General features: G+C 40.8%; 7 protein-coding genes, 1 long non-coding RNA gene and 2 pseudogenes across 15 annotated transcripts; 6 read left to right on the forward strand and 4 right to left on the reverse strand.

Annotated features, from left to right (window-relative positions):
* Nucleotides 1-13,941: 13,941 nt before the first annotated feature.
* On the reverse strand, nt 13,942-35,773 carry LOC311613276. Its single transcript, XR_014793425.1, has 3 exons — nt 35,664-35,773; nt 18,975-19,026; nt 13,942-14,424 (listed from the first exon to the last, which is right to left on the reverse strand). It is a non-coding gene; the product is annotated as an uncharacterized lncRNA (long non-coding RNA).
* Nucleotides 35,774-35,884: 111 nt separating this feature from the next.
* SOAT1 (sterol O-acyltransferase 1) lies at nt 35,885-78,643 on the forward strand. 3 transcript variants are annotated; one of them, XR_014793272.1, is made up of 18 exons: nt 35,885-36,114; nt 46,882-47,010; nt 48,421-48,543; nt 56,397-56,455; nt 62,169-62,317; nt 63,663-63,722; nt 65,501-65,608; nt 66,833-67,115; nt 68,084-68,162; nt 68,636-68,717; nt 68,950-68,995; nt 70,140-70,269; nt 71,916-72,013; nt 73,244-73,342; nt 74,702-74,837; nt 75,404-75,549; nt 76,608-76,988; nt 77,174-78,643. XR_014793272.1 is itself a non-coding variant. In XM_084865160.1 (16 exons), exons 2-16 carry the CDS (start codon nt 48,429-48,431, stop codon nt 76,662-76,664), a joined length of 1,647 nt encoding a protein of 548 aa, XP_084721286.1. In that variant the 5' UTR covers nt 35,897-36,114; nt 48,421-48,428; the 3' UTR covers nt 76,665-78,643. The 3 variants fall into 3 exon arrangements, 1 of the variants encoding a protein (XP_084721286.1); XR_014793273.1 differs by lacking the exon at nt 46,882-47,010 and having other exon boundaries at nt 35,897-36,114; XM_084865160.1 differs by lacking the exon at nt 46,882-47,010 and having other exon boundaries at nt 35,897-36,114; nt 76,608-78,643.
* A 5,277-nt stretch (nt 78,644-83,920) lies between these two features.
* Nucleotides 83,921-133,748, forward strand: AXDND1 (axonemal dynein light chain domain containing 1). Its single transcript, XM_084865263.1, has 26 exons — nt 83,921-84,009; nt 84,302-84,473; nt 87,338-87,519; nt 87,959-88,062; nt 91,350-91,470; nt 92,359-92,444; nt 94,020-94,076; nt 95,837-95,939; nt 98,296-98,417; nt 101,591-101,731; nt 102,446-102,550; nt 104,611-104,731; nt 106,610-106,711; nt 107,904-108,067; nt 110,486-110,561; nt 112,992-113,226; nt 116,200-116,401; nt 117,443-117,536; nt 119,571-119,770; nt 120,559-120,655; nt 122,298-122,408; nt 125,226-125,324; nt 127,227-127,331; nt 128,435-128,517; nt 129,918-130,144; nt 133,346-133,748. Exons 2-26 carry the CDS (start codon nt 84,407-84,409, stop codon nt 133,429-133,431), a joined length of 3,090 nt encoding a protein of 1,029 aa, XP_084721389.1. The 5' UTR covers nt 83,921-84,009; nt 84,302-84,406; the 3' UTR covers nt 133,432-133,748.
* On the reverse strand, nt 85,693-86,888 carry LOC311612320 (large ribosomal subunit protein uL18-like). The gene is given in 2 exon segments (XM_084865175.1): nt 85,693-86,361; nt 86,364-86,888. Coding segments are annotated over 2 exon segments (744 nt in total). The 5' UTR covers nt 86,685-86,888; the 3' UTR covers nt 85,693-85,938.
* LOC311613009 (mitochondrial import receptor subunit TOM40 homolog) lies at nt 123,236-124,590 on the reverse strand (annotated as a pseudogene). The gene is made up of 2 exons: nt 124,441-124,590; nt 123,236-124,332 (listed from the first exon to the last, which is right to left on the reverse strand). The product of its transcript is annotated as a mitochondrial import receptor subunit TOM40 homolog (transcript).
* Nucleotides 133,749-134,701: 953 nt separating the features above from the next.
* On the reverse strand, nt 134,702-150,336 carry NPHS2 (NPHS2 stomatin family member, podocin). 3 transcript variants are annotated; one of them, XM_084865264.1, is made up of 8 exons: nt 150,031-150,336; nt 148,236-148,339; nt 146,577-146,649; nt 145,435-145,517; nt 142,296-142,499; nt 140,159-140,214; nt 138,727-138,805; nt 134,702-137,588 (listed from the first exon to the last, which is right to left on the reverse strand). In XM_084865264.1, exons 1-8 carry the CDS (start codon nt 150,314-150,316, stop codon nt 137,310-137,312), a joined length of 1,164 nt encoding a protein of 387 aa, XP_084721390.1. In that variant the 5' UTR covers nt 150,317-150,336; the 3' UTR covers nt 134,702-137,309. The 3 variants fall into 3 exon arrangements, with proteins under 3 accessions (XP_084721390.1, XP_084721392.1, XP_084721391.1); XM_084865266.1 differs by having other exon boundaries at nt 134,702-137,730; XM_084865265.1 differs by lacking the exons at nt 138,727-138,805; nt 140,159-140,214.
* Nucleotides 150,337-156,614: 6,278 nt separating this feature from the next.
* On the forward strand, nt 156,615-203,175 carry TDRD5 (tudor domain containing 5). Its single transcript, XM_084865155.1, has 18 exons — nt 156,615-156,701; nt 157,421-157,696; nt 158,539-158,946; nt 161,935-162,128; nt 167,101-167,184; nt 169,577-169,633; nt 172,606-172,759; nt 177,486-177,694; nt 178,745-178,965; nt 182,748-182,960; nt 183,491-183,557; nt 185,704-185,904; nt 186,373-186,528; nt 188,639-188,800; nt 190,501-190,680; nt 192,737-192,877; nt 194,724-194,934; nt 202,273-203,175. Exons 2-18 carry the CDS (start codon nt 157,465-157,467, stop codon nt 202,518-202,520), a joined length of 3,138 nt encoding a protein of 1,045 aa, XP_084721281.1. The 5' UTR covers nt 156,615-156,701; nt 157,421-157,464; the 3' UTR covers nt 202,521-203,175.
* Nucleotides 203,176-209,060: 5,885 nt separating this feature from the next.
* LOC311613136 (large ribosomal subunit protein uL23-like) lies at nt 209,061-209,575 on the forward strand (annotated as a pseudogene). The gene has a single exon. The product of its transcript is annotated as a large ribosomal subunit protein uL23-like (transcript).
* An 8,110-nt stretch (nt 209,576-217,685) lies between these two features.
* LOC311613294 (large ribosomal subunit protein uL23-like) lies at nt 217,686-218,243 on the forward strand. Its single transcript, XM_084867003.1, has one exon. It carries the CDS (start codon nt 217,704-217,706, stop codon nt 218,172-218,174), a length of 471 nt encoding a protein of 156 aa, XP_084723129.1. The 5' UTR covers nt 217,686-217,703; the 3' UTR covers nt 218,175-218,243.
* Nucleotides 218,244-229,638: 11,395 nt separating this feature from the next.
* Nucleotides 229,639-268,024, forward strand: FAM163A (family with sequence similarity 163 member A). Of its 2 annotated transcripts, none has more exons than XM_084865169.1 (4): nt 229,639-229,808; nt 259,034-259,121; nt 264,188-264,302; nt 264,965-268,024. In XM_084865169.1, exons 3-4 carry the CDS (start codon nt 264,210-264,212, stop codon nt 265,370-265,372), a joined length of 501 nt encoding a protein of 166 aa, XP_084721295.1. In that variant the 5' UTR covers nt 229,639-229,808; nt 259,034-259,121; nt 264,188-264,209; the 3' UTR covers nt 265,373-268,024. The 2 variants fall into 2 exon arrangements, with proteins under 2 accessions (XP_084721295.1, XP_084721294.1); XM_084865168.1 differs by lacking the exon at nt 229,639-229,808 and adding an exon at nt 262,978-262,998 and having other exon boundaries at nt 259,036-259,121.
* Nucleotides 268,025-270,346: the final 2,322 nt, after the last annotated feature.

The raw sequence follows: 270,346 nt of genomic DNA on the forward strand, positions 1-270,346 counted from the left end.
GGCTTAAAACAATAGTGATTTATTATTACTCCTTGCAATTCTAAGGGTTGGCCAGCCAATTCTGCAGATCTCACCTACACTCCCTCATGTTAACAGCGTTCAACTGGAGGGTCAGCTGAGCTGGGTGGAAGGCTCACAATGGCCTCATATCAGGCAGTTAGTGCTGCTGTAAGTTAGCATCTTGGCTCTCCTCTATATGGCCTCTTGTTACGGGCTGGGTTGTGTGCACCCCATCTCTGCCAATTCATATGCCAAAGCTCTAGTCCCTACTATCTCACAACATGACTGTATTTGAAGACGTGATTAAATTACAATTAGGGCGAGTCCTAAACCAATGTGACCAGTGTCCTAATACGAAGAGGAAGTTTGGACACAAACACACACAGAAGGAAGACCATGTGAAGACACAGAAGAAAAACCACCTCCAAACCAAAGAGAGGTCTCAGGAGAAACTAACCCGGCTGACACCTTGATCTCAGAGTTCAACCACAAGAACTTTGAGAAAGTAAATTTCTGTTGTCCAACTTACTCAGTCTGTGGTATTTTGTTATGGCAGCACTAGTAAACCAATATAAACAATATAATCTACTTGCAGAATGAGCAGATATAATCGTTTATTAGTATGTTAAGGTGGCTTAAAACAATAGAAATGTATTTACTCACAGTTCTGGAGGCTAGAACTTCAAGATCATGGTGTCAGCAGGACTGATTCCTTCTGAGGACTGTGAGGAAGAATCTGACCTTTGCCTCTCTTCTAGCTCCTGGTGTTGGCTGATAATGTTTGGTGTTCTTTGATGCGTAGGTGCATCACTCTTATCTCTGCCTTCATCTTTACATGGTGTCCTTCCAGTGTGTGTGTAACTCTGTCTAAATTTCCTCTTTTTTTTGCCCTAGCTGGTTTGGCTCAGTGGATAGAGCCTCGGCCTGTGGACTGAAGAGTCCTGGGTTTGATTCTGGTCACGGGCACATGCCTGGATTGCATACAGGCTCAATCCCCAGTAGGGGGCGTGCAAGAGGCAGCCAATCAATGATTCTCTCTCATCATTGATGTTTCTCTCGCACGTGCTCTCTCTCTCTCCCTGCCTCCCTTTCTGAAATGGATAAAAATATATTTTTTAAAATTTCCTCTTTCTATAAGGATATCAGTCAAATTAGATTAGGGTGTGCCTGGTGACCTGACTTTAACCTAATTATAAAGGCCATGTTGCCAAGTAAGGTCAAATTGTAAAGGCCATGTTGCCAAGTAAGGTCAAATTATGAAGTACTAGGAGTTAAGACTTCAACATACGATTTTGGGGAAACAAATTCAGCCCATAAAACTGAGCTTTCTTATAGCATGGTGATCTCAGGATTCTTTTTTAAATAATAAATTTTTATTGATTTCAGAGAGGAAGGGAGAGAGAGAGAGAGAGAGAGAGAGAGAGAGAGAGAGAGAGAGAAACATCAATGATGAGAGAGAATCATGGACCAGCTGCCTCCTGCACACCAGCTGCCTCCTGTGCACTGGAGGATAGAGCCCGCAACCCAGGCATGTGGCCTGTCCAGGAATCAAACTGTGACAGGTCTCAGTATTCTAAGAGAGCAAGAGCAGAAGCTGCATGATCCCTTGAGGCTTAAGATCCAAGACTCTCACAACATCATTTCTACTACATACTATTAATCAAAGCAAGTCACAGGCCAGCCCAGATTTAAAGGATGGGGAAATAGCCCTACCTGTTTTGGCTCAGTGGCTAGAGCCTCAGCCTGTGGATTGAAAGGTCCCGGGTTAGATTCCTGTAAAGGGCACATGCCTGGGTTGCAGGCTTGACCCCCTTAGGGGGTGTGTAAGAGGCAGCCGATCAATGATTCTCTCTCATCATTGATGTTTCTATCTCTCTCTCCCTTCCTCTCTGAAATCAATAAAAATATCTATTTAAAAAAAAATAAATAAATAAAGAGTGGGGAAATAGACTCCACCTCTTAATAGTAGGCCCAGGAAAACATTATGATCATATGTTTGTTTGTTTTTTAATGTGTTTTTTTATGATTATGTTTTTAATCTTCCACAGGATCTGATCCTGTATTATAAGAATTAACTAGTTTAAGGCCTTTGGCTAATCATGAAAGCATAGATTCTTAGAAGAAGAAGGGATGCATGCAGGAGGCAACCAATGGATGTCTCTCTCACATTGATGTTTCTCTCCCTCTCTGTCTTTCCTTCTCCCTTCCACTCTGTGAAAATCAATGGAAAAATATACTTGGATGAGGATTATAAAACAACAACACTATAATAAATAAATAAATATGAGAAAAGCAAATAGAAGTAGGTTTACAGTGACTGCTTTTTATATGAAACAGCTTATTTTTATGTTATTATTTATTAATTATTGTATTATTTTCCATACAAATAACTGTAAACTTACTTTTACTCACCCCTGTATATTCAAGATGATCCAGGTTTCTGTTACAGATACAGAAAGGGAGAAGATTATCAAATAAAATAGGAAACCGTGAGTCCATACTGATATAAATTAATATGTAAATAATCTGAATGTTTGTTAAGTCAAGAGTTGTATACATATTACAATGTATCCTCCCAAAATACTTATTAATAAGTACTATACAATGGAGAAGACTGATATATACCATTTTAATCAAGTGATCAAAATCTCCATGGGACTAATCAAAATTGAGCTCTAGCTGGTTGGTTGCAATGAAAAAACATGGATTTCTTACCAAAAGTGAGAACTATTTCAGAGTGAAAGGGATTAAACAGTTATGACAACCTAAAGACAACATAGAGTCCTGGATAGATCTGTTTAATCAGATCCTGGACATTTTGTACAACTTGAGCAGAGTCTGAAGTAGACGGTACCAATGCACGAGTGTTGATTCTTATTTCAATGACTGTATTGTGATTATACAGGAGCATATTTATAGAAAACACACATTAACTTGCTAAGGAATAATGGCACATCATATTGGCAATTTATTCTCAAATAGTTCAAATACCTTACCAAAAAAATCAAGTATATAGGTCTATGATATTACCCTCACTGACAAATCTTATAACCCCATCACTTTAGAATCAGTTGTTTTTACTTGTTTTTTTTTTTTTTTAATATATTTTATTGATTTTGTACAGAGAGGAAGGGAGAGAGATAGAGAGTTAGAAACATCAATGAGAGAGAGTCATCAATCAGCTGCCTCTTGCACACCCCCTACTGGGGATATGCCCGCAACCAAGGTACATGCCCTTGACCGGAATCGAACCCGGGACCTTTCAGTCCCCAAGCCGACGCTCTATCCATTGAGCCAAACCGGTTTCGGCTGTTTTTAGTTTATTTTATTTTCTTAAATATGGTTTTATTGATATTTAGAGAGAGGGAGGAAAGGAGAGGGAGAGATAGAAACATTGTTTGTTTGCCTCCCACACACCCCCTACTAAGGATCAAGCTGTAACCCAGGAATCAAACCAGGACCTCTGGGGTACATGGGATGATGCTCACCAACTGAGCCACACTGTCCAGGTTAGAATGATTTGTTTTTAAATTAACACTGGTAATTTGTCTTGAGTGGTGACTGCTTTTTTGGATATATTGTGCTGACAAACAATCTACTAATTAGCTTTAGGTTAGAGATTGATATTGCAGTCTCAAAGGGACATATTTCTTTTTTTTAATAACATGTCAAAATTAATATTTTCAAATAAGTTTTTTTTAATTTAATAAGTCTTTATTGTTCAGATTATTACAATTGTTACTCCTCCCAAAGGGACATATTTCTAAAAATGGATCATTGCTAGTCTCTTTGCTCATGGGTCTCTGTTATTTTAGGGGTTGTCACCAGTGCTGGAGTAACCAACTTTCCTAGTTTGCCAGAGACGGTTCCTGTTTTGGCACTGGGAGACCCCTCACCTGAACGTGAAAGGTCCTGGTTTCTGCACTGTGCCATAGGTTGGGGGGAAAGGTGCAAAAGCCTTGTGGCAGCCCTCAAAAATAGAGGCTGAAAGTGACACAAATTATCCGCCTTTTGGTTACCGTGTCTCCCCCCTGAGGCCGATGTTGACAACCTTGATTATTGGTTCACAGAAAGAAACCATCTATTGCTGCCTTCCTCCAAGTGACACAAGTTAAGCGGGCAATTTAGGTGCCTTGAAACAACCAGTTTTTTGGTTTTGCCTGTGGATTAACTATTGTGCTTTGGTTTTTTTTTGTTTTGTTTTTTGTTTTTTTTAAATATATTTTATTGATTTTATACAGAGAGAAAGAGAGAGATAGAGAGTTAGAAACATCGATGAGAGAGAGTCATCGATCAGCTGCCTCTTGCACACCCCCTACTGGGGATCTGCCCGCAACCAAGGTACATGCCCTTGACCGGAATCGAACCCGGGACCCTTCAGTCCCCAAGCCGACGCTCTATCCATTGAGCCAAACCGGTCCCGGCTCAACTATTGTGCTTTGTATCAAGATAGTGCTAGTTTAATTGTTAGCATTGTGACCATATTTTCTAAGGATGCAGATAATGAAAGAGAACAATTACAATACCTACACCAGCATGACCTACATATCATTGAAAAAGAAAGCTAAACAACTTTTTTTTTGTTATTTTCATGAGAGAGAGATAGAGGGATCCATTTAACAAGATTAAATAGGTAAATAACCAAAGCAAACCATACTGCACAATTTGTAAAAGGGAATTGGGGCCCTAACTTGTTTGGCTCAGTGGATAGAGCGTCGGCCTGCGGACTCAAGGGTCCCAGGTTCGATTCTGGTCAGGGGCATGCACCTTGGTTCTGGGCACATCCCCAGTAGAGTGTGTGCAAGAGGCAGCTGATCCATGTCTCTCTCATTGATGTTTCTAACTCTCTGTCCCTCTCCCTCTCTGTAAAAAAAAAAATAAATAAATAAAATAAAATCAATAAGAAATATATTTTAAAGAACGAATTGGGGAACGAAATCTGAATTATTTTTTGAGAAGCTCAATAAAATTGAAAAACCAGTAGATGAAATAAAAAAAAAAGAAAAAAAAGAATTGGGGATTGAATAGGGCAAAGGGGAAGTGAAAGCACTGATATTGAGAATCTCACAAATCCAGTATGAGAAAAGCAAGCACTTCTAAATCAATCAGCTAATATTTGTGAGTGTTTGCTGTGTTCCCCATGAAAGACACAAAAAGCAGCAGATTACTGTGTGTGATCACAAGAGCTGTCACAACTATTGACACCCAAATTCAGTTAACATTTTAAGTGGCAGCTCAAAGCTTTTGCATTCTAATTTGTTATTTTGAAAAGAATTTGAATGTGCAGAAAAGTTAAAAGAACAGTGTAATGAAGTATTCTTTCCACCTAGATTCCCCAACTGTCAACATCTTGCTACACCTCTCTCTATATGTAAACACACTCTTCCCTTTTGCCAAAACATCGGAAAGTAGGTTTCAGACATCTCCCAACCTTACTCTTAAATGTCAGCCCGAAGCTCCAAAGGAAGGAAAACATGCTCCCACACAAGCATAATGCTCTCACTAGACTTAAGAAAATCAACATTAACTCAATTACATTAACCAGCATTCAGTCCCCATTCAAATTTTCCCAATTGTCCAGCTATCACATTCACAAGTTCTCTACCTTGTAATGTACTTCTACTGGACCTGGGAAATAAATGCAACCTCGTTAGGTCTGTTTCCTCCTCTTAAAGATTAACTGTACATCAATATTTATTTTACTTGGACTTATTGGACCTGTGATTTATGAATGCTAATTGGGTCCGTGAAGAAAACAATCTGGAAAATGTTTCACGATAGGCTACCACATCACAAGTAGCCTCTAGGTGTCCTCCTTGGATAGTGGAAATCTGTGGTTGCTACCCAGGACTTGTCCAGAACAGTCATTCTTTGAAGAGACTCTTTTTTTTCTCTAGTCAACACAGAACAAAAAAAAAAAAAAAAATCTAATGTTTCAAAATTCTAAACAGAACACAAATAAGCTCAATGTATATGATTCTTCAAACACTTGGTACCCATGAACAAGGTTGGGAGCTAGAGAGTTGGAAGACAATAAGCAAAGTGTCAGGGCAAAAATAGACCAGTGGAAGCATTTCACACACTTGTTTCCCCTATTCTGTCCCTTTTTAAAAGAACGTTTTTATGGCTCGATATTTGGTGCCTTTGTTATAGTCCTCAGTGAAATGGGTAGAGAAACAGAATGGAATGAACCTAAAAAAAGAAACTGTATGAGAGATGTCTGACAGGAGTGATTCAGGAAGGCTAAGCTACTGCCTGATCAACTTTAGGGGCTGCCCACTTGATGTTTTATTAGTTAACATCAGCAGGTTTCGGGAGTAGTTTACACTAGCTCAGTGGTCGGCAAACTCATTAGTCAACAGAGCCAAGTATCAACAGTACAACGATTGAAATTTCTTTTGAGAGCCAAATTTTTTAAACTTAAACTTTTTCCAAAGCCACTTCTTCAAAATAGACTCGCCCATGCCATGGTATTTTGTGGAAGAGCCACACTCAAGGGGCCAAAGAGCCGCAGTTTGCCAGCCACGGCACTAGCTGTTATATTAATGGTTCTCAAACTTCAGTGTGCATCAGGATCACCTGGTGGGCTTGCCTAGCCCCCATCCCCAGAGTTCCTGATTTAACAGCTCTGGGAGGGAGACTGCAAATTTAAATTTCTAACAAGTTGCCAGATGACTGATGCTGCTGGTTTGGGGCCACACTGTCTTAGATGAATTTTCAACATCTCAGTGGTTTAACATAACCTTCATTTACCCAACAGTCCAAAGTGTGCATCTGTGTTTAGGTAGTTTTCTAAGGCAGCTTTCTTCTGAGTGGTGATTCAAGTACCCAAGTTCCATCATTGGTTCTGCCATCTTCAGTATGTAGTTCCCATGTTTGTCTTGGGATCATCACCTTCCAGTCAACCAACAGGGGGAACAAGTATGAAGGTACACTCCTTGGAGGTTTTTATGGATCAGGCATAATACAATAGTTATTACATTACTCAGACACATAGCCACACTACATTTCCCAGCCTGACGGCAAAGGGAAGCTGGGAAATGTAGTCTACTTATGTGCCCAGGAAGAGGAGAACACGGGTTTGGTCTCTGTGGTAGTGCACTCTTCTGGTCATCAAATACTCACTTCATGTTTCACCACACATAGAAAACAAGCCTTTCTCCAAAACAACCCGAAGTCTCTAATGGTCACTGAACCAAGCTCAAAATCCAATATCTGTGGGAGACCCACTCTTCTCTATTAGGTTGGATATGGCTCCCCATGGTCTAATGACTTTTGAATTGGAAAAACAAGTTTTCGGTAAAGTATTCTTTCCCCCTCCTCTGCATACAATAGCGGAGCTAGGGCAAACTATCCACAATATAACAAACAAACACACACACACCCATTCAGGGGGTACATATAGTTACTAGCCCTTAGCAGCTGGTGAAAAAGAGCTGGGTGGGCGTCGTGAAGACCTCTATCTTGGGGTGGGAGAAGTTCCTTGGTTAGACTATGGTCCTACCTTTTGGGGAGACTTTTGTTAGCATTTTTCTCTGTATTCCCTGAGAGGCTGTCCTTTTTACATCACACTTCCTAGCCACGTCTGAAGTAGGCATCGGAGAACATGACATCTTTGGGGCTTACATCATGTGCTTTCTGCTCATGCAAATTAGGAGACTTGAGGGTTGTTTTTAAGATCTCTTGATAGGCCACAGTTTTGTTTTGTTTTTTTGTAGACCAGGCTTATCATTTCTTTATCAATACAGTACTCTCTATGACTTAGGTATTTCTGATCTATTGTATTTGCTTTCGGAAAGACTCAGGTGTCTGTAACTACTACTAAAGTTATTTTCTAGACCTAGGGTTGCCAGAAAAAAAAAAAAATTGGATGTCCTTTATTTTTAATTGCTAAATTTGTCAGCCATATCTAGATCCAGTTCTCAAGACTGTCTGACTTCTTTGTTCCTTTCCTCCATGATTTGCTCTTTCACCTAAAAGGTAGTTACCTTTGGGCTCAGCAGATAGGAGAATATCTTAATCCAATTGCCACACACAGGTGTCATTTTGTTTACTTAGAAATCTTACTAAGCCTTTGTCACTCAAGGTTTTTTCTATCTTATCCCTTAATATTTGGAGCCTGGAAGTGGAGGTAGTTTCTATAAATCTCATGATCTCTAGGTTTTCTTCATTAGCTTTGATCTCTGCTTGATTTTACTCCAGCTCTGGTCTAGTCTAGGTTCACCTGCCTCTTAATAACAATAACTTGCTGAGAGCAGCAAGTTCAACCTGAAATACAATTGCATTCAAACTCGTTCCACCACTTCCCCTAGAGCAAGGATCTGTGACCTAGGGCTTCTATAAATTGGATGGTGAGTGTATTAAATCAAGTTATCTGGAAGCAGACCTTGAAATGAGGATTCATGTGCAAGTGATATATTAAAGAGTAACTGGAACTGAGGGAAAAGCAGAATAATAAAATGATGAATTTTTTTTTAGGATATAGAGAATCATCAGACCTCTCTGGTAAAAAATAAAAAAAATAAAAAAATGTTAAGACTAAACTCCAGAGAAATGAGAATCTTCAAATAAAAAAAAAATATTAAGACATCATACACATTTAGAGATTTTGCTCCAAAAACGTATCCTATGGGTGCCATAGAAAACCCAAGTCATCGAAGACCTTCTCTTAATGAGGGGCAGAGATTTAGGCGAAAGCTTGAAAACTGCCTTAAGATTTCTAGATTTAAGGAGACTAATTCTAAAAGAGGAAAGGAAAATCTAATCCTTTTGAAAGAGCCATCAAGACCCACCATGAGTCTTAGCAGCCAATTGGATAGGTTAGCTACAGCTCAGAACTCTGGGAGTAATCATCAAAGACTCTTACGGCCAGAAGGAACTATCCAGCTATGGTCTTTGCTCTGAAGAAGATGGATATTCACAAAGGAGAACCATGGACACGAAGGCACATTTTGGAATTTTCAGAAAACAAGGGTGATCCCAGAGAAAGGAGGATCCCAAGGCTGCTACCAGCTCTCCCTTCATAGGTAGCAAAGGATTAAAGATGGAGCAAAATAACAAAAAACAGACAGGACTGGCCACCTTCAAGCTAGATCCTCTCCTATTTGGTTTCCTAAAAGGTAGTTACTGCCCATTCTTTGAATCCCATGGCAAGAACCAAGGAAAGTATGGCAATGATGGCCCATAAATACAAACAAGGAGCTGTTTCTTCCCTCTGTGGGGCCCAGAGACTTAGGGGATGGTCATAAGTCTGAGGAGAAAGAAGGTTTAGCTGGATTTTCAGAAAATCCGTGTATCTTTCTGTTTGGAGCAACTAGAGTAACCGGTCAGGATCCCAAAGAGGAAAAGGAAAAAATTAGCCAGAGCTTTGGATCTATGAGGTGGCACATACCTGAGCACATCCTGATTCTGAGACCGAGGCCAAAGCATATGGTCCACAAGCCCGCGGCGCATGCGGATGGAGGAGATGGTATGATAGAACATCCTGCCGGTGCCCTGGCAGAAGCTGGGACAGAGCCAGCCCAGCTCTCTGTGCAGGCAAGCTGCCATTTTGCGGTCAGCATTCCATCTCACGATAGCAGCAAGAAATTCTATGCACTGGTTACCCTGGATACTGCAAGAATCTTCGATGACAGGGATCCAGTATCCACATTCAGGAAAACTAGGGCATGAGTAAACCCCAAGCTTGGGGTCCCGGTAAGGAAGGGTCTGATTATACTTTCATAAAACATGTCATTTATAGCTCTGCACCCCTCACAATGCTTTCTTTAATTTCTCATTCAATTGAGTTTTTATTGAGTGCCTATGATGTACCAAGCACTGTTACAAAGGTCAAGCTAATATGTTAATCCCGTTTGCCCTAGTAACTCAAAACACCAATACTTTCAGTAGATACAGGTATGAAGTAGTAATCACAATGATGTGTCCTACAAACCATTCCATGATTTCTTCAAGAATTACAAAATAATTTAACCACGAATCTATTGTATTTACTAAGGCAGAGGTCGGCAAAACTGCAGCTGGCAAGCCACATGTGGCTCTTTGGCCCCTTGAATGTGGCTCTTCCACAAAATATCATGGCCTGGGTGAGTCTATTTTAAAGAAGTGGTGTTAGAAGAAGTTTAAAAATTTGGCTCTCAAAAGAAATTTCAATCGTTGTACTGTTGATATTTGGCTCTGTTGACTAATGAGTTTGCTAACCACTGTACTAAAGCACTGGACAAGGCTCAGAGACTCAGAGGATAGAAAAGTAAATGGGTAGTCTTTCACCTCAAGGAATACGTCTACCGGATATTTATCATCCATCCATTATATTCATTCATACCTATGTGAAATCTAGAGGTTTGATTGTAAACACTAAACACTTCACTGACTTTATAAAAGGGAGGAGGATTTGGTATAGTAAGAATAATAAAGTATGCTCATACACATCTGAAGCCACACAACACAGTATCTGACACCTAGTAAGTGCTCAGTAAATATTCATTCATCTATCTAATGATTATATTTGAAGATATTCTGGCCCAAAATGTATTATAGGGATATTTGCTGGTTATTTTAAAAAAGTAAAGCATAAAAAAATAAAGCATCAATTTCAACACACTAAAGGCATTTATTGTCTGGCTCTCACATTAAAGGCATTTATTTGATACTATTTCATCCTTGATCAGATTAACGATTTTACATATGCTATTAGAAAGGGGAAGTCTCATTTGCCTCAATAATTTTGGGGAGAATTTTTATAGGGACAAGTCTAGTTATGCTTGTGTTGGAGACTGAGCTGCCAGTTCAGTGTCTATGTGGTAAGATTTCTTTAGAAACTGCTCCAAAATATTCTGATCACAGAGCTACCAATGTCCTTGGAATCACTCCCAGTTGAATGCTGCCTTTGGATAAGATGCTATTTCAAAAAGTTTCCAGAGTGCAATTCTCTGAGGGAACTCATTGATAAGTTCAGACCTGTTAAAGCATTAGCAGGGGTTATAAGACAATTTAATATCTCTAAAAGACAGGGCAGGAAAAGGAAGGGCTCTTGGGGAAGCTTTTTTTTATTAGGGGGAAGGCACCGAAACATGAAGGGAGCAATAGTAAAGATAAATTACATCTACTTCACAGTTTGGTTTTGTGCTGCTTTATTACTGAAGGAAGTACAAGGACTCTATATAAAGTGTATTAAGAATTATCATGATTAGCCCTAACCAGTTTGGCACAATGGATAGAGCGCTGACCTGTGGACTGAAGGATCCTAGGTTCGATTCCGGTCAAGGACATGTACCTTGGTTGCTGGCACTTCCCCAGTAGGGTGTGTGTAGGTGGCAGCTAGGGATGTGCAGGAGGCAGCTAATCGATGTTTCTCTCTCATCGATGTTTCTAACTCTTTACCCCTCTCCCCTCCTCTCTGTAAAAAATCAATTATATATATATATATATATATATATATATATATATATATATATATATAAAGAATTACTATGATTAATACTCTTTCTAGGAATGAGCAGCATTTTAAACATGGGTTGATTTTTTTTTCTTTCCTGATCTGTAAGGAATTTGAGTGAATGAGAAATATATCTTTCTCTCTTAATTTATTTTTATTTTTATCAAATAACCATTGCCAAACAGATACTTTAGAATCTGAATATTGTTTTCTTAACAATCTTTCCCCCCATAACCTTAGGGGATAATTACTATCACTGGCCTGCGCTTTCAGGTGAAGAACTTAGGCATGAAGAAGAATTTGCCCAAGATCCAAATCTAGTACGGCAGTAGCTGAGGCTGGATTTGCACCCAGACACTGAAGCTATAGAGATCATCCTCTTTATTTATTTATTTAAATATATTTTATTGATTTTTTACTGAGAGGAAGGGAGAGAGATAGAGAGTTAGAAACATCATGAGAGAGAATCATTGACCAGCTGCCTCTTGCACACCCCCTACTGGGGATGTGCCCGCAACCAAGGTACATGCCCCTGACCGGAATCGAACCCGGGACCTTTCAGTCCGCAGACCGACGCTCTACCACTGAGCCAAACCGGTTTCGGCTAGAGATCCTCTTAACCATTGAAGTGCGGTCCATCTGCTTCCCAGTGTTATTGGGATGCAGTTGTTTTAAAGTGCAAACTGATGCCCTAACTGTGGATAAGGAGGGTCTACTGTATTCTACACTATATTTATTCCACACTAAGCAAGAAATGTAAAGATCTCATAAGAGTTGTCCCTTGACCTGGTGGGGGTAGCTGGAGGCTGGGACCTTCCTCTCCCAGTAGTTTCTCATCATCCGGTAACCAGCGTAAGCTTCTTTACACGGCAGCTATGCTCCAAGAGAGTCAAGGTAGAAGCTTCGAGCATCTTAAGGCACTGGATCCCAAACTCACATTATGTCACTTCCACCACACTCTGTCAGTCAAAGCAAGACATAAGGCCCATCCAGATTCTAGGGAGTAGAATAACAGACCCCACCTTTTAAGAAGAGACAACAGACATCTCACACAGAACCATGAAACCAAGGGACTCATGATATGTTGGCAGCTATTAAAACAATCGACTGCAGTTGGGGAGTGCAAATTAGTTTGCTACATTTGGATTTGATCAACTAAAGAGAAAATAATCTCTAGAGATTAGCATCTCTTTTTTTCCCTCATAAATTATTCCAGAAAAGCTTTATTATATATAACTCTAACTTCTTTAATCCTCATAAGTCCGTGGTTGGCAAACCATGGCTCTTTGGCCCCTTGAGTGTGGCTCTTCCACAAAATACCACTACCTGGGCATGTCTATTTTGAAGAAGTGACGCTAGAAGAAGTTTAAGTTTAAAAAAGTTGGCTCTCAAAAGAAATTTCAATCATTGTACTGTTGATATCTGGCTCTGTTGACTAATGAGTTTGCCGATCACTGGCATAAACTATACCCCTAAGCAATGTACCCGGAAAGCAAAACTGAAAGTTTACCTAGAAACTGGCAAGAACACTGCGTTTTTATTTTTCACTTGAGTTCTGTGTCTGAAGCGTGGGATTCCTGGGGATTGCACCCTCAGAACTATAAGCTTGCTCCAAAAGCTAATTAAAGGGAGGAAGCTAGTCAAAGAGAGAAGTGATAAATCTTTGTAAGAGACATGAAGTGACAAATCTTCCATGAAGTGACAAGTCTTTTTAAGATTTCTATGACACTATAATGGTAATGGCAGAATAATCTGTTCTCTACCCAGTGTGATCTCAGGGGTTCCACAAAGCTTGTCTTCTAAGACAATGCTCTCTTGCTCTCTCCCATTGCCAGCAATGGGGAAGACTAAAGACTTGACCTTTTGGCACGCCTACTTAGTGTTGAGCATTGAGGGAGGCATAAAATAGAAACTGTTTTAGAAAATGCAATGAGTTGAGTGAAAATTTGCCTTGGAGTCTGTTATCATAATGCTTTTTAAAATATATATATAGATTTTTTACAGAGAGGAAGGGATAGGGATAGAGAGTTAGAAACATCGATGAGAGAGAAACATCAATCAGCTGCCCCCTGCACACTCCATACCAGGTATGTGCCCACAACCAAGGTACATGCCCTTGACTGGGATTGAACCTGGGACGCTTGAGCCCGAAGACCGACACTCTATCCACAGAGCCAAACCAGTTAGGGATAGGAGAGTAAGTTGTATTGTTTAATCAAAGGGAGGGCTCTTGGTGATACCTGGAATAAGTTCAGAAAATAAATGGATTTATATCAGATTGGGCCTTATAGATAATAAATTGTGTGGGTGAAAATGGACCCCATTATAGTTGTGAAAATGAAGTGAAAATGGACCCCATTATAAAAATATATATATGGAGCCCTTGACACAAGAAATGAAGGAATAAAAGAAGGGAGAGAAGGAGGGAGGAAGTGAGGGAGGAAGAAAGAAAGAAAATAAAGGACAAATAAAAAGTAAAAACAAACACACGGAAATTAGCCAAAATTAGTTGATCACTTAAGTATAAGATTATTAAGCACACAAATGTTTTTTTAATCTTTTAAAATTAAATTATTATCTGTGTAGATATTTTAACATTGCCCCCCCCTCCATACATACTATCCCTCCCCAGAGTTTTGTGCCCATTGGTTGTACTTATATGCATGTATACAAGTCCTTCGGTTGATCTATTATCTTCCCCAGATCTCCCTACCCTCCCTGCTGTAATTTAACAGTCTGCTTGTTGCTTTACTGTCTCTATATCTATCTTTTAGTTCATCAGTTTACAATATTCTTTATTATCCATAAATGAGTGAGGTCATGTGGTGTTTCTCTTTCATTGACTGGCTTATTTCACTCAGCATGATGTTCTCCAATTCCATCCAGGTTGCTGCAAATGATGAGAATTCCTTCTTTTTTATGGCAGCATAGTATTCCATTGTGTAGATGTACCATAGTTTTTTGATCCAATCATCTGCACAAAAATGCTTTTAAAAAAGAACTTAAAATTAAAACCTGAAGCCTCTCAGAACCTTTTTTTATTATTATTATTTTATTGATTTATTGATTATGGTATCACACAATTGTCCTCATCCCCCCATTCCCATACCAAACCCCTCCCCATGTATGCCCCCACCCCCGTTGTCCATGATTCTCAGAACCTTTTAACCTGGGTTTTTCAAACTAGAATATCTTATTATAGAAAGCACTTGATTAAGAGTCAAAAGTTTTGGTATTCAAGTCCAGGCTATTTCATTGATTACCCAGATGAACTTGAGCAATCCAATTGAACCTACTTGTTTTTAATTTCTTCATCCACAGAATAAAAAGGTTAGGTGATCTCTGACTCATTTAAGTGCTAATCATTCTGTGCTGTCAGTCACCTGTCATACCTTTAGCTCTAAATCCTATCTTGGAGCTTTTAATATTTATTAAAAGTGCTCTCCTACAGCTTCAACTATCAGGTGTATTTAGCAGACCGATATCTTGAATTTCACCATGGCATACGCAAATAAAGAAAACACAGTGAATCTTTATGACCTGTACAGGACTGGTGCCATCTTATCTTTCTGTAAGAAGTAAGGAATAGACATGGATTTTATGAGGATCAGGTTTCCTCAGACTGGCCCAAAGCAAGGCTTTTAAAGGATGAGGTTTGTGATAGGATCCTCTGACTTCTCTTTCTTCATCTCCTCCTACTTCCCAATATTGCCTTTGGCTGACCCCAGGTGCCCTGCTTTCCTAATTCTGTACACCTGCACAACGCCCACTTCTCTTCCTAACCTCCTCATGCTCCACCTTTATACTCACCCTTTAATACAGTGTCCCAATGTGTTAAAATATATATATATATATATATATATATATATATATATATATATATTTGTTTGTTTTTTACAGAGAGGAAGGGAGAGGGATAGAGAGCTAGAAACAAGATGAGAGAGAAACATCGACCAGCTGCCTCTTGCATACCCCCTACTGGGGATGTGCCCACAACCAATGTACATGCCCTTGACCGGAATCGAACCTGGGACCTTTCAGTCCATAGACCGACACTCTATCCACTTATCCAAACCAGTTCGGCCTCACTGTGTGTGTTTTTTTTTTAAAGGACAGTTTTTGCTTTTTTAAAAAATATATATATTTTATTGATTTTTTACAGAGAGGAAGGGAGAAAAATAGAGAGTTAGAAACATCAATGAGAGAGGAACATCAATCAGCCACCTCCTGCACTCCCCTGCCACACCCCACTGGGGATGTGCCCTCAACCAAGGTACATGCCCTTGAATGGAATCAAACCTGGGACCCTTGAGTCTACAGGACGATACTCTATCCACTGAGCCAAACCGGCTTTGGCCTCACTGTTTTAAAAAATATATATATTTTATTTATTTTTTACAGAGAGGAAGAGAGTGGGAGAGTCAGAGACATTGATGAAAGAGAAACATCAATCAGCTGCCTCCTGCACACCTCCCACTGGGGATGTGCCCGCAGCCAAGGTACATGCCCTTGACTGGAATCAAACCTGAGACCTTTCAGTCTGCAGGCTGACACTCTATCCACTGAGCCAAACCGTTCAGGGCCAGTGTCTCACTGTTAAAATCCCTTCTTACCCACAAAAATCTGTGTCCTTTCCTAAAGTTCCTCAATTCAGCAGATATGATGAGGTTAACTTTCTGACTGAAAATTAAGTTGTGACTCAATCTGCAACTTTTCCCAGAAAGAGTATAACGGGTGGAATTTTAGATTCAGCAGCAAAGCCAAAGAATTGTAGGGAGTAGAGGGAAATGTGGGACAGTGCCAGTGGCAGAAAGAAAGCCTTTCTGCTCTACACCCTTCTATCTAAGCTAGGTCCTAGGACCCCCTGCAGGAGAATCATCTGGGAGCTTGTAAGAAACGCAGAATCTCAGGCCCTCCTAGCCCTTCTAGGCAGACTCTGCATTTTCTTTTTCTTTTCTTTTTTTAAATTTTTTTTTTTTTTTTTTTTTTTTTTTTTTTTTTTTTTTACAGAGAGGAAGGGAGAGAGGGATAAAGAGCTAGAAACTTGGATGAGAGAGAAACATCGACCAGCTGCCTCCTGCACACCCCCTACTATACATGCAACCAATCTACATGCCCTTGACAGGAATTGAACCCAGGACCTTTCAGTCCGCAGACCGGCGCTCTGTCCACTGAGCCAAACCGGTTTCGGCAGACTCTGCATTTTCAACAAGACAGGAGAGGCGGTGGTTGCTTGAAGGCACATCCAAGTTTGAGAAGCACTGATTTACCATGTTCTACCATCTCCCCTCTCTGTTCCTTATGGCCATCTATTCCCGATGAGACTGAATTCAAATGAAGACCCATTTTATATTTCTATGCAGACTTCCTTCTAGTAGTTGACCCAAAGACATCATGGTCACAAAGAAAGACTCCGTAACTTAATACATTTAGAGAGAGAGGAGGAGGCTTTGCAAAAGCCTTTAATTTAACACAGCACTGAAGGGAAGTGTCCACACAGGAATGGAGTCACTTAAAAGTTCTAACTTTTCTATCTAACCTTTCTTCCTCCTCTGTTTCTTAAACAATGATTCATGCAACCAAGTCCAAGGGTAAAAGAAGCCACAGAATGAACAGGATACATTTTCCCAGAGACTAGTGTTTACTTAAAGAATTTTTAAAATTTTTATTTCAGAGAGGAAGGGAGAGGGAGAGAAAGATAGAAATATCAATGGTGAGAGAGAACTATTGATTGGCTGCCTCCTGCAACCCGAGCATGTGTATAGACCGGAATCAAACCCCGATTCTTCAATCTGTAGGCTGATGCACTAAGCCAAACCGACATGGGCAAGATTTATTTTTTGAAAGGGATTAGGAAGGTGAATTTCTGCACAAATATGCTTTGTCAGATTTTTCATTTCAGGCATTATGGCAGATTAGATGTTTAGAGAAATCCTCCTGGTAAAGGACACCTAAAAATGCTCTAATACACACACACACACACACACACACACAAACACATGAAAACTTGAAATCAGCAATGCAATTTGATGGGGTTTGTTCCAAGGCTATTGGTCTATGTGGGTGGCCTAACGCTTGAATTTTAATGGGCTCAGTAAGCAGGAGAGAAAACCAAGACTTGCTTTGGAAGATTGAATAGAAACTACTATATGGATCTGGGACTCCCTTCTATCCCTCCCTCCCCCCCAAAAAAGATATTTGACTTCAGCACATAAACTAGGAAAAGAAAAATACCACCAAGAAGTCAGTGACTTTTGTCAGTCTCAACCTAAACTTTATTGGAAGAAAAATAAGACTCTTGAAATTTCTAAACTATGCAAAAAGAAACCCAAAAAACTCTAGCAAAAAAACATAGCTTAAAGTGATCTTGGATTGGTACTGCTCCACCTGGCCGAGCAAATACTCTCTGGAAGAAAGCACTGCCTCTGTCCTCACAGACTTTCAGGAATATGAGCATCTCTATGGTAAGTCTATGTTTAACTTTTTGAGTTTCTGCCAAAGTACATTTTATCTATTTTTTCTCTTGTTGCTCATGTTTTTGGTGTCATATCTAAGAAACCGTTGCTAATATAAGGTCACAGAGATTTAGGCCTTCTGAGTTTTATATAGTTTTGGCTTTACATTTGGTTTTGATTTATTTTGAGTTTTTTTTGTTTTTTTGTTTTTTTTTTGTAATAGTGTAAGGTTCAATTTCATTCTTTTGCATGTGACTGTGTATTTGTATCAGCACCATTTGTTGAAAAAGACTATTCTGTCCCCATTTAAGTGACTTGGCACACTTCTCAAAACCAATTGATCACAATGAAATGTTTATTTCTGGACTCTCAATTCTATTCCATTGATCTATATATCTAAACTTACGTCACAATATCTTTTATGACCTAACAAATGACATGTAATAACTTCTGCCATGTTCTATTGATTGCACAGATCATCTCTGGTATAATGTGGGAGGAACTATATGAGGGTATGAATACCAGGAGATGAGAGTCGTTTGGGGTCATCTGGGATGGTAGGTATCATATAACACTTACCATATAATTACCTAGATATACAGAAAGTAATATGCTCTCAGTGATTTAGTAATGCAAGAGGACTTCTAAATTTGATAAAGACTAATTTCAAAATATTTACTCTAAACATTGTGTTTAGTGGTGAAACATTTAAAGTATTTCCTTTAAAACCAGATACAAGCCCTGGCCAGTACTGATAAGTGGTTAGAGAGTTGGCCCAAGCACTGAAGGTTTGAGGTTCATTCTTGGTCAAAGGCATCTTACCTGGGTTGCTGGTTCGATCCCCGATGGCCCGGGTCAGGGAACAAGCAGGAGGCAACCAGTCAATGTCTCTCTCACATGTATGTTTTTTTCTCTCCCTCCCCCTCTCCTTCACCCTTCCACTCTCTCTAAAAAAAAAAAAAAAAAAAAAAAAAAGGAAAAATATCCTTGGGTGAGGATTAACCACACACACACACACACACACACACACACACACACACACAAATGATACAAGAAATGCCCACTTTCCCCAGTTTACTTACCATTGTGTTAAAGACTTCAGCCAGAGTAGTAAGGCAAGACAAGGAATAAAATCTATAAGAATTTGAAAGAAAAATAAGACTGTAACTCTTTGAAGATAATATGATTTTCTACATTAAAAGTGAAAAGAATCCTTGAGCTATTTAATTAGAGGAATTAGTAAGATTTCTGGATATAAGAGTATACCAGCAACACATAAGAAAAATTTATTTTAAAATAATAGCCTTACCCAGCAGGTATGGCTCAGTGGCTGAACATCAACCCATGAACAAGGAGATTATGATTCCATTCCCAGTAGGGCACATGCCAGGTTGTGGGATTGATCCCCAGTATGGGGTATGCAGGAGGCAGCCGGTGGATGTTTTTCTCTCATCGATGTTTCTATCTATCTCCTTTTTACTCTCTCTAAAATCAATAAAAACATTTTTTAAATAATAATGATAGCCTTATTGTATCAACAAAAAGTATAAGTTATTTGGGATAAATCAAGCAAAAATGCAAGATCTTGGTGGAGAAATTTATAAAACTTTATTGAAGATATTAAAGAAAACAAAATAATAAATAATATATATATATATATACTAAATAAATTGTGAATAAGAAAAACCAGGCAAGAAAGTCATACCCTACTAGATAAAAAATCTTATTTAATTGTAATAATTGAATCAATGTGGTATTGACAAAAAGATTGGCGAGCAAACCAATGCAACTGATAATAAAGCATAGAAACAGACACTGCTGTTGATACTCAATATGTAACAGGGTTTTCAGTTAAGAAAAGATGCTCAGTTGAACTTGGTAAAAACATTTTTTTTATGAAGTAAATTTCAAATGGATGATTAAAGATTTAAATGTGGAAAAACAAAGTTTGTAGAACTTCTCAAATAAATTATAAGAGACCTTCTCTTCTGTGACCTCATGGTGTAAGAATTTAAGATAGAAAAAGCTCAAACCATAAAGGAAAATATGACTAATTTCTATGCATCAAAATAAAGAATTAAATAATGAAAAGGGCAGCAAAATATCAGACATACTTATTTTTTTTAATATATTTTATTGATTTTTCCCAGAGAGGAAGAGAGAGATAGTTAGAAACATCCATGAAAGAGAATCATCAAACAGCTGCCTCTTGCACACCCCCTACTGGGAATGTGCCCACAACCAAGGTACATGCCCTTGCCCGGAATCGAACCCAGGACCTTTCAGTCCGCAGGCCGACGCTCTATCCTTTGAGCCAAACCGGTCCCGGCAGACATACTTATGTTGTAGCAATATCTTTACTGATACAGCTCCTGGAGCAAAGGAGACTAAGGAGAAAATAAACAAATGGGACTACATCAAAATAAAAACCTTTTACACAGGAGAATATAAAATGGGGACAACCAAGAGGGTGGCACAGATAAACACCTGAACTTGCTCCCGCGCAAAACCATATCAAAACTACAACTAAAGCCGAAACCGGTTTGGCTCAGTGGTAGAGCGTCGGCCTGAAGACTGAGGGGTCCCAGGTTTGATTCAGGTCAAGGGCATGTAAGTTGGTTGCGGGCACATCCCCGGTAGGCGGTGTGCAAGAGGCAACTGGTCGATGTTTCTCTCTCATCGATGTTTCAGCTCTCTATCTCTCTTCTTCCTCTCTGTAAAAAAAAAATCAATAAAATATATTAAAAAACAAAAACAAAAACTACATCTAAAAGTCAAAACAAATATCATCCAGAACCACGGGAAGCCTGGCTCAGTGGAAATTCTACAACTAGAAGAAAAGAGAAAAGTGCACTGAACTAGTAGGAGGTATGGAGGTGTGGAAGTGTGGAGGTACAGAGACACTGGCAAAAGGGGCTGGCAACTGGGTACACTGTTGTCTTTTTAAATAGGGAGGGAGATACAAGCTCTCAACTGCTCTGAACTCCAGTTCCGAGCAAGACTCTGGGGACCCAGACTCATAAGGAGAGAAACTGGACTGTCTGGCATAGGGCTGGAATTCGAGGGCAGCTTTCTCTCAGAGGTGCTTGCAGTAATCCTTGTTCCTGAAAGGTGCTTCGGGACACAGAGACCTGGGGGCCTCTTCAGGGCAGGGCTGAAGGTCATTGCTGTTTGCTCCACCGTGGTGATTCCTAGAGACCCTGCCCCACCCAATTTACAACACCACCCAAGCTGTGCACAAAGGCTTTTGCATATGAATGGTCTAGCCTTTTGCAATCTAACAAACTGCAGCTGGGTCAGAGAGCTCCAGAGCTCCCAAAAGAAGAGGCAAGGCTCCACAGCAGATTGCATTGCTTCACAGCTGGGACTCATCTGGGCACCTCCAAACCCCAAACAAAGAGGAGGAATCTGAAGATGTCGCTGTAGCTCCTGCTGGGTGGCCTTAGGCAGTGGGTGACTTTGCACCTCCTTGGAGATCCAAGAGCCAGTGTACCCAGTGATCAGAGTGAGACCATCCACATTACAACTCTTCACATCTATAAGAGACACACTAAAGGGAGCAGACTCAGTGATGCCAAAGCCCCACTGAAGCAAGACCTGTCCCATAAGGGTGTCTCCAGCACAGAAGTTTTCCCATTGTAGACACAACTGATTCTCATAGCCAATTGGCCTAGAGGTCAATTCCTCCCAATGATACCAATAGCAATCAAGGCTTAACTACAAAACTGTGCATACAGCCCACAAAGGGGTGCACCAAGAGTGTCCACCTCAGGTAACTGGGAAGGCTGAGCCACTGGGCCCTAAAGGACAGCTAGCACACGAAGCCACTCTATCAACACAGGGAAACAGCCAAAATGTGGAGACAAAGAAATAGTTCACAAATGAAAGAAATGAAGGAAATCAAACTACTGGATATAGAGTTCAAAACGCGGTTATAAGGTTACTCAAGAATCTTCTAGAAACCTCTGAGTGAGACCCTCAAGGATATGAAAAAGGAACAATTAGAAATTAAGCATACACTGATTGAAATAAAGAGATCCAACAGCAGACTAGAGGATCCCAAGAATCAAGACAAAGATTTGGAATACAAAAAAGCAAAAAACACCCAACTGGAAAAGCAAAAATAATAAAAAAAATATGAAGATAGTGCAAGAAGCCTCTGGGACAACTTCTAGAGTACCAACATCCAAATTATAGGGGTGCCAGAAGAAGAGAGAGTACAAGATTTTGAAAACCTATTTGAAGAAATAACGAAAGAAAACTTCCCCTACCTGATAAAAGAAACATACAAGTCCAGGAAGTGCACAGAACCCCAAACAAAAAGAATCCAAAGAGGACCACACCAAGACACATAATAATTAAAATGCCAAGGGCAAAAGACAAAGAGAGAATCTTACAAGCAGCAAGAGAAAAACAGTTAGTTACCTACAAGAGAGTATCCATATGACTGTAAGCTGATTTCTCAAAAAAAACCTCTTTAGGCCAGAAGGGAGTGGCAAGAAATATTCAAAGTGATGAATAGCAATGACCTACAACCAAGATTACTCTACTCAGCAAAGCTATCATTTAGAATTGAAGGTCAGATAAAGAGCTTCACAGATAAGAAAAAGCTAAAGGAGTTCGTTAAGGCCAAACCAGGATTATATGAAATGCTGAAGGGCATTCCTTAAGAAGAGGAAGAAGCCTAAACGGGTTGGACTCTGTGGATAGAGCGTCAGTCTGTGGACTGAAAGGTCCCTGATTCAATTCCGGTCAAGGGCCTGTACCTTGGTTGCGGATGCATCCCCAGTAGAGGGTATGCAAGGGGCAGCTGATCGATGTTTCTCTCTCTATCTCTCTCCCTTCCTCTCTGTAAAAAATCAATAAAATACATTAAAAAAAATAAAATAAAATACAGATCTGACCATTTCATATTAACATTTTAAAAAAAGAAGAGGAAGAAAAAGAAAAAGGTAAAGATAAAAATTATGAACAACAAAGTGACAACAAATGCATATCTATCAACAAGTGAATCTAAAAGTCAAGTGAATAAAAAATCTAACACAGAATCAACTGGAGAATATAACAGAATCAGGGGCATAGAAAGGGAGTGGACTGACAATTCTCGGGGGTGGGGGGAGAAGAGGGTGTGGGGTTATGGGAAGAGACTGGACAAAAATGGCACATGTATGGATTAGGACAGTGGGAGGGGGTAAGAGTAGAGGGTGGGGTGGGAACCGGGTGGAGAGGAGCTATGTGGGGGGGAAAAAGAGGAACAACTGCAATAATCTGAACAATAAAGATTTACTAAAAAAAAAAAAAGCTTATACACAGCAAAAGAAATCATCAACAAAACAAGAAAACCCACTGCATGGGAGAACATATTTGCCAATGCTATTTCGAATAAGGGTTTAATCTCCAAAATTTACAGAGAACTCATACAACTTAATAAAAGGAAGATAAACAATCCAGTCAAAAAATGGGCAAAGGACCTAAATAGACGCTTTTCAAAAGAGGACATACAGATGGCCTAGAGACATATGAAAATATGCTCAAAGTCACTAATCATCTGAGAGATGCAAATTAAAACGAGATACCATCTCAAAACCTGTCAGAATGGCTATCATCAATAAACCATAAACAACAAGCGCTGGCGAGGATGTGAAGAAAAAGGAACCCTCCTGCACTGTTGGAGGGAATGTAGATTGGTGCAGCCACTGTGAAAGTCAGTATGGAGTTTCCTCAAAAATTAAAAATAGAACTTCCATTAGACTCAGTAATCCCTCTTATAGGACTATATCCCAAGAAACCAGAAACACCAATCAGAAAGGATATATTGTATATACACCCCTATGTTCATAGCAGCACAATTTACAACAGCTAAGATTTGGAAACAGCCCAAGCGCCCATCAGCAGATGAGTGGATTAAAAAACTGTGGTACAAAACAACAATGCGGTACCATCTCACACCTGTCAGAATGGCCAACATCAACAAATCGACAAAAGACAAGTGTTGGCGAGGTTGTGGAGAAAAAGGAACCCTCGTGCACTGCTGGTGGGAATGCAGACTGGTGCAACCACTGTGGAGAACAGTGTGGAGTTTCCTCAAAAGACTGAAAATGGAACTCCCATTCGACCCAGTAATCCCACTCCTAGGAATATATCCCAAGAAACTAGAAACACCAATCAGAAAGGATATATGCACCCCTATGTTCATAGCAGCACAATCTACAATAGCCAGAATTTGGAAACAGCCTAGGTGCCCGTCAGCAGATGATTGGATCCAAAAACTATGGTATATCTATTGGGTCGGCAACTAAGTAATTGCGGATTTTTAAAAGAAAATCAAAGACAATTTTTTTCATGGAACTAAATAACTTTATTCTGTAATGTATTGCCCATTTTGATCAATGACCTTTTGCCATCTTTCAGGCAGCATCATAATCCCACGTTCAAAAAACTTCTGGTTTTTATTAGCAAAAAACTGAATCAGGTACGATTTGACATCATCATCATTATTGAAATTTTTACCATTCAAGGAGTTTTGTAAAGATCGAAACAAAAAGTAATCAGATGGTGCAAGGTCAGGACTATATGGTGGATGTGGCAAAACATCCCAACCAAGTTCCATTAATTTTTGCCGAGTGACCAAAGATGTGTGTGGCCTTGCATTGTCATGATGGAATACAACACCTTTTCGATTTGTCAATTCGGGCCGCTTTTCTTCAACTGCATTGTTTAATTTCATTAGTTGTTCAATGTAGACATCAGAATTGATCGTTCGGTTGGGTGGTAAGAGTTCAAAGTAGACAATTCCTTTGTAATCCCACCAAACTGATAACAAAACCTTCTTTTGATGAATATCAGCTTTTGATGTTGTTTGAGTTGGTTCACCTGGCCTGCTCCACGATCTTTTCCGCTTGATATTGTTGTAAACAACCCATTTTTCATCGTCAGTTATCAGTCATTTTAAAAATGGATCATTTTCATTACGTTTCTTTAGCAAATCGCAGCTGCTAATGCGTTGCGTTAACTGTGATTCTTTCAGTTCGTGAGGAACCCATGTATCGAGGTTTTGAACATAGCCAAGTTGTTTTAAGTGATTTTCAATGCATGTATGTGATACATGAAGCTTCTCTGCAATCTCACGTGTTGTACTGTGACAGTCCGAATTGATTATTGCTTTGATTAGGGCGTCATCAACTTCAACTGGACTACCAGAGCGTTTTTCATCTTTGAGTGAAAAATCACCAGAACGAAATTTGGCAAATCAATTTTGACACTGCCATTCTTTTAAGGCTTCGGCACCATAAACAGCACATAACTTTTTATGAGCTTGCGATGCGTTTTTCCCTTTGAGGAAATAAAAAAGCAAAATATGACGAAAATGTTCCTTTTGATTTTCCATTTTTCAACGAACGCCAAACGAAAACTACAAAACAGATCAAAAAACTTTTTTTACTGATTAACAGCTGAATAGCCAACTATCAAATAACAAAATGTGTTTTACATTTGTACTACGTCTGCAAACCTAAAAATTCAACTGAAGCCATATATGTGTGAAACCCGCAATTACTTAGCTGCCGACCCAATACACAATGGAATACTATGCTGCCATAAAAAAGAAGGAATTCTCATCATTTGCAGCAACCTGGATGGAATTGGAGAACATCATGCTGAGTGAAATAAGCCAATCAATGAAAGAGAAACACCACATGACCCCACTCATTTGTGGATAATAAAGATCATTATAAACTGATGAACCAAAAGATAGATATAGAGACAGTAAAGCAACAAGCAGATTGTCAAATTACAGCGGGGAGGGGAGGAGGATCTGGGGGAGATAATAGATCAACCCGAAGGACTTGTATACATGCATATAAGTACAACCAAAGGACATAAAACTCTGGGGAGGGAGGGGATAAGTGGGAGGGAGGGAGGGGGGCAAAAAAAAAATCAATATGTAAAAAACAAACAAACAAACAAAAAAACTGTGGTACATCTACACAATGGAATACTACGCTGCTAAAAGGAACTTTTAACATTTGATGGAATTGGACAGCATTATGATAAGTGAAATAAGCCAGTTGGAGAAAGATAAATGTCACATGATCTCATCCATAATGTGGGATATAATGATCAATATAAACTAATGAACAAAAATAGATCCAGAGACAAATGGCAGGGGTGGGGGGTGGGAGTGGGTGTTAGAGATCAACCAAAGGACTTGTATGCATATATATTAGGATAACCAAAGGACACAGGCACTGGGACACTGGGGGCTTGCCCTGAGGGGTGGGAATAAGTGGGGATGGGGATGGGGGTGAGTGGAGGGGGTCAATAAGGGAAAAAAAGGGGCATATGTAAAACTTTAAACAATAAAATAATAATAATGATGATGATGATGATGATGATGATGATGATGATAATGATGAAAAGAGCAAGAAAAAACCTAGGAGAGATATTTGTAATGTATATAAGTGACAAAGTATTATAATTTTTTCTTTTGTTAATCCTTACGCGATGGCATTTTTCCATTGATTTTTAGAGAGAGTGGAAGGGAAGGGGAGAGAAAAAGAGAGAGAAACATCCATACAAGAGAGACACATAGATTGGTTGCCTCCTGCATGAGCCCCAACCAGGCCAGGGATCAAACCTGCAACCAAGACACGTGTCCTTGACCGGAATCCAACGAGGGACCCTTCAATTTTCAGGCTGACCTATCCATTGAGCCAAACTGGCTGGGGCTATCTGTAACATTTTTAAATCGTACAAAGAAAGTCTCCTGGAAATACAAGCAAAAATCTTGATGTAATGAAACAAACCAACAAACACGAATGGCCTCTCAATATATGAAAAAGCCCACATGTCACTGGTAATCAGAGAAATTCAAACGAAAACCATAATCACATGTACCAGACAGGCACAGACTAAAGACTGGAGAATAATGGGCACTAGTAGAGTTGATAATAACCACTTTTGAAGACAATTTAGTATGTTTCTGGTGTTCCATTGTTGTGTATAAACCACCCCAAACTTGGTGACTTGATGACCCAGTTTCTATGGGTCAGCAAAGTGGAAAGGGCTTGGCTGGCAGCTCTACAATCATTCCTTCAGACACAGGGGAACATCTGGGGGTTGGGACCAGGGAACTGGCTGGGATCTCTCTTCATATTGCCTCAGGGCTCCTCCATGTCATCTCTCCACATAGGTGATTAGATTGAGCTCACAGCAAAGTAGACTCAGGCGCGGGGGTAGTCAGAGTACTTATATGGAAGCTTAACCATTTTAAGAGCAAGAATTTGAGTTAACAACAGAGTAGATGCATGGCTCTTTATGAGTTATTTTTGAAACTCACATTCTTCTTGCCAAAAACGGTTTGGCTCAGTGGATAGAGTGTCAGCCTGCGGACTGAAAGGTCCCAGTTTCGATTCCGGTCAAGGGCATTTCCCCAGTAGGGGCTGTGCAGGAGGCAGCTGATTGGTGTTTCTCTCTCCTCAATGCTTCTAACTCTCTCTCCCTTCCTCTCTGTAAAAAATCAATAAAAATATATATAAAAAATATTGTAAACATTAAAAAAATTATTTTAAAAAATCAATAATATATATATATATATATATATATATATATTTTAAAAAAGAAACTCACATACTTCTTTATTGGTTAAAAGTTACAGAAAGCCCACCTGCTAACCAAGGATGCAGATACAGAACCCCCCCACCTTCAAAGGGAGGTGTGTCAAAGCCACATTATATAAAAAAAAAAAAGCATGTGGATGGAAGATAATTTTGTCGTCATCCTTAGAAAACTTACTAAAATTGAAGATATATATACCCATGACATGCAATTTCCCTCCCTGATATCCACCCTAGGAAAATTCTTTCCCGTGTGCATCTGGAGATGCAACACTTTGTAATTAAAAAAACTGAAAACCATCAAAATGTCCAGCAACATGGGTGTGAATATAAAAAGACATGCCGTGTAGGCAAAAATGAATGACCTTTAGTCACACACACATGGACATAGATGAATCACAAAAACAATGTGGAACTAAAAAAGCAAAGTGTGCACTATACATATATCAAGGTCACAAATAAACAAAGTTATCTATGCTACTGTACGTTATAGTGTTTAGAAAAGTCTACATTTGTGGTAAATTAGTAAATTATAGAGAAAAACAAAAGAATAATTAACCTAAAGGGCAAGATAGTGGTTTCAGGAAGGGAGAAGAGCAGGAGAAACATCTGGGAGGGGCACACTGGGAGCTTTAAGGTTCTGGGATGTTCTGTTTCTTACGTTGAGTGGTAGTTGCTTACTGTTCAGTTTATAGTTAATCTTTAAAACATATGCATATTTTGAAAATACTTATATTTATGATAATTCTCACAAAATTTGAAAAATGTACGTTTATTTAAAATGTTTTGTCAAATGTTGATAGAGTAAAACCAGTAGGAACCTATTTTTCTAAGAAAGACTATTAGCTAACAATAGTATAGCAAACTTGTTTTCTTCTTTGCCAATAGTTCTTTAAAACATTATTATTATTTTTTTAAAGATTTACTTTAGTGGTTCTCAACCTTTCTAATGCCACAACCCTTTAATACAGTTCCTCATGTTGTGGTGACCCCCAACCATAAAATTATTTTCATTGCTACTTCATACCTGTAATTACTACTGTGATGAATCCTAATGTTAAATATCTGTGTTTTTCGATAGTCTTAGGCCAGTGGTCAGCAAACTCATTAGTCAACAGAGCCAAATATCAACAGTACAACGATTGAAATTTCTTTGGAGAGCCACATTTTTAAAACTCAAACTTCTTCTAATGCCACATCTTCAAAATAGACTCGCCCAGGCCATGGTATTCTGTGGAAGAGCCACACTCAAGGGGCCAAAGTGCCGCATGTGGTTTGCGAGCCACAGTTTGCCGACCATGGGTCTTAGGCGACCCTGCTAGTGGTTCTCACCCACAGGTTGAGAACAGCTGCTGTAGAGCCTAAGACCATCAGAAAACGCAGATATTTACATTACGAACAAAAATAATTTTATGGTTGGGGGTCACCACAACATGAAAAACTGTATTGAAGGGTGGAGGCATTAGAAAGGTTGAGAATCACTGCTTTAGAGAGAAGAAGGAAGAGAGATAGAGATAGAGATAGAGATAGAGATAGAGATAGAGATAGAGATAGAGATAGAGATAGAGAGAAATATCAATGTGAGAGAGAAACATTGATGGGTTGCCTCCCATACAGGCCCCAACAGGGAATTGAACCTGCCACCTTTAGGAGTAAAGGATGACACTCCAACCAACTGAGCCACACTGGCCAGGGATAAAACATTATTTTTACATGATACCCTTCATATGATAGACTGATATGCAACATGTGCATTCATTTTGAAGATAAAACAAGAGGCTTCAAAGACATTGGGAGTGGATAAGGGACAAATGCCTAAATTTCTTAGCAAGTGGGGCATTCAAGTTTATTCTTTTTCTGCGAGGAGATACCTTGGCAAAAAAGTTTGAAAAGCATTAGGTCTCCTGGCCAATTTGATTCCTCATTATTTCCTGAATACAATCTGTGTCTTCTGACTTCTACGTTTTTGCTCCTGCCATTATCTCCAATACTAACTTTTCAAGTCACACAATTCAGTCTGAATATGTAGGAGGTGACAGACTAACTTGTTCTTGCCCAGAGCCACTGTGACAACACAACTTGTTCTTGTCCAGAAGCAGCGCATTTTGACCTACATTCTGTGTTCCCACAGATGGGAGACAATCCTCTAACGTCTAACCTTTGCGCAAGTCTGCCTTCTGACCTGAAATTTGCAGTCCTGGGTCCATTGTTTCATACTGACTCTGCAACAGTGTGGACTTAGCCAGTGAGGGGGATTGCTTCTAGATGATAGCTGTTTGGTAACATTAGCTGTTGCTTTATATTATTTTTGTTACTTAAAATTTATTCAGCGCCAACAACCTATTAGGGAATCTTAGTCAAATTCCTAATGAATCGCTATTTATTATATTGCTAAAACTGCCACAAATTTTACTTGAAGTTTTACTGTTAATTTCTATAAAGTTAGAGTCCAGTTGAAAAAAAATTTTTTTTTTTAAAGTGGACTGTTAGCCCTGATTGTTTTGGCTCAGTGGATAGAGCATCAGCCTGTGAACTGAAGGGTCCCAGGTTTGATTTCAGTCAAGGGCATGTACCTTGGTTGCAGGCACATCCCCAGTAGGAGGTGTGCAGGAGGCAGCTGATTGGATGTTTCTCTCTCATTGATGTTTCTAAGTCTCTATCTCTCTCCCTTCCTCTCTGTAAAAAATCAATTATATATATATATTTAAAATTGGACTGTTAGAATATTGAGTAGAGGATCTTATACAGTTCTAGAGAGTGGCTTTTTATCCCTAAGTATGAACTACAATGTCTTTCTACTTCTTCTAAAACAATATATCAAGAAGAGATGTCTCATGACCATGTGTTGGCCAGCCCAACTCTGAGTCAGTGAACCTCTCACCTACCTAGGTGAATTGTTCATTTTGCCAAAGGATGCACATTAGTGAAGCAAATTGGGTAAGCTTGTTCCCTATTGCTTATGCTTTATATGGCTGCAGGGCAAATGACTTGACTTTTCATACCTATCATTCCTGCCTGTTTTTGGATTTCTTTAATCTACCATATCCAAGAAAAATCTCTTCAAGTATACCTCCAACTTTCTATATATGTAAGTCAGTTAAAGTCAAAACCTATTTATAGGTGCCTACACTCACTGTGATAGGCACTACAGGGGAATCAAGAGTGGGTAAAACTATCTCTTTTCTACTGAAGCAATACAAAAAAAATTTTTTTTTGTGGGTGTGTGTGCGCATGAGGTTGAAATACGTAGTTAAGAAGTATATAGATAACTGCAAACAACACAGCACACACATGCTGTATGTAGGCCCACCAATAATATTTATGTGACTGAGGAGAAAAAACAAATTGAGGTCCACATGCCTTATCTTTAAGTCTTTAAAAGTTATAAATCAAGTTAACAGACTATCAAATATGGTATACCTTCCTAACTCCACAAATGAGTATAAATAAACATTTATAACAACCAAGTGAGAAAATAAATGAAAGCTGTAGTTTTTATATGACTTAAAGAAAAGTGAAATATCTTTTTTTAAAAATCATATTTTATTGATTTTTTTTACAGAGAGGAAGGGAGAGTGATAGAGAGTTAGAAGCATCCATGAGAGAGAAATATCAATCAACTGCCTCCTGCACACCCCCTACTGGGGATGTGCCCGCAACCAAGGTACATACCCTTGACGGGAATCGAACCTGGGACCTTTCAGTCTGCAGGCTGATGCTCTATCCTCTGAGCCAAACTAGTTTCGGCAATCAGAATCTTCTTTAGATTTACGACAACTTAATTCCAGTGAGATTAAAAATAAATTGTGGTGATTCAGGAACTCTTGAAGATATTTCCTCGTGTGTGTGTGTGTGTGTGTGTGTGTGTGTGTGTGTATATATATATATATATATATATATATATATATATATGGACTTATTACATTTACTGCAGTGCCTAAAAGGTACTTTGCTTTAGAACTAGAATCTATGAAGTCAAGTGGGCAGCCTTCTTACCTGGGAGAGATGGCTCTCTGCCTTGTTTGTAAGGAATTCAAAGCTCCACCTACTGGTTCAAAAAGCCTTCCTCCATTTCAACATTTCCTCTCATAGAGTGATAGCCATTCCTTCTGCTTCCATTGTATCCAGAAAATAATAGCTTCAACGATAATGATGAACTTCAATGTATTTGCGCAGCACTTTTATATGCCAGTGCCTGCACTTGGAGCTTTGTAGTCATTTTTTAGAAAAACAAGTGACGACAGAGCATGTGCGATAACTGAATCATTAAGAGAAGGAATGATGCCTGATTTCTATTTTGTTTGGGATCTACCCATGATCTAGGTTACCCTGATGAACACTCTTGCTTCATTGTCCTTGTCTTACTCTCCCAACCTTAACTCCATAGGAGTCTATGTTTTCACTAAGCCTGAGTGCCAATGGGGAAATCACCCACACTGGGGATGAATACTTATTGCTTGTTTGGTATCATTAATGGAGATGTGACCCTTTGAAGAACGGAGATGTTTGTATTTTAAAACCTGGTTTGGTTCCTGTTCTGTTTCCCTTCTTAGCTCCCTGCACCTTCCTGCAAAAAAGCTCAGTCCCCAAGCTCAGGCCATTTTCCTTTTCCTTCCCCACGTCAACATTTTAGCTGCATCTCTGGATCGTAAGACATTAGATAGTGTTTACCTTTGTACTTTTCTGTCTTTGATTTTACTTTCTGCGAGAGATATGCATTATTGACATAATCAGAAAAAAAAGTGCAAGTTTTTTCATTGTAAACCAAAACAAAAATTGATTGCTTCTTCTTCAATTCCTTTATATCTCAGTAGGAAGTGGACCAGTTCAACTTCAATGGTAACCCAAGTAAAGCTTATTCATACCACTTACCTCCTTTTCTTACTTCAAATGCATTCTCTTACCTCAGTTAACGTTAATTCCACCCATCCCGACTGGTAAGCCAGAAATCCAGGGTACATCCTTACCCTCCACATCCAACACTGTCAAATTCTATCAATTGTCTCCAAATCTCTCCCAAATATGCCCTGTTCTTTCCATATCACTTGCTACTGCTCTACGTTAGGCCTTTATCCTTTCTCACCTCTATTCCTGCAAAGGCCTTCTTGATCTCTCCACCTCCAGTCACATCTCCCTCCAGCCTAGTTGCCTAAATCATGACTCTTCCCCAGCTTAACAACCTTCACTGGCTCCCCACTGACTATGGAAATCTGAGTTAGGTTATCTGATCATTGCCAACAAAATTCTTAAGCTTCCATTCCAACTTCTTGTATTTCCACTTCTCAGCAAGTATCTTAGAACAATGGTCTGGCTCCCTCTCTCTAGTCTTGTTGGCTTTTGACCTTGTTCTTCCTCTGCTTAGATTATCTCTCCTTCCTTGCCTGCCCACTAAAGTCCTTCCACCTACTGGTTCAAAAAGCCTTCCTCCATTTCAACATTTCCTCTCATAGAGTGATAGCCATTCCTTCTGCTTCCATTGTATCCAGAAAATAATAGCTTCAACGATAATGATGAACTTCAATGTATTTGCGCAGCACTTTTATATGCCAGTGCCTGCACTTGGAGCTTTGTAGTCATTAACTCATTTAATCCTTACCATGACCCTGTTAGGCAATTTTATCTCCCCTCCCTTTCCCCCACCTTCTCCCCACCTTCCCCTCCCCTCCCTTCCCTTCCCTTTCTAATTGATTTTAGAGATGGAGAGGGAGAGAGACAAAAAACATTGATCAGCTGCCACCTGCACAGCCCCTACTGAGGACCAAGCTACAGTCTGAGTATGTGCCCTTACCAGGAATCAAACCAGGGATCCTTTGGTGCACAAGCTTCCTCTTTTTTATTATAAAACATCTTACTGTCTTGAAATGGTTTAGTTATTACCCATCTCCCCAATAGACAGTTGTTCTTATTCATGTTTTTATCCCTAGCAACTATTACACGTGTCTTCGGTTTTTTTAATATATTTTTTATTGATTTCAGAGAGGAAGGGAGAGGGAGAGATAGAAACATCAATAATGAGAGAGAATCAGCTGTCTCCTGCCCACCCCCTACTGGGGATCAAGCCTGAAGCCTAGGCATATGCCCTCAACCAGAATCGAACCCGGGATCCTTCAGTCCGCAGGCCCATCTATTCACTGGGCCAAACTGGCTAGGGCTACATGTGATTTTTTTTTTTTTTTTTTTTTTTTGGAATATGATGAAGCAACATTCAAATTTAACCAAGCCTTGATCCCAAGGATTTTCAGACAGTGGCAGGAAGAGGCTTAGTAAGGGCAGAGGCTTTCAAGGTCCCTCCAGTCATTAAGTGGTCTTCCTCCTTGAAGTAAATGGCATCGCCATTCTCCCATTCACTTAATACCCTGGGAGTTACCTTGTTTACTACCTTTCTTCACACCTGCACCTCAAGAAATGCCTTGAAATTCTTCTACTTCTATTTCCATAGCAACGACACTAATCCAGGTCACCATCATCTATCTCATAACTTGTCCAATAATTTCCTATCATTCTCTTGCTTCTCCCTGTTCCATTTCTGTTCTCCTCCAAGTCATTCTCTACAAAATAAGTTGATTTAAAAAAAAAAAACAAGTCAAAACCTAACTAAAATTTAAAAAATCCAATACAATTAAGCTCTTGCTTAACTGTCCAACCTAAAACTCCTACCCTCTGCATGGTGCTTCAAGCCTCTTGGCCTTCTGTTCCTCAAGCAAGCCAAACTTGCTTAGCATCAGAACCTTAAATTCACATTCACTGTCCTCTGTCCTGAATGTTCATCTTCCCGTAGTTGGCATTGTTGGCAACTTTCTCATTTGTCTTAGCTCAGATCACCTCCTCAAAAAGTCCTTCCGTGACCATACTGTTTTGCTTTCTTCCCAACACGTATTACCACCTGCAATAATCTCATTTACTTGTTCCATTATTTGTTTTCTGCTCTAGAAACCTAAGCTTCTAAGTGCAGGAGCTTCTGTTTTGTTCACTGCTGTACCCCTAGCACCAATAACAAAACAGTATTTTTTTTTTGAATGAATAAATGAGAGAAACGCACAATCTTCTCGGTGTTTACAGTGGCCAGCATAGTCTCAACGGAAATGAGCTCCTGTGTTCCTACTGCTCCTTAGTCAATGGGAGGGGAGAGGTCAAGTACAAAAGCCACTGGGATCTACCAGATTCTATTGTCATCCAGTTGGCAGAAGCAGCAATCACAGTTGTACGAGATGCAAACTGATGCCCTAACCGGTTTGCTCAGTGGATAGAGCGTTGGCCTTCGGACTGAAGGATCCCAGATTCCGGTGGTCAAGGACAAGTACCTTGGTTGCGGGCACATCCCCAGTGTGTGTGGTGGTGGTGTGTGTGCAGGAGGCAGCTGATTGATGTTTCTCTCTATCCTTTTCCCTTCCTCTGTAAAAAAAAAAAAAAAAAAAAAAAAAAAAAAAAAAAAAAATCAATAAAAATAAATCAATAAAATATATATTTTTAAAAAGAGGCAAACTGGGTAGGCAGTACTGAATTGGACTGGATGCTAATGCAACTTCTGTGTTGGCGTGAAGTGCTGCCTGCTCTGGGTGGACAGGTAGTTGTCCATCCTCTGTTATAAAAGGGACACAGAGGGTAGTCAGTTCAGATAAACCTGATCCATCTGCTCAGGGCAGCCTGACCCTATCTGTTTGGAAAAGGGTCGGAGTGACTTAGGCAGGCGAGGCTAGCTTGTGCTGGTTTGCAGGCTGTGACTGTGACCCTTCAGTCCCTGCTGCTCTCATTCCCTTTTCACCTCCTTTACTTTAAATGCACCTAACACCTTTACCTTCGTAAACCCTAAGCAATTAACTTTCCTAGCGAATCTATAATACATCCTAAACCTCTCTCTGCATCACTTCTTTCCTTTGGTTCTGAAGCCCCCTTTTGATGACATAATTGCCCATCATTTCACTGTCTCTTCACCTAGTTCGCACGTGCCGAGGGTCACCTAGAGTCCCGTGTGGTTGACCAAGAAGCATCCCACGACAAACGCCTCTGACCAGCGCTTCCATTTGGTTCCTGGAGGGTCAGCGCGAACTGCAACCATCCTCAGTTTTTAGAAGCGGCTTCCGCGAGTCCCCAGAAGAGGCACCGGTCGCGCGGGGGGGTGCCTCTTCGGACTCGCAGGAAGTTGTGTCGGTCCCATACCTGCCGCACATCGGGTCGCTAGGGCAGAAACGAAAAGCAAGCTGCCGCCCTGCCGCCGCCGCCGCTGCGACCTGCGGGAGCCCAGCTCCCCGCGCACCGCGACGGGGCCGGCGGGGGGCTCTCGCGCCGCAGACACGCGCGCGGAAGGGGGCGGGGCCGCCGCGGGCGGTGGGCGGGGCCTGCTGGCCGCCGGGCCACCAATGAAATCCCGAGCCGGCGCGGACCGTGCGCGTGACGCTACGTAGCGGGCCCCGAGGCTGGGGGCGGAGGGGCCGGCGGAGGGGCCGGCGGTCCGGGCGCTTTTTCTCCGTCTGCGGCTGGGCTGGCGGCGTCTCCGGCCTCGGACACCCTGAGCCGACCTTCCTGCCAACCTTCCTGCCAGCCGCGCTCCGACGACCTCCCGGGACTGCCTTCCCTGCCGAGGTCCCCCGCTGCCGGGCTCCGGCCCCAGGTAATGAATGCCTTTGCGCCCGATCTGATCCTCACCTCCCGCCCGGGTCCACCCACCCCGGCCGGCCGAGGGGCAGGGGTTTGGAGGCGGCGGCTGCAGCCCCGGCCCCGCGGGCCTGGCCCGGCCCCGGGATGGGGGGCGGAGGAGGAGGAGGCGGCGGCTCCGCGAGTCCCCGGGAGTTGGGGTGATGGAGAGGGCGGGAAAGTTACCCTCGGGGCCCCCAGCTTTGGAGATGGCTTTGGGGTCCCACCCTTGCTGGGGCATCTCTCAAGTCGGTAGTCAAGAAAGTTATCACGTAGAGGACATTTTATTCCTTAAACCAGAAATGCACTCAAGAAGTCAGCTTCTAGTTGATTGAGGGGGAGGGGAGAACCCCAAAACAAAAAACACGTGCGAAGGGATGGATGACATTTCGATACATCTGAATTTGCTTGCTTTGACGCCAAAGCCTTCAATTAAGCTCATGATGTAGTCTTAAATATTATAATGTGAATAAGTTTCTGTGGCTCTTACTACTAACAGCCACGCAACGTAAGTGACATGTCTATTTTGAACTTATTTGTAAGGAAAAAAACAACTAGAAACTCTATAGTCTGTATGTTTATGTAGAGTACATTTATTGGCCACTTCTTAATAATTAAGTGGCTGCCATCTGTTTAAAACTACTTTTTATTTTTTTATTTTTCAGAGTACTTGACTTTCTCTTGACATAGAATTAAACTTGAAACCTTTTTCTCCCCCTTGCTATAATTTAGACGGTTTGGAGGAGTGACTTGTTAGGGAAATGATGTGTTGTTGTCTAGACATGAGAATGGATTTTGGAAGGGGCTTTGAGACATTCAAGAGTAATCACCTAATTAAAAAAAAAAAGTAATCATTTAAAAATACATGTGTCTCAATGCATCACACTCGTAGAACTCTCAAAGATTTCCCACTTGTCTTTAGCATCAAGACCAAATTACTGCCGCCACTCTCCCTATCTCCGGTTGATTTGGGGCCACTTTTCTTTTGGCTCTCTGGGCTCAAGCCCCAGGGGTTTTATTTTTGTGGTAAGAAAGCCTCTTTCTCTTTAAGATCTCCGCCTCTTAGGCACTCTTTTCTCCCTTCCTCCAACTCCTTCTGAATATCCTTCATTATCAGCCCAGATTATCACTTCAGAGAACCGGACCTGTGCTGAAGTTCTCCCAGCACTCTGTTTTCCTCCCTGCAGTTAGTGACCCATGGTAATAAGCTGCACTAGTTAGATGCTTTGTTTCCTCTACTGGCATGTACATTTCATGAACGCTAACTAGTCCATCTTATTTATGTCTTCATTCTCTAGAGTCTGGCCTAGCACCTGGCACAGAGAATGAATGAATGAGTTGGAGGACAGAGGAAGGAACTTTTTTTTTTTATTAAATTATTATCTGTGTACATATAGAGGAAGGAACTTTTAAATAGGAAATAATTAAGTAGGGTAGAGTGCCTGTTTCCTGTGGAAAGGAAGTGGAAAATGCTTTTAATAAACTTACTTTTGGAATTTATCTCATAAGATTAGTAAATATGGTCACCATTCAGATGTCTGAGAACCTGCCTGTGTTCTTTAGTTTTGCTAATTGACTTAGTGACCTAATTCTTTGATATGTAAATATTGTGGAATTGCATTGAGCAAATCTATGTTTTGGATTGTAAATTTATCCCACAATTGTTTCTCCCCTCTGCCCCACACTCCTTCTTCCCCCACTGAAGCGGGGTGTGACATAGCAAAGTTCTTCACTGAGAGTAGGTGCTCAATATTTATTTGTTTTATAGATTTATATAGGTTCTTTTGCAAGCTTTATTTATAGGAACACTATAGGCAAGCTAAAGATGGCACTTCTTTTAACTAGGTTCATTTGTTTCTCAAATCAATTTTTTTTTTTTTTTTGGCTTTTGTTAAACAGAAAACCACCGGTCCAATATGGCAACATTTTTGCTGAAAGCCCATGATCCCAAATCTAGATTTAATACCTGATCTGATTGCAGTTTTGATCTCTCAGAGATATAATAATCTTATTCTACCTGATAAGACCCCCTCCTTCCCCTACGGGAAGGTGTCCTTGCCTGAAATAATCCACTCTTAACTTCTTAGTACAACTTATCAGAGTACCCTTCTAGTTGCTAATGAGATGCTGCCCGATTGAATCGCTCAATAAAAACAATTAGATCTTCAGATTTACTCAGCTGAATTTTAATACTTCTTTAATTTTTAAAAAAAGACAATCAGAAATGTATACAATAACTGAAATGAAAAATACATTAAGTGGAATCAACAGCAGATTGTTAACACTTTATTAAGCCAAATTAGATGTTATTAAACTGAATATTGCAAAACCAAGGCATAGATTAGATTCTTAAGAGATAATGGTTTAATCAGTGTGCTGTATTTTAAAATAGTTATCTGATCAGCTTTATGTCATCTTGTTTCCACTGCTACTTGCTGGCTTTGTGACTTTGAACAAGTTTCATGGCATTTCTAAATCTTTTGTGTCTTTTACAATGGAAATGTTAAATGAGATATGTGTTGTATTGGACCTGGTGTCAAGCTCAATGAGTGTTGTTGACTTAGTGAAAATTGTTGCCTGGTGTCTTCATTGCTGGATCTCTTGCAAGAGTAGTCTTATGATCAGTGTTTTCACTTCCTCAGCTCATTTTGCAACCCAGTCCAATACATTTCTTTGTCCTTCCTGAAACTAGCTGTAGAAGTAAATCACAGCTATTATTGTCCCTAAATTGTGAAATATTACCATCTCTTTTTTCCCCCATTTAAAATATTTATTGATTTTGCTTTTTAATACATTTTATTGAGAGGAAGAAGGATAGAGAGTGAGAAACATCAATCAGCTGCCTCCTGTACACTCCCCACATGTACCACAACTAGGGTACATGCCCATGATGGGAATCGGACCTGGGACCCTTCAGTTCGCAGGCCAACCCTCTATTCACTGAGCCAAACTGGTTAGGGCTAAAATATTTATTGATTTTAGAGAGAGGATAGAAGGGAAGGAGAAAGGAAGAGAGAGAGAGAGAGAGAGAGAGAGAGAGAGAGAGAGAGAGAGAGAGAGAGAAAGAGAGAAAAACTTGGATTTGTTCCATTTATTCATGCATTTATTAGATGCTTCTTGTATGTGCTCTGACCAGAGATTGAACCTGCAACCTTAAGAGTATCGGGACGATGCTATAACCAATGTGAGTTACCTGGTTGGGGCCTCCATTTTTTGGTCCTTCTTAAATTTTTCTTGATAGTGGCCATAGATTACATCTTGAATTGTTATTGGGGGAATTACTTAACCACCTATAAAATGGGGTATTTATTAGTACCTGCCTACCTGCATAGGTGGTTGTGAAAACTAAATGAACCATAGTGTAAAGTTAATATTAGCTTTATTATTTCCTAAGTAACTTTTTTGACTTATGGTCTCCCTGGGGGATCTCCTTTCTGTGCCTTGGCCTCAGCTGCTGCCTGTATATACTGATGAGTCCCAGATTTCCATCTTCATTCTGAACTTGTGTATTCATCTGCCTGTTGGTCATCATCCCTTGGCTGACCCATACCCACATCATATTAAACTTGTCTATTTCTTTCTCTTCCAAAGTTGCTGAGTTAGAAAACTTACTTGGGATCTGTATTTACAACTGCCTTCTGGATATAGCCATCTGAATATCTCATAGATGCTTCAGATTAATGTTTGTAAATTTACCTCCCTTATCTCTTCTTTCTTCATTTGTTCACTTAGTAAACTCATGTCATTTGATCCTTACATCATTTTTTGTGTGAGCTCTGTTCTCCCTGTCCATATCTCCTTTCATAGCACAGCTGTCATATTGTCACCTGAGTTATCTTACTAAATGACAAATGATCAGCTCCTTGTTTGTGTGCTAAGTTCCAGACTGCTTGGAATGGCCTCTTACAGCCCTGTGACTTTTATTGTTGCCCTTCTGCTTTCTCTGTGCTCAGCTTTATTCCTTCTCTTCCTTTAAGATTTAAACTAAATTGCACTTTCTTCAGAAAACCTTTTCTAATCGCCCCTAAGATCAATTGGCCACCAGGCTGAACTGCCTTCATACTATATGATATCTCAACTACAGTTCTGTAACGCCATGAGGTGTTATAATTACATTTTAATGACTTTTGCCCGCTGGATTTTCACTTCTGGAGGGTAACAGACTATTGTGGTAATCTGTGTATCTTAGGGCTTGGCACATACCTCAATAAAATGTTTGAAATAATGTTTTTAGGCAAATTGCCTTGCCTTCTGTATTTAAACTGTCACAGCCTTTTAAAGATTGTCTAGGTCATTAAAAACATGAACACAGTCTGTACTTGTTCATGTTTTTCATAGTGTGCTCTCTTTCCATCCTATTTGATGCCTGGCAAACTTCCATTTTCTTCTTTTGAACTCTGGCTCTAATGCTACTTCCTCCAGACTTCCCTAAGTAGTTATCCCTTCTCTTGACATATATTGTGTGTGTGTGTGTGTGTGTGTGTGTGTGTGTGTGTGTGTGTACACAATGTAATGGGGTAGACCTCTGTTATTACATGTTCATCTAACATCATTGTAGAAAGAGGTGCTTAATATACATGGATTTTAATTGATTGGCACATACCTTTTAAATGTCAGAACTTAAGAAAGATTTTTAGTCTAAATTGCCTTGCCTTCTATTTTTAAACTACCATAGCCTTTTAAAGATGTGCCAGGGTCATAAAGCATGAGCTTCAGCGAAGGTCTGCTTTGATACAATGACGTATGAGGGGATGCTTAGGAAACATAACTCCTTTGATCACACGAAAAACAAAACATAAAACTTCTACTTGTTCTCTCTCTCTCTTTTTTTTAATGTTGAGTCATACTTTTAAAGTTTTCTTTCTTTACTTGCTTCTTGGCAGTCACTACTTTTTTGGTTTTTTTTTTTTTCTGTTTGAAAATGGGGACAGGATTTACCCCAACGTATGGTTATTGTTAGCAGTAAAGGAGATAATGTACACAAAGTTCTTATCAGAGAGAGAAGAAAATAGTAAGTACCCATTAAGAGAACTTACTAACAATTCTGTTCATGTTTATTCTAATTATTTGAATTGTGTCAGGAGAACAGGCGCTCAAGTGTGAGAGATTTCCAATGGAGTAAAGGGTATGGCATTTGCCAGCAAATTGTTTTTCAGAGTCTCTTAGTAACCTAAGGTTAGAATTGGGTCCTGTATGGCAAATGTTGATGAATAGTCTTAAGTTCTAGAACAGATCATTTTTATATATATCCTTACAACTTAAATCCCAAACTAGGTAAATATCCTCATTGACCTACTTATATAACATCCTTATATTTATCATTTAATATTAATGGGTAAAGTTAGAAAGAAAAGGGAACATCAATTCCAGCTGTTATACTAGCCTATTAATGATTGTATCATGAACATGTGAAGCACAATTGTTTTATTTTCTTAATGTATGTGAAAATGCTAGGTACCCATTTATTCATTCAACAAATGAGTAGATGTATTCCAGGTGTAGTTCTAGATACTTAGGTAAAATGGTGAACTAGACAAAATTCTACTTTTCATGGGGATGATAGTCTTGTGGGGTAGATGGATAATAAGTGCTATAATGTATTGGGTAATAAGTGCTTTGAAGAAAAAGCAAGGTAACGAATAAGAGTAACAGGGTGTAAGAGTGTTTATTTTAGTTGATGGGGCATTTGAGCAGAGAACTTGAATGAAGTGAAGGAGAAAGCCTCGAGGATTAGCTGTGGGAATGAGCTTGGCTTGCTCAAGAAATAGCGAAAGGCCAAAGTAACTAGAGTAGAGCAAGTGAGAGAATTGTAGTAGCAGGTTGAGGGTGCTGGAGGGAGAGGGTAAGAGGTAAGTGGCAGATCACGGAGGAGTTACTAGACAATGATGAGGACTTACAACAACATCCAGTGTTTGAAGGATTTGGAGCAGGGAGTGACTTGCTCTGACATCTTTAAAAAGGATTACCCTGGGTGTTAGCGTTAAAAAATAGTACAGAAGGGAGAAATTGGTGAGAGGTTACTATAGTGAGAGATGACAGTGGCTTAGACTGTGGTGAAGGTGGTAGACATGGCGAGTTAGATTAGAATTGGGTTTATATTTTGAAGGCAGAGTAAATTGGACTTGCTGTTGGATTGGATAAGGGAGATGAAAGAATCAAGGATCACTTCCTAGCGTAGTTTGTTTGTTTTTAATCCAGGCAATGATTGACTGTTAGTCCCATTAACTGAGATGGGGAAGGCAGTAAGAAGAATGGAATTGGAGAGAACATTAGTAATTCAGTTTTGATCATGTTGTGCAATGCCTATGAGACATCTACTTAAAGTAGGCCTTTGGTTATGAGCCTAGAGCTCAGAGAAATGTGGGCTGGTTTGAGAAGGGAATTAAAGAATTTATGTGATGGTATCAGAGTAAGTGAACTGGTGGTGTTCAGAGGGTTAGATGCTGGAAATCCAAATAGTTATTGGTGACAGCAAGTTCTAGGAGAAGGTGTAACAGACAAAGGAACAGCTTGTTGGAGACAAGAAGAGGTCGATATTGAAAGACAGGGTATTGGATGACTCTGTGTACATGGTGATGAAGTGTGGAAGAATTAGTGAGGAGATGGGGAGTGAGTGAGGTGTTCATTCCTCAGTGAATGAGAGGACTGATCAGGAAGACAGGGGAGATATCAGTTGTGATAATCCGGCTGACCTGGGGAGGAGAGAGGTGACCTGGAGATAATAGGACACCCGGAGAACTCCCCTCCCAGGTGTTGTGTTAATGGGAGGGCAAGAAAACACTATGGAACACCCCACATAGGATCAGTGTTCCATGTTAGCACTTAGAAACCATGTAGCATTTATTACAGGTTGAATTACTGACTTTGCAACAACGAGGTTGTTTGCCTCGCTACTGTCGAGATTGGTTTGCTCTGTGTGTTACGTTAAAAAATAGTACGGAAGGAAGAAATCACCATTTCATTCAGTTCTATTTTAGATGAGTGGTCAAAAGGTCTCTTTGCCCCCTCACCTGGATGAATGCAGTGTCTGCTCACTGGCCCTTTGCTTGCACTCTTGACCTCATTGTGGTCTGCTCTCCATACAGAGGTCAAAATGATCCATCTGTCTAGAGCAGGAACAATTGAGCTGAGCATTACTATAATTTGCCTCTATTTTTTTTTTTTTGCTGTAACAGCTATATACTGTTAGCTGACATGCATGATAGGAGGAACTCAGTTTAGACATCATCTTATAATTTTACCATCTACATGATGTAAGGATTTGGTCAGAATTGAGGTGAGCCATTTTAAGTAATAGTTATCCTTCCTAAATCTGTATGTATGACAATAATAAAATGTTAATATTACCTTGAAAACCACACGATGTTTGAGCTGCACTTGAGGAAGTATGTAATCCTAGCACTTTATTTGCCCTCATTTAGTACGTCATAAAGCAAACAAGTAGACTTTGAGGAATAACATGGCTTAATGTTTGTGTCATTTAGCAGACAGGAGGTACGTGTGTAAATATCAGATCACCTAATTCTTTACACTTGGTTGTTAATAAAATGTTGGCACTTCAGTGCATATTATCATACTTTTTTTTTATGATGATACACTGCAGCAGCATTTATATTAATTTTCTAGTTGAAGAAACAGATTGAGAGAGTTTGGAAGGTTTACCCAAGAACATAATGATAAGATGGAGCAAAGACGTAAACTACTGTATTCTGATACCAAATCCTGTGCTTTTCCACTTTTACAGTTCTCACTTCCTGCTAATAGAGGGATTTGAGGCCCGCGGCATTGGTATAGGCTCTGATAAAAAGGTTTTGTTATGAAGTTTGGATTTTCTTCTTTGGCTCACTTCTAAAATAAGTAGGTGGAAGTATGGCATTGTGATGGTGCAAACTTAGGACTGCTGTTTTAGCTTTAGGTGAAGCTGATGGTTCCTAATTTCATGACAAAGGTCTTTTTCTACAGGGTATCCAGGCTTAACTTTTTTTTGGTCTATCAGACATCATTTATTGTCAAACTTGGTTTAGTATTTTTTTCACCTCTTAATCAGTGCTTTTAATCAGCATGAGAACTGATTTCTCACTGAATTGATAGACTCAGCCAAAAGCAAAGTGACATTATTTTTGTTAGCCTGTATTGTTGTTTTTAAAAAAATATATTTTATTGATTTTTCACAGAGGAAGAGAGAGGGATAGAGAGTTAGAAACATTGATGAGAGATAATCATCAATCAGCTGCCTCTTACACACCCCCCACTGGGGATGTGCCCGCAACTAAGGTACATGTCCTTGACCGGAATCGAACCCGGGACCTTTCAGTCCGCAGGCCGACACTCTATCCACTGAGCCAAACCGGTCTCGGCTGTATTGTTTTATGTGACAAATGATAATTTTTTTTTTAATTACTGAAATAGTTAAAGTAGTTTTTGCATACCTTTAAGAGTCCCAGGGACCCCTTCTCCCCCAATTAAGAGCAGTTGATGTGTAAAGGTGTTAACAGTAAAGATGATGCTTACTGGCTACCTCCTAGCATATATTTTTCTCTTGATTCTCTCAGAGCATTGTATCCGTTTACTTAGGATAATGGGTTGTGGTATTAACTGATACATCCACTTTCTGTATAATGCATGCCTGCCATGCTGCAGGGACTCCCCACTAGATTTTGGGGATTCAACGAGTAAATACCACGTAGTCCCTGTCTTTGAAGAGCTTATGCTAGTGTAAGAGGGAGACAGCATTGCTCTCTGAGTGTAGTAAGTAGTAAGGTGTTAGTCACAGTGGGAGCGCCAGGAATGTGAGATGACTGGTGATGGTCAGAGGAACCTTAGCAGAGGAACCGGGGTCTGGTGATTACAGGATAGGCTGTGGAATCCGGTAGTTCTGGTTTTGAATCCCAGTTGTGCTGATAGAGAATCATATGATTTAGGGCAAGTTAAATCACTTCCTTAACAATATTTTTCTCATCTGTAAAATGAGGATAATACCTACTTTCTAACTTTGTAAAGACTTGATAGGAAAATGGAAAGGAATCAGCAGCACATGGTAGCTGCTCACTAAGTCAAAGCCGCAGTGGTTACCATTGCTGTTCCTGCTGCTGTGGTTGTGACTCTTACTTTGAAGGGTGAGTAGGGTTAGCTAGATAAAGAAAGGCAGAGGAGAATGGGCTTTCTAGAGACAGGAAAGAGGGTAACAGAAGACATGGTGCCCAAAGACATTTGAGGAATAAGGTAATAATAGTAACTACTTTAAAGATTATATTGAAACTAAAATATGTCATACATGTATAATAAAGCACATAAGCACTCAAAAGTAGAGTTGGTTTTTAATCCACTTTTCTCCCTGTGTAGTTCCTTTTTTAAACATCTGGGTTATTTTTGCATTTCTCAATCTCTATGGTTTCCTTGCCTGGTTTATTTTCTACTTCTTGATGTGTTACCTCAAGATGTGTAGGACATGTTTCAGAGTTTAGTTGTCTGCTCTCACTTCTCTGATCTTTTCTGTTGGAGAGCTAGAAGCTCTTCTGGTTTCCTCTGTCACTGTCACACAAATGCCTTTCAGATGTGTCAGTTGCCCTTACCTCTTTCTTAGATTCCTCTCAATTAGATCTAATTGGTCTCCTAAAATTTCTACTTAACACATTCATCTACCCTTCCAAAATTGTTTCATTTGTTCAATTTCAGAAAATATTGGAAGGGAACTGATCTACATTTGTCAGATTTTTACTTTGTCAAGCAGTAATATTCAAGAAAAAAAAAAATCAAACTCCCATGTACTACATTTCATACAGAAAAGAACAATTTAACCTAAAAGTTTAGAAAGATGTTAATCTTAGAATTAAAAAATATGTAGCTGTAAAACTAATGTGGTGAGTACTTCATTGTTTTTTCTTTTTGCTTCAGATGAATGAAAATGTAACATATAGTAAACATTGCTTTGGAGTAAGCCTTATTCTGTCTTGACATCGATCTGTCCAAAATTTGACTTTGATCATATTTTTTTCAGTGCTTAAAATGGCTCACCACTGCCTAACAGAAAGAAAAAAAAAAAAATTCCTCATTTCTTAGGCCTTTCCACTTTGATTCCAGCCCTCTTTTCTAGTCTTTCCTCTTGTCATATTTCTCTTTTGTCAACTTAAAATTGAAATAGTGTAGTTTGAATTGGACTTGGATTCAAATATGACCCTGTCATTATCTGTGTGGTCTCCACAGGTTACTGTAAAGAGAAGGAGGAAAGCAAACCTTGGCACTTGGGAGCTGCACGGGGGCTTTCAGCTAGGCCTCGGTGATGCTGCGAGACAGCCCGGTGCTTAAAGCTAGTTCTGGGTGCTCCGTTGAAAACAATTTCACTGACCGTCAGCATCAGAAAAGGCATTCTGTGACCACGATGGGTCAAGACAAAAACAAGTCCATGCCATCATCATGTCTGAACACAAGCAAAACATGATCACTGTCCAAGTCACAACATTTCCAGCATTCTCCTCCCAAGAGTAACATCAGTTAGGGCACATGTGTCAAACACAAGGCCCGCGGGCCAAATCCAGCCCGCCAGGCCTTGCAATGTGGCCCGCACCGCGCTGTCATCACTGCACTCCGCTGTCAGTTTATGACATTGTCAGTTTATGACTGTTCAGTAAACCATTCGGCCCGCGATTTAGGCTGGATTTTAGATTTTGGCCCCTTCTCTGATTGAGTTCGACACCCCTAAGTTAGGGTTTCTGCTTTATCAAGTCCAGCTTTATCTTCCTTCTAGGGAGCCTTCCCATGGAGATTTCTTGGGAAACCCAGTCATAGCATTGTCTTGGCTTTCACCCAAGCAACAGTGAACCTCTGCTTATTTGTGTTCTCACCCAAAATCAGCTAGCCAAGTTCCAAATCCTAAGTAAGTCAGCTCTAATGCTCCCGTACTGAGTCACCCCACTGTTTCCCATGGTGTGTGTTCCCAGTAAACCCACGTTGTGCAACTGGTGTGGGGGTGGAAGGCATTGACAGTAACTACTTTGAGCCTTACTTTTAAAAAATTATTTGAAGCAGCATTTTAAAAAATATATTTTATTGTTTTTTTTTTAAGAGAGAGAAAGGGAGAGAGATAGAGAGTTAGAAACATTGATGAGAGAGAAACATCTATCTGATTCTATCAGCTGCCTCCTGCACACTCCCTACTGGTTATGTGCCCACAACCAAGGTACATGCCCTTGACCGGAATCGAACCTGGGACCCTTGAGTCCGCAGGCCCGATGCTCTATCCACTGAGCTAAACCAGTTAGGGTGAGTCTTATTTTTTTTCTCACATGGAAACCAGGAGTAACACCATCTGTTTTGCAGAGTTGTTATGAAGATTAGATGGGAAAACGGAAAGCACATAGCAGAGTCCTTGCACTTTGTAGATACTCAACAAAAGCTTGTTTCTTGTCCTCTTGTAACGTGGTCTGTTGGGATCTCTTGAACAGGGCTCCTTATTTTATTTTATTTTATTTATTTATTTATTTATTTATTTTTTAAATATATTTTATTGATTTTGTACAGAGAGGAAGGGAGAGAGAGAGAGAGAGTCATCGATCAGCTGCCTCTTGCACACCCCCTACTGGGGATATGCCCGCAACCAAGATACATGCCCTTGACCGGAATCGAACCCTGGACCCTTCAGTCCCCAAGCCGACGCTCTATCCATTGAGCCAAACCGGTCCGGCAGGGCTCCTTATTTTAACCCTTTCTTACCCATGAGTGCCCTGTTCTCCTTCAAGATACCTTCTATTCTATGAAAACTTTACATGATTTTTTTACATACTTATGCCTTGTTCAATTAAAATGTTCTTTAAGAATGAGGGCTATGTTTAAATAAGAGCCTTTGAAACCAGTCAGTTACTTTATTTATTTATTTTAAAATATATTTTATTGATTTTTTACAGAGAGGAAGGGAGAGAGATAGAGAGCTAGAAACGTCAATGAGAGAGAAACATCGACCAGTTGCCTCTTGCACACCCCCTACCGGGGATGTGCCCGAAACCAAGGTACATGCCCTTGACTGGAAACAAACCCGGGACCTTTCAGTCCACAGACCAACGCTCTACCACTGAGCCAAACCGGTTTCGGCTGAAACCAGTCAATTACTTTAATGGGGCTAATTTCTTCACACTTGTTATAGTATCTTATACTCAGAAAATGCTTAAACATGATCAAAGTAAAACAGAAGGGAGAGAATATATCATTCTTTTACCACTATATATTGTGATATTGTGAAATTTGCCTAAACCAGATACTTGGTTCAAAACGTTTTGCATCTTTTTTCTAGATAACACCATGGTGGGCGAGGAGATGTCTCTAAGAAAACGGCTGTCAAAGTCCAGTGACGGTCCTGAAGAAAAGGAAGACCAGGGAAACCCTGCAAAGCAGGCCCCAGAGACACCTAGTAATGGTGAGGCTTTTCATTTGTTTTTGAGGTGAATTAGTGAAAGAGAGCAGATTTATGTTCTAGAGCACTGAGCCATCTCTTTAGCTCTCTTTATTATACATGGATTTGCTGGCAGGCACTGCAAAGATGTAGAAGAGAAAACTCTACTGAGAATGTAAAGAAACACCAATTTAATTGTTGGTCACAGCCACCTTAGATACTACCGGTGACATGGCACATCTCATAGAGGTGAGCTTTACTGATGTAAATGGAGTTTGCAATGTATACTCTAATGTAGGATTTATATTACATAGTGTTTTATGTAATGAATACATTAGAAAACAAGCTCTTAATTTATCCAGTGACTATTTTTTGGGTATCTACCATGTTTTAGACACCATTCATCCATTTATTCATTTCTTCAACCACCTAACCTACCAATAATGGTTGGTGCCCTGCTAGGTGCTTGAGGCTTACAGTAGTGATCAGTCCTCATGGAGCTCTAAGTTAAATGAATAAGTAACCCTCCATCTGCAATGAACATCATTGGATTATTATGAATAAGCACTACTGATTACTCTCTGAACAGATGTAATGAGTCTGAAAGTAATAACCGGGATAACTAACCTAGTTCACTACCGGGCTATACATCTTAGGAGAGGTAGAGAGATTAGGAAGTTTTATTCTTATATTCAAGTCTGTTTAGCACATGAATACAAAGATAAGTATGACATAATACTTATTAAGGTCAAGGTTTATACTTAAGATGGATAGCTCCAACTGATGTCATTTATTGCATCAGGATATTTGTTTTTGCAATGACATTTGTATAGGTTTCATTTCAACAAGGATTTGAAAGTCTGAGGCTTGTTTGGTTAACAAATAGAAGTGAAACTATGAGACAAGTTCTCTGGCATCATGAACTTCTTAAATAAAGAAACATTCATTTGCTTTTCCCAGTTAAATTTAATTGTAAGTATGAGCAGCTGGATCCCCAAAATGTTTCAGTTTCCATTTGCATAATGAAGTTTATTGATTGCTGTAATGCTCATCTGAAAATAAGATTGTGACCAAATATTTAAATAACTAGAGAAACACAATCTTATTTTCAGATGAGCATTACTTAACATTAAACCAAGAAGAAGGTCATACTTAATTTACTAGTAAGCTTAAGAATTTAATTTTTAATATCTAAAACCTGGAATAATTAAAACTTAATATTAATAATGGGGAGTACTGAAAATATGTAAAAATCAGAGTAATTTAAACCCAGCCTGCACCCTCTTCAATCTGGGATCCCTCTCAAAATCCAGGACTGCTGGCTCCCAACCGTTCACCTGCCTGCCTGTCTGATTGCCACTAAACACTTCTGCCTGCCAGCCTGATCACCCCCTAACCACTCCTCTGCCAACCTGATCAACACCTAACTGCTCCCCTGCTGGCCTAATTGCCCCTAATTGCCCTCCCCTGCCGGCCTGGTCACCCCTAACTGCTCTTCTCTGCTGGCCTGGTCTCCACCAACTGCCCTCCTCTATAGGTCTAGTCCCCCTCAACTGCCCTCCCCTGTTGGTCTGATTGCCCACAACTGCCCTTCCCTGCCGGCCATCTTTTGGCGGCCATCTTGTGTCCACATGGGGCAGCCATCTTTGGGGGTGGCCATCTTATGTATTGGAGTGATGGTCAATGTGCATATTACTCTTTTATTAGATAGGATTTTTAATGTCTCTCGGCCTTTTGTAATATATTTTGAAAATATATTGGCACAAAAATGAAAAAAAAATCAGTTATTTTTGTAATCTTGCCCCTTCATCCAATATATGCATCTAATCATAAAACTGACCAGTCCACATAGAGCCTTTATCTACTGAATAGGTTGAGGATATATTCCCTCCCACCCCCCTTAGGATAAAGGCAAAAGCATGTTTTGTTTTAGCAAAAGCAGGTATGCTAAAGTCCAAATGATTGTGATTTTTTCCTTGGATACATTCCAAGAAAATTGTTTTTAGGTCAAAGGGAATCCATATTATATGATTATTTTGGTAGAGATTGCCAAATATGTCCTCTGGAAATATTGCACTCCCAGTGGCAATTTGGGAGTACCTGTTACTTCAAACCTTTTTCAGTCATGGATGATGTAACCTTTTGAGTAAATTATGTGGTATTCTGAGAGATGAAAAATTTTACTAACTAGAAAAAATGCTTTGAGCAATGAGAGGTAACATAGTTACCAGCAGAAATAAAGTTACTGAATATTAATTAATACTTTTTATAGCTTTTAAGATCAAAAGAAGGAGATTGAATGTTTTAGCTCATTATAGGAAGATTAGTCAAAAGAAATAGAAGACATTAGCTGGTACTTTCTTTGACAGCTTTTTAAACTTTTTTAAAGAAAAGTTATACTGAAAAAAATCAGCCCATAAAGGTTTCAAATTTTAAGAGGGCCTACAAAATACTATCAGTGATAATTGTTTTCTGAGGTGAAATGTATTTGAGGCAAATTTGTCTTCTAAGAGAATTGCTAAAAAATCATTTGGGTACAATTTTGCCCAGGTATAATGGATACATTCGGTTTTAAATAATGGGGCATGAGGTACAACCTGACTATTTTGAAAGGAAGTCTATGATATGTTTTGCTTCTAAAGAGATATTCTTCCTGATTTTATCTCCATGTGTTGCCAAAACCCGGGGCAGGAATATAATAATAAATTGTAACCATTTTCTAATGGGGAAAATATTAATATGGTTCACTTTCTGACAGTTTTTAAAGGTGTAGTTGCAAGAAATATGTATGGATAAAATGTTTGAGGAAAGAGCTTATATTTTTTAATATTTTCATTGTCCTATCAAGAACATTGTTGGCCCTGGCTGGGTAGGTAACTCAGTTGGTTAGAGTGTTGTCCTGATAATGCCAAGGTTTGATCTCTGGTCAGGACACATAAAAGAAGCAACCATTGAATACACTAATAAGCAGAATAATCAATATTCTCTCTCTTTAAAATCCTATATAATAAAGATGTAATATGCAAATAGTCATTACACTGTGAAGCTTAATGACCAGATCACAGATCAGCAGGAGGATGGGCAGTGAGCTACAAGTGGGCAGCAGAGAGCTACAGGAGGGAGCAGAGCAGCAAGCTATGTGGGAGGTGTGGGGGGGGAAAGGCCAGGAGGAAATGAGAAAGTAGGGCTTGAAGTCTTACTGCTACTGTGTATGTAGTCATGACTGACTGCCTACATAGTGGATGACTTATAGCCTGTCAGTGCTAGGATTTCCTCTTGCAGAACAAAGGAGGGCAAATGTGAAGGCACTGTTTACAATATATAACACTCCATTCATTAAGGTGTTATTTTATCTCCTCATTGATGGTGGTGCTGCAGCTCTCTGTCCCAGATCCTTAGGTAGCTTTACAGTTCTCTGCTATATAAATACTATATAATAAATCAACTAAGAATTAAAATCTACATGAGATATTTTTTTTACATGAAATCTTTTAATATTTCTACCAGACACTCTCTCTTTGGATTTAAAAATGGGATCATATGATGTTATAAAAGTTTAATGATAATAAGGCTAATTCTCTTATTGCATATACAGGGGTGGCAAAAGTAGGTGTACAGCTATTTGTATGGAAAGAGACACACAGGTTATGATTATTGCAATAGTTTTATTAACTCTGTTTTGCATATTCACAACTGTAAACCTAGTTTTGTTCAGCTCTGTGTGGGTAAGCCACACAGTTGATACAGGTGTGTGATAAAAGAAAAATAAAGCAAAGTTAACTCTGATTGAGTAATATAGTTTCTGGATTTATTTTGATTACAGAATAGAAATCTGTTTTTAGTTTTGAAAAAGTTATAAACCAATTGTGATTGGTATTTCCATTTATTGCTTTTGTAGATTATTCATATTACCCATTTAAAATCTCATTCTGTTGTCCTCATGCTAAATACTGGGGCTATTTTCTCTTCATTGTCCTAATTCAAAAAATGCAAGATATTTTGGTTTCATTAAAAATTTGCTGAAATATGCTTATAAATTTTTAAGTTTTAAAGTAATATATACTAACTTAAAAATGCAAGCATCATAGAAAGTCATTAAGTAATAATTCTCCTTAAGTAGTCATGTTTTGTTTCTTTTCCTATACGTGGCATTGTGTTTGGAATATTTTCTGCAATTTGCTTATTCTAAACTTAGTAATTCTTAGACATCTTTTTATTCAGGATGTGTATATTAGTGTAATTCTTTTAAAAGTATCTGTGTAGTATTTCTGTTGCACAAATGCTTGGTAATTTATTTAACTTCTATGGATGGGCATTTAAATTATTTCCAAGGTTTCAGTATTATAATAGTGCTGTATAGAAGATCCTTGAAACAGTATCATTGCTTACTTGTGCTAGTGTACTAGTACTTGTAGGATACATTCTTAAAAGTGAAATTGCTGAGTCAAAGAGTGTTTGCATTTAAAATTAAGATGTTTCTTAATTTACTTTATAAAATGTTATACCAATTTATATTCTCATCTATATTATTGCCCCATATTCTATATCCTGTTTGCAGTCAGATATCCCTCTCACAATCCTGATATGCCAAGGTTTGGTCTTTTTTAAAACTTGCAGTTTGATGGGAACAAAACACATAGCATAAGTTTGTTCTCATAAATTATAAGTGCGGTAGAGAACTTTTAAAATATACTTATTGACTATGTATTTCTTTCTTTAAAAGCTCTTATCATGTCCTTTACCCATTTTTGTACCCTATCTGGTGACTATTATTTTTTCTTTCTTTTTTTTTAAGAGCTTTTTCTCTATTAAGGAAATTAACCCTCTGATTATTATATATTTTGAATATTTTTTAACTTGCTCTATGATTTTTTTACTTTGCTATAGTGTGCCTTGCCACATTTAGTTTTTATGTAATCACGTATTTTATTGCTTTTAGATTTCTTGTCATGTAAGAAAGACAAATTTTTTACTTAGTGCTTTTCGGATTCAAATATTTGATCCATTTGAAATTTATTTTTAATAATAAGTGTTAGAGATCTCTAATATAGTTTTTCAAAATGACTAGCTAAATTGTTTCAATGTTATCTATTAACTCTTCTTTTCTGTATGAATATTTGTATACTGACCCTTGTTTCTAGTTTCGAATCCATTTATTTATGGTCATGCAGACATGTGATTAGTTGAGATTTTGAGGTCAGTGGAGCAATAAAAGGTGATAGACTATAATTATTTTTTCTCCCTTTTTTTTTTTTTAAAGATAGATAATATCTTTCAAGGAATAGTTCTAAATCCAATAGTTCTTTATCTGGACATAAAAGTACTTTCCACATGACTCTTGGATTACTCATATCTCTGGAAGGCTAGGCAAGGCCGGGATGACCTTCTTCTAAGGCAGCAATTTTCAACATTTTTCATAGCACAGCACAAATTAAGTAATTATAAGATTCTGCAGCACACTAAAAATATATTTTTTGCTAATCTGACCAAAAAAATGGATGTACCGTATTTTTCGGACCATAAGACGCACCGGACCATAAGACGCACCAGTTTTTAGAGAAGGGAAATGAAGAAAAAAAGATTCTGAAACAAATAGTGTCCTAAAATATTTTATGTGCATTAAAACCCAACATCACAGTCATAAACACATGTAATCAACCCTGTAAAGTAAACAGCAGCATTTAGAACCATTTTAGAGCCGGGCAAGCACACAGAGACCACACAGAGCCGGGCAAGTAAAAAAACTTTTTTTTTACAGTATATGTGTAGGCTACATTTGGACCATAAGACGCAGGGACTTTTTCCCCTCACTTCTAGGGGAAAAAAAGTGCGTCTTATGGTCCAAAAAATACAGTAATTTTTATTCATTCATACTAGATGATTACTGTTGTGCTGGCTGTTGTCATTTTTTTTTTTTTTAATTTAAAAATTTAAGGGAAAAGAGGTCAGTACCTCTGGTTAAATAGACAGGAATTGAATGTTTTAAAAATTCAATACCTGCAGCACACTGTTTAAAAATCACTGTTCTAAAGCATACTTATTGAGAGTTTTTAAGAAAATGATTAGGATTTTAAAATGAGTTTGAACTTCTAGGCAGTAAAAACCTGTTAGTGCCTATGCACTAGCTAATTCTGTACTTGCTACAAGGAGACAAAAGAATATATTTGCTAAAATAACTGAAACAAAGAAGTGGATATTAGTCACTGCTTAGTACTCTTGAGTCATCTTTCGGAATTTAGTCACTATAGGCCTTGATTGTTTTTATTTTTAACTTTTTTAAGATGCACAATGCGTGACTAGAGCACATAAGACCCCTAGTTTTACTTCTTTGTTCAGTTATTTACTGGCCATGTGACTTATGGTCAAGTCGTTTAATTTCTTTGATTCTTAGTTTCTTCATATTTAAAAATAGATATGAAACCAATTTTTCTTGCTCATCTACTGGGTTGTTACAAAGAATAAATGAGATGGTGCATGATAAATAGTTCATAAATATTGGCATTTGTAACAGGTTTAATGAGGATGAAGATTTAGAAATTCGGGCTCCACAGTAACACCTGAAAGAGAAGAGTTGCAGAAATAGGTTGGGAATGAATAGCTAGTGAGAAAGTGAAGATGGGAAGTGTAAACCACTTTGCTAGTGTTATCAGAGAATTGCACGGTTGGAATTTCTTTGTTCCTAGTGAGAGTAGGGTTCTTGGGATGCTGCTGGAATAAGAATTTCCAGAGGCCCCCTCGGAAGGATGAGATGTGGTAGAAAGCTTTATTTGTGTGGATTTATATTCCTCGGTTTCTAAAGTCCCAGTTTCTTTGAACCAGTCCTGGAAAAGGTGCAAGGCTGCTGGGGATCCAGCAGAGCTGAAAGCAAAGCCATTTTATTATTTCTTCAAGAATTATTCAAAAATGTTTAACGAGAGCTTATTTAATATATGCATATGTATATTATTAATTTCAGAGAGAAAGGGAGAGGGAGAGAGAGAGAAGCATTAATGCTGAGATAGAGAATCATTGATCGGCTGCCTCCTGCATGCTCCACACTTGGGATCGAGCCTGCAACCTCGGCATGTGCCCCGACTGGGAATCAGTCTGTGACGTACTGGTTCATGGGTTGATGCTCAATCACTGAGCCATGCTAACTGGGTAATACTTATGTGTTTTTTATTATGGCCATCCTAGTGCCTAGGAAGTGAAATTTCATTGTGGTTTTGATTTGCATTTCCCTGATGACCAGTGATGTTGAACATTTTTTCAAGTGGTATTGGCCGTTTCTATATCTTTCTTGGAAAAATGTCTGATCAGATCCATTGCCTATGTTTAAATTGGATTATTTGTCTTTATATTTGACTTGTAAGTATTCTTTAATATTGTGGCTGCAAGATCCTGATTATATTTGCAACCCCTTCCCCCACCCACCCATTCTGCGGCTTGTCTTTTTATTTTCTTCATAGTGCCCTGAATTTTGCAGGAAAAAAAAAAAAGTTTTTGCTTTTTTAAATATTAAAGTCCAATTTATCTATTATTTTAAATGTTGTTTGTGTATTTTATTAGTCACAGTTGCAGGATCCACTCAGAGAATCTAATTTCCCATGCTGTCAGAATTGTATATTATTGCATTATATGAATAATATATAGTTGTAATTACTGTGTATACATATAGTTTTGTTTTTTCTACGTAGTATTTTTATGTATAGATTTCCTTCTGTTTTTATTGCTCGTGCTTCATTTTCAAGAGCTGTCATGTTTTGTGGTAGTACTGTAGTTTACATAGTCATCCTTTCTGTTTGTTTGTTTTTCAACCTAATGATTTAAATAGTGCTGGTGGGGGAAAAAATTGTGCTGGTATTCATCAATTTAAAAGTTACTTTTTTTTCCTTTAGGCCGGGTTGACGTAAAAGAGATAATTGCAAAGAAGAAACAGTTGACAGCAGAGGCAGAGGTAAGTAACTTCCTCTTCCAGAAACAAAAATATAGAGTGTGCTCTGGCTGCTTTTGCTCAGTGGATAGAGCGTCAGCCTGTGGGCTGAAGGGTCCTAGGTTCAATTCTCAGCAAGGGCATTTGCCCAGGTTACGGGCTTGATCCCCAGTAGAGGACCTGCAGGAGGCAGCCAATCAATGATTCTCTCTCATCATTGATGTTTCTATCTCACTTTCACTCTTCCTTCCTCTCTGGAAAAAAAAAAAAAAAATGTGGAGTGTCATTTTTAATGATAAAGTCTTTAAAGAATTATTTACCTTCTTATCAGTTGATATTGTCCTGTGGAACAGGAGGTCTGCTGCCTTGTCATCCTACGTAAGAACCAGGTTGCTCTTTTCCCTTCTGTCCCATCCGTCACTGTCATTTTTCGGACTTTGACTGGCAAAACTTCGTTTTAGTGAAGCATATTACAGTTGAATTTCTATATGAATGTCTGTGTAGGTACTTTGTGAAAGTAGCAAGGTTCATAGAAATCATAGGCTTCCAGTAAATGATCAATCTGTGAATCCAGAAGCAGATTCCCTGATAGGGATGTAGGGAAAATATCAACTAAAAAGCAACAACATGGAGCCATTTCACGCTGGGCAAACAGTCTGTGAATCAGAATTGAGCAGTGCCCTCAGGGAATTCTGGAGAACAAAGAACAATTTTAAAAAAATACTGTGTGTGCCTAAATGTAATTTGACTTCAAGGCAGCCTCTCTTCTTTCTGAGATTACTTTAAGAATTTACTGGCCAACATGAATATCTAAATATCCAATGCTATCGATGAAATAGCCCTGTTCTTATCTATTAATTTAGTTACATGTGCATGCATGTGCATATGCACTGATTTAGAATAACAAATTTAGAAATTTTTATTTTTTAGCATCATGTTTATATGGGGTTCTTGGACCCCGTTCTAACATAGGGGTGTAGGTTCCCTCCATACTAACAAGCACTTCTTGAATGCCAGCAAGGGTGTCTCAAGAATTCAACTAAATTCTGATACTGTCTTCCTGGAGATAAATATCAAATTCTGCAGTTAAGGACTCAGGCCCACAAGACTGCCCTCCCTTTCAGGTGCTGGAAGCTTGTGCTTCTGACATCTGGCTGTGGATTGGAAGTTCCAAACCTCTCCTGCAACTCAGAATGCCAGTTGCAAGTCCAGGTTGTCCCCTGTACTTCAGAGGCTATAAATCAGAGGTTCCCTGGGATGATAAATTTGCTAGAATGACATGACGGAGGGAACTCAGGAAAACCAGTTTAATACTAGATTACCAATTCGTTACAAAAGATAAGGATCAACAACCGGATGAAGAGATTCGGGGCGAGGTCCTGAACAAAGGATTATCTGTCCTTAGGGGCCTGGGGCCTGGCCGGTGGAAGCATCCTGGTTCCCTAGCATGTAGGGCTCACAAGCTGGCTTCCTGAGTTTTTATGGAGGTAGTGATGGGACTGAAAGTTCCTAACCTCTCATCACAGGGCTGGTTCTCCTGGCAACCCAGTTGTCACTCATCTTTATTGGACAATTTCCCCTTAATCTCTAAAGTGAGAATATTGGACTAGCTGTCTCTAAGGTCCCCTTTAGCAATAACATTCTGTGTCATAATTGTGTAGCTAACTTCAATTTCAGCTCCTGCTTCACTATTTCCTGTTGTAAAGGGAATGGGTAGTCTGTAGATCTTGTTGGGCAGCTCTTTCAACTCCACAGAACTAGACTTGTTAGATAAAATACGGTCTGCCTAATTAAATTTGAATTTCAGATAGACAACAAATAGTTTTGTAGTCATCATGCAATGTTCGAGACAGACTGGAAAGGTTATTTGCTGTTTATCAAATTGAACTGGGAGTTCCTATATTTGTAGTTGCTAAAACTCACAACCTACAAAGAATCCTAAAAGTTTATATATGGACATAGAGGAGCTCATAGTAAGGAAAGCAGTGAAGAAGGTTGTCAAGTACTGAGCTTTTTAGTCTGAAGCGAAGAGGAATGAAAGAGGTTATGACATCAATGGGTTGAAACTAGTGGATTCAACTGATTGAATCTCTGAAGACCACTTCTAGGTCTAAATACTGTTATAAAAAAGTTTTAAGTACTTATTTAAAAAAAAAAATATGGTGCTATTGAGGTTATGCAACATTGCGTAACCCTGAGCCATGACCTCGTGAAATCCTTAGAATTGTGTTGTAACAAAACTTGAAAGACCTTGGAACAGTTCAAGGAAGTTTAAATGATTAAGTCCCAACCAACTTATGTTAATAGATGAATTAGCTCTGTTTTAACATTGTGTTATTTCACTTTTTCCTTTTGGTTGCAAATAACAGTATATTACTTTGGCTTCAATTTAAGCATATTTGATATTAATGTATCTTGTAGAATCCTGGAAGAAGTTGGACATCCAGGCTTTGGAAAGGGAAATGATTTTAAAAAAATATATATTTTATTGATTTTGTACAGAGAGGAAGAGAGAGGGATAGAGAGTTAGAAACATCGATGAGAGAGAGTCATCGATCAGCTGCCTCTTGCACACCCCCTACAGGGGATATGCCCACAACCAAGGTACATGCCCTTGACCGGAATCGAACCCGGGACCTTTGAGTCCCCAAGCCGACGCTCTATCCATTGAGCCAAACCAGTTTCGGCTGGAAAGGGAAATGGTTTTAAGGATATTAATTGAGGTATTCCTCAATTTCTCAGTTAGTGAGATTTCCAGTCACTCTCTCCAAGCTCAGAGTTTCAGATTTATGAGAGAGAGAATTGGATTTTGGCTAGAAGGGCAGGACCCATATAATATAGTAAGTCCTGGCCTGGATCCTGGGTGACTGTTCTCACCTTGAGCACAGGTTCCAGAGAAAAGCGAATATGTTGAGGAGGGTAAAGGAAGTATCTTTACTCTCAGTATTTGTAGAACTTTTATTAACGTACACAATTTTATAGAGGAAATGTTAGTATAATATGAAAATTGAACAGATGACAAATTACTTCCTCTTTCTACTTAAAAATACATATTTGTTGTAACATATTTCATTTGCTTCTTATAGAGCATTTCAAGTACTATTGTTTTTCACATTGTTACCTCATGCTATTGCCCAAACACTAAAAGAGCAAACTGTAATGAGTAAGACGCAGATGCCCCGTCTGCAGATGAGGCCTTCTCTTTATGGTTTGTCACTTGTTGAGGAACCTCTTCTAAAAATGTTTTTGGGAAGTGCCAGTCTATTTCTTTTATGAAATAATTGATTTTAGAGAGAGTGGGGAGGGGGGAGAAACATCAGTGGGACCGAGAAATATCAATTGGTTGCCTCCTGTACATACTCCAACCAAGGATCAAACCCACAACCTAAGTATGTGCCCTGACCAGGAATTGAACCCACAACCTTTTTTGGTGTACAGGATAATGCTCAAAGGAACTGAGCCACCCACCCAGAGCCAGAGTATACATTTTTACTGTGTGTTTTTTTCTCTCAACTTACTTAGAAAAAATTTTCTTATGCTTCTGTGCCTTTGAAAGGGTTATTTTTTTTATCCATAAATGCCCCTGCTTTTTTCTCTTTTAAAGATTCATTCCAAAATAACCTCTGTTTGGAACAACCCTTTTAGGAGAATTATTTTTCTAAAATGCAAGCTGAACATGACATAACTATATGCTTAAAACATCAGTTTCCAGTTGCTCTTAGGATACATTGAAAATTTTAAAATGGCTTATGTGACGTAGTCTTTAGACCCTGTTTGTCTGTTCATCTCTGGTCACTTGGGGGTGTGTGCCTTCACTGTGTGTTCCAACCAGAAGGCCTTTGCCTCAAAGTGGTGATTCCCCATTCTTAGTATCCTAAGTTGTGCACTTCAGCTATTTATTTTCAAAAATGAGGTTTCTTTGAGCTCTAAAATACAGTGATTCTATTTAATAGATTCCCTATGCACCTGCTTTTCTAGTTTCTAGTTAACTGCCTGTCTTCCATTGTCCTTCTATCCATCTGTCGTCATGATGAGACAGTCCATGGGTTGGGTGAAATTATTATTAATAGAGGTGAGATTGGGGAGATAAGCAAAGTAGAAAGCCTATTACTTCAGCCTCCTTTCCAAGTTCCTGGTATTGGATATTATTAGATTTATTGTGATCACATTCTGAAGTTCTAATCGAAGCCAGTTCCAAGGCTCAGAAGAAGGCAAATGGGAGGGTTTCTTGTGCTGTGTTTTTCTGTATTCCCTCTTTATTTTCACCAGTGCTATATTTGATAGATGAAAGGAGGAGGCTAAAGAAATTTAATGGTGTCACGGAAGCGTTCTTCCTTGTCTCCCTCTAGCAGCAGCTTCTGTCAACTGTATTTCCTCAAAGAAGAAAGTCATTAAAATATGGTGGATTTAAATAGCTACCTTTTAATAGTAATAGCACGAAATGGCAGAATTGGCTTCACTGCAGTTTTTATTGTGCATTGTTTTGCTTCTGTCATCAGAGGCTAGCTCTGACGGAGTGGGAAGGGGTTGGAGCTACACGTACATATAGAGTGATAACTATGTCAAGTACTGCTCTGTGCGCTTCTTCATGTTTGCATCTTGTTCACCACCATAGTTACTAAATAATAGAAGTAGTCCTTGTTATCCAGATCTGTTTGGTCCCTGAGTTCAGATAGTGAGTTGGGATAATCAGGGAAACCCTTATTTAAAGTTTCATGTAGTTTGGAATGTATGGTAAAGGCTCATTTGTGGGCAACTAGTAAATAAGGCACAAGACCTTATGCCATAGGAGTTGACTACTCTATTCATCTTGAGTTGGATGGAATAGGACTTGATTTTAGCAGTTTGTACTGACACTTATATCAATAGAACATTATGCTGTTTTTTTCATCCTGTGGTCTACTTAACCCAATACTTAAGCTGGGGAAAGAGACTAGTTCCAAAGTATGAGGAAGCCTGCTGAAAGAAATAGCTTGCCTTTCTCAAGATTCCAGGCTTCTTTTTTACTGTTGAGTAAAATATCAGAGGGCTGATTGCTATGAATAAAGGATAAAGTTGAGTAAAATATCAATAGACAGATTGATGTGAGTCAGGGGTTAAATGTTAAGATCTTACACAGTTTAGACCCTCCTTTTACCCCCCCCCCCCAATCTTTCCTGATCTCACTTCTTATCATTTCTTTGCTTTAACTATGGAGTCCTGCTTTTTGCTATTTATGCAACATGCCAATGGTGTTCCTGCTTCAGGGCTTTTTACATTAAAAAACAAAATAGCCCTAGCAGGTTTGGCTTAGTGGATAGAGTGTCGGCCTTCCGACTGAAGAGTCCCAGGTTTGATTCCAGTCAAGGGCATGTGTGGGGAGGTAGATGGGCAATGGGGGATAAGGACACATATGTAATACCTTAATCAGTAAAGAAAAAAAAATAGACTGTCATTTTTATCATTTCTGTTATTTTGTTTTTATTATTTATAGTTCATTTAGTAGATTACTTTGATATCTTGATTTAAGCTTAAAATAGTCTAAGTTTTTTTTTAAAGACATAAATAATGTTTTTTTAGTAGCCATTTCTGAAACTACAGGTCAGCTATAGAAATCATTTTCCTGCTTTTATTCCTGTGAAGCCACTTAAAATGGATTTCTTTGATCCAGCTCTGTTTAAGAGAACACTTTAGAAAAATGTTCGTAACCCATAAGCATGTGTTCTAATGTTTTCCTTTATTTGTTTTAAAATTCTAGGAATTGAAGCCATATTTTATGAAGGAAGTTGGCACTCACTTTGATGATTTTGTGACCAATCTCATTGAGAAATCAGTATCATTGGACAGTGGTGGGTGTACTCTCACATCCTTTTCTGTTCTCGGAGGAGTGAACAACCATAGAGCTAAGTAAGTATGAGTATTGGATTCTTCTGATGCAGACATCTGCTCTAGTGTAGCTCAGCGGTAAAAATGCCTGGATGCACAACCTGGCACCACTTTTCCTTAGCTGTGTGCTGCTCTAGACATACTTTTAACCACCGGAAGGGTGTGCTCTTTCATCTTAATAAGTGGCTTATAACAAATGTACATACTACTTCATTTAAGACTATACTGACACTAACCTTGAGTGCTTTTCATTATACCAAACTGTGACCCTGAGGGTAGGTAGTATAATTATCTGCCTAGTACAGATTAGGAAACGGAAGCACAGAGCCAGCAGTTAGTTGTTGTCCAGGATTCTGCAGCGGGGATTTGAACCCAGATTCCATGCTCTTCGCCACATCATTATTCTGCCTCTCTGTTGTATTCTCTGTGATACTTGTTTTAAAGTACAGTGCGTTAGTATCTATTTTTCTAATCGGTCGGTCATCCAGAGCCATGGTCTGTAAACTGCAGCTCGCGAACCACATGCAGCTCTTTGGCCCCTTGAGTGTGGCTCTTCCACAAAATACCACGGCCTGGGCAAGTCTATTTTGAAGGAGTGGTGTTAGAAGTTTAAGTTTTAAAAATTTGGCTCTCAAAAGAAATTTCAGTCGTTGTACTGTTGATATTTGGCTCTGTTGACTAATGTGTTTGCCTACCATTGACCCAGAGAATGGAGGGAAGGTTCTCACAGGCCATTGTGCACTAATTAGCCATTCGGTGCTTTCCTTGGTTTTGTGCGTCTTTGGTCTTTGTCAGTCCCTCCTTTTCTGAAGGACAGGTTGAACCAGGAATAGTCAATGGAAGTGCCGGCAGTATTGCAGAAAGCCCTGAAGAAGATGATCATGCTAGATGTTAGCAGAGTTTAATAACTGGAGGCAGCCTCTAACAGCAAGAGGCTGTTGGGGATTGTCGGAATTTGACATTGCAGAGGACATCACAGATATCAGTGTATCTTGGAGAACAGACCAGTGACAATAGTGGTCTGGAGTAAGGATGGCTGGGGCCTGAATGTGACTTACGGATGTTTAGGAGAAGGAAGATGGTGGTCTGTGTGGCGTCAAGAACTAGAGCTGCCTTAGTGAGGTGCGCCTAACCCCTCTTCCTCCCTGCCCAGATAGGCGTGTGTCTGCCTCATAGCAGGGCTCAGGAGTAACTGAGACAGCACGCATAAAATCCTACTCACTGGACCTGCGTCCTACTGAGAGGCTGTTAGTTAATTATACTTGCCGCAGTTGGTAATATTCTTCCTCTTATTCTTAGGCTTACATTTCTTACAATACTTGAAGTACTAGTACTTACATTCTGTTTTACTTTTTGCTCTTCCCAGAGATCTGAGAGCACCTCCAGAACACGGAAAGATTTTTGTTGTAAGGCGATCTCTCTTAGAGTAAGTATTTTAAGTGCTTTTGTTAACTATAAGTTTAAATTAAAACAAAAAACAAAAACAACTATTCTGATTGTTGGAACCACTGCTTAATCTATGAATGTTTAAAGAGTTTGTTCTATAGTCATATACATCATTTGTTTTGATAATGCTCTTCGTACATTTGCTGTGCCCTGGCTCTGCATCTAGTTTCAAAGGAGGAGTTAGAAATCAGAATGGTTATCTGACTTTGATAAATTCCTTCCATTTGTGCTGCAGATAACTGGTTACTCAAAGAGCTAAGATAGGGTTTTCTATTTAGGTAAACCACTTCAAGAGAGTTTTAGTGTTGCTGCCTTTTTGATATATAATTTTTAATCTCTTCTTTGGCTAGCCAGAGTAAACACATGATAGTTTTCTCAGATTTACTTATTTTAAAACCCTGATTGTGTGGACCTTATGAAAAAGACATCAGGCAAGGTAAATTAATTGTGGTGACATCATTTGTGAACTGAAAAGTAAAGGTGCACTTTGAGTATGTAATTAATATTTCTTTTGTAATGTTCTCTTGAGATCATTCATTCATTCATTAGAATACTCCTGTAATTTAATCTGCATTAGTGTAGGTCACCTGAAATAGTTGGGCTGGTGGATCTTAGTTATAGATGTGCTTTTCTTTTAAAAATGCATCATATTCTTATCAAAATTTATTTTCTATGGGCCAAATTGGTCTGTATTACTTAGTTTTGATTAGAAAGCCGACATTTTCTAAATATCTAATGTAGACTATCACTTCAGTATTATGTTGAAGAGATTTAGCTTTTAACATCTATATCTGGGGGAAATGCCGGCTTTCCATGTAAAAGAGAAATTAAAGCAAATATTTTCAACATTATAATTAAGATTTAAGTGATAGTATTCTATATATGAAAAATAAACAAAATTAAAATATACATTTTTAAATCAAGGAAACAAAACATGTATTTTATGGCTCAGGTGGGTTTTTATTAGAATTGAAGGTCCTTAACCCAGACATTTAATAGTATTTTAGATGTCTCAAAAAGTTAGGAGATTAGCTTACATCTTGCCACAAATAAAGCTAAAGCACTTGTTTTAATCAAATATAAAAAGTCCTTATTTAGAAAAAGTCATCTAGAAAGTAATTGGTGTGTTTTAAAAGTAACCCAGTCTTAGTAAAATAAAAAGATCAAAGAGGCTAGAAAATAAAAGCATTTGTAAATGGTTAAGTTTATAAACTTATAGGGTAGATCAATATTATAGAAATGCTATCTTAATTTGTGTGTGTGTGTATATGTGTGTATATATATATATATATATATATATATATAGAGAGAGAGAGAGAGAGAGAGAGAGAGAGAGAGAGAGAGGGGGGGGGGGGGGAGGAATGTAAGACTTTAAAAAAAGTTTTTAGCCTTTGAAATAGCTCCTGTGTCCCCTGTTTTCAGTGAATGGCCTTTTGCCTACATTAGAAGACAGTCACCTCTGGCAGATTTTCAGGAATGCGCACCATTTTTTTTTTTTAAATGTTTGATATCCATGCTGTTTTCTAGGAAGCACTATTTATCTTATCAGAAAGAGCCTTGTCCTAAGCTCTTCCAATAAGTTTTACTTTGGTCACGTCACTTACGGTCTCTACTTCAGGCTTAATATTCTGTGATTACTGTTTGAGATATTTTGGAGGGTAGATTAAATATTTCTGGACTGCTTTAAAATCTTTAATATATGACATTTAAAAATCAAATATAAGTTATTCATTTTATTTGTTTAAACTACATTTACAGTGAGCTGTTCGAGGTGGACCACATCAGAACAATATATCACATGTTTATTGCCCTCCTCATTCTCTTTATCCTCAGCACACTTGTGGTAGATTACATTGACGAAGGAAGGTAAGACAAGAAAAAGGATGGTTGGTTAGTTGGCTCATAGGATGTTGGGAGTTTTCATTTTATGTAAAATTTGGTAGGGGGTGATTTGGTTAAATTTGCTTCAGAAAATTCCAAAATAGCTGATTTGAGGTTCAGATGTCTGTCTCTCAAAAAGTAAATACAACTAAAAAGAAGATTAGAAATTTCATTACTTTTATTTTATTTTTCTAAACGGTCTATTTGAATAGACCATAATTGGTAGTTTCTATGTAATTTTCTTAAATGGGAGAATTTTGTATATATGATTTATCAAATTTTTTTAATTATGGTATACATTTTAGCTAGGTACTAACAATAAGTAGCTTATTGGAATTTCACATTTGAAAAATGTATTTTTAATATAAAAATCAAATTGTAGCCGAGACCGGTTTGGCTCAATGGATAGAGCGTCGGCTTGGGGACTGGAGGGTCCCGGGTTCGATTCCGGTCAAGGGCATGGCATGTACCTTGGTTGCGGGCATATCCCCAGTAGGGGGTGTGCAAGAGGCAGCTGATTGATGACTCTCTCATCGATGTTTCTAACTCTGTCTCCCTTCCTCTCTGTACAAAATCAATAAAATATATTTTTAAAAAAATCAAATTGTAACTTTAAAAATGACAGTGTAGTAATCATACATTGAATTATATGCTTTATTAGAAATTAAATTTTGAGATGATTTAATATATTAATAGATTTTTTATTTTATTTTTTTAATTCTTTGTTGTTTAAAGTATTAAATATAGTATTATATATATCTCTTTTTCCCCCCATTGACTTCTTTTCCTGCCACTCCCACCCCCCATAGATTGTTTTACTTATACCTATTTTCTTCTGAAAAATCATCTTTTGTACATAACAGTTATTGCTGTTTGTATACTTTAAATATGGACTTTGCCATAGAATATTTTAGAGTTTAAAATGTATTAATGTAAGAATCTAACTTTTGAGAAGTTTAGAGACTTACTATTTTAAGTTATATTAGGCATTTTATGTGCAAAGACTGTATTATCTTAGGACTTTTAGAAACTTTGTTATTGAAACATATTGTGAAGCAGTCTTAGAAGCAGTTCAGTAGCACAACTTAAATGACTTCAGTGTGTTAACATTGCTGTGTTTCCTAAAGCTGAGAGTTTTGAAATCTGTGAATCAATGCATATTTTTAAAAATGTGCTTTTGTGTCTTTGCTCTGTGCTTTTTCTCCCCAGGCTGGTGCTTGAGTTCAGTCTCATATATTATGCTTTTGGCCAGTTTCCTGTTGTTATATGCACATGGTGCGCCATGTTCTTGAGTACACTTTCAGTTCCCTATTTCCTCTTTCAACACTGGGCCAGAGGCTACAGCAAGAGTTCTCATCCAGTGATCCATTCTCTCCTCCATGGCTTTCTTCTCATGGTCTTCCAGATTGGAGTTATAGGTTTTGGACCAACATATATTGTATTAGCATATACACTGCCTCCAGCTTCCCGTTGCATTATTATCTTTGAACAGGTAAGGTTTTGAGTGTTTCTCAAATGCTGTGCTTAGTTAAAATAATGATGGAATAATAGTAATCATCATCATCATCATCATAATATTATCATTATAACAATATAATACTGATATTCTGTTATTTTGGACAAATTTTTATAACTGATTCTTTATGCTGTTGTCTAAAATTAAAGTATTAAACTAGATCATCTCATCTCATAAAACTTGTTCTAACTTCAGTGTTCTCTGATGCTTAATAATTGAAATAAATCATATTGAACTGTTCTTGATGAATTCAGATTTTGTTCTTGAATACTTTTTTTAGTAGTCATTTATACCATAAAATGTTTTTGTAATCAAAACCTCCCACTTTTGAAATGTCAGATTCATTATTTTGTCATATAACTGTTTCCATCTAAAAAATAGATTTAGCCAAAACCGGTTTGGCTCAGTGGATAGAGCGTCAGCCTGTGGACTGAAGGGTCTCGGGTTCGATTCCGGTCAAGGGCATGTACCCTGGTTGCGGGCACATCCCCAGTAGGGGGTGTGCAATAGGCAGCTGATCGATGATTCTCTCTCATCGATGTTTCTAACTCTCTATCCCTCTCTCTTCCTCTCTGTATAAAATCAATAAAATATATTTAAAATAATAATAATAAAAAAAAACCAAAACAGATTTATTTTGTCCATACACCCTTCCGATTTTCTTACATTGGGTGTCCATAATGCTCTGTTTCAGTAATGGAAAGGACCATGTCAGGAGCCTTTCTTTGATAGTTTTGTAATATGGTGCTTTTAGGCACAAAATAATATGTCCTTCTTTAGAGGTTGTTTTTAATTTGCTTTATTCCATAGAAGTGAATTTGAATTGGTATATGCAAAATTAAAACATTCTTCATGTGACTATAATGTAATGTTGTTCTGGGGTTGCTTATATGAGGCAAGACAGTGATAGAAAATACATCTTTTTTTCCCCTCTCCTTTTTTAGATTCGTATGATAATGAAGGTCCATTCGTTTGTCAGAGAGAATGTGCCTCGGGTACTAACTTCAGCTAAGGAGAAATCAAGTATGTAATTTTATTACATCAAAGGACTATTCATAGGGTATTTATAGGGTTTAGGGGGATGGCACATTATATTCTGCAGACATTGTTTGATTTTAATTATGTAGCCGCCACATTGATTTGGAAGACTACCTCACTATTTTCTGATTGTTTCTGTTTTGTCTTGGTACCTGCCATTTAAAACCGTTGATCGTTAGATTCTTATAACTTTATGTAATTTTTATAGACTGTTAAACTCATCACACCCATGTGTGCTTACTACTATTTGAGTTGTTGCTTAAAACTCTAGAGGTTATCTCAGTCACAGGAATAACTCAGTCTAGAGGGATTGGTCTGTTAATATTAGAATAAGAAGTCATCATTTTGGGAGATCAGGAAGAACAACATAAGCTAAGGGGAAGTCATTTTATTCTTCCCTATCCTATGCTTCCTTACTTTCCCTTTGTAGTTTTGCTAGCCAAGTTTTCCTTTTCCAGAAACTGTTCCGGTACCCACAGTCAACCAGTACTTGTATTTCTTGTTTGCTCCAACCCTCATCTACCGGGACAACTACCCCAGGTAATGGCTCTATGAAGTACCAATGGCTAAGCACCTGAAGTGACAGGAGTGAGGTGCAGCAGATGGGCAAGGGCCAGTTCACATAGGGCTACAGAGAATGCAGAATGAGTTTTCATTTTGTTCACTAGCCTGGAGAGCCCCAAATGGTGATTCTAGCAGTCTTATTTGATCACAGTAATTCTTGACAGAATGTACTTTATTTAGAAAATTTATTTTGTTGTTTCTTTTTTAGGACTCCCACTATAAGATGGAGTTATGTGGTTATGCAGTTTGCACAGGTAAGTTTTTTTTCACTGCCTAAGGTTTGGTGATTGGTGGGAGATTGGGGATTTGAATTGATTATAACAACTTAATCTATTTAAAGCAGAGGTCCTCAAACTTTTTATTTATTTATTTATTTTTTTTAAAAAAATATATTTTATTGATTTTTTCAGAAAGGAGGAGAGAGGGATAGAGAGCTAGAAACGTCGATGAGAGAGAAACATCGACCAGCTGCCTCTTGCACACCCCCTATCGGGGATGTGCCCGCAACCAAGGTACATGCCCTTGACCGGAATCGAACCTGGGACCTTTCAGTCCGCAGACCGACGCTCTACCACTGAGCCAAACCGGTTTCGGCTAAAGCAGGGGTCCTCAAACTTTTTTTAAAGTGGGGGCCAGATCACGGTCCCTCAGAGAGCTGGAGGGTCGGACTATATGAACTACTAATTCCTACTGTAACACCTCGGCTGCGCTCACTGCCCAAAAAACCTGGCGGGCAGGATGTGGCCCGCGGGCCGTAGTTTGAAGACCCCTGATTTAAAGTGTTAGTAAATTTATGTTTATTGGGAGCTGTAGAACTCTTTCTGAAGTTTTGAAATTATTCTCAATACAGTGAATGGTGTTTGTTTTGCCAATATCAAAATTAATTTTCTTCAAGAAAAAAATTTGTTTTAATTAAAGTAATTCCATTTGGTTACTTCAGTCTGCACGTACACTAATTTCCCCCTCCCCTCCTGTTTTTATATTTTTGGATATATATGTGGGCCTGACACTCCTCACTACCTCTTCCTCCTAAACCCCTTATCAGAATCAAATCCCAGAAAATCCCATTTTAAATTCTTGTTTCAATCAAATACCCATTTAAGAAACAAATTATTGTTTTTAGGACAAATTATTTTGGTATGGGTTCAAGTAGCAGGAAAATCAGGTCCCAAGAGTCTGATCTTTTACAAATGCCCTTTGGTAAGGGGTTGGGAAAAGATACGCAAGAAACTAGGCGTGAGTAATATCTGGAGGGTACAATTTGCAATCTTACATATAAGTGTTAAGTGGAATATATATGTAAACATTAGAGGTCACATATGTATCTTCTTTTGGAGGAGAATCACCATCTTTCCTTACCGAGCCATCATTCTTATGACTATCTTTGTTGTGTTCCAGGTGTTTGGCTGCTTGTTTTATATGTACTACGTCTTTGAAAGGCTCTGTGCCCCCCTGTTTCGGAATATCAAGCAGGAGCCCTTCAGTGCTCGTGTTCTGATCCTGTGTGTATTTAACTCCATCTTGCCAGGTAACATGGGTATTGGTTAATTTGGCCACTTATAAAGTTGCAAGGAAAATAGAAAGCTAATGCACCTTTGATTTACCTGCTTTTCACTTATAAATTCATCTACATATCTATTCCTATCTTGGCTTCTTTCCATCTGTCTCATTAATATTTCAGTCTCAGACCAATTTTTCCATTGGCCTTCTGGCTTTTACTCAAGTTTTGCTTTTTCTGACTAGATAATGCACATTTATGCTTTATTTCCCTATAGTCTTGTTCCTAATCCAAGCAGAGCACTGAAATAGACTTTATTTTTAAAATCATTTGTTATTTCCTGATTCTAAATCCAGTGGATGCTTTAGCCCTTACTCTGATCTTCGTGAAGCACTGGCTGTTGTTGACCACATTTTGAAATCTCCCTACCACTCTTTCTTATTGTCCTGTCTTTCCAGCCACACTTCAGACTTCTAACTTGCTCATATTTTTTTTCCTGGAAATATATGAGTACCTACTATATTTCAGATGCTGACAATATAGCAGTGAACAGACATACTCTTCACTCTCTGGAAGCTTGCAGTCTAATTAAATATACAGTTTCTTTGCTTCTTTTTTTTCTCTACCCATTAAATGTTGGTAACATTTTCCATGATCACCTTGTCTCTTCCTTCTCTCTCCCCCAGACTTCTAATAACTCTCCCTGATTGCTTTTCACGGGTTACTCCAGTAAACTCTCATCTTTTCCTACAGGATATGTGTACTTGTGTGTCTTCCTCACTAGACTACAAATTCCTTGAGATCAAGGATTGTGTCTTATAGCCACTCAGCCAGTCACAGTCTCTCCCATATTGTCTAATCCGTAGCAGATGCTCTATAAATACTTTTGAATAAATGAGCGAAGGCGGTGAGCATGTATTTTACATTAAAGTAATAATATATACTACATAAGGAGAATAAACAAAGTGCTGATGAACTTTGTATCATGCTGGAGATGACATTTAACGTTGGGTATTGGAAATAGATGGACATTTGCTTGGCAGAGAAGTGGTGGATAGGCGCTTTCAGGTAGTGGGATGGGTGCAAGGGCATAGACCTACTTTAGAATGGTCGAAGTCCAGGTAGGGATGAAGTGTGTGACACTGGGAGTGGAATCGGAGATTAGTTAACCTGATCACTATTGACATTCAGGGCTGGATAATTATTTGATTTGGGGGGCTGTCTTATGTATTATAGGATATTTTGTACCATTCTGGCCTCTAACAAATAGATGCCAATAGCACATTTCCAATCCTTGAGTTGTGACAACCAAAAATGTCTTCAGAATTGTCAAATGTTCCTGGTGGGTGGTGGTTGTGGGGGACTTGTCCCCCAGTTTCAAACAACTGGTTTATGGGAATGCACGAGGGCCAGATTTTAAAGGGCCTTGGGTGTTGAGGCATTTCTATTAAAAACAGGCTCATTTGTCATCTGTAAAACCCATTTGGAAGAAAGTGACTGCTTTATAAAATGGAAATAATTAACTTTAAGAAGAGCACTATCACCTCTGGAATGAGTAAGCTGGAATAATCATTTTTATTTTGCAAAATAATTCTAGCTAAGCAGGTGATGACAAAAATAGCTGCTTGTTATATGAGCTATTTGGAATTACTCAACATTATTAATTTTATTTTCAGGTGTCCTGGGGCTGTTACTTACTTTTTTTGCCTTTTTGCACTGTTGGCTCAATGCCTTTGCCGAGATGTTACGCTTTGGTGACAGAATGTTTTATAAGGTAATGTATACTGGGACTCATTTTTCTTTTCACAATTTATTATGTCCTCATTGCCAGGTATTTGAGCATTGTAGGTATGAAGTCTGAAATTCTGATATCAATGTAATTAGTAAAGCCTTATCTTCTACCTCTGATATCCTCCCCTTCCCATGACATATGTTTTCTGCTGGATCCTGTGTTGGTGATTACAGAAGGAAAGCATGTGGGTGGTATGATACTTTGCTGACTGGTCATTCATGTGAAATTGGCTGCCTGGTGCTGTAGGAGTAATTTCAGTAAATTATTCCATTTAAAGTTGCTGAAGGGAGGAAATAACTTTTTCCTTTTTTTTAATGAAAAGCATTAATTCTGCTTAAAATAGCATTCTATACTTGCAAAGTTAGAATTAAGTTTTAAACCCAGGATCTGAAGTTTAGTTTGTGGTTTTGGTAACATTCCAAGCCTACCACTTCTTTCTCAAATAAATAGTGAATGTAGGCTGTGAATTTTAGATGTCTGATTCCCTTAGTCTGAATTTTTAAAAATATATATATTTTATTGATATTTTACAGAGAGGAAGGGAGAGAGATAGAGAGCTAGTCGATGAGAGAGAAACATCAACCAGCTGCCTCTTGCACACCCCCTACTGGGGATGTGCCCGCAACCAATGTATATGCCCTTGACCGGAATTGAACCTGGGACCCTTCAGTTCGCAGACCGACACTCTACCACTGAGCCAAACCGGTTTTGGCATCCCTTAGTCTGAATTAAAGTAGGAAGCAAGATATATGGAAAGGAGCACCAGGTTTTGGAGGTAGCCACAATCTCACTCCTTATATTCTTCAGCTTTAGCATGCTATGTAACCCTGTGTGACCTTAGAATTCTCTGGTGTTTTAAGCAAGGCAATGGGGATTAACTGATTGCTATTTAGAGGTATAATAGAGTGAATGATCGTTTATGTTCTGTGTCTTCCACCATAACTTGTTTTCTAATGAGACAAAATGAACCTAGGGAATGAATCCTATAGAACTAGAATTAATGTCTTACTAAACATAAGTTCACCAAAATGCCTTTTAAGATTTTTCTGACATCCGTGTATGGACTGACAGTTTATCATAACACACTGGGTATTATGTGTGTATGTTCTTTGGGATTATTCAGGGGTTTTTGCTTTGGCTCTGTGTGTATATACATGTATATGTGTGTGGGTGGCAGGTGTGTAGTTTTATAGCTTTGGTTTTTTTCCTCAGGATTGGTGGAATTCCACATCCTACTCCAACTATTACAGGACCTGGAATGTGGTGGTCCATGACTGGCTATATTACTATGCTTACAAGGACTTTCTCTGGGTAAGCAGCAGCATTTAGTTGATGTTGTTCAAGAAATGGAGATCCTTTTCCAGACAGTACAGGTATTAATATTGTACAGCTGGAGGAAGTTATACTTAGTAGTCTTTAATTCTCTTAGGAGCCATTTATGTCTAAGAAATCTTCTGCCTTGAATAATACTGTGGAGAGACCAGTATGGACAGTTACTGGGTGTAATACCATGTTTTCATTCTGGATTTTATTTTAAACAATTACAAAGTAAGAATGCAGGCAAACATTCAGATAAGTTGAAATGATCCATCATTTATGGGTCATTTCTTATGAATCTCACTGATAACAGATAATCTCCCTCTAACTTTTTCTTCATTTACTTTTTTTTTTTTTTTTTATTTGTTCAAAGTGGAGAACCACTCTATGTTTGGACTTGACATTTCTCCAATTGATCCTATACTAGGTCTTTGAGATATTCTTCAAAGCAGAATGTATCTAGACTGATGAAATGAAATCTTGAATATCAGGGTTGATTAATGCTGGTACCTCCTCCAGATTATTGGCTCAGATAGCATTGTATTCGAGTGTTCTTTCCTTTATGTAAGTAGTTTCACTTATGGACAAGGGAAGTCTCTTCTTTCTAAATCTTAGTTCTGTTACCTGTAAAAATGGAGAGGATGCCTGCCCTGTCTACCATACTGTGCTGCTCTAAAGGTTGAGACCTGTGATGTCTTCATTGATATATAAAAACTATGTTTTGTCCTTCAGAGTGACTTACCACTATAAGTTATTAATGTTTTTAAAAATATGCCTCGATCTTTCTTTCAACATTATTGGTTTTGAAAATGCCTTATTTGAAAATAAGGATTTTTAAAGCATAGGTGTTTTCTCTAATTATAATATATTTGGGTTAATCCAAGGAGTAGATTGGAAAGTCCAATCTGTACTAATAAAAGGGTAATATACTAATTGGACTGCTTCCTTCCGGACAAAGCCACAGTGGCGGGGACAGAGGCAGAGGTGGCTAGGGGCTATCATGCTGGCAGGTAAAGGTGGTTAGGGGGTGATCAGGCCAGCAGGGGAGGGCAGTTAGGGGCGATCAGGCTGGCAGGCAGAGGGGTTAGGGGCAATCAGGCAGGCAGGCAGATGAGGAATTAGGAACCAGCAGTCCTGGATTGCAATAGGGATGTTCTGGATTGGAGAGGGTGCAGGCCAGGCTGAGGGACCCTCCACACCCTCCTGCCCACGTGCACGAATTTCGTGCACCAGGCCTCCAGTATAAACATAACTAAATTTATGCCTTTAACATGTGATAATTATAAGTCTTATGTAGTTTGTGCTTAGTTACCCTTTTAAAAACTGTTTTCTAATATTTTCCTTTTACCCTAGTTTTTCACTAAGAGATTCAAGTCTGCTGCCATGTTAGCCGTCTTTGCTGTGTCTGCTGTCGTCCACGAATATGCCATCGCTGTTTGCTTGAGCTTTTTCTACCCAGTGCTCTTCGTGCTCTTCATGTTCTTTGGAAGTAAGTATCTTGGCATGCCATGCAGACTGAGGGAGATGCCAAAAGAGAAATTTAGAAAATAAAGTATCAAATCAATGTAGAAAGCTAGATAATAAGCTGTAATACTATCTCAAGGCAGTGTTTGCTTATCAGAGGGTAAAGAACATTGTTTTGAGTAATTATACACACTCTGTTTCAAAATGTTTATACTTTGAAGTAGAGAAATGAGCCACGTAACAGTGATTTGGTAGGTCACAAAAACAACTTCCCCATTCTTCAACTCTACCATTGTTCCCGGCTGAAAAAAAACTGACCCTTTTTTTGGGTTGGGAGGAAAGGATAAGTTAGAATATGAATGATTCAATGAAATATATGTTCACCTGTTCTGAATACTATCTGATTTCCAATTCATCACTATTAATAAACCTCAACAGTGAAGCTTCATTTTTATTTATAGGAGCAGCAGCCAGAATAAACCATGTATGCACAGTTGATGCTCATTGTGATACTTAGATGACTATAGTAGCTATTTGAGGCTGTTTATAGATTGTCTGGATATATATCTTTTGTTCTCTTCCTAACTCTAGTGGCTTTCAACTTCATTGTAAATGATAGCCGGAAAAGGCCAATCTGGAACGTCATGATGTGGACTTCCCTTTTTGCAGGCCAGGGAGTCCTCCTATGCTTTTACTCTCAAGAGTGGTATGCACGTCAGCACTGTCCTCTGAAAAATGTGAGTCCGCCGTCAGGCTGCAGTGGAAAAGTGACATGTTTGTACCCGATTGTGAGGATTGGAGAGCAATTTTAAGGGGAAGGAGAGTAGTGGGAGATTATGATGAAGTAATGTTAAGCAGAGAGAAATATTATCTGATCTTCCTGCTACTGTTCTTAAAATTTTTCTTCACTTTGAACTCTCCTACTTGGTGCTCCACCCCACCCTAATCCCCCCCTCTTTTTTTTTTTTTTTTTTTTTTTTTTTTAATTTCCTACTCTTTCACTGCTTTTTCTTTAGCTCCTAATTTTCTTCCTGTGTCCTAAAAATGTAGGACATGTGTATCCTATCCTCCACACACACCTAAATATATATGTATATTTTACCTCTTCCCTTCCAAAGTATCACGTCTTTGTAAAAATATCCAGGTACACTCATATGCCTACGATCCCATTTCCCTTGATTTTCTTTTGTTGCTATTGTTGTTTGGTCTTTCGTGATCATGTAAGAGTCTCATCCTTAGAGCTTTAGCTTTCAGCTGCATGTGGATAACTCCCAAATAATTAAGGGGGGGCGGGACCCTTCTTTATATATCGGGTATTTCTCACAGGCACCCATAACTGAAGATGCCCACGATCAAATTAGTTTCTCTGCCAAAGCTTCTCCTGTCTACAATGTTTTTGTTATGCTGCCCAATGCTCCCTCCTTATTTCCTACTAACCCTCTGTGCGCATTTGAACTAACTGTTCAGGAGTACTAAAAGTAGGGGTGTGCTAAAATAAAATGCAGTACACATAAAGAAGTAGTACCTATTTGACATTTGGTCAGAAGTGCAATTGTGTAGACTTTAAAAGCTTTGTGGAAAGCCTCTAAACCAAGTAAATCTATGCTGTAGATAAAAATAATGAACATCTTTTGAATTATTGAACTCTTTATAGCTTAAAGGTTACTGAAATGCCGAGAGGCATTTTAGAGGTTTTCAAATATGACACTAACATCCCTATCTCTCCCCACACCTCATGCACATAGTGCACACAAATAAGTTACATTTATTTTCCTTTTTTTTTCCCCCCTCAAAGCCCACATTTCTGGATTATATCCGGCCACGTTCCTGGACTTGCCGTTACGTGTTTTAGAAGATTGGACTTAGTTTCCTTCCTTGACAATGAAGATTGGGTATTCTACCTGACTTGGGGCCAGCATCTGTTACCAGCTGTTACTGATGAAGTTATCCGTGTTATTTGGACCACTCCATGCTTGACAGATGACTCACTCCATTCCTAGGTCATCTGGAGCTGAGCTGTTGGAAGTTTACTGGAATCAATGTACACTTAAGCAGTGCTTTTTTTGTTTTATTTTGTTGAGAAGGAAGACTTACAGCTAACGTAATGACAGATGTTTGCTGGGTCATATTGGCTTAAGCCTCAGAAATTACATCTTTTGTTTCTTGACTATCTAGAGCAGGGGTCTTCAAACTACGGCCCGCGGGCCACATGCGGCCCGCAGAGGAGTCTGATCCGGCCCGCCAGGTTTTTTGGGCAGTGAGCGCAGCCGAGGTGTTACAGTAGGAATTAGTAGTTCATATAGTCCGACCCTCCAGCTCTCTGAGGGACCGTGATCTGGCCCCCACTTTAAAAAGTTTGAGGACCCCTGATCATGTTTTCTTGGCCATTGAATTAGCCAAAACACTTATGAAGAAATCATTTAAATACCTCTGGCTTAGAAATTGTTTTCATGCACACTGATGGGATGTATGCTAATTAACCATGCAATTGGGACAGAAAAGAATATGGAACGTTTTGCTATTTCTATTAGAGAGAAAATATCTACTTTCCAAAGATAATCTAATTATAAATCCTAATTTGTGGGTTATTGTTCTTCTCAGCCTATATTTTCTTGAAAAAAGTTTGGTTCTACCCAAGTTTTATCTTGCTTTTACTATACAATGTAAGTCATGGTTTCTATGAAGCAAAATTACATCTTTCACCTTGAATTCTTGAATTTTCATTCATAATATCTATTGAGAAGGACAGAAATAGGATGGGAAAGAGAAAGAAGGCACAGGACAAAGAAAAATATTTCCTCTTGTAACTTTTAAAATAATTTAAAAAAAAAACTTGCGTAGTCAATCATGTGTTTAAATTATTTTATCATGGAACTTGTATGGAAAATAATTTTTAAAAACTTTAAAGTCATAACTTCTTTTAAGTTATTTAGAAAGTATCCTTTGGTACAGTTATTTTGTTGTCTAATAACTACTGACTTGAATTAATTTGCAGACTAGTAAGTCTGTAACTGAAGTATTAATCGCCTCCAATAATATTAAAGTGATTTTTAAAGATCCAGAAGCTGGCTTCTGTATGTTCTCAATTATACTTTTAGTGGTATTATACTTTAGGTGAAACAAATTATTATGTGCTCATTTTCAGGAAAATGTACTCTATTATGTGATGTTCCCATGTTATAAGGTGCCCATTGCTCATATAGTGTGGTGTGAGGACTTATTTTGTTTGTATGTATGAGGTGTGACTATGTTTGTAAAGATTGAGCATTTGGAGGGAGTATCTGAGACCCTGCATGTAGTTCAACTTTCTACCCAAAGAAGTAAGACTTACGAATTATTCAAAAAACTACTGTTATTTAGGGCAGACAACTTGACAGGCCCTCTTGGAATTCTAACAGTCCTACTGTTATCCAAAAGGTTTGGGGAAATCTTTTCCAAAATGTTTTAAAGACAGTTTGAGTCTAATAAGAAGTAGAGGGAGTTTCTTAATAGTCACAACTTAATCTGTAGCACATGTACTCAGTTTAATCACCTATTTTATTCCCCATATCTTTGATTCAGGTAAATTTAGGCGGTTTTTAAACACCACATGCAATTTCAACAGACAGAAGTGCACCTCAAAGTTATCTTCCACATGTTCTTACACAGTAATGGAACCATAACCTCCAAACAGGACTGCTTTAATATACCTTCTAATTACTGGTGTTTTTATTAAAAATTAAAATTAGTCAACCACTTACATTTACAACTGCATTTTAAATATGAGGGAGCTGATAAAAATGAGCTTGATGTAAAATTTGGTTATGAATAAGCCAACCTATTAAAGTGAGAGAATGAAATTCTTAGTTCTGTATTTCTGTTAAGTAATGTAAACATATACTCTCATAGAGAGGACTTTGTTGTTCTGTACTGATTCTAAATACTGTATTTGTTGGACTGATTAAGGCTATTTAAAACACACACACACACACACACACACACACACACACACACACACACCCACACACACACACACACACACCCCTAGCTGGTTTGCCCCAGTGGATAGAAAGAGCGTTGGCCTGTGATTGAAAGGTCCCAGGTTTGATTCTGGTCAAGAGCACTGCTTGGGTTGTGGGCTTGATCCCCAGTAGGGGGCGTGCAGGAGGCAGCTGATCAATGATTCTCATCATTGATGTTTCTATCTTTCCCTTCCTCTCTGCAAACAATAAAAATATATTTTAAAGTTGACTCTATCAGTTAAAAATACAAAAAAACCTACCTTCCCTTTGTTTATTAGTGATTTTTTTTTTCTGTCCTAGATTTTTATGTGACAACAAATAATTTGTGTTTAATTAGAGACACTTTAGAATGATAAGAATTTCCTGAGAAATTTTCAGAAACACTCAAAGGAATAGCAACTTCCTGTGTAAGGAACTAGTTTGGTAGTCCTCGTCTTCTCACTAGTTGCTTTTAGCAAAAGTCTTTAAACAAGTGAAACAAAAACGTCTTAGTAATATGTTTCAGGTAGATTGATTGATTCTTTTTCCCCTCTTGCTAAAATTATTTTCAGATACTGGATACTTTTTTCCTTTGAAAGTAATGAATTTAAAATTTCTTTCCTGCAAGAGATATTGATAGTAACTATTATTTTGAGTTTGTTATCCAAGAGAACAACTAAGAGCTCTAACTTTGTCATAAATTTGTTAGGTGCTTTTATATTCTCAGTCCTGGGTAATGAAGGGAAATGGAGTTACTTTGCTGGGTTAATGTGCTACAGGTGCCTTGCATTAGAATTTAGTTAGAAAATTGAGACTACAACATTTGGAAGCAAGAGGAGTGGGGAAAATGTTTATTTCCCCTTTTTAATCATTGCAAGGTAAAAGTGAATGACATTGACAGGTTAAATGTACAGAGTGTAAGTGTTCTATATTTACAGTTATATAAGTTTACCTTCATTATTTTTTCCCATACAAAACAATGAGCTGTACACAAAATTACTTATGATCCCACAAAACAAAGATTATCTTTTTTTGCATAAAATACTTCAACAATTCATAAATTATCTCTTTTCAGGCTACACAACCCACGTGACCAGCTTTTAAGCATACAATGTTCTGACATGTTTTCTCTAAGACTTCAGGATTCAATTTTCTAGGCAAGTGTAATTCTGATAGATGTACAGAGTGTAAGTGTTCTATATTTACAAACAGATTATGCTGTAGAAGAAATTTATTTAATATGGGCACATTTCATCTATCAGAATTACACTTGCCTAGAAAATTGAATCCTGAAGTCTTAGAGAAAACATGTCAGAACATTGTATGCTTAAAAGCTGGTCACGTGGGTTGTGTAGCCTGAAAAGAGATAATTTATGAATTGTTGAAGTATTTTATGCAAAAAAAGATAATCTTTGTTTTGTGGGATCATAAGTAATTTTGTGTACAGCTCATTGTTTTGTATGGGAAAAAATAATGAAGGTAAACTTATATAACTGTAGGAAATAGGTAGCCTAGACCAGTAAAAAAACAAACTGTTACGCTTTAGCCCAGCATGTAAAACAGATAAAAATATCACTGCTTCTGGTTGAGACATAGATGGGGGTGCTGGAGCCCTTTGTGTTTTAACCCCCTTTTATCTCCTACCCCCAAGTTTGAAAACCAGCAGGGAGAAAAGAGCATTCTGCGGACATCCAAATCTGAGGATGCTCAGGTACCTTATGTGAAATGGCCTGTTTACATATAACCTACATATCCTCCTGTACAATTTAATCTCTAAATTATCTGTAATACATCGTGTAATATAAATGGCTTATGAATGGTTACACTTTATTGTTTAGAATGACAAGGAAGGAAGCCTATACATGTTAAGGAGATGCAAGCATCACAGGCTTAATTAACTACATGATACACATCAGCAACAGTCTAACTTTTTTTCAAGTACTTCCCACCCACGGTTGATTCTGCAGATGCAGGATGTGTGGATATGAAGGGCCCATTGTATGGTATTTACAGCCAGAAAAATATTCTCTAGGTACCTTCCATGGTGTGGCTTCACTCACCTGTCTCTGTAGACAAGTGGGAAGGGGAAATCTCTTCAGAAATTAGACATGCCCCCTCCTTGATGAATTTATTAGTGTTTCGTGTCCTGTCCTAGGCTCAGCTTGCATTTGGACCCAAAATAGCTAGGTTCATGTATCTGACTAATAAATAAGAATACAAATTTGTAAATATACCATGAGAAATCGCACATGGAGTGATATATTTAGGTTGGTATCGCCGCTGAATCTGTTCTCTGTAGAAATCCAATTTACTGTATGATGAGAAAGATGAATGTATTTTAAATTGAATCGCCACCATGTGCCAGGTACTGTACTATGCACCAAAGATACACTTATGAATAAGACAGAAAGCATATTACTGCCCTGGCTGCGTAGCATTGTCCGTTAAGCCAAGGTTTTGGGTTTGACTCCTGATCAGGGCACATAAAAGAATTGACCCATTAGTGCACTAATAAGTGGAACAACAAAATGTCTGTGTCTCTCCCCCTTTCTCTAAGGTCAGTAAATTTTAAAAAGCATTTCACATCATGTAGGCACAATCCTGTGGAATCAGAAGGATGGTACTTAGGTGAATTCTGACTTGAAACTAAGACAATTGGTGACATCAGTTCCATTTTAGTAGTGTACTTGTGTGAAAACAATACTAGAAGCTCTTCTGCCCCAGAGAAGAGTTTGGCTGAGCAGTGCCTAGATTTCTCAGTGTCCCTTCTTTACCATTTCTGGTTAATGCCTTGATTTTTTTTAGTTACATTAAACAATTCTGGCCTACTTCACATTCAGACTCCTTGCATGCTGTGTGCTCACAGATGTGTGTGTAAACCCTGCCCACACTGGGGAAATGAGTTGGTAAAAAGGACATCATTGCAAAAGCACACCTACTGTTCCTGGTGCTTTTCCCAGTTCAGGGCATGTTTGATGATCACACTGACGGGCTCTCTGAGGAAACGGTTGGTTCACCTGAGGCCCCAGATGACTCTGCTGCTGAGTTGATGTTGACTGCCAACAGAAGTCAGCCAACAAGCAATGTTGGCCCCATTTACAACTATGACTGTCACTTCTATGTCTTCATGTTTCTAGTTAGGAAAATTATTACCTGCTCATTCTGCATTTTTATCTCCATTTTAGGGTTCTTGGTATAGTTCAAAATTATGAGAGGATCTTTCACAAAAGTAGCAGTTGTATTCTGAATGGTCTTAGTGTAATGCTCTTATCTTTTCATCTACTGTACTTATTACTTTACATATTTCTGCGACTTTAACCCAGACCTTTGCTCAGGAAACAGCATGTATAATCACACCATTGGCACAGGATAGAAAATGAGAAGTAACCTTTTTTTTTTTTTTAACATTTAAAAAACAATATTCTTTTCCTTTTTAATATATTTTTTTCATTGATTTCAGAGAGGAAGGCAGAGAGAGAGAAACATCAATGATGAAAATCATTGATTGACTGCCTCCTGCATGCCCCCTACTGGGGCTGGGCAATCAAACCCACAACCTGGCTGGAATCAAACCTGGGATGCTTTAGTCCACAGGCCAATGCTCTATCCACTGAGCCAAACAGGTTAAGGTGAGAAGTAAACTCTTATGTCTCCACCACAGTTTCAATCACTTCCCCAATCCTATAGACTATACTGTGTATCTCTTGAATCTGTTCACTTATCTCTTTCATCTATCAATGTCCTACTTAGATTTTTAAAAAAACAAAAAAAAAAACTAGGTTAAGTTTATGCAAGATGGTACTTTGTTCTTCCAGTGCCTAAATGCTTGAAACCATGTTTAAGCTCATTTGGAGTTTTGGGACCTTTGTATGGTTCCTAATTATAATGCAGAGTCACAACAGCAGTGAGGGGCGAGGAAAGCAAATAGGGTACACTATGGGAGAAAATTACCTTCCACCTGCTTGTGCATTGCATCACCGGTTTTGAAGGCTGCCAACTCCTTAATGGAGTTGTGCTTGCTATGTGAATGCTATATGTGTGTTATAATTCTTGGAAAATCTAGAGAAAAATTAGAATGATGGAAGATAGGGCTAAATACTGTAAAGGCTAAACGTGTTTGATTAGGAGAACGAAAAGGGGTCTTTGAGATTGCTTTTATTTTCAACATTTTGCTTATATTTCTCATTACTCTTACCCTGGAAACCAGAAATTTGTCTATCCACACAAAAGCAATATAACTGTCTAGTTGGTTTCCAAGCGTCACGTATTGAAGGGTGCTTGTGCCAGGCGCTGTGCTTAGCACACTAAGGAATATGACAATTGAACAAGGCAAGTTTTCTTTCCTTCTGAAAGTTATTTTCTAGACTAGAGGCATCCAGACGCTGGGATTTCAGCGGCACTGTTTGGCATTACAGGCTCCATCGTGTACAAAGTGGTCTCTGGTGGCTGCAAGGGGCAAAGGTGTTTATCACACTCTTTCCTGAGAACAGGTTTTCAAGCAAAACCCAACGATTTTGCCTGAGCTCAGGCTTAAGGGCGGTTTCTTTTTGTTCTGTTCCCCTCCCTCTCCCCCTACAAACGTTCCGACCAAGGATTGCCTTCCGCGCGCTCGGGAGGGCGTTGCTTAAGTGTCCTAGGAAGACTTGATCCAGATTGCAAGGACCGGGCTACCCCAATGGTAACTCAGGTTTAAACTATCCACCGCCCCCGCCCCCAATTTGGCTTTTAGAAAATATGCAAAACAGCGAAAACCTGGGCGGAGGAGAGGGAGTAAAATGAGGAGGGAACTAGAACAACGCGTAAGGGACTGAAGCTCAAATCCTGGGGCGCCTGCAGCGGTCCGCCTGAGGGGGGGGGGGGGGATGGCGCATGCGCACTATCGCCAGCCCGTGGGTGGGAGCCCTCCGGACACACTCGGGCTCTGGGAGAACGGCCCGATCAAACATTTTTATTTCGTTGCTACTGAACTTTTGCTGCGATTTAAAACACAACGGAGTCCCCGAGAGACTGTTGGGGTTCTTAGCTGCCTCCCTCCTTCTCAGGCACCGCCGAAGGCAGCCCTCATTAAGAGCGGCTAAGGGTCGGGGTCCTAGGTTGCTATGACGACACGTAGGCGTCCCAAGAAAAGGCGGGGCGCAAGATGTCTGGCGGGAAATGTGATTACGAATACGGGTCGGTCGCCCGTGTCCGTTTCCCTTCAGGTCCAAGACAGAAACGGTGCGAACGGTGCCCGACCCGAGCCTGTGGAGCTGGCGTGCGAGGCGCAGCCCGTGGGTAGCCGGACACCGGGGCGCCGGCGGACGGCGGGTGGCCAGCGCGTCCTTCCCGTCGGACGCTGACCCTGACCCTGACCCACCCGCAGGCTTCTCTGTCGCGTTGGGTGGGGAACGCAGAAGTCTCCTCCAGGAAGACTAGCCATGATAGACGAATTGTTAATTCCTATATTTAACATAAGCCCCTAACGGGTCTTCCCTCTTTTTTTTTTTTTTTTTTTTTTTTTTGCCTGCAGGTCACTGTGACAGCCCTGCCTAACATGCTGCTGATTTGTCTCTAGGTTAGCTTTCTGGAAGGCTATTTCAAATTGCTAAGGAGAGTGATTTGAGCATTGTTTATTATGGCTCACTCGAAAACGTCTTTCGAGGGCAAGAAAGTAAAAGTCTTTGTATCCAAGGAAGAGACAGGTAAAGTTCTTCAAGGGTCCTACAGACGTAAATAATCATGGGCATAGACAGAGATCATGATCCGTCCACCGTTTTCTCTGATCTGAGATTTCAGGATACCTTAAGTAGCTTCGTTTTTTTTGTTGTTTTTTGTTTTGTTTTTTTCAGTACACTTGTTGCAATAAAAGCCATTCATTTTATAGTATTTTCGAGTCAGGCTGCTGTTTCACTACTCCACCTGTGTAATTTATTTTCAAAGGCTGATGATTTTATATTGTTTTAAACTCACCCTATTCTAAATACCAATAATGATATGAAAAAGTACTTTTTTTTTTTTTGATACCTAGTAAGGAACCAGTTTGTATCAGGTTTTTGTAATTATTCTAAATGAAAATACCTTATTTAAGACATTCATCCCTATACAGATAAATGCAGGTCTATATTAGAATAAGAATCAGCTGGACTCGTTCTTTGTTTGTAGGAGAAATTGTGCTAAAGCTCATCTGAACTTTGTTTCATGTTTCCTCTGATAACTCTGGTTACCACCCCAAACTTTCAAGAAACAGATTTCATAATGTGAACTTTAGAGGTTTTGGTGGTGGTCAAAGCATGATACCTCTTATAGAAATCAACACAAGCCATACTAAGAAAGGGGCAGAGACTAGTGGAGAGTTCTTTAAGAGTGACAGCCTAGTTTTCCTTACTGACTTTATAGGAGACCTTTTCCGGCATTAGCCCTACCTTTATAATTAATTCCTCTGCCCTCGTCAGGCTGAGTAGGACACTCTGTACTGTTCTTCCTCTAACACTTTGCTCAGATTATTTCACTCTCTTCATTTCCAGCAAGCCCAGTTCTACTTTTAAACCTAATCCAGATCCCATCCACTCTACAAATGCCCAATTTATTTATTTATTTATTTTTAGAGGCACATAAATTTATTCATCAATCATTTTCTCATATAAACTAAATATACTAAAAATTGTTCCTCTCTCATGTTTATTCAGATCTGGCCATGTATCCTTCAACATCTCCATAAAATTACACCTCTTTTAGAGAAAAGACCCAGTATTTTCTGCTCAAAGATTTAATCTGATTCAAGTATTTTAGCTGTGTGACCTTCATCGGACAGCTTCCTTTCAAAAATTAAACCCATGGATTAACATGTTTTGATTACTTAAAAATTACATACTTTGAAGGTACCTTTCTTCCTACCGGTACTAATCATCTGGTTACAAAGAAATATTTTCTAGTGGAAGGCTGGTATGTTGTTTGTCAGACTTGAGAACAGAAGCCCTAGCAGCAGGTGTGAGAAAATACGCAAGACATCTTTTTCTGGAAAAATCTATACTTGTTTCTTGAGGAAAAATGCTGCCAATTTCAGGGTATTTCCTACAGTTTCATTAACAAGAGCTCAACACAGAAATAGCTGTTTGCCTAATATGTTTATTGTCTCTGAAAAATCATATGAAATTGTGATTTGGTTTATTAGCTCTCAGCAGCCTCTTCCTGAGCTCTGAGGAAGCTTACTTTCTTCTGAGCTACCCGATCTTTCTTCTGGGCAAGAGACAATTTGGGACGGTTCCACCTCTTCTTTTTAACTTCTTTCTTAGGCTTCTTTTCATAGACTGGATTCTCTTGTATAGCAGGATGAGCTTTCTTATCCATCTCCTCCATCATGCCTGGAGTTACGTTGTTTTTTATATATTGAGAGAACTGTTTCTTGTAAGCATCTTCATCCTCTTCCATTAGATAACACATATAATCTGCAAGGTGCTGACCCATGATGTGCTTCCGATGTACTTCGGCATTGATTTCCTTGCTTTCTGAATCGTAACCAGGGAATCGTTTGGTACTGCGAGAGATAGATAGGCCTCCATCCACAGCTCCCTTCAGGGCCCCCAAAACTTTTTATTTCCAGTAGTAGTTCTGGCAAGCCCTGCATCCAAATAGCAGGTGTAGGCACCAGGTTGACCATCAATGCTTTCCACGTTGTATTCATCTCCAGGCACCTCCACCTGGCCTTCACAGATCTTGCCCGTGCCAAACCTATTGAGAAGTCTGCGGGCCAGCAGCAGGCCAGTACAATATGCTGCAGCATAATTTGTCAGGCCAACCTTCACACCATACTTTGGGAGTTCATGAGCATCAGCTGCACAAACTATCATATCTCCTTCTATACGGCTATAAGCAATCTGACAGATGATATCTCTGTTTGTTACCCGAAGTATCATCCTGTATTTAGGTGTGTTGTACTTATTTTTATCCTACGTTACCAAGTGTTTCTGGGCATAGTAATCAGCTTTACCCTCTTGCCGTCTTCTGAATTTCACTTGGTATAGCTTGAAGTAGGCCTTGTTCTTGACAACTTCCACAAACCCCATCCTGCGGAAGAGAGACCCATGGCCACAGCTTGCCACAGACCTGCAGGCCGAGCCTAACTCGGGTGGAGAAAAAGTAAATGCCCAAATTAATGTCATTCCCACCTTTGAACTTACATAGACAAAATATACTAAATAATTTGACAGTTTTGAGAAAAAGAGGCTTCTTTTGTCATTTTCACATCAACGGGAAAATAGACATTCCCATCATTTTAGGGCTGCCCAAGGTAACTGAGCAAGTGAAGTGAACTTATTTTTCAACTTTGAATTTGCAGTAATGGGATAATGAGCTTTTGAACCTGTGTCTGATAGAAGTGTAAGTAGGGCAGGCACTATGAGTTTCTTTTTCTTGATCAGATGCTGCCAAATATTTTAAATATTCTTGGCAACCAAATGCAGAGTTTCTTCTGTTAGAAACATATCAATGGGATTGATGAGACAGCCTGGGAACCTCCAACTAACTCAAAAAACCAAAACACTTCCCCCCCCCCCCATTACTTTCTTAGGACTTCCTGAGCTAACAGAGAAAAAAACCATGATGGATAGTTCAAATGGCTCAAAACCTTGTCCTACTCCTCTTCAGAATGAGTTCATCCCTCAGGAAGTTCTTCTTTCTCTGACCTCTGTAGCCAATGCTGGTTCTTGTCCTGAAAACTTACTGCCTCCTAAGAAAATTAAAGCCCCAAAGGTGTGTATATACAGGTATAAAGTACTTTGGAACACTTAGCTTTTGGGCATCCATTACTTATTTGAGCATATGTTATATATTCTCAATACAAATGTTATATATATACTTAAAAAGTATGTTTACATTAATTTCCTATATTGAAAACTAAAATCCTTTGCATGGATGTTCAAAGGAAATACTTGGAGTATTTCCTTTCCATTAACTTGTTTTTGTGTGATTTACCTAAATGACCACTATTACTCTTAGTCTTGATATTTTTCTTTCATATTGAATTGTTCTAGTTTCAGTATTTCTCCATAATATTGAATAAGAATTTTGCTCTCTCTTTTTTTTTATGTAGAATAAACAAATGCCCAGATGTAAATAATCAAAATGATTAGTAAGTTTTATTTGACTAGTGCGCCCTCTGCTGTATATTCATGTTTTTGTTCTTTACCAGGGTACCCTTCCGCGTGCTGTTGATCCCGTCTGGCATCACCCTCTCCGAAGGAATAAGTTCAAATATCTGATTGACCATCCTGTTTCCCTAACGGGAGCTGGAAGGTAATAAAGGAAGATAATAGGGGTAGATACAGATGAATATTTTTTAATTTTTTTAATTTTGTATGATTTCCTTGGGAGGGGCAGCATTGGAAAAGTCATAATCAAACATTTTGAAGCTTTCAGTATCTTTGATGAATCACAGTACAGTCTGAAGAGGGACCACCTTATCAGTAGGATGGCAATAGGTGATAACTGTAATTTTAGTTTGTTTAAAAATTTTTTGTATATATTTATTTTTATTTTTTTATTATTTTATTTTTTTAGATAATTCTTTTTTTATTTTTTATTTTTTATTTTATTTTATATTTTATTGATTTTGTACAGAGAGGAAGGGAGAGAGATAGAGAGTTAGAAACATCGATGAGAGAGAGTCATCGATCAGCTGCCTCTTGCACACCCCCTACTGCGGATATGCCCACAACCAAGGTACATGCCCTTGACCGGAATCAAACCCGAGACCCTTCAGTCCCCAAGCCGACGCTCTATCCATTGAGCCAAACCAGTCTCTGCTATGTTTCTTTTTTTAAAAAAAATCTTTGTTGTTGAAAGTATTACAGTGGTCCTCTTTTTTCCAACCTCTTTTAGTTTGCAGCTGCCCCTCTCCCCAGGCCCTTACCATTCCATTGTCCATGTCCATGGGTTATGCATATATGTATAAAGTTCATTGCTTGATCTGTTCCTACCCATCCTCCCCTGCCTTCCCTCTGAGGTTCAACAGTCTGTAAATTTTCTTTTTGCATGCCTTTCTTTATTTGTCCCCTTATTTGTCTATTCCTTGTGCCCTAGTAAAAGGGACAAGATCAAACAAGCAGAATGCCTCTTGTATTTGTATATCTGAGGAATGCCGGGTAACATAGCCTCAAGATGTGGAAAACCTGGACAAATAAGCGCTTAAACCCTGGTTTTCCTCAAAGTGAATGCTTAACCTACACTGTTTCAGATCAAATCTATAAATACTCTGTTGTTTTCATATCATTCCTAAAAATATTCTAAAAATGTCAACATTTTCTTGTTAAGATTATGACCTGCTCATTTTCTGTGCATGGCCCATTTGTCTACTTATTGTAATTCTGTTTGCTTCTTACTGAAATATCACTTCATCGAAAAAGAAAATGTTTACTGGTACTTGGGTATGTTATTCAGTCTTTCTGAGTTCTGTTTTCTCATTTATGAAAAGACAGTAATAGACATGCTCCATTTTGTGCACTTCCCAGGGATATAGAACAAATGAAATGATGAATGGAAGAGCACTTGTAAAAATACACAGTGCTATTTAACTATAAGGTGTTACAATGGACGCAAGACACTGAGGGGTGGTGAGGGCATGTGCTGGGGGAGGGGGGGTACAGGGGGAGGGGAGGCTGGGAGAAGGTCAATGGGGGGAAAAAGGAGACACATGTACTACTATTTATAATACTTTAAACAAAAAAAAACACATAAATATAAAGTGTTAGCTATATCAGTACTAGAAAAGGTGGCAGAAACTTGGGCCATTGCCTTTTGTGTCCTGGGGTCTAAGTGTCATAAAGTATATTTTATGCCACCAGATCATGGCTATAATTATTAACAGTAATAAGCAGTATTTAGGAGATGTTTGAAGTACTTTGAAAAAAATAGCTATATCTGAATATGGCAATTAACTGACATTAAAACTTCAATGTCAAATGACTCCTGACTATAATTTTTTTAATGTGAAGATCTGTTTTGTGGTAGGCAGGATAATGGCTTCCCCCAAAATGTTCTCACTGTAACCCTTGGAAGCTTACATAGCAAAAGGGGCTTGTCAGATGAGATTAAGGTTAGGGACCTTGAGCTGGAGAGATTACCCTGGATTGTCAGGATGAGCCCAATTTAATTGCCCAAGTCTTTAAAAGTGGAAAAGGAAGGCAGTTGAATGGGTTGAAGAGATGTGACAGGAGAAGGATAACATTTAAATCTAAGAGGGATTCAACCAGCCATTGCTGGCTTCGGAGATGGAGGAAGCGAGAAAACAAGCTGAAAATTGTCATTGGCCTCTAGAAGCTGGGAATGGCCTTCAGCTGACAACCATCCAGGGGAACCAATAGACTGTATTCCATAATGATTATTGGGGGAGGGGACAGAGACTTATGAGAATTATGTGCAGTGTAAGTGACATGATTATAACCTCTGTAGGGAGATAAATCTAGTAGAAGCATGTAGAATATACCAGAGAAACTTGAGAGCACACTTAAATAATAACAACTTGGAGGAGTAATTTTGGCATTGGCAAAAGACAAGAGGACCAACCAAATGAATGACACAAGGTTGGCTGTAAAATTAATGTGTTAGTGAAAGGTAGACATTGAGGGCTAAGGATGGGAAGCAATCAATTATGGGTGCCAAGATTTTGATGAGTAGAGTGGTGGTGGCTGACAGAATTAGTGAATATTGGAGGATGAAAGTTAGAATGGAGGACGATATCAGCTGTGCCTGGAGGTAACAAATGTGATAAGGTAATATTTGATGACATTGACCCCAGAGAACGTGTAAGTAAAAAACAGAGGGATGAAGGACAGAGCGTTGTGGAGCATTTCCATTTAGTAGCCAGGAGGTCACAGAAATCCAAGGAGAAGTAGTTAGAGAGGAAAAACTTGGGGATTCCAGCAACACAAGATAGAGGAGAATGTTTTAAAAAGAGAGGTGACCAACCCTGGAGGAAATCCAGGGAAGTAGTGGAAGATAAGAACTGATAACTTAGCAGCAGAAAGCCATTGTCTTTCTGGAGAATAGTTTTAGAACCGAGATGAAGATGAAAATCAGATTTTTGGGAAATTTCAAGAAGTTTGGTGTTTAACTGAAAATGAGAGATAGATAATAGATCCATTGATTGATAAACTAGTCATCCTGGTAAAAATGACAGTACATGGTCAAGGGAGATTTTTAGAAGGGGGAAAGAATTCAGGTATAAGCCAAGCAGAATGTTCCAATAGGGGTGAGATACAAAGAGGTTATGACTGGTGAAATGAGATCACCAAGAATGTGGGCAAAGATAAGTTAAGTGGAGGAAATAATCCCAAGAAAGGGAATGTATCTTAAACTCTGATTGAAGGAAAGGAATTTGTGATGCGAGTGAGAAATTTGAGGTGGAGGAGAGCAGAATATGGGGAGAACTCGGGTCTAATGCCTCAGCCCTAGTAAGTATGAGGTATAGAGACCAGTTTTGTGCCCCTTTCTACCTATGAGAAGGCTATGTGTGGACCTTACCAACGCTCGTCCAGTTGCCAGACTGAAAATCGATTTTATAAAAAAATTTTTCTTGCTTTTAGGGATATTTCTTTTCTGTACGATGTTAAATACGTTAAAGGAGAACCTCGGGAGAGTGCACTTTGTCCCCCACGTTCCCAACATTCATTACAGTTACAGGATGGTACCATTGTGCCTCATAAGGTAAAGGAAGTATTGGAGCTTTTTGGGACTAGATTTGGCTCTTAATTCTTTGCTAGGCTCTTCTGGGTTAGGCTTCACCCTTTGGGACTGGCTTCACCTATTGGGGGCCAGGCTCTGCCTTTTGGGACTGGCTTTGGAAAAAAAGAAATTTGATCATTTCATCTTCCTCTCTTTACTTAAAAAAAAAATTGTTTTCCCAAAATATAAAGTAATACAATCTGCATTGCTTATCAGTTTTCATAGTGTTTTTAATTATTTCTAGAAAATGTTGTTTAGGAGATTAAAAAAAATTTTTTTTAGAATCCACAGTTTAAAGTAGAATTCTTATTTGGGGATGTTGCTAAGGTGAATTTTAAATTTCTATTTAATTTTAAAGTCAATGGATTTCTGAATAGTATATGGGACACCTGTAGCTAATAGACCAAAGTTATTATGTAATTCAAGTTTAAAAAAACACAGACATTTATTGATTTTTTACAGAGAGAAAGGGAGAGGGAGAGAGAATTTAGAAACTTCGATGAGAGAGAAATATCAATCAGCTGCCTCCTACACACCCCCTACTGGGGATGTGCCTGCAACCAAGGTACATGCCCTTGACTGGAATTGAACCTGGGACCCTTGCGTCTGCAGGCCAACGCTCTATCCATGGAACCAAACTGGTTAGGGCTAATTCAAGTTTTTTGTTTTTTTTTTAAAGACCTGCTCTGCTAATTTATTTTTTTATTTTATTTTTTTTTTACTACTTGCCATATCCCATATTACTAATAATATTATTTTTCTAATCAAAATCTCTTAATAAATAGCATCCTTTTGGGACTGGAATTAGGATTTGGGGGATTCATTTTTTTTTTTTTTAAATCTAATGTTTTAATTCTTGTCCTTCTTAAGCCAAAGAAACTAACAGATACTTTGATTCCTGAAGAATTTCACATTGTGTCAAATACAGGAGTTTCAGGTTTAGAGTGCTTTGATGAGTGAGTACTATGTTATATACTGATTACCTCCCTCTCCTTCTTCCTCTCCCACTCTCCCTTTCACTTTCCTTAAAAAATTTTAAATCAATGGAAAACATATCCTTGGGTGAGGATTAACAACAACAAACTAGAACTGGATTAATGTTTTATAATGAAACTAGAGGCCCAGTGCATGAATTTCGTGCAAGGGTAGACCTTCCTTCCCTTGGCTGCTGGCACCCACTTCCCTCTGGCACCCGGACCCAGGCTTCCCTCTCAGCCCCAGCTTCTTCCAGAAGGTCGTTCAGAAGGACATTCGGTCTAATTAGCATATTACGCTTTTATTATTATAGATACCTAGAATGTCTCACTCTTTTTACCTTATCCAATACATATGTTATATGGCATTTCCTTGTGATGATGGATTTCAAGTAACTAAATAGAACTGTTTTGGGGGGTAAACATTAATTTTTATATAATTTGAAATTATTAAAAAGTTACAAAAATAGAAGAAGGAATTCCCTATACCTTCTATCCTGACTCACCTAGTTCTTCATTTGCTTTACACACACATACACACACACACACACACACACACACACACACACCATTCAAAAGTAAGTTGGAGACATCATGACCCTTTACCAAAAATACTTATTTTATATTTCCTAGCAACCCACTAGTTATACATCTTTTTGATGACTTCTATATTTATTAGTTCACATTTTATCCTATAGACTCATGAATTTCTTTTTGTTTTCAATGAGTTATAATTCCTCACTGGGATATTTATTTCAATGTTCAAAACTTTTCAGATATGAAATAATATTTAGAAAGCAAGATCTGGGTGCTAGGTGTGCTCATTGCCCCTGGGATATTTCCTCACACAATCATTTTTTTAACCCGAGTCTTTATATTTTCTGGAGATTTTTCACTGATCTAAATTCTAAAAATGGACCTTATTAACCAAATCTGCTCCAGTAGGGGTAAGAACCAAAGGAAATGCTTATTAACTAGGGGGAGGAAAAAAGATGTATAAATAATAATGAATTTAAAGGATTACCAGATCACCCTTCTCACAATACTCATTTAGCTCTAAACAAGCACTTCCAGAGGAAAGAGGGCTGGGAGTCAGGAAAACTGGGTTTTGTTTAGACACTTAACTTTGCTTACTTCAGTGTTCTTAGAAAATTCTTCCACCTTTGAAGAGGCTGTCTTTTATGTGTAACTCCAGTTTGTTCCTGGGAGCATGTCCGTGCAGCATCCACTTACTCTGCCGCCATTTTTTTCCTTCCCTGATTCTTCAAAAAGGCTGTTTTTTGAATGAATATAGGAAAATTTCCTATTGTGACATATTAAGGAATATGATTAAAGTCCTTTATTTAAAAAAGCTTTAAATATGATAGATGTCATTGCACCTGTATCTGTAGATGTCTGAAACTATTTAGGCTTGATGTTGTGTGCAAAATGGTGGACCTCTCTGATTACCGTCAGCTTCTCAGTTCCATGAGGTCTTAAGTTGATCATGTTGTGATATGTGATAAACAGGCCAGCTAATTTTCTTAGAGTAACATTTACCTGTCTTATTTATTGCAGCAAATATACGACTCTCCTCAAAGATAGTGAAAACAGGCTATTGCTCTTCCCATCTATGTAAGTACAATTTATTTAAAGTGTTTCTTAGAAAGAGTAACTGTGTATGTTATGTATAAAATATATAATTTTCTTGATACTTTAAAAAATATATATTTCATTGATTTTTTAAAGAGAGGAAGAGAGAGGGATAGAGAGTTTGAAACATCAGTGAGAGAGAATCATTGATCAGCTGCCTCTTGCACACCCCCCCAACTGGGGATGTGCTCACAACCAAGGTACATGCCCTTGACCGGAATTGAACCTGGGACCCCTCAGTCCGCAGGCCGACACTCTATCCACTGAGCCAAACCAGTTTCAGCTCTTGGTACTTTATTACATAAAAATATTAAGATGACAGCAGAAACCCAAAATAATAATTGCCCACAATTCTGTTATCTAATCAGTGTTTTCATTTGTCCAATTGCATATTCAATTTTTGCATATTTATTATATTTAAGTACTATAAAATGCTTTTTAGCAGTTTTAAAATTGTTTTGATTGATTTTAAATTATATTTTATTGTGGTAAGAACATAACATGAGATCTACTCTCTTAACAAATGTTTGTGCAATACAGTGTTAACTCTATAAGTATAGTGTTGTACAGAAAATCTGCAGAACTTACCTTTCATAACAAAAACTTCATGTCTAACAATTAGCAATTTCCTGTTTCCCTCTCCTACTTGCCCTTGGAAACCACAATTCCAGTCTATAGTTCTATAAGTTTGACTATTCTTTTTTATTTTATTTTATTTTAAATATATTTTATTGATTTTTTACAGAGAGGAAGAGAGAGGGATAGAAAGTTAGACACATCGATGATAAATAATCATCGATCAGCTGCCTCTTGCACACCCCCTACTGGGGATGTGCCCGCAACCAATGTACATGCCCTTGATTAGAATTGAACCCAGGACCTTTCAGTCTGCAGGCTGACGCTCTATCCACTGAGCCAAACCGGTTTCGGCGATTTTGACTGTTTTAGATGCTTCATGTGAGTGGAATCGTGCAGTATTATCCTTCTGTAACCGGCTTATTTCACTTTATGTCATATCCTCCAGAATGTCCTTCTTTTTTAAGGCTGAATCGTATTTCACTGTCTGTATATACCACATTTTCTCATCCATTCATTCATTCATGGGCATCTATGTTGCTTCTACATGTTGTGACTAGTGTTGCAGTGAATGTGGGGGGTGCTATTAATCTCTTTGAGATCCTGATTTCAATTCTTTTGGATGAATACTCAGAAATGGGATTGTAGGATCATATATATAATAAAGTATATAAAATAACAGAATACTTTTGTGTGCTACATTTAACCACTAGTATTTCTTCATTTTACTAGTCTTTTTAAAAAAATATATATATTTTTATTGATTTTAGAGAGGAAAGGCGAGGGAGAGATGGAAATATCAATGATGACAGAGAATCATTGATCAGCTACCTCCCGTATGCTCCCTACTAGGGACTGAGTCCACAACCCAGACACGTGCCCCAATCCAGAATCATACTGTGACCTCTTGATTTGTGGGTTGATGATTAATCACTGAGCCATGCCGGCTGGCCTAATACAGTCTGGTTTTTTTTTTGTTGTTTTTTTCCTCTTCTCTGTCCTTTTCTTGTCGTTGCTGATAGGCCCATTAGATCAGTACTTACAGGTCTAATGCTTTAAGATACCATTAATATTCCATAGTATATACATATTATATATTTTTTTTTGTGATTTGAGGATGACCTATTGTAACACTAATTACCAAGTCTGCCACCTTAATCTTTTAGGAAACCCAATAGAAGAGTAGAAGTGGTCCAGCTGAATGATGTGATGGATGCTATGCTAGAGAGAGCTGGTGTGGAGAGTAAGGAGCATACCGGTCCAACCCAGGTAATGTAAAGGTCTGTGTGACCTAGTTAGTGGTTACAAGCATAGACTCCCAGATGGTAGAATGCCTGTATTGGATCTCGACTCTGCCGTTTATTAGCTGGTGACTCTGGGCAACTCGTTTAATGTATTTGTGCCTTATTTTCCTCACCTGTAAATTAGAAATGATAATAATATTTATCTCATAGAGTTGTTGTGGAGATCAATGACATAATGAATGTAAAGGACTGAGAACAGTGCTTGGTATGTGGTAAACCTTGTATAATTAATTGTTAGTACAGTTGACCCTTAAGCAACAGGTGTTTGAACTATGCTGTCCATTTATATGTGCATTTTTTCAGTAAATAAGGTAAACATACTTTATCTTCCTTATGATTTTCTTTCTTTCTTTCTTTCTTTTTTAAAAAAATATATTTTATTGATTTTTTACAGAGAGGAAGAGAGAGGGACAGAGAGTTAGAAACATGGATGAGAAAGAATCATCGATCAGCTGCCTCCTGCACACCCCCTACTGGGGATGTGCCCACAACCAAGGCACATGCCCCCGACCGGAATCGAACCTGGGACCTTTCAGTCCGCAGGCCTATGCTCTATCCACTGAGCCAAACTGGCCTCGGCTATGATTTTCTTAATAGCATTTTCTTTAGATTCATTTATTGTAAGAATATAGTATGTAATACATATAACATACAAAATATGTGTTAATTGACTATTTATGTTATTGGCAAAGCTTCTGGTCAACAGTAGACTAGTAATTATATTTTGGGGAGTTAAAAGTTGTGCATGGACTTTTCACTGCATGGGGGTTGATGCTCCTAACCCCTGCATTGTTCCAGGGTCAACTGTATTATTGTTACTGCATTTCATTGGATATTAAGCACTAACTATCCTAATAAGAGAGAAATATGCAAATTAGCATAACTCTGCTATGCCCATCAGCCAATCAGGGGCAAGTATGCAAATTAACCCAACAAAGATGGTGGCTTAATTTGCATACATAGGCGTGGAGCGGCCAGGCAGGGCGTGACACCTACTATTGGGGAGGGTGGGGGGTGGAGAGAGCTATAGGAGTAGAGCTCTAGCCCAGAGCAGAGACTTGCAGGCTCTCGAGGAGGCTGCTGGGAGCAAAGATTTGCAAAGGCTTCTGGATGGCCTGAAGTGAAGCCATGGGAAGGAAGGCCTATTCTTGCATGAATCTTCGAGCAACAGGCCTCTAGTAGATTATAAGACCTTTATTATTTTGCATACCAATAAAAAGCACTGCCAATTAAGTTGTGCTTTCTTACCATTTGTAATTTTTATTTTGTGCTTAATGGAAGGGCTCTTTCAATCTTACATAGATATAGAGATTTTATGAAGGCTATTTTTTGTTTTATAAATCTTTATTTTTATAGAATTGGAAACATAGTTCAAAATAAGACACTAACCTTTACCCAGATTCACCAATTGTTTACATTGTGCCTTATACACTTTATCATTATCTATCCTTCTCTGCGTATCTCTGTAAGTATAGTTTTTCTGAACCATTTTAGAGTAAGCTGAAAACATCATGCCTTTTTATCACCTAACACATTTCAGATATATTTCTTATGGATGAGGACATTATCTTACATATTCATAGTATTTTCAAAATCAGGGAATTTAACATTGATGTGATAATCCAAATTCAGATTTATCTATTGTCCCTCTAATGGCTTTCATCACTATTTTTCCTGCTCTTTCAGTGCTTTTTCTTGCCACTTTTCTTTAAAAAAAAAATTTTTTTTTTATTGTTTGCTGAGAGGAAGGAAGAGGGAGAGATAGAAAGAAACATCAGTGATGATAGAGAATCATTGATTGGCTTCCTCCTGCACCTTACCTACTGGGGATCAAGCCCACAATGTGGAAATGTGCCCTGACCAGGTATCTAATAGTGACTTCCTGGTTCATAGGTCAACACTCAACCACTGAACCACACCGGCCAGGCTGTCATTTTCCTTTAGACAACTGTAATCCAAAAGAGTTCTTTGTGTGTCTTGATCTTGATATTTAGGAGAGCACAGACCAGCTATTCTGTAGAATGTCCCTCAATTTTGGCTTGTCTAGTGTGTAGTCATAATTAGATTCAGGTTTTGTATTTTGGCAGAAATAATATAAAAGTGATATTGTGACCTCAGTGCATCATATAAAGAGGTTCAATGATTAGACACAGATTTTAAAAAATAAGTTATAATTTCGTATATAAATATAACAGAAAATGTAAGTGAAATAAATTAATCAAGATGTTTCTAAAACTTAGTTCATATTCAGGGTGATTAAATCCTAAAACGTTTTTACTGGCAAGACCATAATAAATGCTAATTAACTTATCTTCTGCCAGATGCACAAACTGCTACATACATTGAAGAAGGAGCAGACCATTTACAATACAGTGTTTCATGAACTTATTCGACAAGTCACTGTGGACTGTGCAGATAGAGGAGAACTACTGTCCAAAATCAGGTGAGAGCTGTTATTGGAGGATTCCAGTTTCTATTCCAGAATGTAACAGAATTCTGTTTTTATCTCTGCATCTGAGAAAATCACAAAAGTACACTTCTCTGTCCTATTGGTAAGAAGGAGCCTAATTACATTTTTATTGTATTTTCTATAATAAAAATATAATAGTTGAGAACTTCCTTAAGATGATTGCTGTTGAGATGTTTGACATCATGTTCTTCTGTGATTGGGAGTGAACTGCTATGTGAAATGGTGGGAAAAGTCTAGATTCTGAAGATAGACTAATCTGGTTTCAAAATATCAGCTGTTTGTGATCTAGGCAAAAGTCTGAGCCTTATATTTCTCATCTGTAAATGGAGATAATAGCTACTGTGAAAATTTTCATTTGTTTATTTGATCATTACTCAGTCAGTAATATTTATTGATTACCTGCTCTGTTAAGCATTAAGATGTTTTATAGGATTGTGGTGAGTTTTAAATGAAAGCACAGAATTAGGTACCCAATAAATATAATTATTATAGATGATGATAATAAATACTATAATAATAATAATAATAATAATAATAGTAGTAGTATTTATTATCATAATCTGTACATCATCCTCATGACACTGGTACTTTCCAAAAGCCGAAAAAAAAACCAAACTGAAAATCCAGTAAAAGTAAAGCACTGGGTTCTGTAGTTTACTTGCTATAGAGTCATATCTGTTTCTCCCGAATGGGCATTAATAATATGAAATTGCCCTTTTTGTCCACTGTGATTTATGGAAGCTGACCTCCCCTGTCTGACAGTGCTGAGACACTAGGAGCAAGGCCATTAATAAGAGACGGTCAAGATTAGATATGAAGGGGCAAGTTGTTGGAACATCATCAAGAACTGGAGGACGGCAAATTAGAATGAGGATAGGAACAACTGAAGTCTGAGGTGTCAACCTAAGAACAAAGCCAGGAGGGATAGGTGAGGAATCCTGGCAAAGGAACTACATGACCGACAGTGTATCCAAACCTTCCCCTTCTGATGAGTTGGTGTAAGCCGGAATCTTCTAGCTGACTTTAGGCATTAGCTTCCAGAGGCCAAAATAGGGTGGGGTTCTATCCCAGAAGTCTAAACAGAAAGAGACAGGCAGGCAAGCCAAAGCCCTTTTAAAAAAAGTTGAGTCAGACACTGGGGAGACAAAAATACTAACTCTAAAGTTCCAGAGATGGGATCAGAATAGGTCTTCAAAGCCAAGGATTTAGAATGGGGTAAAGTTGGAGTTAAGAATACAAAGTAGGTGAGAATAGGCAATGAGGTCTCGAGGTGATTGCTGCAAACATTCATGATGTGTGGTGGAAAGGTGAAACATTCCGCAGGTCCAGAATAATCTAGTGGCCAGCATTTCGTTTTGGTAGGAGCTCTTTTGAAGGCCTAGGGGCAACCTTCAATCAGACAGTCTTTTGTTGTCCTGAGCCCAGTATTTTGGAGCAGCGGTCACCAACCTTTCGGACCTCACGGACTGCCGGTGGGCGCCCACTGTCTTAGAGAGCTTTCCCTGCTTCACAAGTTTGTTGTAAGGATCCATTAGAAGTCCCCAGGAAATGGTAACACCGTGCATGCCCTGGAAATCATGCCTGGCATCAGCCTCGAACCTCCTCTCTCTGTATGTTACTGCAGCTTTGTGTTCTGTCTCATTGAGCGCTGTCTAGTCAGCTAGAGTGTGTCTCTGCTTTTCAGGAACCTGCCTCTGAGGCCTGTTGCTGCAGAAGGAGGATTTCATATGAAAATAGCATTTTAGAATAACTGTTTTTCATCATAATTTACATTTCTTTTTATAAGAAATTGTCCTATCTTTTCCCAAAGTGGTTGTACCATTGTATATACTTCCACTGATAATGTAGGAGTGTTCTGGTTACTCCATATTTTTGCTCACATTTGGTTTTGCAAGTCTTTCTATTTTTAGCAATTCTGGTGGGTGTCTATGTTATTATGGTTTTAGCTTGCATTTCCCTGCCAACTGATTAGGTTGAGCACTTATTCATGAGCTTATTGAGGATGTGTTTTTTTGTGTGTGAAATGTTTAAAATTTTGGGATCTCAGGGTTAGGATAAATACTTCAGTCACTTTTAATATAAACAAAGACTGCTCAGTTAATGGTATTTGTAATTTATCATCTGTAATCATTTTCAAATATTTTGTTTGGTTTTATTCAGAAACAAAAGAAACAACTTTGTATTTAAGGTTTTTGGTGTTTGTTTGTTTTCATCTTTACATTGATGGGGATTTTTTCCATTGATTTTTAAAAATATATATTTTATTGATTTTTTACACAGAGGAAGGGAGAGGGATAGATAGCTAGAAATATCGATGAGAGAGAATCATCGACCAGCTGCCTCCTGCACATCCCCTACTAGGGATGTGCCCATAACCAATGTACATGCCCTTGACCAGAATCGAACCCGGGACCTTCCAGTCTGCAGGCTGATGCTCTATCCATTGAGCCAAACCGGTTTCGGCTCCATTGATTTTTTTTTTTTTTTAAGAGAGAGTGGGAGGGAGGAAGTCGGGGAAAGAGAGAGAAAGAGAAAAATCAAGGTGAGAGAAACACTTTGATTGTCTCCCACATGTGCCCCAACCAGGGGCTGGGGTTTGAACCTATAAACAAGGTTACCTGCCGTTGGTACATGCCCTTGACCAGGAATCAAACCAGAGACCCTTCGGTCTGTGGGCTGACACTCTAACCACTGAGCAAACTGGCAAGGGCAGGTCTTTTTTTTTCTTTTTAAATAGTGGTTTTTAATTTTGGTCAGTTTGAGGAAAGTGGTTTTATTCACGAATTTCCTACTTATAAAAATCACACTATATTCAAGGCACTCTGTTAGATGTTATAAATATGTAGGACATGGTTCACATTCTGATAGAGTTTATACTTTAAAACAAGGGAAAGAAAGATGTTCCATTTTGTTTGCATTTCTGATGTTCCAATTATGACTGGTTAAAATTCTTCAAAGTTCATGTATGAGTATAGTAGGAATACACAGCATAAATCTCTTTCTTTTTCTGTATTTGTGTCTGTTCAGTGTTTCTCTAACACTACTTTCTCATTCTGAGTCTCATTCATAATGGTTTATTTATATAAGTATTTTCTCTCCTTTTTCCTTTTCTGCATGATGTCTTGGTTTCCTTCTTTATCATGCAGAGAACGGTATGTACAAATGCTTGACCAAATTGCCCGGCAGATGATTGACTTCTATAAGGACTTGGTAACTCAGCGACTGATGGATCAGCGCATTTTGCAAGAATTGTACAATTTTAAGAATGTTATTGAGGAACTGACCAGGTAAAAACTGATTATCTTAAACACAAAAGTCAAAGCCATGTCTCTAAAGTGAGTCAAGAATACTCAGGGAAAGTAGAATGGTTAAAGGTGAGGACTCTTGTTTTCTTTTCATGTTTAGCAAGAGAACAGAAAGGGCTGGATATAGATGTAGATGTAGATATAGATATATAGGCATGGGTTACACAGGTGAACACAAAACTGGGGCTTTGTGTATATTCAGTAGGGAAAAGATCTGGTTCTTCCATCTAAGATAGAGATTTTTTAAAAATCAGGTTTACAGAGCAGTGCCTTGATTATGGATGTTAAGGTTCAAATGCCAAAGAGAATAAGCATTATATAGCAATCAAGGTCAGTGATAAACTCATAGCAAGGTAATTAGTGGCAAGAATGAAGAGGGTAGGATAGGCAGGTCAGAGGGTAGGACAGAGCAGCCTGGAGGCCTTGCCTGTCAGCACCTACCTTCACTCCATTCTAGAGGATACCCCCACATTTTATTTCTGCCTTTTCTAACCAGCCTGAGTCCACTGACAAACCTGGCAAGATTCCATCCAGATGTGCACTAGGTTTATTGATTTGGTTTGTAAAGTAAAAAAGCTAGGAAGAGATGTACAGTGATAACTGCGAAGATTCTTGAGTACAAACCTGATTTTCCTGGGTAGAAAGTTTTTGGAAATCTTTAACTATGATTATAAAAGTTCTTTGCTTTATTTTAAGGGAGCTGTGTTTGGTTCGGGCACATGATATGAAGTTAACAAAGGATGCAGAGAAGACCCACCAGGATTTGACACAAGCTCTTTTAGATGCTGAAAAGAATGCCAAGTGAGTTACCAAATGTTTGTCATTATGTCATACTTGTTTCACACTTTATTTCAAAATTTTATAGAAACATTTGAAAGTTTTTTTTAAATTACAACAGTGTAAAGTTCATTGCATATACTAACTCCTCCGGGCACTGTTGCAATGCACATCTTGTAAGATGTCTAATGTCTTCTTGAGTGATAGTCTAGGGATGTATACCTAGAAGTGGAGTTACTGCATCATATAATATGCACAGCCTTCTCTTGCTAGATGTTGCCAAATATTCCACAAAGTAGTTGCACCCGTATATATCCACTCATCAGTATGGGAGAGTTACCTTTTGCCCATATCTTGTTAATTGGATAGGTATGAAAAGATACCTGGTTTTTGTTTGCATTTTTGTAATGAATAGTGAGAGTCTAGTTTTTGGGGGGAGGATTTTAGTGATTCTACTATAGTCTTTTAAAAAATTATTATTAATATATTTTTATTTTTATTTTTTATGGAGAGGAAGGGAGAGAGTTAGAGAGTTAGAAACATCGATGAGAGAGAAACATTGATCAGCTGCCTCCTGCACACCTCCCACTGGGAATGTGCCCGCAATCAAGGTACATGCCCTTGACCGGAATCGAACCTGAGACCTTTCAGACCGCAGACTTTCTCTCCACTGAGCCCAACTGGTTAGGGCTCTACTATGGTCTTAATGTTTTATTCTCTATTTGTGGTGAGCAATTTTTTTTTTTTTCTGTAAAGGGTCAAATGGTGAGATATGGTTTCTGATGCAATTAATCAATTTTGAAAGCAGCCAGGGTTCAAAGCTTTGCTGGCTTTTAACTCATGTAGCAAAGTTGATATTTCTTAGGAGGATGTGTCTTAAAAGGTTTATCAAATGCTTCTATTCATTTTACTACTTCTGTGTTTGTATTTAATCTCAGAAGGGCTTTTAGTTCTAAGAGAAGCTCCAGTGTAGGTTAGAAGGAAAAGGTATGTTCTGGTAAACACAAAGGAAACATATTTAAGAAAAGGGTACTTAATTATACTTAGCTTTTGGTTGGTTGGTAGAGAATTTCTTTTCATGGCAAGTGAATTTGTTCAAATCTTATACTAATTACATGTAATTTTAGTCTGCAGGCTGATGCTCAATCCACTGAGCCAAACTGGTCTCTACATGTAATTTTAAAATGTAATGTCTCACAACGGTTGGGCTTAATGCGTTTAGTAAAGAATCCCAAGTCTGTGAGAAATACAAACTTAACTAAAATTACTGTATTATTGCTACTTGTTTTCTAAAATTTTTATTAGATATAGTGTTACGTTCTTGGAATACCGTGTTGTGAAAATTCTACTAGAAGAATATATTGAAAAATATTTAGAGCAGAGAACAGTATATTGAACTTTTTACTTTAACTTTTCTTTTTCTTTTAAAAAAATATATTTTAGCCGAAACCGGTTTGCCTCAATGGATAGAGCGTCAGCTTGGGGACTGAAAGGTCCCGGGTTTGATTCCGGTCAAGGGCATGTACGTTGGTTGCGGGCATATCCCCAGTAGGGGGTGTGCAAGAGGCAGCTGATCGATGACTATCATCGATGTTTCTAATTCTCTATCTCTCTCCCTTCCTCTCTGTACAAAATCAAGAAAATATATTTTAAAAATATATATATTGATATATTTTATTGACTTTTTACATAGAGGAAGGGTAAGGTAGCTGATGGATGTTTCTCTCATCGAAGTTTCTAACTCTCTAATAGAGAAACATCCATCAGCTGCCTCTTGCACTACCCCTACTGGGGATGTGCCCACAACCAAGGTACATGCCTTTGACCGGAATTGAATCTGGGACCCTTCAGTCTGCAGGCCAATGCTCTGTCCACTGAGCCAAACCGGATAGAGCTTTACTTTAACTTTTGTGAGATTTTTAAACGAACTATGAATATTTTTCTTATATTTCTATTATCAAAATATCCAGCAATTATACTATAATTACCTTATGATCAGTTTTAAAGGGACAACTTGCTTTAAAAAAAAAAAGTTCTTCTTTTTAAAAATGTCCTTTATAGCTGTTTCTTAATTTTTCTTTTAGAATTGTGGAAGATTACCATGACTTATATATGTTACAAAGAGGAAGGATGGAGAATGATATTAAACAATTAATGACAGAAAGAGATATCTGGAGCACAGCCACATATAAATTGGCCCTAAAGGTTGGTTCATCAGGAATCATAACTTGAACTTCTTTTTTTGTTTGAATAAAATTTCATTTTACAAATTTTAATTGTACCAAAAGTTCAAAAATGATGGGGTGGGAGACAAGAGAAGCAGGGCAAAGGGATAAAAACGGGGAACATTTATAATACTCTCAACAATAAAAATACATTTAAAAAAAGTAGAGTCAAATGAAAACATGAATATGCATATTTAATTGATGAGTATGGTAGATATAATGAATCTTGGAAAGGGTAAGTTATATTTTTTTGTTTGTTTCCTTACTCTTAGGTGCGTGGTTATTGCTCACTTAAAGGGTTCTTTTTTTTTTCTTTTTTTTTTTCTCACCAGAATCTTTGAAGTATGAGCAAGAATCTTCTATTTTTCTAAAGTGTTAAGTGTGTGCTGTTAAGTTGCTTATTCTCACATATGGGACTTAGAAAATTAATAGCAAATTATGATCTGGAACAGTTTCAGATTTTTGTCCCATTTCCCTCCAGAATAGTCAGAACTCATCCAGGACACAATGTTCTATCCTGATACAGAATTTAAAAGGGACATTGTCATGCCCAGAGGAAATAGTCATGACAGTAAATATAAGAAACAAATCCGGGAGCTAGGCATATTCATTAGGAAAAATAAAGAAGACAAGTGAGTTCCCTCACTCTAGAAGTATTTAATCAGTAGAGAATTGACTGCTGGCAGAGGGTTCTCTAAAAGAATGCCTCGAATTGATGAGGCTTTGTGTTAGATCACCCCTAAAGTTCCAACAGGACATGACAGCTAGCATGTCAACTCCCTGAAAATAAGGACTTTATTTCTTTTGTTTACAGCTATATGCACAGTGTCTAGAACAGTCATTCATTGAATGACTATATACTGGTAATTGATTCAGTATATCAGTGGTTCTCAAAGTACGACCCCTTCGGGGTCTGTGAGATCTTTTCATGAGGTCAAATTTTTTTCTTTTCATCTTTTCTTCTTTCTTCTTTCTTTCTTTCTTTCTTTCTTTCTTTTAAAACTACTTTCATCTTAATGCTAGAATGTTATTTGCCTCACTGTCATTCTCACATGAGTGTAGTGGATTTTTTTGAAATTACACGATATGAAATATTGCAACAGATTGAATGCAGAAGCAAATTATGAAATTTAGCTCTGTTCTATTAAAGAGATTTTTTAAAATGTGAAAGTGGTGATCTTTTCTCCAAATTTTTTTGTTTTGGAAAATAAAAATTTTTTCATAAAAATGTTATTTATGTTAATGTATGTTAATTTATTAATGTTATATTTAAGTAAATTAACAAATGGATTTTAAATATTTTCAGTTTTAACTAACAATATAATAAATATCAATAGATAAAATCACATATAGAAAAGCTCTTTGAAGATCTCAATAATTATTAAGAGTATGACTTTGTGTGTGTGTGTGTTTTAATATGTTTTTTATTGATTTCAAAGAGGAAGAGAGAGGGAGAAATAGAGACATGATGATAAGAGAAAAATCACTGATTGGCTGCCTCCTACACACCCCATACTGGGGATTGAGCCCACAACCTGGGCAATGTGCCCTTGACCAGAATTAAATCCAGTACCCTTCACTCTGCAGGCCAACACTCTATCCACCGGGCCAAACCAGCTAGGGCTGTAACAGGTATTTGGTATCAAATTGTGTGAGAACTTCTGCTACCTACTCTATTCCAATTTGGCTCTAGTTTAGTAGTTTTAGAAAATATAAATTTGTGATTCAAATTAGTTCATGATTTATATAAGTCATAGTGATTGAGTTCATAGTTCAGTGTAAAATTGGTTTGAGTTTAATAAATTAAAGTGGTTTGTTAATGATTTAGGATTTTAATTTCAGTTCTTTTTTAATATAGGTAATTCAAAGAAATAGAGTCATATCAGCTAAAAACCTTTACCTCAATGAAAAAGCCTGGAATAAATATGCTAAGCATTTCATTATCATGATGTCAACGAAGGTAAACTTCAGTTCATGTAACTTATGGAAAAAGAGACTCCAACTATTGAGGGTTGAGACTATAAGCGGCTTTTGCTAAATTTATAGGTTAAATTTTAAATATAGTTTTACATTTGTGCTTTATTGTGGCAAGATGAAAAATCAAAGGAAAGGTGAATAAAAGTCTTCTAATCAAAGCAAGTTAAGCAGTTTATCTAAGTTAATAACACTGTAAATGTTACTTATAGTTACTCTATTTATTAGTTAAACTAAAAAAGTTGTAATGAGCTGTGTTTATTAAAATAGTAGTATTATTGATGCATTCTTTGCAATTTAATGGGGAAATTCAGTGAGCACACTAGGTTACAAAGGAGGAAAGTTGTTTCTAGAGTCAAACTATTTACCCTAGTCATTTCATTTAATTCTTTTGACAATCTATACTAATAAAAGGGTAATATACTGATTAGACTGGATAGACTAGATGTCTTCCAGATGTCCTTCTGGACAAAGCCACAGCAGCTGTGAGGGCTGAGGAGGGCCAGTAGTGGTAGCAGCAGCAGAGTGATGGGGTGGCGCCTTCCCCTACTTGACCGGGTCACCTCCTGCCGAGGGAGGCCAGACTGTGGTTTAGGCACGGGGAGCAGGCCTAAGCCATCAGTAGGATATCCTCTGAGGGCTCCCGGACTGTGAGAGGGGGCAGGCTGGGCTGAGGGACGTACCCCCCCCCCCTCCCGCAGCAGGACACAAAGTTTCGCCATCTGTGCTCCCCCACCAGCTAAGGGTCAACATCTTTATTTAGGCCTATTATAATTGATAAGAAAATTAATCTCAAATAGATTAAATAACAATCCCCCAGGTTCCACAGCCAGTTAAATGTCTCAGATTCACATTTCGTTCTGTTTGGCTTTGAATTTCTGTTCTTTCCAGTGCACTACTACACTACCTTCCACAAAAGTTTCATGGGAAAATTGGGCTCTTGTTGCAAAGGAAAAAACATTTGCCTCTAATACTTGTTCCACATAAAATCTACCACTGAAGGGACTGTATAGTAGTGTCACTGATGATATTTTGAAGGAGGAATACCTTTTTAATTTTGAAATCCATTTTCTATGGATGTCTCTGGTATTATAATATTGATAATGGCTTGGTATATGCTAATAACTTTGTTATATTAATAAATGAAAAAGTGGTTTGATTCCATGCATTTTATCTAGGACACTTCGGATCTTGCATTGTTGCAGAAGTTGACACAGAAATGGAAAAACGCAGTGAATAAATTTAAACAGGAAGTGGAAGAAAGCGAAGAATGTACAAAGCAGGAATTGCTCGTGATTAACAAAGGCCTTATCAAATGGCAGAAGTTCTTCAAAACTAATAAGTGAGCCTCCAAGAATCTTGTGTTTCTGATTATACTGTGTCATGTCTGATAACTCAGTTCAATTCTTCCTCTCACTCTTTTCTCTCTTTTACCTTGTAATTACTCTACCATTGATTTTGGTAATGTACCAGCAATCCTTATGAGGACACAGTTCTGGAAGTTTGAATGATCTAATGCAGTGGTCGGCAAACTGCGGCTCGCGAGCCACATGCGGCTCTTTGGCCTCTTGAGTGTGGCTCTTCCACAAATACCACATGCAGGCACATATGTACAGTGCGATTGAAACTTTGTGGCCCATGTGCAGAAGTCGGTTTTCGGCTCTCAAAAGAAATTTCAATTATTGTATTGTTGATATTTGGCTCTGTTAACTAATGAGTTTGCCGACTACTAGTCTAATGGTTTCAAGTGCTAATCATCTTGGTAGTCCATCCTGATCCCTCTGTCCATCTGCTGCTACTTCTGTTTCAAGTCCAACTCTTTCTTTTCTTTCCTCTTAACTATTGGCAAACTTGGATACTATCTAGATCTATTTGCAAATTCTTTAGCATAGCACAAATCAGGTGCAGAGAAATGGAATCCATGGGTGGCAGTTCTAAGGAAATTGATTTTGATTGGCTCTTATCTATACTAATAAACATGCAAATTAACCATCACTCCACTATGCCAAGCCACACCCACCAGCCAATCAGGAGCAAGTATACAAATTAACCCAACCAAGATGGCAGCCGGCCACAGAGCTGGAGCAAGGAGGAGGCTTGGATTGCCTCAGCAATGGAGGAAGCCAAGCTTTTTCCCTGCCTTGGCCAGCCCTAGCCTCCACTCAAGGCTACAAAGTTTCAATTATAGAAGATAAATAAATTCTAGATACTTGCTTCTAGCCGGTCCTGGCCTCCGCTCAAGGAGGTGCTGAAAAAAAAGAAAAAGAAAAAAGGATGGGCTGGTACCTTGGGTCGCCAGGGGGTGATCAGGCCAGGATGGGATAGCAGGGGCCATTGATAGTAAGCAGACTAGCAGGGGGACCAGTTAGGGTGAGCAGGTCGTCAGTGGGGGTCAGTTATAGATGATCAGGACAGCAGGGGAGGGGGGTGGTTTGGAGTGAGCAGGCCAGCAGGGAGACAGTTGGGGATGAGAGGCCAGGGGGGGCGGGCAGTTGCGGGTGATCAGGCTAGCGGGGGGCATTTGGGGGTGAGCAGGCCAGCAGAGAGAGTGGTTAGTGGCAATCAGGCAGGTAGGCAGGCAGGTGAGCAGCTGGAGCCAGCAGTCCCAGATTGTGAAAGGGATGTTTGACTGCCTGTTTAGGCCCAATCCCTGTAAACCAGCAGTAGGACATCCTTTGACAGGTCCCAGATTGGAGAGGGTGCAGGCTGGGATGAGGAACACACACCCCCGCCCCTGCACAAAATTTGTGCACCAGGCCTCTAGTATTATATAACAATTAGAAAAATCTGACAGTGGAAGAGGCTGTCTATCAAGTAGTTAAGTCTAGGCCTGGAATCTATACTTTGAATGTAGGTTAGACTCCACACCTTTAAGTATCATTGCATTTCAAATTGAGAATGGTGGTTTCAGTTTTTTCATATCCTCTGTTAGTAGATTTGGAAGTTCTGGAAGTTGAAGCTGGTATATATCCAGGCTAAGGCTAGTTGCTGCTGCCATTCCCATTTGTTGACCCTTAGCTGGGAGGGGAACACAGATGGCAGTGGTTCTCTTCTCCCTTTCTCTCATTTAACTTCTTTATTGACAGCTTTCTTCCCTTGAGACTTTAGAGATATGACAGGAAACTTTCCTACCAGAAGTTGGGGCACCTAACCTTAATTATTCATTAGGCTTCCTTTCTAATTACATGTTGTTTTGATAGCTGTGTCCAACAGGAATTATTCTTATGGTGATCTAATTTTGGATACAGAAGACCCAGAGATCACCTTTTTTTTTTTTTAATCCTCATCTGAGGATATTCTCCCATTGATTTTTAGAGAGAATGGAAGGGACGGGGAGAGACAGAAACATCAATATAAGAGAGACACATCGATTGATTGCCTCCTGCATGCCCCCCAACCAGGGCCAGGAATTGAGATGCAATCTAGGTATGTGTCCTTGATCAGAATCAAACCTGAGACCCTTCAATCCACAGGAAGCTCTATCCATTGAGCCAAATCAGCTAGGGCAAAATGATTTTTTTAATACTACTATGGCCTCTAACTCTGTTACTTGGTTATTCAGGCCTGAGTAGAATCTGAATTTATGTATCTATTTGAAAATTTAAAGATGAATGCCTATGGAAGGGGGGCTGAACCTGGAAGGCATGCTAGAAAATCATTAAGGAGAAGCCATAATATTGTCATGTGGTGTATGGATTCATGATTTTCTTTCTTTATACCATGTTCTGAGACCTGCTCTTTTTCTTTTTCCTTCTTTCAGACCACAAAACAGTTTATTCCTTGGTAAAGAAAATGTATTTGTATCAATTCTTCTAGACGTAAAAAACTGGCTAAAGGTAAGACTTGCCACTCCTCACCTCCAACTGAGTCACATCTCAATCTTTAAAATGCCATACTAGAGACACTTCTAATCCTCATAGCCAATTGGCTTGGAGATCAACGCTTCCCAGTGATACCAACAACAAGCAAGGCTTAACAACAAGACTGCACACACAGCCCACAAAGGGCTACACCAAGACTGTCTACCTAAGGTAACTGGGAGGCTGACTCACTGAACCATATAGGACACCTTAGCACACAAAGCCATCCTACCAACTCAGGGAAGCTGTGAAAATGCCGAGACAAGGAAACAGATCACAAACAAAAGAAATGGAGGACAGGAAGCAATTGGATATAGAGTTCAAAACCATGCTTATAAGGTTTTTCAAGAATCTCCTAGAAAAGGCAGATAAAATAAATAAGACCTATGAAAATATGAAAAGGGATCAACTAGAAATAATAAAGGATCAATTAGAAATGAATACATTCTCTGAAATAAAAAATATTATACAGAGTCCTAAAAACAGAATGGAAGATTGCAAGAATCAAGTCAAAGATTTGGAACAAAAGAGCCAGAGGACACTCCTCCACAGAAGCAAGAAGACAAGAGAATCCAGAAAGTTGAAGATAGTGTAAGAAACCTCTGGGACAACTTCAAACGAACCAACATCAGAATTATGGGGGTCCCAGAAGAAGAAAGAGAGAGCAAAATACCGAAAGAATACTGGAGGAAATAGTGATAGAAAACTTCCCCCACCTGGGGAAAGAAATAGATTTACGAGTCCAGGAAGTGCACAGAACCCCAAACAAAAGGAATCCAAAGAGGACCACACCAAGACACATCATAATTAAAATTCCAAGAGCAAAAGACAAAGAGAGACTATTAAAAGCAGCAAGAGAAAAGCAGGTAGTTACCTATAAAGGAGCACCCATACGATTGTCAGCTGATTTCTCAACAGAAACCATGCAGGCTAGACGGGAATGGCAAGAAATATTCAAGGTGATGAATATCAAGAACCTACAGCCAAAAATACTCTACCCAGCAAAGCTATCACTCAGAATGGAAGGCCAGATAAAGACCTTCACAAATAAAAAAAAAACAGCTAAAGGAGTTTGTCACCGCCAAACCAGAAGTATATGAATTGCTGAAAGGGGTTCTTTAGGAAGAGGAAGAATATATAGATAAAAATTATGATCAACAAATATATAACTATCAACAAGTGAAACTAAAAGCCAAGGGAATTTATAAAAAACCGATGAACAATATTAACTGGTAAATATAATAGAATCAGAGGTATGGAAGGGGAGTGGACTGATGATTCTTGGGGAAAAGGGGAGTGGGGGGTGCGGGAAGAGCCTGAACAAAAACTGTGCACCTATGGATAAGGACAATGGGGGGTGGGGAAAGGGCAGAGGGTGGGGTGGGAACCTGGTGGAGGGGAGCAATGGAGGGGGGGGGGGAATGAGGAACATTTGTAATAATATGAACAATATTTATTAAAAAATAAAATAAAATAAAATGCCATACTAAGTTTTGGGTAAGTCAAGGAAAACAGCAAGACTACTGAAGCTTTTAAAAATATGCTTAACTATTTTATTTTCAGTTATATTTTAGATTTTTGGGTCAAATAAGTTAAGCTTCCAGAAAAAAAGGCAGGGAGGAGATATCTGATTCTCCTATAGGTTTTTTTCTTTTTTTAAATTACAGTTCTGTAACTGTAAGATGTAACATTTGTGTCTCTCCTATACCTGGCTTTTGTCTTAAGGACAAATTGGACTTTTAAAATTAATAACACCATTTTAAAAATGTGGTAAAATATACATAAGCATAAAATTTACCAATTTAAGTGTACAGTTCAATGACATTAAGTACATTTACATTGTTGTGCAAACATCACCACCATCCATCTCTAAAACTTTTTTCATCTTCCCAAATTGAAACTTTACCTACCCATTAAACATTAACTGCCCATTTCTTCCTGCCCTAGTCCCTGGTAACCATCATTCTACTTTCTGTCTCTCTAAATTTGACTACTCTGGGCGCCTCATATAAGTGGAATTATTTAGATTTGGCCTTTGTGACTTTCATCCTTCCTTCAGCATAATATTCTTAATTTTATGCATGTCGTAGCATGTGTCAAATTTCCTTTCTATCCATGCTTAGCTCTTTGGTACTTAATTGCCTATCACCAAATTTTTACCCATATAGATTTAATATAATTATTTTCATCCTGGTAAATGATGGATAATCTTATAATATAGTAAATAAATTTAAATTTACTTTAATTTTGAAAATAAAATGTATGTCAGATGAAGAAATGGTATGAACAAACAATAATAGGATATTTAACTCCAAAATATCTAATTGGAATAAAGATCTGATTTGACTTTGGTGAAATCATTAGTTGGTAATGTGTTAATTTTATTACCTCCCTTTCACTCTCTAGACACTGAATGACAATAAAGAGAAGTTTACTGGGAGTTCTCTAGTGTCAAAACTTGATTCTCTCAAGATTATCAAATATTTACAGGGAAACTGGACAGATATTGGATTTGGGATGTTTCATCGCCATAGAAGTATGGAGGGGGCAATGCCACCAGAGTTCCAACTTATGGAGGAAATTATAAAAAACACAGACAAACTCTACAAAGAATTTAAATTAAGAATAACTGGGGATAATGGTAAGAAAAAAACCAATGATAATTAGATTGCTTAACATAAAGGAGTTTAATAACAATTATTTTCAATAAAATTAATAGTTAAAATAAAGATAGTACTTGAATAGTTTTAGAAATAAAGCAAAATAAACCCTTGAGCATCACTTTGTTGAGATGTCATTCTTATACAATACAGTTTACCTGTTTAAAGTGTACAGTTAGATTATTTTTAGTGTATTCACAGTCGTGTGCAACCATCACTATAGTCAGTTTTAGATAATTGGATGCTATATAATTCTCCTGTAGGTCTTTTTTTTTCTTCATTTTTTAAATTAAAGTTGACATGATATTATTTTAGTTTCAGGTATACTAAGTATGTTTTTAATTTTAAATTTTATTTTTTCCCATCACCATTTATCCCCCCTATACCCTCTTCCATCTACACTTCCCCCTACCCCAAACCACAATCACACACTGTTTTCTGTGCCCATGGTGTTCCCTTTCTCTCTCTCTCTCTCTCTCTCTCTCTCTCTCTCTCTCTCTCTCTCTCCTTTTTTGCTTAGGTCTTTTTTATTGTTTGCAATTTGTCTTGGTTTTGAGTCTATTCTTTTCATATTCCTGGTTATTTCTGATTGATGTTAGACGTCATGTATGATAAATTCTAGAAATAATTAAGATGGGATAATGCTATATTTCAAAAGAATGGTTTTATTATAGTTTTTATTCTGGCAGGTTATTTAGGATAGGAGTGGATCATTTTAATCCAAAAAGGGACTGAACTGAGATGAAGTGTTGCTCCAGGCTTTGCAAGAACTGGTCTATTCTATTCCACCCTTCCTTCTAAGATGTAGCCCTTCAGGGATCCAGGGGTCCCAAGTGAAAGCCTGGTGCATTTACCAGGGCCTCTATTCCTTAGCAGATTTTGAACTTCAATTTTATTTCCCCAGTAGGGTGACCTAATATCCCAGTTTTCCTTGAGACATATTGAAAATTCGCCCTCCAAAACCCATGAGAGACATTAAAAATCCATCAAAACACTTTTAATTCCTATGTTATCATATGTTACCTAAGAATCAATCCTCTGGAAAGTGTTCCAGGCAATTCTGATGCATTAACTACCACTGTTGTTCAATATCAAACTACTCTAGGTAGGGAGACACAATCTTTATGATCTGTTACAGCAGTAATATACCCGGTTTTCCCGAAAATAAGACAGTGTCTTATATTAATTTTTGCTCCCAAAGATGCACTAGGTCTTATTTTCAGGGGATGTCTTATTTTTCCATGAAGAAGAATACAGTACACATTTATTGTTAAATGAAAATAAAGGAAATTTATTACCTGTATATGGTACGGTAGTACGGTAGTTGTCAACACAAACCAGACAAACTGTGAATCCTACAGTATCAAGAATTTACTCATTTATTGAATGATAATCATGTCATCATCTTCTGGAACATCATCATAACAATCCAATTCCTGAATTTCCTGGTGAATTTTTTGTGACTCCATTTCTTTCAGAATCAGTGGACCAAATCTCTCATGTTTAGCAATAGCATTCTGAGACAGAGCCTAGGGAGGGCCTTATTTTCGGGGGGGATGCCTTATATTTCACTCAGAAGGAAACCTGTAAGTAGGTCTTATTTTCGGAGGATGTCTTATTTTCGGGGAAACATGGTAGTTACAGATAAAATGGCAATACTTATCTATGAGAATATACCTATCGTGGGCAGACAAAACTAAGTTAGTAAATGGTTTACGATAATGATAGTCAAAATGAAGAGTGATAATGAAATTAACAGATCACTTTGAATACTCCTAAGCGGTCAAAGTTTACTGATGGAGGCATTGAAAATACTTTATAAGTTGCCATCAAATAGTCTATCAGTCAGAAAAGCACTAATTATCCAATATTTATTTACTAAACATTTATCTAAGAACTGCTCTTAATAAGATTTTTTCTAAGCAAGCTATAGGATAATAAAAAGGTGAAAAAAGATATGCCTCTGCCCATTAGTATTTTATAATTTACTAAGGGCCCAGTGCACGAATTCATGCACATAGAAAGGAACTGTGGGCCGTGAGGCTGCAGTGGGCACAGGGATGGATCTTGGTTCATCCTCCGTGCCCCTGCCCAGCCCCTCCTGCTGCAGCCCCCAATCCCATGCCAGCAGCCCCACTCCTGCTGCTCTCACGTGCTGATGGTGCTGGACACGCTACTACTCTCTGACAGCACCAGCAGTGGGTGCGATCAGCAGCTGCTGCCCCAATTGCCCCTCAGGAGCAGAGGGAGGTGGAGAAGCCCTGGGCAATTGGGCTGGCAGCCGCTGCTCATACCTGCTATTGGTGCTAGGCACTGGCAGAGGGTATGAGCAGCGGCTCTTGTACTGACTGTGGGTGCAAGTGAGGCTGGTGCTGGCAGCAGGTGTGAGTGCCCAGCAGGACCACGGCACAAGGGAGCAAAGAATTTTCAGTAACCACCAGAGGCTTGTCTGGTGCTACTGCTCACCTGCTCCACTATCCTGCCTCAGCCAGTGCCCACCATATTCTGTACACGCCCCTGGGTGGTCAGTGCACTTAATATCAAACAATTGTTCAGTTGTTTCGCTTGTTCTGCCATTCAATCTATTTGCACATTTGCCTTTTGTTATATAAGGTTATTGAAATAGTAAACTTAGCCCTAGATGGTTTGGCTCAGTAGCTAGAGCATCAGCCTGCGGACTGAAGGGTCCCAGGTTCAATTCCAGTCAAGGGCACATGACTGGGTTTCGAACTCGATCCCCAGCAGGGGGCATGCAGGAGGCAGCCGATCAGTGATTCTCTCTTATCATTGATGTTTCTCTCTCTCCTTTCCCCCTCCTTCCTTCCTCCTTCCCTCTCTCCCCCTCTCTCCCTCCCCCTTCTCTCTGAAATCAATAAAAAAATATATATTTTTTTAAAAAGAAATAATAAACTTACAAATATTTCTAACAATTCATGCTTTTCTCACTTTTCTAGGTCTCTCTAAAATTCTTTTAAATTTGATTAGTAATCTTGAGTACTATTCTTACAAGATCGAAGACAATCTGGAGATTCCTGAAATTCTTCTTGAAGAATGGGAGACACTTAAAGAAAAAACTAATGAAATGGTATCTCAAATGGATGCATTATTACACACTGTTGGTACTGTTCCACAGGACTTTGAGGGAGATTCTAGCTCGTAAGTTCCCATAGCTCTCTGCTTCTCAATTGCATTTCCTCAATATCTAACTTCAGCCACAGGTAGCTGGGGTCAGATGACAAGCATTAAAATCCTGTTCCTCCCAGGAAGAAAGCCCATCTCACTGAGAGCAGGAGCGTGAGGGAGTCCTGTGCTCATGACTGCAGGAGTCCACAGTGGGGTTTCTGCCTCACTGAGCTGGGAAGGGGAAGAGTGGGGGCAATCATGGTTCAGTTACCATAGATTCTTGTCTTTCTTACTGAACCATCATAGACTGTCTTGAAGAGATGTCTCTTTAGTTGTTATTTGTTCTTGGGACCATTTTAGAGGCTTTCATTTTATTTTATTTTTAATCCTCACCCAAGGATATTGTACAATTGATTTTTATAAAGAGAGATTGTAAGAGAGAGGGAAAGACAGACAGAAACATCTATGTGAGAGAAACACATCAATTGGTTGCCTCTTGCATGTGCCCTGACCTGGGCCCAGGCCAGGGAGATGCCTGCAACCATGGTATGTGCCCTTGACCAGAATCCAACCTGGGACCCTTCTGTCCACAGGCCCACTCTATCCACTGAGCCAAATGAGCTAGGGCTCGTTTTTTTGTTTGTTTGTTTGTTTGTTTGTTTTTTAAATCTCACTAATTTCACTGGGAAATGGGTCAGCTTTGCTCCTCACACTGTCGTGCTGGAAGCTGATTTCTTGAGAGTATTTAAAAATTCATTCTCACTTTATGGTCTCACTGGCCTAAGAGTGAATATAAAGGATGTGAGGGTGAGTTTTTATAGTAGAGAGCTAGCACTGAAGGTAAGATCTACATTATCCAAAGCTGATTGCTATGGATGTTAGGAAGCCGTGTCCATGGGTTAGCCAATATACCAGATAATTCAGGGTTTTCATTCTCCTTTCCTTGAATTCACAAACATTTGTCAACACTAAGTATATTAGGCCCACCGAAATAAAACCCTTTCCTTTAACTGATAGTTACTTTTGTATTCTAAGTAAGTCACTTATCTTTATTTTGCTTAATTTTTCCTTCAGGGCAACTGCAGCACATATATTTAACATGGTTAAAGAATGGCATTTGAAGATAGGCAATGAGGTTTCTAATGATAACATTGAACTTCAGCGCCAGGTATGTACTTAAGGGATTTGGGAGGTTAATTTTGCCTTGGCTAAGAGTTTTCTTTAAGGAAAAATCAGGTCATGACTATGCAATGAAAGCAGAAGATTGGGAGGGCGAAAAGGGAACTTACATAATTACTCAAATGATTTTCAGTGGATTTTTAAATACCCCTGCTGGGTATGTTTCTGCCACCGAAATTAAGTTTCAGAGATGTCAAAAAATGTTTGGCTTCTAATTATTATATTTACTCAGTATACTGAATATTTTCCCTTGGTAGGGATGTGGCCATGTTAAGGATTTATGTTGGTGCCCCTGACTGGTTGAAGAGATGACAGAAACATGTTGCTAGGAGTAAAGACAAGATGCCACAATACTATTAGTCTATAATTATTAGAACCAATAGAATTGTTCTTCAGTTCCGAAGAACTTAACCCATTGACTTCAGCGCCAAATAAGTACTTATTTGCGAGGCTAATTTTGCCTTGGCTGAGAGTTTTCTTTAAGAAAAAAACCAGGTCATGCCTATGCAATTAAAGCAGGAGATTGGGAGGGCAAAATGGGAACGTACATTGTCTTCTTAGCCAGCATAACATGAAATAATTTCTAGAGGATGTCTTAGTTTATTATATTTATTCTCACCTCATAATTATAATCTAAATTTACATTGGAAAAATTATTATAAGTAAACTTAATATGATAAAATGAACTTACGGTAATTCATTTTAATATTGTCTTAATTGGGAATTTGAAAAGCAGATCTCATCATTTATATGGGAATACTACTTATGAAGCATTATATTACAGTATATCACAACACATTATAAATATATAGAATCAAGAGTTGACAAGCAAATCTATTAAGACTGGAAGTACGCATCCAGGGTTGGGGGAAATTTCTGTGATTTGGAAGAACAATTATCATTAACAGCCAAATAACTAAAATTTCCCCAATAAGGCAAACATGTAAATAATTACAGGCAATTATAAACATCTCTGCCCTACCCCCTGCCCACAGAGCACCCCTAACCATTTTCCAGGTTTGGCATTGCCGAACTGAAATTGTTTTTTGCTGAAATAAACTTTGTAAAATTTAATGTCTCAGTTTACCTTTTTACATATATAAACATTGGTAAAAAACTTATTCTCAATTAAAATTATTAAGAGATGTATATACCGGGGCACTGTACAACTTTTCTAACCTTGGAATCAGATTTCATGTTGCCACCTTCATTTTCTGTTTCACTTAGATTTTCACACAGTACTCGTTTTGTTTTGTTTTTAATTTTTCAATCTTCACCAGAGAATATTTTTTTCAGTGATTTTTGGAGTGGGGGGAGAGAGAAACATCAATGTGAAAGAGATACATCGATTGGTTGCCTCCTAAACGCACCCTGCCTCCCACTGGGGCAGGGGATGGAACCTACAACCAAGGGACATGCCCTTGACCAAGAATCAAGCCCTCCACCCTCCAGTGTGCAGCCCGATGCTCTAACCACCAAGAAACTGGCCAGGGCTCACACAGAGCTTGTTTTTACCGTATCACCACCAATAAAATCAGCTTTGCAAAAGTGATATAGTGCATCTGATGTTGAGAGTGTGAACTAAGTCAGGTCTGACAGATGTCAAATATCACTGTTATTTCCCTCAAAAATTTAAAATCCCATGGCATCCTTGAGAGTTCACAGTGGAGCCCTAAGATACCTGGTGAACAGTTTGGTAACTACAGTTTTAATACCCTTGACCGAGCTAAAGAAGAGTTTAATGTAGTATAGTGAGCAAGAAAAAAAAAAAAAAGGTTATATCAGCTGCAGGGTGATGATAGCATTGCTAAAAATTGGATGCAGGTATTTTTTTTAATTAAATTATTATCTGTGTACATATTTTAACATTGCCCCCTCCCCTCCCATACATACCCTCCCTCCCCAGAGTTTCGGGTCCATTGGTTGTACTTATATGTGGATGCAGGTATTTTTAAGTTTGGCATGGTTTTTACTGTTTGATTTATTTAAAATGGGTCATTTGTATTATATATTTTTTAAACAGATGGATGAATTGCATATATCTATGATCAAGTGGATGGTACATTTGCTGATAATAATGGTACCTGACTTTACTGACCGAGACAGTCTCCCAAAGTTGGAGGAGGAAAGTGATGAAAAACATGATATAGGAATTGCACAGTTAGAGCTAGACGCAATTTCACTGGCCAAAAATCTGACCCAATACTCCAGTTATTTGAACAGGTAAAACTATCTGTTTTTCTTTTTATTTCTGCCCTTTTGAAGATTAAATGTGACATAAAGCAGAGGAGAGAAGGGCAGCAATAAGGAATTTTTCTAAAACCTTGAAAGAAACACTAATTCTTCAGTAAACTATCTCTGACACTGCCCAGTTGGAATATGAGATATTGGTGTTTTCCCAATGGCTTTAGAATTCTTTTTAAAAACAATGTTAGCATAGGCAGGATGGGAAGTATGTACAGATGTGGGAGTGACAATTAGTAACAAAACAAAAAGACTCACTTGCATAAGTAAGAAACGTTTTGCACTTTTGCTCAGGTTGGGGCATTTATGAAGAAGCTTATAGTGTCCTGTGTAATTCCACCCAAAACTGGATGTATACTTTTCTGTATTTCAATAAACACCAACCAAAAGATTTCTTTTTAAAAACCTTTTGTCTGGAAACCTAGAGGATTCCCACCAAATAAAGATGAAGTCTGGAAAATTGTAAAATATTAACTAGTAAGCATACTGTCTCTGATTACTTCAAATTTGGGAAGTAGCTTTTATGATCTAGCCAGTTACCCACCTCATTTCCATTCAATGTTACCATTGCTCAAAAGTGAGAGTCATGGAGGGGAGTGAAGAAGACAATAGTGAAAAATGGAGAAAGAGACAAATTATAGTCTTTGGTGGGTCCGTAGCTTACTTGTTAATGGTAAACTTCCACTGTGTTTGGATTTAAAACACTTACGAGGAGAACCAGCAATAATAGGTCATGCTCTGTGTGTGTGTGTGTGCTTTCCCTTCAGTTGTTGCAAAGCGATGGTAACAGCTATGGCTCTGATTATAGCCGGCACCCTACAAAAAAATCCCGCCAAGGAACTTCATGATCTGAATAACATGAAGGTAACTACTCTGTCTTCCCCTTGCTTTTGTTTTGTTTGTTCTGAGCAGACATTTTAGGTTTAATGATTTACAAGTGACACATACTTAAAGTGTACAATTTGATAATTTCTAAAATATGTATACACCCATAAGACAATTACTGTGATAAGAAATAAATTTCCTTGTACACCATCCTCATCACAGGCAATGTCTGATCACCTTTCTAACACCAAAGATTGTTTTTTATATACTAGAATTTATATAAATGGAATCATATAACATATATGCTTTTGGTCTGACTGCTTTGACTAAGCAAAATTTTTTGAGGTTCACACACATTGTTTTGTTTTTCTTCATAAAACATATGTTATGTTTTTTAGTGCTGAGTAGTATTCATTGTATGGATATACACGATTCACCCATTCTCTGTTGATGGGCATTTGAGTCGTTCCCACTTTTCAATGATGATAAATAAAGTTTCAATGCATGTTTATGCACATGTGCATTGTTTTAATTTCTCCTGACCATTTGTACAACATAAGCATCTACAGACACACCTGGCAAATCTTTTTAAATTAAATTTAAAATATCGTGGCAGTTAACTGTTCAAGTAAATTCTAGGAATGGAGTGGCTGAGTCATATGGCATGTGTATGTTTAATTTTTCAAGAAACTATCAAACTGTCTTCCAAAGTAGTTAAGCCATTTTAGACTCCTGTCAGTAGTATATGAGAGTTCTAGTTGTTTCGCATCCTTACCAACACTTGATAATGATGAGTGTTTTCAAGTTTAGACATTCTAATAGGTGGGTAGTGGTATGCCATCGTGGTTTTAATTTGCATTTTTTTTAATGACAATTGATGTTGAACATCTTTTCATGTGTTTGTCATCTCTATCTCTCCTTTGATGAAATGTATATTTGAATGTTGCTAAAGAGAACAGTTCTTAAAAGTTTTCATCATAAGGAAAAAAACTGAATTATGTGAGGTGATGGACATTAACTAAATTTAATGTGAATATATATATATATATATATATATATATATATCAGAACATTGTGTCATACATCTTAAACTTACATACAATGTTATATGTTGCTTATATCAATAAAACTCGGGGGGGGGGGGAAACCAAAATATTAAATTGCCTTCTATTTTGGTTAGTTAATAGTTGAGACATCTAAACAGTAACAGTTGTCTCCCTGACCAGGACCAGGGATCAAAACTGCAACCCAGGTACAAGCAGTCTGTCCCAACAAATATACAACTGCCCTTGACCAGGAATTGAACCCATGACCCTTTGGTGCGTGGGTCAGTGTTCTTAGCAACTGAGCAACACCAGCCAGAGCGTAAGCTGGTCAGTTGTATATTTGTTGGGACAGACTGCTTGTCCATAGTAAATCTAACAATGTTTCTGCATCTAATTTTATGACACTTCACTACTTCTTATCCCATTATAATGATGTCAATAAGCAAACAATGGCGTTTTAGGTCTCTATAGAAAAACACTTCTGCACAAATCAATGAACTGAAGTGATGCAATGTTCATTGAAGTTATATTTAGAGGATTGTATTTAACCGCTCCTCAGTAGGAGTGAATGAATAAATGAGTTGGTGTACTCTGTTTTTTTTCTGCTTAGTAATGATCTTTTTATCTCTTCTCAGAAAGAATGCTGTGAGTGGATCACCACATGCTCTCAACTCCTCTCTGGGGTCAAAGGCAGAAAAGTAAAGTTATTGACAGATGAAGAAGAGGACCGCCTGACTGAAGAAGAGGTATTTGTCATGTGCTAACACACGTCATTATTCAGGTTCCTCCTGTATTTTAATAGATAAGGGGTCAGCGACTTTTTGCAATCAGTGTTTCTAATCCTCCTCATTCACTTACTCTATCAGAAGAGAATTTTGGCGCCAACCAAGAGCATTGGCAGCTCTTCTCCCTTCTAAGGAAGAGAGTTCTCCACCCAAACATCTCTCCTCACTTTTTCTTTTTCTTCCTTTCTCTCTCTCTCTCTCTCTCTCTCTCTCTCTCTCTCTCTCTCTCTCTCTCTCTCTTTCTCTCTCTCTCTCTCTCTCTCTCTCTCTCTCTCTATATATATATATATATATATATATATATATTTTTTTTTTTTTCCCTTCTGTAAAATGTTCTGATACTTCCATAACTTATAAACATGATTTATACTGAGAAGTGGATGGGGAAGTGGGTGGGGGCAGACCTGGGATGGGAAAGCTCCTCTTTTTGCTGCCCCCTCAGAGTGGGGCCCCAAGATCTTGAGGGGGGGAGGGGAGATGCCCCAACACCTCCCTGAAGTTGTCTGACAGCCTCTGCCCCTGGTGCTCGGAATCTGGCGTGCCCCTCGATTCCAGAGCGCCTTCTGGGCCCCAGGTCTACTGGGCACACAGCTCCCGGTGCTCTGAATCCTGAAGCACCCATGGTTCTAGAATTCCCCACTCAGCTGCTGGGGTGATGGCCCCTCACCACCATCACCAAGGAGGGAGGGAAGGGAGAGAGTGGGGCGCTTAGGTCTCCCCTCCCTATCGGGGAGGAGCAGGGTGAATCTCAAGGAGGGAGGGTGTGAGAGGTAGGAGCCAGGAGGGGCTCAGCAATTGGTGAGGCCAAAGCCACACTGGAACTGGTCCTTCAGGCGATTCAGGAAGCCCGAGGGCCAGCATCAGGGGCGGGGGCGGTAGCTTCTTCTCCAGCGGGGCACCCATGATCTGATTGCTGTCCACGGAGCCTTTGAAAGGGGGTTGGCCTTGGGCAACTCCAGCAGGTACCGGAAGGAGACATTCGTGTCTTGCATCCTTGTGCTGGTCTCAAACTCCACGCCTACCTGCAGCTGGTCACTGGCTTTGTGGTAATATGTGGTAGTATGTGGTAGTATGTGGTGCATGCCTGCCTGGCCCAACGTTACTCTCGCCAACCAGTTGTTCAACATGTATTTCCCAGCTGGAGACATGACAGTACCCTCCTTCCCAGGCGGGATGCTTTGGAGGTAGTGGGCTGCGAGGATGTCTGGGTTCCTGAGAGTGACAGTTGCTGTGAAGTCAGAACCCCGATATTCCTTGTCCACCTGCCAGTTCACAAACTTTGACTGCACGGTCTGGATGGTCACCTTGGACCTGACGGGGACCCAGCTGGTGAATGACCTGAGCATTGAGGCTGCCACTATTGTCCATGTCACCCACCAACATGGGGAATGCCTCTGTGGGAACTCAGCTGCTTTGTCCCCATATATGTGACCCTGAAATGATAGTTGGATTCCCCGATTGTGCTGAGGGCGACTGTGTGGTTCACTGGGAAACCGTTACTCAACCCTTTGTTGACTGAGCTTAACACTTTCCATCTGAATAGGAAACAGCTCCTCGCACTTGCGGAGGCAGTAGGCGAAGGAGCCCGGGTTGGGAAGGCAGCCGCTGGCCCCATCGCCCCTGCTGTGCTGGTGCCTGCAGTACAGGGGTCCTTTCTGAACCTAGACCCGCGCCCGAGCCCGCGCTAGCCCCAGTGGCGGCAGCAGGAAGCCCAAGGAGAGGGTGGAGGCGCCTGCGGTCCCACGAAGGAAGGCGGGCGTGGACAGCGAACTAGCGGCCAACGCGTTCCCCAGGGCTGATGGCAGCAGTGCTTGTACCGGCCTGGGCTCCGCTCCCACCCCGTGCGCCACGTGCAACCGAACCCACTGCTGCTGCCGCCACCGCCCTCTCTTCACTTTCTTGGAGAAGGATGATGTCTCCCACTTCAGAAAGGAAAGGATGGCTTTCAGTGGCGAGCAGTCTGCTCCTTCCTGAGGCTCATCCTCAGACTGACCTGCTTCTGCACACGCACCCTCCTCCCCTGCAGTCTTGGTCTTCCCATCCACGTCATGTCTTCCTTTGAGCGCTTCATCCAATGCTCACTGTCCTCTCCCTTTTGTGTCTCATTGCCTTCATGATAAAATCCAGTCTTCTTGCATGACATGCTGCGATTGTCTCTAAGTTTCTGTCCTGTTGAACTACATACAGTACTTCTGTTCTCAGAGCCAGTATGTGCGTATTAGTATCCTCTCCCTTGTGCCATCTGTTTTTCTTTTACCCGCCAGGAAGAAACCCAGACATTATCTTCTTCAGGAAACCTTCCTGACCACCCTTTCTTTTACCCCTATACTCTACCAGAGCAAGATGGGATATTTCTAGCATTTGACTACATGAATACATAGCATTTCCTTGAACACTTAAATTGTAAGCATCTTGAGGGCAGAGACCGTTCTTACTGACTTTTGTATCCTTATCCTTAGCACAGGGCCCAGGCACAGGAATAGTGGATTCAATTTCTAAATAAGGATTCAATTTCTAAAATGAATGCCCTTTAAATATTTTTGAATGAGTAATTGCTAATATAGCACTAAGATATATATATATATATATATATATATATTAATATTTATATTTATATGTATTTATATATTTATATATCTTAATACTATATTATATATATAAAGCTATACTAAATATATATTAAGCTATATAAATTAAGTTATTGTATTTTATATATATTAAGCTATATTTAATATATTAAACTATACTAAATAATTATGTTATTGTTTTATCTCACAGGAAATTTTAAAAGAATTCATGCAGGCTAAAATAGACATGCCTTTTAAAGAGGATAAAGAAGAAAGTACTGAGAAATTTGAGAAAAAAGAGGAGAAAGAAGTAAGATTATTTAGTATCATTTTTTATTTTTTAAAAAAAATTTTAAAGGTATTTTATTGATTTTTTACAGAGAGAAAGGGAGATGCGTAGAGAGTTAGAAACTTCGAAGAGAGAAAAACATAGATCAGCTGCCTCCTGCACACCTCCTACTGGGTATGTGCCCACACAAGGTACATGCCCTTCACTGGAATTGAACCTGAGACCCTTCAGTCCCAAGGCCCATGTTCTATCCACTGAGTCAAACCAGTTAGTGCTAGAATCATTTTTTAAAGAATACACACACACACACACACACACACACACACACACACACACTGTTGAAAATAAAAACAGATCATCTGGAGTAAACTCTTCAACTTCAACAAAATGCCTTTTCTCATATAGGAGAGACATCTTATCTCTTAATTTTCTAAAGAAGAAATGTCCTTTTTCCTTTCATTTCAAATCCAGCCATTTCCATTAGCCTCATTCACACCTATATTCCTACTAACTAAATAATCAACCTCTCACCCTGATTCTGTTTCTTTATTCTTTAATTGCCAAATTATTTTTTAAAAATGTTTTTATTGATTCCAGGGAGGAAGGAAGAGGGAAAGAGAGAGAAACATGGGTAAGAAAGAAACATCAACATCAATCAGCTTCCTCCTGCACACCCCCTATTGGGGATCGAGCCTGCAACCTGAGCATGGAACTGTGACCTTATGGTTCATTGGTTGATGCTCAACTGATGAGCATCAGCCAGGAGGCAAATTCTTTAAATAGTGTAAACTCTGTTTTCCACTTCTTCAGCTCCCATTCTGAGCTGCCTTTCCCCTCTCCTCCTAATCCCATCTCCACATCTCTCTTTTCCGTACCCTGTCTCCACCCCTGTTGAGGCATTAGTAGTAATAACCTTTCCTGGGACACTTGTGATAATGACAAAAATACAATGATAATTACCAAAAACTGATGCCTAGCATGAGCTACATGTTATCTTTTATCTACACAACAAGATTCCAAAGTAAATATTACCATCCCTATTTTACAGATTAGAAAACTGAAAATCAGAAAGGTTGACTTGCCCTAAATCATATGACTCTAAGTAGCACAACCAGCATTCAAACCCAGACAAGTCCTGGTTAATTTCTAAAATGAATGCCATCTTTGGCTTTCAGAACTCATCATGATTATCTAACACTCTTTATACTGCCTTAATTTACCTTCCTGATGTTTCTTCTCTGCAAATAGTTTAAATGTTGGCATAACCCAGGATCTGTCCTACGTTCTCTACTCGCTGTACATGCAGGACAACAGAACAAAAATGTTGTACAACACTCAAGCTTCTTTGGATCAGCATTTTCTGTTCTATTTATGATACAGTGCTTACATATAGAAGGTGCAACATAAATGGAAAACATTATTATTTGGCCACTAAACTCCGTCATACCTTTTAAATATATAGAGCATCACCTTCTTTTTCCCCTTTCCTTCTTCGGTGGCCTTAGATCAGGCCATTTCCTCTCTATTTTACAAACTCCTATTTAGCCTTCAAAGATCAGTTTCTCTGTAGAAACTTCTCTGAGTGTCTAGGCAGAATGAAGGGCCCTTTTCTGAGTATACATAGCCCTCTATGTTAGCAGTAATCACGTATACTATAATTACTTTATTGTCTATCTCTCCTACTGTGCTGTAAGTTCCTGAGGTTTAGAAGAAATCTGCTTTGTTTTTCTCACAGTATCTTCCTTTGTCCGACAGTACTTCCCCATCCATACTAAATTATCGCAAGGTATTTGCTGTAAGTTTTCCAATAATGCTTGTTAAATGGTTAAAGCAAACAAACAAAAAACAAAAAAAAAAAAGCTTAGACATGGCACTGTGTCACACTGAGTTCACTGACAGGTCTGTGGTATTTCTATGCCCTAGGAACCTTCCACATCTACAGAGGATGAAAAACTCATCCGATTCATTGGAGAGGATAAAAACGTTCATTCCAAACCTCTATCTGGAGCAAAGAAGTTATCTTCCTGGGTATGTATCTGAAATCCAACTAGGAAATTCAAAGCTAGAGAGAAAAGCCAGGAAATTTAACATTTTACAAAAATGGTACAGCTCTAACATAACTTTTATCTTCTCCAAGAGGACGGGGGCTTCTAAGAAATATATTTTCCAGATCCTTTTTTTTTTCCTCCCACATCATCCCTAAAACCTCTCATATTGATTTTAGAGAGAAAGGGATAGGGAGAGAGAGATGGAAACGTCAATAATGAGAGAGAATCATTGAATGGTTGCCTCCTGCACCCTCCCCCCCCACACACACGGGGGATTGATTTCACAACCTGGGCATGTGCCCTGACCAGGAATTGAACAGTGACCCTCTAGTTCATAATCTGTCGCTCGACCATTAAGCTACACCTGCTGGGTGTAAACCTTATTTTAAAATAAGCATTGCATTCCTTTCCTTAATTTAACAATTTATTGGTCAATATTTGACCAATTTTTAAATAAATCTATTAAGCATGTTCTATTGAGACTTATGATAAGCACATACCTCCAACCATCAGAATTACTGGGAAATTAGAAACTTTTAGACAGTGGCTATAGAAACTCAGCAGAAAAACAGATTTAAAATTCCTCCACAAAGTTCTAGGACCATTATAGAGATGTTCCCCCGCCCCATATTTTTACTGCCTTGAAGTTCCATATCAAACTAAAAGATATTATTGGATTTTGCAATGTTATGTGCTTAGTGTAAAGTAAGTTATTAAGACAAATATAGATAATTTCCTTGCTATTTAATTTGCTTTGATAGAGAAACATGTTTTCCTTTTATTTATTGTTAAGCCTTTTCTTCCTTCCCCGTTTCTTTCTGTTGATATTGTTTTCTCTGCTTCTTCTTTACAACTCTAACCAAATCTATATCCACTTGCAGCATAAATAATTTGAAAGCTGGGATGCTGTTTGGCCACAGGAAATTCCCATTTTTGTTGTTAGGAGTGAGCTTAATTATCGACTATGTAAATATGGATAGTTGAAAACATATTCGGAAAGGCTTGGTCCAGAACATCCTGAGGAAGTAGGGTTTTAACTGTTGGGACTTTCAGTTTATTCATTGCGCATATTTTCTTTGTCAGACAGATCCAGATAATCAAGGCACATTGGCCTCAAAGTATCGTGAAGCAATATCTATAATTGAACACATGCAGGACAAGTTAATGTAAGTATGAGGTTCCACAATGGTAAGAAGATAAAGATGCTGGCCAGGAGGTTTAGCTGAGAAATCACCCTTCTTGGCTGACTTTGGTTCTCCTGCTTCTTCCCATCCCCACAGAAGGAACATCTGTCCTCACTCACAGTAGAGATGGAGGAAGTCAAAGTGGGGGAGGAAGGGGCGGAATTAGAAGTGATCCAATTCAGTATGTTTCTAATAAATGAACTAGATAAATAGATGAAACAGGGAGACACTACTGTGAACAAGGAGTGTAGCACTTCCTGGCATAGCTCAGTGCTTAGAGAGAGCATCAGCCTGAGCACCGAAGCTCATGGGTTTGATTACTGGTCAAGGGCATGTACCTGGGTTGCAGGTTTGATCTCTAGCCCTGGGGCATATGCAAGAGGCAACCAGTCGACATGTCTCTCTCACATAGATGTTCCTCCCTCCCTTCCTCTCTCTCTGATTCTTTCCCTTCCTCTTTCCTTTCCTCCCTCCTCATGCCTTCCTTTCTTCCACTCTCTCTAGAAATCAATGGAAAAAATATCCTCAGGTGAGGATTAACAGCAACAAAAAGTTTACAAAACCCCAAAAGTAGGATGAACAATATAGTTAAGGTGGCTGAGAATGCCAAAACGGAAGCATAGCCATATAAGTTGTGTGCTGAAGTAACTAAGAAGCACATCTCAAGCTGGTTTACTTGATAGTAAAATCTGGTTTTAAAGGTGCTGAAAAAGAAAGGAAAGAAGGGGAAAAAAGACTGTGTTTCTAGGCATTTGTGCTTAAGAATTTATTTTTTAACAAAGGGATACTGCTGGATTTGGTTTATTGGGTCACATCAATAAGGAGAAGCAGAAATTAACTTCTGAAAAGGGGTTCCTTGGATATTCATGAAGCCTTCCAAATCCCCAAAATCAGATTTTATTAAGAAATGATAAGTATGTTCTTAAATGACTGCAATTCTGACATCATCACCCAGAGTAGTTCCCAGGCCTCCAGTTCTTTCCTTTTTAAAAAATATATTTTAATATTTTTTACAGAGAGGAAGGGAGATGAATAGAGGGCTAGAAACATCGATGAGAGAGAAACATTGATCAGCTGCCTCTGCACACCCCCTACTGGGGATGTGCCCGCAACCAATGTATTGATACATGCCCCTGACCGGAATCAAACCTGGGACCTTTCAGTCCACAGGCTGACGCTCTATCCACTGAGCTAAACCGGTTTTGGCGGACTCCAGTTCTTGGCTAATCATTGATGCTGCTGCTTCCCCTATTTGCACCCTTCATCATTAGATAGATTTACCTCATCCTACTACTTTTTTAGGCAATGAGTTTTTATATATGAATGATACTTTTTTGAACCTTTCCATTTTGTTTTGTTTCTCTGGACTTTGTCCGCATCAGAGAGGTTGAAAACCGAGCCAGTAAAGCAGAGACGAAATTTGATGAAGCAAATGAAAAACTTCATTTTACCCTTATAAAAAATAAAGAACTGGAGAAAGAACTGGAGGAAATACAGAAGTCTAGAAAGAAGGAGCTTGAAGAAGAAGAAAATGAAGGTGAAAGAGCAGAAGAAGATAAAGAAGATGATTTTTATAATTTATTAAAACGTTCAAAACCTTTACAGAAAGGTAAGGCTTGCTTTCTGATTCGCTTTATTTAGATTGTATTTATGAAAGAGAACTTGATTAGGTCTCAACTATTTTATTTTATATATTTCTTTGTTAATCCTCACCTGAGGATATTTTTTTTTTCTGTTTCTTTTTTCTTTTTTTAGAAAGAGAGAATGGGAGGGAAGGAGGAAAGAGAAAGAGAAACTAAGAGAGACAGGGAAGCATGGATGTGAGAGAGAGAGACATCAATTAGATGCCTCCTGCACGCATCCCAACCTGGGCCAGGGATCAAACCTGCAACCCAGCTCTATGCCCTTAACTGGGAATCCAACCTGAGACCCTTGGTGTATGAGCCAACACTCAAACCATTGAGCAATACTGTCCAGGACAAGAGTCACAGACATTTTAGAAGAATATCAATAAATTTAGTGTTGATCTTCTACTTCATACTTCTCATAGGATTACACATACATTTAACTATATAACTTATCTTATTCAGAAAACATTAAAAAAAAACAAACACCCAAATGACTAAGAATTAAAGACTAGTAAACTAACTTGAGATACACTTTTGACTTATAAAACCAGCAAAGATTGTTTAAAACAAAAGAATACAATGCTGATCAGAGGGGCAAAGTAGTTAGTTTTACTTGTGGGTAGACAGACAAAAATAACTTGAGAGTATGTATGGATATGCCTTTAAAGCAACATATACTTTGACCTAATAATTTCACTTGAGAATCTTGTAATCCTAAATACAGAAAAAAATGAATGCATAAAGATGTTCAGTGCATTATTATATGTAATAGGAAAAAAAAGAAATAATCTCTCCAATTATGGAAGAAAAATGAAATAAGTTATGATACATTAATATGCCTGAATACAGTAAAATGGTGCTTACATGTTACAAGACATGAAAATTTCTTATAACATATCAAATACAAGAAATAAATTATAATGCTATTTTATTTATTTATTTATTTATTGTCTAAAGTTTTACATATGTCTTTTTTTCCCCTGATTAAACCTACCCTACCCCTACTCCCCTAGCCATTCCCACCCCGGGCAAGCCCCTACTGCCCCAGTGTCTGTGTCCATTAGTTGTGCTAATATGCATGCATACAATACTATTTTTTAAAGCTAAAAAAAGGCCAGAGTAAATATACCCAAATACTGGCAGACTTGTTCTGGTTGATGGAATTTTATGGGAAATTTTGACTTTATTTTTGGATAATTGTTGGATTTTCTGTGATGAAAGTATCTTCTTTATTATACTAAACGGAAAAGGTATTTTGTTTTTTTAAAGTATATATTTTATTGATTACAGATAGGAAAGAGAGAAACATCAATAATGAGAGAGAATCATTGATTAGCTATCTCCTGCACACCCCAGTGAGGATCAAGCAACCTGGGCATGTGCCCTTGCCTAGAATTGAACCCGGGACCCTTCAGTCTGCAGACTGATGCTCTATCCACTGAGCCAAACCATCTAGGGCTTGTCATTTAGTACTTCCTTTTCTTTTCTTTTTTTATTTACTGATTAAGGTATTACATATATGCCCTTATCTCCCCATTGCCTGCCTGCCCCCCTCCCACCCCCGGTCTGTTCTTTATTTTTTTTTTTTTTTACCTCTAATGAGTGCTATAATATTCCCTCAAGCAGTTCTCAATATCTCCAACATTGGAGACTGTTTTTTTTATTTTTTCTGTCATCTTCAACCTATGGTCTGTTCCCAGGACTACGGATGGGAAGCTCTGAAAAGTTTAGGGGAATTAGCTCCTATGTAAGGCAGTCCCCAAGCTATGCAGGTGACCGGAACATTTTCCTTGGAAAATCCTAAGTTAGACATTCCAACAGGTCTGAAGCAATGTGATACCCATATGGCATATACAATATCATATTTGTATGAGTTAGTGCAGGCAGACCACTCTTCTCCTGAGAGTTGTGCAGTGAAAGAATGGAAGATTCTATATGGTAGAGGAAGAAGCCTTATGCATGCTTAAGGGAAGATCTGGACAGAGTAGGGAGAGATACTTATTTTTGTTTTATATCAATATTTTTAATGATTTTGAGCTGTGAATGAAGAAAGGAATTGAGAGGGGTGTTTACAAAACTGAATCAGATCTCAGTGAAGCCCACGATTAGGAGTGGGAAGATACATTTAAAAGCAAGACAAGGATGCGAACAAGGTGACCAAGTGTGGGATCGAGGTGGCTGTAGCCAGTCAGGAGGATTCAGATGACGACGTTTGTGTCATGGAGCAGCCAGACATAGCAGTTGTGATGGCAGAAGGCCTCCTGTACCTATCCCAAGGATAGGGCTTGTGCAGGGTCTGTGTTCAGGAGGCCGAAGAGAAACAACAGGAGTACAGGGATGGATCTGGCAGGATTCTGGATACTAGCTCTATTTGAATATTTTCTCACCGAGCTTGGGGTGTGTGCAAGATGGAAGAAGAAAACGTTCTTCCTCTTTCTCTTCTCTCCTTTACCATATGGTCCCCTTCCAGGACCCAGACTTCAGGCTGATGCATTCTGAATTCCAATATCAAATTTAGAGTCCAATTTTGGGCACAGAATTTTTTTGACAGCTTAGCAGTTACTCAGGCAGAACAGGATTTTAAAGTTGCCCTGTAGCCCTGGCTGGTAGCTCAGTGATTAGAGTGTTGGTCCATATACCACACACTGGAGGGTGGTGCATCAAGAGTAAATACCTGGGGTGCAGGTTCTGTTCCTGGTTCTGGTCAGGCTATGTGTGGGAGGCAATCATTCAATGCGTTACTCTCACATCGATGTGCTTGTCTTTCTCTCCCACCTTCCCTCCCTTCCATTCTCTGAAGATCAATGGAAAAAGTACCCTCAGGCCTTAGCCAGTTTGGGTCAGTGGATAGAGCGTCAGCCTACGGACTGAGGGGTCCCAGGTTTGATTCCAGTCAAGGGCATGTACCTTGGATGCAGGCACGTCCCCAGTGGGGAGTGTGCAGGAGGCAGCTGATCGATGTTTCTCTCTCATCGATGTTTCTAACTCTATCTCTCTCCCTTCCTCTCTGTAAAAAAAAAAAAAAATCAATAAAATATGTTTTAAAAAAAGAAAGAAAAAAAGAAAAAGTACCCTCAGGTAAAGGTAATTTACCACAAAAAAAAAATGCTTTATAAAGTAAAAAGTACATAGTAAATATGAGATCGTGTTAGTGTAACATTCTAATTGCTTTTGTCTTTCAGGGACACGACCCAAGGAGACTACTTTGACTGCTAGCAAATCCAAAAGCCGGACTAAATCCAGTAAGGGCAAACCAAAGCATCCATAGGGTGCTGGGCATCGCCGTGGCTCCCTACCCGAGTGCACCCCCGGCATCTCTGTGCTGTCCAGCTGACACTGTGCCTCAACGGAAGGACTTGCATTGCAATAGCTATGAGAAAAGCCATGACATACCACACAAAAGTCAGTGACTGCTGTAGGGAATCAGTATATCGGCTTACTTCCCAGATTAAAAAGAGCTTGTGCAAAAGTTTGCTAACCTTTTCAATTATTTCCTACCAGAGGTCTGTGAAAAAATTTTTCTGTTAAGAAAAATACTGCTTTTTGAAGAGAAGAATGACAAATAAAAAGCATTATTTTTCACTTTAAAAGAGAGGATCCTGATATTACTCGGAGGTTTCTGCAGCATTTTCAAACTTCTTATGGTTTCAGGCATTCTTATGGTTTATCTGATTTTCACAATAACCCTATAAGATAGGTGGGTTCATTCTGTTATCCTCATTTCTCAGAAGATGACACTGAAGCGCAAAAATGGTTATAAGCCTCCCCCTAGGTCACTGAGCTGATAAGTGCCAGAGCCCCCAGCTTGCTGAACTGGTGTCTGGATTGTTTGGCAATGGCCATGGGCCATCAACGTTCAAATGATTTCCTTCACAGAGACCGGTGTTGCTGAAGGTTCACCCAGAATCTTCCTTCTTTGCTTTCATTGCCTCATTTGTCTGTTCTGTTTGTGACCGTGGATTCTTCTAGGCACTAGAGTTGGACTCACCTGCAAAAGTAAGTTGCAAACGACAAATGCACGTTCTGAGTAGTCACATAACAAAAGCTCCTTCTAGTTCTCTGCTCCTGGGTTAGTTGGATTTGCTCTTATCTCTCTGGCTCCAAACACGTGGTGAGATTTCTGCACCTGCTTTGGCTCACATATTTGGTGTTCCGTTGGGTTTGTCTCCTGAAACTTTAGACCTTTGCCTGTTCCTTAACCCTCAGACAACCCCACCCTGACTCTAGAACCCCAGCCTTATTTAAGCCAAAGCCCTGGCCAGGCCTGCCCCTGGCCATCACCAAAGTGTGTATGGGATGCGTATCAGAAATGCTGAGCCTACTGGACGGTTCTTTAGATCTGGGGGAAGAAAACAAAATTTTTCAGACAGTTGGCTGTGTTCATGGTTAAATGAAAGCCAAGGCTGAGACTCACACGTACAGTTACCACCTGCCAGGCATACCCAGCTGTACCCTTTTGCTTTCCCCAGCAGATCTTGGATGATCCTAACAAATTTAGGTGGGAATTAATAATTCTTTTTTTTTTTTTTTTTGAAGACGTAGTAAACTTTATTCAGACTTGGGGATTTACAAAACTATGGAGGAGGCATTCACATTTTCAACATGGCAACAAAGAATTCTTAGTAAGTTTTTCAGAATACTTTTTGTTGACGTCAAGGGTCCTAGGAATTATTAAATGTCCATACAAGCCATTGTTACATTGTCACCCTGGCATTCACTTCTCACTGTTCCGTTCCTGGCTCTGGTTTTACCTGAACCAGCATGACCCTACCTCCTTTTTTCATTAGTCATTCCAACATCTGCCAAGCCAATATCAGGAACCATCTATAGAGGGTGAAAGGTGACCAACAAGTCTTGATGTCATCTTAACTTCAATCAACAGTACACTGGAATGGGTACAGGCCAACACAGTGGTAATGAAAAATTCTTCCCGCTCAGGAATCCTCTAATTGCCATTGGCCCTTTAAATGAGCTGGGCCACCTACGTTGGTGCCCTGGCTGGTGCACAAAAACAAACTGCAAAGCCTAATGGATTAGACAGTCTAGGAAATCACCCAGGAGTTTCCCCTTCCCCAGTCTGTCTGCCTCGTTAGTGCTTGCTTTCCTCTCTTTGGCGCCACACTCCTGGCTTGGCAGATTTCATTACCGGCCTTTGGCTTACTTGGATTTGATCACCTTTTGGATTCCACACTTTCTATGTTGGCACTTGAACATGGTTTAGAGCTTTTCCTGCTTCAGAATCTCCCATTGCCCCAGAGCCTGTCTGATCTGTGGCTTCCTGCCCAGCCCTTCCCCCACAACCAAGTCTGGTCCTTGGGAGCAGGGACTAGGGAGACTCCATTAACAACATTCGGAAACATTTTTCAGGACTGGATGAAACAGCCTTTTGGAACAAATTATCACCTCATTATATAGTAACCTTATAAGCAGATGTCATATTAATAAATGAATTTGGCATAGCAGTATGATTATGTAGATTCTAAAATAATCTAATAATCCTGCATAATCTTAGGAAGATTCATTGCTTGGCTCAAGTCAAAGGGCATAGCAAGGTTGGGCTAGATAGTGTGGTTATCCCCGTGTGGATGGAGGTGATGAGATGGCCTAGAGACAAATGACAGAGATGACCCTGCGGTTGGCCTCGTGGTGCACTGCTATATTAGACTGCTAGGGAGTTTTGTTCTTTTTTAGAGGGCAGAAGGATGGCAGAGGGAAGGAATATTGGAGTGATTGAGAGATAATAGAATGGGCAAAACACTCTTGGTTTGGAGCCTTATCTCTGATTTTTAAACATAGTGGGAAAACAGCCTGTCTCCAACAGACAAAACGCTAACAAAATTTCTAGGTCCACTGTTAGGAGCTCAGAATACATTTCTCTCTGAAATAATGTTCAACAGGGTTTTGTGGGATAACATTCATAAACAAAAGTCCTTTACCAGAATTTTTATACCAAATATATAAAGTTCTCACAGGCTAGCAGGAAGACATCTCCAATAACAACATCAGATAACATGAAGAGTAAAGAGACACTTTAACGGAGAGAAATCACCAATTAATGAGCACTAGGGTAGCTACCACCATTTATTTCTGCTACAACAACATGGAAAACCCCAGGATCATCTCTATCATAATGATTTTTAGTCATTTTTTTGTAATGTTAGTAATGTTTTATAATGTTATTGATTTTTTTAAGTTTATAAGAAGATTCACTATATATGTATCAATATTCTTACTTAACTAAGTTTTTTCTATAGATATATATTTCTAATTGTATAGGCAAGTTAATAGAAAATAAGACCAATTATATAAATGTATTCATATTAGGGAATACATACAAGAAAAGAATACTTCAAAGTGTGTATAGATCACATAATGTTACTATTTAAAAATAAGCAAACTGGTCAATTCTATACTGAAAATACATTGGCCCCATATTTATAGTGATGCTTCCTCCGATTTTAAGCAACATGTATCAGATAAATGTTTTTGTCCTATTATTTCTGTATTTCAAAAAGGAGTCTTTATAAAAAAATAATTCCTTTTAAATTCTTTATTTATATTTATCCCAACTATCTCTTTTACTTTCATTCTCTCAGGGACATTTAAGTGTCACTGTAGTGCAGGTATCAGGATTAGGAGTGAGGACGATGGGGTGGAGGGTACAAGGTTGAGTGTGGTGGGGGGAGAAGGACTAAGATGTACCTTTGAAAAATTCATAGTACAGCTGGAGAGAAGCCTACATCTTAAGTACAGGATTATACGACACAGTGTGATAAACACAATGACCAGGGCGTGCGGAAAGGGCCATGAGAGCAACAAAGACCTTGCCAAAGGGGCCAGGGGGCACACAGCAAAAAGGACATTTGGACCACATCTAAGTTTAGCCATGTATGGACTCAAAATTCTTCCCAAAATAGAACATTGGCTAAAGCTCTTTCCCATCATTTCTCTGACTAGATGATCTACTTGTATCTCTTCTTGGTCATTACAGGATTTCACTGTCTTCTCATGTAGGTAGGTTGCTGCATTGCAACTTCATACATTCCAAGGGCATTCTATCTGGCAACTAAAGCAAAAAGCAGGAAGTGAGAACACAGGGATGTGGCTGTTACATGGCAGGCTCCCAGGTATTATCCTTCGCCCCTCTTATAACATGGGAGAGTCTTTCTTTCTAGGATTCAATGGTTCAACAGGTCTGGAAGGATTTGGGAAGGGAATGCTTCCTTGAGTCCTGTTGCTGGGAGAAGACACGAAATTTAACATGTCAAATGGCAAAGGTATAACCACGGTGGAAGGTTTGTCTGTGAACAAGGATTGGAGGGTGTGGAGGTATCGAAGCTGAACAGCAGCTGGAGTGCCTGACAGAATCTCAGCTGCCATTCTCAGGGACTCGGAGGTGGCTTTCTCCCCTTCTGCAGCGATCATCTAGAGAACAGACGTGAAGAAAAGCAAAGTGAGTTCCCTTCTTCGCTCCTTGACAGTTTTAATCACTATTCAGCAAGCATCTACTATGTGGCAGGTTCTGTGAAGCATAGAACAGACGGTCTTCGTTTTCAAGGATCTTGCTCTAGGGAAGACAGATTACACTATTAATTGTAATTTAGGGCAGAATTTGTTGAGGCAAAAAATGGCAAGTATAGTGAAGTGTTTGGGAGTTATGCCTAGTGGGCCTTGAAAGATTAAAAGGATTTTGCCATATAGAGAAAAGGTTGGCCAATATTCCAGGCAAAAACATGGAATCCTGAAAGGGTAATTCCCAACTCAACAAAATGAGTGGGAAAGCCTTTCAGAAGGAAAAACACCCACCTCATCACCTAAATGCCACTGTAATGGGCAGAGAGGGTTAGATACCATTCTGCCCAGAAGACCATCTTCCTCCTCGTTCTCCTCCACTTCCCCTCAGTTATCAGCCTTCTATGTGGTTAGAGGTTTTTCCACCTACTTCATGTTCCTTAAAAGAAATCTGCCTCCCCTTCAGTCCTCATTTTCCTCTTCCCATTCCACCCACACAAGTCAGGAGTTGCTGGCAGCCACATCCTTGCTTCTCATTGGCATGTCTGAGTAGAGGCTGTGGGATGCACAGCCTTCTCTTGGCTCTGGTGTGGAGGAAACTGGCCCCTGAGCATGGTTGTCTCTCCCGAGTTTGCGCAGAGCTAGGGAGACAGATCTGGGTGTCATTAACCTATAGGTGACAGGTGACTGATAGTACCCAGGACAGATGCCAGCACAAGAGAAGAAGGATGAAATGTAGTGAGATGCCTTCAGGGAGAGAGAACGAAGACAAGACTCAGGCTGGAGGAGATGATCACTGTTACCAATGGCCTCAGAGAGGGAGTAGCAGGAGGAGAGGTTGCATTAGTCATTTAGGAGCTACTAGCACACGAGCGATTGTAATACAGCTGGTTGGAGTGGGGAGCACAAGCCAGATTCCTCCCAGCGCCTGGACAGATGGGAGGTGGGGAAGCAAAGGGGAGATGCTCTGCATGAGCAGGCCTTCCGGATTCCCCGGAGCTCCTCAAAGAGCAGCCTCGGAGGGCAGATGGCCTGCTCGGTGCTGGCTCACCCGCACTCGGGCCTGTCTCTGCGCTTCGGCTTCCACAGCCAGGGAGTGCTGAAGCCCGGCCGGCAGCCGTACATCCTTACTGAAAGAGAAAGAACGTGGCCAGGTAGGTGTGCGGCTCTGCTCTCAGCAGTCAGAGCTTCTGTACAGTCTTACCTTCTTCCCTACTATTGTTTCACGACGCACAGAAAATCCTGATTAACAGAGTGCCATCCCCAGATCCCTGGGCAGACAGCCGGCTCTAAGGATGTGTCTCAGGGTCAGTGCCTTATTGCAGATTTTTACTATCACTGATGCTACAGTAGAGCTATGGTTTTCTCTTTCCATGGAGAACAAATTTTGTGTTGATGGATTATGTTGCTTTCCCTCCCCCCCCCCAATTTAGTTTAATCTAAATCCCAGCTATTAAATTAGAACAATGAAAAAAAAAAAAGCCATGAAGAACCATGTCATTAATAAGAAGAATAAGGGAAGTTATCTTAGTTTATACAAGAGAATTGTCTTGAAAAGCACAGAATTGACCAAATAAGAACAATACTTAATGTATTACAAAAAAAGATACAACATTTTGCTTTTACCCTGAACACAACAATAAAAAACACATGGGTTGAAAACAGCCTGGCAATTCCTCAGAATGTTAAATATAGAGTTACCATATGAACCAGTAATTCCACTCCTAGGTACCTACCCAACAGAATTGAAAACATGTTCACATAAAAACTTGCATGTGAATGTTCATTGCAGCATTATTCATAATAGCCCCAAAGTGGAAACAACCCAAATGTCCATCAGTCGATGAGAAAATAAACAAAATGTGTTCTAGTCACACAATGGAATAATGGAATGACATACTAATTCATGTTACAGCATGAGTGAACTTTGAAAACATTGTGCTAAGTGAAAGAAGCCAGACACAGAGGCCACATATTGTATAATTGCCTTTATATACAATGTCCAGAACAGGCAAATCCAGAGAGAGAGAGAGTGGGTATCAGATGGGAGGAGGGGAAATGAGGGGTTTCTGCTAAGGGCACAGGCTTTCTTTTTTGGGGTGATAAAAATATTCTAGAATTAGTGGGTAGTGATGGTTGCACCACTTTGTGAATATACTAAAAACCACTGCATTGTACTTTAAAGTGGTTTAAAAGATGAGTTTTATGTTGTGTGATTTTATTTCAAAATATTTTTAAATTCATACAGAGAGATTTCTCAGAAAATGGAAGTCATTGGCCCAAATGTCACAATGATTGTGTTACGTTTATGAAATAATAGATATAGGTGTTTGGGGTTTTTTTTCCTCCCCCCAAATGTATGCTATTATGGCTATAGTCATATACTCACGCAATGAAAAATAACTTATCAAATAAATTTTTTTTAATAAAACCAAAATATCTCCATCTATCATATTGTTCTTCCCAGTTAATTTCCTACCCACATTTCTGTTCTCTCCACTTTGATTCCCCAAATACAGGTCACTGAATCCAAGGCGACCTGTAGAGGGAAGAGTTGAGATGTCAGTGACAACCTCCAGATGGTGCTTGTACGTGTCCTTACAAGAGGGATGCAGAGGGAGATAAGACTCCAGAAGAAAAGGTGATGCAATGATGATGACGGAAGCAGGCAGCGGAGTGATGTACTTTGAAGATGGAGGAAGGGCCGCGAGCTAAGAAAAGCAGGTGAAATAGGAAAGGAAACAGATTCTCCTTCCAGAGCCTCCATTGGGCACCAGTCCTGCTGACCCCTTGACTTTGGCCCAGTGAAACTAACTCTGGACTTCTGGCCTTCAAAAACAAAGATTAAATATATGTTGTTTTAAGCCACCAAGCTTGTGGCAATTTGTCATAAAAGCAATGGGAAATGCTACAGATGGCGTACTTGTTAAATCTGTTTTAAAGTGCATTTATTAGAAACCCAGAGTCTGTAGTCTCTCTCTTAAATAACAGGTGTTTTCAATGACAGGTGCTTGCATGGCCTTCCTGTTGGTGGCATCTGTTCCCCCCACGTCCAATCCCAGGAGGTGGGGGGAAATGAACTGTGGGTTCTGCAGAAAAATGGACAAGGCATGGAGCTCCACATGTGGGCTCATATTCCTTTCCTTTTAAATCATTTCTGATGATTTTTTAATTGTTAGATAACTGATAAGCTTAGTGCATTGAGAAATCTGAGAAGATTGACTAATTTGGTAGTTTGTTGAGAGGAAGGAATGTTGAAAAAGCCGTCACAGAGGAGGTGGCATGGTAAAGAACAAGTAGGATTTTGCCTGTGGAGGAAGGGAAGTATTCCATGCAGAGGAGACAGCCTAAGTCTTAGGCCTCCGAGGCAAGGAAGCTGGCGGAATACTAAGGAGCCTGGAGTATCAGATACACGCGGGAAGGACAGCAAGAAGTGAGGCTGCAACAGCTGGGCTGATTCTTCACTCAGCCAAAGAGCATGATCCGGCTGCTGTGTGACCGCCCTGTGCCAGGCTCTGAGACAGAGAATGAATAAAATATGGCCCCTGACATACCGAGTTCATAACACGGGAGACAAATGTATAAATACACAAAATATAATTCAGTGTAACAAGGCAAGCTTGGATGTCAAGAATCTGGACTTTATCCTTCAATGGAGAGGGAAGAACAGGAAGAGCGAATGAACAGGGACGGAGGGGGGCACACCACTTGGCTGGTTTTTAAATTCCAGAGCAACAACTTTCCTGTGCCCCTCTTGTTATAACGTTTCCTCTTTTTAGCTTCTCTTATTTACTGAATTCTTCCCTTTATTTACAACCAGGATGCTAATCACTGTTTTATCACTAACAAGTGGGACAACTCACAAACATTTGGGTACTTCACTTTCTCAGATTAGTGTCTGCTCAGGCCCCATCAGCACAATTACTATAAATGCCTTTGGTCCTTAGAGCCTCCTTTAGGAGTCCTGCTTTCAGTCATGATTCATCACCCCCTACCTCAGTTCTGTGCCCCATGGCCTCATGACAGGCTCTGTCACTGGTGGTGACTACCATCTGACCGGTCAGTTTTCTGGAATCCTGCTCTGTTCCTGCCTCTCTTCTTAATACCTTTCCCAATCTTGAGAGGCAGTTCTGGCTCTTCTCTACCCACCCCCACCACCCCAAATTCCAAATCAGTTAAATCTACATGATTGGGAAATTAATCGTGGAAGGGTCTGTGACATCTTTTTATTTGAAAGTCTGATTTGAACTTATCATTGTTTAACTTAGTTTTCCCAACTAGACAGCTCCCAGGAGACATTACTTATCATCTTGGTATGCCACCAACCTTTCCCATCCAACCCCCATCCTCACCCGGCCAGCTCCCACTCCCACCACTTTGTGCCATGTGGGAACTTTACAATGAGTCTGAAGCTGCTGGAGTAGGGTTGAGAGCAAGCACGGTGGCAATGACTGCCTAACCTGCACCATACTGGTGACTAGGATTGGTTCAGGATCAATGTGATAATTTTTACCTTCAACAGTGAAGGCCTGGCACCTGGCAGATTCTATAAATGATCGATGAAGAAAATGAATAAAAGATAAAATTTCAACACATTCAGTGTTAAATTTACTGAAGTACCTTTACATCTTGGGCGATGCTCTTCCTCTCTAGGAGAATTTCAGTGAAGGATCGATGTGCTAGCAGACGCTTCATGGTGGTTTGCACGAGGAACTGAATAGTTTTGGACACTTGAGCAAGACTGCCCAGGAGAAGAGAGGCATTTTCTATTCGGTAGTAGCAGATGGCATCTATCTCCATTATAAACATGTCTTTGGTCACAACCTACGCAGAAAAGAGTGTGGCTGACAGGCCTGATTCTTTCCCATTTGGGATTAAAGGAACTAGAACTAAGTGTGTTCAAGGGGAATTTTCCCAAAGGAAGATTTTAGCAAGGCAAGAACCAAAGAGTAGTGGGCCTACCCATTATTCAAAATAAACATGTTTCTGAAGATTAAGGAGTTTTTACTAATTACACCAAAACTCTCACAATTTAAGGGAATCCTGTTGTAAATATTTTTGTAAAAAAGAAAAAATCAGAAAGAATTTTCTGACATGAAAAAATCAGTTGTGCATCAGGTCTTTTTAAACTGATGCCCCCAAAAATGTGCTGAAGAGAAGCACGGTCTGGGAAATGAGCACGAGCACGCTCTGCGTGCTGGGTGCACACAAGAGGGCAGGCTGGCATTGCACGCCCAGTGCCCTCACAGACGCATGTGCTCGGCATTTCCATGGTCAGACCCTTCACAAGGACATATCATAAGGATTTAGCTGCAAGGATGTTATTCACAGTATTGCTTACCGTAATAAGAAATTGGAAACAACCTAATATCAACAACTGGGAATTATAAATTGTGGTACATACGTCCATACACTAGCATGCTTTGTGTCCATGTAAAATAAAAGGGTGGAAACATGGCTAATATATGAAAAGACAATCACAAAAATTGTTGGGTAGAAAGTCATGCTAGGCCAGCTGGTGTGACTCAGTGGTTGAATGTCAACCCAGGAACCAAGAGGTAACGATTTGGAAAAAAAAAAAAAAAAAAAAAAAAAAAAAGAGGTAAGGATTCAATTCTGGTCAAGGCGCACACCCAGGTTTGGGCTTGATCCCCAGTAGGAAGCATGAAGAAGGCAGCTGATTGATGTTGATATTTTTCTGTCATTTCTCTCTCTATTTCTCTCTCTCTCTCTCTCTCTCTCTGTCATTTCTCTCTCTCTCTCTCTCTGTCATTTCTCTCTCTCTATCTCTCTCCCTCCCTCCCTCTCCCTTTTCCCTCCTCTTTCTCTAAAAGAAATCAATTAAAATATATTAAAAGTAAAATAAGTCATGATACTATGGAATGTATGGTTTGATATATATATTCCTGTCTGTAAATATAACCACACACACAGATAAGTCTGAAATGATACACTCCAAAATATCTATATCTATATATATATATATATATATATATATATATATGTAATAGGATTAGGGGTAAATTTTATTTTTCTTTTTTACATTTTATTATCTGAAATAAGCCTTTAAATATATATAAGTTCTGTTTTTATTTAACAAAAGAAAGCATAAGGAAGATCTTCGAACTGAAAGTGAGGAACAGTTAGGAAAGACTTATAAATCTAAATTACTAATAGAAAAAAATCTAGGTGTTGTTACCTCGACTTTTTAATTTTCTTATTTGTGGTAAAATACACATAACATCAAATTTACCATCTTAACCATTTTTAAGTGTACAGTTCAGGAGTGTTAAGTACATTCATATTGTTGTACAACCAATCTCCAGAACTCTTCTCATCTTGTATAACTGAAACCTGTTAAGCAAGAACTTTCCATTCCTCTTCCCAACCTCTGTAAACCCCTCTACTTTCTGTCTCCATGGTTTGACTACTCTAGGTACCTCATGTAAGTGGAATCATTCAGTATTGTCTTTTCCTGACTGATTTATTTCACTTAGCTTAATGTTCTCCAGGTTCATCCTTAATGTAGTAAGTGTCTGAATTTCCTTACTTTCCAAGGTTGAATAATTTTCCATGGTAGGTATATACCGCATTTTGTTTATTCAGCCACTGAAGGACACTTGGATTTCTTTCACCTCTTGGTCATTGTAACTAATATTGCTATGGACATAGATATATAAATACATCTTCAAAATTTTGCTTTCAGTTCCTTGGGGTATATACCCACAATTGGGATTACTGGTCTAAATGGCAATTCGGTTTTAAAATTTTTGAGGAATTGCTGTATTGTTTTCCACAGCAGCGGTACCATTTTACCTAATCACTAATAGTATACAAGGGTTGCAATGCCTGCACTTGTTATTTTCTGGCCTTTTTTTCCCTTCGCTTTAGTAGCCACGCTAATAGATGTGAGGTGGGATCTCATTGTGATTTTGATTTGCATTTTTCTATTGATTAGTGATTTTGAACGTTTGTTCACATTTGTTGACAATTTTTTATATTTTCTTTGGAGACATGCTATTCAAGTTTGTATCAGCCAGGTCTCTCCAGAGAAATAGAATCTGTGTGTGTGTGTGTGTGTGTGTGTGTGTGTGTGTGTGTGTGTGTGTGTAAGAAATTTTAAGGAATTGACTTACATATTGAGAGACTGACAAAAAGTCATGCTAGCCCAGCTGGTGTATCAAAATCTTCAAGAGAGGTCAACAGGAGGCTCAAGGAAAAGTTGATGTTGCCACTCCAGCCCGAGAGCAGCCTGTTTGCAGAATTCTCTCCTCCTCAAGGGGAGTGCAATCTTTCTCTTGAAGCCTCCAACTGATTGGGTGAGGCCCAGCCACATTATAGAACGTAATCTGCCTTACTCAAAGTCTACTGATTTACTATTAATCTTATCTAAAAGTACTTCTACAGCAATATCCAGATGTTCCTGACCAAACTTCTAGATATCATAGCTTAATCAAGTTGATACATAAAAATTAATCATCACAAGTACTTTTTTTTTATTATTGTTTGCTTTCTTGTTGAGTTGTAAGATTTCTTTATATCTATTAGATATTAACCCTTTATCAGACATGTTATTTTCTTCCATCCCATAGAGTGGTTGTTCATCCTGTTGATTGCGTCCTTTGATGTACAGGAATTTTTTCATATTGATGTAGTCCATATCTCTATTTCCCTTTTCTACTTTTGATCTTAAGTAGTTATTTTGCCTTAGACCAGCCATGTAAAATGTAGAGAGAGCAAAATCCATCATTTGGCTTACCTCATGAAAGGGAATCTCCAAGGTTTGGAGACGAAGGTCAACCTTGTGGTAGGTATCCAGGTAGGGCAAAAAGAAGAAAAGACCTAGAAGAGGGAGAGGAGAAAGTTACAGGTGAATGGCTAGTGTGGATACTGTTTGGGGTTCACTTTTCGGGGGTCAGGCTGCACATTTTATTGCTTTTATTAACCTGCAACCACACACAGGCCCTTGGGCAACCCCACCACTACCCCTATAGTGTTGTTGCTAAGTTTACTATATAATTTGTTGTTCAATCCAGAACACTTTTGAGAGTGAAAAGAGAGCACAGTTACAACCTACTCAAGGACAACAGGCATAAAAAGAGATCATTCTTGGCAAAATAGGCTGCATGATCACCTTGGTCAGTTGATTATGAATCTTCTAATTCTGATTTATGTCTTCTAGTCTGGTCTCTATTCTCTACTTTTTTCTGTAGAGCTGGCTGGGAACTTTGGACCCTTTCCAATATATGCACTGTGGGACTTGGCTCCTTTTCATGCCTTCCTGGCTCACGTGGCTCTCTAAATCCCAACTACTAGACCTTTCAGACTAACCATGCTTCTGTCAGTGCCCATTATCCGCTTGGACCTCTGAACATCAGCTCCACTGGACTTGGAGGTCCTGGGACTCAGAAACCATGCCTCATTCCTGTTGATATCTCTGGTAGTTATACAGTATCTGAAGTGCTCATTCTGTTTTTCTTCAATCCCACCAACTGAAAACCAATGTGTTACCTGGATGCTGAACTTTGCCTACTTCCCATAGTTTGGTCTGACCCTCTAGACTTCGAATTAGCTTAGCTTTGCTCTGAGAATTCACAGAACTCTGACCATACACACATTCTACTAAAACTCGTGCCTGGACATGGGTTCTAAGCCCACCTGTTACTCTGGGCAGCCTGGCCCTGGCATTTAGTTCTCTGCACCCATCTTCTCTTTTGGTTATTGTGACCTGGTAGTAATGCTCTCTGAAGAATTTCTTAATAAACCATGTTACCAGTACCAGATTGGAAAGTGGAGATATCAGGAATCAAGTTATCTCATGTAATCTAAGGTCCATATTACAAATATGCAGGGACTGAAGAAATTGGCAAGTCTACAGGGGGTTAAGAAACGGTTCCTTACCAGGGCCTTTGGCTCTCCCTGGAAGCAGATGTCCCAGTCGGAATATAATTACTCTCTCGTATTCTTGTACAACCTAAAAGCAAATTTAATACTTTTGAATCACTTCAAGAAAGAAAAAGAGAGTCTTCAAAAAGCCTTCACATGAGAGGAATTCTAGGTATCAGGAATCTTTTGTTTTGAGAACCAAGAAAAAATTTGCTATGTAGGTTTCCAAAATCTACATTTAGTAAGTGTAGAATTTCAGAAACCAATAATAATAATAATAATAATAATAATAATAAAAAAACTATATTGGCCATGTTAATTTTTGAGCCCATGAACAGAATATTGATTAAAGAGCCATGATTTTCTAAAAAAAAAAATAAATAAATAAAATAATGCTTCCACTAATGTTCAACAGTCCCTAACTCAAAGAAATCAGAGAATGTTTTCCACAGCATGTTCAATCTTGTATTTTTCTGTCTCTTCTGCATGATTAGTTTTTATATGTATCAATTATCAGTTATTTAATAGAAAGAGGGAGTATATTTTAGTATCACTTCTTATATTTTGTTTCAAATTGTGAAAAGTATCGCAAAATAATACCTGAATCTTCTACCTTAGGACACTGTAAATAGAAGAGCAAACTAAATCTAAAGCAAGAAGAAAGAAGATAATGAAGTTAGAGTGGAAATAAATGCAATAGAAAAGAGAAAACCAATAGAGAAAAATCAGCAGAATCAAAAGTTGGCTCTTTGAAAACATCAACAAAATTGACCAATATTTATCTAGACTGACCAATAAAAAAGAGGACTCAAATTGCTAAAACCAGGAATCAAAGAGGAATGATACAGGGACATCGCTACTGCCCTTACAGAAATAAAAAAATATTATAAGAAAATACTATGAACTATTAGATGAAATGGACAAAATCTTATAGATACACAAACTACCAAAACTGACTCAAGAAGAATAAGAAAAACAGAAAAGAACTACGAGGAAGAGATTAAATTAGTAGTTTAAAAATTTCACACTAAGAAAAATCCATGATTAGATGGCTTTGCTGGTGAATTCTGCCAAACATTTAAAGAAAAAGTAATACCAGTTAGTCACAAGTTCTCCCCCATCCTGGCCACTAGTGTGTACCCACATCACTGACCTTACTGGGCACGTATCTAAACTGCCTTTGTCTAGTCCCATCCCCCATCAGTCAGTGGGGAACAGGCTTGGAGAATGTCAAAGGCAGCTTTTTGGCAAAGCTGTATAAATGGCACACCTCTTAGATGTGGTCTCTCTAGTCTTCCCTTTTTTCCTTTCCTGTTACATAATAACCAGGTTATTACAATGGCACCATTTGTGTTACGAGTGCAGATGACCTAGGTGTAGCCCCTGTCTTGAAGGGGCTCTCCATGTAATTGGAGGGATGGGGTGTCAACAAATATTATACACGTGGTAAGTGCTAGAATGGATGTGGAAGCAGAGTGACACAAGAGCTGGAGGAAGTCAAGGAAGTCTTCACAGTTACATGTGAGCAACGTCTTAAAGGAGCAGGCTCTCTCCCGGGAGGTGAGTGGGGAGGGCATTCCATGGGGAGCAGACAGCCCTTATTGAAACACAGAAGTAAAAGTGGGCATGTTGTGGTTCCTGAGAGGCTCCGGGAAATTACTTAAAGGATCTCACCTTTATGCAGAACCAGATAGAAAAAGGGAAGGTCAGGATGATGATGAGCAGGGATGAGAGGACAAGAAGCCACTCACAGGCCCCTAACCCAGAAGACTTGGTACCTTAAAAAAGAAAAAAGAAAAAGAAGTATATTGAAACTTCACTATCTTCACTGACTAGCATGTGTTGTCCAGTCCTTGGTATTAGGGTCAGAACAGTTGTAGACTTCCGTGGGATTGTTAGAATGAGCTGGATATCAGGGAAGTCAGTTCACAGGGCTAGGGCATTGTCTGTGTGAAGGGCCATGTGGGCCTATGGAAGGCGGAGCAGGCCCCTGAAAAGCATTTCCAATGCTTTATCCAAGGATTACGTTCTATGGAATTTGTTTCTCATGTAATCTACTTTGGAAAATGCTGCTCCATTAACATCATGCTAGCTCCCCCCTCCCCCCCTTATTCTTCCTTAAGAGCAATAATAGTTCTATTGCTCTGTTTAATTAGTAAATACAAATATTTCACTTACACTGGTAACCATGCCAGGTAAAAATAAATAAATGTACATACAGAAAAAATTACATTTTATAAGTGAAAAAGGCCTCAACAGTAATTAAGGATATGAACAGAAAAACTAATATCTATACCCCAAACCTAACTGAAAGCTTTGCTCACAAAATATTCTCTTGGAATCAGTTCCTTGCATATCTGATTTGTTTGATTTAAGTGACTAGGGAACCATTAAATGTTAAAGTAGGAAGAGCCGTTAGATATGACAGAGTCTGAGAATCCCCAGCATTTTGGTAAAAAGAAGTGCTCTTTAGTTTCTCCTAAATCTTTTTTTTTTTTTTTAATATATTTTATTGATTTTTTTACAGAGAGGAAGGGAGAGAGATAGAGAGCCAGAAACGTCGATGAGAGAGAAACATCGACCAGCCGCCTCCTGCACACCCCCCACCGGTGATGTGCCCACAACCAACATACATGCCCTTGACCGGAATCGAACCCGGGACCCTTCAGTCCGCAGACCGACGCTCTACCACTGAGCCAAACCGGTTTCGGCTCTCCTAAATCTTAAGAAGCCTGGAGTGGGGAGTAGGGGCTAAGGGAGGCAGGGGAGTGGATGTTGCTGACTCTTGCTCCCCTTAATCCTGGGGAGCCACAGAAACCCCCCAGACAGGGCTCAGCAAGGCGGCCTCACCCTCAGTGAGACTTCTCGTCCACTGCTTAGGGCCCCCGGCTCTCCTCACTGGATAGCTGGAGAGCCTGGATGAAGCCCACACAGAAGAAACTACTTGCCCAAGGCCACAGCTGGTTGGTGCCAATGCTGGGATTTAAACTCGGTCTGGCTCTTAGGTACTTGGCTCTGCTTCCTTTGCTTTTGGAAAAATGGTCATCCCAAAGAAGCTTGAACAGGCTTTTCCGTAGGATTGACGGGGCGGGGATGAGGATGGAAAAGTAAGTGGCATAGTTGCCGGGAGCCACCAGCTCATGCATGTCTTCCCTTCAGTTGTGTACCCCTGTACTCCTCCATGGCCATAACATCCAGCTGCACCGCTTCTTTGCTGTGTGCACTGGTCCCTAACCTGGACCACACTCCCTCCCGCCTCCCCTTCTTGTCTGGCCCCTGAGATCCATGGTACTTGGTTGATGTTATTTGTCTTCCTTCGGATGCATTTGGTAGCTGCCCCTTGGGGATGTCTCAGGCCCGGCCTCGTTGGCCTTGGGCATGGTGACTCCCTCCACTCCATCTGACATCCCTTGGGAGCCATCGGAAAGGAAGGCCGCCCTCCCTCCCGGCCCGCACCTGCCCGCCCTACCTTCCTCGGGCCGCTCGCTCTCCAGCGGCGCCATCGCCTCGGCGCCCTCCTCGCCGGGGCCCCGCACATCGTCCACGTCCACCACGGTGGCGGCCACGGCGGCCGCGGGCGCGCGGGGCTCCCCGGGGCTCCCCTCCCGCCCGCCGTCCCGCCGCTCGCGCCCCGCATCCCGGCGCCCGCGGCCGCCGCCGCCCCTCTCGGCCCTCGCCCTCCGGTCCTCCTGGCGGGGGGCCCCGCCGCCGCTCCCCCGCGCCTCCCTGGAGCGGCTCCGCGCCCTCCTCTCCATCCTCCGCCGGAGCGCGGGGCCCGCAGAGTCGCTGCGGGGTGGCCCGGGACCGTCTTGAACGTGGGCGGGGGCGGGGGCGGGGGTGGGCCCGGGGCGGGCCGCCAGGCGGGGGCTCCGCTCGGGGGAGCTGTGGCCGCGCCCGCCCACGGGGGTGACTTTGGGCGGAGAGTTTGGGAAGCCCGCGTGCCGGGCCGCGGGTTTAAGAACGTGTTTGCTGGGGATGATGCGCCTGAAATGCGGGCGCAGGAACGGAAAAGCCGTCCACTGGGGTACCTCCGGGGTAAAGTTAGAAGCTTCTCCCCCAAGCCGGTCCTTACGCGCCTTGGGGTCCTCCCCAAGCCCTCCCCGGCCCCTCACTTAGCTCACGTCCTGGCCCTGCTCCTCCTGCCAGTGCTTTGGCTGGCGATGGTGTTGGCACTACTCTTGGGAGGATTTAGACTTTAAAAGGGGGAAAGGAAGTCTTTTGGATCGCTATCCTCACACGTACACATACTTAGGTTTTATTTTTATTTGTTATTGTTACTAGGACTTGAGCCTGTTGATTGTGTGTGTGATGCTCCTTGAAGGGTCTTAGCGGGGAAGAGATCTGAGTAAACTTCCGTGCGTAGGGGAGGGACACTCTGTCGCTGACCAGGCCTGTTCCGCTTCCCAGCTGAAGGCAGGAGCTTGGCTTTTCCAAGGATCCCTGGCAGTGCTCTATGGGCAGCAGACCCCACCCCGGAGCATGAAACAGTGAATAAGCTTCTCTGTCACTCTCTACTCATGATCCTTTTCACACTGAATTCGAGGTTGGCCTAGGACTCTAGGTAACCCTACAAACTCAAGATCAAGTAGCTCAGATCGCATGATGGTAGAAATAACGCTCACTTATCTTTCTTTTCCAATATTTGAGTTTACTCAGCTGTAACTTTTTTCCCTCTCAAAAATCTTACTGGAGAATGAGAACCTGAAGTAACACCAAAGGGTTTGGAGAAACTACGCCACTACTTTCTTCCATATATTCCAAGTGTAGGCTTCTGGGAATAAAGTCATTAAAAAAATTAGTAATAAAGCAAGTTGAATAAATGTGGTTTTTACTCTCTAAACCTTTTTATTGCCCGAGTTCCCTAAGAGAGGGCAAACATTTCCTCTCATATGCCTGCCTCAATGAATGTTCCTGCCGAGAGCAGCACCATGAGAAAAACTCTGAGGCTGCCTTTGGCCCACAGAGGGAAAAGTCTCCTGATTTTCAATATCCGCTCACATACATAGCTGCCATTATACATTGCTAGTTTATCATCCTGTAAAGATTTCCCTGTTTGAAAAAGTATGAAACTGTTGGTAGCACTTACTGATATTTTTTTCCTCAGCCTTTGATTGTTACAAATTAATTCGATCTAGAGCCCTAAACTCTTGAACCAAAATTTCATCTCAATTTTTACTCCAAGAATTGGCAAGGTATCTGGATAAATGATGCTCTCAAAACTGTACCCTGTCTCCCAGTAAGATAGAGGGATTTCTTGCAGAAGAAAAACTGGTGAGAAAATGCCCTGTGTTGGGTGTTTGTTCTCAGTCTCTTATGCTGTAGGACCACTGACAAGGTACGTAATCATTTCTTCATTTTTTTTATATCCTTATTTTAACTGCAATCGATACAAGCACCTGCTTATCACACAGGCCTGTTGGGATTATAAATGACAGTGATGCTGAGAAAGTGCATCGCATTCATTCCGTGGTAAAACGGTCAGCACAGCATCTCTGAGAGGTGCGGGAGGAGGGGAGTGCTGAGGCAGCAACACGAGTCTCTAGCTGGCTGGCCTCGTCTACTCTTAGGATGTTGCTGTTTTCTTTCAGACTCCCTTTTAATTAATGTTGGTCATCCCTTTGTTGAAAATATTATACGTAGACATTTTTAAACTCTCAATACCTCCCTTCTTGTTTGGATTTGTTAAGGGACTGACGTGTGTGCGAATGGGGAGGAACAATTAAACTTGTTGACTTTGGGTTTGTATCTGAGACAAAAGGTCATCAAAGATTTCAAGGCTTTAAAAATTATACTTATTTCACTTATTGTTTTTGAAATGTTATATTCATTTGGATAAAGGAGTGAATATTGATTTATATGAATTACTTAATGAAAAGGCTGGAATTCATTGTCACTAGATAAAATTGCAAATCTTATTTTAGAGCTCTTAAGAAACTAAGACGACTTAAATTTGACTTTTTTTTTTTTTTCCTATTTGACTTTGACTTTCTCGGTTTGTAGATGGCCAAGAGACCAACCAGGAGTGCCCAGCAGTGGCCCAGGAAATGGATACTGATGAGAGCTGGGTCCCAGGCTTTGCAGTGGAGATGGCTTGGATTCAGGAAATCTCTCTGAGATGGAGAATCAGTAGGATTTGGAGACTACATGGGGTCATGGGAGGCAGAGTGGGGACTTGAGAAAGATGGAAATTCCTACCTTTATAGGCAGAGCAGTTGGTTAAAACTGCAGGCAGCTCTGTCAGAGTTGGTTTCCCTAACTGTACTGACCTCAGGCATCTGGGTTGCATATTTGAAAGTTGCTGAGGGAGATCTTAAAAGTCCTCATTACAAGAAAAACGGTTTTGTAACTATGAATGTGGGTGGATGTTAACTAGATTTACTCTGGTGATCGTTTTGCAACATATGCAAATATCGAATCTGTATATTGTTCATCTGACATTAATGTTACATAAATAAAAAATGACACTTTAAATGAGGAAAAACAGCTTGAGCTTCCACAAAAGTAATTTCATGTTTGAAATGGCTACATGAAAAGTCTAATCAAGGATTTTTAATACGCTCTTCAAATTTTTGTTACTGTTGATGAGAAACATGCTCACACAATTTCTTTTTAAATTTACTTATGTGTTTATTTACCCACTTTACTGAGGTGTAATTGACATTAAAATTGTATGTAATACATAATATCAAGTAAGGCCAAGTGCTCTTAAGAAAAATCAACCCGAGTAAGGGAGAAGAGGCTGATTTAAATGGAGTGTAGGAACAACACTTTTGTTTAACTTCTATGACATTGGTTTCTCCACACGTGGTTCCAGAGCAGGTGGATGCGACAACGTGTTGTTGTTTTTTTGGCTTTTTTTTTTTTTTCAATCCTCACTCATTCCTGAGTAGGTTTTTCAAAAGAGTCATTTTTGTCATGAGGTGTATATTGAAGCTTCAGAAGCTTAAACATACTCTCTCTCTCCTTACTGGATGTTTTCTAAGGCAGGAATGTTGGTAGGAGCAGCTGCAGTTGAAATATACTCCCCAATGCAAGCAGGGATGGGAGGAGACCAGGTGGCCACAGTTAATTGCCAGAAGAAAATGGGCTCTAGTCATCACAACAGGCAGCTGGTAGAAAACACGTTGGTCTTGACTCACAGAGCTCTCTGGTTGGGGTTAATTCATTGTAGGATTCAAGGAATGAACTTAACTCAGTGTAACCACAAAAAGCAAGAAAACACAATTCTAGGGCTGGGAACAGAGGCATCTCAGGAGTGAGCGACCTGACTTGTCACCCCATCCGCAGAGCTAACTCAGACCCCAGGCCCGGAGCCTCTTGAGGGTAGCCCGGGTGTTCTTAAAGAAGGATGTTGCTGAAACACTACCTCCGTACTAGAAGCCTTTGTCCCAGCCTTTCCCCAAAGGCCTTGTGATTCCTTACGGATGGAGAAAAGGAAGTACCCAAACTGCTCAGAGACTATCACTAATTTCTGGTACCAAAACGGCATGGTTTGCCTTCAACCTTCTGTGCTGATAGAGGGGTTAGGTGATAACTGAATTCCGGCCCAAGTTCACCTTTGGGTAGGGCTGGCAGTACTGAATGGATCTTATGGTTAGGTACCCTGTTTGACAAGTGAATAAGCTGAAATAGGTCATCTTAGCAACTGACAGAATTTCTTCATTGCTGAGTTCACTCATTGAGTAAGGGCTATTCTAGTAGAAAATGCCAACTGGAGTACCAAAATAATACGTCAAAAGCATTACCACATACCCGAAGAATTGCAGAGGTGAGTGTCACCATCAATGGTGTGAAAAATGCCAGGTGTGTGTTCCCACCTCATTCCCATCCATTTCCTAGGTTAGTCACCACACAAGACAGCCCATCGTGGAGAATGAATGATAGTGCACTATTGTAAACCCAAGTGAGGACTCCAATTGTAGGGCTCTTCCAGACGGGGTCTTCTTATTGAAGCAACCCACACTACCCCAGGCACTTGGTTTGCATTATTGATCTGGAATTTAGCTCCAGAATCTTTTTTGAAAGTCCTTTTCCCCCCCAAGCATAAGTATTTTTTTTGTTTTGTTTTTGTTTTAAATATATTTTACTGATTTTTTACAGAGAGGAAGGGAGAGAGATAGAGAGCTAGAAACGTCGATGAGAGAGAAACATCGACCAGCTGCCTCTTGCACGCCCCCCACCGGGGATGTGCCCACAACCAAGGTACATGCCCCCGACCGGAATCAAACCCGGGACCTTTCAGTCCGCAGACCGACGCTCTACCACTGAGCCAAACCTGTTTCAGCCCAAGCATAAGTTTTTATTGCCTATCATTTTTTGTTATATCCTTGTTTATGTCTGTACATCAGTCTCTTCACTTTTAAATGGGGATCATAAGTGTGTCTTCCCACAGTATAATTGGGAAGTTGGATAATTTATATAAAGAGCATGTGGTAAATGTTCACCTATTATCTCAGATAATTGGGGATGAGAATCTGGGTTAATGCCGTTTTTCCCAATTCATTTTGCAGTAGTCATTCTCCAGTGAGGTGATAAACTTTCTGAATCCTTGCATATCTGAAAATGTCTTTTCTCCCACTTCAATATGGAATTGGCTGGGTATAGGATTTCAGTTTCAGCTCTGAAATATTGCATCATTGAGAAACCCAACGGCAACCTAATTTCCATTGCCTAATAGGTAACCTATTTTATTAGTTACTAGTATTCCAAGGACTTAGTGGGTCCTTTTAATTTGAAAATTTGTCTTTTTCTTCAAATCTGGGACATTTTCTGCTTTTGAAACCCTCAACCCTCACCACCATTCTTTGTTGTTTCTGTAACACCTGTCATTCACACGTTGAAATGTCTGGATCTGTTCTTCCCATCTCATCATTTTTCTTTTTATTTGCTATTTAGCTCTATCCATTCTGCTATATACCAGCTCATCATTTCATCCTTCCTATTTTCTGTCTTTAAGGAATTCTTCAATATTCCTGGCTCATTCATGGAACATTTTGTTCTCTAGGGTTTCTTTTGGATTTATTATGCTCTGGAATTTTAGATAGAAAGTAAGGTACATGTGTGTATCAAGATTTCCTTCTTGATTCAAATTTCTTGGTTATCTTTTGGTTTGTCTTGCTCCTTTAATTAGATTGTACATTTTTAAAAAACTATTTTTTAAATTTCTTTATTAAGGTGTTACATATGTGTCCTTATTCCCCCATTATCGCCCCCATCCTCCCCACTCATGCCCTCACCCCCCTGTTGTCTGTGTCCATTGGTTAGGCTTACATGCATGCATACAAGTCCTTTGGTTGATATCTCCCCGTTACCCTCACTTTCCCCCTGAGGTTTGATGCTCTGATGTTCCTCTTGTCTCTGGATCTGTTTCATATTGTACATTTTAAGGTAATATGTAATGTCTCTCTCTCTTCTACTCTTTTCTGGTTTTCAAGGACTTTATACCAGTACATCTGGCTCATTCCACCTATCCATTAAACACACCCCCCTAGGTTAGTTTCCCAAGTACACCCTCATCTTTAGCTTCCCAGCTCCTTTTATCTCCAGTGGCCCCAGGAATGTTCACTCACTCAGGAAGCCCTCCTCTAGCTCTGCAGTGATTCTCCCCTCAGAATTGCCTGCGATTACCCCTAACAAACCTACACCCACTGCACCAGGATCTGATCAGACCCGGACATTTTCCTCGCACAACCCCCCCAACCCACACCACCCCGCCCTGGTGACTCTGAGGCCCCCCCAGGTGTAGAACCTCCACGCTTTCTCCTCCGGGCTGCCGGCCCCAGGGCAGCACCGCGGTGGTCGGAGAGGCTCTCCTCCCCACCCTGCATCTAGCAACCACGTCCTCCGAGCAGGTAGGCCGCGGCCGTCCCAGAAGGCAGCCTGCACGACGCTTGCTGCTGGGAGTCGGTCCGAGCGGCCCCGCCACCGGGGCAGCCCCCAGCCTGGACCCCGGAGCGGCCGGCGCTGCCCAACCGTCCGCGGCGCGCGCCTCGGGGCGGCACGTGGCGCGGCGCGGGCGGCCCTGGGCTGCGGTGCGCAGGCGCGGGCGGCCGGCGCGCTCCTCGGCGTTGCTCGTCGGACCTGCTGCTCCCGCCCTCTCCGCGCCCACAACGGCGGCGGCGGCGGCGCCGGGCCCGACCGGTGAGTGGCGGCCACACGAGGCCGGGCCGCCGCGGGGCGGTCCTCCTGCCGGTGCCCGGGCCTCGGCGCCCCAGGAGAGCGCAGCCGGCCCGGCGGGAGGGCCGCCCCGCACCCCGCACACCCCCGAGGCCCCGAGACGTTGGGGGCGGGAAGGGGGCCCCTCACCTCGCCGAGGGGGCAACGGGAGGGCGCAGGGAGCGGTTTCCAGAGACTCCTGTGGGTGAAATCAACACCGTTTGAGGTGTTTTTGTTTTGTTTTGTTTTTGAGATTGAGAGTTTGGGTTGCGGGTGGGTGGGGAGGGGACAGGGCTTTGCGAAGCCGCGCAGGTTTCGGAGGATTCTCATGATGTTGCTTCTGCCTTCCACACTTAAAAAAAAAAAATTAAATTAAATTTATATATATATATATATATATATATATATATATATATATATATATATATATATATATATATATATATATAATTTGAGGAAAAGAGAGAGATAGAGAGAAACATCCATGAGAGAGAATCGATCAGCTGCCTCTTGCACACTCCCTACTGGGGATGAGCCCGCAGCCAACGTACATGCCCTTGACCGGAACTGAACCCGGGTCCTTTCAGTCCGCAGACCGACGCTCTATCCACTGAGCCAAACCGGTTTCGGCTGCCTTCCACACTTTTTAAAACTCGAGTGCCTCCGTGGTGTGTAGAGTTCACTCTTTGTCGGTTTGCCCTCAGGAGTTGTGTCTGCGGCTGAAACCCCGGAGAGGGTGGGCGGCGCGATGTCTGAGCAGGAGCGCATCCTGGAGTGCCTGCGGAAAGAGATCAGGTCGCTGCTCATTTCCACCAAAGACGGGCTGAGCCCGCAGCAGCTGGAGAAGGAGTACCTCCTGATGGTCGGGAGCCACCTACCACTCCGCGTCCTCGGGTACCGGTCCACGATGGAGCTGGTGTTGGACATGCCTGATGTCGTCAGTGTCTGCCCCTGCGGGGACGGCACCGTGATACTGAAAGGTAAACGTTGGAATCACAATCACTCAGTGAAGTGTTAACAGTTATCCTGCATCCGAGGCAGGGTATTTTCATGTTGGGGGGCAGAGAGGATCAGAGGCCTGTCTACCTTTAAGGTTGTGGGCTAAGTTAGAGCGTTAGCAAAGTTAAGAACCCCCCACACCACCACCACCAAATGTACATTGACAAAAACTGCATTTTGCATATTATTTCAAATGATGGCACCTTTAGTTGGGAAAAACATAGCAATGGGACTTTTTTATTATAAAATCATATTTTTAATTTCACATGGCAGGCGTGCACATACACACAAAAAAAATTGAAGGGAAGTTTGTTGTTCATCTCAAGATTTTTAAAAAATATATATTTTATTGATTTTTTTTTACAGAGAGGAAGAGAGAGGGATAGAGAGTTAGAAACATCGATGAGAGAGAATCATCGATCAGCTGCCTCTTGCACACCCCCTACTGGGGATGAGCCCGCAACCAAGGTACATGCCCTTGACTGGAATCGAACCCGGGACCTTTCAGTCAGGCAGGCTGACGCTTTATTCACTGAGCCAAACCGGTTTTGGCCATCTCAAGATTTTCAAACCTTTCAGGGAGTCAGTTAGCAGTAATAATGACATATTGGGTTTTACCTTTCTCTCTTCATCCTCTGGTAGAGGAACTAATAAGCTGTTGTCCAAAATGCATGAAAGATAAAAGAACCAGGGGTTCATATTCATGCTACCCAGATATACATCTACATGGAGCGTTAAAAAATGTCTACACAACCACAGATACAAAGGAGAAAGAAGGGAGTAAGTTTTCACCTACATATGGTTCCTTTGTTCTTTTCTTCAGCCATTCCAGATGAATCCACCAAAGGAATAGCAAGTTTAGTTGCAAAGCAGAGGAGCAGTCATAAGGTTCGAAACTCCGTGCAGAAGGGAAGGGCCAGCGTTTGCTCTGGGCCAGGCTTTCACCGGCGAGTACCGTACCGAGGAAGGGTGCCCCCCATCCTCCCAGCTGTCGTGAAGAGTGAGTTGAAGGACCTCCTGGCATTATCTCCTGTCCTTCTGTCTGATTTTGAAAAGGCATTTGCCAAGCGCTTTGGACGACCATTCCAGTACATGCAGTATGGGTTCCTGTCCATGTTTGAAGTGCTGAATGCGGCTTCGGATATTATTTCCGTAGAGCAGACCAGAGCAGGTTCTTTGTTGACGCTAAAGAAGAGCATATCAGAAGAAAAGCAGAGAGGGTGGCCGGCAGGTAAGCCTGTTAGCATTGGTACCTACTGTGGATGAACAAATTTCGGAGCCCTCGTGACACAGAGAGAGGCATGCGATGGCTAAGCTCCACCAATTTGTTGAAGTTAAATGTTGGCTTTACCATTCACTAGCTGGGTGATGATGTCAGGCATGTTATGTAAAATACCTAAGCATTTGTTTCCTCATCGCTAGAAGAAAAGTAATAATACTTGCACCTTGGAATTGTGCTGAGGATAAAATGAGATGAGGTCTGTAAGTGCCTGGCATTTAGTATGGTCACAATAAGTAGTATCTCTAATAATAAAAGGGTAATAGGCTAATTAGACTGGATGTTCTTCTGGACATCATTCTGGGGCTGAAGGAAAGCCTGGGTCCTGGGTTCCTGCAGGAAGCCAGAGGAAAGCCCGGGTCCCAGGTGCCTGCTGGCTGGCCGGAAGGAAGCCAGGGTCCCAGGTGCCAGCAGCTGGGGGAAGGAAGGCCTACTCTTGCACAAATTTCAAGCATCAGGCCTCTAGTCTGTTATAAAAACACAAAATCAGCTCTTTCTAGAACTCTGTGAATGAACATTAAGTCTATGTGTTCACGTAAAGATGAAACATGGGAAATGAAGTTTTAAAAGTCATACTAGTTAGTAGCATTTGCCATCTGATCTTTGCTGTCATTGATCTTTGATGTCATAGCAGGCACTGCATTAATTTATGTCGTGTAATGATGACCACCTTATTTATATACCATTGACCTTGGATTGTCATTGCCATACCATAGACAAGTATTGTGAATAGCCCTGTCTTACAGAAAAGGATACCAAAGCTCAGGAAAGCCAAAGGACTTTTCCAAAGTCACATGGTTGGAAAAGTGCTAGAGCCAGGTTAGACACCCAGTTCTTTCTTTTTTTTTTTTTTAAATATATTTTGTTGATTTTGTACAGAGAGGAAGGGAGAGAGATAGAGAGCTAGAAACATCGATGAGAGAGAGTCATCGATCAGCTGCCTCCTGCACACCCCCTACCGGGGACATGCTCGCAACCAAGGTACATGCCCTCGACCGGAATCGAACCCGGGACCCTTCAGTCTCCAAGCCGACGCTCTATCCACTGAGCCAAACCGGTCCCGGCTAGACACCCAGTTCTTATTATTGTTCCTTCATTGTTTTTCCTTCCCAAATCACTGTCACTCTCAAAGGCTTAGAAACCACTATAATTATTTGTATACTGTTTCTCTAGACCCTTGACAGTTAAGAATCTATATATTGAGCCTTTTGGGGCATTCTATCCCTATTTCAGTGGTTTTTTCCTTTGCTCCAAAATCTACATTTAGGTTAATATAGGTGAACATGAGTCTGTCAGGAGTTTACAAATAAATATTTAAACAGTGGTGGATAATATAGTTGGGCAAAGATATGCTGGAGAGTTTACATATTCTGGTCAGGAAAGACCTTGGGGTCACTACGTATTTAGAGTCTAGTCCTCAATTATATTAGTATTAGAGGTGTGGTGCATGAATTCGTGCACCAGTGGGTTCTCTTGGCCTGGCCTGCAGGATTGGGCTAAAACCGGCTCTCTGACATCCTCCCAGATTGCAAGAGGGCTCAGGTCAGGCCAGTGGACCCCACCGGTGCACAATCGGGGCCAAGGAGAGACACGGGAGGTTGGCCAGCTGGGGAGGGACAGTGGGAGGTCTCCAGGGCCTGTCTGGCCTGTCTCACTCAGTCCTAATTGGCTGGACTCCAGCAACAAGCTAACCTACTCGTTAGAGCGTCTGCCTCTTGGTGGTCGGTGCACATCATAGTGAGCAGTTGGGTGGCCTTAGAATATCATTAGCATAGTATGCTTTGATTGGTTGAATGGCAGACCATTCAACCAGACACTTAGCATATTAGGCTTTTATTATATAGGATTCTTGAGGTGCTCAAGCTTAGGGAGACTAACTCATGCGATTAAACTTACAAGAGGTTCCTGTTCCCAATCTATGGCCCTTCTTTCTATCATCAGGCTATCTTGGAAATAATTGTGGTTTTTTTTTTTGTTTGTTTTTTTTTATGAGCTTGAACTTAGGATAAAGAAAGAGGTGAGGCCCAGTGATACATCTTTCATGTTGTACAAAAGAATAAACCTCTCCAATGCTATTCTCCTTCCTACAAATGTTGAATAAAAAACTCTACAGTCTAGAATAATATATTTTATTCTATATCTTTTCATTCTTCCCATTCGCTATCCACATACTGCTTGCTAGATGGTTATCAAGTTTAAGAAGCATGGTCCTAAGAAGACTCGTTGCTTAGAGACTTTTTGTCTCCTACACAAGATACAGTTTTTTGAGTTTTTATCTATTGAATCCTGCATCTCTGTAATTATATTCAGACTAGTAGCCCTGCACACAAATCTGTATGCCAGTAGCTCTCTGCGGGGTCTGGCTGCTCTGCACCCGCTGCCCAGAGGCTCTTCGTGGCCCAGAGGCCCATCCGTGACCGGGTGCAGATGGCTTGTCTCATCGCTGGGGCGACACAAATGTTCCGCGCCTGGCCAGAGGCCCCTCCGCAGCCAGGCCAGAACACTTGCCTTGTTGCCACAATGACGAAGCAAGCATTCCTGCTGGGCTGCTCATGCTGCCCGCTCTCAGCAGCCACCACCCCTGGACTGGGGGACTCCAGTGGCGCTGAGAGGACTGGGTGCCATCTTCTTTGTGATGGAGTGATGGTTAATTTGCATATTACCCTTTTATTAGATAGGATACGATGACCTTAAGTGCAGTTTTAGATGTCCCCTTTTTTAGTAACACACTTAGGATCTCTTGGTTTTCTTCTATTGATGATTAATCACTTCCATTACATGTACATTTTATTGACTTAATGTTTAAAATGTAAGCTTACTTGCATTAATTTTTAGTTCTAAGTTGAGGGCAATTTAATTCATGGTAGCCTCGTATGTAACCTCCAGAAAATAAACTAGAAATTTCTAGTGACAATTTTTCTCTCCTTTTATTCACAAAAGGTAAAATTTTTACCCAGCCTTTCAGAATGAAACAAGAAGGATCATACTCTCCAAGCTTCCCACTAGCAAAGACACGCTTTTCACGACCCACTTCAAACATAGAGCCATTGAAGCAAATACTGAACATGGAAAGGACTTCTAAGTCAAACGTAGCAGAGAATTCAAGGCTGAATCACACTGAAAAATTACATCAGGTGAGATATTAGAGTTTGGAGATATAAATACACTGAAAATGTATGTTTAAATTCAGTGGTTATTACTTATATCTGATGGAAAAGCTGGTCTTTTAAAATTCAGGTCATTCACTAATTTCAGATATAACTTAAGCATTTTCTATGGTTCTCTAGATTAGTAAGAAATGAGAAGTGACAGTGAGAAAAGAGTACAATTTTGTCAACTCCAGGGTTTCTACTATTTTCTGCAGATGATTCTCAGTTCTATATCTCTAGTTCCAGCTTCTCACCAAAGTTATAGAAGCATATTTATAACTTACCTCAAGAATCTTCACCTGAATGGCGGGCCCCTGAGCACTACAATCCTGGTATCTTTGTGTGACTAGAATGCTGAAGGATTTTAATATTATATTAAAAAATATAACCAGCCGAAACCGGTTTGGCTCAGTGGATAAAGCGTCGGCTTGTGGATTGAAGGGTCCCGGGTTCGATTCCGGTCAAGGGCATGTACCTTGGTTGCGGGCACATCCCCAGTGAGGGGTATGCAGGAGGCAGCTGATCGATGTTTCTCTCTCATTGATGTTTCTGGCTCTCTGTCCCTCTCTCTTCCTCTCTATAAAAAAATCAATAAAATATATATTTAAAAATAAAAAATATAACCAACAAAGGCCTGGTTAATTAGCAAGATAACAAGTTGAGCTCAGAATAAGCATATGGAAATTAAATTTGAGACATAGAAGTGCTTTATTTCTATAACTTAAAATACTAGCTTTAGTAACATATATAATAAAATTTACACATTTTAAATGGACAGTTTGAGTTTTGACAACTGGATCTAGTCATGTAAGAACCATAAAAATCAAGAAACAGAGCATTTCCATCATCTCCCCAAAGTTCCTTCATGCCACTTTGTAGTTTATCTCTTTCTCTGCCTGCAGCTACGATCACTGCTTTTTATAATTGTAATTTAACTTCCCAGGAGTTTCATAAAAATGGAATTAAATAACATCTAGCTTTGTGTTTATCTTCTTTAACTTAGCAAGATGCTTTTTAAATTCATCCAGTATATATCATCTGTTTGTTTCTTTTTCTTGCTGAATATCATTCCACTGTATTGATATACTTCAATTAGATGTTATTTACTGTTTGGAGTATTATAAATAAATCTGCAATGAACATTATATATACACTTTGTGTGAATATAGGCTTCATTTATCTTGAGAAAATACCTGGCAGTAGGATTGTTGGGTCATACACTAAGTATGTGTTTAACAACTTTATAAGAAATTGCCAAATTGTTTTCTAAATTGTCTGTACAATTTTACTTTCTCATGAGCTACATTGCAGCTTTGTTAACATTTGATATTGTCAGTTTTTAAACTATAGCCATTCCAGTGGGTGTATAATGAGATCTCATTAGTTTTAATTGAGATTTTTCTAATGATGAATAATGTTGGGCATGTTTTCATATGAGTATTTTCCATTTGTATATCTTCTTTGAAGTGTCTATTCATATTTTTGCTCATTCTAAAAAATTGAGTAGTCTTTGTATTTAGTTGGAAGAATTATTTATATAATCTAGACATAGGTCCTTTATCAGAGAAATATTTTCTCTGGTCTATACTTGTCTCTTTATTTCTTTAATCTGACTTTTGTGGAAAAGTCTGTATTTTTCAAGAAATTGAATTTACATTTTTCTTTTGATTTTTGCCTACATAATAGATTTTTTTAAAAACATATTGATTTTTTACAGAGAGGAAGGGGGAGGGATAGAGAGTTAGAAACATCGATTAGAGAGAAACATCTACCAGCTGTCCCCCCTCTCCCCACTGGGGATGAGCCTGCAACCAATGTACATGCCCCTGACTTGAATCTGGGACCCGTCAGTTCTCAGACAGATACTCTATCCACTGAGCCAAACTGGTTTTGGCCATAATAGATTTTTGCTTAATACAAAGTTATAAAACGTTCTCCTGTGTTTTAGACATTTTATGATTTTAGTTCTTAGGTTTATTATTGATTTCAAGTTTTTTGTTGTATAAGGTACATGGTATGGATCAAGTTTTAATCTAGCAGGATTATAATTTTTTTGTGGGTGTATGTTTCTGTGTCAGTTCTATTTTGGTGCTTTTAAATTCACCTTAATTTTGTTAGGGCAAGTCTCCACTAATTAGTCCCTTTTCAGTCTTTTTATCTCTTCTAATGTATTTTTTTTTCCTGGAAGTTTATAATTACTTTAGTAAATTCTAAGATTTCAATGAGATTTCTCTTAGAATTAAATTTTTAATTTGAAGACTTCACACATTACATTTAATAGATTTATTCAATAACATATGTAGCTTTCTATTCATTCAGTATTATCTTATGTTCTTCAGTGCAGATGTGTTAGTTTTCTCTATTAGAGTTTGGTGCAAGTCTTGTAAGTGTATTCTTAGGTATTGTATAGTGTGACACTTTTGCTGCTATTGAGAATGGGGTTCTAACTACTTAAGGTTTATGAGGAAAGAAATTAGTTTTTTGAAATATTATTTTGAAACTGGCCACCTTACTGAACTTTGAACTTATTTAATCATTTTCTCATAGGTTTCCCAAATACACCATAATAATGTTTATAAATAATTTTCCTTTGTCTTTTTCAGTATGTAAAGTTCTCATTTTCATTTTCTAAAATTATTTACTGATTAAAAATTTCAGAAAACATATTAATAAGTGAAAGTGCATATTTCTTTTGTAAAAATAATTTTTCAATTGATTGGTAAATAACTATTACTGTATGATTATTAGAGGTTAAACTTTATGCTTTTATTATCTTTTTAGTGTTATTTTTTTAATCAGTTGCCTATTCATTATTTATCCATTTTTCTAAGGAATACCCTGTTTCCCCAAAAATAAGACAGTGTCTTATATTAATTTTTTCTCCCAAAGTTGCGCTAGGTCTTATTTTCGGAGGATGTCTTATTTTTGGGGAAACACGGTATATATCTTTGATTCAAAGCTCTTTTCTGCCTTTTCTCTGGTCCTATAAGTTTCTATCTGAATATGGCTTTTGGGGGAGGGAGGGTCATTTTACATCTTTATTTATGCCCCTGTGTTGTAATCTTTTGTTCACTTGACTTATTGCCCATTCTTTGTATTTTGTATACAGGCCGGCATTGTGAAATTAGGGACCCTCTTGATTAATTTCTTTATGTCAATCACTGATCACCTGCTGTTCTTACTTTCTCCCACATTATAACTTCTACCCTCTAATTATAGATATCCTCAAAATTACCTGGACTTTAAAAAACCTCCCTCACTCCATTCATTTTAAGTCTCTTAATTTGGGGCAAAAACCATATTCATCTTCTTGAGTAGAATTCTTTTCCTAGTAAGAGCCCAACATTTTGACATCTTGAAACCAGGCTTGGAAAATATTTTCCCTAAAAGGTCACATAGTATATAATTGAGGCTTTGAGTGCCAAATTGTCTCTGTTGTAATTATCCAACTCTGCCCTTGTAGTGCTAAAATAACCTTGGACAATAGTGAGTCTGTGTTCCAATAAAACTTTATTGATAGATACTGAAATTTGAATTTTGTATCATTTTCATGTGTCACAAAATATTTTTTATTTCCCCCAACCATTTAAAAATGTCAAAACCATTCTTAGTTCATGGACTATGAAAAGACAGATGGTGGGCCAGTTTTGACCCATGGGTCATAGTTTGCTTACCGTTACAAGCCGTTCTTCATAGAAACAAATCACATTTGTATTCAGTATCCTGCCATTTACTTCCCAGTTTCCCAAATTATTGAAATTGATTAAAATAGAGCAAAAACCTACCTTTGTGTTCAAGGTCCTTTAGCTTTCTGCATAAAACTTGAGGTCACTGAGTCTTTTTCCTTGGTCTCTTATTCATCTCAGTAGGGTCAGCAATTCCTTCTCCATTGTATTCTTTCCTAATTTCTGTGGGTTCTACCTTTATTATTTCCTGTTTCTATTCTTACTCTCTTAGCACCCTAGTCTCCTGATTGCTCATCCCTCCAAATCTAATTTTCTGCCAGATTAAAATTTTGATAATGTTTTTCCCTTGCTAAAAATCTCTGTGTCGTTTTTGTTTATGGAACTAAAAAAAAAAATTGTTAGTTTGGCATATTCTGTAATATGATTTGAGTCTACCTTTTTCAGTTTCCTCTTCCACTACTTTTCTAATACCTCAGGAAAACTATTCTTTTTCCTTTGTTAAGTTCCTTCTACCTTCATTGCCCTCTCTATCACTTTCCTGCAATAGTCTCTTCATCTTTTTACTTTATTGGGGTCTCCCTTTGCCATTGGCTTTTCTCCAATAAAATCCTCAGGTCCCTGCTGTCTTTTTTTTTTATTTTTTATCCCTGCTTAACTTGGGCCGCTTCTGTCTTTACTCTGTTGAGTTCAGATAATCATCTGTTGTTTCCTTAACTTTATTTTCCACTTGCTCAACTTTGTGAACTTCCTCCCCTTTCCCACTATCCTTAGGAATGAGTCTTGCTTCTAAACTCAGAATACACTAGATAGTAACTCTATTTCCTGACCCCACATTCACAGATCTTTCTGCATCCCTATTGGTTCTTTCCTCTTCATTTCTATTTCAACAGAAGAGCATTTCTTTCTGCCCTTTATGGCCAGTTATTCCACCAGTGCCCTGGTTCACACTGAATCCTGCCTCCCAGGGATCTTTCACCATCCTCTCTCTTCCCTGCATTAGGCACACACTAAGTATGTGTTTAATAAACATTGAATGCTTTTATAAAGAGAAGAAAATTAGTAACAAATGTTTTTTTCTGGGTAAGAGTATGGGATTGAGTAATTGAAGACTCGAATCAAATTGTTCTTTTATGTATGAAATGTTATGGTGATTTGAGAACAGTTTTTTATCCATTTGCTTTAAATACATTTCCTTTGATAGATATTTGCATATTATTCAGATTTATCTTTGACTTTTTTTGGACTATAACTTGAACTTTCTTTTTTCATAGTTGGAGAACACCTTCAAATCAGTTATTGCACAGATTGGACCTGGTGGGACTATTAATCCAGAACTAAAACATAAAATAAAATTTGTAAGTATTTTCTGTTTCTGAAAAATGGATAAGAATACTTGATTATACATTTAGATATTATTTGTGGCCAAGTTAATTTGCTTAAGAGTATTTATTAGTTTAATATTTATATTTATGCCTCATATTTTCAAATATATTGCAAATGGAGTGGCTATTCATTTATGATCAGAAAAAAAGTAAATAGATTACAATCTTAAGATTAAAAAAAAAATTCTTTAGAAAATGTTAAGTTCCTTTATAAATGTACTCTCTTTCCAGATTTCTTCCCCTTACCCTAATGAATCATTGTCAAGTTCTTTCTAATACCAGTTTTCTATATATTGATGTCAAATACTATTCTAAATTGTGTATGATATCCCATCGTGTTGATATACAATATTTCACATGAGAGTTGTTATTGATTAACATTTGGGTTATTTCTAGCCTTGGTTATTAAAAAATGCTGTAGTTAATGTCTGAACATTTATCTAGTGGTGGAATTGACAGAGATATTGATTAAGTTTTGATAAATATTCCCTCAAAAAGATTTGAACAGATTTTCACTCCTATTATCAGTGAAATGTTACTGTCTATGTAGTTTTAACTTATATCTTGATTTTTACATTGAGCATGTTTTCATATGCTTAGTAGTCATTTATATTTCTTATGTCTTTGGCCTAATTTACTATTTCTTTTTATTAATTTGTAAAAGCTCTTTGTTCACTTAAAATTTCAGTGGTAGCTATTAATTGCAATTTGAAGAATCAGAGTGCCATTGTCACTCTTTCTGCCTTACTTTCATTTGAGCTACGGGGTTTTACTAGGAGAAGTGGAAAAACTTTCGGGAATTCAGGCCCTGTCTTCTTGTTTGGATATTTGTTCAATATGACTTTTTTATGATAACAAAATATTAGAGAAATAGTAAGCATTCATTGATAAGGATTGGTTAAATTATCTGCCCAAACTAGGGAATATCGTGTGGCTCATAAGGAAGTTTATGTGTAACTCAATTAATTTTCATGAAGTATCTCCTTGACATACTGTTGGGCTCTAAAAATAGATTTTATAGAGTAACATGTTTAATGTTATCCTTTAATGTAAATCATAAATAATTTGAATATGTTTGTGTATAAGTTGGTTTCTGAAATGCATCAACAACTATCTCTGAATCATAGGATTTTATAATCATATCTACTTTGCATTTTACTGAAACTTAAAATAAAATATATAGTATCTTGAAATATCTAGGAAAACGCAAAGCTTTAACATTTTTTAATTGATTTTTAAAGAAAGAGATGAAAGAAATATATATACAGAGAGAGAAACATTGATTTGCTCTTCTACTTATTTATGCATTCATTGATTGATTCTTGTATATGCCCTGACTGGGGATCAAACCCGAAACCTTGGAGTATCAGGACAGCACTAACCAACTGAGCTACCTGGCCATGGCCAGTGCAAAGCTTTTTATTCTTTATTGGGAAGGACTGAATCCACTTCTAGGAATTTATCCTAAAAAAATAACTGGAAAAGTAAAAGGTGCAACTATGAGGATAATCACTTCAGTGCTTGTGGTTATGAAAAATAGGAAATAGCTCTAGGGGACTGAGCAAGCAAATTTAAGTATATTGAATTTTTAAATTTTTATTGATTTTTTACAGAGAGGAAGGGAGAGAGATAGAGAGCTAGAAACATCGATGAGAGAGAAACATCAATCAGCTGCCTCTTGCACACTCCCTACCAGGGATGTGCCTGCAACCAACATACATGCCCTTGACCTTTCAGTCCGCAGACAGACGCTCTACCACTGAGCCAAACCGGTTTCGGCTGTATATTGAATATTTTGAAAATTCAAGCTAGAAACATGTTGGTGCATATTTACTAACATGGAAGATGTGTTTGGTTTGATATTTAAAAACTGATTATAGAAATAATGACCTATTTTATGTTAAATATAGATATTTTATGTACATATAGACAACAATGGCTAACTGGATATTTTCTCTGTACTGTATTTTTAAAGTTTTTTTTTTTTATAATGACCATTGTATTTCTTTTCTACCATTTAAAATGCTTGAATTTATGCTATGGAAATTTTCTTTAGATTTTCTTTAATATGAACTAATGGTAAGTATGCTATCTAAGCTAAAGAGCTTACAGGAATTTGTGGAGAGCTGTGGAATTCCAGTGTTGTGCAAGAATGATTTCTTAACTCTGGAAATGTTGGAAGTCACTTTGTTGTTGTTATAATGTTTTTTAAAACTGGAAACTGAAAAATATTGTGACTATTTAATTCATTCAATAACATGCTGCTTTTATCTTTGTTAATATTTAAACTTATACTGTCTTATATTTTATCACCAAACACTCCAATGGTACCTATTTATATTCTATTTCATTTTCTATTTATTAGGTTGTGTCCAAGTTTCCAGAGGGTTTACTTATTTCTAAACTGGCTAGAGAGTTTGAGGTGAGTGTTTTCTTTTTCATAAACCATGGTTTTTTTATAGCTTATATTTTTCTGATAGATAGAAATTTTGTTGCTACTTCTTGGACCCTCCAAGTCTATGCTCTAGAGCAGGGGTCCTCAAACTTTTTAAAGTGGGGGCCAGATCACGGTCCCTCAGAGAGCTGGAGGGCCGGACTATATGAACTACTAATTCCTACTGTAACACCTCGGCTGCACTCACTGCCCAAAAAACCTGGCGGGCAGGATCAGACTCCTCTGCGGGCCGCATGTGGCCCGCGGGCCGCAGTTTAAAGACCCCTGCTCTAGAGCTTAAACATCTTGTTTTGATTTCTGATGTCCTTTTCTTTACTAAAAGAGTCAAGAATATGATCTTTAATGAATAATTCATGATCCATAGGAAGGATATTTTTACTGCTTATTGTTACAATATTATTAGAAAAAAACACATTATTTTTTATATCTGATAATACCAAGTAGTAGAGAGGTTGTGGAGAAACAAAATACCTCTGCTGCTTGTGTGACAAATCCCCTTTGGAGAGCGTTTTGGCAGTCCCTAGAAAAGCTTAAGATAGCACCTCACTCCACTTCTATACATGCACTTTAGAGAAAACTCTTACACACGTGCACATGAAGACATTCATAAGGAATGTGCACATTGCAGAATAGTAAAAAAAATTGGAAACAGATTACATGACCATCAATAGGAGAATGGATAAATAAATTTGAATTGACATTTGTACAATGGAATAATATGTAGTAGATAAAATAAATGAACTAGATTTGTTCTGAAACCTGGAACATTTTTGGAACATTTGGTGAAAAAAAAAATCAAGTTGCAGAATGATAATTCAGATACTGCCATATATCCAATTTTTAAAAATGGTTAAAACCTATACATATGTTAGCTGTGTGCAACACTGTTCTGAATTTCTTTCATTAGATTTTTACAATAAAATGAGGCATAAAGAAGTAACTTGTCTCAGGGCGTATACATAGCAAGTACAGAGGAGTCAAGATTTGAACCCTAGGCAGTCTGGTTTCAGAATTATACCTCTTAACTACTATGCCATAAAAACTGACATATATTTATAGATATGAATACAGATATTGTGAGATACTACAGCATAAAGAGTAAGATACATTGCTTTGTGGTATTTTATGGATGATATGTAAAGTCAGGATAATATTACCTAATTTTGTGAAGTTTAAATGACTTAAAAATAAAGTACTTAGATCAGTGCCTGCTATATAATAATTATTCAGTAAATGTTAAAAAGAAGAAAACTTAGAAAATACGTATCATCTCTCAGGATAGAGATGGAGAAAATTTAAATTCATCTTGTTTTAAAGAAATGTATCTTCTAGGATCTAGAGCCATAAAGTGTTTTCAAGTAGACCAATGGGAGAAGCTAAAACAAAGGCTCTGATGTGTTTTAGATTAACAAGTGAAGTCACTTATCAAGTGAAGTCTGAGTAACAAGTGAAGTCACTTATTACTCAGACTTTATTCTGTCACTTATCAATGACAGAATAAAGTCTGAGTAATAAAATATGATTTAATATAAAATTTATGGGTAAAATCAACTTCTTGTACCAGACTCACAGCTCAGAGAGAGCAGTTGTTGTTTTTTTATCACAAACATTTTAGCAAATGTACTTTGTGTAATACAAGTTCAGGGTGTTAAGATTACAAAGGTTAGGGAGAAATTAAAATAAGTCTTTTAATGTTGCAGGGAAGCTCTTTGCCTTTCTTAATAAATAGACTTAGGCAGAAATTCAATTTTATGATTATAAATACATAGTGAGTATAGATTTAATTTAATTTTTATTCTAAATTTTATTCTAAATTTTATAGCAACACCTGCCAACCCTTCCCTTTATTTTATCTAACATGATTAAAAAAAAGCTACCTATATGATTTTTTGCTCTTGAAATACCTGGTCAACACTCTGCCATTCTTTCAACATCCCTTATTAAATTTCTAATTGAAGAGAAGGTAATATATCAACAGTATAGTTTCAGGATCTTCCTGCAGCTCCACATAAAGATGAAGAGAGAGCCTTAGCCGGTTTGGCTCAGCAGATAGAGTGTCACCTTGCAGACTGAAGGGTCCCAGGTTCAATTCTGGTCAAGGGCACATGCCCAGGTTGTGGACTTGATCCCTAGTAGGGGACATGCAGGAAGCAGCTAGTCAATGATTCTCTCTCATCATTGATGTTTCTATCTCTCTCTCCCTCTTCTTTCCTCTCTGAAATCAATAAAAAATATATATATTTTTTAAAAAGATGGAGAGAGAAACCAGATAGCAAAACTAAAAATTCACAGATAATATATATAATAAAATGGTGTAATATAAATTGCACAATAAACTGGTGAAAAGGGTTACATCCTGGGAGGTGATCTCTTGGGTGACTGGTGGATGGGAGTGGGATAGAGACTGTTTTTTGCTCTATACCTTCCTGAGACTTTTAAATATCATTTATTTAAATAATTCATATTTTAAAAATTCTTTGTAAACTAGCCTTTTGCTCACTGAATTGCATTTTCATAGTACTAGATACCTACACTACAGAAAAGGTAGAGAAACCATTAAAGTAACTAATGAACATAAAAGGGAAAGAAACCACAATGCATATGTAAGGTACAAAGAAGTAAAGATACTAAGTTTAATTCACCAGCACTTTTCCTGTGTTCTCAACCAATTCTTTATTTCTTGGGATATTCATGATTGGCCTATAAGTTTTATAGTGAGGGATTATATAGGTCTCTTGGTTTATATTATACTTGTATGGAAGCAAACATTTACTGTAGAACCTGAGTTTACTGATCCTTACAGATTTAGCTTGGCTAAATCCATAATAAAGCACTGTCTAAGATGTCTGTAGATATTATATTTCTGTTATCTAACATTGTTATTTCATGTTGTTCCTCTTTGTTTGTTTGTTTGTTTGTTTTGTGTGTGTGTATGACAGTTAATTTTTAAAGAACAACTTGCACCAAAAAAATTGGGCTTCTTAAATGTGATAGAACTCGTTGGAGCTCTTAGTGACATTCTCCATGTGGAGTTCAGGGAAGGAGAGCAAGACTTACTAGTGTTTGATGCTGATATGAAGCCCCTACCACGTGGTGAGTTTAATTACAATATGAAGCAAACCTGATTTTTAGTTGTTCCTAGAAGGACAAGGAAAGAGAAAGCATTATTTGTATGTGTATGATTCTTTGTTATAACCAAACAGATCACATGTTAGTCTTGAAAATGTTTTGTATATAATGACCTTATTTCTGGTGAGATTTGTTATAATATGCTAACCTGTATTACTATTCAAGATCATCTGATTTTTTAAAAATTTACTTTCTTCATTGTCCAGATTTTTGGATGATTCTGAAAAATAAAACAGTTTTCTGAAACAGTGATCTGATGGGGAAACACTAGGTAGTTCTTAACTCTAGCTGTGTATCAAAAGCTATTTAGAAATACATGGCGATTCAGCCCAGCTGGTGTGGCTCAGTAGTTGAGCATCAGTCCCTGATCCAAGAGGGCACTGTTCAGTTTGGGGTTGCAGGCTCATTCCCCAGTAGGGGACTTGCAGGAGGCAGCCAATGGATGTTGATGTTTCTATTTCTCTCTCCCTTTCTCTATTTCTACCCCTAAAATCAATTAACTTATTTCTTAAAATAAATAAATACATGGAAATTCAGAATAAATGGGTGTCCTTGGCATCCAGCACTTGTGCTTTTCTAAAAATGAACATTTTATTTTGTGATAATTTTAGGTTTATAGAAAAGTTGCAAAGATAGTACAGAGTTCCCATATGCCCTTCATCCAGTGTCTCTTAATAGTAACATTTTACATTACCATGATACATTTATTAAAACTAATAAATTAGCATTGGTACACCATATTAACTGAACTCCAGAGTTTATTCCGATTTTACCAGTTTTCAAAAATTGTTCTTTTTCTATTTCTGGATCCACTTCAAGACACTGCATTGCAATTAAGGCACTTGTTTTTTGTTTTGTTTTATTTTTGTTTTTAATGTGGCTTAATTTTTTTTCTTTTGAAAACTTTATTGGCATTACTGTAGATTCAAATACACTTATTAAGAATTAATAGTCAGATCCCATGTATTCTTTGCTCAGTCCCTCATTGATAATATCTTTCCAGCCAATAGTACAATATTGTACTTATATTTTTACTAATGGCCCAGTGCATGAATTCCTGCACATTGAAAGGAAATTAATTAGAAGAAATATTTTAACCCATGAGGTCCAGTAGTTTTATTGCTAGCTTTACCCAATGGCCAGATAAGTTTCTATTGAACGAGTACAAAAAATGATTTTACATAAATGTTAAAGGCACACTTTAAAATACCCATTGCATTTTGAAGTTATTTTATTACATGTTTTTACAAGCTAATATCTTTTTATTTTATTTATTTATTTTTTTAAATATATATTTTATTGATTTTTTACAGAGAGGAAGGGAGAGGGACAGACAGTTAGAAACATTGACCAGCTGCCTCCTGCACACCCCCCACTGGGGATGTGCCCGCAACCAAGGTACATGCCCCTGACTAGAATGAACCTGCGACCCCTCAGTCCGCAGACCTGCGCTCTATCCACTGAGCCAAACCAATTTTGGCAGCTAATATCTTTTTTAAAAATTCTCATTATTGGCCACAAGCCTTAGAGCAGAAAACACGAAAATTCTCGTGATCCGTCCGCCATGTATTAATATTGCTATTTGCCCTTTCTCTATAAGAAAAGTGTCAACCAAATTCATAATCGACAATGACAGATGGAAACACACCCATGCAATTGGCGCCTGTGAGAGCTTTATATGTATCGTGCATACGTGAGTTATCTTAGCCTTTTATAGATATAGAATAAACTTGCTTAATTAGACCTGCTTTCTGATGTAGTTAAACTTTTTCTAGCCAGTGAAGCACCCCAATTCTCTTTCCGGCAATTGTTAGCAACACAGCAGTAAATATCAACACAAAGCAGATTATTATTATAGATCACGCAGGGAGAACAAAGGGTAAAATATTTCACTGCAGCAGTGTTTGACAATATTCTGTGCAGTGAGAAAACCTGAAGTCATTTTCAAGGCTCACCATTTCTTACTTTTCAATTGGGTCAAGTTTCTAAGTTTTCTAAATCTTCATTTTCCAGCTAATGAAAAGAAAATAGGATTCCACCAAATCTCCTACCTACCTACTCCAAGATTTCTGAGAGGACCAAATGAAATGAGGCATGGGAAAATGCTTTACAGACATTTGGTTAATGTGTAAATGTTTCCACCTGGATATAAAGGAAGTCATGTTCCTGGGCTGAAGAAATTCCAAGGAGGCTAGTCACTAGGGAGAGGAAGCCAGGCGTTGCTATGTGGCCATTTTTGGGCTGGCCATGGGGTCTCAGCAGTGTGTCTGCGATTTGGTGGGCTGTCGCTTAGGAGTGGTGGCGGGGCCATGTCCCACTTGGGGGATGCCAAGTGTTGCTTGGTTGGCCAGGTCCACGCTGCTGTTTCTCTGTAATGGAAAGTGTGCATCACAGTAACTCCTGCATTGAGCATCTGCCCCCTGGTGGTTAGTGCGCATCATAGCACTGGTTGGACAGTGGGAAGGACACAGCATATTAGCCTTTTATATATAGAGATAAGTTTCTACAAATGGTTACAATAAACAGCTATTTTTTTTTCAAAAGTATAATGTTTGTATATTTTCTGATTAAAATAATCCATGCTCATTCTAAAAAATTCAAATAGCACAATGAGTAGAAAGTTGAAAATGGACATTTCTCATAATTTTACCCCCACAAAAATGCTATTAGAATTTTTGTGTAGTGATCCAGACCTTTTTGTTGTTTTTTTTTGTTTGTTTAATCCTCATCTGAGGATATTTTTTTCATTGAATTTTAGAGAAAGTGTGGAAGAGAGAGAGGAGAGACAGAGAGAAAAGCATCAATGTGAGAGAGACAACATCAATTGCTTACCTCCCAAATGTGCTCTGACAGGCTAGGGTTCAGGCCTGCAACTAAGGTATGTATACTTCACTAGAATCAAACCCAGAAACCTTCAGTCTATGGTCTGAAGCTCTAGTCACTGAGTCAAACCGGGTAGGGCCAGACTTTTTTCAATATATATGTAAGCATAGCTAGGTTTTTTAAATATTACAAAAATAATATTTGCTTCTTTCAATATTTCAAAAAATGCAGAGGTAGTAACTAGTGTTAGTAGTTTTGGATTACTTATGGATTTCTTCTGTAAGACATCATATCACATATAATAAAAGGCTAATATGCAAATTGTCTCCTCAACCAGTTCAACTAGGGGGCAGGGCTGGCCGGCCAACTGCGCATGTTTCCTCCCCCAAGCCGGCCTGATCCAATCTGCTCTGATTAGGTTGGGCTGGCCGAGCCCCACCCATGTATGAATTTGTGCACTGGGCCTCTCTATTCTATAGTAAAAGCATAACATGCTAGTTAGATCAGACGTCCTTCCAGACAAACTTCCGGACGAATCCAGGACTGCAAGGGAAGCCCGGGTCCCGGGTGCCTGCCAGTGGCCTGAGGAAAGCCCAGGTCCTGGTGCCGGAGGGAAGCTGGTATCAGCAGTTGGGGGAAGGAAGTAGGCGCCTACCCTTGCATGAATTTCATGCATCAGGCCTCTAGTAGTTGTATTATGTATGTAAACTTTTCTTACACAAGACAATACTAGTATATATAAACTTTTGTGCATGGGGAGAGAAGGAGGAGGGGTGTCCCTCAGCCCAGCCTGCACCCTCCCCAATCTGGGACCCCTTGAGGGATTTCCTACCATCCATTTAGGCCTGATCCCACTGGGCCTAAATGGGCAGTTGGACATCCAGGACTGCTGGCTCCCAACTGACCTCCCCTGCAGGCCTGGGTCCCTCCTAACTATCCTCTCCTGAAGGCCTTGTTCCCTCCCAACTGTCCTCCCCTGCAAGCCTGGGTACCCCCCCCAACTGCTCTCCCTTGTTGGCCTGGTTACCCCTAACTTCCCACAACTGCCCTCTCATGCAGGCCATCTTGTGGCGGCCATCTGTGTCCACCTGGAGGCAGCCATCTTTGACCACATGGGGGTGGCCATCTTGTGTATTGGAGTGTTGGTCAATTTGCATATTACTCTTTTATTAGATAGAATATTGTATTAGTCCTTGTTTTTTATGCTTCATATATTGTGGATGTTTTCCCATATCAGCATATACAGGTTGATTTCATTCTTTTTAACTACATATAATTCTTTTATATGACTATATTACAATTCACTTAACTAATCTATTAATGAACATATCAATTGTGAAAAATTACAGTGATATTGTATCTATTTGTGCACTCATTTTACTTTTTAGGAGCCACTATGGTTTTAGATGTATCTGGGGTCTGTTTTAATATGCCAATCTCTTGTAATCATCATACATATATACATTTCAACAAAATATGTGATTGATTTGGGAATTCCCCTAAAAATTAAGGCATCGTATTATGGACTACTAAGTAGTCACAGACACGCTACATGATGCAACAATGAATGCTCACTGCTAAAGCTGAAGGAGAAATAAATTGAAATCAAAATGTTGAAAGATTAAAAAAACCTTCCACCAAAGGTTAAGAAGCCTTATCAGAATTACCCTCTTCCACCAACATAATTAAGATTTGTTCCTATCTAGAACTCCTCTTATATGTCTCCATACTGAAAGGTTCTGCAAAGACAGGTTCGTATTTCTTATTCAGCACTATCTACCCAGTGCCTGGCACACAGAATGTGCTTAATAGCAGTTATAACAATATTTTAACAGATATACTCAGGCTTCTCTATTGGTCATTTCAGATGGAGCTGTTTCATCAGTAAGAAGTTCATATTTAGTGCAATCAGATAAGAAAATAGAAGCCAAAACTTGTGTCTCCAGTCCCCCTAGAAATGCATTGTCTACTGCTCCTATTAAGGAAACTCCATGGAATTGGTCTTTTAAAAATCATAAAGAGCCAGAACAGAGAATTTACAAGAAGCCTAACCTGGTGGTGAAGCCTTTGCAGCTGGTGAGTGAGGTTTACAGACTTGGTCCTGGAAATCCAGCATGGTGGAGGGCTAACTGGACGACTGCTTCATTAAACCAAAGTTCTATTTTAGAAAGTCTTATTTCTGGGAGTTTGATTTCTTGGAAGAGACTAGAGTTTTGGTCTGAAATCACTTTATGCAGCATTTATTCTGGTTTTCAATCTTTTTTTATTTTCCCTAGCTTTCCTTCAAGTCTCATTTTCAAGTTTTCACATGGCTTTGAAGACTTGACAGTTCTCTTAAGATGACATTGCTGATTCTCTAAACCCTGGACTGCTTTAGAAGGGAAGACTTGAGGAGCTTTGTGTCAACTGTATGCCTCAACAGCTGCTGCAGATTACTCCCACCTATACTCAGTTATAGGGAGCTTTCTTTTTTCTACTTTATTACCTCTCCACAGACATTTTCCCTTTTTGTGTTCTCGTCTCCTATTACTTACTCTATTGTTATTAAGGAATTAATAGTTATGCTCCTTCCCTTCTACCCGCTATACCTGCTTTTTTCACGGAAGGGAAACGTTGTTCTATGAGAGTCTGCTGTGTTTTCTAGAGGACAATAGGAAGGCCTAAAGGAAAATAATATATTTTAGGATGAGTATTTGAGAAACCCTACTTTTTATTACAAAACTAGTTTGAAATTTATTCTTTCAGATTACCTTTGCTGGTAAGGTTGGGTAAGATGAGAACCTTAGTTCAATCTGAATATTTGAAGTACCATATCTTAGTGTTGTATAGGGTTGTTGAGCAATACACTTTTAACTCTTTACCTAATAACATAAGGAAGTAGGTTTTCATATTTTATCATAGGTAAGAATCACTGAGGGAATTTTTTAAATGCATAATTGTGGGCCCCACTTCCAGTTATTCTGAATTAGTAAGTGTAGACTAAAGCCCAAGAATCTTCATTTTTATAATTTCCTAGGTGATTCTGATAAAGGTGATTCATGAAATATACTTGGAGAAATGTCATGAAGTTTGAAATGTTACCCAAAGATTTATGTTGGCTTCTTTGATTTCTTTCTTAACTTGTAGCAAGTAGAAATCGAAAAATCACAGCTCACTCTGGCAATGGAAAATCATGATATCCCACCAGATGCTGCCTGGGACAAGAAATTATGCAGACTGCCGCCATTAGATACCAGTACCCTTGTGGGAGTCTTTGTGGAAAATATAATCTCTCCTAGTCAATTCTACATCCAAATATATAGCAGGGATTCATCAGAGTTACTTGAAGACATGATGATTGAAATGCGGTAGGAGTCTCTTGTTTTCAAAGTATCTCATTCTAAATCAGTGATTCTCAAATCTTTTGGCTTCAGGACTCTTAAAAATTAAGGACCCAAGAGAGTTTCGTTTAATTGATTTTTATATAGAAATTAAAAGGACGAGATTTTTAAAATATCTTTTTTAAAATGTAGTAAATCCAAGTGTGTGAATATAAATAACATTTTTATGAAAATATTTTTGTAAATTAGAAGAGTGGCATTGTTTACATTTTTTTGCAGATCGCTTTAATACCTAGCTTAATAGAAGAAACTTGGATTTTTAAATATCTGCTTCTGTTTTGAGATATGTTGTTTTAGTTGAAATGTTAACACAGTGAAAAGGGCAAATAACTATTTTCATAATAATACTAAAATATTAAAATAGCGTTGTCCTTATGGACTTCCCAAAAGATATTACCAGGATTTCCAGGGGTTCGTGAACTATACTTGGAGAACTGATGCTCTAAGTTATCTCTCTTCTCTACTGAAAAATGATGTCCTTTATTAATAAACACCATGTAAAATGTATACATTTTCAATCACTTTAGATTTATTCATGAGCAATAATGTCTAATTTTTATATTAGTGTTACATACAAGTGGTTTTTTTGTTATTTATTTTGTATCTCTTCAAAAGTACCTCATGTTTTTTTTTCTAATTTTACGTAATATAATCACATCCCTCCAAGAATACCTAGAATAATGTAAGTCACATAATAATCACTTGATAAATATATTCTTGTATGGTCCATTTTATAATATATGTCTATGTTTTAAAGCACACTTACTGGCTCTGTGACTTTGAAGTTATTTTACTTCTCTGGGTCTGGTCTTCTAATCTCCAAAATAGGGTTACTGATAGTACTTAGCTCAGAGTTGTGAATGTAGAAGTACTTAGAATAGAGTCTGGCTCAAATGTTGGCTGCTATTATTATTAATACTGTATCTGCTGTTGCTTGGTGTTGGGATGTTGAGGCACTGGCTGTACAAGGAAAGGCAGTCAGAGTCTTTGCCTTTGTGAACACAGTGATTAGCTAGGAAAATAGATGAGGGATAAGGGGGCTATTGTGTGAGGCAGGAGTTCTGCCTGGGCAAGGTGGAGGAGAGCTTCATTAAGGAGACACTTGAGCTAGGCCTCAAATATAAGTAACAATTTTTCCAGACGAGGAGGTGTGAGTGGATATGTGCAGATCCAGTCACTGGAACCAAGGCTAACATTAACAAAGGAGTGAGCCGTGTGCTCTGGGAACAACAAATAGGGAATTAAAGTCACCACTGAGTGAGATGGGGGGACAATGACTGTATGTGAAACTGGAAGACTAGGGACAAACTAAAGTATGGACACTCCGGGAAGGGAATTTTATTTCTTCTGTATACAGAGAGAAACCTCTAAAGGTTTTAAGAGAGAATATTAGGTTTATATTTTAGAAGGATAACTCTAGTTGCAGTGTGGAGGATTGAAAGAGTGAAGGGGAGAAGATCCGTTATAGGCTAGTGTTGGTGAGAGAGAGTGGAAAGGAGAGAAATTAGGAAAATAGAATTGTCAAATCTTGATGACAAGAATGTGGTTGAAAAGATGAGAGAAAAGGAAAACATGAAAACTGCTGATTTTAGAAATTAGGTAGGTTTCAGCTGGGCTTGGAAGTTAGAAGTTTACAGATAGTGAATTTAAGGTGATCATGAGATACTGAATTGGTAATATTGAGTGGGTAATATTAGAATTAGGGTTTAGCCAGTGTTACAAAGACATTAAGTTAGCTATAGTAGATAAAAGTTTATTTCTTCTTCCCATAATAGTTCATGTATAAGTAATACTTCTGATATGATAGCTCCAGGTGTTAAGGGACATCGGTGTTTTTTGTCTTGCTGCCCAAGATAATACATTGGCCCACCCACATGGTCCAGGATGTAGCTCATTGCCAGATCCTCTAGGTCTTCATTACAGCCCGTTGGAAAGGGAAGTAGGGGAGGTAGAGGGTTGGAGGATCCCTTTTTCTTTAAAAGACACAAGGTGGATTTTCACACTTTACTTTTTTAAAAATTGTGATAAAATACACATGAATTCACAAATCACATCCCATTGGCCAGAACTTAGTATTCATGTAGCCACATTTAGATGTAAAGGAGCCTGGAAAGGCAGTTAAAAATAGGGATTCTATTGCCTGACCAGGTGACTAGGTTGGTTGGAATGGTTATGAGTTCAGTTCCCTGGAGGACACATTACGTAGGCATGTCTGAGAAGCAGCTGATCAATGTTTCTCTCTCACATAAGTATTTCTCTGTCTCTCCCTCTCTCTCTAAAAATCAATGAAGCAGCCCGGCTGGCATCGCTCAGTGGTTGAGCGTTGACCAGTGAACTAGGAGGTCATGGTTCGGTTCAATTACTGGTCAGGACAATGCCCAATCCCATTGTGGGGCATGTAGGAGACAGCTGATCAATGATTCTCATCATTGATGTTTCTATCTTTCTCTTCCTCTCTGAAATCAATTAAAAATTAATAATAAATTTTTAAATGAAAAAATAAAAATCAATGAAACATGTCATCCAGTAAGGATAAATATTTTTTTAAAAAAAGAATAGGGATGCTATTACTACAAAAAAAGAGAAGAGATTGGAAATTGGCAACAACTAGCATCTTTTCCATACAGTTGGAAATAAAGTTGTTGTTGTTTTTTTAAAATATATTTTATTGATATTTTACAGAGAGGAAGAGAGAGAGAGAGAGAGAGAGAGAGCTAGAAACGTCGATGAGAGAGAAACATCGACCAGCTGCCTCTTGCACACCCCCTACCGGGGATGTGCCCGCAACCAATGTACATGCCCTTGACCGGAATTGAACCTGGGACCGTTCAGTCCACAGACCAATGCTCTACCACTGAGCCAAACTGGTTTCGGCGGAAATAAAGTTTTAAAAGTGCAGAAGGGATGCAGAGTCAAACATAGAGATGGAAAATAATCAGTTTATCAATAGTAGTATAAGGTATGAAAATGGATGATGCAGTAAAGAAAAAACAAACCAAAATTTTTTTAAATGAATGAGATTGTATACAGCAAGAATAATAATAAATAGTTAATATTTGTGTGTTTACTAATTTGGACTTTGCTAAACATTCACATATTGTAAGTAAGGCTTTATTATCACCATTCCCATCTTCAACAAGTAACCTGAAGCACAGAAAAATGAAGTCATCACACAGCTAGTAAATGATGGATGTGAACCCAAGTTATTGGTTTTAGAGCCTAAGCTTTTAATATATTACACTCCCTAAAGAAAAGCCCCGAGAGAACCCAAACTTTTAAGGCAATTACAGAGCCTTTCAGGGAATAATTATGGACAAGAAAGTAGTAGGAAAAGAGAGTATCTTAGAAACTAGGATAGAATTTGAAAGAGGAAAGGATCCGGGCCATTCTGCAGAGAGAGCAAGTATATTGAAAGCTGAGGAGAAAGGCTACTGGATTTGGGAATTAACAGACCATTATTATTTTTACAATGTCCATTTTAGGAAGTTGTGGGGAATGAAGTTAGACTGCATTCTTCAGTAGAGAATGTGAGGCAAAATGAGTATGAGTTTTCTATTTAAAGATGTTTGTTGATGAAGAGAGGGATTTAGAAAAGAGAAAGGAAAATTAAACTAATTGGTAATAATAAGCATTAACAAATCAGAAAAAGTGAGGGCTTTTTCCTTTGCTTTTTTCCAAGACTTCCTTGCTCTTGATACACTAGTAAAAATTGTTCTTCCCTTTTGTTCCCATGTTACGGAATTCCACAGGCGCTGTTATTCTAACCAACTGGTTTCTGATCGATATGCCATGCCAGAATATTTTATCCAACCAGGACATCTCTGTTGTGTAAAGATTTCTGAGGATAAGTGGTGGTATCGAGTCATTATCCATCGAGTTCTTGGGAAACAGGAAGTTGAAGTGTTCTACCCAGACTTTGGAAATATTGGAACTGTTCAGAAGTCCTCCTTGAGGTTCCTCAAGTGAGTTAACAAATTTAGGAAGGACAACTCAAGTTTTGAATCACTGCCAAAGCTTTGTGTGTTAGGAGACCTCCTTGTTTTGTTTTCTTTTGCTTTCCTCTCTCTATCCTTCCCTGCTTACCATTCCTTTCTTCTTAGTGCAGACTTGGCAAATGGTCATTTAGGTTCACAGCTGGATTATAATCTCTTGTGTCTTTTTTTCACATAACTGTGAATCTGAATAGACTATGAGATTGAATTTCAACCTCTTATTAAGAAAATGTTTCTTTGGGTTATGCTAAGAGTTGCATTTATATGGCATGAAGATTTCCTCTTCCTACCTATTTGCATGGTTTTAAAAAACTACTATATTTAATAATTTTACTAGTATTTCTTAGAGTGCTTTAAAGTATAAGACATTAATTTAAAAATGCATGAATAAAATACTCTGAAATGGTGTGATAGCTAAAATCAAGAAATGGCTTAGAAATTCCATAGCATACAGTATAAAAACATGATTAAGTATTAATATATTTGATTATCAATTGCAGATGCTGCTACACAAAGCTTCCAGCTCAGGCTATCCCTTGTTCTTTGGCTTGGGTGAGACCAGTAGAGGTATGTTTACTTGTTTTCCTCTTACTCAGAAATTATGTGATGCCGAGAACAGATTCAGTTTCTCAAAGAAATCATTGTAGAAAATATGGAGGACAGATGTATAAAAATAATTGTACTGTGCCATATTTGCTATAGAGATTTCTGCTTTGTATGGAAATATGTATGAAGAAGAATATACATCTCTGTTCAAGGTAATTAGGGAAGGCCTCATAATACAGTGGTATTTGAGTGGAATTATGAAGGAAGATTAAGACTATAACTGGACAAAAAAGAGAAGACATTCCAGGCTAAATGAGAATAGCACAAAGCATCTCAAATTTGAGAAGTCTGAAGTGGTTCTGTTTGGCAATGTAATATAGGATGTGCTGGAGTTGAGGCATGGCAAATGATGGCAGAGAAATAGACAGAAACCTAAGGGGACCCATTTTCCTGTTCAGGAATCTGGACGTTGTCTTTTAGATGCTGGGGAGCAGCTAAAGAGTATCCATGGGGAGCTGCCACAGTCAATCTATGTTTTTTTAAAAGATTCTCTAGTAACATCTTCATGGGAAATGATTGTAGTGGGATGAAGCAGGAGGTATTTTCACCCAGGTAGTTAAATTTGTTTATATAGTTATATTTATGTACTTAATATATGTTTTTCCCTCAGAATTCTAACTTGTACATACCATACATATTATTATACTGTATTTGTCTGTTTATCAGTTGCTTACGTATACATGGATTTTTCTCTTTAAATTTTTTTAAATACAAAAAACACAGTAAAGAGGAAAGAAAAAGAAAAACCATTATGTATAATTTTACCACTGAACACATTAAATTTAGAAATTTGATGAAGGTTTCTTTCAGTTTAGGTTAGCTTATTGGTTGTTGGAGGTTAGGATTTTTGTAGTCTTGAGCATTTCATAAAATAGTAATCCTGTTATTTCATATTTCATGTTTTCACTCAGCATTTTAGCACAAATATGTTTATGTTACCATAATTCTCAGTTTTAATAGACTCACAGTAATCTGTTAGATAAATGTGCTTCATGGCCTGTTTATCCCTTTATTGTTAGACACTTAATCTGCTTCTGATTTTTTAGTATTATAAATAATGTATGCAGTGTATGTTTTTTGTGCAAGTCAGTATTCAGGATTGTTTTCTAAGGGTGAATTGTAGCCCTGACTTACATCACGAAGCTCAGCGCTAAATTTGTGACCAATGTTCATTACTCTCATATCTGCCAGATCGCTATCATTACTGATTCTCTTTGCTTTGTTTTCTTATTTCTTTCCTGAATTTAGGGCTTCTGGCCTTAGGGATTTGCCCTTTCTGATCAATGGAATAGTTTATGCAAAGAATTCTTCTTTTCGTCAATTCAGTTTTAAGCCCAAATGTTATTTCCCTAAGAAGGACTTCCTTGACCTGCCAATTTAAAATGCACCTTTCCACATCCATCCTTCAGAGTGACTTTATTTTATCTTCATAACACTTTCTGGTATTATTTTAATTATTTGTTCACATTCAGAAGTGTAAGCTCCTGAGGTCAAGGACATTATCTTGTTCACTAGATCACCAGTGCATATACTATGACCAAGTGGGATTTATTCTGGGGATACAAGGATGGTACAATATTCACAAATCAATAAATGTGATACATCACATAAACAAACTGAGAGACAAAAATCACATAATCATATCAATCGATGCAGAAAAAGCATTTGACAAAATCCAACACCCTTTCTTGATAAAAACTCAGCAAAGTGGGAATAGAGGGATCATAATAAAAGTCTTATATGACAAACCTATAGCCAACATCATACTCAAGGGGCAAAAACTAAACTCATCCCCCCTAAGAACAGGCACAAGACAGGAATGCCCACTTTCACCACTCCTGTTCGATATAGTATTGGAAGTGCGAGCCATAGTGATCAGACAAGAAGAAATAAAAGGCATCCAAATTGGTAAAGAAAAAGTAAAATTGTCCTCATTCTCAAATGGCACGATACTGTACATAGAAAACCCCAAAGACTCCATCAGAAAACTACTAGACCTAACAAATGAACTTGCAGTGTAGCAGGGAATTCACTTTTGCTTATGCTTACTATATATAATTTATGTTTGAGTTTATCATGTGAATTTTATATCTTGATTCTATTTCAGGAATATTGGACATCCAGAGCCATTTTACAGTTCCAGAAGTTGTGTGGTTTGAAGCCATTAGTTGGGGTAGTAGATGAATACATAGATGGAATCCTTAACATTTTTCTGTGTGATACATCTTCAAATGAAGACATCTATTTCCATCATGTCTTGAGAACAGAGGGCCATGCTATTGTATGCCGAGAAAATGTCCCTTCTAAGGTGGAGCAGTATTTTGTAATTTTATTTAATCTCAACAGGTATAAGAGAATTTAATACAGAAGGTTATTTTATTTATTCCCTAGTCTTAGATACCTGTGAGATTCCCGCCTTCTCAATACAGAGCACTCTCTTCATTTTCAAATGACCATAAAAAACTGCAGTTCGTTTCCTGTCCTTGAATACTTGTATTTTAAATAATTGATTGAGAATTTACCCTGAAGTATTTTAATTCTCTCAGGTGTCCTTAGAGAAGAACTGTACTCTTCTTATTTTGCAATTATTGATAGCAATGTTTGCATTACCATTAATATTGATGTTGAGAATTTTTCTGACTAGGAAAAACTTTCATTGTTTTTAACTATTAATTTTAGAAGATAATACATTTCCACAACAATTGAAAATTATGAAATACTAACTTTTTCACTTTTCTCTGAGTAATTAAACACTTTCTTCTTTATTTTATCCTAGGGTTTCAGCGAACTCAATCCTTTAGTTTTATACACTAAATCCAGTGAAGGGCCAGAGGACGTCTTGACAGTACCTGGTTGTCCTTCCCAGAACCACTATTTTAATGGAGACCGAGAGATAAGTCCACAGTCAAAAGAGAGTGATTTATATACCCCGGTAATAGGTTTTTGCAAATATGATTATAATTATTTTTATTTTTAACATTTAATTAGTGCTTACTATATGCCAAACACTATAAATAGAACTTGAAGTATGATATATTAACCTTCATAAAGTCTCTGTGACATAGTTACTATAATAATTGTATTTTACAGGTAAGGAAACAGAGGCTTTCCAAACCTAGGAAGTGTCTAGTGAGAGACATTTACCTATACCTCTCATAAATTTCTGGTTTCACCCTTTGCTTCAGTAATGCTTCCTCCTGCACGAATTCTTCTGCACTCAATTCCATAGCTGCCTCAGTGTGATTGTGACTTCACTTACACCAATCCAAATGCTGACAGTCCTCAGTTTCTTCCTCAGGTGTTCTTATGTTCTCATTTCTCTGTAAACCTTTTTGCGGCTCCCACCCACAGCAATACAAACATTATTATTATTCCAGTAGCAGTAATAACATAAAACAACAGCAACACTTATTGAACTCATACTGTGTGGCAGGCACTGTTGTAAGCACTCACATGTACTAATTAATTTATTTTTACAACCACTTTATCAGGTTGGTACTTTCATATCTCTACTTTACATATAAATGAGGCACATAATAAGAACTTAAATGATTTTCAACCAGTGAACAAATAAACATGTCCTTTGAGTCTTATATTCCTCCTGGCAGCAAGTACTGGGCTAAGAATATAGGGTATGTTCAAATTGGAGTGCCAAAAAGTGTTTTTCTGGACACAAAGGACTTATTTTCTTATAATACAATAGGAAAATATTAGTATGTATTATATATGTGACTTTAAAATTATTGATATGATTATATTTTTTTAGTAGACACTAGTTATTACAAAAAGAGAAAAGAAAAAGCAAATTTGACTACTGGGGATATTTAACTGGCTTTGAAAAATATATGTGAAAGTTTATTGCTGCATGTTTTTAAAAATATATTTTTATTGATTTCAGAGAGGAAAGAGAGATAGAAACATCAATGATGAGAAAGGATCATTGATTAGCTGCCTCCTGCAAGTCCCTACTAGGATCGAGCCCACAACCCAGGCATGTGCCCTTAACTGGAATTGAACCGGGCACCCTTTAGTCCGCAGGTTGACACTCTGTCCACTAAGCCAAAGCAGCTAGGGCTATTGTTGCATGTTTAATGCAATTTAAAGATTTTTTTTCTTTCTAGTTTACGTTAAAATTAATTGTGTTTGTTTGGCTTTTTTAAGCCTGAAGTTTTCTTAGTCATTATTATTTGATTAGAACAATTATATTTCCTGATTTAAAAATAATTGAATTCAACCTTTAATATTTGTAGAATATACTATCCTCATTCTGTTTATGTCTTCAAATAATCATAGTTCAGCCCTAGAAATGAAATAAGGCCATCTTTTCTGCAAGAGAGAAGTCTTAAAATTCCCCTATTCCATCCAGCCTATATTTTAACATATTAATACTGCTTTATGATACACAGATATACACGGAGTTCTCAGTAATTCCCACTCTTCTTGTAGGCATTCCAATAGTTTGTGTGTTAAATTCTTTATTGCATCTTCTCAGAACATCCTCCTTCCCTGGTAATATTTTAGTTCTAGCACTGAGAGGGACCTGCATTATTAGTTGTACTGTGATTATCCAGTTGTGTGTTTTCCTGCTATATTTGAGTTCTTTTTGAGTTGGAACCTGTTGCACTCATCTTTAAATTCACAGAACTTTCCTGTATACATTTCATAGTATATACTAAATAAATGTTTATTGGCCTGAACTAGTTCAGCAGGATGGGAAGTCCGAGGGTCATGAGTAAAGTTAGAAAACAATGTGGCATTTGTGTGAACCGCAACAAAATAATCCTTCCCTTCCCGAATATAGGCATACAGTTTTTGAAACAGCATTAGTATAAAAATTAAATAAAATAGCCCTGGCCAGTGTGCTCAGTGGTTAGAGCATTGCTCTCTGCCCCTTGTCAGAGTACCTATAGGAGGCAACCAGTCAATGCATCTCTCTCACATCGATGTTTCTCTCCACTCTCTTCAAAAAGCAATGGAAAAAATATCCTCAGGTGTGGATTAACAAAAAATAACAATAATATTTTATCTTTCATATCTACTAGCAAGATATTAATGATAAAAAGGCTGTCATTGACTTTGAATATGAGTCAAAGAAACCATTAAAGGATTCTGAATTCAGCTCTTTGAAAACTCAAGATAAGAGCTCTGAAGAAGATACAAAGTGTTCTATCCCTAAGCTAAAGGATCTGAAGGAAGAAAATGAGGTAGAAGGAAAGATTTTTTAAAATGTTATTAATGTAATACAAATAATCCATAAGTGAAGGGGGCTGAAATGAATAGCTCTTTAAACCTTACTATTGCTCTCAGTGCAGTCAGAGCATCTGCCACAGATGAATTATAAATTCTCCCTTCAGCAGTCACCAAAACCAAAGTAGAAGCAACATAGTCTTGATCACAAAAAGAAAGGGCCTTATCTGTCTTTGCTGTGTCAGTTACTACCCATAGCTTTGAGCATTCTTCAAGAATTATGCAGTGATTAGAAACTATTATTGAGAAACAGTATTAGGAAAGCCCATCATGATAAAATGCTGAAAACTTTTTTGGAGGACATATTTTTATTTTAGTCAAATGTTTATGAACATAGCTTAGAGTCCCCCATTACTCCTCCCCCTATATTTCCTGTTTCACAGATCCTTTTAATCTCTTTTAGCTGCTGCTTTTGGAATTTACCTCTATTTCTTTCATTACATAAGATGCTCATGTTATTTATTGATCTTTCAGTTAACTGTATATGTATGGACCACACACAACCAAATCCTTTTTTACCTCTCCTCACCATCTCACCAATATAGTTACCAAGCTTTCTGTTAGCTCACCATTCAATATTTACAGTGTTATGTCTCTGTAAATGCTGTTCACAGTCAATTTGTTATGGCAACTTTCCTTCCCTGCATAACTTCTATTTTCTTGTGTTAATGTTTTTTTTTTAACCCAGCATACAATAAAATTGACTTTCTTTTGATGCACTGTCCTGTCAATTTTATCACATGTATGGTTTTGTGCTCCACCCTCAATTTTTTGTCTTGAGAAGACCCTCTGGCCTTCCAGAGGGAGGAAAACTTGTTAGCTTCCTTGTTCCTTGAGATGGAGGTCCTTGAATCTGGTGCTTTTAACTACTACTGCTTTTTTTTTTTTTTTTTTTGCATTTTGCATTTTATATATTTCAACCACATTTTACTTTCAGTATTGTTTTACATTTGTTTCTGGTGTACAGCATAATGTTTAGAGTTAGACAGTCATATCCTTTTCAAAGTGGTACCCCTGTAGTTCCAGTACCCACCTGGCACCATACACAGTTATCGCAATAATATTGACTATATTCCCTATGCTGTATTTTATATCCCCTTGACTGTTTTGTAACTACCAATTTTAATTTAATCCCTTCACCTTTTTCACCCTCCAGTCTCTGTGGCAACCACCAGCCAGATCTCTGTGTCTATGAGTCTATTTCAATTTTATTTGCATCTAGCTGCTTCTTACTTAGACTTTCAACTAGTGCTTTTGTTTCATTTCCACTTTACCTCCTTACTTAAAAAAAAACTTTGTGTGCCAATTCCTGTACTTTTGTGGTATCAGTGGTATAAATTTGGGTTTCTTCTTAGTTTTTCCATTCTAAGCTTAGGATTCCACTTTCTCAGGACTGATGATCAGTTGTCATTTGTCTGCTCTCCTGTATCCAGAATGTAAATGTATTTTCTGCTCTTTTGTTCCCTTTGACCATGAGTTTATACCTTAAATTTCTTTATTTTATTTTGGTAATATTTTAGGAGAGAGAGAGTAATAAATTGTGTATTCAAACTACCATCTTTAACTGGAATCAGAAAAAAATTGTAAACCTAAATTTTAAAATATACTCATATTGGAACTATAAATTAAAGCTTTTGTGTCTTCTGATACGTTCTAGGATGAGATCCCCACTGGAATGCCATGCCTGGAGTCAGTGACCATAGGTGATGATGTTTGGGATGAAAACTGGTTACCTTTGCGAGCTAAAATGGGAAAAGAGGGCGATGCCTCTCACTTACTTACCTCCAGCCATGGTGGAAAGAAGCCAAACCTGTCATGTAAAGAAATGCCAGAGAAGGTTAGATCCTTGAGAGAGAGAAAAAAGTGAATCACTACTGAAAAAACAGTAAACTCACCTGTTGACACCTCAAGAAAGCCATATATTCTTCAATTCAAAATGATTTATCAGAAGATAATTCAAAAAAATGTTCTGTTTCTTTTAAAGTTAGTCATGGTAGGAAGGGGGATAGAATGAAACAGGAACAAATAAACCATTGATTTATTGTGCCTTTCTACCCTTTCAATCATGATTTTTATTTCATCATTGGCATCTGGTCAGGGCATTAGGATCTGTAAGTAAACTGTTTTCCCGAATTTTGTTTTTGCTGCATTAGTCTTGTAATATAATTTCTGGATGTCAGCAGTGAGAGAACATTTGCTAATATTGGTCCTAACTATATATTTCAATTTTAATTTATTTCCCACCAGTTAAGGTGCTCCTTCTAGTTTATGCCATTTAAATACTATCCTATCTAATAAAAGAGTAATATACAAATTGACCATCACTCTAACACACAAGATGGCTGCCCCATGTGGTCAAAGATCATGCCCCCATGTGGACACAAGATGGCCACCACAAGATTGCCAGCAGGGGAGGACAGTTGGGGAGAATCAAGCCTGCAGAGGAGGCAGTTAAGGGTGACCAGGCTGGCAGAGGAGGGAAGTTGGGGGCAACCATGTCTGCAGGGAAGGGCAGGTGTGGGAGACCCAGACCTGCAGGGGAGAGCAATTGGGAGCCAGCAGTCCTGGATGTCCAAAGGCGCAATTAGGCCCAGTGGGATCAGGCCTAAATGGGTGGTAGGACATCCCTCAAGGGGTTCCCATATTGGAGAGGGTGCAGGCTGGGCTGAGGGACACACACCCCCATGCACAAATTTTGTGCACTGGGCCTCTAGTATGATGATAAAAAAAATCATCTAGCCGTGAAAAAAGTATTGAGGAAAATACTGCAAATAACTAATATTTGTTTTTATGAGATACTAGAGCCCCAGTGCACAAAATCCGTGCACAGGGACGTGTGACTCTCAGCCCAGCCTGCACCCTCTCCAATCTGGGACCCCACTCACAATCCAGGACTGCTTGTCTGCTTGCCTTCCTGATTGCCCCTAACCAATTCTGCCTGCCAGCCTGATCACACCCTAACTATTCCCCTACCAGCCTGATTGATGCCTAACTGCTCCCCTGCCAGCCTGTTTGCCCCTAATTGCTCTCCCCTGCAGGCCTGGTCACCCCTAACTGCCCTCCCCTGCAGGCCTGGGTCCCCCCAACTGTCCTCTGCAAGCTCGGTCGCCCCCAACTTTCCTCCTCTGCCGGCCTGGTCACCCCTAACTGCCCTCCCCTGCATGCTTGATCGCCCCCAGCTGCCCTCCCTTGCAGGCCTGCTCCCTCCAAACTGCCCTCCCCTGCTGGCCATCTTGTGGCAGCCACCTTTGACCACTTGGGGGCAGCCATCTTGTGTGTTGGAGTGACAATCAATTTGCACATTACTCTTTAGAGGCCTGGTGCATGGGTGGGGCCCCTGAAGGGTGTCCTGGATTAAGGTGGGGGTTCTCTTGGGGTTTGGGGTGGCCTGGGCAAGGGGTCTGTGGTGGTTTGCAGGCTGGCCATGCTCCCCGGCAACCCAAGCAGAGGTCTTGGTATCTGGGATTTCTTTTCTTTTATAATTGAAACTTTGTAGCCTTGAGTGGAGGCCTGAGCTGGCCAGAGTGTGTGGAAAGCTTGGCTTCCTCCATCGAGAGGAGGGGGCAACCCAAGCCTCCTGTTTGCAGCCATCTTAGTTGGGTTAATTTGCATACTAGTTCCACATTGGCTGGTGGGCGTTGCTTGTGATTTTAGTGGAGTGGTGGTTAATTTGCATATTACTCTTTTATTAGATAGGATGGGTATTCAGAGAAATTTAGGATACTAGGCCTGGATCAATCAATAATGAAAGGAGGAAAAGTCACAGAAAATTAATAAGTACCTTTTCTAGTTCAATATACATTGACTCCTTGTCTTTACTTTGCCCAAATTATCCTCTGTTTGGGCCATATGTCATTATTTTTCAGTTTATTGTTGGAATTTTTTCTCTGTAGGATTGGTGTATTTCTACACAAGATACATGGGATGATTCATGTCAGCCTTTAGGCCTTGTGAATGGAATGCAAGAAGAAGCTCAAAAACAAGAAGGACTGGGTGCTCAGGAAAAAAATACTGGGACAACCAGCATTCAAAAGGTAAATGTTTAATGAATGTTATTTTTACAGGTTTGCATGAGGAAGTGCTTTTATTTTTAGAAAGTAAAATTCTGATTAATGATCCCTCCCTTAGTATTTTGTAGAATACATATACATACAATGTACTATATGTTGATTTAATTTTTTTTTTAAATATATTTTATTGATTTTTTACAGAGAGGAAGAGAGAGGGATAGAGAGTTAGAAACATCGATGAGAGAGTCATCAATCACCTGCCTCTTGCACGTCCCCTACTGGAGATGTGCCCGCAACCAAGGTACATGCCCTTGACTGGAATTGAACCCGGGACCTTTCAGTCCGCAGACCGATGCTCTACCACTGAGCCAAACCGGTTTCGGCAATGTATGTTGATTTTAAAATGTCAGAGAACTTAATACTTATAATAAAAAGAAAATTATGAGCCTAAAATTAAAAGATTGATTAAGCATCTTTGTTAAGGATAGATAAGCAGGTATTTTTTTTATAATTTAGCTGTAAATTTTAACTCTGTATCTGTCCTGTTATCTAGCCCTGTTTTCTTTCATGTCATTTGGCAGGCACACTAACCCTGGAATAAAATACATTTGTTTTTTGTTTTTCAACTATGTTATGAGCTTCCTGAAAACAGCAGGACAATTTGTGGTTTGTGTATTAAAATTTGGTACTCCATCCATTTAGCTCAAATTCAGTCTCTCTTTGGGACATTCATCTTTTTCTCTTAAGCCATGGTTTCTTTTCTTTTCCTAAAGTTTTACATATGTCTCCTTTTCCCCCATTGACTCCCTCCCCCTCCTACTCCTGAGGACAAGCCCCCACCGCTCCAGTGTGTGTGTCCATTGGTTATGCTAATATGCATGCATACGAGTCCTTTGGTTGCTCTCTAAACGCCCCCTCCCCTGCCATTTGTCCCTGGATCTATTCTTGTTCATCAAATTATGTTGATCATTATATCCCACATCTGAGTGAGATCATGTGATATTCATCTTTCTCCGACTGGCTTATTTCGCTTAGCATAATGCTCTCCAGTTCCATCTATGCTGTTGCAAATGGTAAAAGTTCCTTCTTTTTATAGCGGCATAGTTTTCCATTGTGTAGATGTACCACAGTTTTGTTTTGTTTTAATCATTTTTTAACCATTCATCTGCTGATGGGCACTTAAGCTGTTTCCAAATCTTAACAATTGTTAAATTATGCTGCTATGAACATAAGGGTGCATATATTCTTTCTGATTGGTGTTTCTGGAAGCCATGGTTTCTTAATACTCTGTTTTGTCACTTCTGAGGAACCTTCTGTTTAACTCTTTTGTCTTCATGGCTAGCTGCAGCACACACTGTTTCCCTAACTCAGGACCGTGAGCTCCTTAGGGACCAGGATCACATCTTCCTGGAAAATGGTGTGGTTGAGCACAGAGAACACACACTGGACTGAGTTCAGATTTCTGTCTTTTCATTTATTGATTGACTTTGGATAACTTACTTTAGCTCTCTGTAATATGAAAACATAACACCTAACCAAAAAGTGGTCATTCTGATGTTGAAATGAAGAACATTTACAAATAACCTAGCACTGTCTTTCATTTCCTGCTACTCTTCCTTCACCGTGTGTGGCAGTGGTTATTAGGTGCCATGATTGCTTAAAATATGTGTTCAATGAATGTTTGATGGTCACTAAGTTGGAGGACTTGTTTTTTCCAGAAAGTATGTAGATTCTTAAAAATTATTTTTAAAATTTATGATATAAAAATATTTATCTTTTATTTTTAAGTAAGGAAACAAAACAGGCTTAATCATTCCATTATATTAACAGTTACTTTCCATGGTTTTGCCTCCTTTTTCCCATTCTGCAGCAACCAAACTCAGAAGGTTCTTCCTATTCTTCCCCATTGCCCAAATTGGAAGAGTTCTACATCTCTCTTATCCAGTCACAGCAGTCAGCGGAAGGGAGCCCGTGCGAGCTGCACAGCATGCAGACGCAGCCACAGCAGGCTCAGCTCTCTGCAGCAGCACTCGACTCACCCCCGACCATGGTGGATTCCCCAGAAAATCACTCTGGTTCAGGTAGGTGTACATAGAACTGACAAATGTGACTCACCATGTTGCTAAAAAACTTATCTTTTCCAGAACATGAATTGGAAAATGCTGACTTTAGCATTTGCCTCAAGTCCTGGGCTCAGTTGTTCCCTTTCACTTTGACACTCTTCTTTTCTTACTGCAGTTTGAGAGGTGTCAGGTTTACGTACAGTAAAATTTGCCAGTTTTTACAACTCTGTGAATTTTGACAAATGTATACAGTCTTATAACTACCACCACAATTGTGATATGGGACATTTACATGAATCCGGAAGTTTTGTCGTGTTCCTGTGCAGTCAATCCCTCCCCCTGCTTGCTGGCTTCTTTCCCTTTTCTAGAATTTCATCAAGTTTATAGGGTTGTTGTTTTTTTAAAATAAATCTTTATTGTTCATATTATTACAAATGTTCCTCATTTTTCCCCCCTTCATTGCTCCCCTCCACCAGGTTCCCACCCCACCCCCTGCCCTTTCCCCACCCCTCATTGTCCTCATCCATAGGTGCACAGTTTTTGTTCAGGCTCTTCCTGCACCCTTTCCCCGAGAATCGACAATTCACTCCCCTTCCATACCTCTAATTCTATTATATTTACCAGTTAATATTGTTCATCAGGTTTTTTAATTCCCTTGGCTTTTAGTTTCATTTGTTGATAGTTACATATATGTTGATCATAATTTTTATCTATATCTTCTTCCTCTTCCTAAAGAACCCCTTTCAGCAATTCATATAATTCTGGTTTGGCAGTGATGAACTCCTTTAGCTTTTCTTTATTTGTGAAGCTCTTTATCTGGCCTTCGATTCTGAGTGATAGCTTTGCTGGGTAGAGTATTTTTGGCTGTAGGTTCTTGCTGTTCATCACCTTGAATATTTCTTGCCATTCCCGTCTGGCCTGCATGGTTTCTGTTGAGAAATCAGCTGACAATCGTATGGGTGCTCCTTTATAGGTAACTACCTGCTTTTCTCTTGCTGCTTTTAATAGTCTCTCTTTGTCTTTTGCTCTTGGAATTTTAATGATGATGTGTGTTGGTGTGGTCCTCTTTGGGTTCCTTTTGTTTGGGGTTCTGTGCGCTTCCTGGACTTGTAAGTATATTTCTAACTGTTAATAGAAGTTTTCTGTCACTATTTCTTCCAGTATTCTTTCAGTATTTTGCTCTCTTCTTCTGGGACCCCCATAATTCTGATGTTGGTTCGTTTGAAATTGTCCCAGAGGTTTCTTATACTATCTTCAACTTTCTGGATTCTTTTGTCTTCTTGCTTCTGTGGAGGAGTGTCCTCTGGCTCTTTGTGTTCCAAATCTTTTACTTGATTCTTGCAATCTTCCATTCTGTTTTTAGGACTCTGTATAATATTTTTTATTTCAGACAATGTATTCTTTATTTCTAGTTGATCCCTTTTCATATCCTCATAGGTCTCATTTATTTTATCGGCCTTTTCTAGGAAATTCTTGAAAAACCTTATATGCGTAGTTTTGAACTCTATATCCAGTTGCTTCTTTCCCTCCATTTCTTTTGTTTGTGATCTGTTTCCTTGTCTCAGCATTTTCACAGCTTCCCTGAGTTGGTAGGGTGGCTTTGTGTGCTAAGGTGTCCTATATGGTTCAGTGAGTCAGCCTCCCAGGTACCTGAGGTGGACAGTCTTGGTGTAGCCCTTTGTGAGCTGTGTGTGCAATCTAGTTGTTAAGCCTTGCTTGTTATTGGTATCACTGAGAAGCGTTGATCTCCAAGCCAATTGGCTAGGAGGATCAGAAGTGTCTCAACTAGGAGGGTTTCTGTATTCCACTTGAATGGGGCAGAGTCTCGGAGTGGCACAGACAAGCTTTGTTGAATCCCGCACAGTTGGTTGCAGGCACGCGCACCTCTTTGGTATAGGTGCAAGCAAGCTTTAAATTCCTGTCTGTCACTCCCTAGGAGAGTCCCATTCACTTCAAACGAGAAAGCTAGCCACTGGAAGGGCTTCTGTGCTCCACTTGGATGGGGCGGAGTCTCGGGTGGTGCAGACAAGCTTTATTCAGCCCCTCCCTACAAGGGTCTGGTTTCTGAGTCCCGCAGTAATAGCTGATGGCTTCACACACCTCTGAGAGATCTCTGCCCACTGCCTGACAGTCTGGCCTCTCCCTCTCTGAGGCCATCTATCAGCGCAATAGGGTGGTTCTGTTTTCCTCCTGAACAAGAAAGCCAGCCGCACATTAGCTGTCCGCCCTCTCCTTGCACCAGGAGTAAGCCAGTAGCGAACTCAGGCCGCCCTCTCTGCTCTTTGCAAGCAAGCCAACAGCGAAGTCGGGCAGCCGCCTTTTCGCGCGCACAGTTCTTTGTACCTTCACAGTTCCTGAGGTTCACACTCCAACCACTGAGCAGCACCAGCCAGGGGTTGGCTAATTTTTATTGCACTATCTCCTTTTTATTGATTTGTAAAATATTCTTTATTATAGACATAAATCCTTTGTCAAATATAAAATGGGAAATATTTTCCTCCCAGTTCATGGATTTCCTTTAATTTCTTTGGAAGAACCAAAGCTTTCATTTTGATGAAGTCAGATTTGTTGATTTATTTTTCTTTAAAGTTTTGAGTTGTTATTGTTTTTGTTTATTTTTTGTTCTATGTAGAAATCTTTTTTAACCCAAGTAAGATTTTCTCTTATATTTTCTTAGTAAGATTCTATTATTTTAGATCTTATATTTAGGTCTGTGATCCAGTTCATTGATTTTTTGCAAACAGTATGATATAAGGATCAGTGTTTATTATCATGTGTATAGTATGAAAACATTATAATAGCATACTTCCATTTTTCCCATCTCAGCCTTTGAGCTATTGTTATATATTTTACTTCTTCATATATTGTAAATCTCAAACTCCATTTTTACTGTTTTTGCTAGTCGATTTTTAAAGAAATATATTTTCTTATTGATTTTTTACAGAGAGGAAGGGAGAGAGAGAGAGAGCTAGAAACGTCGATGAGAGAGAAACAGCGACCAGCTGCTCTTGCACACGCCCTACCGGGGATGTGCCCACAACCAATGTACATGCCCTTGACCGGAATCGAACCTGGGACCTTTCAGTCCACAGACCGACGCTCTACCACTGAGCCAAACGGGTTTTGGCCTACAGTTGATTTTTTTAAAACATTAAAAATGAGAAAATTCTCTTTTGTTTATTCATTTGTTATATCCAGTGTTCTCTATTTTATTGTGTAAATTAGGAAATCTGATTTTTACAGATTCTGTAGAGAGCCAGAAAGTAAATAGGCCATACTTACATAGACCATATGGACTATGTTGCACATACCTCTATAATATAGCCCCAAAGAAGCCATAGATAATATACAAATGAATGAACATAGCTGTGCTCCAATAAAAATTTATTTAAAAAACAAGTGAGTGGCTGTTATTGGCCCACTGGTGTAGTTTGCCAATGCCTGTTGTAAATCCAACTTTCCATCTGGTATTATTATTATTATTTTTGCTTGAAGAACTTTAAATTTTCTTGTAATACAGGTCTGCTTTCTGGTATATTATCTCAGCTTTCATACATTACAAAAAGTTTTTATTTTTCCTTCATTTCTTTAAAATTATTTTTCTGGACATAAAGTTATAGGTAGACAGATTTTTTAGTGCATTAAAAGATGTCACTCTGCTTGTCACTGTTTCTAGCAAGAAGTCAGTTGTCATTCTTATTTTTGTTCCTCTGTATAGTAGTCCTCCCTTATTCATGGTTTTGCTTTTTATGATTTCAGTTTTCCAGAGATTACTGATACATTTTAAATTGCATGCTGTTCTGATCCTATGCCATCCTGGTTCTTCATGCCCAAGATATGAATCATCTCTTTTCCAGCATAGTCACACTATATGCATTAACCACCCTTTAATCACTTAGTAGCCATCTGGGTTATCAGATCAGTTATGAGGTAGAGGAAGACACACACACACACACACACACACACACACACACACCACATTCACATAACTTTTATTACACTATGTTAGTATTATTCTATTTTTATTATTTCTTACTGTTGTTGATCTCTTAATGTGCCTAGTTTATAAATCAAACTTTATCATAATTATATACACACACACACACACACACACACACGGAAAAATAGTATATCTAGTGTTCAGTACTATTTGTGATTTTAGGCATCCACTGGGGTTCTTGAGACATATCCTTCATGGATAAACGGGGGACACTGCTGTAATGTGGTATTTTCTCTGGATGCTTTGAGATTTTCTCTCTCATTACTGGTTTGCAGCAATCTTATCATGAGGTGGCGTGGTGTGGTTCTCTTTCTATTTCTTCTGCCTGGGGTCCATTGAGCTTCTTGGTCTGTAAGTTTATAGTTTCCATTAAATTTGGAAGAATTTAAATCATTATTTCTTTAAATGTTTTTTCAGTCACCCTCCCCCCTTCTTTTACTCCATTTTCACATTACACATGTGATAGGCCACTTGCTGTTGTTCCACAGCTCACTAATACTCTTTCTTTTTTCCCAGTCTTTCCTTTCTGTGTTTCATTTTGGATAGTTTGTATTACTATGTTTTCAAGTGTACTAACTTTTTTTTTCCATGTGTTATATGTTCTTTTCCCATTGAATATATTTTCATCTGAGGAACTATGTTTTTCATCCTTAGAGGTTTGGTCTGGATCTTTTTTATATCTTCCATTCCTCTCCTTATCAGTCATATTTTTCCTCTGCCTTCTTGAAAACTTGGCATTTCTGTAAAACAGCTATTGTCATACCCTTGACTTGCGATTCTAGCACATATATCATTTCTGCATTCTGTTATCTCTATCATTTTTTGAATCAGCCTCTATTGGTTGATTTTTCTCCTGATAACAGGTCATTTTTTTCTGTTTTGCATAACTGGTAATTTTTTATTGGGTGGTGGACACTATTAACTTTACATTGTGGCCAGATCACTGCTTGGCTTAAGACTCAAAGGGACCTCTCATAGACTGCCAGCTGCTTCTCTCTCCATCTCTGATACTTTCCTCCCAAATTCCAGACTTGGTCTTCTGAGCCCACTAAGACCTCCAGGCTCAGTTTTGATTCTTCCTTCTGTACTGCAGCCTGGAAACCATCTCCAGTGAGCTAAGGCACTTGTGGGGCTCACTTTGATTTTTCACCTCCTCTTCGAGATCTCTGTCCTGCACATTTGTTGTCCAGGTCTGAAAGCTGTTTTTTTCCTATATTTTGTCCAGTTCTCCAGTTGCTTAAAGCAGGAAGTTTGTTTTTCAATCCTTATTAAATTAACATCATGTCTGGAAATGGAAGTTTTGCTGCTCTTTTTAAATTTTTGATCACATGACCCTGCTTTGATATTTTTATACTTTTGGAAACCTGAGCTCACTGAAGACTTTCTGTCAAACCACATGATTGTATTAGAACACACCATTTCTTTTCCTCTCTTGTGGGCATCAATTATAGTTTTAATGATTGCAGTTTTACTTTTTAGAATAACCTGTCAAATCTTGAATATAATTAATCAATCAGAAATGTATGGAACATATACCACATGCTACTACTGTGGTTAGTGCTAAAGATGAGAAATGAATAAAATGTTGGATTATATCTGCTATTTTCTCTGATTTCTAAAAAATTATTATTTTTAAAAATATATTTTTATTTCAGTGAGGAAGGGAGAGGGAGAGAGAGATAGAAACATCAATGATGAGAGAGAATCATTGTTTGGCTGCCTTCTGCATGCCCCCACCAGGGTTCGAGTCCACATCCTGGGCATGTGCCCTTGGCTGGAATCAGACCTGGGACCCTTCAATCCACAGGCTGATGCTCTATCCACTGAGTAGACAGGGCTTCTCTGAATTTTTTTTTTTTTAAATCTGTGTTTTTAAAGTATAGAGCAGTGCTTTCAAAATGTAGTCAGAATACTGATGCCAGTGTGTGAACTACACAAAATTTATATGGTGGACTACACAAAAGAGAATTGTCTAGCTCATGTAGATTTTTTTTCTAAAGCAGGACTTTGTTAAAGAAAGCAGAATGCTGGGAAAAGCTACTTCTCTCATGGTAGGCAAGTAATAAATACTTCATAGAGCAGCTACTTTTAGTAGAACTGTCTAGAGTACACATGTAGGAATGCCTAGCTTCCCCTTTATGGATATTTGGAACTCTGAGAAATATGAGTTCCCAGCAATTTATTTCACTTAAAAGGCCCTTCCTTCCTTCCTTCCTTCCTTCCTTCCTTCCTTCCTTCCTTCCTTCCTTCCTTCCTTCCTTCCTTCCTTCCTCCTTCCTTCCTTCCTTCCTTCCTTCCTTCCTTCCTTCCTTCCTTCCTTCCTTCCTTCCTTCCTTCCTTCCTTCCTTCCTGTGCACAGATTCATGCATCTGTGGGGTCCCTCGACCTGGCCTGCACCTTCTTGCAATCCAGGACCCCTTTGGGGGATGTTGGAGGCCCGGTGCACAGACTGAAACCAGCCATCTGACATCCCCTGAGGGGTCCCAGAATGCTAGAGGGCATTCTGCAAAGTTGTTGTCCCTCAGCAGCTCCTGTGTTGAGTGTCTACCCCCTGGTGGTCAGTGCTCGTCATAGCTCCCGGATGATCAGCTGGTCGGCCAGTTGCTTAGGCTTTGAGTTTTATATATATATATATATTATTTTTCAACCACAGTTTACATTCAGTACCATTTCACACCAGTTTCAGATGTACAGCAAAGTAACCAGAACAGAGTGGTCCCCTGACTGGCCCTGCACCTCATTATCTCACCATCATTTACTATATTCTCCATGCTGCAGTCCACATCTCTGTGACTAGTCTACAACTACCAATTTCTACTGCTTAATCCCTTAACCAAAAAAGGTTCTTTCTTCTTAGTTGAAACTAATTTCTAAAGAATTTATGTTATAGCTGATAACTGGTTTTTAGAACTTCATAGCAACCACAGTCTTGGTCAGTTTTATTTTCACACGGTCATAGACTTGGAATTGGGACCCCTTTGGCAATAGATAATGGCCAGGGAAGGAAATAGAGTGCTTCAGGACTCTCCCCTGGGATTGGAATTATATCTAATCTTTGGATATAAGATGAGGTGCCTTAGAAATAAAATTTACTTTCCTTGTTCAGGGTGCTTTTTTTTCTCTCTCTTTTTGCCCTCATCCAGACAGGAGTTTATTTTATCTCAAAGCATGATTCCTCATCCTCATTTCCTTTCCACTTGTTGATTAGTTTCTAAGTCTCATCCTCTCTGATTTTTCATTGGTTCTTATCACCACCTAACAGATGATGTTTATAACACACAGTAGAGATCTAGAATAGGAGAGAGAAGGCCGTGTGAGAATCCCTTGAAAAGACTTGTGCTTTCTTTCTTTTTCAGTGGAAAGCTCTCCAGAGAGCCTAAAGAATGAAGATTTTTCTAGTAGCCATGCTATCACAGTGTTCAAAGATAAAAGCTATGGAGCCATGGACCAGCTCTCTTTGATTTTGTCTCCTGAGCACCAGATTTCTCAGAAACTCTACATTCCTCGAAGTACAGCCACTGCTGCCTTAGGAGCTGCTGCCCGGTTAGCCACATCCAGGAGCTTCCTACACTGGTACCCCAGTGTGAAAAGGATGGAAGCATGAGAGAGGGGAGGATGAAGGAAGGGAGGAAGGGGGAAGGGGAGAAAATAAACCCACCGCTCAAGACTTGGTGATTTTCCAGGCCAAAAATAAGAGGAAATATTGAAACAAAATAGTATTTTGATAGTTGAGGCCTTTGTCTCTCTGTGACTGTGTGTTATCTTTATTGTGCTAATAGTCCATTTTGTTGTGTAAGTATTGGTATTGTTAATTTTTTATTGATGTTTTTTATTCTGTATAGTTTTGTTCACCTTTGTTTAATGTATTAGTTTAATGGAGTTTTTATATTTGTTGTTTCTTTATGTTGCTACATATAAATGTTTTTCTTATACGTATCATGACTGATAAATGAAAACTGAAAAACTAAGGTTTTGTGATCTATATTTAGTAAGGTAAAAATTATCTCACATCTCTATCTCCAGGGGAAAAAAAAAAAAGGTTGGCATCTTGAAGCTACTTTTTCTATTCATTTGCAAACTTCTCTATCAGAGAAAGAATTCAGGGCTTGACTTTTTACCATCTGTATTTCTTTGAAATACTAGGATCAGTAAGAAAATCCACATCTGAAGCTTTGGTCATAGAAATACTTTTACATTTAAAAAAATTTAGCTGTCACCCTAACCAGTTTGGCTCAGTGAATAGAGCATCGGCCTATGGCCTGAAGGGTCCCAGGTTCGATTCCAGTCAGGGACATGTACCTTGGTTGCGGGTACATCCCCAGTAGGAGGTGTGCAGGAGGCAGCTGATTGATGTTTTTCTCTCATCAATGTTTCTAACTCTCCTCCCTCTCCTTTTCTCTCTGTAAAAAATCAATAAAAAAATATATTTTTTTAAAAAGCTGTCTCTCAGTATAGGCAATTCTTTGGAGATAACTGAATTAGAGGCTGACTGTTGAAACTGAGCTGAGCCTTCTTTGTAGTCATCACTGTTCCCAGGAGCCTTAATGTTGCAGTAGTTAAACCATGGTATTTAAGCATTTATATAACATTATGTTCTCTGAAGTCCAATTGTTTGAAATATTATCTGACCTATTAATATAAAATATTATATGACCTGTTCTCACTTTCTTAGCCCCTCTCCTGCAGCCTCCTGCTTTAGCATTAAACAGAGAGCTGGCCCCTGGTTCCTTTCTCTCTTCCTACAATAAGGAATCTCTCCTCTTTCCTTCTCAGCTACTTAACCAGCACAATATCCACTAAGGAAGGGAGTGAGATGACAGTGGATATGGAAATGCACTTAAATTTATAATCTTATTGGCTGAAACTTCTTTCTTAGAAGTAAGTACTCATAAAACAAAGTTAAACCCAGAGTCGCTAACTAATGGTAGTTTTTGGTTTAAAAACCTTAGGAAAAAAAACATGTGTACTGCAATAAAATTTAAAAATCTAGATTCACCTTTAATTCCAATTATCTCAAAGAATGATGATATAACAATTAACCAAAAAAAAAATAGTAAACTGGAAACATCATTGGCCCACTGGAAAGAACAGTTACTTATTTGGATTTTTGTGATTTTATATCAAGACATTTTTTATTGGAGAAGACATTTGAAGAGTTACACGGAAGGTCAATAAATGGTCAATGTGGCAGTTAAATGGCATATGTGATATTGTCATAGGGCCTGGGAAAGCTTTGTTTTTTCTGTAAGTTTAGGTAATTATTCACAATTTGTTTCTAAAGAAGAAAATTTATCTTAGAATTCTTTCTTTAAAGAAGAAACCAAGTTTGAGTAACATACTCCACTTGTCCAGATGGCAGTCATTGGGTTTGTGGTCAGGTAAATTTGGTAGAAGCAATATTTACATTTTCCTCTGAAAAGCATTCAGCTACCAGCAGGAACTCTGCCAACGCTGAGTAACCTGGCAGTGACTAATGTTATGCTTTTCCAGTTAGATAGGGATTAGGGAATCCCTGTGTGAAGGCTCTTTCAGAATCCTATCCAATTGCAAATGCCCTGATAGAGAAGAATCATTTAGACAGTGCCATCTCACACTGTCTGTCAACATTCTTAGAAACCTATTTAATAACAGTTAATATCCTGGTTGAGTTAGCAGAGTGAATAATGGACCTTTGAGTGGCTTTATATTTTGACCACTTGGCTTTGACTAGGACAGCCAATCTGCCTATCTGTTTACCTGTCTTCTCCCAAAAGGTGGGCTTTGTTTGGTGTAGTTAAAGCATGAAACAAATTTAATAGGTCATTTGAAGATGAGTAAATAGGTCTCTGTTCAATTGGAACAGCACAAAGAACTATTCAAAAGATAGGTAGATGCTCCATGGTTTAGGGTTAAGTTACTTATATTTTATTGTTAAAACAGCCCCGCTTCCCACAGATTTGGTGTTAAGGAACTATTAGAAATAATGGAGGTCCATAACAAACGTTAACTGGGAAGTAGGAGCCTGAGGTGTGTGTGAGGGAATGGGGGTGAGAACATGCAGGAAATTCTTGGTTATAAACTCTATAGGGGTGGAAGAGGGAGTGGCTTTACTAATAGATCTCAGATTTTGACTCCAGTGGCTTGTCGCCAATACCCCTCTTCCTTCTAAAAACACCATGGGTATCAAAAAAAGGGGTCATTCCAGCTACAGCTAGCCATGCATGCCTCTTCCCTCTGAGTTTCACTCATTGAGGTGCCAGTTGTCCATTTCAAGGGGGGAGAGGGGTAACTAGAGGCTTCAGCCAGCAGTCAGACTATGTCTGAGAGATTTAGGATTATAGAAATTTGATCTAGAAGGGACCTTAGATGAGGACACTTGAAGCCTAGAAAGACTGACTTGCCTCCAGTCACACTGCTTAAATTCCCATATATGCTGACCCGTCGCTCAGTGCCCTCTCCACAGGAAAACATTGGAACTCTTGCTTGTGACGTTTAAATGACTTGATGCAAGAAGACAGTGTGTCGTAGGTACATCCAGAAGAGAGATGGTTCTGATAGCTGAAGAAACACCCCTGGTTTTGGAAGGGAGGGCATGGTGGATTTGCTAAGAGCTCATATTCTTGAACATGGATAGCTTAAATAGCAGTGGACTAGTTGTACTGAAGAACCTGGAAGGGACCCGGCTGACATGGCTCAATGGCTGAGTGTTGACCTATGAACTAGGAGGTCACTGTCGATTCTGGGTCAGAGCACATGCCTGGATTGTGGGTTTCATCCCCAGTAGGGGGCGTGCAGGAGGCAGCTGATAGATGATTCTCATCATTGATGTTTCTATTTCTCTCTCCCTCTCCCTTCTTCTCTGAAATCAATAAAAATATTTTTTTAAAAAAACATCTGGAAGGGGGCTTAGTAAGGAATGAAAAACCAACATCTTATAAAGCCAACTTCCTGAAGCTTCCTATTAATGTTTATACTGTGTAGCAAGGCTTTTCTAACCAACTTCTGATGTCATTTCAGACTTAAATTCATCCTGTTTATATATACAGTGCCACAGATGGTATTATTCATAATTTTGCAGGAGCCATCACTAAGACATTTAAAATTTTCATTTCCTATAGCCCATTAAGATCTTGATGTTTTCCAAGGCTATAGGAAATGAAATTCAGATTTTGATGTTATCAACTAAACCTGTCTATTTACTTTGAACTTAGCCCTATTCATTTGTCTCATATTGTTAGTCATCAGTCAACCTACTAAGTTTTTGGAGTCATCCGATTGGAACCAGAATACGTAAACTCTGCTGTTTGAACCATGTAGACAGAAATGGTTTTAACTTCGCAGTCAAGGACTGCTCTGATATTTAGAACCATGACTGATTGGTGTGCCACTTTTCACAAGAAATCCTTTGATCTACCCCAAAACTGAGTAGAGAATTTATACACAGCTAAATTTTCTTGGTTATAAACAGTTTTCAGAAAGTGCTTTTAGCTTTCTGTTTTACTTTAAATTTTGTTTTATATTATTGTTTAAAATTTTTAAAAAATATATTTTCCTGTGGAGAAGGCACCGAGTCAGCAGATAGGGAATTTAAGTAGTGTGACTGGAGGCAAGTCAGTCTTTAAAAATATTTTTTAATTTATGGGGAAATGTTCCTACAACAATTTGTTTAATATTCTTGAGGCAATTTAGATAAATTGGTGAGGAAACCAAATTTATGAATCTTTGCTCTTTAAACTTTTGTTACAAAACAAACAGATAACTATTGGGATTAAGGAATTATTATTAGCCTGATCTTTGGCATTTGTAACAGCATTTTGCTTGCTTGCTTTAAATATTTATGAAGTTGGAATTTGTTTTGTCAAAAGTGTCTAGACCCTGTTGTTTTTTTTAATTAGCTTTTTGTTATAATGATTCTGCAGAAATGAAAACTTTCACCTAAATATGTGACTGAAAGAACTTGAGTAAAATACAAAATTTCCTTGTGTAATTGTGAAAACAGAGATTTGATATTCTTCTTGACTAAAATATTTGTCTTTATTTTTGGCACGACCTCTTTATTCTTACTTTGGCCTTTGTAGACCTTTGCTGTATTGTAGATAAATACCTATATTCCATTAAGTTGGAAATTAACTCGCACTGGAACCACTTCTTAAATATCTGGCACTCACATTTCTAAGACTTGTTTTCTTACGTTTATAGGAGCATATCAAACCCTTATAAGCCATCTTCCAGTTTCTTAAATTCTTAAATTACTGAATACCAGTCTTCGTCACATCTTGTGTCTGCATTGCCTTGATTTCCTGAAGCCACATTCAGAGCCTTTGCTGCAGGAATTCTTCTGCCTAAAGCAGATTAGTTACTGGTGGTCCTCACACTCCTCTGGTGACATTTCCTACAAACTTTTCTTTCATCTGTCATCCCACTGGACTCTTAGGTAGAAACCAAAGACTGCTAAGTTCATAACTTAGTAGAAAAATTACTTTTTGACAAAGCATCCTGTTACTGTAGGATGGTACTTGATACTCATGGAAAGCCTCCTCTTACACCACACATATGAAAATACCTGTCAGGTAAATAAAACTCTGTGTGTATCATTTAGGATGCTATTAAGCAGAGCATATCCCTGAGGGATGTTCAATATTTCCTCCTCATGATACCTTAACGGGTATGTTTCCCCTTTGCTTAGCAGGATGAAACTTAAGCAAAGATACATGACATGGGCTAGAGCCAAAGGTTTATCCTTGTATGAGTTTTAAAAGTAACAGTGTTCCTGTACTGATGAGAGTAGGGCAGTTAAACAAATTGGGAGTAGAGGAGTGGAACATTTGGTTGTAACATCTCACATTTTAGGCAGTGGAACATCTGTTATGGTCAAGTAGAATGGGTTTTTCAACAATCTTTTCTTCAATTGGTGCAGATTTATATTTGTTAAACTTTTTAGATTCAAAAACATAACTCCTTATCTGGTTTCTACTTGGAATTGGTCCAATTGTTGACTTTACCAGGATTCATGAGACTCAGGAAAGTTGCCTCAAAAACTTGATTTAAGAGAAAAATTGTGAGTTTAACAAAAATAGCAAAATCAGTTGTAGAAAATACCATGTAATTATCAGTACTGGCTTTACTTAAGATCTTTTCAGATTTGCAGTCATTCAATGTATTGTGAAAATGAATTTGTGGTATCAAGCCTAGAGTCCTATGGAATTTTTGTCAAGTCTCTCAGCTAAGTTGAAAGAAATTCATGCTCACTGGTCCTGCTTTGCCCTTGGACCAGATCATAAACATGGGATACTCCTGAGATAGAGTCCTGTTAAAGACCATGTGCTTGAGCAACTTGGTAGAGCCCTCTGTTTGTCATGAATTTAATGTTTAAAAATTTTCAAGTTCTATATGCTATGGGGGAGTGATCCCTAACCTTTGGTGGGATCATAACTTTATTTTAAATAAATATCGAACACTGAGGACTGTCTTCCCAGAAAGCACACATTGTTCCCTAATCTTAGGAATCCATGACTCCTGAAACCCTCTTTACACTTTCTTGGACAGAAAAAAAGTGAGAAAAATCTTCCTCCCCTGTCCCACTTCTACCCCTGTATTCCCTGCCACCACCTACTAGTTGCCTCCGATATAAACCCAGGAGTAGAATCATCCTTGACCGCTCCCTGCCCTTCATTGCCACAGTCAAATCAGATTCTATCTCCTGAGTTTCTATCTCATTAGTCGGCCTGTTTTCCTGCAGACCTGCTGCCACTCACGTAGGCCAAGCCACCTTCCTGTCTTTTCTGGCACATAGTAGAATTTCAGTCAGTCTTATTGAGTGAACGAATAAGTAAACAGGACAAAGTATAAGATATAAATAAGGTCCATTGAAACCTTGATCTCTTTTCTACATTGCTATGTTCTGAATATAAAACAGAAGGCTTGGATGGGAAGAGTCTAATCACACACAAGCAAACAACATCCCATTTAAACTTTGCACTTAGAATTAAAGAACGTGCCCTCCAGATAAGAACTGTTATTCTGCACACCATATTTGATTCTTTTTCTAGTTTGGTTTGTAAAAGAAAGTATGAAAGAAAAAAAGCAGTTTGACATTTGCAGGTTCTCAACAATCAGCCTCTCACCCTCCTTTTGAAAAGTTTGACTTACCAGCTCGTAAACCCTTTTCACAAAGATGGCGCCGAAAGCGAAGAAGGAATCCCCTGCCCCTCCCAAAGCCAAAGCCAAAGCCAAAGCAAAGGCTTTGAAAGCAAAGAAAGCAGTATTGAAAGAAGATCCGAATGTCACCACCTTCCAACGGCCAAAGACACTAAGGCTCCGGGGCAGCCTAAACATCCTCTGAAGAGCGCACCCAGGAGAAACAAGCTTGAGCACTATGCCATCATCAAGTTCCCCCTGACCACCGAGTCAGCCATGAAAAAGATAGAAGACAATAATACACTTGTGTTCATTGTGGATGTCAAGGCCAACAAGAACCAGAGCAAACAGGCTGTGAAGAAGCTCTATGCCATTGATGTGGCCATGGTCAACACCCTGATCAGGCCTGATGGCAAGAAGAAGGCATATGTTCGACTGGCTCCTGACTATGATGCTTTGGATGTTGCCAACAAAATTGGAATCATCTAAACTGAGTCCGGCTGCCTAATTCTAAATATAAAAATTTTACACTGTAAAAAAAAAGTTTGATTTACCAAATTGGCATCTTTTAGTTTATCATCTTTTATTTTTAAATTTTTGTTTTGTTCTAAAAGTCAAATGAAATAGCTTTTCTTTGGAGATTAGGTTTTGCTCTCTCCTCACTGCTAGGTGGCGCGCTAGGACAGGAATTCTGGTGCCAAGCCCTGTGCTAATAAAATAAAATTTCTTTCCTTGAAATATTTGATTCCATGGCCCGTCGTTTCAGAGTTGAAAATGGAACTTGGAACTCACTTCGTCTAACCTCTCTTTTACTTGTAAAAACAAGTCGTGGCATTAGTGAATCCTTTGGGAAGTAAGGGTCTTAGAGTAATTTAAAATTTCTCCTAAATTAATCCTGCTGGAAGCTGCCACAGAGCTTTCTGTGATTACAGAACTTAGACTTTAACACTGCCTGTCCATCTGTCTGTCTTTATTGCATAAGGTGGTGTGGAAACACCCACCAGCCCCTCATCTTATTCGGAAGCTACAGCGACTAATTCTATCATGCTCCACTGAAGAAGTTCAATGGGGAAGAGTCACCTTTCCATCTTTCTTTTGGACTTTTCAAGTAGATATGTTTTTTACCTCCTTTATAAGTTTCTGTTGTAGAGAAATGCAAAATTCTTATAATTTAAACACATTTTGAGTCTTTAGAAGGATTTTTTTTTTCTTTTTCTGGGTGTTAAATTATGGATGGTTGTATATTTTCTGGAGGAAAGTTCTTAGCCTCCTCAGATTCTCAAAAATGATTAAGAATGCCTGCAGAAATTCTGCATCCTGAGTTAATAAGCCTAATATGCTTTCTGGGTTTTCTGGGAAGATGGAAAACAACTACTAACCTTTGTGACTCACTTTCAAGTGAAGACAAGCAACTTCTGTGGTGCAGAAGTGGGCTTAGCTTACAACAAGATCTTGAGTCAGTTATGATAACCATCACTTGTGCACAGGTTTACGTATCACAAAGCAGCAGACACTGCCATCAAAAGTGAATGAGTTTAGATCCATTAACACAAGGATAGATGGGAAGTTATAAGTTCAGTACCCTGTTCACTCTGGGTAGCAGTGCATTTACAAAAGAGGTAGACCAGCATTTATGAGAGAATTGGTTGAATATTAACAGCTTTATTGAGTGCTGCAAGTGGATTGTTCCAAGTGCTTTCTGTAGATTATCTCACTTAATCTTTCAACAACACCATGGGGCGGGTATCACTCTTATTCCCATTTTACAGATAAGAAAATTGAAGCACAGAAAGGTTAAGCACCAGGTATCTTGCCCACACTAGGACAAATTCATATTGCATCATATTAACAGGATATGCCATACCCTTTACATATTTTATTTAATTCTCGCAGTGTCCCAATTGCTATTCCTTTTTTATAAGAAGAGAAACTTAAGGCTGAGAAAATTAAGAAATTTACCCAAAGTCACATCTAGTAAGTGGCAGGAACTAAATATGTCTGATTCCTCTAGAGCAGTGGTTCTCAACCTTTCTAATGCTGAGACCCTTTAATACAGTTCCTCATGTTGTGGTGACCCCCAACCATAAAATTATTTTCATTGCTACTTCATAACTGTAATTTTGCCACTGTTATGAATCGTAATGTAAATATCCGTGTTTTCCGATGGTCTTAGGCAACCCTGCTAGCAGTTCTCGATCTGTGGGTCACAACCCACAGGTTGAGAATCGCTGCTGTAGAGCCTATGACCATGACCCACAGATCGAGAACTGCTAGCAGGGTTGCCTAAGACCATCGGGAAACACAGATATTTACATTACGATTCGTTTGTATCACCAGCAGGGACCTCTCTCCTGAACTCCATAGTAAAATGCTTATTTGACCTCTTCACTCCGATGTCAAACTTAGCAGTTTCAACATGGAGCTCAATATCCTCGTCCCATCTGCATCAGATCACATCACCTACAGTCTTCACTATCCCAGGTGATTGCAACTCCCTCCATCTAACTACACAGCCAGAATCCTCGGAGTTGTCACTAACTCTTCCCTTTTCTTTCCTGCTCCACACCCAGTCAGACAGGATATCCTTTTGGCTGTACCTTCAAAATGTATCTGGAACTCTCATCGGTTTGGCTCAGTGGATAGAGTGTCAGTCTGCGGACTGAACGTCCCAGGTTCGGTTCCAACCAAGGGCACATGCCTGAGTTGTAGGCTTGATCCCCAGTAGGGGGCATGCAAGAGGCAGCTGATCAATGATTCTCTCTCATTGATGTTTCTCTCTCTCCCTCTCCCTTCCTCTCTGAAATCAATAAAAATATATTTTTTTAAAAATGTATCCGGAATCTGGCCCCTTCTCTCCACCTGCACTCCTGCCACCTGGTCTGAATCAGCACCAGCATCTGATGCCCCTGCTTCCGACATCGCTCTTTCACCCTTTTCCACAAGGCACCCCAGGAACCCCTCCTCTGCCCAGACCCTCCCAGGACTCCCAGTTTTACTCAGAGCTCCTACAATGGTCTTCATGTGGTGTTGCCAGATAAATGCAAGGTAGCCAGTTAAATTTAGATTTCAGATAAACAGCAAATAGATTTTTAGTATCTCTCATGCAATATTTGGGACATAGTTATATTTTTAAAATATTCATTATCTGAAATTCACATTTAACTGGTAATTTGTATTTGCTAAATCTGCCAACCCTACTGACAGGCCCTACGTGATATGTGCCTCCCATTATCTATCTGACAATCTCCTCCTTACCCTTTTCACCACTCACACTGACCTTGCTTTCCTAAGTCCAAACAGGCAGCTCCCACCTCTGGGCTTTGCCTTGGCTGTTCTCCCACCAGTATCTGCATCTTCTCAGAGATGTCATTTTGGAAATTGCTACTCATCCTGATCCCTCCTACTCTCCTTTACTTTTTTTCCATAGCACCTACTTTTAAAACACAATATAACTGTTTACTGTCTGTCTCCAACAACCACATTATGAATTCCACAAGGCATGTGTTTGTCCATTTTGTTCATTAGTGTATCCTAACAGACTAAAACAATAGCACATGGGTACCCGAATAGTTGTTGAATGAATGAGTGATTTCAAAAGCCTATGCTCCTTTCCACTGCATTATATCCCCTTGATTTCAACTTGTCTTATGACAAATATTTGAAGAACCTTAGCGAGTCTAATCCGGAGAGGAGATATTGGCCATCGTGAGGAGTGCACTTACCTCCCAGTTGTTATGGTCCTTCTGCTGGAGCATTCTGGGTCAAGGCTCGGGATTGACAACACTCTGCCCAGGCAATTACCGTGTCCCCAGATCTCAGCTTTACCTCCTAACATAAAACTTGTTTATTTTCTGTATGCCAGGCCCTGTACAAAACTCCAAGGATATGAGAATAAGCAAGATCATTCCTACCTAGAAAGACCTTACCGTGAGGTGGAAGTTCCTGCCTGTCTGATACAGTGAAAGGGAATTAATTGGGCCTCTCTAGTCGCATATGCCCCTTTCCAAAGAAAGCACTACAGCTTCCAATCTCCTTTGTATCTTGTCATCTCCCAGCTTGCAAGTCCCCTTTGTATCTTATATTTCCCCTAGGTTTTTTTCTACTCTGGTAAACCCCAAGAGGAAAAACAAAGTGAATATTAAGCAGGGGCAGGGAGAAGAACATCTGCTCTAACCTCCCTGTGACCCCAATGCAGTAGCTCAGCAGAGATAAATTAAAGCGAGCGCAGGAAGCCTGTTGGCGTCAGTCTCCAATGACGCCAATAGGAAGGTGGAACGGGAGAGGGAGAGTGTGTGAGTGTACACATGGGCACAGAGAAACAGATTTGCTGCTGAAAATCATTTTCCTCCACAACATCTTAGGAGGGGGGGATAAAACAAAATATGTTATGCCTGAGATGATAATGTTTACTCAATAGCCTGGTATGAATTTTCAACCCACCTTATTCCCGCACTCCTATGTTCCTGAATTATTGATTTGAGTCATTACCACCTTCATAGGCAATTGCTAAGTAAAAAAAACTAGGGCAACCGAAACTGGTTTGGCTCAGTGGATAGAGCATCGGTCTGCAGACTGAAGGGTCCCAGGTTCGATTCCGGTCAAGGGCATGTACATTGGTTGCGGGCACATCCCCGATGGGGGGTGTGCAGGAGGTGGCTGGTCGATGTTTCTCTCTCATCGATGTTTCTGGTTCTCTATCTCTCTCCTTTCCTCTCTGTAAAAAATCAATAAAATATATATATTTTTAAAAAATCTAGGGCAGTTTACAGGCATGTAGTAGTAACATGACTAAAATGCAAAAACTGAAAGATGGAGAGAGAAGTATCTGGCGGCAGACGGCTTTCTCTTCTTCCTTTCCCCGTCACTCTAGATGCACCTTGACATGTACTAGTCGCTAAATGAGAGGCTGTCATCTTCTAATTCAATGAACATTTACTTCGGGCCTGTTTGACGCAGGCTCTGTAGCTTCCTGTTTCCATAGTAAAAAAGAGCTCATCCTTTACTGAAAGAAGACGACGCCTATCGCAGCTGACCAGACATCGAGGGATAAACAGTAGCCCTGGGGATAAACTCAATGACAGTAACGCCAGTAGCAAGAATTTGTTCTTTTTTCTTGTGAAAATGACCAGCTGTCTCAGGACACCTTTGGTGGCAACCCTGGGTTCTACAGGGAAATCCTATCCCTGGGAGATCTTATAAAGCAGGGTTGTCCCAGCAAAACTGGGAGGGAGCCATATTCATCCCCAGCATTCTCTGATTTTCATTTTCAGCTCTTTTCCCTCTGACCTTTGTTCACTGTACATGACAAAGTTCCCCTGCCCTGTATCCATAGTTTACGTTTTTTTTGTTCGTACGTTTGTTACTTTTTTACTTTATAGTATTCCATGAGTGGAATCATATGGTTTTTGTTCTTTTCTGTTTGACTTACTCCACTTAGTATAATACCCATAAGATCTGTCCATGTTGTCACAAATGACAATATTATATCTTTTTTTATGGCTGAGTAGCATTCCATTGTATTAGGTATCTCATCTTCTTTACTCATTGATCTGTTGATAAACACTTTCTATATTTTGACTATTGTAAATAATGCTGCAAAGAACATAGGGGTACGCAAGAGCTTTTCAATCTAGGGCTATCATATTCTCTGAATTAATACCCAGAGATGAATTACTGGATACTATAGAAGCTCTAAGTCTTTGGAGGAATCTCCATACTGTTTTTCATAGTGATTGTTCCAATTTACAATCCCACCAACAGTGTGTGATGGTTCCCTTTTCTCCACATCCTAACACTTATTTTTTTAATATTAGCCATTCTAACAGGTGTGAGGTGATAGCTTATTGTGGTATTGATTTAATTTCCCTAATAATTAGTAATATTGAACATCTGTTCATGTGCCTTTTTGCCATCTATATGCCTTCAATAGAAAAATTTCTGTTCTAATCCTCTGACAATTTTTTAATTGTGTTGTTTCTTTTCTGTTGTTGAGTGGTATAAGTTCTTTATATATTTAGGTTATTAAACCTCTTATTGGAAATATGTTATGCAAATATATTTTCCCATTCAGTTGGTTGCCTTTTTGTTTTGTTGATGGTTTCCTTTGCTATATAAAACTTTTAGTTTGATGTAGTCTCATTTCTTTACTTTTGTTTAACTTGCCTTTGGAGTCAAATTCGCAAAAACACCACTAATACCAATGTCAACGGACACATTTTAACTTGAGGAATAGGTTCTAAGAGAAATATTTGTAGAAATAATGGCCAAAAACTTCCAAATTTAATACAAAATAAAAACCAAATGGACTCCAATCAAATAAGCTCAAATACATTCACACCTAGACACATCGTAATCAAGCCATCCAAAGATAAATAATATTAAAAGCAACAAGAGAGAAGTAATTCATCACATACGAGGAATCCTCAAACAGCTTGTTTCTCATCAGAAACTATTGGGACCAAAAGGCAATGAGATAACCTATTCGAAATGCTGAAAGAAAAAGACTGTCAATAAAAATTCTATAGCCAGTAAAAATATCCTTTGAAAATGAGTGAGAAATTATGGCATTCCAAAATAAATTAAAAATTGAGTTTGTTATTAGCAGACTTGCTCTGTAAGAAATAATATAATGAACTCATGCTGAAAAGACATTAGACAGTAACTCAAATCCACACGAAGAAATAAAGAGCACTAGTAATGGTAACTACATAGACAAATATATAAGATGCTAAAATATATTTTGTTTCACTGTTTTTCTTCTTATTTAAAATACAAATGTATAAGGTAATAATTATAAATTTTTATTGATGGATATGTAATGTATAAAAATGTAATTTGTATGAAAACAGTAGCATGAAGAAGGAGGGAAATGGCACCATATAGGATAAACAGAACCAGCAGGATATTCATTCATTCATTCATTCATTCATTCTGAGTTGGTTTATGTAATCATGGAATCTGACAGATCCCAAGATTTGCAGGGTTAGTCAACAAGCTGAAGACCCAGGAGAGCCAATGGTGTAGTTCATGTGTAAAGGCCAGCAGGCTCAAGACCCAGGAAGAGCCAGTGTTTCAGCTCAAGCCTGAAGGTAAGAAAAAGCCAATGTTCCAGGTTAAAGACCATCAGGCAGGAGAATCACCTGTTACTCAAGAGAAAAATCACTCCTTCTGTTCAGTTCAGGTCTTCTACTGATTACATGAGGTCCACCTACACCTGGGAGGGTTATCTGCTTTATTCAATACATGAAATTTAAATGTTTATCTCATAAAAAAAATAAAAAACACAAAAACTTTAAAGAGATACCCACCCAGAATGTTTGACCAAATACTAAAAAACATGGCCCAAATTTTTACATAAAATTAACCAACACACTATTGAATTGAAAGCTGGCATTAATCTGAAGTATTTGCTATAATTTAGGACAGCTGTTGCCAACCGATGGTCCATGGACCACTGGTGTCCTGTGAGGTCTGAAAGGTTGGTAACTGCTGATTTAGGATGTTAATTGTAATCCCTATAGCAACCACTAAAATATTAACTAAAAATATATACAGAAACCACATGATTATCTCAATAGATACAGAAAAGCATTTGCCATAATCTAACACCCTTTTATTATTAAAACTAGAAATAGAAGGGAACTTCCTCAACTGACTAAGGGCCTTGAAGAAAACCCACTGGTAACATTGTACATAGTGGTGAAAAACCACTTAACAAGCTTTCCCCAAAAGATCAGGAACAAGACAATATGTGTACTTGTGTGACTTCTATTCAACATTATACTGGAGGTTCAAGTTTGGACAATCAGATAACTAAAACAAATAAAATGCATTCAGATTAGAAAAGAGGAAGAAAATCTATCTCAATTTGTATATAACATGATCTCATATAACTGAAAACCCTAATAAACACACATAAAACTTATTAGAGCTAAGAAACAAATTCAGCAAGGTTTCAGATATAAGATCCATATACAAAAATCAATTGTTTTCCTTTACACTAGCAATGAACAATCTGAAAATGAAATTAAGAAAATAATTCAATTTACAATAGCATTAAAAAGAATAAAACATGGAATAAATTTATCAGAAGTTCAAGACTTGTACACTGAAACTACAAAATGTTACTGAAAGAAAGAAAACCTAAATAAATGAAAAGGCAGTCCATGTTCATGTATTGGAAAACTTAATATAGTTAAGAAGTTAATATTTCTAAACTGATCAATACAACCCTTATCAAAATCCCAGCTGGTTTTCTGTAGAAATTGATAAACTGGCCCTAAAATTTAAATATATTAATTCAGGGGACTCAGAACAGCCAAACAACATAGGTTGGGGGGAAAAAGAGAACCAAGTTAAAGAATTTACACTTTCAGAGTTCAAAACTTACTATAAAGCTACAGTAATAAAAACTGTGGGTGCTTGCATAAGTATAGACATGTAAGTCAGTGGGACAGAATTGATAGGTAATAAACCCATACATTTGTGGTCAATTGACTTTTGACAAGGGTGCCAAGGATTGCACCCTTGGGAAAAGGATTGTCTTTTCAACAAATGGTGCTGGGTCAAATGGATAGCCACATGAAAAAGAATTAAGTTGGGCCCTACCTTGCATCATATACAAAATTAACAAAAAATGGACCTAAGGGTCTCGTAAACCCTTTTCACGAAGATGGCGCCGAAAGCGAAGAAGGAAGCCCCTGCCCCTCCCAAAGCCGAAGCCAAAGCAAAGGCTTTGAAGGCAAAGAAAGCAGTGTTGAAAGGCGTCCACAGCCACAAAAAAAAGAAGATCCGCACGTCACCCACCTTCCGACGGCCAAAGACACTAAGGCTCCGGAGGCAGCCTAAATATCCTCGGAAGAGCGCACCCAGGAGAAACAAGCTTGACCACTATGCCATCATCAAGTTCCCCCTGACTACCGAGTCAGCCATGAAGAAGATAGAAGAAAATAATACACTTGTGTTCATTGTGGATGTCAAGGCCAACAAGCACCAGATCAAACAGGCTGTGAAGAAGCTCTATGACATTGATGTGGCCAAGGTCAACACCCTGATCAGGCCTGATGGCGAGAAGAAGGCATATGTTCGACTGGCTCCTGACTATGATGCTTTGGATGTTGCCAACAAAATTGGAATCATCTAAACTGTGTCCAGCTGCCTAATTCTAAATATAAAAATTTTACACTGTAAAAAAAAAAAAAAAAAAAAAAAAAAAAAAAATGGACCTAAGGCCTAATTTAAGAACTGCAACTGTAAAACTCTTCAAGGAAAATATAGGCATAAATCTTCATGATCTTGGATTCAGCAATGATTTTTGTCCTCCTCATGTTTCATGAAGAGTACTTACAGAATATATTAGTCACTGATCCTTCTTTTCCAAATTTCAATGCAGGCATGTTAGAGGTACTCAAGTGACATTTGTTTTCCCTTATGGCAATTTATGTCTGAACCCCTAGATCTTTAGGAATGAACAGCTTTCCCTAGTGGGATTTGGAATAGTAGCTTCTGTAATAATACTTGCAATGCCTTTGGAATAAAAAGAATTGGCATAAGAATTAATTTGTTTAAAAGTAAATGTGAATTCTAGTGAAAACCAGAAGTCTCCATCACTGAATGGCATTGTGTAGGTAAGCCTGTTGCTCACAGCCTCATTCTTGGCAAGTATTAGAACACAAACTCTCGAGGATTGTTCCAAACAAATTGGGTCCCAAAAAAGGAAGAATGACTCATGGCAAGAACCCTGCAGAGTGCCTTCATTTGTTTTATGATCCCCACACCTGGTGGTGCCTCCCACGATGTGGTCCAGACCCACAGAGGCCACGTCTGACATTTTGGCAGAGAGAGGGACACACACCATCTTGAATCTATCTTGGGCTCACGAATCACCTTTCTTCCCTGCAAAGTTATCATCTGCTTAATTATAGATGAGAAGTTTGCATCTGTGGCCAGAAACCTGGGCCAGGTTTAATAAAACCTGAATTGGCTCCCAGTTTCCAAGGACAGTCAATATCCAAGGAATCCCACTGCAAACGTTCCCAGGATTATGGAGTTGATGAAAAATGTCAATCTTCCCCAAGTATAATGTTTTCTCAGATTCATGAAAGGCTACCAAAAATATCTAACAAAAATAACTGCTAACATAGTACGGTTTGAGTGAGATGACAAGAAAACCAAAATTAAACCTATCAAGATGACATACAAAAATTATTTCCCATCTGTGTACTTTCCTCTTCCTCTAAAACAATATGTAGGGCAGTTTGGGAGGGCCCTGTCAAAGTTAGGGGAGAGGGATGAAGGACTTCTCAAGATTCCTTAACTACCCAGAGTATAAAATCCAATGTTTGGGAAATTTTGTGCAATTGTTATTTTTACAGCTACTAACATACATATTGTATAAAACTTAGAAGATTCAAAAGTATCTACAGAAAAAGATTTCCCTCCCATCCATTTCCCTCAATCCTCCAGTGTTTGTCCCAGGGGCAGCAATGCTAAGTACTATTCTAGGTCCAGTGGATAGAGCAGTGAACAAAACAGAGCCCCCTATCCTCAGTGAGCTTCCATTCTAGTCTAGAGAGACACAAAAGAGCTTTAGTTATTGAGAAATCCTACGAGAAAAATAAAGTAGCCCGAGAAGGACCAGCCTTTGAGATTCTCAAGGAGGTCATGGTCAGCTCTGGCAAATGTTGCCAAAAGGTTGAGTAGGAAGAAAGATGTAGTGGTATGTCTGTAAGGTTTCCCAGCAGAAAGATGGTTGGTGACCTTGGCAGCAGAGGGTAGGGAAAGGAGCTGGGTTATCATGGGCAAAAGAATGACCGGAACGTGAGACAGTGTTAGCCTGTAACGGTGGAGACCAGGTTAGACACTCACTCTAGAGATCTGCTGTGAGTGGGCAGAGAGACGGGGCAGGAGCTGGACTGGGGTGCAGGCCAAATGAAACAATGCATATAAAGTGCTGAGCCCAGTGCCTGGCACAGAGCGGCACATAGTTGTTCTTGGTATTATATTTCCTATCCCTAGTCCTTTCTATGTCTAGTCCAAGTTCTTTTCTTTTTTTTCCTTTAAATGTTTTTCATCTATGCTTATCTTGTTTGAGTCCTGGGAGTGTACAGTGACTCAAAGAGTTACCTGGTCTTATGAATCATGGTGTATCTCTGGCCACTGTTGGCCAAAAGCTACTCTTTGAGAAACTGTAAGGGAAGGGCTTTGCGCTTTAAGTGGCCTGTCAGAGTGCATTTGGTGCTGATAGGACGCACTTTGAGGACAGCTCATGTCAGCTTGAAATCATGCATTGGGAGGTGCTGCGAAGTACGAATCTCAGACAGTAAGTGATCTTTCTCCTTTTAACTCTGCTGCTCTGTCAGACCTTCAGCTTGGTCACAGGGCAGATGTGAGACCACCCAGGGAATTTGTTGTCTCCAGACAGGTTTTCTGGCATTCCCATATTTTCCAGACAAATCCAGAGAGGTGGTGTTGGCATGTTTGTGGTTTATTTGGTCTTTTGTTTGCTAAATGTCTGCCAAATAGACACCTTTCCCTGGTTGTCATCACTTAAATGGTCAAAGACTATCCACAGGGATAAAAAGACAAAGCAACTTGCAGAAGGGAAAGTGGGCTGATGATCTTCCTCAAGTCACTGCAATGCTGTTCTGCAAGGCACATGCTCACTTCCCAGGCAACTGATCCAGATGTTTCCAAACCTGGGCATCTGTGCACTAAGTCCTGTTGAAGGAATCAGTTAGTTAATCCCAGCGTTCTCAGTAAATGCACCTGTTTGTACCCAGTTGTCTATTGTTCTAGGAAGGGAACATTCCTTCTCATCTTCATGGCTGACAGTCAGAATAGACCCTTTGTTCTTCTCCTGCCAGCTGAAAGGCAGCAAGCACCCTGAAGCCTCTTCTTTTAGAGTTGTTGCTTCTTAAAAGCCCTCCCTTGTTGTCTCTCTAGCACGGTCTCCTTTTCCCAAAGCTATACAGTGTATGTTCATTACATCATCCCATGTATTTGTGACTTCAATCACCCATTGCCTTGCACTGACAGATAGTTGTTTTGTGGGCATCTTGTTTTTCCAACTGTGACTGTGAGCCCCTTTAAACATCTTTGAATTCCTTTCCGTTGAATATAGAGTATAGACAGACATTCTGTAAATATTGTTGAATTAGTTTTAATGCATTGCTTTACCTAGGGGTGTCGAACTCAATCAGAGAAGGGGCCAAAATCTAAAATCCAGCCTAAATCGCGGGCCGAATGGTTTACTGAACAGTCATAAACTGACAATGTCATAAACTGACAGCGGAGTGCAGTGATGACAGCGCGGTGCGGGCCACATTGCAAGGCCTGGCGGGCTGGATTTGGCCCGCGGGCCTTGTGTTTGACACATGTGCTTACCCTCAAGGATCTTAGAATTTCACTGGGGAGGCAAGGGATAACCAGACGAAACAGCACAATAACAGGACAAGGCAACAATTCCATGCCAGAGTAGAACTGTAGAGCCAGGGGGTCCTGTGCTGAGGAGATCAGGGGAGAAAAAGTCACGAGGCTGGGCCAGTCTGAGAAGGCTTGCACTTGCCTGTAACAGTCCTCACTGTGTCCTGAGAGAAGAAGTCAGTAGTTGCCTTCAGAGTTGGCCTGGTGTGACAAATGAATCTCGCTTGCATGGTAGTATTGCCGCAGCTGTCATTTTGTCCTTTGCACACGGATCTCTGCTTCCCAAAAGGAATTTGCTCTGCAGACCATCCCAGCTCCTGGCCCTTGGAAACCTCACAGCAAATTTTTCTTCTGCCCTCTTTCCCCCCTCGCTATCCAAAGCTCTTTCATCGCTATTATTTTTTTAAGCCTCTGTTTCTATGAAAAGGTTTATCTTATGGTTCAGCTCTCTCTCTAAAAGAAAGTGCCAATAGCAAGAGAATGGGCATAGAAAGGGCGCATATGCTTTCCTGCGCTGCTTTCTGGGTGTTGCATCTGTGCTTTTAATCCTGCTGCTGTCAAACTCCATTAGGAGATTTGAGCATCAGCCGCCTACCTCTGGGGCCTGGCCTCCCATGAGCCCTGGCAGAAATGAGGATGGTGTTTGAGACTGGAAGAAAGATAGGTTGGGTTCAAAGGGCCCTTACCCACCAACCCTCCATCCTACTCACCTCTCCTATTGCACAGGGGCATTTATCCTCCCACTTGCAAGCACTGACTGCATTAGGGAAGCCATCAGAAGGCCACGTGTTGGCATCCATACAGTGGTTTTAAAACGGTAGTGAAAATCAAGGCTAAGCCTCTGTAACGTTTGTTCACCTTTGAAAAGGAATGGGCTTCCTCTTTGGGGGAAACCAAAGAGGACAGCCCCCACTCCCATCAAAGTAGGCAAAGTCATTCCAAGCAGTCCTGGCGATCACAGTGACAGATGTTCCAGCCAGACAGCCTTCACATCTGGTCTCTGATGTGGCTTTGCTGGCTCCTCTGAGCTCCTCAGAGGACCGGCAGTGAGCTTCTTGGAAGGAAGAAGCCCCCTGGTAACATTCCCTTTCTTGTCATTTGATATAAAGTAGAAACCAATGCCATAGGAAGTAGCTAACTTTTTGACATTTTTAAATTTCAAATTGTGGATAAGGAATTATAGGCTTGTATAAGAGAAAACCTATTGATCTAGGCTTCATAATCTGGTCCCTCTCTAGAGAAATCCGTGGTCTTAAATTACTGATTAAGCAGTACATGACATCTTTAAAAAAAAAAAAAGCAAACTTAAATCCTAACGCTGACTTAATATACAGCGTGAATGTCAGATGGCAGAGTTGGCCACGTGGAAGAAATTAAACTAACTCTCCTTTTTGATATCTCTGGAAGCTTGCAACAGAAGAACCTGTTTTTAGATTTAAAAAAGTATTTTCCCCCAGTTATACCAACTGCTTCGGAAAATGGAGAACAGCCTCCTCAGGTAAGGGAGGAGGAAGTGTCCACTGGCCAAGGAGACTAGATTGATATCTGAGTATCATCTCACTTCCGTTAAGTGATGTGGCCCCTGTCTAAATGTTACTTTGCTCTTTTTAAATCTTCACCTGAGGACATTTTTCATTAATTTTTAGAGATAAGAAAAGGGGAGAGAGAGAAACATTAATGTAAAAGAGAAACATTGGTTGCCTCTAGCATGTGCCCCAACCAGGGATTGAACCCACAGCCTCGGTATGTGTCCTGACCGGGAATGGAACCTGTGATCTTTCTGTGTACAGGTCAACACCCCTACCAACTGAGCCTCAACGGCCAGGCAAATGGTCCTTTGATTTTATAATGAAAGTCAATAGATAAATATTATTGCCTTCGCAAGCTGCTTTACTAAGAGAGCAAAGGCTATGGGTACTTTCCCCCTGGATGTTATCCTTTATATCTTTAGCAGAAAGGATGTTTTCAGCCAAAATAAGTCCCTGCAGATTAAAACAATAGAACATGAACACATGCCGTGGCTTCCAATAATGGCAGATTAAGTAATTCAGACCCAGCCTCCTGAAGTGTAAACTGAAGATAATAAAAGGTTGGTTAAAAGTTTATTTTCTAAATTAAAATGTTTTAAGTCTGAAAAACACCAAAGAGCTAACAAGTTAATGAAGAATTACTAGCTTTAAGCACCAAGAGAAGATAGAAATACAAAGAAATGAGTTTTACAGTTGGGGCTACTGGGGACATTTGGGGATTCTGGTTAGAAGTCTAAAGTTGGAGTCCATGGTTCACCCAGGGTCTGGCTGCTGCCCCACCCCCTGCTCTGGGTTGGGATCATGTACTCTAGGGTCAGGTCAATGGGAAGGGGAACAGTACTTATACTTGGGTGTGGGCTGGATTTAGTGACTTACTCCTCATGAACAGTATATGGCAAAAGTGGCAGATGCTCTTTCTCTACGTGGTCTTTCATCCTGGGTTTCTTTACACCATGGTGGTCTCGGGGCTCTAACATGACAAGGGAAGATGTTACAAGGCTTCTTTCTTAAGCCTTAGACTTTGGAACTCATACAATGTTACTTGCACCATATTTCACCATATTCTGTTAGTAAATCCAAGGGACAGCCAGAGTCTAGGAGGTGAAGAGAGGGACCCCTCTTCAGGGGAGAAGTACAAAGTCATACTGCAAAATGCCATGACCACCGGAATGAGAGAAGTTTCCTTCTGTATAAAGAACATCTACAAAGACCTGCAAATTTTATACCTAATGATGAAACTTTAAAAGTTGTGCTTGCATATTCAGATCTGAAAAATGGCATTATAGCTCAAAAATAAATTTTTAAAAGTGATAGAATTGAAGGGAGAAAGAGGCAGTTCAACAAACAAAAGTTGGAAACTTCCAAAATCCCACTTCCAATCATAGAAAACTAGACAGAAGATCAATGACAATATAGAAGACTCCTACAACATTATAAAACAACTAGATATACATCCATTGTACACTCCACCCAACAACAGCACATGAAGCATTCTCTTGGACAGACCATATGTTAGGCCATAAATAAGCCTCAATAAATTCTAAAGGTCTGATATCATAGGAAGCATGTTCTCTTACCAGAATGGAATAAGATTAGATAATACTAACAAATACATTCGAGAATTTCAGAAATATGAATAAATTAATACACTCCCAAATAACCAATAGGACAAGAAAGAAATCACATGGGAAATTAGAAAATATTGGATGAATGAAAGTAAAAACAACACACCAAAACTTATGCAGCAAAAGCAATGCTAAGAGAAAATTTTATACCAGTAAACAGCAATATTAAAAAAATAAGAAATCTCTCAAATTCATTATCTAATCTTCCCCATAGAAAAATTGAAAGAAAAAAAAAACTAAACTCAGAGCAAGAAGAAAGGAGGGAAATAAAAATGTTAAGGTGAAATAAGTATAATAGAAAATAAATGTAAAATCAGTGAAACCAAAACTAGTCATTGGAAAAAAAATCTTTAATATTGACAAACCTTTAGCTAGACTGACAAAAAAAAAAATACTCCAATTACTAAGCTTAAAAATGAAAGGGAGGTAATCTACCAACTGTACAGAAATAAAATGGATGATGAAGGAATGCTATAAACAATTGTACACCAACAAATTAGAAAATCTAAATAAAATGGACAAATTCCCACAAAGATGTAAACTACTGATACTGACTCAAGAAGAAATTAAAAAATCTGAATATACCTATAGCAAGTAGATATTGATAATTTAAAAACTACTCACAAAGAAAGATCCAGTCCCAGATAGCTGATGAATTACAATGTTTAAAAGTGAATTAATACCAATCCCTCACAAACTCTTCCATTAATAAAAAAGAGGGAACACTTCCGAATTCATTTTATGACATTAGTGTTACCCTGGTGCCAAAACCAAAAGTAAAACTACTGACCAGTGTCTCTCATGAATATAGATGCAAAATGCTTTAAAACATATTAATAAATATTGTTGCACGCAATATAAAAAAATTACATACTAAACCATGTGGGTTTTATTCCAGGAATGCAAGGCTGGTTGTTTTCAATCAATGTAATCTACCATGTTAACAGGCTTAAAAAGGAACAAATTCACATGATGTAAAAGCATTCAACAAAATTCAATACCCGTTTATAACAAAAACTTTCACAAAAATAGTAATAGAAGGAAAAATTGTCAACTTGATACCAACATCTAAATCCTTGGTATCTAGGGCTAGGCTAAGAGTTCTTAGATAGATTTATCTCAATAGCATGATCCATTGTGTGAAAATTTGGACCTTATTAAAATTAAAAACTTTCTCTGTAAAATCCATGTAGAAGGAGTAAAAAGACAAGCTACAGACTGGGAGAAAATATTTTCAAACTACATATCTGCCTAAAGACTAGGATCCAGACTAAGGAGCTGTCAAAATTCAACAATGTTTTGTAAAACAAAACAAAACCAAAAAAATCCAATTAGAAATGGCCAAAAAATAAGTAGATAGCCAAAGAGAATAAGTAGATGGGAATGTAGATGCCAAATAAGTAAGTGGAAAGATGTTCAACATCATTAGCCATCGGGAAATGAGAGTTAAAGCTACAATAAGATATCACTACACACCTGTCAAGTGGCTAAAACTTAAAAACTAGTGACAATATCAAATGCTTGCAAGGATGTGGAAAAACTGGGTCACTTATACATTGCTAGTGGAATGCAAAATGGTACAGCTATCTTGGAAAACAAGCTGGCGGTCTCTTAAAAATCTAAGCATGCAACTATCATATGATCCAGCAGTTTTACTCCTTGGCATTTATCCCAGGGATATGAAACTCATGTTCACAAAAAAAAACTTGTACATGAATGTTTATAGCAGGTTTATTAGTAATAGCTCAAAACTGGGAGTGGGGGAAGGAACAACAGCCAAATGTCTTTTATATGAGTGAGTGAATGGTTAAACCGTGATACATCCATACCACCCAATAAATAAACCTAGATGAATCTCCCAAAAATTACACTGGAAATTTTTTTTTAAAAGATTACATACTGTATGATTTCCTTTATATAACATTCTTGAAATTCCACAATTTTATAAATGGTAAACAGGTAAGTGGTCTCTAGTGGTTAGGGATGGGGAGGGGGTGTCAAAAGGAAGTAGAAGTGACTATAAAAGGGAAATATGAGGGATTCTTCTGGTTTTGTTGTGTATCTTGAGTGTCTCAATGCCAATGTCAATGTCAATATCCTGGTTTTGATATTGCACTGAAGTTTTGCAAGATGTTAACAGTGGGACAAACTGCGTAAAGGGAACCTGGGATCTATCTGTCTTATTTCTTACAATTGCATGTGAATCTACAATTATCTCAAAATAAACATCCTGATTTTAAAAATTATTCTTGATCAAATGATCAAGATTAACAAGTAGAAGATACTTGCAACCTACAACTGACAAAGGCATGTAGCCAGAATAAACAACAAGCTTTTATGAATCAAGAAAAAGTCAGATGACTCTCTTTAAAAATAGGTAAAGATTTGAACAAGCACTTCACAAGACAAAATTCAAATAGGCTATAAACACATGTAAAAGCACACAGCCTTATTTGAAATTAAGGGTATGAAATGAAGATCACAATTTTTACAAAATTATGCATCCACCAAATTGATAGAAATTAAGAAGTCTAACAATATGATGTTTTGGCAAGGATGTGGAGCAACTGAAACTACCACCCATCTTTGGTAGGAGTATAAATTTGAACGATCACCTTGGGAAACAATATGGTATTTTTAATAAAGTTATATAAGCATACCCTATAGCCCAGCAATTCTATTCCAAGGTATACAGCCTAAAAAGTTTACACTTGCCGAAACCAGTTTGGCTCAGTGGATAGAGCGTCAGCCTGCGGACTGAAAGGTTCCGGGTTCGATTCCGGTCACGGGCACTTACCTTGGTTGCGGGTACATCCCCAGTAGGGGGTGTGCAAGAGGCAGCTGATCGATGATTCTCTCTCATCAATATTTCTAACTCTCTATCCCTCTCTCTTTCTCTCTATGAAAAATCAATAAAATTTTTTTTTTTAAGTTTGCATTTGCACACCCAGACATATATACAAGGACTTTATTAGCAGTATTATTTGTAGTGGCTCCAACTACAACTACATGCAACAAAAACGAATGACCTCACAGATATAACCAAGTGAAAAAAGAGGTTAAAAGCGCGTGTGCGCGCGCGCACACACACACACACACACACACACACACAAGTTCATGCTATACAGAAAGTAAAACTAAATGGTCATATTCAGGAATGCTTAACAATTTTATAAAACTTTAAAAAAGGAAGTAAATACTATAAAGTAAGGATCGCTGTTGCTTTATGGGGGAGAGAACGGAAGGGCTGTGAATGGAAATCGATGGGCAGGGGAGGTTCTGGGGGGATGGCAATGACCTGGGTGCTTATTGCACAGCTTTGGTTTATGACAACTCATGAGGCTGCACATGTATCTTGTCTTCACTTTCTGTCGAATTGTTTATAACCAAGTAACACATCTCTTCATATTTCAGTTTTGCCTTTGAGAAGAAACGAGATGGAGGAATGGAGGTGTGAAGTTTGTGTGAGAAAAGGCAGCATGTGAAAACCTGAGGTCAAAATTAAAAACCTGTGACAAGAGGGGGGAGATAAGTGAAGTGCTGAAGCCACCGGTAAACCTGCTGGAAGGATCAGGTGGGTAGCTTGCCTTTGAATGTTTGCTTGTTTTTTGTTTGTTTGTTTGTTTGTTTTTTAGAACAGTGATGTAGGAATAATACAGGTTGCTCCAAGTGCTAAATTATTACTCCCTCTCCTTTACAAGTTGGGCCTGGGCTGAGGGACCAAGCTTTTTATTTTATCATATGTTATTTTATTATTGATGCATTATTCACCATTGACTTGAATCATGCAGACTACCCAGGGTATGAGAAAGAGCACATGTGATTTGAGGAGAATGCTCCCTGTTTGAGCATTAAGCTGGATGGCCCTATCTCTCCCTCCCCCTGGTCTTCAGTCCAGCCAGGACTGGAGAGCAGAGTTAGGAGAAGGTGAGCAAACAGACCAGGGCAGGGAAGAGTTCCATGCTGAGCTGCTTTGGACGTGCTAAAAAGTGTCAGTTCCCTTCCATCTCCTCCGGCCATGTTCTCGGAGCAGACTGATGTCAGCAAGTGTCCTTAGGGGTACAGCACAGAAGCAGCTGGTAGACTTTTAAACATTAACTGAGGGAGCAGTGGCTTTGCTTCTTTCCTGCCAGATCTCCCCATCACAACTATAACTCCACACGGCTCAGCCCGGAGGTCGGGGTACCCCTCAACATCAGGCAGGGACATCAGATGTCATTGGACTTCCAGGGACCCGTGTGGACCAGAAAAAGGAAAAGATATGAGCTTTTCAGGCGGTGGCTAGGCAAAGCCCTGTGGGCAGCGACATCCCGTGGTCCTAAGACCTGTTCTCAGGGTTTTCCGTACAGACCACGCCAGGTTCCCTGACCGCGTGTCCATTTCTTAGGCAAAAGGGCAGTGGAACTGGAGGAAGACTCTTGGGAAGGAAGGCACCTGCCTGCACCGTTTTATCCCTGCCGGTGGCTCCTGTGCGGACAGGCTCGGTGGTGGGGGATCCTCCAGGGGCGGGGCCAGCGCAATCAGGTCGCTCAGTACCTGCCCCAGCCCCGGCCACCTGGAGGGGCCAGGGGGTTCCGGGCCTCGTGCAGGGCCGGTCTCAGAGCGCCACCCGGGTCCCCGGTGCCCGAAAGCGCGAGCGCAGACCCCGCGGGAGTGGCCTCCGGGCGGAGCTGGCTCAGCCTCGGTAACGGTAACGGGTCGGGGCGCTCCTGGGCACCTGGGTTCCTCCAAGGGAGGAAAAAGCGGGAGGAGACGGGGTCCGGGGCGAGTGGAGAGCCCCCGCAGGACACCGGGCTCCGCGCGCCAGCGGATGTCCCTCGAAAGCGCGCCCCTAAACCGGGATAGGTGCGTCCGGGCTGCCCCCCTCTGTCCACCTCGGTCTTGACCTTGGCGCTGTGGGCCGGGCTGGGGCTGCAGTTGGCTCTCGCTCTCTGCACAGTGAGCCAGCCGTTCGCTCTGAAGGGCGCGGGTGCGCTGGGGGAGGTGGGCGGCCCCGGCCTGGCAGCCAGGCTGCAGGTCGGTCCCCGCCTCCTGGCAGGACTGGCGGAGTCCCTGCCCCAGAGCGCAGTGCCAGCGCTGGCCTCCGCCCGCCTCGCCCATCTATCTCCTCGCGGCACCTTCCTCCTCCAGCGGGACCCGCCGGACTCCTCCGTGCCGCTGCCACCGGGGACCATGCAGTGGCCCGAGCACTGGGCGAGCGTGAGTGAAGGGAGGGGGGGGGCCAGTGCGGGGAGCAGCCGGGTCCGTCGGTGCGGCCAGGAGGGTCCGAGAGCGCACGCACCCCTGGGCCCGCCTGGCCGCCCGCTGGGTTCGCTGGAGATTTTCCTGGAGTTGTGTAAAATGAGGAGGGAGGCGGTTAGCGGCGGGCTTCAGCATCTCCGCCTGTGCGTTAGGGTCCAGGACAGGATCGGAGAGACCCGACCCTCACCTGGGCCACCAGGCACGTCTTTCTAAGGCCCCAGAGCCCGTGGCCCGAACCCCCATCCCTTGGAGCTGCTGTGGCCTTCTGGGCTCCAGACTCCAACCCCAGCGAAGCCACCCTCTCTCCCCCCTCACTCAGTGGCCTTGGAGGAGGATTTCCAAGCAGAGAGACAAGGGGGCAAGCAAAAAGCCTCGGGTCAGAAAGAAAGCTTAGTCCTGCTCCTTCATTCCCAGTCTCTGGCCACGCTGGGGCGGACCACGTGCGGGGCTGCAGCAGGCCGGCGGCCAGGGTGGCGTCCTGGGTCCCCCACGGCAGCGAGGGGGGCAGGGGCGGAGATCTGGGTTCTCCATCAGCACTCCGGGGCTCCATACACCACCCGCGTTTTTCAGCCACACGTGGGCATTCCTTTTCTCTGAGTGGGTTTGTGGGGATCTGGAAGTTAGCTCTCCTAAAAACTTTGGGGGGTAGGGGTCCAGCCGGAGCCCTAACCCTAACCCCAGCCCACGCTCATGGCCTGGCTGCAGGCAGGGTTTGGGAGGAGTGAGCCTCGTGGGCTGGGCTAGGGGCATCTGAAGAGGCCGCAGTGGAACTGGCAGGGGTGGAAGTCTGTGCAGTGGGATCCCGATGCCCTGCCAGTGTCCGAGCCAGACCCACATTTTATGTCTCTAAGACGCCAACAATGATGCAGGGACTTCAGATCCGGCGTATCCATTCTGCTTCAGAGTCGGAGGCTTCAGGGGAAAGGCTGTCTCCTTTGTGTGCTAGTGCGGTCAGTGCTCCCAAGTGCATTCAGGTCCGCCCCTTTCCTTCTGGGGGGGCACAGAGCAAAGGGATGTTCTCCGAAAGCAGTTATAACTGCTCAGTTCGCTCTCGGGAGGGCTCCGCTCCATGCCCGAGGGGACCGAAGCCAGCACCTAGAGATAGGGGGTCATGTGGGCACCCAGACAGGAACTAAAATGTGCTCCCCAAGGGTTAGCTGTGGTGCTAGCTGAGTCTGTAGCATCATTTCCCCTCGCACATGAGGGGCATTGCTATGGTTTCTGAATCCATGTGGGAATGGGAAAAGCCTCTGGAGTTATTTGGGGTGGGGGTGGGGGCGGGGTGGGGGTGGGGGTCCCATGTGTACAAACAAACCTTGTTTGGGGCATCACTGGCATTTCTGCCAGAACTAGAAATCTGCCTTTTGTGACCTCATCGAAAACTGTGCTTGGGAAAGGCTCCGATGCTGATGAGGGCAAATCCCTCATGCTTTGCCCAAGGATCTCTGTTTTGTCTCTAGCTTGCCCATCTGTAATTGGAAGTGAGCTCTGCTTAGTCCAGAGGGTGCCTCTGTCTGAATGCAAACATCATCTGGGAACAGGAATGCCTGGCCCAGAAACAGCCCCCTGCCCCCCAGGCACAGTGAGGGGTTTTCGTGACTTCTCCTGCTAACCGTGGAAGGGGGCCGGGTGGGTCAGACGAGGAGCCGGGAACCCTCCGGGTAGCTATTTGACAAAAGAGCTGTTTGGCCCTCGCTGGGCTGTTCCAGGTCCTGTCAGTTGTGAAAAGTGCCCTGAGGTCTAGGATCTGGCCTGATGGAAAGCTGCTGCCATCTATTAAGTACCTTCTATGTGACATACACAAGGCTTTGTGAAATCAGTATTATACTCCCCATATTTCATGTGAGGAGACTGAGTTTGGAAGAGGTTAAATAATTTGCTAAGATCTTTGGTAAGTGGCAGAACTGTGCTTGAAATGCAGGTCCCTCTGGTTCCAAAGTCCCTGCTCCTTCCACAGGCCACTCTCCTCCCATGGATGACCCACACGGTAACTGAAAGCCCAGAGCCACTGTGTACAGGAGATGTTTGTGACCCCGTTAGACTTCCCGCATCATGCTGGCCTGGTAAATGCATGCTCTTCACTCCACGTAGGACTCAGGGATTTAATTAATGCACAAGGCTTAATTCCTTAACATGTAAAATGCAAACTACAATGACATACGTATTTACCATTCAGTTAGCAAACTTCATAACGACTGATAAACCACTGATGAGGTTCTGAACAGGCACTTTCATATGTTGCTGGCAGGAGAATAAATTGGTACGACTTCTTTGGGAGGCATTTTAGAAGCATCTTTCAAAATTTGAAATGCCCATGCTATTGACACAGTGGTTCCGGTTTTTTAGACATTTATCTTGCTGTTATACTTGCCTATGGACACAAAGAAACATATGTATATTGTAGCATTATTTGAGCTGTGGAAAAACAACCTATGTACTCATCGAATGGGGTATACTTTGTGATACTTCCAGATAGTCAAATACTGTCCTCTTTATCCATAAAAAATAAAAAATAAAAAAAAGTAGGAGAAGCTTACTCTAAAACTGACATGGAACAATTTGCAAGATGCATGGCTAAATGGAAAACATGCAGAGAGTGTTTATAATATGCTACTGTTCATGTGATAAAAGAGGAGGAAGAGGGAGAGTTCAGGACATTTGCTTGTCAGTGCATAACTATATACACAAAACCTAATAATATCTGTTGCCTCCAGGGAGAGTGGACCTGTAAACCCTTTGTTTAGACCTCTCTGAGCTGGATAGGCAAGATCTTATCCTCCAACTTTGAAAGCAAAATGGAGAACTAGAAACTACCCTTCTTACTGCCCTAATATTCCCCTATACAGGATAAAGCATCAGCAATCGGATGGTATTAATAAGGGCACAGGAGGAGCACTGTGGTTGGGCATCTGAGGGGCAGAAGGGATGCCAGTTTATGGTGTTGTATTTGGAGAGGAAGAGAGATCCACTTGAAAGAAAAGGGTTGGAAATTATCCTGGGGTCTGGAGCTCTATTCCCCCAGAGGAGGAGGGAAGGTTAGTATTTGAGTTGTCACACTATCAGTCAGTGTGTCCCTGGATGCCCCTTTGGGTGTGTTTTATTTGCACAGATGCCCAGCTCAGTGGTGTCCCCTCTTCCCCAAGAATTCCCTTCTCGATCACCCAGCCTTGAGGCCCATGGATGCACGAAGGGGACGGAGGCAGGTACCAGGCACCGCCTCCCCTCCTTCGGGTAGGACAGGCTGTTGAGCAGCAGGAGCAGCGGGAGAAAGGCGTGCTTCCAGCCACACCAGACGGGGCTCCCCTGCACTGTTGGGGGGTTAGGCTTCATTTCAGTTACTCTGCTGAGCACTCTGCCTACATTATGTCACTTCATCTCTTAACCGAGTACATGTGAGAGCCCAGGCTCATTGCTATCAAGCAAACAGCACCTTTCTGCTCCCCCTTCAGTGACTTTTCCCTTCTCTGCACAGTAACCTGCACACAGGTGCTCACAGACTCAGTTTGGGTATTAACAGCATGTGGCTGAGCATCTCATGCCCTGATAGACGATCTGGAATCTTTGCAGTCTGGGTAGGTTTGGACAAGGCACAGTGCAGGGACAAAGCAGAGTTCTGGGTTTGGGTTTCCATCTCTCTTGCTTCTATCTCTGTGTGCGTTAGGGCTGGGCTGAGTGGACTGTGTGTGAGGTTCCCCAGGGACGGAGGGAGGAGAAGGAGCGACTGCCTCTGCTTTGGTCCAGATGTGGTGCTGAGAAGGGCGGTGAGGGTGGGCTTATAAGGTCCTGTGTCTGCACCCAATGAGGAAGGCGGACGGGGTGGTCTCTGAACTGCAGGTCTGTGCCGGGAGTTTGTTTGGAAAAAATAGCCTGAGAACTCAGAGCCCCGCTCATTGCAAACCTTTCTCCTCCCACGCAGCTCACAGGCCTGGGCTCACCTCTGACTCACATTCCACTTCAGAAGGAAACAGCTTGAGTTTTCCCCCAAATAAATTCTGGAGCACACCGGGCAGCTGCTGCTTCTGTGTGCTGCTGTTGCCCACAGGGGTGAGAGAAAGAAGCCGGAACAGGCTCTTGGCCATGGCTGCCAGAACCTAGCAGGAGGGTGCCTGCCCCAACTATTTTTTTTTTTTTAAGTAACCTTATATCACACACAAAAAGTGTTGTTTATATAGCATACTGTAATGGATGACCAGTTTAACCACTTCAATTTAGAAAATATCTATTGTTCAAGGCCCTGGGAAGACAGAAAGATGTGTGGCGTGGTCCCTGGGCTTGAGGTGCCCACAAGGCAGAGTTGGGAGGGGAACATTTACATCACCAAGAGGGCTCTGCAGACTAAAGTTCACCCTAGGGAGAGGTACCAGCAATGTGCCCTCATGTGCAGAGGGGCCAAAGTGAGTCAAAGGCTGGCCCAAGTAACCCGGGTAGATTATTAAGGTCCTTTCGGAGGAGGTGAGTTTTTAATTGGACCTTGAATGTTAAGTATGATTTTGATAGGCAAGCTCAGTAGAAGTGGCTAAGAGAACAGCTTAGCCAAAAGCATAGGGCTGCAATAGAATATGGAGTGTTTAAAGGTAAATCGATATCTATAACGTCATCATTTGCCCAACTTCTGTCTTAGGCACACTACATAGTATTTTTTTAGGCACTCAACAAAATGAAACTGTTATATCCCCATAAAATAATCACTAACTATGATTTTTTGGGGGTGGTAAAATCAACAGGGCTTGATTATAGATTAGATATTAAAAGTGAAGGCCACAAGCCCAAGATCTATAAAGCTGTATAAGTTTGTGTCAGATTCATTTTGCTTTAAAAAATAACGGATGGTGTCTTACAGATGTAAAATCAACATTTCTGTGCATCAAACTGCTGTCACCGCTAGTTTTTCAGTGACAAAGTAGCCTAGTGAGGAGGCCTGGGAGGAGCACTGGGAGGAGGATTCACCTTCCTCCTGGCCATTTTATTCACACTTATTCACTCATTCAGTTATTCCTGCATTCAACAGACATAATCCGTGTGTCTGGGCCAACTGCTTGGCTGGCTAGGGAGAGGTAAAAGGAAATACCACAGGAAGATCAAAGGAAATGCCTCCAGGAACTCAGGCAGACCTCGGATATATGGCAGGTTTGGTTCTAGACCACTGCAATAAAGGGAATATTGCAATAAAGCAAGTCACAGAAATGTTTTGATTCCCTAGTGAATATAAAAGTTATGTTTACACTATACTATAGTCCATTAAATGAACAATAACATTATATCTAAAAAGTTTACATACTTAAAGTAAAAAAATGCTTTCTTTCTAAAAAAAAAAAAAAAATGCTAATCATTATCTGAGTCTTCAGTGAATTGTAATCCTTTTGCTGGTGGAGGGTTTAACCCTAGCAGCATCCTAGATCACTGATCACAGATCACCATCACAAGCACAATAATAATGAAAAAGTTTGAAATATTATGAGCATTACCAAGTTGTGACATAGAGACCCGGAGTGAGCAAACAGTGTTGCAAAATTGGTACCAACAGACTCACTCAGCATGGAGCTGCCATAACCTTCAGTGTGTAAAAAGCGCAGTATCTGTGAAGCCCCATAAAATAAGGTATGCCTGTACGTGGGAGAGATCACAAGAGAAGGTACTGAATGCCTTAGTGAAAATAGGGACAAAGGGCAATGGGGAAATGTGTGCTCAATAAATGCTGGTTGCTAAAATAAAGAAGCAGCATGATAAGCAATACCAGATACCTCCAAGAGAACAAATCAGAGATCAAAACATTATTTCTTAGGATTTGGCCAAACTCTTGTTCATGCCCTGAACTCCGTGGAAGCTGTGATGCTCTCCGGATAACACTGTGAAATATTTACATATTAAAAAGGCTGCATATATGATAATTTTTAAATCAGAGAGCATCTTATGCTAGATTCTACCACAGACATAGAATAGCAGGCACTAAGTTTTAAGAAAGAAAACTTTATAGAACAAAAACTTTTAATTGAGAATATTCTGTCAGCTCATTTTTCTGTGAATTGGGGAAGGACTGCCAAGATTCTATTTTAGTGCAGGAAACCCTCAGTCCAGCTGGTGGAACCCCAGGGCTCCACAGGAGCACAGTGTTGGCAGTTTGAAGGCTGTTGATGACTTTAGCAAGGGCAACCTCAGAGGAGTAACGAGGCCAGAACCTAGACAGGATTAGGTTGAAAAGTGAGGATTGCATTCACAAGATGTCAGCAAATATTTTTTTTTAAAGACGTTTGACACATGTGGGGTTTTTTTTAAGCTTTTTTTTATTTTATTGATTTTTTACAGAGAGGAAGAGAGAGGGATAGAGAGTTAGAAACATCAATGAGAGAGAATCATCGATCAGCTGTCTCTTGCACACCCCCTACTGGGGATGTGCCCGCAACCAAGGTACACTCCCTTGACCGGAATCGAACCCGGGACCTTTTGGTCCACAGGCCAACGCTCTATCCACTGAGCCAAACCGGTTTCGGCGTGATGTCAGCAAATATTTATTGAGTGGCAAATAGTATTGAATGTCACCGGGGATATAAGGTTTGTGGTTTCATTATGTTTTACTGAGAGACAATTGAGCACATGTAAGTGCCAATTGAAAGGATCTACTTGAATGGAAAAGTTATAGGTTAAGGAAGGATAATTCATAATAAGATTCCCAAGAAGGTGTGTGGATAGCATCAAATATGCATGTGGAGGGACTGGCTTTGAGAAGAGGCTGACCGTTCTTCAGGCCAAAAAGAGGAGGGGGAGGGGAAAGGGCAGATGTCAGTATAATTGTGGGTGGTGGTGGGAAGATGAGGGTGGTGCCATCGAAGGAAGGGTGGCTAGCTGGGAGACAGGATGGAGGAGTCACTTATTTAACAGAAGTGATGAGGACAGTGAAGAGAAAGGGTGAAGAAACTAAAGAACGATGGTAATATTGGGGCACTTATTATCTATGTGACACTGAGCCCATTCTCTTACCTGTAAGATGGGAGTAGTAAGGAGGTTGCCTACTCCAGAGTTGTGCCTGGCCCACAGCAAACGTGGGCTGCTGCTTTGATTTTTCATCCTCACTGTCGGTGTAGTGCCGAACACAGAATTGGTTTTGGTATGAAATAACCATCAATACCTCCAGATTGTTAGTACCTAGGGAGTAAATGGACATTCCTCCATCAGCACTTGTCTCACATCCCAATGCCGAAGCACCAATCTCTTCTCTAAGCACTTGGAAGCTTTTCCGCTACTTAATGCTGAGGGATTTCTATGTGTTGCTTAGCCAGGGCAGATTCTATTAAGGAACTTAATCGTACGGGCAGGGCACTGGGCCAGGGTGAAGAGAGAAGAGTTTCAATTAATTCAAGAGCCCAATCTCCCCTGACCTCATTCATATAACAGAGGATGAGGCATTTATAGGATTCATTCCTTTATTCCTTTCATAATATCTGTTGAAGCCAACGTTGAGCCAGGCCTGTACCCAGGCTGAGATGCAGAGATGAATAGGAGTGGTTTCTGCCCTCAGATATTAATCTGATCAGATCTTGTTATAATGACTGTATCACAGTTTGGGATTATCCTAGATAAGATTTTGGATTAGGCTAGAGATGAGGGCAGGAGATCACGTAGTTCACCCTTGATGGCATCGGTACCCTCCATGATGTAGACAAAGTTGTGTGTGAAGAATGAAGAAGATGGGGTTCCAGTGAGGTCATGAGAAGGAGGGTGAAGGTTTGGGACAGTCTCCAAGGGGAATAGAAATACTGTGACTAAAAGCTTCAAGTTTTAAGCCCAGACAACTGAGCAGTGAAGATTGTGTTGATAGAAATGGGAATTGTTTGGGGGGAAACTTGGGAGAATGGGAGGGACATTTGTGAGCATGTTTAATTTGGGGCAGTAACAGGGAACCAATAAGAACAAGTCCTGCAGGTGGTGAGCCTATCTCACGGGGACATGGCTGTCAAAAGCCAGCATCCTGTCCAGCCTCCAGACTGGTAACAGAGCTAGGGGGAGGAGAAACCCATGAGAGGGTCAGTGCTTGCTGTGGGAGAGTCTCTGAGTGCCGAGTGACATGGGCTAAGAGGAGTTGATATGTTACTGGATTCCTGATGCCTCGTTAATGGAAAGGTCAAATGTGGAAAAGGAGATTGGGCTAGAACATGCTGATATGACCTGGGCAAGAGTGCTTAGTTGGATTTCAGAGTTTCCTCAATCCAGTTAATCTTCCCAAACATTTACCCAGGGCAGAAGCATAAAACCTGGGACAGGGACAGGAGAGAGGAGGCTGGGAGGTTGGCAAAGGCCGGATCCTGACAGCAGATGCAACTTTTAGGTCTCAAGGGGCAGTGACTACGTGGAAACAGGAGCAAATGAGAGGTGTGGGGTCTAATCTCCTCCGATGCATCCCTCCTCTTGTTACCACAGGGTTCTTCCAAAAGCCTAGAACCTCGTAAGACTGTTCCATGAGGTTCTCTGCTGTGGCTCTGAGTGTCCTCATCCCATTCCACTCCCGGCACACTAGCTACAGTTACATCTGCAAACCCAGCCCTCCCTCATGCTGACCCCTAAATCCTAAAAGGAAATCCCAAAAAGAGAAGTCACAAGGTTGTTCTCACAGTGAAAATAACTACTATCCACTGAAATGTCTAAAAATAGGGGTCTTTTCTATTAAACCAGCAGCTACTTAAAGTGATGTAGAAACATACTTTACATGAAAATGTATTCATGGTCTGTTGTTAAATTAGAAACCAGCATGAACACAGTAAGTATGTGTGTGAGAGTGTGACAGAATGTTAGCATTGCTTATCAGCAAGTGGAAGAGTTACGGTCCATTTTTATTTATTTTTTTTAATGTCTACGCTTTTACATTTTTCTAATACACAGTTATTACTTCTACAAACAAAGCTGCTCTGGGGATCTCTCGGTTGACCCACGCTCTCCAGAGTGCTTGGCCTCTGGCTGCTCACCCTGATTGCTCCTTGTAGACACGGCAGTATTTTTGTCCGGGACTGCCAGCAAGACTAATTCATTAAGTGCTTTCTGTCCTGAAGATGACAGGAGCCAGGAAAGCATTAAGGCCTTGTTACTACGACAGCTGGTAGCCTTGATGTCTGCGTGCTTATCTATTAACGGGACTCTGCGAGTCCCTCCTCCCGCCAGCTCCAGGACCCTCACAGGTCTCATTCTCCAACTGGTACAGCCTGGCGGGCAGAGAACAAAGTCAGGACCAGCTCAGCCGAGGATCAAAGCAAGGAGAACACTGTCCAAGGAGGCAGGATGAGCTTGAAGAAATATTGACTGGGTTTGGTGAGGAGTTAGGGGAATTGAAAGTTAAGGGACAAACTGGATTCTAGGGTCAATGTCTTTAAGCTAACCTTTATTGAAGGCCAAGCATTGAGTATTGTTCTTTATACACTATTCTCCATTTAAACTTCACAACCGTTCTAAGATGAATTATTCCTGTTTTAGAGTTGTTGAAACTGAGACTCAGAGAGAATGATAACCAGTTAGTAACAGAGCTTAAGTTTTAACTTACTAGCTGTTTCCTCATTGAACAACCCCCTCCCCCAGCTCCCTAGTTAAGGATACTGCTTAAAGGTGGGGAGTTTTAAAGCTTGGAAAATGTCCTCTTGGTTTGGGCTTAGAAGTTACATAGCATGGAGAAGACACCAGATGTTACTGTTAAATGGATGAGTGAATGAGTGAACAAAAGAAAGAATGATTTTTAAAAGGTCATATAACCACATAAAGACAGAGAGATACTAGTAATCACATTAGTAACCTACCTCATAGATTAATCGCTGCAAATGGATGTGACCAGGATTCAGCAGTTCTTTCTGTTCCCTGCCCAAGATTTACAAGTATATGACTTTAATGGGACTGAGCCCTAGGAGAGTCATTTTTCAAGTGCTGGAGGGAACTGGGCTCTTGCTGGGCATGAGGGCCCACCAGTCCGCAGTCCTGGGGAGGAGAGGTGCAATCCTGGTTCCCAGGCACAATGATGGAAGTCTGTTGTTTTCATTTGCAAATTGGTTTCCAGGTGTCCTCGCTCTTTGTCTGCATGGCTCTGTCCTCATGGTCCAGGGCAGTGGTCAGCAAACTGCAGCTCTTGAGCCACATGTGACTCTTGAGCTGTGGTTTGCCGCTCTCTTGACTAATGAGTTTGTTGAGCACTGGTCTAGGGACACAGAGCAACAAGGAGGCCCAAATAGCGTGCTTCCTGGGCCACTTGTTAGAAAAATGCTTTATTTTCATTTTTTTACAAGATTGTATCAAACTGACAAGCCTTCTTTCCCTTGGCTTGTATTAGGGCTGAGGAATGAACAGCTCCAGAGCCATGTAAGGCCTGAGAAATCACTTGGTCTGGCCCTGCCAATGCATTAGGGGTAAATTAGTTAAATGTCTGGCCAAACATAGCAGGCAATTTTTAAGTTGATAATTTTGTATGGCCGTTGGCAGAAAAAAAGGTTCCCCACCCCTGGCTTAAATGAAGAACTGGTTTTCATGTACAGTTGTGTGCGGTCAGCTTTAGGAATGCTGGAGATTGGTTATCGGGTCGGTGAGTAGAAAGTGAGGGGCACTTTGGTTCTCATTATCTTCTTGTTCACCTTGCTTACTGTGCTCGGAAAGAGCTCACAAGTTCCTTTTTCCAGCTCTACATCGGGCAGAAGTGGGAGAAAAGAGCGAGGCAAATAAAAGTATAGGTATGTGAGGGGCAGGGAAATTGAAGCACAGATGGTGAGCCAGCATTGGTTAGCGTCCTGTGGGAAGGCTTTGGGTTCCTCAAACAGACGCAGGTTGCCCAGACATGAGTCGGTGCTCCAACAGCTCAGATTCTAGAATCCCAAGGATTTCCTATTACATTTAATTTCCTCCCCTTCTGTTGTTACTCTTCTGTGAGAGGCAAGGTGTCAGGTGTCATTAGAGCAATAAACTTGCCCAAGATTCTCCCACTTGTAGCACTGAAAGCCTCGCATCCAGGGACCTCTCAGTTCTGGGCCATCCAAGATGGTTGGTCACCCTAAAGGTATGTCATAGCTTCCAAAGAAACTCCTGTCGGGAAGAATGCTCCCTTCTGGAGGTGGTCTCACATGGTGATTAAGAGGGTGGACTCTGGGCACCTGGCCCGGGTGCCGAGCCTGGCTCTGGCACGCACCCATGCCAGACCCTGGGACAAGTCACTTGACTTCTGTGCCTCAGTGGCCTCATCTATAAAAATGGGGATAATGATAATCTATACCTCAAGGGGTGGCTATGTAAAATCATATAAATAAACACATGTAAAGCACTTTTGTTTAAAACAGTGCCTGTCTCATAATAAGAGCATCTTTACTCCCGTTTTAGAAGCCTAGAACTCTAGAGTCCTCTTCCATCCCTCTCCCAGGCACCAAAGTCATACTGCCGGCCAGCGCAGTGAACATGGTCTCAGCTCTCTGGCCCGTACAGATTCCAGAGGAGCCTTCCCAGGAGAGGCCTGAGAGGTGGAGCTGGACCCCCAATTCTGCCCACCGCCACCCGGGTTCCCTGAGGCCAGGCTTATGATGATGGGTGCTAAGAGCACTGCAGCCAGTGCAGCCCTGCGAAGAGATTCGGGGACCCAATCTCCCCAGCGTTCTCCCCTCCACACCCTGCCGTCAGCAGCTGCACACTGATCTCCACATGTCTGCCAGTGTACTACACATTTGTACCTGTCACTTCTGATCCCCGCCACATGGCTGCCCCCGGACTACGGGGCCTTCTCCTTTCTTCCCAGAATGTTCCCCAAGGACAGCCCGGTGGTGATAAAGGCTTCTACTCGCTTTTATTTCTCTTGTTTGGTGAGCCTCAGCCCCAGCCCCCAACTCCTAGGGTACAGAGCCTGTCCAGCCGCCCTGGCGCCCCCTACCTGCAGCCAGCTGGGACGCAGCCTCGTGCTTCCTAATGATTCAGCCAAAGTTGAGAAGGTTCCAAACATAGCTTCCCTGCCACTACATTGCCCTGCAGGAAAGTGATGGTGTTCTGATCCGCCTTCCACCACAAATCAAAGCAGCAGTATCCCAGGATTGTATGTCCCTCCGACCCCTACAGCCAGAATGGCCCTCAGAGGTTGTTTTCTGTTTGCTTTTTGTTGTGATGAGAAACAACATAGAAATTACCCTCTTAACCACGTGAAGTGTACAGTCCAGCAGCGTTTAGTATATTCACATTGTTGGGCAACAAATATTAGACTTTGTCATCTTGCAGCAGTGAAACTCTTACCCATTGGACACAGTCTCCACTCTACGTTTCTCTGCTCCCACCCCATCCTCTCCTTCTTTGTTTAGGACCTTGTGCCACCACTGCCCCTCTTTCTAGTATCTTTGCCTCCCTCTTGCCTGTGTTCTTCCTTTCTGTCTACACTCCTGCTTGGATACTCACTTTTATAAAATTCCCCCCTCACACTGTAACCCCGATAAGTATACCTCCTCTGTTTCCTTTCCTCACCGGGGAAGTCGAACTGCCTCTGTCATTCACTCCTCACTCTGTGGCCTCACAGTCATCATCAAAACTACCCCTGCCCATCCAGTCTCAGGTCCCAGGCAGCCTCCGTGGCCTCTGCTGCCCTGGACACTGGGACATCCTCTTCTCTCGGACACTCTGGGGCTCCCTGCACTGACTGACCAAGCCAGCCTACCTTGGCTTTTGTCCTTGTCCCTCTTTCTTTTTTTTCCTTTTCTTTTTTTAAATATATTTTTATTGATTTTGTACAGAGAGGAAAGGAGAGAGATAGTTAGAAACATCGATGAAAGAGAGTTATCAATCAGCTGCCTCTTGCATACCCCCTACTGGGAATATGCTCGCAACCAAGGTACATGCCCTTGACTGGAATCGAACCCGGGACCCTTCAGTCCCCAAGCCGACACTCTATCCATTGAGCCAAACCGGTCTTGGCCCCTTGTCACTCTTTCTGACTTCTCTGCTGGCACATCCCCTTCTTCGTAACCTCGGATTGTGTTTTCGAGAATCTGTCCTCTTCCTACACCATTTACCCAGCGGCTCCAAAAGACCCCGTAAGTGGGCAGCGCCCAGGTCATGGTCTCCAGGCCTCTTTTTAACATTGCTAAAGGAGGCTAACCTCAACTGCTCCCCTGTTAGTGGTACTGTCGTCCGCTGGTGCTCTAGGCTCAAATGCCCACCATCACCTTCAGCACCTCCCTCTGCTCACATCCGGCCAGCCCATGGGCTCTGCCACTTCTGCTGCCCCTGAAGTGCTCACACCCATCACTCTGAGTTCCTCCTCCTTCTGGTACATTTGGTTTAGGCTCCACTGCTGCTGGCAGGAGCCATTGATCACCTTCTCCTCCCCTAGGTCATAGTCTGTCTTTATGCCTCTGGCCCACTGTTCATTCTGCTGCCAAGTGTGTCCATCACTGAAGTGGTTCTCCAGGTGCAGGCCCTGGACCTGCAGCTTCAGCAGCAGCTGAAGTGCGTGCTCTGAGCCCCCACGCCGCACCTACTGGTTCAGAAGCTCTGAGAGGGACCCAGCAGTCTGTGTTGGTGATTCTGATGAATACTAACGTTGGAGAATCACTGCCCTAAACCAGCATTAAGCAGGTTTCTCCTCTGCTTAAAAAGTTAGGGGTGGGAGCCAGGTGAAGGAAGGCAATGTGGGGGGAAGAGAGAGGAACATCTGTACTACTCTCAACAATAAAAATTTAAAAAATAAAATGGCCAATAAACAAACAATCAAAAAAGTTAAAACACTTTGATTAGTTAGGGTTAAGTTCAGATGGATATAACAACTTAAAAAAAAAAAATGGCTTGCCGAAACCGATTTGGCTCAGTGGATAGAGCATCGGCCTGTGGACTGAAGGATCCCAGGTTCGATTCCAGTCAAGGGCATGTACTTAGGTTGCGGGCACATCCCCAATGGGGGGTGTGCAGGAGGCAGCTGGTCGGTGTTTCTCTTTCATCGATGATTCTAACTCTCTATCCCTCTCTCTTCCTCTCTGTAAAAAAATCAATTAAAAAAAATTTTTTTAAATGGCTTGAACAAGTTACAGTGAGAGCAGGACATACTGAAGCGTATTTTAAAATGACTTTGAAAGAACCCGGCCTGTCCTCTCCCTCCAAGTTCTGGTGCTCTTCCCTCAAGGCATTTTCTAGCACCAGCTGCTGTCTCGGCCTTGGCCTTGGGCAGCTTTGCTGAACTTGAGTGTGCCCCATGGGAAGGAAGTACACTGCTTGTCAAGAGCTTCTGCTCCACCGGAATCCTCCATTTCCGCAGGCTTTTCCCAGCCAAGGGCAGCACTCTGTGAGCTGGTGAGGAGGGAAGGATCAAGGGCCTGGAATGGAGCCTCAACCATGGAAAAAGGGCCCTTGGTGGCAGAAAGATCCTGAAGAGAGAGAGGGACAGGCATCTGGAGAAAGAAAAAGGGCACAGGACTGGGAACGTGAGGAGAAGGAAGGGGGTCAGGCAGAACCAGCATTAAAGGGCCTGGAAAAAGAACGTGGAACTTCCCCCCCCCCCCCCCCCAGCAGAGCTCCCTCAGGCCCAGAAGCCTCCTGGGCTGCAGGTCAGGACCTCTCAACCCTGAGTTCATGAACTCTGCCGGGGGTGGGGGAGGGAGGAGAGAGTGAGGAGAGAGTGAGGGGGAGGAGTTGAGTCCAGGGGTGGGCTCTGGAGGGTTCCATGAATTCCCTGAATTTGTGCGCAGAATTCTGTGAGGATGGGTTTATTTTTCAGGAGAGTGTCCATGTCATACATGAGATTTCCAGAAGGGTCCACAAACCACTAAAGGCTGAGAAAGACACCCCATGGTAAAGAAAGGGGCTTGATGGGGTGGGAGTTGTAGGTAAAGGGCCAGAGTAGAAAAGCGTGTGGGAAAGTACTTAGCTGTGGCTGAGCTGGTACCAGCAGCACTGACCCTCTCAGTGAGCTCCCCGTGGGGTTCGATGGCCTAAGCTGCTCTCAGTCCAGGTGGAGGTCAAGACCAGGGTAGCCAGGACAGCCCGTTTCCACTCCCAGATCCTGGAGGAGCCCTTCTCCATGTTGGTTCCTACTGGTCTAATTCTTGATCTCAGCTTAGTGAATCCCTCAAGCTCAGAGCCCCCAGACCTGCCTGCCCCACTGGGAAACCCCTCCCACAGCCCCCTACACTTCCTGTCAAAGCTCCAGCACCCCTGTCAGTGTGCTGGGGTTTGCACTTCCCTCTTCTGGCCCTGCCTGTCTTGTCTAGAGTTGCAGCCCCAGTGGTGGGCTCACCTAGTGCCTAGCAGGTGATAGACACTCAATAGTCAATCAATATCAACTGGATGGATGGATGGATGGATGGATGGAGGAAATATGAAAGAGTATGCTGTCTTATGAGTGAGCACAGGACACCCTGGGATTAGCTTGAGGCCCCTCAGAAAGCAGCTGAGCTGGACTTTAATTGAGCAGGAAAGAACAGGAGAAAGCTGAGTCTGACTTTGTATCTTCATTGAGGTTAAGCCTACTTCTACCCATTTCGTGGAGTCCTTGGTAGGAAAAATTTGTTCTCATTAATTCTTAGTTATCTATTCAAAAGCAGGTGAGGCCAAATAAATTGATAGGGGTGAAGGACAATAAGGAAATAGTTACATTTGAGGGTAAGTTAAGTAGGTGCGTCATGGAGTCAGAATGACAGGGGCCTACACTGATTTGTGGTCTAGTTGGCCAGTTAGCATTTTAAGAGACTTCCTGTGGGCCAGGTGCTGAAGAGAGAAGAGCAGTGTGAATCCTAGGCAGGAATGACATGAAAGAAAAGCAGCCTGCACCTTTGCCTCCCTCACATCCATGTATACCCTCAGCGTGCTCTGTAGGGGGAGTGTGTGTGTCCTTTAATTTCCACGTGGATGTCGGCCATACCCTCTGCTCGGCTGACGGTCAAACTATGACGTGGCCTTTCCCTGGCAACATTGGTGATTCACCCTCCGACTTTTCCGTTTCATTTATTGACGTGAAATTCACTTAACATAAAATAACCATTTCAAAGTGTACAGTTCAGTGGCATTTAGTACATTCACAGTGCTGTGCAATCACCACCTGTACCCAGTTCTGCATTTTCCTCGCTCCAAAATAAAACCCCATACCCATTAAGTAGTTTCTCCCCAGTCTGCATTCTGTACCTATGAATTTTCCCATTCTGGAAATTTCATATAAATGGAATCATGCAATATATGAACTTTTGTGCCTGGCTTCTTACACTTAATGTTTTTTTGTTGTTGTTAATCTTCTCCCTAGGATACTTTTTCCATTGATTTTTTTTTTGAGAGAGAAAGAGATATGAGAGACACATCAATTGGTTGCTTCCTGCTCATGAGACCCTTCAGTGCATGGGCCAATGCTCTAACCACTGAGTATGCCATCCAGGGCTAACAATGTATTTGAGGTTCATCTATGTCATTCATTTTTATGGTTGAATAATATTCCATTGTATGTATATGCCACAAATTTTTATGCATTCACCCATTGGTGAGTATTTGGGCTATTTTCACCTTTCCTCTATTGTGAATAAACATGTGTGCACATGTATTTGTGTGAATTCCTGTTTTCAGTTCTTCTGGGTATATCGTTAGTAATAGAAACCTTTTAAGTTTTTTGCCCTAAAATTTAAACATGAATTTAAATTCTGCTGGCAAATGCTTGTCAAAAGGTCAGCGAAGAGAAATATTACTCATGACAGGTTTTTGAGCTTGAGGTTTTTGATGCAAAACTCTTTTGTCAAACAGCTGAGCCCAAACTCTATTATGTAAAATAGAAGAGCAGAGAAGCTCTGGGTGAGATGGATGAGGAGGCCAGAAGGTCTGTGAAATCAGCCTCTCTACACCCCCGGCCACTCTGCCACCTCCCCTCTCCTGCCCTGAAGACTCGAAGAGGCTCCCTAGACCTTCTGGGCTCTGGGCAGCCACCATCAGAACCGCTCCGATGCCCTAAGCTCCAGATGAAGAGCCCCCATCGAGAGCTGTGGGTGTGCCACCTCCCCACACTTCCTTTCAGAGAGTTGTGCTTGGGTGCTAGGTCCTCGGCCCTGGGAGATACAGTTAGGAGCTGCCTTTTTATATTGCTGATAATGTAGTAGCTACCAACCTTCCTCTCTAGATCTCAGCTCCCCTCTGGAGACCTTCTTCTCAAGGATTAGTGGAAAGCAAACTGAGCTCCTTCTAAACTGTGATTTGCTCTAAATGATCATATTTCCCTTTTTGCTTTGGTTGCTAAAAATCTCAGATTTGCAGCCCATGTCCAGCCATTCTGTATATTAACTTTACGGCTGGCCACACATTGCTATGCTACCCCCCTTGCCTTCTCAATCTATTTAATTTTTATTCTACAGAATGTTAATATATTTCTGAAGTTAAAACTCCTTTGTGGGTTGAAGTAAGATATAAAGAAACATTTCTCATCTTGGCAGTTGTGACTATATTTGTTCTCCCACCATAAACTCTAGCTCAGAATCCCGTTGACCCAGGAAAGATCGTGGGAGGCCAGAGCAGCCTCCTCAGACCCTGCTCACGTTGGCTTCAAAAAGATGCCACCCAGGACAGATCAGGTGAAGGCGGATGGGCCCAAGGCCCTATCCATTATTATCAATTTCAGTTTAACCGACCCTGAGCACCTACTTGTGAATAGCACTTTATAAAAATAAAAGGCAGCATAAGGATTATTTCAGGCGACTAGGAACTCTAGAGAGCAAGATAGCATGTGCATTAAGGACGGTGGTTAGTTACATAGAAGTGGAGCGATTGTCACATGCCCCAGGAGCAAAGGAGAGCAAGACATTTTTTCGTACCACGGAACCTAAAACAAAACGAAGACTTGATCCACATTTTCTTTCCAGCTGGAAGGATAATAGCATTGCAGGCAGGGGAACTCTCTCAAGCAAAGGCTTGTAGGCTGCTCCACACACAGGCCAAGGGACTGCTCAGTTGACTTGCATCTCTAAAAGCCGTGTGTGTGTGTGTGTGTGTGTGTGTAGGGTAGTAGGTACCAAAGGGCTCATATTGGGGTCTGGCCTAGTAACACTGTCCTTTTAAACACTGCCGGGCCTAACTGACCAACCAGCCACACACACACACACATACACACACACACACACACACACACACGCACACTCACGCACACACATTTGATGGCTGTGCATCTCAGGCTCCAAGCTAGAATTACAGGGCTTGAGAAAGAGGTTCTGGGCCGAGATAAGACTGACCCAGGGAGGCAAAGAGTGTTTAGGCTTTATCTTTTTCTCAGAGATAAAACCTACATATTTCAATATATGCTCATATATTGAAACATGGTAGAAAATATTGACAGTGATTATCCTGGGTTATGAATCTGGGTGGCTTTTATTTTCCTTAGACTTAAAAAAAATATATTTACTACTATTTATGTTATTAGGAAAGGAGTCAGTAAAACTTATATTAAAATAAACATTTAAAATACTTTATACTGTCCATAGTCTGAGATGGGTCACTGGACTCTGAAGCAAGGTATTGGCTGCAGAAATAGAAGAAGGGTTGGATTTGAAGAGGGAGTTAGCCTGGCTGAGGGGGGTTGGGGGTGGGGAAGAGTTGGCTGGGCGGGGGGATCCTTCCTTCACAATAAAGCAGCCCCCGAGAGCCCGGGTGCCCCTGGCCCCTCAGAGCTCCTATCGCCCAGCAGTTTGATGAGTCGGGTGGCTCTCAGCTGACACAAAGAACTCCTTCCTCCCAAGGCCTCAAAAGCCCCCTTGGGACTTGGTTAGTGGGTCTCAGAGAAGGAGCCCAGGCAGTTATAAGATGATGTTTCAGCTAAATGAATAGACTGAAATGTTCCAGGGAACATGGTTTTGCATTTTGGCATTTGAGACTAAAAATTGAATATTAATATGCATTCTCATTTCCTGCTTATCTTCTCCCACTGTTTTTTGCTGTCCCACTGTAGATAAACTGATAGATTTAAGTTGTTTTCAAGTGGATGTCCCAAAGCCTCCATAAAAACAGCTGGAGTTTTGTTTTTGTTGTGGTTTTGTTAATCCTCACCTGAGGACATTTTTTTCATTGATTTTAGAGTGAGTGCAAGGGGAAAGAGAGAGAGAAACTTTGATGTGAGAGAGACACATTGATTGGTTGCCTCCCTCACATGCTCTGACTAGGACAGTGGGTCAAACCTCCAACTCGGGTACGTGCCCTTGACCAGGATGCGAACCCACAACCCTTTGGTACGTGGGCCAATGCTCTACCGCTGAGAAACACTGGTCAGGGCAACAAGTGGGGTTTGAACTCTGGGGATTCGTGTGAATGAGAAAGCGGTGATAGGTGGCCATGGCCTTGGCCTTGGTTAGAGGCCTGGCTTCCACTGGCTGGGGGGTCTTGAGAGAATCACCTCAATACACTGAGCCCCAGTTGAGTATGTGTTAAATTGAATAATAATACCATCCCACCTCACTTATGTCACAGGGTTGCTTTGAGCTTTACATCAGATGATGTGAAAATACTATATGTGCTTGTGTGTGTATATGTGTATGAAGTTACTGTTACAAATATTATCATTTATTTTCCAATGAGATATAATTGATTTTTTTTTTCAAAGCATGCATGCCCTGAAGGATGTCTGACCATAACCCAAAGTCTGATATTGGCTCCATCCCTAGGGGGCTGGAACCCAGCAGGTTCATGTGGATATTATGAGACAAGGCTAGACACACTCGTTCAAAAGAGAGCCCTATAGGTGATGGGCCAAAAGGGCTCAGGACCACACAAGTGTATTTTTATGTTACGGGTAAGGATCTCCAAGGGGACCGTAAGTAGTAGGAGAATATAACATGTAAATTTATAGCCACGGTTCTATTCAGAAAGAGAATTATTTACTACTTGATTATGCCCTTTCGCAAGCACATTAAGGAGTTGCTGAGCTTGTCTCTCTAGAGCGCAATGGAAAATTTTGAATGTGAAACGTACTTATGAAAACACAGGCAATGTAATTTGCCAGTGACTATAATCAGTGAGCTTGAAGACGTGGCCCATAAACAAAGCCAAATGCATGAGGTGATGGCTGTTCTTCTGTGCTGTGGCCATCAGTCCACCCGGGGGGGGGCGGGGGGTCCAGAGTCCACACCTCAGTGCTGCTTTGAGTGTGGTGCTGGGCCGGGAGCATGCGCATCGCCTGGGAGCTTGTTAGAAATGCGCGTTCTCCAGCCCACTCCAGACCCGCTGAGGCAGAAGCTCTGGGGCTGGGGCCGGCAATGCATTGTAACCAGCACCATTCCGGTGCTCGCTAAACATTTCCCGATTCCTATTCCAGCACCTGGCCCAAAACCGTTTGCATTAACTTTCTTTGTGGTTTCTCGTGTTTGCTTAAAATGCCTTACTTTTCATGCCAAAGTAACTCAAGTTCTTAACACAGGTGAGCCATCTGACACTATCTACTTATATCAGCTAGACTGGAGCGATGTTCCAGACGTAAACCAAAGGACCAGGCCTGTGCTTCTCAGCATCTTGGTGATGTAGGGACAGAGGGAACCTGTCAATCACAATGTGTGGCAAGAACCGAGGAACATGCCGTTTCTTAGTTGCTTTTGAGATCTTGGAAGTGAAAGCATCCAGTGTGCTTCATGCAAAGGCCTCTTGGTACCCAGTTATGAAAGAATGGAGAGATGGAGAGAGGGGAAGCGGGTATGCAGGATGACTATTAAACCCTGTGATTTATAGAGGCAGAAAGGAGATAGTGGTTTTCCAGGGCCCGAGGAAGAGGGGAGAATGAGGAGTGACTGCCTAATGGAAACAGGGTTTGTTTTGGGGTGATGAAAATATTTTGGAAGTAGGTAGTGATGGTTGACAACATTGTGAGTATACTAAAATACTACCAAATTGTACACGTTTAAATGGTTAAAATTTGAATTTTATCTCAGATAGTTTTGTAATGATGAGTTAATGTGGAAGAGTGATCAAACTTCTGTGTGCCTCCTCATCCCCCTTCCCTTCTCCAGCCACCTATGGCTGGGGCACGCAATAGATGCCCAGAGAGCTCTCTGTTGATCGGTTGACTGCTCTGAACCCCAAGAACGGAACTCGAATGTGCAGGCAACCTGGGGATTAAGACATGGTTGGACTGTGGTCCCTCAGGACAGCTCCCGGAGGCAAGTGTACCCTTTGTTGGAGTAAATCCTCCCCTCTAGCTCGAGATTCCACTGGGGTTGTGGACGCAGGTTAGAGGGAAAAAAGACTTCCTGCTTTGAGAGCGAGTTGTTTCCAGTTCCCTGCGATGAGCACAAATTGGTTTATGCGGTCAGAGGCAAAGCCCGGGAGGCCAGCTGCTGCCCTTTGGTGTGGAGAAGGCGCCTCCCCGGGCTGACTCCCACCCACTCAGACAGCCCCAGGGGGACGGCATGACCTCACGGGCCTGGGTGGAGCGTGCAGCCTGGACAAGGACCAGGCCCCTCTGCTCACAGATATAATCAGCTGTGATAGGCAGAGGTTGAGGCTGTTTTTCCAATTAGGGCTGTTAGAGGATTCTGGCAGGGCAGCAGTGGGCTTAATTTAACAGACCTGTGACTCATTGGATTAGCGAAGGCAGAGAGGGGTGAGGAGGGCGCTAATGGGAGGGGTGCTGGGGTAGAGATGGGCAGGGGCCAGGGGGGCCTGGTAGGCATCTGTCAGCAGGAACACCGTGAGGCCCGGGGATGTGGTCAGGAGGCTGCCTTTGAATGGCCTTCATTTGTCTCGGGAGCTGTGCAGGGAGGGGTGGGGCAGAGCCTCCTTATGTTCTGACACGCGGGGAAGGGGCATTTGCTTTAAGGGCCATTGCCAGGGTTCTGGGCAGTTTCTTGTGTCCATCTGCCTTCCCACGGACTCTGCAGCTACTGCCGTCTCCTCCCCTTTCTAGAACCCACAGTTTTAGGCCCACCCCACCATCCTGGTTGAGAATGAAGAGCATGAGGGCTAAATAATCCTCCAAGGTCCTGAGTCCACACCTTCCTTTTGCAAATAAGTTTAGAAGCTTCTCTGAGGTCACCCAGTTCATTCGCGATGGTGTCAGGGTTGCAATTCAGGCCTCCCTAGGTCTGTTTTCTATCCCTCAACATTTCCCTGAAATAACAGAAGTAGGAGAAGATCGTTCTATTTGATATATGAGGAAAGCAGGACACAGAAAGGTTTAAAAAGTTGTCAAGGTCACCTTGATGCTGATCCTAAGTCTGTGTGAAACCTTAGTCACTACGTGGGACAGCCACTTCTCTACACTTCCCAAATTTTCTACAATTGAGCACATAAAAAACCCAACTGTGCCTCCTGGCGGGACATTTCTCAGGTGTACCTCCTGGCTCCGGAGTTTGCTCAGCCCTGGCCGTCTTCACCCTGGGGGACACATTGGGAATGGAAGGCCCTAAGGAGAGATGTGTACGTGACCTTCCTGCCCCCTCCGGCCCACCGAGAGGCCTGCCAGCTGCACACGAGCTGGAGGCTGGCTCTGGTCTGCAGTGACCCGACTGGAGGATTTCTGGAATGCTGGGCTATTCCGGGTTGGGCAGAGTTGCTTATATTTGAAGATAAGCTTGTCCTACACCCCCAGAACCTTTAGTCTCCCAGGACCTCCTGTCCTCTCCAAGAATGACCTGGCCACAGCTACCCCTGTCTCCCCTCTCACTATCACCTCCCCCCTCCCAGGCCCAGGCCTCTCTTTGAGAGCAGGGGTGGGGGTGGGGGTAAGTGTGGGGGACTCAAAGCCATGCTGCTTAAGTCCACATCCCAGCTATGCTGCTTCCCAGGGACCTGGGCAGGTTCCTTTAGTCCCCGAAACGCTTGCCTGGTCTGAAAAGAAAGACAAGTCTGTGTTATAGACTCTGTGTGAGGATGAATAAATTTGCCGTTAACGCAGTGCCTGGCACAATGAAGCTATTCCTCTGGTCTAACCTCCTGCACTTCCCTTCACACTCTGTGTCCAGTTTTGTCCTAAATACAGTTGATGCTTGAAAACATGGAGGTTAGTTGTGTCTCCCTCATCCCCCACACAGTAAAAAATCCACGTGTAACTCAACTCCCCCAAAGCTTAACTCCTAATAACCTGCTGTTGACCAGAAGCCCTATCAGTAATAAAAACAGTAGATTAACACTTATTTTGTATATTATATGCATTACATACTGTATTCTTAGAATAAACTAAGCCATAGAAAAGAAAATTATATTAAGAAAATCATAAGGAAAAGAAAATCCGCATACAGTACCGTATATATTTATTGAAAACATTGTGCGAATAAGTGGCCCTGCGAAGTTCAAACTGTGTTGTTCAGGGGACAACTGTACCTGCATGCCCAAGTCCAGAGAAAATATGACGTGGCATGGTCCTTAGAGGGCAAAAACACCTGCACACATGAAACACAACATTGGAAAGGAAAATATACCTTTGCTGCATTCCTGCTAAATGCCAGAAAAGGAAAAAGGTGCTGTGCCTCGTTTCTTTCATGTGGGAGATGGCCCAGAATGGAGACATAGTTCACAAAAGCCAGATGCCGGGGGTGCAGGGCGTTCCTTCCGGTCCCCTTCCTGTGACTCTTTTCTCTCAGCCACTTCACAAGTGACTTGAATCCTCCCCATCCCTGTCCCTTCACTGCTGCCGGGCCAGCTGGACTCTCCCATTGCCTGGCTACCAGGCAGGTGGTCCCAAATGCGGGGGGAAAGCTGCCCCGGACAGCACTGCAGGAGGACAAATAAATACAGCACATCAAGCATTATTCATCTGGAGCCCAGCCTCTCCAGCATCTCCTTGCTGTGATTCACCGGATCGATGAAAGGCACGGTAATTCTGTGTGTCAGGGAGCCTCCTCTCCTGCTACCTCCCTGTCCCCCCATCCTACCCCTACCCCTCCCTTCCACCCCCACCCTTCACCCAGGCCTCTGGTGGGATTTGCTCCTCCCTTGCCTGGGACATAAGTCACCACTGCCTGTTTCGAGAAAACCAATTAAGAAACGATAAATTGCTGTGGACTAGAAAGGTCACTGCACAGGCTATAAATACAGGCGTTTCTAAAGCACGAGGGGGAGAAGTCTGGAGCACGTTCCCTCCTCCACACCCACATCTTCCCGCTGAGGTTTTCCTTTGGCAAATGGGAGAACAGCCCGCTGGGGTTCCGAAAGGCTCACTCCGCAGCGCCGCCGTCTGGGTGCACCTGGGAATGCCGAGCCTCTGGCGGGACGGTGTGGGCACCACCACCCCTACCCCCCCACCCCCCACCCCCCACCCCCGCACCTCGCCAGGCTCCTGGCTTGGTTTTGGGTTTCTTTATATCAATTATTCACAATGTATAAAAGGTATATGAGTTAAAGGTAAAAACCTGGAAAACACTGAAAAGCAAAATGGACAAATAATGGCATATGGTCCCACCCCTTACAAAAAAGTCTGTTAGCATTTTAAAATATACTAGCCCAGAGGTCAGCAAACCTCGGCTCGCGAGCCACATGCGGCTCTATGGCCCCTTAAGTGTGGCTCGGCATTAGAACCACTTCTTCAAAATAGACGCGCCCAAGCCGAAAACCGACTTCTGCGCATGGGCCACGAAGTTTCAGTCGCACTGTATGTGTGCACCCACACTTGGTATTTTGTGGAAGAGCCACACTCAAGGGGCCAAAGAGCCACATATGGTTCAAGAGCCACGGTTTGCCGACCACTGTACTAGCCTAATCTGCAAGAATTCCTACCAGAGGGTCATTGACTTCCATACCTGTTCAGAGCCAGATAAAGCTGGGTTTTGTGTGTGTGGAATTTCTCTCCGATGCTGTTATAAAACTGAACAATGAAGGTGAGAGACATGCCCAGTGGAAAGGCTGATAGGGTCCTTCCTTGGGCCATGTACAGCTTAGGTTGGCTGCTCATTTGCAGGTATGTCACTGGTGCTACCTGTGGGAGACAAAGCCCACTGGTACAGAGAAGGATGCATTGGAGAGGAGTTGTGTCCCTATTCTGAGATTTATAATCAATAAGAGAGGCCCGATGCACAAAATTCATGCAAGAGTAAGCCTTCCTTCCCTCCAGCCTCCAGCACCCAGGACCCAGGCTTCCCTCGCAGCCACAGCTTTGTCTGAAAGGTTGTCTGGTCTAATTAGCATATTCCGCTTTTATCTATATTTATAAAAGCCAAGCATTCTGCCATTAGGGTCAATTCGCATATTACCCTTTTATTATATAGGATTATTTTCCCATAGTATTCTATAGGTACCATAATGTATTCAATTTTGCCCTTGCTGTTAAGCATGTGGATTGCTTCCAGGCTGTCACTCATATGTAATGCTGCAGTGAACATTATTGACTTACAGCTTGCAGATAGCCGTAACTACTTCTTTTTTAAAAATATATTTTCATTGATTTCAGAGATGAAGGGAGAGGAAGAGAGAGATAGAAATATCAGTGATGACAGAGAGTCATAAATCAGCTGCCGCCTGCACATTCCACACTGGGAATCAAGCCCGAAACCGAGGCATGTGCCCCAACTGGGAATTGAGCCGTGATCTCCTGGTTCATAGGTCTATGTTCATCCATGCCAGCCGAGTGGTAACTACTTCTTTTGGATAAATATGTGATGTGGATGTGATGGGTCCTTGATTTTTTAGACTGGTACATATTGACTTTCTGAAAAAATGATTTTCAACCTATTTCATTTCTTGGCACACAAAAACTAATTATTAAAATTCTGCAGCATGCCAAAAATATGTTGTACCTTATGCTGATCTGATTTTTTTAAAAAGGTATAATTTTGATTCATTCACACTGGACAGCTATTGTGTTGGCTGGTATAATTTTTTTTTATTAATAATCTACGGAAAAAGAAGTCATTGCTCCTAATTAATAGACAGGTATTCCATGTTTTAAAATTCTGGCAGCAGACACTGGCTTTGTCTATTCGGGACTAGATTAGGGTCTTAGAGGCGAGGCATGGCTCTTCGAAACTAGTGTCTGCCCTTTGGGACTAGATTGGGCTCTTAGGCCTTGGCTTTTCCAGGCAAGGTCCAGGCCTAGGCATGGGGCTTCCACTCTTCCGGTCTGGGTTCCGTGCTTTGGGTCTGAACTTGGTTCTTGGGGACTAGGCTCCGCCCTTCGGGGCTAGCTAAAGCTGTTTGGATTCTGGGCTCCATTACTCAGGTCTAGGCTTCGCCTTTCGGGACTGGCATGGGCTCTCATGGTCTGGCTACAGCTGTTCCATTCTGTGCTCCCATCTTTGGGGCTAGGCTTTGCCCTTTGGGACTGGCATTGTTTATTCGAGACTAGATTGGGGTCTTAGGGGCGAGGATAGGCTTTTTGGAACTAGTGTCAGCCCTTTGGGACTAGATTGGGCTCTTGGGCCTTGGCTGGGCTATTCCAGGCCAAGTCCATTAAACAAAAAAATTTTGCAACACACTGGTTGAAAATAACTGTTCTAGAAGGTTTAATCTAGTTACACTTCACTAGTGTATGCTTGTGGCCATTTCCTAACTTCCTGAGACAAACTGACTACCAATTTGGTGGATTCATAAAAGCTGTCATGTTTTTCTAAATCTAAACAACCACTTAGCACCTCCTCATACATCACAGAAGCTCCCAGAACCCCCAGAAGCTTAACCTGCCATGGTTGCTCCTTCTCCCCATCCTCAGCTAGGCTCTTCTGCGATCCTCACCCTCCGGAGGGGGACAGAGACAGCACCAAGGTCCCAGGTCCCCCCAGGTGGGTCTAGTACCAGGCACAGGTGAGTGGAGGGTCCCTGTCCAGGACCCTCTCCCCAGAGCCCTGCACAGAGATAGAAATATCAGTGGCACCCTGCCAGCAGCTCTGCCTGCACACTGGCCACATGAGGCCTGCTGCCAGGAAAAGGGAGGGGGACCTCCCTAACCATCAGGAATATGGGAGGGTGAATTAGATAATGTCCATTAGGCGAGCCTTGACATCCTTTGACTTAGAAACAGTATCTATATCATAAAAGGCTGTGGCTGCAACGCCGTAATGACTGGTCACCAGGAGGTGCATTGACAGGTCCGGGGTCTCTCGTGATTTCGTGCGCTGGGCCTCTCGTTATTAATAATGTCGGAAATGAGATTATTTCAGAAACATTTAATGGTCATGAAATAAGTGGTATTAAAACCAAAGCAGAGTCTTCCAACTCCTTGGCAACCTCTTTAGCCCAGGCTTCTCTTAATTTGTGGTAAATGCAGTAAGCTATGTAGGCCTTTGAGCAAGGAGTGTTCACCCTAAACACATCTGTTCTTGAGACTTGCTTGATCTAAAGTGAACATAAATGACAGCTCAAGGTAACTGCATGCATGCTTATATTCATTCAGTCAGTCAGTCATTCAATTCAGTGTTTGTAGAGCTGCTAGCATGTGTTGGTCCTGACCTGATATGTACAATATAGAAATGAACAAGACCCAGCCCCTAACCTACATTCATTTGTGTCTATAATCAAATAATTGCGTACCTGAGAGCAATGGTAATAGAAAATACATAGCACCTATTACAAGGCCTGGGATGAAATCAGGAAACACTTCACAGAGGGGCTTTGCACAATACGATGGGGGTGGTAAGGATGAGGTCTAAATATTCACTCTACAGAGCCCCCGAAGTGCCAGCCTTTACCCTGAGGGAGTTAGGCAGGGCTGTTGGAGGTTTTTAATTATAGACTCAGTCTCCTTACTAGTAACTGATCTATTCAGATTTTGTATTTCATCATGATTCAGTCTTAGTAGGTTGTGTGTTTTAAGAAATTTCTCCATTTCTTCTAGATTGTCCAATTTGTTGGGATATAATTGTTTATAGTAGTTTCTTATGGTCCTTTATATTTCTGTGGTATCACTTGTAACATCTCCTCTTCCATTTTTTATTTTAAATCCCACTTATGAATGTGTTGAGAAATTTGGGAGACATAGATACAGGAGTAGAATTGCTCTTTTATGGGATATGTGTGAACTTAATATGACCAAGTAGTACCTGGTCTTTCCCTCAACAGCTGCCCTAGCTATACCTTACTGGCAGTGCCTCTAAATCCCACATCTGTGCCAACACTTGGCATTATCCAGCTCCTTCATTTCTGCCAGTCCTACCTATAGAGTGATAGCTCTTTCTGGTTTCAGTTTGTGTTTCTCAAATTACTATTGAGTTTGGATATCATTTCTTGTTAGTCTTTGAGTTTCCTCTTTCATAACCCACCTGCCCATTATTATACTGAGGCTCTTTTTTCCACCTTGATGATTTGCAAAAGTTCCTTGTATCTCTTAGGCCCCTTCCCAAACTGCACAGGGCTCTTCAATGCTGTAGTTGCTCATCTGAGGCAAAGGAACCGATCTGACCACTGACTCCTCATACCTTCATCCTGGGGGTCAGGGCTTGGTAATGGCCATAGGTCCAGTCAAAGTAAAAGGAGCCCTTTTCTCCCACACCCTCTGCCAGGCTTGCCTGAGGCTTGCTGTCCAAGAAGAAGGAAAAAACTGTTTCTCTTTCCTGGTGCTGCTAACCTGCTGTGTCAATTTCATGAGCTAATAAATGATTGGAGAAGGCTTAATTGCATCAGAAGAAATTGAGATCAGCCAGAGCTTATGCCCCACTCAATTAACCTTTGCTCCTAAGGGGGCAGGGCAGGGAGCAGGGGACAGCCATCATTAATTACATGTGCTGGTGCCAGCTGCGGCTGGCATTTCCTCCCCGTGTTCACCCAGGCAGTGAGGTGGGTGACCCTGCCTCAGAGCAAGGAAGTCACTGAGGGCAGGGACCCTTCAGAGAGAGCACAGACCCCGGCCTATAGAGAGTGGGATACCTACTTCCCAACACGTTCTTTCAGGGCTTTTCATGTGCCCCAGCCTCCACTAGAAGAATGGCCTGTAAGGTCCCATCCTGACCTCTTTATTGGCTCCATCCCTCACTCCCCTCCTCCTGCTACTGTCTGGCCCGTTCACCCCAACCATGTAGACAGGTCAGCATCCTCCAGGGAAGCACGAGACAACTCTCTTCACCCGCTGAGCCTCACCTCCAAGAACAGGCAGAGACTCCTGCCAGCACCCTGCTGCTGCTCTGGGCAGAGGGTTCTGGACAGCGGCACTGAGATAGGATGTGGCCTCGGGTTCTTAGGTCAGGGACCTCAGAAACCATGGCAGCTGCAGAGGTCAAGAAGGAAGCCTTTTGGGGACATCCACTCCAGAGTCTTGGGGTCACAACCTGGTGCCAGAGTGAGCCTGTCTCTCCTCTCGGCCTCCCCTCAGGCTCTCACTGACCTCCCTTCCTCTCCTCTGGCAGGAACTGATGCCCTTGGCCATGACGCAGCCCCAACCACTGTCTGCTCAGGCTCAGCCTGTTTGAGTCATCGCTGCCCCAGGTGTTTCAGGTAAGTGTGCGGCTCAAGCCAACCAACCTTCTCCCCAAAGAACAAGGTGAGGAGTGTTAGTGGGGAGGGAGCTCCAGTGCATCCTGATCACAGAGGGCAGCCTCGGAGTGTTTAGTTGACAACAGATTTGTCCTTTTTGGCTGCCCTCACCCACTGAGTTGGCCCCCACTGAATCCATTCTGTCCAGACCTGTGAGGCCGTGGGAGGAAACATGGGAACTTCTTTCTCCTGTCCTCAGGAGGAGGCTGGAATGATGGAAACTCCACAGCAAGGATCCTTGGGTCCTAACTGAGACTCTTGTTGTGGTATGACCGGGCAAGTCATTTAATGGCCTGGGTTCCCCTCGTGTGTGGATTTTTTGTACAGTCCAAAAGAGGTGGTCGGTCTCTTTTGCTCCATAACAGACTACCACAAACTGACCCTCTTAAAACAACACATTTTGATGACCTCACAGTTCCTGTGGGTCAGGTCTCCAGGTGTGGCTCGCTGGTCCACTGCTTCAGGGTCTGACATGAGGCTGCATTCAAGGTGTCCACTGGGGTGACACTCATTTGAAAGCTCAGCTGGGGAAGGATTCACTTCCACTCTCACTTAGGTGATTATTTAGTTCCTTTTGGGCCATTGGCTTGAGGGCCTCCATTCCTTCTATCCAGTGGGCTGAGGGACAGAAGAATCTTCAGTTCCTTGTCACATGGGCCTCCTCAACATGGCAGCTTACTGTGTCAAAACCAGCAAGGGAAAAAGCTGGCCAGCAAGAAGGGGAAGTCAGAATCTTATATAATCTGCCAAAACCGGTTTGGCTCAGTGGATAGAGCATGGGCCTGCGGACTGAAAGGTCCCAGGTTTGATTCCAGTCAAGGGCATGTACCTTGGTTGCAGGCACATCCCCAGTAGAGGATGTGCAAGAGGCAGCTGATCAATGATTCTCTCTCATTGATGTTTCTAACTCTCTCTCTCTCTCTCTCTCTCTCTCTCTCTCTCTCTCTCTCTCTCTCTTCCTCTCTGTAAATAATCAATAAAATATGTTTTTTTACAAAAAGAATCTTATATAATCTATCCACAGAAGTGACATTCCATCACCTTACTGTATTGTGTTGGGTGGAAGAGGTCACAGGTCACACCTAGCCTGAAGGGGAGGGGAATACACAGGACATGGGGATCATTTAGGGCCTTAGAGCCTGCCCGTCATAGGAGGGGATACAAATGAAGACATGTTGTAAACTGTAGGGTGCTATTTAGATGCACTGAGTTATTGTTATCATTTGCATATAGTTACAAAGAGAAAATTACCCCTATCTGAAGTAACAGAGAGCCACTGGATGTGGGAATTTAAATGCTAAATTGTACCATTAGCTCTGGGGCCTCGCTAGTTCACTGCAGGCCTTCTTGGTTTATGATTGTAAGGCCAGACTTAAGCAGCCACAAAATGTCTAGGTCTTCCTTTCCCCGACAACTAAGGACCTTTTAGTTTACAAGGGGCCCTCACAGACATGGATCTTACCTTTTGGCTCAGGATCATACCTGTAAACTGAGTTTTTGGTTAATTTCTCTTTTACAAGTGAGAAAGGTGATCAGTTTCCGAGCTGGGGTGGCTGGTAAGTGGTAAAACTGGGTCTTGAATGGGCTTTCACACCCATGACTGCTTTCATTGCCTTCTTCTCCCTTCCACCCCCGACCATGTCGGGGCCATTTCTGCTCTACAGCCTTCAAGGTACTGAAAGAAGGGAGGGCAGGCATGAAGGGAAGGTGGGAGGGCACTGTTCTCATGAGGCATCACAATCCCCTGTCTCCTAACAGGCTGGGCACACACAGGGGACCAGGCCAGAACTTTCAGCAGCGTGGGTCACTGCTGCCTCCCCCAACTTCAGTTCACTCCATGGGCCTGTGTCTCTTAAGCAGCCCTCAGTGGTACATAAATGTGAAGGTACATAAATCCTCCCTAGGCTGAGCTTCATCCCACATCAAATGCCCAGTGAACCCTTGAAGCATGGCCCACCATGTCACCTGGACAAAGTCACACTTGTCTTGAACCACATCTGCATATAGGATGTGAACTGAGACATGCAACTTGTTGCCCCCTGGTGGTGGATCAGAGTCATAACCGCCAGAAATACTATACCAGACTGAGCTGCTGTGTATAATGCTGCAGGGAGATACAAAGCAATATAAAGCACAACTCCTAATCCCAAAGGACTCATAACTTAGTAGAGGAGTCAAGACGTTCGCACATGGATGTTGACAAGAGTCCTACCAAGTCAGGGTTTGAAAAGTGGCCCCCGGAAAGGCATTGTGAGGAGCACAGAAAGAGGGAGCATCGCAGAGGGGCAGTCAGGGAGACTTCCTGGAGCCTCCAAATACGGGCAGGACTTAAATAGATGGAGAAAGTGAGGTCATGCACTCCCCTCCCGAAAGCCCTTTGGAAACCCGATCATCTCCGAGAGTTAAATCCCCTCCCCTGGCTTACAGCCTGTCCAGCTTCGTGCCTCTCCCCGCCCCCCACCTCATCCAGGCCTTTCCAGGTTCCTACAGGTCCTGGAGCACCTCCTGCCCTCTCCGCCATGTCTACTGGACAAGCTCCTACTCAGCTTTTAGGATTCTGCTCATGCTTACGCCTCCCTTGTAACCTTTCCCCGAGGACTTCGTGGCCCCCCTCTGTGTGCCCCCCGCCCTTGGTCTGTGTGTCTCTTCTTGTGTGTCTTACACCAGATCAGAAGGCACACCCAGTGTCTTTTCATCACGAGGCTACAAACACCATATTAGAAGCTACGTTAAGTGTCATTGCATCCCCAGGCTTTAAGCTTCTGAAGAATGAGGCCTGCCTGATGGGCAGAGGATTCGTGTAGGGGGGGACCCTTCAGGGGGAGGGGAGGGTAGACATGAATTGGTAGTGAGCATGCAGGGATGAGGGGCAGAACAAAGCTTTTGAAGTTTGGTCTAAAAGTTCCTGCCCAGGGAAACATCCCCTGCAGGCAGAGCGATGCTGGGAAGGCTCTGGGGGAAGAGAAGGGCATTGGGCATAACGAAAGGCTAAAGTGTGGGTGGCTGCTCAGGGACAAACTAGTGAAATCGATCAGGAAGCCATTGCACCAGGGCAGGCATGACATGCAAAGGGTCTTCACTGATGAACAACAGAGGACTAGCGGAGCCTTAGGAGAATTGGAGGATTTGAACGTCTGGGCAACAAGGGGAACATGCTGAAGGCTTGTCAAACTCTACTATGCAAATTAACCACCTGGGATCTCGTCACAATGCAGATTCTGCCTCCTGAGGCCTGGGGTGCGGCCTGAGATGCTGCGTTTCCAACGGGGCCCCCAGGTGCCGCCCATGCCGGGTTCCACAGCCCTGGCTGTGGGCAGGCGGAGTGGATTGGAAGTAGGGCTGGGGGGATGCTGTGCTCCAGGAGCACGTGGTGAGGAGCAGGTGTTGTCTGTGGGTGAAGGAAAGGTGCTCCTTCCTCCACCTGAACACAGCGGGGTGGTGCGTGGCTTCTGGAGCGGAATGCAATGTGCGGCCCCGCCCCCACTTGCCCTTTGAGTAACAACCACCTGCAGGGGCCTTCGTAGCGGCTCTGGGGAACCACTGGCAGACGGAGGTGGGAGGGGGGACCCATGCGGGTGGTGACTTAGCCTGAGTTCGAGCTGCCGGTGGGACATCCAAGCGGGATGTCTGTCCGCTAGCAGGAGGAGGCAGAGCCGGAGACCCAGCCTTGGGACCGGTAGGCTTCTTGTCGGTGGAGCACACAGTGAGGGAAGCAGGAGGAGGTGAGGTGCAGCTCAGGGACCAATCTAACCTGTGGGGCCTTCCTCAGGGGCAACACTCTTCTTCCAACATCTCTGTCCCTTTTATTGTCTTGCAGGTCACCGTTCCCTCACTGAACGTAAGTGCTCACGGTCCTTCTTCCGTCCTCAAGATGCCAAGGCTCCGCCCACCCTCCTGCTCTGTTGGCAAAACCAGTCTTGGGCCCCATGAGCCCGGGACTTGGAAATCCCGTTCAGTGTCCTGAAAGGGGAGTCGGCCTGAGGCCAGACAGCCTCGCATCGGGCGGGCCTCCGTCCTGTGAACCCACATTAGCCAGGACCGTCTCCCCAGCCTTGTCACAAGGAGCCAGGGGCCGCCTCCCTGCTTCCTCCGGGCTCGCCTGGCCCTTGTTTTCCACAGAGTTGGAAAGAGAGGAGAGATTCCCCCCAAAAGGAGTGTGGGTTTGCTCCAGGGCAGAATTGGGGAGCATTTTTGAGATTCAGACCCTGTCCGCTCCACCTGGATCAAGGGCTCAGAGACCACTGGTGCCTGGACTCCGGAGGGCAGTGATTGAAAGAATAGCCACGGGGGTGAACCATGCCGGGTGGGATCTCCGCTAAATCAAAGCCTGGCTCATCAGCTGTGAAACAGAGATTATTAAGACCCAGCCCAGCCCTAGCAGTTTTGGCTCAGTGGATAGAGCATCAGCCTATGGACCAAAGGGTTCCATTCTGATCAAGGTTAGTTGCGGCTCCTCCCTGCGCTGGGCCCTGGTCGGGGCTTGCAGGAGGCAGTCAAATGACGTGGTTCCCTCACATTGAAGTTCCTCTCTGTCCTTCCCTATCTCTCCCACTCTCCCTAAAGGTCAATGGAAAAATATCCTAGGGTGAGAAGTAACAAAACAAAAAACAAAAAAGAGCTAGCCCAAAGATGACGTGGAAGATTAACTGAGATAACCAGGGGAGAGCTTAGGGCGCTGCCAACAGAAGCTGTTTTCCTTTGTGTCTTGGACACAGGGTGGGGGAGGGGTATAGTTTACGTTTAAGAGGGTGTGAGGACAGGAGACAGGAGAAGGAAACGAGAATTAAAGGAGATTGAAACTGGGTAGAAACAGGAAGCAGAATCATGTTATGCCTCAGTTATGCCTCCTCTCCGTCCTCCCTCAGCTGGAAGCCCCTCTCTTCAGGAAGCCTCAGCTGTCCCGGGGCTCAGCGGGGTGGGAGGGTGGGATCTGTGGAGGGGCCTCCCTGGCGCCAGCTGTGCAGGAAGTCCCAGGAGGCTCCCTGCTCCTGGCGGCTGCCCTCACCTGCCCACGCATCTCTCCGCAGAGTTGGATGGGGCATCGGGCGGATGACAGCGGGAACAGTTGTGATCACTGGCGGAATCCTAGCTGCGGTCATCCTCCTCTCCATCATCGCCGTCCTGTGCTACTGTAGGCTCCAGGTCAGTTCCGGGCCTCGGCCAGAAGCCGCCAGCAGACCACGTCCCCCTGTGGGGGCCGACCTGGAGCCCACTTCAGCGTGACAAGGCCCAGAGCCATGTGCTGGGGGAAGTCCAAGTCAAGGGGGCTGGGAGTCGGAGGGCGGCCAGAGGGGCACCCAGAGAGCTCACTGTGCTATGTCTCCCCGAGGCTGAGTGGTGGGAAGGGCAGCTGCTGCCAGCCGCCCCAGCCCTGTCCTCAGTACAATTGTATGGCCTGCCCTCCACCCCCCTGCCTCCCAGGCCAAGGCCTGGAGTTAATACACTAGGGCAGTGGTCTGCAAACTGCGGCTCAAGAGACACATGCGGCTCTTTGGCCCCTTGAGTTTTTAGCAAAGGACAGCTTAGGAGTGCCCTAACTAAGTTAATAACCATGTACCTACCTATGCAGTTGAAGTTTAAAAATTTTGGCTCTCAAAAGAAATTTCAATCGTTGTACTGCTGATATTTGGCTCTGTTGACTAATGGGTTTGCCGACCACTGCTCGGGCGGAGGGGAAGGAAAGGGGGAATTTTGCCAGGCTGGGAGTCTGCACCTGTGGAAGGTGGTCTCGGGGTGAGTTGGCCAGCAGTGGAGCAGGGGCGTGGTTGCCTGTGCCACTCAGAGGGGCCCTGCTCTCCCCTCAGTATTACTGCTGCAAGAGGAGCGGAGAGGAGGATGCAGAGGAGGAGGAGGAGGAGCACGACCTGCCCACCCCCTCCAGCGGCCCCCCCTGCAATGCCTGCAGCGCCCGAGCCCTGGACGGCAGAGGCGGCCTGGCGCCCGTCACCAGCGAGCCCTGCGGCCCGCCGGGCGGGGTGGCGGCCGGCCACTGCGCCACCTGCTCCCCATACAGCACCCCCTTTTACATACGGACAGCCGACATGGTGCCCAACGGGGGCGGGGGCGAGAGGTTCTCCTTCGCGCCCACATATTACAAGGAGGGGGGCCTCCCGTCCCTCCAGCTGGCAGCACCCCAGAGTTACCCGGTGACGTGGCCGGGCTCTGGGCGTGAGGCTTTCACTAATCCAAGGGCTATTAGTACAGAAGTGTGACCCCTCTCACCCCGAACCCCCCTCCCCACACACACACACACACACACACCCTCACGCTGCTCCACCAGGGGCACTGGGCCCGCCCGCGGCTGCCTCCTACACCCACAGGCCTGTCTCGTGTCCTTGGCTTTCCTTGCCCCGCAGAGGGGGGCTCCCCAGGATGGAAGCCATCGGGTGCTCTGACGGCAGCTGTGCCCTGTGCCCGTTTCCCTGTTGGGACGTTCCTCGGGCCAGCCCCAGCCCCCCAGGCCCTCTCCTTCCCCCCACCCCCCCACCCCCGGCTTTGCCAGTCTTGTGAGAGGAAGGAGCGCCGTGCAAAGGTCCGGAGGCCTCCAGCATCCTCGGGCGGTGAAAGAGGAAGGGGACCCAGGGCAGGGGGCCTGGGCACAGTAGAACCGCACCATTTGAGAAGGAAGAGGATGGTGGTAAAAGGCCTGCTTCAGGACTTGCTAAAACACATCCAAAAGCCAGTTCGCGATTTAGTTCTGTCCTCTTGGTGGTCATAGAGACCGCAAAGCCTGTAGCTGCTCGAATATAAAAGTTGGTTCCTGACCACAGCACAGCTGTGGCCGCACCCTTGCTTGTGGGGCACGTTGCGTTGGCTTTAAGGCGTCCGGTTGTTGAGAGGGATGCACCAAAGAGCGACCGTCCAACCTTGCCTCCCCCCACATCCTTCCTTTGCTTCGGGAACCAGCTGCCCCGCTGAGAACCTTACTAGAGTTCGAGTAGCTTAGCCAGTGAGGTCCTGCTGACGGCCTCTGGGGCCGTGGTCCCCCACACCCAGAGGTGTGTGTGGGTACAGTCCAGCGGGGCGTGTGTGTTCTCCGGTGTGTGCACACACACCTGCCACCGCCCGCACCGGGCTCTGCTGCCTCCAGGATCCGCAGAGTGAGAGGGTCTCTGATGTAGCACCTGGAAGGGGAGTCTGACCCGCAGGCAGCATGCGCAGAGGGGGCTCGAGGTGGCCAGTCCCCACAGCAGTGAGGTGGCTGCTCCAGGAAGAGGCCGAGGCGCCCCCCCCGTGGGATGCTGCCGCCCTGTCAGCCCCTCTCCTCTGTCATTCTGCCAGACCGCTGGTTCCACCAGGGCAGGGCCTGAGGACCGAGGCATCTGACTTAGCCTCTGGATTCTGTTTGCTGCCCTCCCTCCGCCGCCTGACCCCCAGTCTCCGGGCGAGGGCCCCCCCAGTCTCCGGGTGAGGGCCTTCTCGTGGCTGTCTCACCCTGGCCCAAGTCCAACCCCCACTTCCCACTTGTAGCTCAGCCTTGGCCTTACCCAGTCTGAGTGAGTGCATCCGGTGAGTTTTCCAGCTGCCTCTGCAGTAAGGAGGGGCTGCACCCCTCTGAAGGGCATAACTAACCCCACCCACTCCAGAATCACTGAATGCTGCAGCGGGTGGGGCAGGAAAGGAGCTGGCCCCTCTGTTGAAACACTGATTTTGTATTTGAGAAAGGGCGGGGTGCAGCCAGGAAGGGGATGGGGGTTGGGGATTCATCACCCCTTTGCATCACCGTTCAGGCTCGGGGCACCCTGCATCTCAGTCTGGAAGGCTCACTGGGTTGAGAACCAGTGGACCTCCGTTGAGCCACACGTTGGTCGCTCGTTCGCTCCAGTACCAGTCATTCATCTTCTCTGAGACCCCATTTCCTCCAGGGGACTGAGACTCTCTCAGAGGACTCCAAGAGCCCTCTGAGGACTGCCTGCAAAGGTCTGCCAGCCAGCCACGCTCTCTCGCCCCGGTCCTGGCAGGAGCTGGACACTCCTGCCAGCTGCCTGATCCTGTGTGCAGGGACGCGTGCTAAGGGGTGAAAGACCACAGTCAGACATGGGGTTAGCAGGCAAAGCAATTCCAATTATATGTAAAAAAGCACACATTTGACTCTCCCATGAGTGACCTCACATGGCACCATTTCTCTTAGATCAGGATACATCCCTAGGTGGGTATAATGAGACCTGTCTCTGAGTCCAGAGGGACCAGCTTAGGACAGCAGCTTTAACATGCCCCATGCCACTGGACCGGGTCAAGTGCAACCCTTTGACCTGAGTAGCTGGGCCTGGCAGCCCTGGCCACATCCCGACCACCAGCCCAGTGCCTAGCTGCCCTGGAGTTCCACAGCCAATCACCCTGAGCAAGGGCTGTCCCTCCCCCAACCCCCAAAAAACAAAACAAAACAGTGTCATCTTCCTTCTTTGCCTTCGCAGAAATCAAGGCAACATGGTCAATGGTCCCCTGCTCCTTACTCCTGATCTGTTAGGGTCCCCAAGAGAAAACCATCCTGTGCAGTCCTGTCTCCTTAGCTTCCCCAGCCTCAGTCCTGCCATCCCACAAATGGAAATGTGTTTGGAGGCATTGGAGAGATGGTGGGCGCCGGCTCTCCCACACGCAGCCCCACGCTGCTCGGGCCCAGGCTCAGGATTGCCGCCGGGGCCTCACCTGTGCAAGAGGAAGCTCGCCCCACTCCGCTGCACGGCACCTTTCCGTGATGGGACACCATCCGGACACTTTCCGAACTGCACCCCAGACTGGAGGAGGAGAGGCCGGGAGCACCCTGTCCTGCCCCCCTCTCCCCACCGGCCGCTCCTGCTGCGGGCCTCTTCTCCCGCGCCTCTGGTGACTCGGAGACACAGCCGAGTGAATGTCAATAAATGAGGAGTTTGAAACAAACCCCACAGGGTCCTCCGTTCTTCATCGGGGAGCTGGGCACGGACGTAAGGTCCACTACCAGCTTCCTTTCCCCTCCTGCTTCCACGCTAACGAGTGTGGCTCCCTCCTTCTCCCCCTCATCCCCCTCCGTGTGTCCTGCCATCCGCACCCCATTGCCTCAGCCCCAGCTCCTGGCCAGGGAGCTGTGCGGCTGTGGGAAAGGGGACTTGCAGGGCAGCTAGCTGCTGCTCCCTGAGGTGGATGCAGCCCTGCCTGCCGAGGACGGGGCTCCTCGGTGTGAGGAGAGACCATGAGGACCCGACCCCCAGCTCTGACCCCCGGCAGAAGGGTGAGAGCCAGAGAACCAGGAGACAGCTTTGTGTGAGTGTGTGTGAGTGTGTGTGTGGGGGGGGGTTCAGGGAGAGGGCGGGGGAGGGGGAGATGTGGGTCTGCATGTGTGCCCGGGACTGTGTGTGTGAGAGAGCGCGAGATGCTCTCCCCACCCCGGGCCACCCAGAGCCCTGGCTGCAGTCCAGCGCCCTCTCTCCCGAAGACCCGGCATCGCAGGTGAGCTGCCTCCCGGGGGTCCTCTTCCTGGGGAAGGGCGGCTGGTCCCTGGGGGAGGATCTGCCCAGGCCCCGAGGGCAGCATTTAGCTCCCACCCTTCTTGTGTTTTCTGTCATTAGCCACCCCACCCCCACCCCTGTTCTACACACACACACACACACACACACACACCACCACCACCACCACCACCACCACCACCACCACCAGCAAGGAGCCCCGAAACACAGCCAGGAGTTGGGGGGAAGGGGGCGACACAGCCCTCTCCCCAGTGGGCAGGACACTTTGGGTCTTCACAGGAGCCGGTGCCCAGAGGCGTGGTGGCTGGCTCACACTGGGCACCGAGTTCGCCTTCCCTCCAGGTCTCCCCAGAAGAGCACGAGGCCCACCGGCGCTGCGCACAGACCCCGGCCACCGGGAGGAGCTCGGCGCTCCCGTGCTGACCTGCAGGTACACGCCGCCCGCTGCCCTCCACCCCGTCCCGATCCCCGGGCGTCCTCCCGGGCTGGGATTTCCCTGGGGCCACAGGTTTCCCGCCCAGTGGGAATTGCATCCTTATTCCCAACGAAGGACTACGCTCCTGAGCGGATGGTCTGTGTTCTGGGTCTAACTAAACATCCTAAAGCCAAAGCGGAGGCCTGACCCTCCTGACAGCATCCCCTGAATTCTTCCTCCCACCATAAAGGCCTATTGTCCTAAACCAGGTTTTCAAAGTCAAATTCAGACTCGCAGAAAGCTGTGCTGTGTGATAGGTCAGTAGGTGGTGGTTTTTGGCTGAGGGTAGAATAGTGGGGGTAGAGGAGCCAGGAGAAGGGGGTAAGGGGCGGAGATGGGTATAGCAGTGCTTCTGCTCCAGTTCTCCTTCGGCAGCCGTCCTAGGCAGAAACTGTGAGCTCCATCTGGATTCTCCCACTCCCCCCACAACTGAACGCATTTCCTGTCTGCACAGGAGCCATTGGTCAGGAGCCATTCCCAAGCCCCAGCTAACAACGCCAAAGCCAAGCAGCCTCGTTACGGAGGCCGAGCCCCGGAGAAGCCCGACGGGAGCACAGGTTCCAGGCGCAGGTGCCCCGCATCCTGCCCTCGACTGCGGCATCACCACTCCACACAGGGCTCCTCGGGCTTTGAATTTGCCAAATGAGGGCTATCTTCTCTCCTCCCATCTCTATAAACTTGCTATTTTGGGAGATATAATCAAGAACCAGTCAACTGAGAAAAAGGAAGGAACTTTATTATTGGTAAATTCAAAAAATAAAACTGATTTAAATAAGGCACATTCTTCAACATCCGTAAGAAACAAACGCAAAAGCAGTCACAGCGAGGAATGAAGGGGAACACCAAGACCGGTGGCACCAGCACTGGCAAAGCCCTTTCTTTTTCGTTAAATAGAAAAAAAGCAAAATGCAGGTGTGTTTGAAAGCCAACGTGCTCTTCTTGACTTGATGACAGGGACGGCGAATAGATCAACGAGGAGCAGCTGCCTACACTTCGGGCTGATGAGGCTGCTCCCCAGCGCGGCCTCGGGGAAAGGAAGATGGAGATCGAGATCAGTGCGCCTAAGGCCTTGCCAGCTCTACCCTGCCCTGCCCACTCCGCCTGCTGCTTCCCAAGTCCAAAGCCGTCTTTTTCATTCAGGTAAGTGCGCTTAGCCAACGGCAAGTTCAGTTTATGAGCCCCAGTGAGGAAAATGGGTGCTCGTTTCCCAGGACAGGAACTGATCTCTGAATTTCTTGCAGGGGTCTTCAAACTTTTTAAAGTGGGGGCCA

Source organism: Pipistrellus hanaki (genome assembly GCF_964339955.1).
Source record: "Pipistrellus hanaki genome assembly, chromosome: 18".
Lineage (NCBI taxonomy): Eukaryota > Metazoa > Chordata > Mammalia > Chiroptera > Vespertilionidae > Pipistrellus > Pipistrellus hanaki.

Excerpts from the sequence above, each read along its gene's own strand:
- AXDND1 (XM_084865263.1), top strand. The coding sequence starts at position 84,407 with ATGGCTCACTCGAAAACGTCTTTCGAGGGCAAGAAAGTAAAAGTCTTT. Across the intron at positions 94,077-95,836 it reads CTATTGCTCTTCCCATCTAT|GAAACCCAATAGAAGAGTAG; the intron begins GTAAGTACAATT and ends TTAATCTTTTAG. Across the intron at positions 128,518-129,917 it reads CACATGCAGGACAAGTTAAT|AGAGGTTGAAAACCGAGCCA; the intron begins GTAAGTATGAGG and ends TGTCCGCATCAG.
- NPHS2 (XM_084865264.1), bottom strand. The coding sequence starts at position 150,316 with ATGGAGAGGAGGGCGCGGAGCCGCTCCAGGGAGGCGCGGGGGAGCGGC. Across the intron at positions 146,650-148,235 it reads CTATCTGGTTCTGCATAAAG|GTTGTACAAGAATACGAGAG; the intron begins GTGAGATCCTTT and ends ATTTGCTTTTAG. Across the intron at positions 142,500-145,434 it reads TGGAGATTCCCTTTCATGAG|GTTGTGACCAAAGACATGTT; the intron begins GTAAGCCAAATG and ends TTTTCTGCGTAG.
- SOAT1 (XM_084865160.1), top strand. The coding sequence starts at position 48,429 with ATGGTGGGCGAGGAGATGTCTCTAAGAAAACGGCTGTCAAAGTCCAGT. Across the intron at positions 62,318-63,662 it reads GTGAACAACCATAGAGCTAA|AGATCTGAGAGCACCTCCAG; the intron begins GTAAGTATGAGT and ends TGCTCTTCCCAG. Across the intron at positions 74,838-75,403 it reads GCTCTTCATGTTCTTTGGAA|TGGCTTTCAACTTCATTGTA; the intron begins GTAAGTATCTTG and ends TCCTAACTCTAG.
- TDRD5 (XM_084865155.1), top strand. The coding sequence starts at position 157,465 with ATGTCTGAGCAGGAGCGCATCCTGGAGTGCCTGCGGAAAGAGATCAGG. Across the intron at positions 183,558-185,703 it reads CTTGGGTGAGACCAGTAGAG|GAATATTGGACATCCAGAGC; the intron begins GTATGTTTACTT and ends ATTCTATTTCAG. Across the intron at positions 186,529-188,638 it reads AGAGTGATTTATATACCCCG|CAAGATATTAATGATAAAAA; the intron begins GTAATAGGTTTT and ends CATATCTACTAG.
- FAM163A (XM_084865169.1), top strand. The coding sequence starts at position 264,210 with ATGACAGCGGGAACAGTTGTGATCACTGGCGGAATCCTAGCTGCGGTC. Across the intron at positions 264,303-264,964 it reads TGTGCTACTGTAGGCTCCAG|TATTACTGCTGCAAGAGGAG; the intron begins GTCAGTTCCGGG and ends CTCTCCCCTCAG.
- LOC311613294 (XM_084867003.1), top strand. The coding sequence starts at position 217,704 with ATGGCGCCGAAAGCGAAGAAGGAAGCCCCTGCCCCTCCCAAAGCCGAA.